At 33.8% G+C, this 268,500-nt stretch overlaps 11 protein-coding genes across 23 annotated transcripts in view; 6 read left to right on the top strand and 5 right to left on the bottom strand.

Annotated features, from left to right (window-relative positions):
- Tsen34 (tRNA splicing endonuclease subunit 34) overlaps window positions 1-17,990 on the bottom strand; it is a 19,875-nt gene extending 1,885 nt beyond the window's left edge. The window contains exons 1-6 of one of the 4 annotated variants that reach the window (XM_076478544.1): window positions 17,695-17,990; window positions 14,407-14,544; window positions 12,807-12,907; window positions 4,776-5,055; window positions 3,570-3,731; window positions 1-1,105 (exon numbers count right to left, since the gene is read on the bottom strand). The exon at window positions 1-1,105 is cut by the window's left edge and continues 1,326 nt beyond it. In XM_076478544.1, coding sequence (XP_076334659.1) covers window positions 879-1,105; window positions 3,570-3,731; window positions 4,776-5,055; window positions 12,807-12,907; window positions 14,407-14,544; window positions 17,695-17,788 — 1,002 coding nt within the window. In that variant the 5' untranslated portion in view covers window positions 17,789-17,990 and the 3' untranslated portion in view covers window positions 1-878. The other 3 variants (XM_076478547.1, XM_076478546.1, XM_076478545.1) reach the window with 3 other exon arrangements.
- A 7,804-nt stretch (window positions 17,991-25,794) lies between these two features.
- LOC143238384 (adenylyl cyclase-associated protein 2-like) lies at window positions 25,795-86,341 on the bottom strand. 2 transcript variants are annotated; one of them, XM_076478542.1, is made up of 14 exons: window positions 86,323-86,341; window positions 49,965-50,093; window positions 48,739-48,842; window positions 42,012-42,089; window positions 36,834-36,887; window positions 36,421-36,510; window positions 34,416-34,501; window positions 34,104-34,209; window positions 31,145-31,313; window positions 30,647-30,846; window positions 29,700-29,823; window positions 29,240-29,322; window positions 28,376-28,519; window positions 25,795-26,516 (listed from the first exon to the last, which is right to left on the bottom strand). In XM_076478542.1, exons 2-14 carry the CDS (start codon window positions 50,071-50,073, stop codon window positions 26,436-26,438), a joined length of 1,428 nt encoding a protein of 475 aa, XP_076334657.1. In that variant the 5' UTR covers window positions 50,074-50,093; window positions 86,323-86,341; the 3' UTR covers window positions 25,795-26,435. The 2 variants fall into 2 exon arrangements, with proteins under 2 accessions (XP_076334657.1, XP_076334656.1); XM_076478541.1 differs by lacking the exon at window positions 86,323-86,341 and adding an exon at window positions 53,155-53,317.
- LOC143238383 (FMRFamide receptor-like) lies at window positions 79,642-112,239 on the top strand. Its single transcript, XM_076478540.1, is given in 5 exon segments — window positions 79,642-79,860; window positions 110,386-110,998; window positions 111,001-111,184; window positions 111,187-111,498; window positions 111,501-112,239. Coding segments are annotated over 4 exon segments (1,530 nt in total). The 5' UTR covers window positions 79,642-79,860; window positions 110,386-110,467; the 3' UTR covers window positions 112,004-112,239.
- Window positions 112,240-122,966: 10,727 nt separating this feature from the next.
- LOC143236742 (myotubularin-related protein 9) lies at window positions 122,967-154,790 on the top strand. Of its 3 annotated transcripts, XM_076475215.1 has the most exons (16): window positions 122,967-123,122; window positions 124,092-124,252; window positions 124,651-124,810; window positions 128,179-128,330; window positions 130,850-130,978; window positions 132,012-132,168; window positions 133,787-133,807; window positions 137,107-137,211; window positions 138,805-138,930; window positions 139,549-139,796; window positions 140,555-140,639; window positions 142,448-142,517; window positions 143,976-144,062; window positions 144,156-144,168; window positions 144,883-145,010; window positions 153,953-154,790. In XM_076475215.1, exons 2-16 carry the CDS (start codon window positions 124,106-124,108, stop codon window positions 154,041-154,043), a joined length of 1,719 nt encoding a protein of 572 aa, XP_076331330.1. In that variant the 5' UTR covers window positions 122,967-123,122; window positions 124,092-124,105; the 3' UTR covers window positions 154,044-154,790. The 3 variants fall into 3 exon arrangements, with proteins under 3 accessions (XP_076331330.1, XP_076331329.1, XP_076331332.1); XM_076475214.1 differs by lacking the exon at window positions 144,156-144,168 and having other exon boundaries at window positions 143,976-144,075; XM_076475217.1 differs by lacking the exons at window positions 133,787-133,807; window positions 144,156-144,168 and having other exon boundaries at window positions 122,968-123,122; window positions 143,976-144,075.
- Window positions 154,791-160,038: 5,248 nt separating this feature from the next.
- LOC143237259 (uncharacterized) lies at window positions 160,039-161,357 on the bottom strand. The gene is made up of 3 exons (XM_076476315.1): window positions 161,318-161,357; window positions 161,000-161,074; window positions 160,039-160,758 (listed from the first exon to the last, which is right to left on the bottom strand). The coding sequence occupies exons 1-3, from the start codon at window positions 161,342-161,344 to the stop codon at window positions 160,369-160,371; spliced, it is 492 nt and encodes a 163-aa protein (XP_076332430.1). The 5' UTR covers window positions 161,345-161,357; the 3' UTR covers window positions 160,039-160,368.
- Window positions 161,358-166,206: 4,849 nt separating this feature from the next.
- Window positions 166,207-167,534, bottom strand: LOC143238059 (uncharacterized). 2 transcript variants are annotated; one of them, XM_076477976.1, is made up of 3 exons: window positions 167,449-167,474; window positions 167,140-167,214; window positions 166,207-166,898 (listed from the first exon to the last, which is right to left on the bottom strand). In XM_076477976.1, the coding sequence occupies exons 1-3, from the start codon at window positions 167,464-167,466 to the stop codon at window positions 166,509-166,511; spliced, it is 483 nt and encodes a 160-aa protein (XP_076334091.1). In that variant the 5' UTR covers window positions 167,467-167,474; the 3' UTR covers window positions 166,207-166,508. The 2 variants fall into 2 exon arrangements, with proteins under 2 accessions (XP_076334091.1, XP_076334090.1); XM_076477975.1 differs by having other exon boundaries at window positions 166,208-166,898; window positions 167,458-167,534.
- Window positions 167,535-183,222: 15,688 nt separating this feature from the next.
- Window positions 183,223-193,902, top strand: LOC143238060 (cuticle protein 14-like). 2 transcript variants are annotated; one of them, XM_076477978.1, is made up of 3 exons: window positions 183,223-183,245; window positions 192,836-192,934; window positions 193,270-193,902. In XM_076477978.1, exons 1-3 carry the CDS (start codon window positions 183,240-183,242, stop codon window positions 193,648-193,650), a joined length of 486 nt encoding a protein of 161 aa, XP_076334093.1. In that variant the 5' UTR covers window positions 183,223-183,239; the 3' UTR covers window positions 193,651-193,902. The 2 variants fall into 2 exon arrangements, with proteins under 2 accessions (XP_076334093.1, XP_076334092.1); XM_076477977.1 differs by lacking the exon at window positions 183,223-183,245 and adding an exon at window positions 192,647-192,737.
- Window positions 193,903-202,209: 8,307 nt separating this feature from the next.
- LOC143238061 (cuticle protein 16.8-like) lies at window positions 202,210-203,564 on the top strand. 2 transcript variants are annotated; one of them, XM_076477980.1, is made up of 3 exons: window positions 202,210-202,263; window positions 202,507-202,581; window positions 202,822-203,564. In XM_076477980.1, the coding sequence occupies exons 1-3, from the start codon at window positions 202,255-202,257 to the stop codon at window positions 203,209-203,211; spliced, it is 474 nt and encodes a 157-aa protein (XP_076334095.1). In that variant the 5' UTR covers window positions 202,210-202,254; the 3' UTR covers window positions 203,212-203,564. The 2 variants fall into 2 exon arrangements, with proteins under 2 accessions (XP_076334095.1, XP_076334094.1); XM_076477979.1 differs by having other exon boundaries at window positions 202,227-202,272.
- Window positions 203,565-212,419: 8,855 nt separating this feature from the next.
- On the top strand, window positions 212,420-213,776 carry LOC143238837 (cuticle protein 16.8-like). The gene is made up of 3 exons (XM_076479408.1): window positions 212,420-212,475; window positions 212,719-212,793; window positions 213,034-213,776. The coding sequence occupies exons 1-3, from the start codon at window positions 212,467-212,469 to the stop codon at window positions 213,421-213,423; spliced, it is 474 nt and encodes a 157-aa protein (XP_076335523.1). The 5' UTR covers window positions 212,420-212,466; the 3' UTR covers window positions 213,424-213,776.
- A 9,308-nt stretch (window positions 213,777-223,084) lies between these two features.
- On the top strand, window positions 223,085-224,429 carry LOC143239238 (cuticle protein 16.8-like). The gene is made up of 3 exons (XM_076480148.1): window positions 223,085-223,161; window positions 223,405-223,479; window positions 223,720-224,429. The coding sequence occupies exons 1-3, from the start codon at window positions 223,153-223,155 to the stop codon at window positions 224,107-224,109; spliced, it is 474 nt and encodes a 157-aa protein (XP_076336263.1). The 5' UTR covers window positions 223,085-223,152; the 3' UTR covers window positions 224,110-224,429.
- Window positions 224,430-226,690: 2,261 nt separating this feature from the next.
- Window positions 226,691-262,061, bottom strand: LOC143236499 (uncharacterized). Of its 4 annotated transcripts, XM_076474797.1 has the most exons (11): window positions 261,809-262,061; window positions 259,290-259,370; window positions 252,924-253,103; window positions 249,830-249,893; window positions 248,267-248,343; window positions 243,945-244,155; window positions 242,621-242,975; window positions 241,686-241,850; window positions 239,087-239,187; window positions 233,583-233,790; window positions 226,691-233,060 (listed from the first exon to the last, which is right to left on the bottom strand). In XM_076474797.1, the coding sequence occupies exons 3-11, from the start codon at window positions 253,031-253,033 to the stop codon at window positions 231,505-231,507; spliced, it is 2,847 nt and encodes a 948-aa protein (XP_076330912.1). In that variant the 5' UTR covers window positions 253,034-253,103; window positions 259,290-259,370; window positions 261,809-262,061; the 3' UTR covers window positions 226,691-231,504. The 4 variants fall into 4 exon arrangements, with proteins under 4 accessions (XP_076330912.1, XP_076330910.1, XP_076330911.1 ...); XM_076474795.1 differs by lacking the exon at window positions 259,290-259,370; XM_076474796.1 differs by lacking the exons at window positions 259,290-259,370; window positions 261,809-262,061 and adding an exon at window positions 258,816-259,143.
- Between the last annotated feature and the right edge of the window lie 6,439 nt (window positions 262,062-268,500).

Here is a 268,500-nt window from a genome sequence, read left to right as displayed (position 1 = left end):
TGCCCCGAGAGAGGCCATATGTCATCTTAGTGGTCAATGTCCTAAATTAAAATCTATGAGGTCACGGCGTCACAATAAGATCTGTGACCATTTAGTATATGTGTAAGTAAAGGGTGGAAAGTACTCAAAGAACCCACCATTGAGACAGGCAATGGTGAAAGTCGGAGACCGGATCTGATCTTCCACCATGAGGATAAAGCGGTGGTTGTTGATGTGACAGTCCGATATGAACTCATGTATAGCTACCTAGAGGAAGCATACAATTCCAAGGTCGCCCGCTATGAAGAGCTCGCACCACAAATTAAAGATCTAACTGGTGCAACTTCTATTGTTTTCCACGGTTTACCAATTGGTGCCCGCGGTGCCTGGTATCCTAGAAACACGGAAGTACTGGCGGACCTGGACATAAGATCAAAGTATTTTGAAGAGTTCTTGTGCGACGTACGATGCTGTACACCCTAGATGTGTTGTGGAAGGCGAATAATGAAGCACACCACGCCTGGTAAGGCAAATACCACCCGCAACACAACAACGAACTCGTAAGTCGTAATCCCTTGCGCTTTCACTATCGGCATCTGTCGATACCGTCGACCCTGACGTAAAATTGGGTAATTGTATAATATCGATAGCCAAATGCCTCGTCATCTAATTAGTGACGCGCATGAATGGATTAAAGAGATTCCCACTGTCCCTATCTACTATTGACAAGACATATGTAGAATGTCATATTTGATTAATAAAAAGTTATATTAGGAAGTGAAAAGTTGTTTCCTGTATATATATTTAAAAAACAAACAAACATACAAAACGCCTATCAAAACAAAATGTGAAACAGTAAATTTGCATGCATCTCCTTATGGACCCAACAAACCTTTTTGTCAAATTTGGTGAAGATTCATCAACAGGGGCAAAGTAGTGGCAAAAAACACTGCAAAAATACTAATAAAAACCATAAAATGCAAAACTGAAATTTTGTTTATTTTGGTGAAGATCCATCCACATCCTTCGAATATGGACATAAAACAAGCAGTACTTTCATATTTGTATAGATGGCGCCAGTGCATAACATCCGCGTGTGACGTATTCATGATGTCATATTTGCACCCTGCAAATGGAGAAAATAAGTCTTCGTGACAGCAAACGGAGACAAAATGGAAAAATCATGACTCCTATTGCAAATCTACATGCACAAAAGATAAAAACCTAGTAAAGTTGGGGGTTGCATATCACATAATAAAAAAGTTTATTCAGTATCATGTATGTAAAAGTTCCATTATAGTATAATATACAACATTCATCAGCACTGTTTAAATATACCACACACTTTATTGTTACAGACAACACCACCACTTGTTCAACAAAATTATGTATACATTACTTCAGATCCAAACCATTATTTAGAAAAAAGTGTGTGTCTACTTATAACTGGTGAATCTTTCTGTGTTTGTGTGTCAACTTGCAACTAATGAACTGTCTGTATGTGCGTATGTGTCTATTTATAACTGGTGAATATCTGGGTCATTGTCACCAATCTTGACACGTGCCTCAGAAAGTGGCAATGGGGGGGGGGTGTCAGAATTTTGACTCAAGATGGATGGGAAGATAAGCTAAAAATATAAAACCACAGAATAAAAACAGGTACTACATACATTGTTTGCTTTTTAATGGGATCAAGCCAAATAATTCAGTGAAACATTTTAAAATTGTCAATAATTAGTTCAAACAATATTTAATAATTATGTTTATCAGTAAGTACAAACTAGAAATAACTTTGACCAAAATCATATATTTATATAGTCTGCATAAAATAAACTGACAACAAATGGTGTACCAAAAAAAAAAAAAAATATATATATATAGTGTTATATTCATGGACAACCCCCCTGTCCCACCTACTTTTGAGTGTATTCACATATTGGTTTAAGACACCAAACAAAATACACTTTTGTTAAAATCATTTTATCAAATATTTATGAAATTTTTAACAATTTAAATTTTATGAAGGGCCTATAGTTGTCTAACATGTCTGTATTCAGACCACATATTTATACTGTGTTTAATTAACTTCTAAATGTGTATACACAGTGATGGTTACTATTATAATATTTAGTTTTTTACAATGGACAACCTGTAATCATGTAACACTCCAAAATTAGGAAATTAAAACAGTATGCTTAAGTAATTTTTAATCATCTAACAACACATATATATTTAAGTTTGATGTAATTCTAACAACATACACATATTTAAGTTTGGTGTAATTCTAATCACACATATACACTGTTGGCCAAATTCTTCAGACCAATGAACATAAAGAAAAATATGCATTTTGTGTTGTTAGACTCAATCACTTATTTGAGTAGAGCTTCAAAAGATGAAAATAAGAAAAAAGGGAAAAAAAAACAAAAACGTTTTTAGCATTTAATATGGAAAATGTGAACACGCAGAGACCTCTACGGGTGTCTAACATCTACATTAATTCAGGGACCTCTACAGATGTCTAACATCTACAAGTATTCAAAGACCTCTACAAGTGTCTAACATCTACATGAATTCAGAGACCTCTGTGGGTCTCTAACATCTACATGAAATTAGAGACCTATATGGGCATTTAACATTTACATGAATTCAAAGGCCTCTACGGGTATCCGACATCTATAGGTGACTGACATCTACACGTATTCAGAGACCTCTAATTTTTACTTTAATAAATGTTGTACAAATATAAAGTACTATTTATTGTGATATATATCTACCATCTTATCTTTAAGTACATGTATTACCCTATAACAATACCCTATAGCAGTACCTTATAACAATATAAAGTATTTACTTTCTGTACTAACTGAGTAGATAGATTCCATCCAGGGGCCAATAACAGACATTGTCTTCCACTGTTTCTGGTTTTATGATGAAAGTGATTACAAACAAGTTACACTGAACCAGAAGACTCAGTCTGTTTACAAACAACTGTTTATACAGAAGTTCAGTCAATCAGTCCAAGACAAACATTAGTTTCAATCAGTTTCTTATTTCTGTGAGTCACAATGCTAACTGATTAAGCTAAGTGGCTTTTAATTAATTAAAAATAATAACTACAAAGCACACTGACAAAATTTATTACTTGGATTAATAAAACAAAACGTTAATAATCCCAGACACTAATCTCACTGGTTATTTTACACAACTCCAGTCAAAGTAACATAGTTCCTCACGTCACTTAACGAACTGTCCAGCTCTGTTCATCACATACATTATTTCATTACAATCCTAAAAATACCTTCACTATTGTAAGAACAAATGAGTAAATATGTTATGGTAGAACACCATCACATGTTAGCTGCAATAAGTACGTAATCCATGTCAAGTACACAAGCTACGTCAAGCTGTGTCAAATACACAAGCTACGTCAAGCTGTATTAGATACACAAGCTACGTCAAGCTGTATTAGATACACAAGCTACCTCAGATTACAGCAAAACACCTCAAGTAATTACTTATAAATTGTCATTTTTTCATATATGTTCACATAAAACCCTAATTTATAAACACAGAAAAGCAAAATGTACCTGGATAGGCCAAGAAATCACATCCAAACTTAATTCCACTTGTAAGGTAATGGCCTTTTTCCCACAGATCTTGAAAAACATGGTATCGTAGTTTTTCTCTTTCAGTAGATGGAAATATCCATTCTGCTTTAACCAAGTCTTCAGTTGTCGACCAAGGACACCCTGAAAGGAGAGTCCATGTGAACTTGTACTTTGCATGAAACATAAAATAAGTGTTACTGATCTGAAGAAAAAACAAAGACAACTGATTGTTTCACAAAGACTTCATTTATTCATGCCCATGGTTTTGCCATAAAGGTGTCAGAATCTGTACCTGAACATTGGTCGTCAATACACGAAGCTCTTGTGGAACATACAACTGTCTTTGTTTTTTCTTCAATTGTGTTATGACAAAGTTTCACCAAGTACCAACAGTTTCAAGTAATAAATTATACAAAATATTTGTTATCATATTCTTAGACAAAATATAAATGATTTTTTCTATTAGTTCAATTCCACTTCATTCATAATCCTTAAAAAAATGAAAGAAAAGTTTAAACTTTTAATTTTAAACAAACTTCTCAGTTTTATTGGTTTATAAAACACACCATATAACAATCCTTTCATTCAGTTTTGGTTATCTAAATCTCCTAACCATAGCATACCATCTAATATCTACAAGATATTCTCTACAAAAATTCTCAGGAGCTGTGGGGAACACCCTTCCCTAATATTTTTATGTGCAACTAACTAATTTTGCCAGACACAATACAGGGACTACCATTCTTTGTCAAAATTCAATGATGCACTGTTAAAACGTTTCTTGTGCATTCATATTATGTATATATTGGTTTCGATATGAAACATTCAAATCATAAGTTCATCTTATAATTTTGTAGTAAACCTAAAAAAACATTTAATTAGGATTTCACATTTCTGTATGTACAATACAGTAATTTTTTATTAAGTAAAACTGTTTAATATTTTATAGTAATTGTAATTCAATTATTACTACCTCTCCTCTGGTGTGCCTGGGTTAATCAAAAGAACTACATACATAGGATGTAAAAATATATTATTCACAACTGATACTCATTAAGAAAAACAATGTACATGTAATACTCTAATATCAATCCATCTGCTTGCTTTCTTTTACTCAACAAATAAGTATCATCTGAACAATGACAATCTGTATAAACATATGTATTAAAAACAAACTTCACACACCTGTAAATATTTGTACCATACAACTATCAGCAGAAAAATTACGAATTTTATTGATTTCTTCTTCAATGACAGCATTTTTGTCTAGTTCCTCATGTTCTTTAATCACTGTGGAGTTTCCACTTCCATCGTTCTTGTGAGTTTCAACTGAAGGACTTTTCTTTTGTTTTTTCTTCCTTTGTTTGCCTTGAAGTTTGTCCAGTAATCTTTTTCTTTTCCCTTCCACAATACGATCTGCCATTGAAATTATTGTTTGTTTTCTTTCATTTCTGTAAAGGTTGGACTATGGAAAATAAAAGCAGGTAAAAAAATGAAACTACTTATTCTATGCCATGTTCATATAAAACCAACTTTATAGAAGTAAAAAAAAAAAACAGATAGTACATGAAGTACACAAGGTTTACCAATAACGTTTTTCTAAATAGATATAAAAAAATGTACCCACAACAGAGCTAACCTGCTCACACTACTAAGTGTAGGTTTTATCTTGTTCTAACTGCAACATTATAACAACTGGTGTCTTATTTTTATATTCCTAGAAACACACACCTAGATGCACTTGAACCACTTATTCATCTCAAAACCACAAGTCAAATATAACTAGACATTTTGGTTTATACGTTTTGTTTAAAGTGTACATAACACACATAAATACGAAAAAACACAGGTCTGTTCAGATTAACTGTGTGTTCAACACTCATATACTGAAAAAAAAATAAAACCATCAAGTTGTTTCAGTGAATGAATTAGGTTTTTGTTGACAAGAAACTTTCTTTATGTATAAAAACTTCACTATCATAAAAACTGATTCAACCACAGCAGAGAATACAAAACAAAGAATGTGCCCAAATGTTTTACATACAACAGATATGGTATAACTGAACAGTAACTAGTAACACATGTAGCTTACAATCATGCTGTAAAATAACAATGGTTTGACAACTATAAGTATTGGTATTCTAGTCTTCTAAGACCATGGTTTAAGTATGTTATTAACAAGCATTGGTGTAAATATAAAGCAGTGACAACAACATCACAGGATCAAGTTTGAACATTTTCAAACAGTCAACTATTAAAAACATATGTTTGCAGCTTTTCTGAAACCTACTTTGTTTTGGGGATTAGGTTTCAAGTTTATTTTGAACAAACAATGACACTATAACTATATTATACTAAGATAAATTTAAAACATTAGTTTCTTGTCAACATACACAAAATTTTATTTAAAAGAATAAACAAACACTAAAAGAAATTGTGATGGTGAACAAACATTAAACATATAGTCTTGAAATTAAAACTGTAAGAAATAAAGTATTTATGTACAACATTTCAATTACAGGTTTCCCCCAGACAGAAGTGAGAATAACCGATAGTAATTTTACCAACCTTGTACTAGAGGAAGTGATAAAGTTCTTTACACATTAACCAAAACCCAGTGTATGATAGAAATGCATGAAGTAAATATGTCTATAAACATAGACAACACTAAAAATATATCTCTGAGGAGATATTTAAACTTTATTAGATGACTTTATTACTAAGTACAAATGAGATCTTATCCTATCACAAGATGTACAGCTAACTGTTACTAATGGCATACAGTGTTCTAACATATACACTTCTATCTGAAACCTCACAAACTGTAGACACACAGCATCAATAGTTCAGTTGTAGTGAGAAGAAGTATTCAAAACAACTTATAAATAAACTAAGCCTTATTCAGTGACTCACAAATCACATTTTTGTTTCTATTTAACTGGTTAAAGCTGCACTCCCCAAACAATTGGGTTAAATGTTGTTAGAGAGAAAAGCATGAATACACAGTTTTAAAACTGGTAAGGATATGTTGTTAGCTTTAAACATTAATATTATACTGGTTTCTTGTTGCAACACAAGCACCGAGTGTAACAGTTATTACGTAGACAGATGACAACTTCTGATGTGTAATAAACAGTAGGTTTTGACTGATTGATTGATTTGGTGTTTTATGGCACAAAGCAGCGAGGCTATCTGCGCCAGACATTCGGTAAAAAAAAAAAAAATAAAAAAATAAATAAATAAATGTAGTAATAGACATAAATGGAAATGAAGGTAAAACAAAAAAGTATAAAGCCAATGTTGACACCTGGTCTACAATGTTAAGATAGAAGGCAGAGTATAAGAAGTTGTAAGGTATTTACTCTAGCAAAAAGGTAATGATCATAACCCGCCAGGAAGACTAACAGGTAAGTTCAAGAACCACCGTCAGTCACCTGAAGTTGGTCTTTCCAGTCCTGGTTCCCGGGTTATGAGTCAATATGGCCAGTACTCCAAAAAGTTAAGTAGTAAAAGTGTGAAATGATATGCAGCAGTCTTCAAAGTATAATAACAACTGCCAGGAAGCCAGGACAACTATCACCTGAAGTTGGCCTTTCCAGTCCTGGTTCTGGGTAGTTCAAACGGATAGTTCAAACAGTAGCGTTAGTCACCTGAAGTTGGCCTTTCCAGTCCTGGTGTCGAAGTTATTTAATGTTCTGGCCATTGTCCAATGTCAAATTGAAGGAGAGAGACTAAAACCAGGACAACTAAAAAAGGAACCACAATTAAAAGGTGTAATGAATAAATATGCAACACTTAAATGAGAATAAATATGCAACATTATAAAAGATTAATGGCCATTAAAAATTAAAAACATTATCAAGGTGGACAGAGTCACCATCACCAATAACTCTGTCCAATGTTACAGACTGACCCTGGGAAAAAATATGTTTAAAATATTGCCGTCATTGAGAATTGTAATGATAGCAAGAAAGTAAAATGTGGCTGATAGTGATTTGAGTGTTACACAAACTACACATTGGTGTATCAGTTCCAGATAAAAGAAAATGATGAGTTAAAAAACTGTGACCAATGCGTAGCCTAGTGAGAACAACTTCCTCCTTCCGAACTTTACGGAAGCTAGATGGCCAAAGTCCAATTTTGGGTTTGATTTGAAAAAGTTTGTTGTCACGTTGCTCACTCCAAGTGGACTGCCAGCTGGCACAGAGCCGAGCCTTGAAGACAACACCATAGTCCATGTACAGAATAGGCATAGGAGTGATGGTGCTGAAGCAGACATATTTAGCTGCCATGTCTGCAAGCTCGTTCCCACGAATACCAACATGGCCTGGTATCCAGAAAAACTGGATTGAAGTAGCTGCTAATGAGAAATGGGCCAGTTGGTTTCGAATATCAGCGAGAATAGGATGTGAGCTAACGTGTAGCGATTCCAAGGCAAGTATAGAACTAAGCGAATCAGTATAAATAGTGCAGTTGGAGTACTGCTCAGCTGCAATATGATCCAGGGCAAGAGATATGGCATACAGTTCAGCAGTGAACACAGAAGCTGTAGAAGGGATTCTGTGCGCAACTACTGACCCATAGCAAACCATAGCAGAGCCCACTGAATTACCTGATTTGGAACCATCTGTATAAATGGGAACTAAATGATTGAAAGATATTCATTGAATAAAAGACGGTACTTCCAATCTGGAGTATCTGCCTTTATTAGGTGACTGAAAGAAAGGTCACATTTGGGGGCTGTAATAAGCCATGGTGGGATGGGCCAACCTGTGGAATCTGCAATGTTATCCAAGGACAGACCCAATTCATCCAATTTGCCCGGATGCGAAGGCCAAACAGAGCAATGACAGATCATCTGTTCTGAAAAAGTACTGCCCACCGAGGAAGGAAAACACATTTCCAGGTGGGATGCTTTGGTAAGGAATGAAGTTTCAAAGTATATTGTAAAGATAGTTGCAAATGGCAAAGGTGTAGAGAAGGTTCATGAGATTCAATGTATATACTTTGAACTGGAGAGGTAAGGAAAGCCCCAGTGCAGAGTCGAAGTCCCTGGTGATGAATGGGGTCCAACATCTTTAAGGCGAGGGTCTGGCAGAGCCATAGACCATTGATCCATAATCGAGTTTCGATCTAATAAGAGCACGATATACCTTTAACATTGAACAGCGATCTGCCCCCCAACTGGTAGAAGAGAGAACACGGAGGATGTTCAGTGCTCTTGTGCATTTGACCTGAAGCTGCTTTAAGTGTGGTATAAAGGTCAGTTTACGATCAAAGATAAGCCCCAAGAACTTGGTCTCCGGGACCACTGGCAGCAAAACTTCACCGATATGAAGTTCAGGATCAGGGTGAATACCCCGTCGATGGCAATAGTGCATGCATACAGTTTTGGAGAGAGAGAAATTAAAGCTGTTCGCCAGAGTCCACTTCCGTACACAATTGAGGGCGGTTTGTAGTTGCCACTCAATATATCTCATGTTTGACAACTGACATGAGATGTGAAAGTCGTCGACATACAGCCCATTCGCAACAGTGAGAGGGAGTTGTTCAGTGATGGCATTTATCTTTATACTGAAGAGTGTAACACTCAATACACAGCCTTGAGGGACTCCAAGTTCCTGTACAAAAGAACGGGAAAGTGTCGAACCCACATGAACTTGGAATCTCCTGTCCATTAAAAATTTTTTAATGAACATGGGTGGATGGCCACGTAACCCATATGTATGGAGGTCTCGCAAAATGCCATACCTCCATGTTGTGTCGTAAGCCTTCTCTATGTCAAAGAATATTGATACAAGATGTTGGCGGTTGAGAAAGGCTTATCTGATAGATGTTTCAAGACGAATTAGGTGGTCTGTGGTGGAGTGCTGTCGACGGAACCCACACTGGGTGGGTGAGAGGAGGTTGCTTGATTCAAGGAAATAAACAAGGCGAGCATTAACCATCCTTTCTAATGTCTTACAGAGACAGCTCGTCAAAGCAATTGGACGGTAGTTTGAAGGAATCTTGGGATCTTTCCCTGGCTTAGATAAAGGTAAAATAATAGCCTGGCGCCAGGCATCAGGAAAAACATTCTCCTGCCAGATCCGGTTGAAAACAATCAGAAGGACATCAAGAGAAGCAGGAGATAGATGGTGCAGCATGTCATAATGAATATCATCAGGTCCAATAGACGTACTGGCAGACCGATGAAGGGCCATTTTTAGTTCCACCAGGGTAAAGGGACAATTATAGTCAAAGAAACAGTTCGAAAGGAAAGAGGTGATCGCTCTGCCCGAGTCTTGATGGCCACGAAGATGGAGGAACAAGCAGAAGTGCTAGATACCCGCAAAAGCTTTCACCTAGAGTGTTAGCGATGTTCAACATCAGTCACTTCCTGACCATCAGAGAGTAAGATCAAGAGGGGACAGAATTGTAGTGCCCATTAACCTTCGAATCCTGTCCCATATGATCTTGGAACTGGTGGTAGAAGATATGCTGGTTGTGAACTTAATCCAAGATTCCTTCTGGCTTTGACGTCTTACCCACCTAGCATGTGCATGGGCCCGCTGGAAAGCAACCCGGTTTGAAAGTGTGGGATATCTACGGAAAGTATCCCAGGCCCATTTTTGAGCCTTCCGTGCCAAGTGGCAAGCAGGATTCCACCATGGACGAGGATATCATGAAAAACGCGTGGAGGTTTTAGGAATAAACTGAGCAGCTGCTTGTATAATACAGTCAGTTACTGCTGCCACACAGTCGTCTATTGATGGCTGATTCACGATGGCAGGATCAAGTTCTGTGAGAGCAGTGAAAGTGGACCAGTCTGCCTGATCCAGCTTCCACTGGGCACGCCAGTAGGGTGGCATCGACCACGGCCAGTCTCTCTCAAAAGGATCGGAAAATGATCACTGCCTAGTGGATTACTGTCAACCCTCCATGAAAAATGGGAGAATAATGAAGGGGAGCAAACTGAGAGATCAATAGCAGTAAAGGACTGACTAGGTGCATGAAAGTAAGTGGAAGAACCAGTATTGAAAAGAGAAAGATTGTGATCAGAGAGCATCCGCTCTACAGATCGGCCCCTCCCATCAATAATAGCACTTCCCCAGAGGAGATGATTTTTGTTATTGGAAGGGGAATCCAGTGACTGAGGACGCGAACGAATAATTGTTCTGTCTCTTGTGGTGGGAGAAAAAGATGTATCAGAAGAAATGCCTGTATTTGAAACTGAAAAACGTGGATCTTGAGGTTTGTTGGAAGGTATGGGAGGAACAGAGATGGGTGTGGAAGTCGATTCATCAACCTTTTTAACCACGGAGGTCAAAAGGCTTTTCATATGTTTTGAAAACGATTCTCTTGGAGGCACAGAGAGATCTGTCTGCACTCCCACTGTAGTTGTGGAATGAAGTGCAGCAGCATATGTCCGAGATGGAGTTGTGGACAGCAATTTCCGAGCCTCAGGATAACTAATGTTATGTGTTGTTTTCAAACGCTGCACCTCTTTTTCCTCCAACCATTTTGGGCAAGAATGAAAGTAAGAGGGGTGAGAACCATTGCAGTTTACGCAATGTGGGTTCATGTCACAGTCATAGGCATCGTGGTTCTTGCCTCCACAACGAGCACATGTCAGGGAACCACGACAAGATGTCTTTGAGTGGCGAATCTCTGACATTGGAAACATCAAGAGGGTTTGGTATGTATGACCGAACCCTGCAAATGAGATAACCTGCCTTGATGGTGGCAGGTGCACGTGGTGAAGTAAATGTTAAAACGAGGGTATTTGTTGGCAGTGTAACTCCATCTTTGCAGTGGAGATGCCTCACTGCAGAAACTCCTTGAGTGGAGAGACCAGCGAGAATCTCTGACTCGGGAACGTTCTTCAAATCCCTTTCAACAATAACTCCTCATGAAGAATTCAAGGTAGCATGGGGTGTAACCTCAATAGGTATATCCCCAATTGCCTTTGAATTCAAGAGGAGTTCACTGTGTTGGAATGTGGATGTTTCAACCAATATGTCACCAGATCGAATGTTTCTTTACAGACTTTGGAGAGCCAGCAAGTCCCTCTAGTCCCTTTTGAATAAAAAAAGGGGACATTTGCCCTAAAGGTTTTTCCGAAAGAGAATGTAATATAAGAAAATGAGGTATGTGTGTTACTGATGTTGAAGATTGCTGTTCTGAGTATTCAAGACGTGGTCGCTTACCCATTGACTGTTTTTTTACAATTTTATTTAAATTTTTTAGAGGATCCATAGGTAAAAGAAAAAATTTCGGTACCCACTGACCCCACCCACCATGGAGCCCTACAAGGGGACACACTACAAAGTCACGCAAGGACAATGCAGCAATGCCAGGGTTTTGTGAGCACTATACCCAAACACCAGCATCAGGCACAATGTCCACAACACCTGTTGAGAACTTCCAACACTGGTACTTGGTTGACTCTAGCCCAAGTGGACCAGCCGATTGACCCAAGGGGGCCACCCAAAGGCCGCCCGTCTACAGGAATTCGAGGCCAAAGTGGTGTGTTAGGGTTGGACCCCTCAACCACCAGGATCCTCTCCTCCCCTTCATGGGTCGCCACGCAAAGGCAAACACGTGGGTGGATGTTTAGATCCCAGAGAAGGTAACCAGATAGAACAGAACCTTCCCTGGGAGGTCCCCTCACCACGTACAGGAATCCACACCGAGGGGAAACAGTAGGTAAAGTACATTTTTACAATTGTCCAACTTGAAACATGGGATGTGCTAATTAAGTCTAAAGAGTCAGGCTCATAACTTGACAATCTCGTAATCATTGTGTAATCATCATATACACTATAGCTCTTAAAGTATCAGATGTATTTTCACAATATTTAGCTAACTTCAGTACATGTTACAAGTATGTTGTACATAGAAAATGGGAATTTTTAATTAAATATTTAGAGTAAAAAATTTGAATTTCCAAATCCTTTACTGGATTAATCTGGATCCATAATCAGGTTTATACTAAACTGATAATAAACAGTAATCTTGTTAAAACATTATGACATGCACAGAAGAGCCAGACTGGTCCATGTGTAGAACAAAGAGCATCCATTGTCTAAAGAAACATAAAACCAACATTTTTTTTTATACACTAAATAACAATGTCTTCATAAAGACATATTTTACATCATATCCTACTACAATAAACAACTAATATACATAAAGTGTAGCACTCGAGATCAGCTGTATCACACTGTTACCAACCTGTTGGTGATACAGGTCTTCACGTAATCTATGGAATAATTCCTTTTCTTCCTTTGTGGGCTTTCCTTCAAGTCTTTTATTTACCAGCACCTCTGCACAACCTAGCATATATTAGAAGCAGATAAAGAATCAAAATCATATACATATCAGCTACACCATTTAACACTAATGTACAATGTACTAAGACTCAAATAATAAATCAATTCTACTCACTCACAGCTTGTACAGTTGGATATAAATGTTGTAAGCTCACAGATCACGAACCGTTTTTTTTGTTTATATCTTTACTTCAAATATGGCAGTTTCTTTGGGTAATAAACAACACATCTTGTCAGTTACTGATTTACTTTATTTACTCTAAAATTTTTATTAATCACAATTAAAAACAGCTATAAACACACGAGTATTAAAGAAAAATGGAGAGGCATAATAAACGAGTGAACACAGTATCACAGCAGCTAATCCTTAAAATGGTAACAACATAGAAAGTAATTGAGATGGTAACAACAAAACTAGTACCTAAGATGGTAATGACATTGCTAGTACATAGAGAGAAAAATGTAATTATTTGAGTCTACTGACATTTGTTCATAACAGTTGTCTAATAAAATTTTAAATGCAACATTGTTAATGGCGGAGACAAAAGAACAAAGCCTAAATAGAAAAAATTACATAAAACAATAATGACTGAAAATTACAATACTGATAAATGAATTATTTTCATAGATACAATCAATGCTAAAAGACAACTATCAGCCAGTTGGGTAAAGTATAATTTATAACATTATAAAAATATATCATTAAATTATACAATAATCATAAATTCTCAAAGAAACTTACCATATTAAATTGTTATTTATAACTTAATTTATAACATGTATCTACATGGTTTAATGACAACTAATTACCATATTAAATTGTTATTTATAAGTTTTAATTTATAACATGTATCTACATGGTTTAATGACAACTAATTACTATATTGAATTGTTATTTATGCATTTTAATTTGTAACATTCATCTGTTGGGTTTAACAACTAATTACTATATTAAACTGTTATATATATAGACACACACATACACACACACATAGTGTGTCACATTTTTTAACAAAAGGGAGTGTGGAAGATACAAGTTCTTTTGAGGGGTTATACTGTTTGTGTTTAAGTGTGAACACAACAGCAACTTCACTTCAATGTTGTGAATGACAGCAATTTCTTACATTAAACAAAATAATTAGTTTTCTTTGCTATAATCAAGTTTCTGTTTCCCTAATATTTGGTTTATGGAGGGAATATTTTAAATTATTTAGTCTGAATTATAATATGATCAAACATTTTGTTAAAAAATCCATAGCAGCTCAAATCTAGTTTCTTCTTGGTCTCATTTTAAATATATAAGAATGCACATTCTTTCACATTTTTTGAAAAATAAATATTAAACACTCCCCAAGGGTTACAAAGTCTGCTATAATAAAGAAGGTACTACAGAAAATATACGAGATTCCATACAAGAGTATCCATAATAATATTTTCTTTTAATATCTAAAAAATACATTAACAGTGATGTTCATACAAACTAACTGAATGCAATGAAGCACCTTTCTCAATTAACAACATGGCTTCTTCTGCAAGCAGCTGAAGAGGTAATCCCAACTGACTATTCTGAAATGGTTGTCGTGGCAAAGATCCAACCAGATTACCAACGATTCTATATTCCCTGCGAATCAAACTCACATCTGTCAAATAATAAAAAATATCAAAGTGTGGTTAACTTCAGTGAGGTATTTTACATTAGAGATTTAGTTGAGATATGTTGGTATAAAGAAGTGTTGTGAAACTATACAAGTTTTTCAAAACATGAACAACATTGATTTATTTTATTTCTGGGACTAATTATATTTTAATTTGTTTACATATATAATATAATAAGTCTTATGCTAGAATTATATTTCTGTTTTCTACCAAGAATGTATTTTTTGTGAGGATCATGATTTAGCACCTCAAATAAAGGTAAGTTTTAACTGGAAAAATAAATTTTTCTGATAAGGTTGCTCATTATATACAATAACAACAATAATAAAAAAACAAAATATGTTTATACACGAAACAAATTAATAAGTCTGTTCTGTACTTTCTGGTAAGAAAAACAGGAAATCAAACAGTAATTACAATATCTACAAGAACCATGGTCACTTGTTAATAACTCAAAAATAAAAGACAGACTCTATACGAACAAACTTAATTTAAATGAATATTTCAAATACAAAATACAATAACCAGAAAATGATAAAACCTTGACATCACAAAAGGTTGTCAAAGGTCAAATAGACCTTTGTTATTAATCTTGTCCTGCATTGTTTGTTACTTATGTTTGGTTTTATTTATGTTATTCTCAAGCCAATGTGTGATCATAACTTGGCTTCACTTGCAGCTGGTAACACCAGAATTTGGTTACAAAAGACTCTCAGATAAGGAAGCAGTGAAAAGGCTTTTACCCACCAAACCATACAATCTCACCATTTTTGTTTAATAAGTACAGTTCTGGTCATATTATTCTCTATTAAACATAGTACTGATTGACTGGAAGATAAAGTCACATATCAATAACCACAACTTAGGCTCCTTACTACAGGAAAAACATTAAAATGATGGAAACAATTAAAAAAAATGTAACCAGAATGGAACCTGGGATGGAGGGGTTGTCATACTGGGAGTGGCTGAAATCTATCAAATTGTTTGTTTTTTTAAAACAGAAGAGTTAGGGAGGATCTGGTTATGGTGTTGACATATCATCTTTTTCATATTTAACAGTGACAACAGTAAAACTAGGTGACACAAATATAAATTTTGGCAGGGTAGAAGTCATCTTCAGCTAAGACAGTTTTATTTTTCTAACAGGGTGGTTGGCTTTGGATACTGTAGAAGCAGTAAATTTAAATGAGTTTAAGAGAAAGCTTGATAAGTAAATCAACAATAAAAGCTGGCTTTAAGAATTTATCATCTTTAATTACTGTAGCTTAGAGGATGGAACAACCAAGATGGACCAACAGGTTCCATGTCCTCAAACATTATGTTACATGAATCATCTTTAGCATGTTACTTGAAATATTTTCAAAACAACTATCAACAACTTACTAACAGCTTACAAACCATTATTTGTTATCATGTATATCAAGCATATAAACAAGTAATTTTGTTTTCACAAAAATCCAACTTAATGCCAGTTTTTCATGTCCAACATGTATTTACCATGTTAACCACTAGTCCCTTCTCAGCCACTTAAAGCCCTGTTACTTTTCTTAAAGGGTGGTCAGCTCATGGTTTATTTTTTGCTTTTAGCAATAAAAGAAGCTAAAACATGAAATCAAGATTGGATAAGTATTTTAAGAGACCTTGTTCAGATATAAAAAATGGTTTTCTATGTGCAGCTTGGAGTAAAGTGGTTGAAAAATAATTAAATAATCTAAATGGACCAAATGGTCTCATTACTGTTAAAAAAGCACTGATAAAAAAAATCTCAACTGCAATAGTTCAAACATTTATCACATATGTTCTCTGCCAAACATTTCTAAAAATTAACAATTATCAAAAGGAAATGTTTTCATCACCAGTCCAGCAGGGTTAATTCCTTCAAAACCCCAAAAATTCTAAACATGTTACATATATATTTATATTTCTGTTACACTTCAGGGAAAACAAAATCAAATATTGGTGTCTCTTCAAAGTATAAATGTTTGAACTATTCTAAACCAGGAATCATTTTGGAATCCTTTCTGAAGTTTTTTAAGTAAATTGATATCTTTTGAACATAAGGTATTATCAAACTTCTATAGAAAATTATAACAGACATGGTGTTCTTTTACTCTTTATTTCTGTAAATAGAATCTTGCCTGCCATTACCACCAATTCATAAACAAAAATAAATGGTTGATTTAAATGTTTAGCATATTGGTGTGTGTACAAGGACAGCATCTCAGGAGAAATGGTCCTTCACTGCTTATATGTTATGCTAGAGATAAATTTCTTTTAATGCCAGTTTCTCCAATACCTTTCTTTAATCAATTCAGTTAATTTCATAGTGTCTAATTTTCTAAAATTAGAAATATAAACTGTATACTTGGTCTTAAAATAAACACCATATATTATAATCACTGGTAGTTAGAGGCCCTTGAACAAGGCATTTATAACCAAGACCTTCTAAAACCCTAAAATCAAATGTTAATTCCAGTAGCAATAACAATCTGTGTCTTTATTCCATATCATAGCTTGTCCTTACATTTAAACTTTTTAACTTACACCTTCGTACTAATTTTTTAAGACACCGACCAAGGATTCAGTAGAAACACACAGTTGAAGTTTGCTCCTTATTTTTAAAAGCTATTTATTGTGAAATTTAAGAGGTTTAATTACTTAGGGTCAGGTTAAACTGTATTGATTTATGTACAAGAGTTGTGGTTTTTTAACTAGTTTAAGTAGGCGCACAGAAAGTAGTGGCCCAAAATAATTTCACAATATATAGGTTTTTGGAAGGAGTCAATATATGCGACATATTTTCCCTCTTCTAAATCAGTAAATGTTTCTGGTTTCTGTTGAGGATATGTCCCCTTAAATAATATACTGAGAAAAAGTGTCCCAAAGTAAATCAACCATTTAAATTCGTAGGTTGGTGATAACCCTAAACATGTGAATAAGAAGCCAGCATCAGCCTCTTGACAGAATCGAAATAGGAGCTTCTTATGCCAGCTCTTAGAAACGTTTTTAATACTACGTTTCATGCTTAACATATGGATACAGCTAATTAGGTCAAACCATATGGCTAGAATTTGTATATATGAATACATTTAAAAAAGAAGAAAGGAACACTGTTGTTTTCGCTGAGTTTTTACCATTCGCATTCCAGATGAAGAGATGTCCGTGTAAAGCATCAATAACAATTTTTCTGCTACAAGTAGTAACACTATTATTACCATCTTCTTCCATTGATGACAGATTTGTATTAATTATATTGTATACTATTACTTTTTCTGCTGATTTTTCATACAGCACACTACATTAACTTGCTTTTTTTCACACTTATAAACCCTATACCATGAAATAATTTAGAGAAAACACTCTAATAAACCTAACATAACTCGCACTTAAATTTCCAGGTGGTAAAACGAAGAGGTGAAATTTGTATTTCTAAAAAAGAATGGAATAAGCGTCATCAGAGTTAGTCATAAAGGAAATAATAAAAAATAGTAAATTATTTTAATATTTTTAAAAATATATCAATCAGTCACTGTAATTTAAAAAATTATAGAATAAAATTTTACATTGGAAAAATAAAGTTTCGTGAAGATAGTATTCTTTACCTCAAGTGGGTTTCTCATCATCACGGATTCATAAATATAGCTTGATGTGGGTTACAATTAGTTGTTACTTAGAGGACCACAGTTTTTATAACTTTTGATGTTGTTCTTTTAACATAAGACTACTCATTTGACTATCTGCGCTTTGTTCACCACAAGGTGTGTTTGTGTGTGTTTGTGTTTTCTTATAGCAAAGCCACATCGGGTTATCTGCTGAGCCCACCGAGGGGAATCAAACCCCTGATTTTAGTGTTGTAAGTCCGTCGACCTAACGCCGTAAGGAATTGAACATTTGGTCTTAGTATTGTAAATAGTTAAACTTACCGCTAACCAACCGTGGAACTTAATTTTAATAAAAAACAAGTAAGACAACAGAATTATCGCTGATTGTTTGAAAAATTTATAAAGTATGCAAACAGAAAATAACGTAATTCGTATATATATAAAAAATAACGTGATTTTTGTTGTCATTCCACTTCAACTACATATTTATAAATAAACACACTAATCTGATGTTTTCTGTCCTCTTTTTTAGCAAGTACTGCAATTTCATGAAATACTAAACTGAAAAGTATATACAGAGTGTTGGGAAAGTCACTGTGCACTTATATTTTATTAACAGACAAAACTGCACAGTGACTTTCCGAACACCCTGTAGAATAGCGGTTTATATTTATTTAGCTCTTTCTTGAATCTTACTTTACCAGAAGCAAATATCTAATTCAAACGCTTGCAAAGTTAAAAATACAGAATGTTTGACTCTTATCCTTTGTTTTTGCAGTTCTGATGAACAGATCATTTTTAAGTCTGGTATTTATAAATCTTATTGTTAGTTAATAAGAAATTACTACAAAGCATTAAATGTTGCTTTTCAGCTGTTTTATTCGAGTGATACCCTTTTAGGAGACGTTTGTTTGTTTGTTTGAAAGTGTCGTGTAAAATTTCAAAAGAGCTTTATGCGATATCCATATTTAATTTTGAACTGATAGACAACGAGGATAGTAGCGATTTAACCGCATCCAACCTCACTTCTTATCCTTATCTGACCGAAGAGACGAATTTTACTTTTACTCTTGCAGTACACCCACGGCTCCAAAGTGAGCAGTTTCAAAGATTTAGGTAAAATAGCTATTACAATTTAAATTGACTGGTATGACAGGTGAAACAGGAAATTAGGGCATCAAAAAAGCTGTATGAGAAAAAGTTGACTGAAAATCTTATAATTAAGTCAGGATTTCTTTACATACGTAAAGAGTTAACAAAGTATTAGGATGGGGGTAGGACCCTCGAGGGATAATAAAGGAAAGTTAATGTTTGATGGCTGGGTTATTAATATTTTTTTTCGGTTTTTACTGAAGATTTAAGCAGTTTTTCACATCTTGAATAGTTGATAAATGGAAATGAGATCAAACAAGTTGACTGCATTAATTCTGAGCTGGTTAAGAAAAAATTAGGAAGTTTAAAAATTGGGCTAAATCATATATCCCCAAGGATTTTGAAAGAGGTTAAAGATTGGATATGCGAACCACTTACTGCCATTTTTTGTCATTCTTTGATCAGTGGACACATACCAGAGGAGATTGGAAGTTAGCTAATGTAACACCTCTTTTCAAGGCAGGTGATAACGATTGTCCCTGTAATTACAGGCCCATTACTTTCACATCAGTTCTGGGAGAATATTTGGAAAGTCTGTTAAAAGGTGCTATGCAAAATCATTTAACAAAGTTTAGAATCTTATCATATAGTCAACATGGTTTCACTGAGGAAATATCTTTCGTTTGACATTCTTTGAAAATGTTACTGCTTATGTTGATGAGGGTCAGGGTGTAGATTTGGTGTATATAAGTTTTCAGAATGCATATGACAAGATGTCACATAACAGGCTTGAGAAAAATTGTCTTGATAGGTGTGGGAAATAAGTTAACAAATTGTCTACAAGAGTGATTGGTTGTAAGAAAACAGAAGTTTTTTACAGTTGGAGTTCAATCACACTGAATTAATGCCACAAGTGGGATACCTGAGAGCTCAGTCTCAGGACCTTTGTTCTTTTTATTTACATCAAGGACATAGATGAAGAAACATTAAATAAATTTGCAAATGGTATTAAGGTCTCAAGTGCTGCTAACTGTGAAGAGGATGATGCTGATTTACAAAAGGATTTGAATCATTTATTGAGTTGGGCAAATAAATGGCAGATGTATTTTAATAAATGCAAGATAATCCATGTTGGTTATCATAATTTGAATTGTAAGTATAATTTGGATGGGAATAATTTTAACAGTGTTATGAAATAAATGGATCTTGGTATAATAATTGATCAATCTCTAAAGCCATTCAAGCAGTATGCTGTTGCTAGTTATAGGGCAAATAGGATTTTAGGTTGTAACTACAGAAATATTGAATACATATCTAAATAGGTTATAGTATAATTGTATACGTCACTAGTTAGGCTACATTTGGAATATTGTGTTCAGACTTGGGATCCTTATCTTAAGAAAGAAATTGAATTGTTGGAAAGAGTTCAGAGAATGGTGCTGGGGTTGGAAGAGTTGTCATATAAGGAGAGGCTGAAATATCTCAATTTTTTTCTCTTAGGAAAAAAATTGTAGGGATTTGGTTGAGGTGTTTAAAATTGTAAATGAAATTGACAGTGTTGATGGATCACCTTTTTATATATTTAACAATGGGTCACCTTCAGCTAAGACAGTTTTATTTTTTTCACAAGGTAGTTAGCCTTTATAGTAGGCTACCTGCTGATGTTGCAGAGGCAGGAAATGTGAGTTTAAAAAAAAAGCTTGGTAACTATATGAGTGATATGGGCTGGTTTTAAGGTTGTTGTTTTTTCTAAATTAGCTTAGAGCATGTTACAGCCTAGATGGACCAACAGTTTTAATCTTCTTAAAGTCTGATATAAATATTATAAAATGTCTATAATTTTATTTATTTAATAATTGTGATAAACTTTTTTCTTCTTTTACAGATGAATGAACTAATCCAATTCCAACCTTAAATAATTACACTTTTTTCATCGTAAATTTACGTACATATATCCATAATATACCACTATATCATGTTTTTCAAAATCTTTGGTGATATAAAAATTTACACATTTTTTGTTTAGTTTGTTTTAACCTAAACAACCAAGTTCAGAAAAACTTTGAAATGTTTGCTTTAAGTGATTTCCACTTAATTTTCCATTCAAGATAGTTTGTTGATCAAAGATAAGTGGGACAAAAATAATAAAAACTTTTGAACTTTCTTAGCTTTAGTTATCTTTGCATATTTTTCTGTCATATCAAATTAACATCTACCTTTCTCACTGGCTGAGTGGATGCTGACTGAATGTCCCAGCCAGTGAATGCTGTGAGAGAGTAACTAGTTACAATGGTGATACCATTTTAATAGAAATAAAGATTTTGTTTGTTTGTTTTGGAATTTTGCACAAAGCTACTCGAGGGCTATCTGTGCTAGCCGTCCCTAATTTAGCAGTGTAAGACTAGAGGGAAGGCAGCTAGTCATCACCACCCACCGTCAACTCTCAGGCTACTCTTTTACCAACGAAAAGTGGGATTGACCGTCACATTATAACGCCCCCACGGCTGGGAGGGCGAGCATGTTTAGCGCGACGCAGGCGTGAACCCGCGACCCTCGGATTACGAGTTGCACGCCTTACACGCTTGGCCATGCCAGGCCTAGAAATAAAGAACTACTGAGATTTCTTACATCATTGGAACTTTTTTCCTCACCTGACTGTACTTGATTTTCACCCTAAATAATCTCATGAAAATACATTTTAAGATAAAAAATGTTACAGGTTATTTATTGGACTAGTTGAGGTAATCATTCACCGATTTATGTAAGCTGTTTCTTAAGTTATGTTTATTACTAAGATTGGTTTCATCAAACGTATCCAGTCTGTTTAATTCTCACCCAACTTAGCTCAGTTTTCATATTTAGATTGCAGCTTGATCACTCTGTACAGGATAACCTGTTTGTTGCACACAACTTAGTTTGACTGAAAATATAAAATGTTTAAATATTCAAAATTATGATTTAAACTCAAAAGATAGCTAAATAGACACAATTAACAAAATTTCCTCATCCTTTAATTAGTTTTTGTTCTATTTTGAAAACAGAAAGAGTATCACTTTATTACCATTGGTTATTTACAATGTAATTCTTTTATTTTGTCACATCCAAATAACATTAGCATGTTTAATGTCTCTATCAGGTGCGAATTTAAATTTCAACTTGTAGTTTGTTAACTGGTTAAGAAACAAGACAGAAATTTCATAAAGTTGGTTGTAGGTATCAAATTCAATTGTGTTCATGTGGTGGGTTTCAAGGGATCAATTTGTACACCTGTGGGAGGCCACCCACCACCTACTATACCTGGCCCTTAACTACAAGATTATGCTACACATTCCCAGAGTAAAACCTTCTTTTGTTCTTCAACTGTCAGACATCACTTTGAACTGATCTTTCTTCCTATCAACAGTGATTGAGTATATGAGACAAAGACACATAAAACTGTTTATATTATTTATGAATTATGTTAGAATGCTTTATGAGAAGTTTTGATGTAGTGCCATTACTTTTTAACCAGAGGGATACAATTCTCAAAACTTCCCAAAGAAAAGTGGAAATTGTTTAATGAAAGAACTTCGGTAAAATGTTGGACTTTTCTCATTGTAAAAATACAACCATTGTTTTATGTATATAAATAAATTGATATGGCCAAATAGTTGCAGATGTTGTAGGTTTTCTCTTTGGTTCAATACTTGCTATTGTTTTTAAACACTGACTGTACTAATGAAGCATACCATGAATCATTTTCGAAAAGGAATGTTTTTCTGATAGCAAAGCCACATCAGGCTATCTGCTGTGTCCAATGAGGGGAATCAAACCCGTTTTTAGCATTGTAAATTCAAAATGTTACAGTTTCGCCATCGGGGAACTTTTGAAAATAAAGTTGAATCTGTAGCGTTTTTTGCTTTTCTCATGTGAATTTCTTAATGAAGAACAACACAACTAATTAAGCTGCTCTTCAGAAAATGGTTAGTTAGCATTGAAAAATGTGCTCAAGCAGGGATCTTTGGAAGATAAAAAAATTTCTTACTAAATGTAAATGAAATTAAACTTTACAGGAACAAACTGAGGCCAGGATTTAACATATACATGCTATTAAAAGTTCTTTAATTTTCCTTCTAAAAACTGTTACACATTCCCTTCATATCACAGGCTTTCACTGAAAAATTTACTTTTATTTAAAATTAAATTTACTGAACAATTGTTAAAGAAAGAATAGTATGTTCCCTTAGTTATTTAAAAGTTTATTTACTGTGTGAAAAAATAAACTAACAGCTTTCATTATCATTTTCAGACCAATTACCATTTTGATATAGAACATGATGGCAGAAACAAATAATCTTCAAATTAGAAGACAAACAGAAATCTGGTCAAGTTATTAATATATGTTTACTTGTCATAAGGCAAGTATTAAATCCATTGCATTTTAAAATATTTTTTGCCTAGCCCCCTAAAGTTTCACAAATTAGAAGAGTATGGAATTAATAGTATTCTAATCACACTATGTTCATCATATTCATTGACAACTATATGTTTTGTTTAATTCAGAGCTCTTCAGGTTGGTAGGGATTCAACAAACACAGCAGTGTGCAAAACAATATATTTATAGATCATTTGACAAAACAAAAATTATTATGGGTTGTACACCTCTTATAAGCCTGCCAGAAACTATCACAATAACACTACTGTCTTATGACAAGTACAATTATAACCATTTACTGGTGGCTTGTAAAAGCCATACACACTATAAAATTTAATATTGTTTAGTGTAGTTTCTAACAAATCCCGTAAGAATGTAACAAGGGGGAAGAATAATAGTTACTGGTTTCTGGGTTAATGTGATGAACTGTTACAGGATACATCGCTGTATATGTAGGAAGTTGTATTTTTCCAAGTTAACATTAAGAAACAAGTAGAACATTTGAAAAAGGGCAATTAGTTTTAAGAAACAATCCTTATCCTGATTAGGCTCACCATGTAAGGAAACACCAAACTGGTCAGAAACCAACCATTATTTTTAGGTCTTTTGTGTTATTAGTTTTAGATAATAAATAAAAAACCAACTGTTTCACTTGGTGTAATATAAAGCTTTATTACTTAAAGATGGATGGTTAAAATCACACTGTTACCATAATAGATGAATTTGTCTAAAACTTAATGTTTTACTGTGTTCTCTGCTTCCAGTCATTGCCAAAACAACCTAAGTCTAATAATAACAACAGTGGCCTGCAACAGTTTTATTGTTTTGATATTTTTGTGTGTTCTACATTGATTCCAGTACACTGAATCCAAGAATGGCATCCATTTTTCTCTATCACATACAGATGTTTCACAAAATGTCATATGTATATTTAAGGGGGTGGAATCATTTTTCTTGAAATCTGGGTCACATTTTGTTATGTTTAAAATGTTGACAATCACTGGCTATAGATATCTCAAGACCAATCACGACGTGAAAATCTTACAGATTGTTCTAGAACTCATGAGAAACACACCACTAGTATATAAAAAGTTAAGAGGTCACATGATGTAGCACTTCCGGTTAGTATTTCTTTGTGTGTGCACTTTAACATTGTTTTTTTTTTTTCTTTCAATATTATTTATTGATACTATGGTAACAAGAAGATGTGTAAATGACCCAAACATATTCTGTTATATTTTTCTAAAAAAATAAAGGCTAAACATTACAGAAATCATCAAAAACATATATTACACATACTTTGGAATAAAACTTGGGAACCAAGACAAATTATGGGCTCCTTACAGAGTTTGCACCATTTGTGTCGAAAAGTTAAGACAATGGACTGAAGGTAAGAAAATGTCTTTGCCTTTTGGAATTCCAGTGGTCTTGCATGAGCCCAAAAACCATGGAATTGACTGTTGTTTTCACTCACGTATGCAAGGTAACAACACTTAAAAGGAAAAGGCAATTTCTTATCTGAACCTTCAATCTGTTACAAAACCTGTTGCTTATGGACGTGACGTACTTGGATCTAATCCATCAGCGTCATCTGACATCAATAGAAATGATAGTGGAAACCGTTTTTAACCTGAAATGTCTGGTGAACAACTTTTCATGCAATATAAACATAATGATTTGGTCCTTCCAAAGGATTCTTCAAAAATTTCAGAGTCCAGACTTTGGTTTAAGAACTTACTTTCTCCAGGGATATTGTTTTATTGGTACAGAAATCATGAGAAAGAGTTTATACTGTACTTTTCTCAAGAAGGTTCACTGGTTTATTGTAACAATATCACTGAATTAATACCAATGCTAGGAGCTACAGTCTATGAACCAAGTTGTGGCAATAGTTAATTGATTCTTCTAAAATAAGTCTAAAAGGTGTTCTCCTTCACAGTGGTAACATATATGCATCTGTTTCTATTTTTCATTTGGTTCACTTAAATGAAATGTACCAAAATCTCAAAATGTTAATGGGTCAACAACCTGGTTAGAGAAAGTTTCCATGATTTTTATGTGAATGGGATAGCAGAGCACAAAATCAGCACTGGACAAAGAAGAAATGTCCACACAGTTGACAAAAATTGGTCCAAATAATTTATCACCTTTGTTTTTAATGAGGCAATAATACAACACTTTTCTGAAAATAATTTTTTTCAAAAACGTACAACCTAATCATTATTAAATATTCTTTTACAGATTAAGAAATATTTAAAGTATTCATAAAATAATGCATATTCATAGCTTGAAAGATAAAAAAAAAGGAATACATACTCAAAAATGAGCTTCAGAAGCAAAAACTTAACAAGCAAAAAAAAAAAAATATTTGTGTGTAAATAGTGTAGACAAAAAGATTTTGTAGATACTGCATGTTCAAACCTGTTCATTCAATTTATAAATAATTCTTAAATTCAGACATTCACGTGTTTCTACACAAAAACTATATAAATGGACACTTGGTGGTTAAAATACATTTTGCTTATCTTCTACACACAAGTACAATTTAGAGACACCAGACTTCCTTAAAAAACAACAACCAGAACTAGTCATTCAAGGATTAGTAGCCAATGAAATGATAGATATGCACCATATTCATGTAATAATAGCATCTTACAAAATACAATTAAAATTCACATCTCAAGTTATTTCCCACTCTGTGATCTGTTAACTAAAACAGGAAGAACAGTGCCACTGCCGCTCAACGTTTCCTTCTGCTATTGGTACTCTATATTTTGTCCACACACACAGTGTGGATTCCTTTGCCTGTCCATAGAGTTTTAAATTGTTCTGGGACAGCATACTCTACCTATATAAAGAAAAAGAAACAAATATTATTGTTTAAAAGAAATACTTCAATACACACTAACATTCCCACTTATGTAACTAGCCCTGATGAAGTGGTAGTAGTAAAACAAGTAAAAAAGATGTATTGTCACACACTAAATCATGACTTTGTAACATGTACAACGGTCTATTTACAGTACTAAGTTATAACTTATCAGTAGGAAAGATGTATTGTCACACACTAAATCATGACTTTGTAACATGTGCAACAGTCTATTTACAGTACTAAGTTATAAGTTATCAGTAGGAAAGATGTATTGTAACATACTAAATCATGACTTTGTAACATGTACAACAGTCTATTTACAGTACTAAGTTATAACTTATCAGTAGGAAAGATGTATTGTCACACACTAAATCATGACTTTGTAACATGTGCAACAGTCTATTTACAGTACTAAGTTATAAGTTATCAGTAGGAAAGATGTATTGTAACATACTAAATCATGACTTTGTAACATGTACAACAGTATTTACAGTACTAAGTTATCAGTAGGAAAGATGTATTGTAACATACTAAATCATGACTTTGTAACATGTACAATAGTTTATTTCTGTACAAACAGATTTATTCAGAGTAACATGGACAAAAAAGTGTACATGCCATATTTGGGTAAATATCTATTTTTGAACGTAGTGTACACAGCTTCACAGAATGTATGAATCAAACTGCTTAATAATAACTCAGTTTACAGACACAGACAATGTTTATAGGTTCATACGCTGTAACCATTTTTACTAAAATATACACTGTAAGTCACAACAAAGACACTAATCATGAACCTGTTTGTTCAAGATTATAACATGATATCATTGTACAAAGCCTCACTTGAACTGGTAGAAATAGAGACAAGATATGTTTTTGTATTGCTTGACCTTCAGTTCCTTAATGTGGTCAAAATTGGTCAAAAAAAAAAAGAAAAAAGGAACATCATACAAGATTGAAATATAGCTAGGATGTACTTCTCACTTTCTATGCTTGACATCCCCCCCCCCTCCAACCGAGGTATGAGAAAATTTAACTCTCCAGTACTAAGACTCACATGGATATGAATGTATATTATTATTTCTTGTTTTTGTATAGGGAGACATTCAAACTATATATCTTGAGCTGAAAAAAGCACCTCCAACCAGATGAGACCTAGGGTCTCACATTAGTGGTATTGTGGAACATTGTCAAGTTGCTGCAACAACAGCCAGTGGTACTACTGACTGTTCTGAAAATTAGAAATAATTCATTAACATTTGATCACCCCATAAAAAACCTGAGAAATACTACTGTGAATGGGAGTACCTTCAAACTAATAGAATAATATTTGTGTAAATCACCAATACAGTGTACTATTATCAGTTCATGGACCACATGTCACTCTGTAGAAACAGTCAAAACAAGCATTATTATACATTCAAACAGAAGTAAATTAAATCAGTTCTCTTGTATATCTAACAAACCAAGACTAGAATATAAAAATTTGGGTTTTCCTTTTCTAAACAGCAAAACTTTGAAAATATCTTTTTTAGATTATTTAGTACAACTTAGACAAACAAAAGCCACACAGCAGCAGATCATAATGATAAATGTAGATACTCTTTATAAATTATTGAAGTTTCTCTAAATTAAAACAGTCAAATAATGTACATCTTATAAAAAAAAACGTTATTAATACACGTTTTCCGCTATCACGTGCAAAGATAAACGTTTGGCTGTCTTTGATCTGCTCACTCCAGGTACTGAAACTGAATATTTGGAGTTCTAAGTCTGCAGACATACCAACAAGCCACCACAGGGAGATGAAGTACATTAATGTTAGGAACACTTACATAGTCACCATTTGGTTGAGGAATGCAGATATTTATCTCAGAAGATTTGGAACTAACTATCTGGGCTTCGAGGGAGTCCTTATTAAGAAACAGTTGGGCACCATCCGTTTTATCGATGACAATCGTGGGACACTTGCCCAGGCACTGAAATGGAAACAGGGAATCAACTTCTTTTAAAGTATGCTAGTCTTGTAAAACATTTCAAAGCACAAAGTAAGTATAACATCAGTTATTTTTAAGTATCAGTTTATGCTAGAACATTTTTAAAGTGATCACTTAGTACCAGATGTGATGTGTCAGAGATGTGAATTTTAAGTTGAACAAGCTTCCTCTTCACCATCAGTCACTCTTAATATACTGCATGTACAGTTACTTAGAGACATACATGCCTTATGTGAAGTAATGAAAATTTCCATTAATACTAAAAAGTACATATTTTTAGAATAACATAAACATGATTGCTTTTCTGACATATGACACGTTTCTTGAGAGTAGAGTCAATCCAACTATGAATTAGTCAGCTATTAAAACATCTATTTATTTCTACTGATAATACATAGCATATGAATGAACTGATGAAGACACAGGTATTAAAAAGCAACAACTTACAAACAAAAATCTACACATTATGTACAACAACTTGAAACAGTTGTAGACAACACCAGAAGTTACAAGAATAATGAAACAGGGAAAAAAGCATTAATATCTTGACTGACATATAACCTGCATAAACAAACAATATAATAATTAGCAAATAGGTTTCACTCAGAACATAATACAACATTTAAGGCATACCTCAAACTGTCTTACCAAAATATTGTGAAAAACATTTAACAGGGCTAACGATGATGTTTTCAAACTTACTTGGACTTGGATTCTCTCACAATTAACAAATTCCACTGAAGAAACAATATCTTCAAAAACTATTGATGTTTTCTTGCATGAATCTAAAGAGAACATTTGAAATAGAACTATTAAACAGACTAATATAAAAAATTGCTTTCTAAATTAGAAAACAATGTAACACTACTGACCTAGTGCAAATTTTAACCCATTAGTAGTAGACAATTAATTTTAAAATCACTCATTACTTAATGAAAAGTTAAATCACTGGTTTGTGGTTAAACATGCCCATTACCCCATTACTTAATTTAGGAAAAGCTTTCAGAAAAGTTTTTTTATTTTAAAGTGGCATTCCTACTTAATACAAAGCCATTACACTATTTGTTGCTTTTCTTATACAATCAAACTTTAACCTAGCCACTTAGTTTAATACTATATTTAAAAAAAAATTGGTGAGCTCTCATGAAATTAAACATCTTACCTATGTTAATGGTGTTCAGTTTTCCTCTAACCACCAACACACAGTCATTACACTGAAACACTTGGATCACATGGCCCATCTGAACCTGATCGATAACTAAGTCCTTTCTACCTTGGTGGTACTCCTGTAGAAAAGTTATTTTTACAGTTAGTTTCCATTTTATCTTGTATCTTTGAAAAACTGAAAGGTAGTAGTAAGATTTCTAGAAAATCCATACATCTTACAAATGGTTTATGCTACATTATAATAATAGTGTAAGAGCCATTAATATATTTTGTAGATGTAACCTACAATATTTATGAAACTTGTGACAAACTTCTCTACAGAAAACATAAGGAATCACTTTTGATTCAATGCAGATACCCTTTCAATCTCTGGCACCTTTAAAATTATATTATTAATTTTTATGTTATTATTATCTTTTTCTCGATTTATATGATCAACGACTTGATGTTTGACTCTATTTGTGTTATGTACATTTCTCCATTATATTGTTGTAGATGTATTTTGTTTTTGGTTACTGTCACTTAAAATCAGTTTGTTAACCTGTGACGTTCATAGAGTCTTGATAAATGTTTAAGCAGAAACATTGGGTATAAAAGTAATTAAACATTTTTCTCTGAAGTAGTTTGTTATTTTTACATCATGGTTTATATTGTTCAGTCAGCACTGAAAGTTTTAAAACATAGTAATATATTTATTATGATCAATTAGTGTTTAAATTATGAGAATAATTTCTTTTTCAAAAGAAGGCTTCTTAACAAAACTGAGACTTTTAACAAATACAAGTACTAAAAATACCTATGGCTACATATTTTTCATCTTGTGTATATTGCAAGATCAAAGAATGTGCCTCAACATAAGTAGCTAAATAAGCCACTTTAGAGAACATAATGTTTGTCATTATAAAAACAGGAACACTAGTGCTGCCACTCCGTTGTACTCACAACAATCCACTTTTTTCCCTCCAGCTCCATCTTGGGGGGCTTGCTTGGCATCTGAGATGTTGCAGTGGAAGCTCCTGATCCACTGCTATAAGGTTTGAATGGGCGAGCAGTTGTAGGTGGGCCTTTGTATGGGGAGGAAGCCTGAATTCTTAAGTTTGGATTCTTGTGGGTTTGCTGGTTCGATGTGATTTTACGTAAACCTTTAAGAGAAATGAGTTACAGAATTCTTTATGACAAGAGACATGATGAGATGTTACTTTTAAGAAGACAGTAATAAAATGTAGTTGTCAATATTTTAAAGTAGACTTGTATAAATACTTTATAATAACACAAATAAAGTAAATTTGTCTTAACTAGGGTTTCAAAACCTCCCCATCTTTAAGCAAATTCTGCTACTCCCTACACAGTGAAAGATGAAAAAAAAGAAAGTACTATACTTAGCATCTTTAGTTATATAGTTAGACCACATACCTTTAGCTATATATTCAGGCCACATACCTTTAGTTATATTTTCTCCTTGATTAATTTCTTTAAATAATGCAGCTCTGTTCCCTTCTTCTGAACTCTCCCCACTAATAAGTTCATCAGTCTGAAGTGGTGGAGGTGGTGGTGGTGGACAATTTGCAGATAGAGGCAAGCTAGATGAAAGGTCTATAACATCACAACCCTTTAAAAAAATAAAGATTTGTAAATCTAATGTTTTCACAGGTTCTTTACTTAATAATCAATAATGTCACTACTATTTGTACACCTATTTTATCAGGTTCTTTACTTAATAACCAATAATGTCAGTACTATTTGTACACCTATTTTATCAGGTTCTTTACTTAATAACCAATAATGTCACTACTATTTGTACACCTATTTTATCAGGTTCTTTACTTAATAACCAATAATGTCACTACTATTTGTACACCTATTTTATCAGGTTCTTCAATACAGGCAAGTCACCATTTCACAAAGCTAAAACCCTTTTTTACTTTCATGTAAATCTTATGGTAATATTAAACTTTTCATATAAACAGTTTAGGACAGTGGTTTCAAACCTATTCATTCTGTCCAATTGAAACACTTTTAATAACGACACTGGTTATAAGTAATATCAAATATATATCTTATTCTTTTTTCGAATATAAAGGTATTGTTTCAATTCATTAACACGACAACATTACAGGTGGTGCACTGAGTTCTAACATGACAACATTATATGTGGTCCACTAAGTATAGCAGCAGTCATATTTAAATTCATAAATACATAGAAACCAAAGGTTTTGACACATACAGAGGTAAAAAGACAGGTTTAATATCAGTACTGTGGTAGAGATACATATTTGGAATCATAGAAAAGAAACATTACACCAGTTTTACTAAAGAACTTACACTCATCAGTCAAGTTCACACTACAACTATCCAAGACAGAAGGATACTTCATGTAGCCCTGAACATCCAAGACAGAAAAATAAGGAACTCCCAATATAACAAAGAATGTAAGAAGCCATACTTCTCCACTCCAAATCACACTATCCAGAACAAGTCAACAGGGGAAAAACAAGAGAACAAGAGAAAATATATTGAAACTGCTCCATACAGAATGGAAGCAGCAAAAAATGACAATAAAACACTAATGTTACAAAATAGATACTCCTAATATTACATTGACAATATTTTTAAACCACAAAAACATTATAACAGCAACAGACCCAAAAACAACAACAAACCATACACAATAAACAATCTTTTAATAAACAACACAATCACAATGTAATGCCATTAAACAATCCCAACTGACAATGAACATAATGTAAAAACACTGAAAGAACTTCTACAACATAATGTAAAAACATTGAAAAAACTTCTACAACATAATGTAAAAACATTGAAAGAACTTCTACAACATAATGTAAAAACATTGAAAGAACTTTTACAACATAATGTAAAAACATTGAAAGAACTTCTACAACATAATGTAAAAACATTGAAAGAACTTCTACAACATAATGTAAAAACACTGAAAGAACTTCTACAACATAATGATAAAACACTGAAAGAACTTCTACAACATAATGTAAAAACACTGAAAGAACTTCTACAACATAATGATAAAACACTGAAAGAACTTCTACAACATAATGATAAAACACTGAAAGAACTTCTACAACATAATGATAAAACACTGAAAGAACTTCTACAACATAATGATAAAACACTGAAAGAACTTCTACAACATAATGATAAAACACTGAAAGAACCTCTACAACATAATGTTAAAACACTGAAAGAACTTCTACAACATAATGTAAAAACACTGAAAGAACTTCTACAACATAATGTAAAAACACTGAAAGAACTACTTATTTACTGTTCACCCTAAGAAATAACATAGATCAGAACAAATGTACCACATCAAAAATAATTTGTAATATACATGGATATTAATATAGGAGACCTTTGTACATGTTTATCTCATAACACAAGTGCATCATTTACTTAACCAACACAAAATTGCTCTGACAGAATACTTCCTATAGAAACATCGTATCCAAACACAGGGGACTAAAACCCAATTAAAGTCCTTACCTTACAATAAACCAAAGATTTCAAAGAGCAAAAATACATGGAAGATATACTCAGAAACAAAAGTAATCCAAAAATTAACACAGAGAATGAGTGTTACAAGTGACTAAACTACTATTCATAAAACAACACATTATAGCAATACAATTAACACTATTACTTTCAGTTTAACACTGCGAGTAAAATTTGTATCTTTTCAACTTAATGTTTTTTAGGAAATTTCTCTTTTACGTCCATGTACATTTTTTTATCTAAGCATAAAACATATTGTAATTCTCTTAATATTTATATCTAATAAAATAGTTGTATATATAATATGTCAGTATAGTTACATAGTATTATAAATATACCATAATATTAGTACAATACTGAAACAATCATAATAATTTATACATTGTTAGACACACATTACAGTAGACTCAAAAAATGAATATTATAAGCAGTTTTATAACTTAACTAATAATCTAGTATCAAAATAATTATGTATGTTAACATTAATTAAAATAATATATACATCTGTTGTGTAAAGGCCAGTTTTCTAAAATTTCTTTTTAATCAAAGTGTAAATTCCTCCAGTATGTAGTACGAGTTTTGAAAGACAACAAATATTTCTAAAATTCACTATGATCAGGTTTATTTTTGAAAAGGTTTCTAATTTTCTTTCTGTATAATTCAACAAACTGCACCTAACAACATAAATCTACCCCAACACCTGCTTATAATATCTTTCTTATACAATACAATTAGGAGTAAAGTTTTACTTTCAACAACAGTTCTAGTGATAGAAAAATTATTTATTAATTATACCATCTTGACACAAAGAAACATAAGAATATTTCTAACACTCTCATGTGAAACACCAATTAACAAAATAAATACTTACAGAAGAGTTCCAGATAAGACCAGTAGTATGGTACTTTTTAATGTAAGCTTGCAAATCCTGCAGAAACTGAAGCCAGTTACGAGCCCAATCAACATGGGTTTTCTCTCTATAGTTGCACAAAGTATAAAATTAACTCCACAGGCTACAAATACACCAAATTACAAGACAGCTTCAACAACTGACAGTTTGCTTGTATGATTATTTTCAAGGACGACATTTCAACCAACTTAACAGCAAGTTGTAAGTTGTATGGTTGATTGAAAAGCTTAATTCAAAACAATATATGAATAGCATCTATGGTAAATGACTTACTTATCTTTGTAGTCCATTAATACTCTGTTGGTATAAAACTGACCAGCATCCAGCATTTCTTTCACATATGGTGCTGGGGCTGGAACCTTAAAAAGAAACAAAAATCCATCCAATAACAGGATGTTTGCTTCCCATACATGTAAAAGTATAGTGTACAGTGAATAATAAATGTCATGAATCCAAGCAGTTAGTTATTAATCTGTTCAGTGCTGTAGATGAGATAACTCATCCAAGCTGATAGGTAACACAGTGCCATGTACGAGTTAATTCGTTCTCAATAATACCTAACTTCAACGCTAGATGTCAGCACCATACATGCATTTGACCTACTTACAAATTGTTTCACTTTCAATCCAAAATGGCAACACGAAAAAAGTTACAAAATGAAGAAGCATTAGAGTTGTATTGTAGCAGCTGAAATACTTGGCAGTCAACAGGTTAATACTTATCTGTCACTTACATTGAATATGGTTTAACTTCTTACACATTGTCTTTACAATAAAATAATTTAATTACCTAAGAACAACAACATTTACAAATCTAATTCTATTTATTTATTTTTCTGTTGGAATACATTTGTATACTTTAACTAAAAGACAAAAAACATTTATTTCAAATTTGAAACAAGAAATCAGAGATGGAACACTAAACTCCAACAACATATCCATAGCATATGTTTTCATTCTGGTTTTCATATCAATCAAGTTGGTTCTTTATATAATTCTTTCTCTTATGCCAGACACAAAAGAATGTTTTCCAAAGTGCTTTCTTGGCATGGAAGTGCACTTGTAGCCACAGAGAAAAAATGTGTAAATATTTGTAAGAAAATAGCTGTATGGTAACCTTGTAACTCCAACACAAGGGTATATTCTTGAGAGTGTAGTTGTATTGTAACCTTATAACTCCAATAAAAGGGTATATTCTTGAGAATAGCTGTATTGTAATTCCAATATGAGGGTATATTCTTAAGAGTAGCTGTATTGTAACCTTGTAACTCCAATACAAGGGAATATTCTTGAGAATAGCTGTATTGTAATCTTGTAACTCCAATAAAAGGGTATATTCTTGAGAGTAGCTGTATTGTAATTCCAATATTTGGGTATATTCTTAAGAGTAGCTGTACTGTAACCTTGTAACTCCAATAGAAGGGAATATTCTTGAGAGTAGCTGTACTGTAACCTTATAACTCCAATAAAAGGGTATATTCTTGAGAGTAGCTGTATTGTAACTCCAATATGAGGGTATATTCTTAAGAGTAGCTGTATTGTATCCTTGTTACTCCAATACAAGGGCATATTCTTGAGAGTAGCTGTATTGTTACCCTGTAACTCCAATACAAGGGTAGTTCTATTTTACCCAAATACTGTTTCTTAACAAATTTAGCTTAGTGGTTGGTTGTTAGAAGACTTCTGTGAAAACTTCTGCTCCAATTAAAATACCTATTTTTTAAGTTTGTAAAAAAGCTTGCTTTATAACTTCATAACACTGTAACAGTTAGTGTTGTAACAAGTGGCCTATATAAACATTAAGGTTTTGTTGTGTCCAAGCTGGCCTGAACAGCTCCAGATTGATCAAAACACAACAAATACAATGTAGTAGTTGGAATATCATTATAATACATTATTTTCATTATTGAGAATCTGTTATAAACTATGTTAGGAAAGTAGTGTTATGTTTGGCCTGTTATATTTTTAATGTCTCATGACAAGAATAATTTTATTTAAAGATAATTTTACATTTCAAAATTGTTCAAGTTTAGTTGTTCTTTTTAATTATTGAAATAATACATTTCCTCTGACTTGTATCTTATCTCATAAGAAGTTCCCAAAACAAGGATAAAAAACAAACAAACTACAATCTATTTAACGACCTTCATCTTACCAACAATATTGCAGTAACTTTTAGTGGTTTAAGATCAGTCATCAAGACACAGGATGCTATAAAAATGAAATATGATAATTTTTAAACTTCACATTTTCAAATCAACAACAATAAAACCACTTACCACTGTGACCCAACCGAGGGCAGGAATAGACTCACTCACAGCAGACAAGTGGTTAAAATAGGCACTAGCTCGATTCTTTTCTCTGAAATCCTGAATACAGATGTTAAAGTTAGTATGTGTAGAAAACACGCTGATAAAGTATTAAATACTTTAGTTTTTATAATTATCATCTAAATAGTTAGTGTAATATGAAGTACTGTATATTAAACTAAGAAATAAACAACATTTTCCATGTATAGTTTAGTGTGTCCTAGTTTTTAGTTATTTACACAAAAATCAAATATAAAAAAAAGCTAAATAAAAGTCATACCCTGAATAGCATTACAGTGAAATATTTTGAAAACAAAATAATGTTCAAGAATCGTGTTAAATTAACTGTTACTTCAGAATGGCCACTGAGCCCAGACACTCACCTGGACAGCTTGGATTTGATCCGATGTTGGCTTTAATAGAGAGATAAGGTCATTCTGTGGAAATAAAACAGTACTACTAAAAAATGTAATTATGAAAAAAATAAAGATATATCTCGTCTTCTCACATCCAAAGATAAAAATTAAAGGGTTATTGCACGATTCAGTCTTATACAGAATGTTTTATACTGTATGAATTACCAATTACAGGTGAACAAGTGACATCCTTACTAAATAGAACATATGCCCCCATTTACAATATACCTACACAAAACATCAAATTTTTATTGAACAAACAAGAACACTGTCATGTATCTATCTCTATAGCTAGGTTATATGTTTAAGCTGTATCTCTGATAGTGTAACAATCTCATAAATATATATTAAACCCTATTACAATGCAAGCTGTAAATTAACTCTTTTAGAATCAGCCAGATCCCTTAGACTGACCTCGTAACCATCTTGGGCTTGTTAGTTTTCATGCTGTAACTTAATTAGTAAGTGTATGTTCACTAAATCTGGAAGATTATCAGTAAATATTACACAAATTGTAAGATTTTTAAAAATAAATCTTAAGGTTTCTTAGGCAATGTTTTTTTCAAGCTTTTCTTCATGTGTTGGATTTGCAACATGAAAAGTAATTTTCATTTTAAGGTTAAAAATACTTTTATGCAGCATAAAATTTTCAAATTTCACATGCAAAATACTTTATATTTTATGTTATATTTACCAACAAATCATTTTACAAGATCGGATGAATTGACCAATCTTGTAACCACCATAAAAAAATGAGGATATAAATTATGCCTTTTTCATTCTAGAATGACTACAGGTACTGATATGAAAATATTACTGTTTAGACTACATAGTTTAAAACTCATAACATTTATATGCATTTATAATACTGACCTTTCAGCTGTGCCTGGCTAACAATATGAGAGTTACAATGATGCAATACATGTGCATTCATGTTACCATATCCAATAATATAAAACTGACTTTTACAAAGTGACCTATCCTGACTGTGTTTTAATGCACTTGTATTTGGTAAAGTCACCAATTATTATACATTGTTATATGTATATACATTATTACTATTTACAAATAAGATTTTAAACTTATTTTTCTTAAAACACAGAACATTAAGTAAAGAAGTAAAACAAACAATTATCTCTTCTAGTTATACCTTTGTATTCAGTTGCTGTATATTATAGTTTGCTAAGCCTTAAGAACTTTAGCATGTGGAGGACATGAAACAAATTTTTTTAGGTTTTACATATACACATTTGAAAAACCAATAAAATCATAAACAACTTCATGAACACCAAAGAATGTCACTATAATTTATCAAGTTTAGTAACTAAGACTCAACTTGCCAGCACAAAGGTTTGTCTCAAAAGAAAGAGAGGATGCCATTACATTAGAAAATGGCCAAGAAAATCACTAAGAGGATATCCTGAGCTTCCAACTGGTTATTCATATGTTACATATATAACTAAGGGACTGGCTCCAAAAATGGGAAAAGATGAGTGAGGCCATTGTGTTTTATTCACCAAATATAAAAAAACAACAAAAGGTTTTTATTTTATATTCTAGCATCTCAATATTGGTAATTTGAGTTCCTAATTTGTACAAAACTATTGACTTTATATTTTGACATCAGAAATATTTAATTTGAACCAGTGTTGCATTCAAAACACCATGTGAAGCAAACATTTATTCTTGTTTTTAAATATCTACTTTCAAATTAAAAAATTAAATAATGCATAAGAAAATCTGAGTTGTAATATACAGTTTGATACCAAACTTAAGATAAATTTGCAAAACAGTAGTTTTTAACATAAATCAACAAACCCAATGACAAGACCTGTGACCTATTTGGAAAGGGTTAACAATTACTTGTGTTCAGCTGTACAGCTCCTAACAAGTATTTGTGTTCAGTTGGACAGCTCCTAACAGCTATTTGTGTTTAATTGGACAGCTCCTAACAGCTATTTGTGTTTAATTGGACAGCTTCTAACAACTATTTGTGTTCAATTGTACAGCTTCTAACAACTATTTGTGTTCAATTGTACAGCTCCTAACAACTATCTGTGTTCAATTGAACAGCTCCTAACAACTATGTGTTCAGTTGTAGAGTTCCTAACAACTATTTGTGTTCAGTTGGACAGCTCCTAACAAGTATTTGTGTTCAGTTGGACAGCTCCTAACAAGTATTTGTGTACAGTTGGACAGCTCCTAACAAGTATTTGTGTACAGTTGGACAGCTCCTAACAAGTATTTGTGTTCAGTTGGACAGCGGCTATCAGATTTAGTTAATTAAAATTGGGAAGGTAAAATAACAGGTCTAATTTTTCAAAAGTTGAACTTTTTATAAAGTATTACACTTTATTGAACCTGTTAGAGATATGTCTTTACTTACACAGTAATCCTACAGTTATACAGGAATTTCAAGAATATGCAGCACTGACACTACTAATTTATTCTTGTTAATTATTCAGTTGACAAGCTGTTTAAAATACAAAATAGAAAGGCTATGGGGTTTTTTTTGTCATATGATATTAAAACGTCTTGAACCTATCAACAACACGAAGGACTTTACTGATGTTGGAACATAGTCCATGTTTTGACGAAATGTTGGTCTGTCTTCTTCCTGCTACTCAGTTATCATTAGAAATCATTTAATTTATCACTGAGAGTATGTTTTCATATAGCAAACCACATCACGATATCTCTTGTATCCACTGAGTGGAATCGAACCCCTGAGTTTATCTATGTCCTATTGGGGAACTATATTACTGAGAAACTAAGAAGAGGTATTTATGTTGGGGTTGGATGTTTTGTAACAGTTGGTAATAAAGAATAAAATGAAATATGTTATCATTAGAAATAAAATCTAAAAGTCTCTATGTTTACTTCTAGATGAATTAATTTTCTGGCAGCAACAAGAGTCTATGTTTGACTGTGATAACATTAAAAATACTACTTGTGTATTTAGTGTTCCAACTGAAAAACACCTGAAAACAAAGGTTCACTATTTTATTTGTCTTCTCTTGCCTGGTGCCATGATATCTACAATGGGAAAAAGTTTCTTTCATGTTAAGTAAGTTAAAAACAACCGTTAGGGCCTAAATAAATACAGACATATTCCTAACATGAAGAATAGCTTTTAAGTGGAGAAGGACCAAAAATCAATGTCTTAATAGTTGTCAAGCAAGCTTCATGCCATTTGAGATTTCACAGAAAAACAGTTTAATCCAGTGTTAAATGAGCATCACAAGAGTTTAATGAGACAAAGGGTAATTAAGAGATTATAAAACTCTATAAAAATACTGCACATAACAGCAGGGGTGTTGTACAAAAGAAGGTAAGTTAGAGTGTTGTCAGTGAAGAATGTTTAGAAACCACTGATCTAATCATGTGAATTTTGTTTGGAAATCTGCTCTCTAAGAACCTATAAAGAATTTTTTTTAATTAAGTTGCCTATTTTTATGTAAGCTTGTACTTGACTGTCACCAGCTGATGACTGATTGGCTAGAAGAATGTGGACCTCTCTTTAGTGTGATTAAGTCACCACACACAAGATCTGTGGTAAGTTTTGATGAGAAAGATGCATTTCACAAGTTCCAACAAACAATATCAGATGTCCTGTTCTCTTTTTAACTGTATGACTATGACCTACTTCTATTGTATGTAGGTATGCAACTCTTCTAAAAGTTCTCTCTAAAAATGAAACCATTTGATGAAACAGTTTTAAATTTGTCTTACATAATCTTAAGATTATGTTGTGTTGGGAAAATAAGAGATTCAATTTTGATTTTTTCTATTATTCATAATAAAATGTTTGTTATTTAATGTAATTATATGCACTCAAAATCATAATAGTTCACAGGTAATGTAATTTTTATTTCAAGTATAAAAATACTATTTAATATCTTATAGTTTTCAAATTTCATTTGCATAATCTCTAGAACCTCCTAAGTGAATATCAAATGTTTTTTTAATGTAAATATACACACTTCATTTTCAGTTTTCTTTATTATATCTTTAACTCTAGATATTATCATCAATATACAGTGAAATGAAATGATGAAATTTAAGAAATGGAAATATGTATAAACATATTAAATATTTACAAATCATTTTCACTATTTTTTCTCATATCCGTACTTCACGTCTTTATCTTTATAGTTTATTTTTAATTTTCCTATTCAATTCTTTGTCTTTTACACTTGGTGCAGGTATGCTAACCTGTTCCTGCCAATGTGACCCCATGGCTGCAAGTTATTACAGTGCAAAGGTCACCTACAAACTCTTTAACTAGCTCTTGCACATGTGAATGACACCATCTTACTTGGAAATTTCCACAAGCCAAACTACATCAAGTTAAACATATACAATCATAAAATTTTCAAATATACATTTATAAACAAATAATAGCTAACTAATTAAAATATAAGTATAAAACCTAAATGGAATCTCACTATTTAGCAAACTGAGACATAAAAAGTGAGAAACACTTGCCAAACACTTGGCACAACTCAAAAGAACAATGAACTAAGCGTCTTTTGTATCTCATGCTACAAATCCACTAACTAGTAGAACTTTCTTTAGACTATAACTCAACAGTGGGAAATCTCATCTTTTATTGGTAGTAAGTAAGTCATTTAAATTCAAACTGCCACCTAGCAACACAACTTCGACTTTGCAAGTGGGTGTGACTAAGTAACATTAGAATGTAAAACAACCTATCAAGGAATTCTTGGAAGTTAATAAAAGACAGGTGGAACTTTAACTGGACCTTGTAGTTCTTTATTCCATTATCATAGTATCAAATATAATAGCCAGTAAAGTGTAGACTTGTAAAGACAAGCAGTTTACATGACAACAAGACCTGCACTTTTAATTTTTGTTTTAGATCTTTCCTTTTAAAACTAAAGAATGAAACTCAGATTATACAAAACATTAATTTATAACATACTTGATAATAGTAGTGTCATTAAAATACATTCATATTAAAGTGGTTATATTAACTTGTGAACATAACTCAGTAAACATCTACAGTGCAGTTTAAAAATGGAAACAGTGACACAAGTTAAACATTAATTTTTGTATATATTTGTCTATAATACCAAATAAAGTGTACACTAATCCAGCCAAATTAAAACAAAACATTGTTACCTGTGAAGGTTGTCTAGCCTTTGAAACAGTGACAAGGAAAGTTCTCTGAGCCTTGACTGCAGAATCTACAATTTTAGCCTGAAATAATACAGTAAAATATTTAAAAAGAATTATACATTTATCATGTCACTTCCAACTACCATGAGTCATGTTCCTGAAGAGAGAAAGTTACAGTACATACTTACTGAAGACTTAAATCACTTGTATAGAAAAAGGGTTAACAAACATGAATATGAATCATTGTTTGTATGCTTATATACATTTGTAGGTAGATAAATAATGTTAAAGATCAAACTGTTTAAAACTTATACATAAGTGAAGTACAGTGTTTTAACCATAATGTATACAAACAAGAGAAACCAGCTGATAAGTAGAGTGGAGTACAGTGTTTTAGCCATAATGTGTACAAACAAGAGAAACCAGCTGATAAGTAGAGTGAAGTACAGTGTTTTAACCATAATGTATACAAACAAGAGAAGCCAGATGATAAGTAGAGTGGAGTACATTGTTTTAGCCATAATGTATACAAACAAGATAAACCAGCTGATAAGTAGAGTGGAGTACAGTGTTTTAGCCATAATGTATACAAACAAGATAAACCAGCTGATAAGTAGAGTGCAGTGTTTTAACCACAATGTATGAAACAAGAGAAACCAGCTGATAAGTAGAGTGAAGTACAGTGTTTTAACCATAATGTATACAAACAAGAGAAGCCAGATGATAAGTAGAGTGAAGTACAGTGTTTTAGCCATAATGTGTACAAACAAGAGAAGCCAGATGATAAGTAGAGTGCAGTGTTTTAACCACAATGTATGAAACAAGAGAAACCAGCTGATAAGTAGAGTGAAGTACAGTGTTTTAACCATAATGTATACAAACAAGAGAAGCCAGATGATAAGTAGAGTGAAGTACAGTGTTTTAGCCATAATGTGTACAAACAAGAGAAGCCAGATGATAAGTAGAGTGGAGTACAGTGTTTTAGCCATAATGTATACAAACAAGAGAAGCCAGATGATAAGTAGAGTGGAGTACAGTGTTTTAGCCATAATGTGTACAAACAAGATAAACCAGCTGATAAGTAGAGTGCAGTGTTTTAACCACAATGTATGAAACAAGAGGAACCAGCTGATAAGTAGAGTGCAGTGTTTTAACCACAATGTATGAAACAAGAGGAACCAGCTGATAAGTAGAGTGCAGTGTTTTAACCACAATGTATGAAACAAGAGGAACCAGATGATAAGTAGAGTGCAGTGTTTTAACCACAATGTATGAAACAAGAGGAACCAGCTGATAAGTAGAGTGAAGTACAGTGTTTTAACCATAATGTATACAAACAAGAGAAGCCAGATGATAAGTAGAGTGAAGTACAGTGTTTTAGCCATAATGTGTACAAACAAGAGAAGCCAGATGATAAGTAGAGTGCAGTGTTTTAACCACAATGTATGAAACAAGAGAAACCAGCTGATAAGTAGAGTGAAGTACAGTGTTTTAACCATAATGTATACAAACAAGAGAAGCCAGATGATAAGTAGAGTGAAGTACAGTGTTTTAACCATAATGTGTACAAACAAGAGAAGCCAGATGATAAGTAGAGTGGAGTACAGTGTTTTAGCCATAATGTATACAAACAAGAGAAGCCAGATGATAAGTAGAGTGGAGTACAGTGTTTTAGCCATAATGTGTACAAACAAGATAAACCAGCTGATAAGTAGAGTGCAGTGTTTTAACCACAATGTATGAAACAAGAGGAACCAGCTGATAAGTAGAGTGCAGTGTTTTAACCACAATGTATGAAACAAGAGGAACCAGATGATAAGTAGAGTGCAGTGTTTTAACCACAATGTATGAAACAAGAGGAACCAGCTGATAAGTAGAGTGAAGTAGTGTTTCAACCAACAATGTATACAAACAAGAGGAACCAGCTGATAAGTAGAGTGGAGTAGTGTTTCAACCAACAATGTATACAAACAAGAGGAACCAGCTGATAAGTAGAGTGGAGTAGTGTTTCAACCAACAATGTATACAAACAAGAGGAACCAGCTGATAAGTAGAGTGAAGTAGTGTTTCAACCAACAATGTATACAAACAAGAGGAACCAGCTGATAAGTAGAGTGAAGTAGTGTTTCAACCAACAATGTATACAAACAAGAGGAACCAGCTGATAAGTAGAGTGAAGTAGTGTTTCAACCAACAATGTATACAAACAAGAGGAACCAGCTGATAAGTAGAGTGAAGTAGTGTTTCAACCAACAATGTATACAAACAAGAGGAACCAGCTGATAAGTAGAGTGGAGTAGTGTTTCAACCAACAATGTATACAAACAAGAGGAACCAGCTGATAAGTAGAGTGGAGTAGTGTTTCAACCAACAATGTATACAAACAAGAGGAACCAGCTGATAAGTAGAGTGGAGTAGTGTTTCAACCAACAATGTATACAAACAAGAGGAACCAGCTGATAAGTAGAGTGGAGTAGTGTTTCAACCAACAATGTATACAAACAAGAGGAACCAGCTGATAAGTAGAGTGAAGTAGTGTTTCAACCAACAATGTATACAAACAAGAGGAACCAGCTGATAAGTAGAGTGAAGTAGTGTTTCAACCAACAATGTATACAAACAAGAGGAACCAGCTGATAAGTAGAGTGAAGTAGTGTTTCAACCAACAATGTATACAAACAAGAGGAACCAGCTGATAAGTAGAGTGAAGTAGTGTTTCAACCAACAATGTATACAAACAAGAGGAACCAGCTGATAAGTAGAGTGAAGTAGTGTTTCAACCAACAATGTATACAAACAAGAGGAACCAGCTGATAAGTAGAGTGAAGTAGTGTTTCAACCAACAATGTATACAAACAAGAGGAACCAGCTGATAAGTAGAGTGAAGTAGTGTTTCAACCAACAATGTATACAAACAAGAGGAACCAGCTGATAAGTAGAGTGAAGTAGTGTTTCAACCAACAATGTATACAAACAAGAGGAACCAGCTGATAAGTAGAGTGAAGTAGTGTTTCAACCAACAATGTATACAAACAAGAGGAACCAGCTGATAAGTAGAGTGAAGTAGTGTTTCAACCAACAATGTATACAAACAAGAGGAACCAGCTGATAAGTAGAGTGAAGTAGTGTTTCAACCAACAATGTATACAAACAAGAGGAACCAGCTGATAAGTAGAGTGAAGTAGTGTTTCAACCAACAATGTATACAAACAAGAGGAACCAGCTGATAAGTAGAGTGAAGTAGTGTTTCAACCAACAATGTATACAAACAAGAGGAACCAGCTGATAAGTAGAGTGAAGTAGTGTTTCAACCAACAATGTATACAAACAAGAGGAACCAGCTGATAAGTAGAGTGAAGTAGTGTTTCAACCAACAATGTATACAAACAAGAGGAACCAGCTGATAAGTAGAGTGAAGTAGTGTTTCAACCAACAATGTATACAAACAAGAGGAACCAGCTGATAAGTAGAGTGAAGTAGTGTTTCAACCAACAATGTATACAAACAAGAGGAACCAGCTGATAAGTAGAGTGAAGTAGTGTTTCAACCAACAATGTATACAAACAAGAGGAACCAGCTGATAAGTAGAGTGAAGTAGTGTTTCAACCAACAATGTATACAAACAAGAGGAACCAGCTGATAAGTAGAGTGAAGTAGTGTTTCAACCAACAATGTATACAAACAAGAGGAACCAGCTGATAAGTAGAGTGAAGTAGTGTTTCAACCAACAATGTATACAAACAAGAGGAACCAGCTGATAAGTAGAGTGAAGTAGTGTTTCAACCAACAATGTATACAAACAAGAGGAACCAGCTGATAAGTAGAGTGAAGTAGTGTTTCAACCAACAATGTATACAAACAAGAGGAACCAGCTGATAAGTAGAGTGAAGTAGTGTTTCAACCAACAATGTATACAAACAAGAGGAACCAGCTGATAAGTAGAGTGAAGTAGTGTTTCAACCAACAATGTATACAAACAAGAGGAACCAGCTGATAAGTAGAGTGAAGTAGTGTTTCAACCAACAATGTATACAAACAAGAGGAACCAGCTGATAAGTAGAGTGAAGTAGTGTTTCAACCAACAATGTATACAAACAAGAGGAACCAGCTGATAAGTAGAGTGAAGTAGTGTTTCAACCAACAATGTATACAAACAAGAGGAACCAGCTGATAAGTAGAGTGAAGTAGTGTTTCAACCAACAATGTATACAAACAAGAGGAACCAGCTGATAAGTAGAGTGAAGTAGTGTTTCAACCAACAATGTATACAAACAAGAGGAACCAGCTGATAAGTAGAGTGAAGTAGTGTTTCAACCAACAATGTATACAAACAAGAGGAACCAGCTGATAAGTAGAGTGAAGTAGTGTTTCAACCAACAATGTATACAAACAAGAGGAACCAGCTGATAAGTAGAGTGAAGTAGTGTTTCAACCAACAATGTATACAAACAAGAGGAACCAGCTGATAAGTAGAGTGAAGTAGTGTTTCAACCAACAATGTATACAAACAAGAGGAACCAGCTGATAAGTAGAGTGAAGTAGTGTTTCAACCAACAATGTATACAAACAAGAGGAACCAGCTGATAAGTAGAGTGAAGTAGTGTTTCAACCAACAATGTATACAAACAAGAGGAACCAGCTGATAAGTAGAGTGAAGTAGTGTTTCAACCAACAATGTATACAAACAAGAGGAACCAGCTGATAAGTAGAGTGAAGTAGTGTTTCAACCAACAATGTATACAAACAAGAGGAACCAGCTGATAAGTAGAGTGATAAGTAGTGTTTCAACCAACAATGTATACAAACAAGAGGAACCAGCTGATAAGTAGAGTGAAGTAGTGTTTCAACCAACAATGTATACAAACAAGAGGAACCAGCTGATAAGTAGAGTGAAGTAGTGTTTCAACCAACAATGTATACAAACAAGAGGAACCAGCTGATAAGTAGAGTGAAGTAGTGTTTCAACCAACAATGTATACAAACAAGAGGAACCAGCTGATAAGTAGAGTGAAGTAGTGTTTCAACCAACAATGTATACAAACAAGAGGAACCAGCTGATAAGTAGAGTGAAGTAGTGTTTCAACCAACAATGTATACAAACAAGAGGAACCAGCTGATAAGTAGAGTGAAGTAGTGTTTCAACCAACAATGTATACAAACAAGAGGAACCAGCTGATAAGTAGAGTGAAGTAGTGTTTCAACCAACAATGTATACAAACAAGAGGAACCAGCTGATAAGTAGAGTGAAGTAGTGTTTCAACCAACAATGTATACAAACAAGAGGAACCAGCTGATAAGTAGAGTGAAGTAGTGTTTCAACCAACAATGTATACAAACAAGAGGAACCAGCTGATAAGTAGAGTGAAGTAGTGTTTCAACCAACAATGTATACAAACAAGAGGAACCAGCTGATAAGTAGAGTGAAGTAGTGTTTCAACCAACAATGTATACAAACAAGAGGAACCAGCTGATAAGTAGAGTGAAGTAGTGTTTCAACCAACAATGTATACAAACAAGAGGAACCAGCTGATAAGTAGAGTGAAGTAGTGTTTCAACCAACAATGTATACAAACAAGAGGAACCAGCTGATAAGTAGAGTGAAGTAGTGTTTCAACCAACAATGTATACAAACAAGAGGAACCAGCTGAGTGAAGTAGTGTGAAGTAGTGTTTCAACCAACAATGTATCAACCAACAAACAAGAGGAACCAGCTGATAAGTAGAGTGAAGTAGTGTTTCAACCAACAATGTATACAAACAAGAGGAACCAGCTGATAAGTAGAGTGAAGTAGTGTTTCAACCAACAATGTATGAAACAAGAGGAACCAGCTGATAAGTAGAGTGAAGTAGTGTTTCAACCAACAATGTATGAAACAAGAGGAACCAGCTGATAAGTAGAGTGAAGTAGTGTTTCAACCAACAATGTATGAAACAAGAGGAACCAGCTGATAAGTAGAGTGAAGTAGTGTTTCAACCAACAATGTATACAAACAAGAGGAACCAGCTGATAAGTAGAGTGGAGTAGTGTTTCAACCAACAATGTATACATCCAGGGTAAATTAAGCCAACTAAAAAGTGCTGGCAAGTGATGACAAAAGAAGCAAAAAAAATCAAATTATCAATACAGATTGTAATGTAATATTAGATTTTTTTGTAAATTTTATTATACTCTTATATTATACAATAACTTTAAACAAATTTTCTGAAATTACAATTTCTAAAACATACAATATGTTCTATCACCTAAAGAATTTTAAAAAGGGATAGATTTAATATCTTGGAGAAGTTCTTACAGATAATATAAAATTCAAAACTCTCATCTCTGGCAATAAGAAAAGTACAGTTATAATATGAAGTTATGGGTTTCAGTTTTTTAATGAAATTTTTATTATTAAGTTACGTCAAGTGTTTGAGTAAGCTCAGCCACTCACTACCAGATATATATCTCAGTGACTTCAATTTGATTATTCCACACACATATCTTCTAAAATACAAACATTATTCCAAAAGAATAACTTGTAAACAAAATTACTTTCTTAGATGAATCCTAAAAACACACTTGTTCTTCAAATGTGTTTTCTTTAAAATATCAGAACATGTTAGCAACTCTTGCTTATATAGATTAACATATAGTTAAATAGAAGCTTTGTATTTGAACCTATAGTGAAAATCCACCACAATTTGCAACACTATTATACATACCACTTGTTAACCCTCTAAAACCAACTTACCAGTGACTGAACCTCTTTTCCTAATTCAGCACTGAGACTAAGAAAGGACTTGAAAGAGCCATCAAGAACTTCGTCATAGGCAACAACAAATGGAGCCAGAGAATCTAAATGTTTAGAACAGCATGTTATACTTAATAAGCATGACATATTAACTTTTAAAGTGTTTACTTCATAAGATATACACTACAATATAATATAAACTATTATTAATTCTTGCATGAAGATTTCTCTTTAATTCTCTATTATCATATGAGAAATATCACATTGAACAACTATAAGTGAATTTTGAAGTGGTTATTATCAGTAGAAACAAGACATACCTTTTAAATATATGTTTCTCACAAATGCCACACTAATAGTAGCCTGTCCTTATCTTTGAAAACCGAACACTATCATCATGTACATTCAAGTATTCTACAACTATGAATTTCTTTAAACCTGGCACTTACGGCACTAAACTCACACTCTGAAGGCTGTGAATTCAAATTTTTGTCACCAAATGTGCTCATCCTATACAGCTTATTATTAGACCAACCATAGGGGAGTAAAAATTCTTGGCTAACCAAAATAACAGTTTACTCCAAACTAGTTGTGTAGTAATTTAATAAAGAAGAAAATTTCTTTAATAAAATTACAATGTAGTGAGAATGACAAAAGACTGCATGAAATAAACCGTGTAAGAAATACTTTATTCTCTCTCTAATAAAAATGTTATATATATATATACAATATTTAATTATTTATAGTTTACACAGACTATTAAACTGTTACATTAGTACATGGACTGGAGACTAACTTGTGTCTCTTCGGTACATGGACTGGAAACTAACCAGAGTCCCCTTAATATATGAACTGGAGATTAAATTGTGTATCCTTAGTATACAGAACTGACATTACCTTAAGTCTTCTAAACTAACTATTATTCAATATTTGTAGCAATTATGCTTTATGGTGGTGGTGGGGGCTTAGAACATCAGTTACATCCAAACAAAATCTTGCATGAATTTGACTTCAAGATGGATAACAAATGGTAATAACTCCCAGAAGAATGTCCAAATCCAACAACACTTCAATTGTTTTAAGCAATACAGATAATTTTATGACACATCATTTTTAATATCATTTACTCACTAAAATATGACATTTTTGAATAAATGAATAAAAATTAAAACATTCACACTGAACAGTGTTTTTAAAAATTTACAAGTCTTGATAAACTATATTACCTCCTACACTTTCATTTAGTGACATTCCTTGACCTTTGACAGTTGTGCTTTCCAACTTAACTGCTACATTCTCCAACCGACTAACTAAACTTTCCAAATTTGTTGACATGGTAACTTTTGGATGAAATTCTGTGAAGATGATACAAAAACTTTTTAGTTCATTATGCTTTTACAAAATCATTAGTATAACCCCATATAATAAAGGTCAAATATTAATAAAATATAAAGTATTTCATCCTAAACTTTAATGTCACCATTATAATAATCTTTATCTAGAACTATGAAAAGAAATACAGATATAAATGTACAACACTTGTTTTTTTTTTTAAAACAAAGTATTACACAATAGTTACAGTTGTAACTTTACATTGCATTGTTGTGAATACACTTTAAAAACAAGCAATACATTCTGATACAAAGAAATCATAAAAAATGTCATTTCTGAAAGAAACTCAAAAGATAAATCCATGGAAAACTGCTGAAATGTTCTTAAAAATATACAACACAATTTATGATAGGCTAGAAAAACAATAAAACCTTTACTGAAATACAAATATTGCTTCCAAACAAACTTTCAACAGGAACAATGACCCAATGTGAATTGTTGTTCTCAGTTTAATCTAAGTTACTAGATTCTATCTAACTGTAGGAAGTATCAACTTGTGCACATATATAGAATATTATCCAATCTAGTAACAGGAATGAAGAAGAAATACCAAAACTGACTGGGAATCTATTTACTTTCACTTGATGTATAATATTGGTATAAACAGAGCCCAATGTTTTTTAGTTGACCAAGCATTTAGGCTTAAATCTGCTCCAGGAAATGTCATATTCAGTGTTAAAATAACTATCATTTTCATTCTCATCATTAAGTAATCAAGCACTTGAGTATATTTTGATGGTAACTTCAACTGAGGCATGTGGCACAGCTACAGTTGTACCGATTCCCCCTCACCCAGCAACTATCTTCATCAACTATTAATAAAGTTGGTTTCAGTTTTGTTCAAAAACTGGTAAAGCTTATAATGTTCATAGAAATTCCTCATTCATACAATTGAAACACTTGTCTAACAACCTGCTATTCAAAATAACATTCCTATTGTTATACTATAAAGAATACACATGATTAGGTAAAAAACAACTCTTTTAACCATGGAGTGATTATTCATCACAAGTTAGTGTCCAATTATAGTGTTTAATATTATCATATTAAGCACAATTATGTAAATATGGTTGATATCAGTTAATTTTAGTGTTCACTTTGCTAGTCCTTATCAAACATATTCTGATGTATTCTACTGTTATTTTGTGAATGGAATGGTTAAACTATGGAATAGTTTACAACTCTCAGCATGTTAGAAGGTGCAACTGTGACCATGTTAAACAGAAAATGACATCAGTTCTTTAAAAATCAGTCCTGATTCATACACATAGGAAAGTGATTTTTAAAATTTCTTTATAGTAGAAAATAGAAGAGCTGAGACATTGTCCATTATTAATCTTCTGGAAATAAAATATAATACTTTCATCAATTATTGCAATGTCCATACTCTTTTTAGAACTGTTCCACGTTATGGCAACAAGCAAAATAATTGAAATCATATCATGTTTTATTTCTATCTCTATTGTACTTAAACTTCATAAAAGTTGTATGGGTTTTAATATTTTCCATAATTTAGCTATGAAGATTTTGAAAATAATATCCTATTCTTTATATCATGTAAGGATTTTTTACAAATTGGGAAGAAAAAACACTCATAATTAGATTCAACTATTATTCCATTTACCACAATGCATAAAAATTACAAAGATACAAACAAACTAAAGAAAATGAAAGAACATTGATGTCAAAAGAATATTTATCATATTTTATCTTGATTTTTCTTTTTGCGAAATCATATTTTAGTCTCCAAACTGCATTGGGGTCTTTATTTTACGTACTGTCTTTTCAGAACCAGCAGTAATCAGCCATCATGCTGATGTTACACCTTCCCTAAATTTGCTTCACTTTCCTGATGTCTTGATGAGACCTTTTCCCTTGTTCATTACTGACAGCACTTAGATTTTCAGAGAAATAGTCAATATGCGAGTACAAGAAATGAATTTTCAAGCTTGTATTACAATCCAACTCTAATTTTATCAAGCATGTTACTGACAATATGTTCCTGATTTGGGTCCTTGTTGTGCATTAAAAAATTGTCAATAACATCTTTAAAGATAATCCATACTTCTTTTTCATCTTTCCTCACTGACCTTTCAAACTTTTCATCCAATTTCCTAATCTGAAGCCCAACAAAATATATTCAGGTCATTTACACAACTTCTTGTTATCACAGCATCAATAAATAATTTTGAAAGAAAAAAACAATGTGAAAGTGCACACACAAACACTATTCAGAAACAAGTCATGAAACCTGTTAACTGTTTATAAACTAGTGGCATGTTTCTTGTGGGTTCTGAAATGACTGGTAAGACTTTCACATTGCAATTGGTCTAGAGAAATCTATAAACAGTGGTTATCAATATTATAAGCATAACAAAATGTGATATGGTTTTAATGAAAATGATTCACTGAGGTTAAAGTATATACAATGTTTTGTGAAAAATATGTGCGTGATGGAGAAAAATGGGTACCATTTTTGGATTCTGTGTACAGGAATTACCGTATAACGTACAAATTTCAAAACAATAAAACCACTGCATGCCTGTGTCATTTATGATGTTATGCTGATAATAATATTGGGTGTAACAGCCAAAACACAATAACTGTACATTTGGTAAAATTATATTGCCTATAAATGATATATGACAGTCTCAGCAAAAAACAAAGTATCTTATATTATGTCTTATAATTTTTTTTATAAATATTCATAAAGTTTAAAGAATGGATTTCTTAAATTAGTTTGTTATTTAATTCATTTAGAATATTTAAAGTATAGAGTACAGCAGTTTTGTTTAATTTAACTGTATTAAAAGCTGCATAATTGCTTAACACCGGTTGAATAAACACACAGTTTTCATCTTTCAAATTTAAATATATTAAAACAGTGCCTATGGCCATACGTGTAATATTTGTTATTGTTAAGCCTAACGTTTTAATACCATTATTGTAAATTTCAAGTAGAAAACAGTCTTTTTTGGAAATATTTACACAATTGATAAAAAGGTCAAACAATATCGTACACACCTATCACTTCTGTGGAAGAAAATATCAAAGATGCTTTAACTTAAATTTCTTTTCTGTAAGTTCCGGCAACACACCTTAACCCTACGAAGTTTCTGGTATCTAAGATACAAAGGAAACGTCCACTGGTACGTTTGGAATAGAACGTGACACTGCAGTATGATTCATGTTATTTATTCTCAAACCCAGAACCGTACAGCACACTTCGTCTAGCTGCACCTTATCACCTGCCCTTACATATTTACGTCACACTGAAACCTATTGTTTCCGAAATATGTATATATATGTGTGTGTGATTTTTTGCTTCTTAAGTAAAAGGATTACCTGCTAAAGACAAAATCCACAAGTTTATTTTACACAATGATAAAATGAATAGAAGACTTGACTACTGTTAAATAAAATAACTACCTCTCACAATGTCTTATTTTTTAGATATAATAACACTAGAACCAGTAAACATTTGCACTTATACGTTTCTATGGTACATAAGTCATAAAGTTTATTTATCTAATCTACTAAATCCAGTTATCCTTATATTTGGAGTTGTCGCTCGAAGTACTATGAGAAGTTTATCACTACATTACATAAACGTAGAGTGTGCATGTGTATGTGTGTGTTAGATTTACATGTACTTTCTCTCACGTACTTAAAAAAGTAATAATGTAGATTCTTGAAAAATTATTCTAGCTTCCATTAATTTTAAAATCATCTATTATTCTTTGCTTAAAAATTTATTGATATATTTTTTAATTATGTGTAATGGCTTTGACGTACTTGGTGTAAGTTATTTATTTGAATAATATTTGATTTCAGTTAACTCAGCCGTAAGCTTGTGTGTTTAAAAATTATAAAAAAGAAAGTGTTGATTTAATACAAATATAAGTACTCACGTTGAAAGGTTGAAAAGCTACTTTAAAATATTTTTAAAAATTACACGTTAGTAAATTTTTGTCAATGAGATGTTTGAGTATTTGTTAGGTTAAATAAGAAAGTAAGTATATAATGTTTTTATTGACACCTGTCTACAAAATGTATTTATGGCTACAAACAAGTAAGAAATACATTGTAAAAGGTGAAAAATGATAAGTGATAATCGTTTGAAAAAGGTTACCTTCAGACTGCAAGTATACTATAGAGAATAATTGGCTATAAGATCGTTTGTGAGATTTGATATCAGAGATGAAGTTTTGATAAATTAAGTCACAGCAGCTATTTTAACTCATTAAGTAGTATGTATTTCTAATGAGTTTTGTAGTATTTGATACACAGGGCCGTTATATTCTAAGGTTTACTGACAGCAAGTACCACGTTATGTTGTATAATCATTAACTCTTCCGATGTGGTCGAGATAATTTAATATTTCAACAAGTATTTACCTTAGTAAACTAGGGCAATTTATTTCCCACTATACTTTTAATTATGTGCTTCAATTTATCATTTCGTTATGTGTTATGATAAGCTAAAAAAAAAAAAAAAAACACCAAAGAAAAAGAAAATCTGACACGGAAAGAGTTAACCCTACAATTTACGAAACCACATTGGATTTAAAAAAACAACAACAACATTTCTTTCACTATTTATATACACGAAATAGCCTGTAACTCCATTCCTTTCTCAGCTACAGGTACACAGAAAGTACTATCAATTTCCTGTATTTCGCGCTAAACTGCATGACAGATGCTTGTTGTGGCTGTCCCTAACTCACCAGTGAAAGACTAGAGGCCATCACCATCCACCACTAAATATTTACTTTTTCACGAATGAATAATGGGATTGATCGGGACTTTATAACGCCCTAGCGGCTAAAAGAACAAGCATGTTTGGTGGTGATTCAAACCCATGACTCTCAGACTGCGAGTCGAGTGCCTAAACCACTTGGTCACGCCGGACCTTTTACATGGGAGAGAACTGTATGGGAAGTTCTTCCTACTGGGTAAGGTAAATGTAATAGTATATATATATATATATATAAAATCAGTATCGCACAATACACACTCAAGTTGCTTTGTATAAATACAAATAGTACTGTTTTTCAAAAGGTATAAATCAGAACTATCCAAATCAATATACGGTTTTCATTCGAGTATTATTAGTTAGATAATAACAGAAACTATTTATGGCTCCCATAAATACATAAAATTATTTTGTGAAACCTGGCAATACGAATTTTTATATTCATGGTAAAGATACAGCGTAAATAACTTATTCTATAAATTTGCGTTTAATAACAAATAAACAAACAATAAAATAAAAACACAAGAATATCTTGAGCTACTCCTCTATCCAACGAAAAGTGGGACTAACTCAAACATTGTAATTCTCCTGTGGCTAGAGGGGAGAACATGTTCAGTGACGAGGATAACGGGTTGAGCGCTCAAACCGTCAGGCCCGTGGACAATAAAGTAAAATATAACAAATATAAATAAAATCATGTCATTTATAAATCGAATATTGATACAGGTGTTTAGAAAGTTCACATTATATTAAAATGATATCGAATTTATATTGTTAAGACAAATCAAACCAACAACAGTAAATGAATAAAATGTGTAAACCAGTAAGCAAGCTATTATTGTATTTAGAATACGTTACGTATCTGAAACATTTCTTTATATTTGTATTGGTAAGTATTTTTTCCATCTTATCATATCAATAGATGTATAAAACAATGTCTGAAAATATATTTAAATTCTTATAATTGTATACAGACATTTCTTCAAAGTTTAACATACTAAAATGTTTAAAATGCCATTAAAGTCTATGTACTGGAGGCCATACTTTGTAGTTGTTCAGCTTAGGTTTATTTTTCTTCATTAAAATGGATTATTTACGTTTCCTGTCCAGAAAGTTATGACATTTTGATAACAACTTGATATCCGATAAAATATGGTAGGCCTTGTTGTTTCTTTTCATAATGTTTTGCAGTAGCGAGATTTTGAGCCAATAAAGTTATAAACTGTAAGCATACGTCGTGAGTTTATTTACGTTTATAGAAATATCTCATAATATACCCCCATTTTGCGTTAAATACTGTTAAGAATAATAAAATATAATAACATTTATTCAGCTTCTAGTAGATGACGCCACTTCACGCCATGCTGGTTCACCACAGAGTAGGTTCGATGAGACGAGAGCTTTCGCCAATTTAAACTTAAACTGTTAGACAAACTGCTCAACAGATTAATCAATTATTACAACAAGAATCTGATTAAAAATGTTTTATTAAGCAAATTTAAGTAATTTTCTCAGTTAAATCTAGTGAACGCGTTCAGTTATCAATCTACATCCACCACCTACTGGCTAAACTGGTAACTAGACATAATGTTAGTTTTATTTTAAAAGGATGTATATGTAAGAAATAGAAAAAATAATTCTCTTAATTATGACATGAAGATCAGAGGTTATGCAGTATGCATGAACTCACACCCCTTTCAAGGCCAAGTCCTGTAGTTAAGGAAATATTCAATTCGAGGAATACTTTTTCTGTTTGTTTGCTGTTGTGTAATAGTCAAACAAATCACTATCAAAAGTTTGGTTTGAATTTTATACAAAGTTACACAGGACTATCTATTCCTAATTTAGCAGTGAAAGACTAGAGGGAAGGCAGCCAGTCATCACCCCTCCCCCGCAAACTTTTGGGCTAATCTTTTACCAACGAATAGTGGGATTGATCGCAGGTTATAACACCCCTACAGTTGAGAGGGCGAGACATATTTGTTGGGACGAGGATTCGAACTCGTGACTCTCAGATTGCTAATAGAACGCCTTAACTACCAAGCCATGCTAGGCCTAAAGACCAGACAACTAGCAGTTTGGATTTTTTTTTTCTCTTCAGACAGCCATAGTAGTACAAGCAGAATATTAATAAAAATATAGTGATATCCATGAAAATCAATTAATTACGACGATTGGATAATTCTAGCAACATCGCTTTTCATATGTGACAGCATCAACACAGAAAGCTTTGCGCTAAAACTATTACAATGTTAAAATCAAGGGTTCGATTCCATGCAGGATAGATATGCCCTAGACAACAACAATTTACAATACTTCGTATGACAAGAAACTCACTTGAAGTAAAAATGTATTCTCAAGATTATTTTAAGACCGGAATTTTAGCTGTTTCTTTTAATTCTGACCAGGTCATTATTATACTAATTTTGAAATTTTTTTCTCTAACTAATGTGGAAAAACGAGGACTTACTCTTTTTTCTAATCGCTTCAGGTTTTAATTTTCGTGATAAAAACAAATTTATATTCAGTTTCTTGGGCAATGTTGGCCTTTTTCTTTTTTTCTTAACACGATCCACATAAATGGCTTATTTTTGACCAAAGGCTCTAAATAAGTACACGTCTATCATTTTATATATTACACACATTTGTTGAAAGGCTCGAGAAACAAGTAACGATTTGTTAAAACCCTTTTAATTTGTTTAAGTTTAATAAGTTTAAACTTCAGGAAACTGACATACTCTTTAATTAACTTGATGGATTAATTCATTTTTAAGCCTTAACTTAGTAACATACCAGTGATGTTAAAACTATGTTTATTGTAGAATATACGAAATATAATATATATGGTTATAGTTATACTGTTTTACCAGGATAACGTGGTACTATAACAACAACTAGATCAAGAGCTCTGGTACCTGATGGTTGACATGGTGAAATATTTTACCAACATATATTATATCCTACAGTAAACAAATTTTAAGTTTTACATAAAAAAATACTTCCTTTAATTATTTAATTTTTGCAGAGACCTGTTTTTATTTTTAAAGATTAAGCGACATTCCCACCAGAGGAGCCTGGAATAGCCACGCGTGTAAGGCGTGCGACTCGTAATCTGAGAGTCGCGGGTTCGCATCCCCGTCGCACCAAACATGTTCGCCTTTTCAACCGTGGGGGCGTTATAAAGTGACGATGAATTCCACTATTCGTTGGTAAAACAGTAGCCCAAGAGTTGGCGGTGGGTGGTGATGACTAGCTGCCTTCCCTCTAGTCTTACACTGTTAAATTAGGGGCGGCTAGCACAGATAGCCCTCGAGTAGCTTTGTGCGAATTTCAAAAAAACAAACAAACCTCCCACCAGAGACATAATTTTAGCTTTTTTATTTCTATTACAAATATTCAGTTAACGTAAATTAAGCTATAATATGTCTATTATAACAAAAGAAATATTATATGTCATTGTTCTTCTAACTGTCTTTAGCTTTTCAAACACGATTGGTTATGTTGAAAACCAGCACGTGTATTTATGTTTGACTTACTAATTTCAGGTGAGAAGCTACGATTTCCTTTATGATGAATTCCCCGAATATGCAAATCCTTTCAACTATGAAGGTCTTGAAATGTGACGGTCAATCCCACTATTCGTTGACAAAGTGTATTTCAAGATTTAGTGGTGAAAGATGTCGACTAGTGCGTTCCCTTCAGTTTATCATTTCGGCTATGGGAAGCTCAATAATTACACGGAATCCTGGGTAAAACGTGACTGAATTTAAAAATTACACATGTAATCAAGAGTTTTTTTTCGCTTTTTTTATTTTGCCAATAAAAAACTAGACGCTGTTTTAACTTACTTCCAAGTAAGATTTTATTAAAATTAGTGTAAACTATTCGAATTTCGACAAAAAGACGTCTTCAAATGTTAAAATGTCTTCTTTCGGACACATCCTTAGGAGTAATAATCCATTCATGTCTTACAAGATTGTTAGCTAACCTGCAGGGCCCGGTATGGCCAAGCGTGTTGAGGCGTTCGACTCGTAATCAGAGGGTCGCGAGTTCGAATTCCGGTCGCACTAAACATGCTCGCCAATTCAGCCGTGGGGGCGTTATAATGTGACAGCAAATCCCACTATTCGTTGATAAAAAGACTAGCCCAAGAGTTGGCGGTGGTTGGTGATGACTAGCTGCATTCCCTCTAGTGTTACACTACTAAATAGGGACGGCTAGCGCAGATAGCCCTCGAATAGCTTTGCGCGAAATTCAAAAAAACAAACAAAGCTAACCTGCATCTTAAATTCTCAGCAATATTATTCTGGAAAGTTCTTCCAATCTACATATAAACTCGTTTCCCTTTGTTTTTAAAAGTCAAAGCAATCATACAAAAAGGTTTTTCTTTAACTCCAAATTTTCTTGCATTTTCGAAGTCATTAAATTCCTGAAAACCTACTTGCTTCCTTCTTAGAGTTATGACGGCTTTCACCCTTTTTAAATGTATACTCTTTTTATTCTGAACGCGAGAGGTCGCTTGCTAGTTCCATTTAATGAATCCGAAATGTTTTAAAACTACTTTTTAAGCACATACTGGTGACACAGGGTTAAAGCCAGAATCATACTCGTATTCTAGTTGTTGTTGTTTTTTTAAAAGAGAACTTCTATACATAGTTAAAATAATTTATCTGTAAAAACTTGTCTATATCTCTACCGGAGATTATCATATGATATTTTATGGTACTTCTAAATAACCTTTTTCTACTGCAACATGTTAGCACTAGATGCCAAAAGGTGAGTTAGAATTTCTGAGAACTACCATTGGACATCAGAAGGTCAAGACCGCTAAAGATACCTGTTAAATGGGAAAAATGTTATTAAGAGTAAACAACAACAACAAAAATCACATACATATTCTAAAGACATCCACTAGGTTTAAAATATGAGTTTCTAGAACGTTTGAAGATTCACATGCACGAGAAGAAAACATGTCAACAACAGTTTCTGAATATTTTAACTGAAGTTCAGACAACAAATCAATGTGAAAACATTTTCCTTGACTGAATGTTGGACAAGAAATCAATTTGTAATTTGCAACGCTCTCTACCATCCCGTACCCGTTTATACTCTCGTCCCTAAGACATGTGTCCGACAATGGTCACTTTCAAACTCTCTCTTTCTTAACCTGAAGATGACCTAGGAAGGTCAAAACGTTGTTCTCTTCTTATCAGTAAAAGTGTAAATACCCATTCCAACCGTTCTCAACTACATAACTCTCATAATATTTCTTAATGTAAAGGGTGTTGAATATTATGTTATTGGTTGTTTGTTTGCTTTTTGAATTTCGCGTAAAGTTTCACGAGGACTATCTGCCCCTAATTTAGCAGTGTAAGACTAGAGGAAAGATAGATAGTCATCACCACCTTCCGCCAACTCTTAGGCTACCTCTTTTTTTTTTTTTTTATAAAGCCCCCACGGGTGAAAGGTGTGACGGGGATTCGAACCCGCGACCCTCAGATTACAACTCGAGTGTCTCAACCACCTGGCTATAACTGGTCTGTTATTCTTAGGAGAGGGTTAAATATTATGAGTGTGACTAAAGCAAACTAAACCCAAACCTAGCGTAGAGTGTGGGCTTTTCAAATGAAAAAAATATAAAAATTTAACAAGAATTAGGTTCGACTATATTCATAATCGGCACATGGGGACACAAGATGGTGTTCGAATGAGGAAACACTTCCTATCAAGGTGTCTCTACATCTTAATCTACTTAAACCAAGCCTGAACATAAGACAGCACCTTAAGAGTTATTATTGTCAAATTAAGAACTTAGGGTCGAGTTTGACTCTTCATGAATATTTCAAGAATGAAAGCTAGAAAGCTTTTTTTTGTAATTTTTCAAGCTTATATAGCAGATAAATAAAAACAACTAGTGTAACAAAATGTTCTAAGAAGAACACATGGGGAAGCACTACCAACCATTTGAATAATGAACTTCTAAGAAGATCTCTTTAAACATTTCGAACAACCAAAATGGCTGGATTTTGAATACAACGTTGACATGTAAACTTCCTAGCAGACATTTTCCCACTATTGTTGATGAACGAGTCAGTGGAAGACAATTATAAAAGTTCATTCGTATAAAGAAACTGTCATGGCATCATTCGCATTTTTATATGATACTTTAAAATGTTATTAACAACGTTGTTAAAGTGCTGACATCTATAGTTTAAAAAAATTAAAGAAATCCCTCACAAAAACAACATGAAACCTTTGATGTTGTTCTTAGGCAAAATGTTACACAATTGGCTATCTGTGTTCTGCCCAGCATGAGTATCAAATCCCGGTTTAGAGAAGGGTGAGTCTCCAGACACTCTGCTGAGACATGCAAGGAAAATATTACTGAATGTGGAAGTGTTTTCTGAATTACCTACTTTAGATTACTTGACATCTGGTTTTGATTGTCGTTTCTTAACCTCAAAATTACAAGAACCGATACACAATTTAAAACAGAAATTCACCGAAAAATCACCCATACTGGACTATAAATGAGACAAAAACACTCAACATACTAAGGAACCAAATAAATACACCCATAAAACTATGCTAACCGGATAAAATTATCGTCAAATTAGACAAAATAAGACAATAATTCATCAACATCAATAAGTTTCCTCCAGAAACCGTAGAAAACATTATACGCACACACCTGGACAAAAAGCAAAATCAACTAACAGAAGTAAATATACCCCACGATTTAAAAAAACACGAAACCAGATATGGCTGCATACCATATATTCCCTACATCAACAGAAAAATAACCAACATTTGGCAAAAACTAAGTAACAAAATATGATATTCCAGTTAATACCAAATTTATTCAAAAACCAGGCACAAAACTAAGGTCTATACTATGTAAAAACTACACTGACAAACACCACACCAACATTATTTATAAAATACAATGTGATAACTGCCACGACTCCTATATTGGAGAAACAAGTAGAAAAATAGAAACCAGATTCAAAGAACACAAAAAGTCATCTTCACACGTTTTCGAACACTGAAAATCAAATAAACACAACATAACCATAGAAAACACTCAAATACTAAATAAAGAAACAAACATAAACAAACGCAAAATTAAAGAAGCCTTACTTATACAACAACTCAAGCCCAAAATAAACCAATACAAAGGAACACCTTTATACCTATATTAATAAATATAATCAAGCATCTAAGCACGCCCTCTACATTCCTACAGTCAGTTACTCAACCGCCTTCAACATATGGTCAGCTATCGGTCAGTAACCCTTTCTTTCTTTGTGAACCTGACGATGACCGAAGAAGGTCGAAACGTTGTCCGCTCCTCTACATAGAGTTTTTCTCTATTCATACCAGCCGTTTTTACATATATATATATGATTCTTGGGATCGTAAACTTATGGACTCACTGGGGAACAATATTTATTTGGAAAAAAAGGAGAAAATAAAAACAGAAATAAACAAGTAGTGTTTGGTTAATACACACGTGTTTTTGAAGAAAGTCATACTAGGTTATCTGCTGCATCTACCTTATGGAATCGAACCCCGAATTCTAGCGTTGGAAGTTCGTTAACTTACCACTGCCCCACAGAAAGTCCCAGTTGTGAGTCTGAGGGCTCAAGACGCTAAACATAGAAGTTCGATAGTGTGTAGCTTTACATTAACAATAAAAAACAAACTTGCAACTCTAGATTTAGTTATATATCCGATATATACAGTTAACTTGATTATCATAATAAATTTACATTTAAGTGTTTGAAGTAGCTCGTTGACTTTCAACATAGAACCTGCAACTATTAAAATATTATATAAATAGTGTTTCATCGCGTATCTTCAAGCTGACCTGGCAAGTTTTGTTAATGAACGAAAAATGTCTTGGTCAGGATAGGGAGAGAAGAGACTGACTTGGAACTATACACACCTTCGATTCTGAACTCGTAATGGGCAAATTAAGAATACGCGGGAGTGGGGAGACACCTGCAATTAACATTTTTATAAGAATCACATAATCTTCTGTGGAACAAAGTGTGCTCTATCATGAACGATAAGCAAGCATTACGCAGCGAACTTGTTAGCACTAAGAAAGGGTTCAAATCGGTAAAGTAATTAACAACTAAGTGTTCAATATTTTGGCCTCAATATTTATCACGATTATGCTTACTTGGACGAAGCGTTGACCTTTTCACCGAGAGCTGGGAATGACCAGATTATTATCTCACCCGAATCTAGAATTTATGGTTCTTGTCTCACTGCTTTTAAAACCACCTGCATGCTGTGAAGGTACTTGAAAGTCAAATTCCGAAGTTCAGTTAGACAAGAATGATACAAGAAATTATTATGGACTCTACTAACTTGCCACCTTCTCATTAGTCCATTAGATCAAAATTAAGAGTGCCTATACGTTAGTAAGCCTTAATGTACCTTTGAGGACTTAGAAGGGTAAATATCGAGTTTTTACACCCGTGGTTGAGCATTGTTCAGATGGCCTCTGTACAGGTTTGTGCTTTATAATAAATAGTCGAAGAGTCATCGTGGAAAATACTGAAACAAAGAAAGGAATCTTTCTATTGCTTTAACATATGTAGTTTTATTACCTTGGAACGGGATGTGCTTAATACAAAACTAGATGCCAATCGTATCCACCAGTCAGAAAAAAGAGACAACTTGGAGTGCATCCAGACATTTATATGAAAACACACACCTAAATGTGATCTATTTTCACGATACCGAAGCGTAAGCACACACCTGAGTGTGATATATTTTTACGATACAGAAGTGTAGGCACACACCTGAGTGTGATCTATTTTTACGATACAGAAGTGTAAGCACACACCTAAGTGTGATCTATTTGTACGATACCGAAGTGTAAGCACACACCTGAGTGTGATATATTTTACGATACACCTAAGTGTGATCTATTTTACGATACAGAAGTGTAAGCACACACCTAAGTGTGATCTATTTGTACGATACCGAAGTGTAAGCACACATCTAAGTGTGAACAATTTTACGATACCAAAGTATAAACACGCATCTAAAACTTCGTGTTGTCGGGGAGCTCAAGAAACGACAAAAGTCAACGTTCTTTGTGGGCTTTACAAGTTCAAACGTTATCACGAGAACATCATAGAAGACAGTACTGGTCTCTACAGCGATAATTTCAACTTTAAAAAGTTATATAACAACAAAACAAATACCTATATAAATCTTACATACGCTTCAAAGTACAAATGGATAAAAGAAAGGAAAAGCTTTGACTGACGTCAACTGTTGTTAGGAAAACAGTATTTAATCAGTAGATTCATGATAATACGTATGTTATCGAACACGTGTATTACCAATTCACATACGTTTATAGCCGTTGCTAAGATACAAAATCACAAGCAAAGAATACTATGATGCAGCATCTTAGCAACCTACTGAAGAAAGATGGCTCGTAAGTAAAACAGTACTTCAGAAATATAAGAATTATTGGATAAACTCAATATATCATTTCTCTGTAACTGTAGTCCTGGCAATCCGGTTATTTTATTAACGCTACCTAAAACCGTTATGAAAAACAGCAGTTTCGTTTACTCTGTTACCTTAGAAACAGGTATTACTTGTCAAACAAACAGTATGCAGACCATTACCAAGGCCTAAACAGAATAAACATATTTTTGTTTATTTAACTGATTTTTTTGCTTAAAAAAAGAAAAATAGAGATATTTCTTCTCTTTTCAATATAAATATTAGTACAGTAAAGGAATAAGATCAAATTATGACTTTTATTAAAACTTTTTGCATAATTAAACTGTTTCATGATATATTTGTGTACATTGTGAATTAGTAAATACAGTAAAACACCAGATCGCGCCACAGGTCTCCCGAAAGATCAGCGATAACTTTACAGACGTACAATGCTAAAAATTGAGGTTCGGTCCCACGCGGCTGACAGAACGAAGACGGCCTGCCATGGCCAGGTGGTTAAGGCGCTCGAATCGTAACCCGAGGGTTCGCGGGTTCGAATTCCCGTCACACCAAACATGCTCGCCCTTTCAGCCATGGGGCGTTATAATGTAACGGTCAATCCTGGTTGGCGGTAGGTGGTGATGATTAGCTGCCTTCCCTCTAGTCTTACATTGCTAAATTAAGGACGAATAGCGCAGATAACCCTCGAGTACATGCAACAAGTTCGTAGTACCAGTGATCTGGAAGTCGTACAGTTAAACATGACCCAGTATAAAACAAACCAAACCATATGCAACAAGTACGTAGTACCAGTGATCTGGATGTTGTACAGTTACACATGACCCAGTATAAAACAAACATATACAACAAGTATGTGATACTACTGATCTGGATGTTGTACAGTTACACATGACCCAGTATAAAACAAACATATACAACAAGTATGTAGTACTACTGATCTGGATGTTGTACAGTTACACATGACCCAGTATAAAACAAACATATACAACAAGTATGTAGCACCAATGATCTGGATGTTGTACAGTTACACATGACCCAGTATAAAACAAACATATACAACAAGTATGTAATACTACTGATCTGGATGTTGTACAGTTACACATGACCCAGAATAAAACAAACATATACAACAAGTATGTAGCACCAATGATCTGGATGTTGTACAGTTACACATGACCAAGTATACAACAAACATATACAACAAGTATATAGTACCAATGATCTGGATGTTGTACAGTTACACATGACCCAGTATAAAACAAACATATACAACAAGTATGTAGCACCAATGATCTGGATGTTGTACAGTTACACATGACCAAGTATACAACAAGTATGTAGTACTACTGATCTGGATGTTGTACAGTTACACATGACCCAGAATAAAACAAACATATACAACAAGTATGTAGTACCAATGATCTGGATGTTGTACAGTTACACATGACCCAGTATAAAACAAACATATACAACAAGTATGTAATACTACTGATCTGGATGTTGTACAGTTACACATGACCCAGTATAAAACAAACATATACAACAAGTATGTAGTACTACTGATCTGGATGTTGTACAGTTACATATGACCCAGTATAAAACAAACATATACAACAAGTATGTAGCACCAATGATCTGGATGTTGTACAGTTACACATGACCCAGTATACAACAAACATATACAACAAGTATGTAGTACCAATGATCTGGATGTTGTACAGTTACACATGACCCAGTATACAACAAACATATACAACAAGTATGTAGTACCAATGATCTGGATGTTGTACAGTTACACATGACCCAGTATACAACAAACATATACAACAAGTATGTAGTACTACTGATCTGGATGTTGTACAGTTACACATGACCCAGTATTCAACAAACATATACAACAAGTATGTAGTACCAATGATCTGGATGTTGTACAGTTACACATGACCCAGTATACAACAAACATATACAACAAGTATGTAGTACCAATGATCTGGATGTTGTACAGTTACACATGACCCAGTATAAAACAAACATACACCAAGTGAAGAGACTCCATTGATGATGCTCCGTGTGAAAATTGTCCCATGGACAGAAATATTTCTGATGTAAACTCTCAAAATACGAAATGTTGTGGAAAAGTATTTAATGGAGCTGAAGGATTCTTAGAAAGGACATTTTTTGTTTGATAGGTATTTGGAGATTCTAGATTGCGAAACTAGAGCAAAGATTAAACCAAAAATTAATATGTTGGTGTCTAATTTAAGTAAACACAGCAAAACTGAGCGGTTTGTATGACAATTATATTTTGTTATAAATGAAATGACTAAAATACCTGCTTATACTGGTTTAAAGATAATTTATTTTTTCAGTTTGGGATTGTCTAGGCATGAATTACACTAGCAGCTGTATTTATAATTCAAATTTGAGTATTAATTGAGAGAATAGCGCGGTTGTTTACATCAACAAGGCGAAATGAAGAAATGTTAGAATCTGTTTCTCAGCAAGACTAGTCTGTTATCCCTCTCATCAGTCACTGACACAGAATGTCTTTCATATTTTACTTATGTAGGATGTTTACTGTGGTAAGTGTACTTATATATGTGGAGAAGGGAAGGCCAAAATGGGGTTGAAATGAGTTAGGATCGTAATCACAATTACAGAGAGGTAAATATTGGGGGCCACAGTTACTTTTATACAGGAGGAATCTTTTATAATTCAAACGCAAACTAACGTGGCAGGGGTTTAGTTTAGAGAGAGAGAAATAAGAAGAATTCTCTCTCCAACTGGGGTGTTCAGGAACGTTGTGATTCCTCTTCGTCCCCTCACGTGAGAAATTGTTAACATTTCCATGGTTTTTTTTTCCTTTACTTTTATTTTGATATTTTTAAGGTGAAGTGGGGTATTTGTGAGTGAGAGGAAAGACGGGAGAACTGGATGAGAGCAGCACAAGTGAAGTGAGCCAGACCTTGGCCCGAGGACGGAGTATACTGGCGACTGGCGAATTGATTTAAAATTTACTATGGCTGGATAACCTATGACTGAATAAACGGCCCTTTTCAGAATGTGGCTGGGACCTACAGATCCGATGCCAGAAATTTTGCTGTGGGGGGAAACGGGAGTACCCCTAGAAAACCCACTTTCACGGCCTGGGCGTCGAAAAATCTACCCAGAATGTGCCCGGAAGTAGCTGGGAAGAAACATAGGAAAAAAACAAAACAACAGAAAAACTGATGAACTGTGACGGTGGTATACATAGAAACTGTTAGCTGCGGTCTTGTAGATCAGGTAGTAACTTCGTCATGAACTTGTTTTCACACTTGAAGCCCATTGGTGCAAGTGAAAAATGTGGTCTAGGTGGTGGAACAACTGGCTGTTCTTCGGTGAGTTGTTCTTAGCTGGTCTGTGATGCTTTGTTTCTTCTTGTGATTTTGGTTTGAGTTTTCTGCGTGGAGGTAGTTTGTTTTTCTGTTTGAACTGTCGCGTCGATGGTTATCTTGGTAATGGTTTGAGTCTGGCTGGTTGTTGAATTCTGTGGAACTGGGATTGAAGTCTGGCATGATCTGTCCCTTTTCTTTCTTGGACTGCTGAAACTTGGCGTGTTGCTAACAGAGGGAGTTGACGTCTTCTGGGTCGAGTTATCTGTATCTGTCTTCGTGTTTGTTCTGGTTAGATCTGGACTCGGCGGTATTTTGTAGTTTCTCGTTGGAAGTTGTCCGCTGGTTGATTATGATGTCTGGGTGCTTTGTTTGACCAAGTGTTGAAGGGTCGTTGATGTGGGCGTTCGGCTCTAAAGTGAAATATGTGATAATAACAGCCGTCACGTAAAATACAGTCAGCACTGTACTTCGACGTTATCACTATCTTCATGAAGTACGTAGGAAGGTTAGTGTTCTTAGAAAAAATTCGATGAACAGCATATACATTGGCTTGGATTTGAGGTTCTATGGCTTGTTTGATTTCTTCTGGTTGTATTGATGGGTCGACGCTCCTGAGGAATACTGAATAAAGACTGATTGGACTTTTGATAAGGGAACAACTTACATTAAATTCGGTTTTCCATGGCTGGCACAGATAAATTTGGTCTGCGGTAGTGGCGGGTTGGATGAGAATTCCGCCCCGGCGTAAGATTCGGGTCCTGGACGGTTCAATGGTTGCCTCTGGCTTGGCTTGGGCGATCAACGTGGCGACTTGAAGCGGCGTGAGGTTCGACGGTAGACCGTCGACGATTACCGGCGGTACTAACGGCCTGACTGGCGTGAATGAACGTTTCGTCTTAAAAAGCATGTTGGCAGATATATCAGCACGTCTGACTTGCTCAGTGATTAGCTCTGGACTCTCCTCCCATCCTCACTTTTATAATTACGCCGCTAAAGATGTTGTTATGTGCTTAGTGCAAAACCTACCCAATGGATTATCTGCACCCTGTCGCTGCGGATACTCTTATTGCGAATTTTAGCCAAAAAGTACATAAACTCATCGTTGACCTTTGCAAGACGTTTCTTCCATAATTTCCCAAATTTATTTAAAATCTATGATTCTAATGTTTATATATATATAAACATACACACATACATAAATATACATACACATATACATTTAGAATGTGCAATAATTTTTTAAAATGAAAAGTATTTTGTTTATTTGTAATTGAGCACAAAGCTACACAATGGACTAACTGTGCTCTGCCCACTACCATCGAAATCTACGAAATTCTGCTGTGCCACAGGAGGTGGGAAATGAAACATATTTCACTTTTATTGTCTTTAAATTACTTTTAATATACTAAAATATCGGTAGGCTTATAAAGCTAGGAATCGATTTCCAATACCCGTGATGAACACATAGAGTGTAGCTTCTGCCAAGCAATAAACAAAGAATGCTCTAAAGATATGCGGCTTAGATAAATTACTTACACCAAATAAAATAGGAGAGGTTTATCAGACATAAACAGTTAGATGTTGAAAAGGCATTCTCTATGTTGCGAGTCGAAATATCTTACGAGAAAATATATGACATACGTAATGCAAGTAGGGCGAAGAGCAAACACACAGGCTGTTATTACTGGGCATTCAGTACAGACGTCAAATTACAATTTTCCTTGGAGCAATATTTCGCCACTATTTACGAGTAACAGCCGGAAGACAACAGGTAATATTTTGCTGAGAAGTTCGACAGAAACAATTGTTATATATATATATTTGCTAACTGTGTAAAAGTTTCTAGGAAAAAGACCGATCGAGCTTTTCTACGCATGCTTGTTGTACAAAATAAACTAAACTAAACTGACATAAATACCCCAATTATATTATTGAAAGTTTCGTGTGTCGTTGTTACCGTCAAACATTTATAAATATGACATGTGAATGTGTGTGGTTTTGTGTTTACCGTGTCGGACAGTAGACGGAAGTGTCTAAAGTTCAAACCGCTATACTGTTTAACACTTTCCATGTTATACAAATGACAATGTGATTAAATTAAAAAAAAAAAAAGAGGACAAAGACTTCTTGGCGGCAGCAAATAACTCAAAATTAGGGACAGCTGTACCAGTCTTGATATTTTAGTATTTAGAACAGCATTCAGAAGCAACACCAGTGGGCGCCACATATCTTTTGGCCTCGGATAAATGTAATTGAACAGGATATCATAGTTCCTCATATTGTGATCAGAGTGCGTGTTGTTAGGGTTACATTGCTAGACCGTTGTGACAGGTCGTCACTATGTCATAGTTCTACAAAATATCATCAGAGGGCGCAGCTGTCATACAGTAGGTTGTTTATTTGTTTTGGAATTTTGCGCAAAGCTACTTGAGGGTATCTGCGCTAGCCGTCCCTAATTTAGCAGTGTAAGACTAGAGGAAAGGCAGCTAGTCATCACCACCCCCCCACCAACTCTTGAGCTACTCTTTTACTAACGAATAGTGAGATTGATCGTGACATTATAACCCCCTCACGGCTGAAAGGGCGAGCATGTTTGGTGCGACGAGGATTCGAACCCGCGACCCTCAGATGACGAGTCGAACGCCTTAACCCACCTGGCCATGCTTGGCCTAATCACTTTAAATCACTAACTGATTAGATATATGTCCTAAAAGGATGATATATTAATTAAGACTTACTCAATAAATTGATTAAATATATATGTCCTAAAGGATGATATTAATTAAGACTTACTCAATAAATTGATTAAATATTTTTAGTGATAACAAAACACGTCTATTATGGAAGTATCTACGTTTATGTTTGATTAATTACCATTATTTTAATGACTGTCAGTTGTATTTTAACAAATCAGGAATTAATGCTAGACCATTATTTATATTCCACCATAACAGCTGGTCATGAACACGTCTCAACATGTTTGTATTTAATCAGCAATTATACTGCATCAAAAAGGTCGATATCGTACAATAATTAATGCTTATAATTTTATTAATTTGACTTTATACCTCAAAATAATACATTTTGTGAGTCAATAAGACGTTTATTATATAATAACGCTTTCAATAATTTGACTTACGTTTGACAAAATATTTCATTTTACACATGATACTCTTATGTCTTGCGTTACAAAGACAGACTTCCACCTATGAACACTGCCAATCATTATTTAACGTAATGTGTTGATATTTATTAGATCACAAACTACATTTTACAACGTAATCTAAATTACTATCATAAAACAACAACAACATAATTCTTTGAAAACCACATTACTGATGTGTTCTACAAAATATCCGTGTTCTTTCTAATTTGCCCGGCATAGCCAAGCGTGGTAAGGCATTCGACTCGTAATCCGAGTGTCGCGGGTTCGAATCCCGGTCGCATCCGAACATGCTCGCCCTTTCAGCCGTGTGGGCGTTATAATATGACGATCAATCCCACTATTCATTGGTAAAAGAGAAGCCCAAGAGTTGGCGGTGGGTGGTGATGACAAGCTGCCTTCCCTCTAGTCTTACACTGCTAAATTAGGGACGGCCAGCGCAGATAGCCTTCAAGTAGCTTTGCGCAAATTAAAAAAAACCAAAACAAACAATACTTTCTAATTAGCGTCACCTGGTAGTGTACAATCACGACACCCACATACAAATTTCTACATACCGTTTATGTTATAGTTTACAAAACTAACAAACCGCCTCGAACCTTAATTGTGTTTAACTTTATTTCACAGGCATTGTGGCGCGTGCACATCTGGACACACACTTTCAAGAATTACAAAGGTCACCATGTGGAATCACCCACATGGGAACTGAGTGGGCCCTTGAGGTAAAGATAAGATTGTTTGGAGGATGTCAGGTGGTCACACACACGGTATAGGGCTGCGACTTTAAACAGTTGCCGACTTCTGTTCATTAGTGACATTGAAACAATATTATGTGTTCCTTTCTACATCTTTCAAAACATTTAAATTTAGGATTTCTATTACCGACATTACCTGCAATACTTCGATTATTTCATTTTATAGAAATGTTACAAATCAGTATCTTATATACAACTCACGTTTCACGAGAGATCAACGTACCATCACGTAATTAAAATTATAACAACAACTTTAGTTACTACAAGCACGTAATTAAAATTATAACAACAACTTTAGTTACTACAAGCACGTAATTTGTAATTTACTGAATTAACTTTTATTGTACTTTACAAGAAACGTTCAATTGAAATATGTCATGGTGTAATTTCTACAAATTCAAAAATATAATTAATACATACAAAATAATGTTACGCTAATAACTAACATTAGTGTTGCTATATGTCTTGACATATATAGCACACTTATTTTCAACTTTATGATCTAGGTAAATAACAATATGTTTGTTTCCTGTTTGTCTAGTTACTCTAGTAGAACTTATTATTAACTGAATATAGTCTATACGTCTGTTTTTTGACATTAGACACGTATTTGATATTCAGGACCACTGCAGAGCTTGGTTAAGTTTACAGAAACGTTTTAACCTTTAGTGTTAGCGAATAGAAATAATACTTTCATCTGATTTATGAGAATAAATAATTAAACTAAAAGTTATTTGTACCACACTGTCTCTATGTATTTACAATATACTTAAAAAAGAGGGTTTTATAAATATGTAGTGACGCATATCAGTGAAATACAAATTGTGTATTTAATTAAACTACATGTTTCAAGAATGCAATTATTCATGACAAAACGTCACTACCTAGGGAAGTACATTGTATAGCGTTAGTAAACATTAATTATGTATTCTCGGAACTTTTCAGTCAGGATACAGTTATTACGTAGTTTGCCTGAAATTCAGGCAAGAGTTAATTAAGTTTCAGTTCACTTTAATAAGATTTCAAAATGAAAGATCTATTCAGTTCTAATCTGTGATATTTACATAAACATATCAACTGTATGAGATTTCATTACACAATAGAACGAATTACATGATTAAAAAATCAACTTAATTCTACGTTTAATATCTGCTTAAATGTGAAATACAAATATTGTCATTTGATTACACTGTTTCTATTCGCGAAAGATGTTGACGTCTTTTTTTTCAACATGTCATCAATGGTTAGAGAGAAAAGCGAATAACAATAAAAGTCATAAATAATACATAATCAATAATACATTGTCATTATTAGTTTACATTATACTTAGTACTGAAAACAAACGGTTCAAACTTTACATAATATTACATAAATGTAATATTCACCATACTTTAAGTAAAATTTTTGTATGCCAGTGAAATTTAAAAGTCAGTAAATATAGTTCTTTTACTTAAATGATGATAGAAAACATTAATTGTATATCTTAAAATTGGAAGGATTAGTTTACTGTTTTCTACTCAACATATGGACACGAGTTAAGGTCAGCTGGGTTAGAATAATTTTTCAAAATGAAAGATTCATTCAACTATAATTTATGATATTTATATAAACGTGTAAAGTGTGCGAGATTCCGTTACACATTAATGTTTAAATTATGAAACGTACGAGATTTCGTTACACATTAATGTTTAAATTATGAAACGTGCGAGATTCCATTACACATTAATGTTTAAATTATGAAACGTACGAGATTCCATTACACATTAATGTTTATAATATGAAATGTACGATATTTCATTACACAATACAACTAATTATGAACTTAAATGGTGACAGAGTTGTTCTTTTCTTATTAAGAGGTTGATAAGCTCAGTCACAAGTTCAGACATGTCATAATTTTTGTCTACAACAAAGAGTTTACAGTTCAGTGATAACTGAGTAACATTTAAGTATAAATACCCTGTTCCTTTCACCATAATAATCGGAATGGTGTAGTTCTACTACACGGAGGAAAGAATGACGAACCAGTCTTTAAACCTAAGTGTATTGCTACATACATTTCTTTGTTTATAAATCTAATTTATTTGACAAAGTAATGTTTGTTTTAAATCATTTGTATTATATTAATGAATAAAGTTGCTGAGAAAGCAACTAGTCATCACCACCCACCGCTAACTCTTGGGCTACTCTTTTACCAGCGAATAGTGGGATTGATCGTAACTTTATAACGCCCCCAGGGTTGAAAGGGCAAGCATGTTTGGTGCGACGGGGATTCAAACCCGCGACCCTCGGATTACGAGTCGAACGCCTTAACCCACCTGGCCATACTACTTTGTATTCTTGTCTGTTCTAAAGAAAGGAAATCCTGTTGAGAACAATTAAATGGTAAAAAGATCAAATCCTGCAGCTAAGAACCAGTACAACATAAAAAAATGACAGCTACGTTCCTCTACTATTATATAACATGAATAACCACTTGATTTATCTCACGTCTATCCCATTGAGAATTACCGTTACATTACTCAATTAACTTTGACGAATAAATACAATATTCATATTAGAGAGTTCAAGAAATTTGAAAATTATATCTAACGAAGAAAAGTGTCTTTTTTTTTTTTTTTTTCTCCTACATAATGGGAGGAATTTAAACATTGGATCCTAACATTAGTATAGCTGTACAGAGTGCAAGTGAACTAGATGTCTCTCTTGAAGGACAGAACCGTGTAATTCGTGTTTCATGAGTTAATATCTCCTCTCTTTTGTTTACATATCTGTCTGATTATCATGGTATTGTGCTATCTGATAAGATTATCTTAGTTTTATCAAATTCAGAATGGTAGAATTTATGTGCACAGAATTCTAATTTTGATACTTAAACGCTATAATTCATAATGAAAAAGAAACTGAATAAATAGATTAAAGCAAAACTTATTAACATGTATGTTAAACGAGTGTACCCTATTTCATGAATACTGAAGAACAAACAATGTAAAATGGACAATTTTAGTGAAACTCGTCATTCTTGTAACATGCTAACTCATGGTGAATGTGTGTGATTATACTTTACACCAGCATTGAAAAGATGACCTAGGAAGGCCGAAACGTTGTTCTCTGCTTATCAATAAAAGTGTTAATACTCATACCAGCCGTTCTGAGATACATTTTTGTTTCAAGTGGAATTCTTGTCGTCAAGAATTTTGATAACATTGTTTTCAAGAGAGCGTAATTGTTTCATTTTTCCAACTTATCCCAACATGTATGGAGTTTCTAGTGTCAGGTAATAAATAATAGCGTATATAGTAAACAACTAGATCATATGTGTCTTGTGAGTAACCTCTCATTCTATTTTCTACTGATGAATTAATTAAAACATTTAACATATTTATTCTTATTATATTTTTGTTATATATACAAAAAAGGATTATTTCGTCTTCTTAATTTAGTATATGGATGTAGACCTAACCTCAATCAACTCATGTCGCCAAAAACCTTCTAAGGTATTATTTAGCATTATACTTTGTAGGCCTAACCTAGCCGAACCTTCTAAGATATTATTTAGGATTGTTGTAGTAGGCCTAAGCTAAATTCCTCACCTGGCTGAACTTAAGGTATTATTTAAGATTGCACATTTTAGGCTTAACCTCAATCTCCTCATGTAGCCAAAACCTTCTAAGATATTATATTGGACTGCAGCATGTAGGCCCAACTTTAATCTCCTCACTTGGCCTAACCTTCTTTAGAATTGTAGCATTTAGGCCTAATCTCTCCTCAGCTTGTCAAACTTTCTAAGATATGTGGGATTATAGCCGAAATTATCAAAAAGTAGCACTGATATCTAACTAAATGGATAAAAACACTCTAATCTAGAGAAAACTTTATTTTATAGTATTTTGTACTAGTTACATTATATACCGGGCTACTTTCATCAAAAATCACTGATAATTAAATTAAATTTTTAATTGTGATAGAGATAAGATTTGAATAAGAAAATGTTCCATGTTCTACAATATCGGTGTAGAAAACAATGTGCGTTTGCTCTAAATGATATTAATCACCAGCGCCACTCAACGAAAAGATTCATCATGTAATAATTAAAACATCGAAATATTTCGACATTCGTCACTAAAAATAGCTATTTAATATTTCAGCGGTATGTTTACGGGTTCAGTATTTGGGGGATCGATTCCTCGTGATGAAGAGAAAGACTGTTGTGCAGCTTTGTGTTGAAAAAATTATTCGCCATTTCACTGACACCAAGCAAGATCTGTTCATTTAATCCTCAAGGTATTGTACGTCAGTTCACAGTAATACCGCAATGTTGAAGACATATCCCACACTGTAACTTGACAGGAGTAATTACTGTATCTCTAGACCCGTAGGTTTACAAGTTCTGTTTCACAGATTTAATTAGGTTCAATTGAGAAATGTTAAACTAGTATACAACTGATTCTCTTTGCTCACTAGCAATTCACATAAATGAACTATCTACACTGTGTCCTCTGCGGGAATCGAAATCCGAATTCTAGATTTATAAGCCTTCAAACTTATCACTGAGTCAGTAACATGACCCCTTCCCAGTCTCTCAGCGGTACGTTTCAAAGCTTATCCATTATAGTCACAGTACGGGTGGTCCATTGTGTGTCTATAGCTAAAGACCTGAAGTGTTACTTTAAAAAAAAAGTCCAATAAATACTTCTAGTCCGATGATTTCTAATCAGATAAAGTTCAGCTTTATTTTGAGGGTCTGTTTGTTTATTTAATTTTAAAATCAAAGCTGTTGAACAGACTATTACATTGTTGCCCACCGTGGATATTGAAATTCAATTAAAAGCTGGCAGACATACGGCCGGGGGACACTTTTTTGAATGAAAGGGACTTAAATGTTTCCGTAACGTTTCATAAAAAACGTTATGAAAACATAGCATTTTCAATTTCCGTAGTCAAAGACGAGTGTGTGCTCACATCTGTGACATCGTGTAGCGCATGTGCATTGCGTTTCAGCAGCTGGTAGCAGGTAACATTATGTCTAAAATAAACCAAAAAACACACTAACTAACTTAATCAGCGCCTTTAAGAGAGCTATTTGAAATGTTAAGTAAACAGAGAAACGTTACCTTCTTTGGTTCTACTAAGGCAATATCGCTTGTAGTAACCACGCCCCTAACACACGCAGTCTGCGAATTTAATATTTCATAAAAGTCAAACAGCCTCCTGAGGAAATACAGAAAGTACATTTGCCAGAACCTAAATGACTTCAAATGTAAAGTAGAATACATTTTACAAAGTTTATCAGGGTTTTAGAAATTAGCATAGTGGACGATATGAAGAAAACCGACTAATAACAGTTTAAACACCTTGTGCAACACAAGAACTCTTTGAGAGTATAAAAGCACGTGAATGTCGTGTTTTTTCACTTAGATTGTTTCCATTCCCTTAATTACAGAGACGTGTGGTTACACTCGTTGTCTGATGCATGTTCACGAAACAGTAGATTGTCTCTATGTTTGAGTTGGTTAACGTTATATTGTCTTTTGTTTTGCTTCAGTTGAAGGCTAAACCAAGCTAATGGACCACATGAGTAACGAACCCGTCGTTGAATGAGTGAATTAGATACAAGATTCTTGTGGCTAAAGGAAATTCGCGAACTGAATGTTGGAAAACGTTTCCCAACTTTTAAGGTGTTAGGAGTTTGTTTAATTACGTGTGTATGACATATCATGACGGGACTAATAATCACAATTCGTTACCTGTCCGGTAGGGGTTTCCAGCAAGCTGGGTGTATAATAATGTTTTAACTGTACCTTGTCTTCCGCCTATACTCTCTTCGAACAATTATTGGTTCGAAACGTATTCAGGAATCGGCTAAGAAGATCGAAACGTTGTTCTTCACTTTATTTTAATAAATTTTTAATACCCATACCAGCACTCTCCAGAGTATATATTTACTTCAAGTGGGTTTCTCGTCATCATGGCTTATTGGTTTGGTTTGTTTTGAATTTCGCGCAAAATTACTCGAGGGCTGTCTGCGCTAGCCATCCCTAATTTAGTAGTGTACGACTAGAGGGTTTGTTTGTTTGTTTGTTTTGAATTTAGCTATCTGTGCCATCCCTAATTTAGCAGTGTAAGACTAGAGGGAAGGCAGCTAGTCATCACCACCCACCGCCAACTCTTGGGCTACTCTTTTATCAACGAATAGTGGGATTGACCGTCACATTATAACGCATCCACGGCTGAAAGAGCGGGCATGTTTGGTGCGACGGGGATTCGAACCCGCGACCCTCGGATCACGAGTCGAGCGAGTGCCTTAACCGAGCTGAGATTATTGGTTTGCTAAAGAAATGTTGATTTAAATGGTGGTATTAACAAACAACGTTCTTTGCCACTTAATGTGCTCCACGCCATTAAATCCTTTATTTCTTATTGTCTTTCTATTAGTTACAATTTAGAAAGTTTTATTTTTTTTGTCTGCCCGTCCAATGTTTAATAAAACTTGGATTCTTCATCTATCCGACGATAGGGGGTTGAACCCTCTGTTGGCTCGCCAGTTTCCTTACTAGAGAGCTTCTCAGTGGCACAGCGACAAGTCTGTGTACTTAAAACGCTAAAAATCTGATTTCAATACCCGTGGTTGGTAGAGCACAGACAGACTATTGTGTAGCTTTGTGCTTAACTTCAAGTAAACCTTACAAGAGTAGGATGAAACGTTATAAAACTGCGTGGCTCTAAAACGTTTTCGGAAGAACGCGAAACTCCATCTACTGGTCATACTCTGTTGCTTGTTTGTTTGTTTGTTTGGGAATTTCGCACAAAGCTACTCGAAGGCTATCTGCGCTAGCCGTCCCTAATTTAGCAGTGTAAGACTAGAGGGAAGGCAGCTAGTCATTACCACCCATCGCCAACTCTTGGGCTACTCTTTTACCAACGAATAGTGGGATTGACCGTCACATTATACACCCCCACGGCTGGGAGGGCGAGCATGTTTAGCGCGACGCGGGCGCGAACCCGCGACCCTCGGATTACGAGTCGCACGCCTTACGCGCTAGGCCATGCCAGGCCTACTCTGTTGCATTTCTTCGTGTGTTCTCGAACGTTGAGTTTCACGTTAGTGGTTTCCATCTTGGACAACTCACGGACCACTTGAAGAACTCATATTTGATGAAAAACATTAAAGGAATTGTTGTGAAATGCATTTGTAAAGAATTTTGAAAAACAGTAATAAAAAAAGGATCTTATATCAGCTTGAAGAAGAAAATTTCTATTATATATATGTTTTTTTTAGATATTTCGCAGGTATACTAATGACGTTTCCCACAACTGTATAAAGTTAAATCACGTTCTTCAAGGTTCTTTAGAAATTATATGTAAGCAACAGCGAAGGACAAAACACAAAAACATTAGCCGAGTGATTAAACGAAGCCATTTTAGAGAAATGCGACAAAAAATAAGAGATAACATTCAACGATAACCTAACAACTGAATACTAGTTAATAACTTCTAGACGCTTATTCGTTCAAATGAATCATACAGTTGGACTTTTAACAATAAAATTACTTACATTAAATATTAAGTCGTGTTATTATCAATAAAGTAGTTTTTATTAGTTTCCCAGGTGGAGACCTATTGTTATCAACTTTACAATAGGGTTTAGTTTGGTTTAAATATTAGGGCCAACTTTTTAATATCACGGGAGAGACAACGGAAAAGTGCCACATGTTGGTGTTGTTTTATCAGTGCAACGCTATAAAATGGATTATCCTAACAATATCTACATGGAGTATTGAACCACAAAACATCTCATTCAGACCTCGAAAACTCTATTTACTCTAAAACAAGAACTTAAAATTAAAAACATCATTAAACTCCTAACAATACTATTTTTATTAACACTATTTTATCGATGATTTGATCAAATCTTAGACCCAACGGTAGACTAGAGTTCTAAAAATATTACTTTTGTAGTTAGTCAAGAAGAACATAGAGGGCCCCGTCAAACATAGAAATCCAGAAGCACTTGGTATTATTTCCCACTTGTTGGCACGAGCCATTAAGTGGAATCACGCACCACATGGTTCATGATGCCGGCGAGATTCCAGTCTAGAGCCTGATTATAAGAGAAGCAGATATATCGTATCAGAATCTGCGAAGCCCATATCTACGATACCGTGGAAGGTGACTGTCAGAGGTAAGCAACAACAGACTTTATTACTTCCTCGTTTTTTTAAATGTCCCCTTTTGTTCGTTCAGCGGTCAGTCCGAGGGCTTAGAACGGTATAAATCATATTTTGATAACTGTGATGTGCAAAGCACGGATAAACCAGCCAATTATTTAGCTTTATGCTGAACAATGCTTAAAACAAAATTAAATAAACATAAAAATACCTACTATTGACTCCTGTTAACTTGTAAAACGACATACACACAGACTAATTCTACTATCTATTATGCTCCATTTTTTCTCCCAAAGTGAATATTTCTTGTTTGTATTCTAAATACAGCATTGTATGTACATGTATGTAATAATCAAAGTAATTGATGGGATATTTTTCTTAGTTGCTTGATATTTAAATCTTCAATAAAACTTATTGACTACATAAATGTGTTGTTAATATTTGGCAGGAACACTAAGTTGAAAGTAACTGCCAAAATAACCACAAGTAGCGAAGATAAAATATAACTCAAGTAGAAACTTTCAAGATGTTGTAACATTAAGACTGAAAGGATTGAACTTGGGATTCAGTGGAGTTTTGTTATTAAAAATATAAAAACTCATATTATTAGTGTACTCTCAAACTCTAACGAGACCTATTAGAGCGCTTGTTTTCCACTCTAATGGTCGCAGGTTCGAACCATGAGAAGGAAACTATTTTTGGTTGTTTGGAATTAAGTACAAAGCTACACAATGGGCTATCTGTGCTCTTCGGATGAGGGGTATTGAAACCCGATTTCTAGCGGTGTAAGTCCTCAGATATACCGCTGTGCCACTGAGGGCCAAAAAATTGTAATAAGTCGTCTCAGATTATTCACGAAGTTTGTCACTTACAGTTTAACAAATCTGTTTAAAAAGGACTCAACAAATTAACTTCATTATTGTATGTTGAGTTTTGAACTATCTTCATTAAAATGGTCAAACTGTTAGCTAAGTGTGCTCTGCATCGAAAGGCCCACGGTTCGAGTTGTAATGCTAGTGATCATGCTTCGCACTTTCAAGTTTGTGTTATCAAAGTTACAGTAATTTCTGTTATTCGTTTCAGTAAGCTGTATAAAGCCTGTGTTGCGGTGAGTGTTGCTGTGTGGGTCACTTCCTCTAGTCAAAATTAGGGGCGACCACATCTGGATATCTAGAGGTTCCGGCCTGGCATGGCCAAGCGCGTAAGGCGTGCGACTCGTAATCCGAGGGTCGCGGGTTCGCGCCCGCGTCGCGCTAAATATGCTCGCCCTCTCAGCCGTGGGGTGTATAATGTGACGGTCAATCCCACTATTCGTTGGTAAAAAGAATAGCCCAAGAGTTGGCGGTGGGTGGTGATGACTAGCTGCCTTCCCTCTAGTCTTACACTGCTAAATTAGGGACGGCTAGCACAGATAGCCCTCGAGTAGCTTTGTGCGAAATTCCAAAACAAACAAACTAGAGGTTCCATATCGTGATTATAGTGTTAACTTAGTTACGATTAATGTTATTAGTATGACGTAATGGTACTAACTCAGTTTTAAAATACAGAATAAAGTTACATTTACCTCATTGATTTTTAAGTTCTACTCTCGAATATACATCCAGGTTAAAGTTCAATATTTAATTATAACCCTACTGGATTAACATATAGAAAGTGACATCTATAAAGTGCAATTGAACGACGTATCAAACACCGGTAGAGATATTTGTAAGTTCATTTGGTGAATCGGCGATTGAGAGATAAGCTTTAGAGTTAATAATGTTAAAATTCGGGGTTTAATCTCCACTTTGGTTGGCCCGGCATGGCCAGGTGGGTTAAGGCGTGCGACTCGTAATCTGAGAGTCGCGGGTTCGCATCCCCGTCGCACCAAACATGTTCGCCTTTTCAACCGTGGGGCGTTATAATGTGACGGTCAATCCCACTATTCGTTGGTAAAAGAGTACCCCAAGAGTTGGCGGTGGGTGGTGATGACTAGCTGCCTTTCCTCTAGTCTTACACTGCTAAATTAGGGACGGCTAGCGCAGATAGCCCTCGAGTAGCTTTGCGCGAAATTCAAAAAACAAACCACTTTGGTTGTAACGTAGATTTCCCATTGCGCTAAACAAACGACAGCAAGAATCCTTGTCTGTCTTCCCATTTCTCGTCTTAGCTAACATGGTAAATTGTGACTGAATATCTTATACTTATTTATAATAACGTCGTGACATATTACCACATATAATGTTAGTTTCTTTTTTAGCACAAAGCTAAACAATAGGTTATCTTTGCGTAACTGCGCTAAGACTTGTGTATAATAGAATGTTAACTTCCTGTATAATGGCCGATGACTTGATGACAGATAAAACTGAGCTTATACGGTTGTCAAATTGACAGTTTCATGCAACCTAGGCCTAGCATCAAGTAAGGATGACTTACTGCTGAAACAGACTGGTAGTCCAAACTTTTAAATAACACTTCAACAACGTTTGTTTGTTTTGTTGTTTTTTGAATTTCGCACAAAGCCACTCGAGGGCTATCTGCGCTAGCCGTCCCTAATTTAGCAGTGTAAGACTAGAAGGAAGGCAGCCAGTCATCACCACCCACCGCCAACTCTTCGGCTACTCTTTTACCAACGAATAGTGGGAATTGACCGTAATATTATAACGCCCCCACGGATGAAAGGGCGAGCATGTTTGGCAAGACCGGGATTCGAACCCGCGACCGTCAGATTACGAGTCGCACACCTTAACACGCTTGGTCATGCCGGGCCCACCAACAACCTTTGAAACATTGAAGATAAATGTGGTTTCATATTCGAGCCACTGGTGTGTTCATGACGTAAAATGAGATATCTTTTTCACCATCTTTATTTTCTTGGTAATGCACATCTTTCTCGTCTTGTTTAATTATCGTCACTAGAGTGCGTCTTCACTATTTTTATTCTTTTATTTATTAATTTCGTGGATGCATTTGTTGTTGTTTTTTTCCAAACCGATCGTTGGGTTCAAGCTATGTGATATTACGATGTCCTTATTTATGGCAATTACAATCAACGTAAGATTGAACTAATCGAAAAAACACGATTCAAGGAATCCATCAATTTGAACGCATGCGTACAAAAAATAAATCATTCATTTGTAGGAATATCTATTGTGTGTGTTCTTCTTTTAGCAAAGCCACATCGAACTATCTGCTGAGCCCACCGAGAGGAATCGAACCGCTGATTTTAGCGTTGTAAATCCGTGGACATACTGTTGTACTAGCGGGGGGCTGTCTATTGGGAATGAGATAAAGTTAACCATAAGACAATAGGTCGAAAGTTTTTGATTTTTTTAATAGACCGTACTCAGTAATATCTTAGGCTCCTAACTACATAAATAATGAGCTTTGTGGATTATGTCTCGATTTATGGTCGAGTACTCAAACTGTTGGTGCTGTCGCAGCGACAAAACCACGAACTGGGACGAGGGACGGAAAGACTATTAAAACCTTATTTAATATCACAGGAAAAATGTGTATATATCAATATATAAGCTGCAAAGCAGTGGCATGACGCAAAATTGGAGACATAAGGGAAATTATGTAATGATGTTATCACTGATCAAATGAAATCGGTCTCAGTTAACCTTTAGAAACGAATATTTGGTAGTTAGTTTTTAGTGTTCTTTGTATAACTGATATTTGGCTTATGCTTCGTATTCCATTATTAAATGTTATGCTTTTCATTGGTTTATTATTATTGTATAACATGAGAAAGCAGTAAAGCGATTTGAGGTCATTAAATGACATATAATAATATTTGGTATTTACAACTTGATTGTTTGTACAGTTGTAATTAAGCAGAAAGCTACACAATGGGCTACCTGTGCTCTGCCCATCACGGGCATCGAAATATGGATTCTGGATCATTGTATCACTGAGTTTGTTTGTTTTTTTTCAATTTGAATGATGTCTTTAGTGACAAATGGGCTAAATGACTGTGCCAGAGACTTCATGGTTCGGACACAGTCGTTATTAATTTAGAATTATGGAGCAGAAAGTGGGCAACAACTAAGTAGAATCCTCGGACCTTCCATGCCTCAGCCCGACACCTTAACCTGTTTAATATTGTAACCAAACTTCCCCTTTATTATTTTTATCAGGTTATCACTGATCGGTTTTTAGATCCAGTTAAATATTTGTATAACGGTTCAGTCAGCGTTTGCTGTAACAAACAGAAAGTTTTATCTTTCGAGTTATATTTGTTTTCTAAACCTATTGTATCCAGGTCCAAGTGTTTGTGTTATTCTACAAAATGTGTAGGTTTCAGTTTTTATGTTAAGATGTCGGAAGAGATTAAAATTAAAATTTTTTTGATTGGTAAAAAACTCGTCTTTTGACAGGTAAACGTTTATTGTAACAAATTCAATTAATGTTAACGTTGGTTAGCACAAATCTACATAATGGACTGTCTACGCTCTCCCCACTGCAAGTATCGAAACTCGAAGTTTAGTGTCTAAGCCTGCAAATTTAAACGTGAGCTACTGGCGGGTGTCTCACCGTTTGATTATGTCTGTTTGTTTGTTTTGAATTTCGCGCAAAGCTACACGAAGGGTATTTGCACTAATTGTCCCTAATTTAGCAGTGTAAGGCTAAAGGGAAGGCAGCTAGTCATCACCACTCACCGCCCACTATTGGCTACTCTTTTACCAACGAATAGTGTGATTGACCGTCATATTATGACGCCCCACGGGTGAAAGGGCTAGCATGCTTGGTGTGACGGGATTCGAACCCGTAACCCTCAGATTACGAATAGAACGCCTTAACCCATCTGGCCATGTCGGGCCCTAACCGTTTAAATCAGTATATTATTTTTAAGTTGATTTAGATTAGACTTGAAATTAAAAGAGTCTTTAATGCTCATTCATCAAAGACTCTTTTAATTTCAAGTCTAATCTAAATCAACTTAATCATAAAGTTTTAATGGCCAGTTTCGATAGTATATTATTTTGACGCCACATTAAATGGTTTGGTTTTATCGGTATTTAACTTAAGCCTAACAATTTTTACATGGTCTCTTTGTTTATAAAGCTCACCATACTTAAATAACACTAAGCCAGAGGCAACGACAGGGTTGAAACTTAAGGCCCCCGAAGTGTATGGTATGTGTGTAGAGTCAGCCCTCACAACCCCCCCCTTCACCGAGAATATGTTACCGTTGTCCCTGTACTAAGCATAATGTTTTTATTCAATCCGACATATTGAAATCATTTGAGACACACAGAATCTGACGTTTATGAATAATATTACAAACAAGTGAATAAATCTCACCAATAAAGCTGACACGTTGTGCAAATAATTTTACTGGATACTGTTGGAGATTTTAAGCTTAAGTATTACTTGAAACATCTTTTATGTAAGAAATTTCCAAATAAGTTTTTTTCGTCTGTAGAGATAGCTATAAAACATTTTAGATGGTTTATTGTCTCTATATGTTTTTAAATATGTCGTTAAATTGTTGGAATGATACATTGATTACATATTACTTTTTCATATATCTGGAAGCTATAACAACAGTCAATTATAGAAACTAGTGCTGTTCCTGCATTAATTCTTTATTTTGTTTAATAACATAAATGTACTCATGACAATCGATAGCCCTACATTTGACAAAGTGAAATTCTAGGTGCACGACAATTTGGATTGTTTGTCATTAACTCAGTCTATCTATCTAACTAATTCACTGGCGTTGCAAGTACCGTTATCTCAATCTATCTAACTCTAACTAATTAACTGGCTGAAGAGTTTCACACTAAACATACGTCTTGACATCAACCTTACCTGTGGGCAAGGTTTAGGGATCTGACCTAGTGTGATACAGAAACTGGGACTGCGCATCCTTACAAAACATTACATCCCTTAACCTAAAACCCCCTCCAAGTGTTAAATGGGAAGGCTTATAAACACTAATAATCGGATTTCGATACCCAGGGTAGGCAGAGCTTATCGTGTAACTTTGTGCTTAACTGCAAACAAATTCTTAAAATTTCCCTCCGACGTAAGGTCTAGGTCATGACGAATAAGAACAAAAGTCAGATACTACAATCAAGGCTATAATATGATATAATACAATATAATATGGAAAAAATATATTTGAAACATAATCTTAAACTTATACCTCATGAATTAATGGTTTCACTAAAATAGTTTAAATAGTAACTGTAAAATCTAAAGTTAGGCTTAGATATATGCATCTGACTAGTTTCACAAATATCAGGCTTAGAGAATAACTAAAGTCTAAGGTTAGGCTTAGTCTAAACGCTTAGTTATTAAAGCAAAACTTGTGTTTCGTGTTTTTGATTTATTGCAAGTGGCAAAGGGTCAGTTTTATTCTTTAAAAATACGTTCGATTTTTCTCACGATCAATTAACATTATTTTTATATTACTAAAAAAGAGACATTTAAGGGAAACTATAATATTGAAAACTTCAACTACTATAGAATTAGTTTTCACTCACATTACATTCTTTACTTTGAGAACTTCAACTTGTAACCGGAAAAACCTGAATAGCAATTAAACCGCAACAACAGAGTATATCAGACCAATACGCTGGCAGTAAAATAAATCTTCGTTACGTACAGGTTATAAAATCGACAGGACATCTATCTTATCCATATCTGAATGACGTTTGGTTTTAAAAAATACTTATAATTTATTATCATGTTCTAAGGAAGTTTTGAAAATCACGTGATACTGAGATGTAAGTCCAGACCAAAAAATAATAATTTGTACAAAGAGTTAATATCCTATTCCGCATTCTAGTTGGTTTTATTGTGAAATTTAAGTTGATAACATGTAGACAGTATTTAATAATGCTTTTATATTTAACACTGTAGGTTGATAATATGTAGACAGTATTTCATCAGGGATATTAAATGTATTATTTGAGCCAGATAATCCATTTCGTATCTCTGTTCTAAATAAAGAGCAACAAATAAATTAGATATATAATTATTAGATATATCTAACAACAGATATTTGTTGCAAAAACAGAGTTAATTATAGAGAACAAAAGGTAATGTCCAAGGTATTAACTGATTAAAACAATAACTATGCTTCGGTAATACTGAGAGCGTTCTAATCGACAAATATAATAAATAAATTTATTCAGAGACTGAGAATAACTGGAACTTTATCATTTAGTTCATCAACAGATAATTAAACAGTTTACGTCTTACTAGTTCTTCACTTTTTAATCAGTTTTGTCAGAATCTTTAACTATATTACCGACAAGTTTAATAATTAAAGATTTCAGTAAGTAGAAGTGTAAGAAACTGAAATCTCGGCTGAAATAAATTACTTTGTGTTCGATGAAGGTCTATGTACACGTTTTCAGTGAATATAATTAGCGTGTGTTTTATGTTTTAAGTAACACGTTAGCGAGACTCTAAATTAACTGTATTTGTTTTCTTATCTTATCGACTAGAACTGATAAATGAACGATATTAGTACTACGATTGCTAAACAGATTTTAATCAAATTTGATACAAAGGTTGTGTATCAACCAAGAACGAACTGATATGATTTTAATGGATTTGTGTTACAGGCAAAGGTCAAACTGAACTCAACCTTGAAAATTGAAACAGTGTCATTCTCTGACCAGTCTGTTAACTCTTGGTACAAAGTATAAAGGTCACACTAAAAACTGTAGGGGTAGGAGTTACACTCTTTGAAGGGTTTTCTAGTTTGAAATGTTGGGTTCATTTAACTTTGAATACATAATTTCTTGTTAACATGGCCTCGTGCTTTCTTTCTGTTTTGTGGTCCGGTATAGCCAGGTGTTTATGGAGCTCCACTTGCAATCTGCAAGTCGCAGGTTTGAATCTCTGTTACACCAAATATGCTCACCCTTTCACCCCTGGGGGCACTATGATATTACAGTCAATCCCATTATTCATTGGTAAAAGAGTATTCCAAGAGTTGACGGTGGGTGGCGATGATCATCTGCCGTTCCTCTAGTCTTACACAACTAAATTAGGGACGGCTGGCGCAGATAGCTCTCGTGTAGCTTTGTGAAAATCCAAAACAAGGAAACAACTCTTTGTAAGCTTCTGTTTCATTTAAAATACTTTCATCAGCTTAAACTTACTACATTTAAATTTACTTAATGTAGCTACGTTCATGTTAACCGTTAAACTTTGGCTCACCCTGGTGATAGTAAGGACCATTCATCAGAGGGTGGTGAGAGAACAGGTACAGATATTACAAAAATATAGCAGTGTAACAGAATGATTAAATGTGAATTTCCGATGAAAGCAATCTTAGATGAAATAAAAACCAACCCGATAATAAATATAACTAATCACTGAACATCTAACTCCGTAGAGCCGTCTTTAACTCTGTGCTGATAAACTAAGTACATACAGCCAGTCAACACTTCGCTGTCAACTTATGGGTTACTTGTGTCTGATGGATTAGTGGAGTTTCACTGTCACTCTTATAATGCACCCAACATGCAGAACACGTTTTGTTTTTATTTACAACAGATCCATGAAACCTTGAGATAGATAGATAGATAAAAAAAATGATAGATCGCGCGAGAATATTTGGATAATTTTTTAATCATCTGAACACAATGATGCTATCAAAAGCCGTACCTCTCAAACTAACCACATTTATGACAGCAGTTTATCATTTAGTTATCTTACACAACAAATTTAGGATATCCATTAAGCAGTGTTAATGTTATCACGGTTAGACTTCCCTCGGTGGAACAGGTAGGAATAATACCCCCCTTCCCTCTCACTATCACCGGATTACAGAGCAAGTTCATCACAAACTGATCATCTAGCGACCACGTGCTTCACCCACAACTCGTTTCTGGGAGATAAATGAGTACTTTAAGCCTGATATAAACTACGTAAATAAATACTGTAACTTGAGAATATGTTTAGTATTACTGATGCAATCGCTTTTTATTTACATTCGTTCGTTGTTTACACTTTTATTACATAGATTATTAGAATTAACCTTATTATTCTTCGCTGGCTGACTATCGTGAAATATTATTGAGTTTATGACCAGAAAATTCGCCTATAGAAATAAAAATAATGCATTCTAATCTTTATAAGTAGAAACGTAAGAGAAGTATATTTAGTTAACTATACTGATGACCATGTTATACTTGGTTCCCATATTTTAACCCGATTGGAACGTATTATTAATATTCCCTGACTTTATTCTGTATCCTTAGATGTTGTAGACATAAATAATTACCACAGAGGTAAGTCAGAGTAATATATCCATAAACCAAAGGTAAGGAAAAGAAAATGTCGCCGGAGAAAACAAGAACTTGATTTTATTACATATCTCCTGAAGGCTAATAATACTAAAAATCAGGTTTCGATACCTGAATTGGCTACAACGGAGACAGCCCATTGCGAGGTTTTACAAAAACAAAGGTACAGCCTATATTGTGGAATTTGAAACTGAAACTTGACTTAAAGATGGTAGTACTGTCATTTTTCAACTCATTTAGTTATTTTTCCTGTTCTTTGTATGAATGTAGCTTTTCTGTTCAGTTGTCTGGGTTAATCAAGTTTATAAAATTGCCTTCAACAGTGCAGTTAGTCGTATACTACCAATTAATTAATATTATACTCGAGCACAAGGCGATTAGGACCATTACATTTAATGGTGTTCATCTGACGCTTCACGAGTGTAGGTAATATTCGTGCAATTAGGGACAAGGTGGACACCGTAACGAATTAAGTTTTTAAATGTCGACTGTTGTGACAATCACGTTGATAAAAAGTTCTTAAAAACGCCAGGTTTTCGTGACAAGGTCTATAAACACGTGTAGATGAATACTTATGAGATAACACTTCCCACGCCAGAATGGTGGGAATATACCATATATCGCGTGTTGTTACACATCTGCTCCTTATTCTAGAATTCTCGTGTTTAGTGCGAGACTATTCCTAGCATCGAGTATTCTAATCTCGAACCTAGATGTATCTCGTACTACTGCCAGGTGAGTGTAATATCGGTAATCAGATCGTCTAGAGATTGTTAGTCTCTCTCATATACCGTTCCTAGATCCTCGCAATGTTTTGTATCATAAACTCATGCTAACGTCTAATTGAAAAAGTAAACTTGTGAAACCAAATATTCTGTATCGCATCACAACACGGCAAACCATTGTGTTAAAAAATGTTACGTTATAAATCCTACATAATCAGTATTATATGTATCATAGCCATAAACAAAACACATTAACATGAAATAAAATACGCTGCATGTTTTTAAAAAGGCTCCAAGGGTACAAGCTACGACGTGGGATTATAAAATGTATCCTAGATTTTGGAGGTAACTGTGGAAGTAGGACCCGTATTGTAGGGAGGATACACCGTCTATCAGTCTTAACCTCTAATTCGCTAGTCTCACATAAAAAGATTAGAAATTAGGGGAGCAAGATGCGGGTGCTTGAGCCCACAATGTCTCACATCTGTATCACCCTTCACTGCCTGCAGACAGTTGAGGGAAGGTGACTGCTCTCTCAAGTTAAAATAAGAAAAATAAAAAGATAAAAAATAAGGAAAATAAGGTACCATCATTTGAAGGTAAGTAAGATAAAACTTATCTCTTGAAGTTAGCATTTTTGAATTTATTTACAACAAAAATGAACTGTACAATGAATCGTGACAAAAAAAGGAACGCGGTATGAATTTAAAAATTTTACACATATATAAAGTTAAAAGAGGGGATAATTACATATATATATAAGCCAGATGACGTACTTAAAGACTGTTAAAATATACCGGAAAGAAAAGGCCAGGTGGCCGGGAATAGGGACCGGCACGTGATACAGAATGGTCTCAACCACCCTTTCCCAGATCTCCACCGACGTCAGATAGAGGAACAACCTGTGCATGACAGACTCCTCCTGAGTGTGGCACACGGGACACAACTCAGTTGCACAAGAGTTCCACAGGAACGCATGCTCCATAACTGGAAGGATGTTATGCACGACTCGCCAGTTGAAAGTCTGAAGATAGCTACCAGCATGACGCAGCGCGACGCGGCCCCAAATAATGTCCCATGGCAGAGCAGGGTGGTGTTGCTCGATCCTGTGGGTACAATAGGGGAACAGCAGACGGTAGAGGGAACGGAAGTCCGTCATAACTTCGGCTGACACGGCCCGACATTGCCGTAACGCCGCCCGCAGCGTCTACATACCAGGAAGAAGGGTGAAAACACATGGGTGTTTGCAGGCTGAACGGTACACCAAAGAGCCTGCGACCCGTGTCAACCAAAAATCTAATTAGGTGGCAACAGGGATGACCCTCCAAGGACAGACAGTGAAAGGTGGTAGACAGTAAGAGAGAAAGACGCTGTGTTCGGACACATGGTATGCCTAAACCTCCCCTGCGATGTAGCAGTGTCAAAGAAAACTGAGATACAGCCTCAGGCTTGCCACCCCACAGGAAGGCAAAGACATGAGGTTCAATAGCCCGTGCAGTGCAGGAATCCAGAGGAAGAACAGTCCTAAGTTACCAGAACAAGGGGAGTATCCTCCTCCTCACCACCTCCGCCCTGTCAAACATGTTAGCTGGGCAGCAGCAGTAATCGTGCACTGCTGAATCGACACGCTGCACCATCTTCCCCCAGGCAACCTCGGGGTACGCGAGAAAACGAACCCAAAGCAAGTAACTTTGGAGGAGGTCCAGTCCAAACGGGAAGTCGACAGACGAGACCCATTTGCCATCACCTCCCCCCCTTTCCCGAGCCCGAGACTTGGCATAGTTGAGCGGGCAGCACTGGCCTGAGAGTAACGGTGGACTATGGCCAGCGCCGAACGTAACGATATTAAGTTCTCTAGGAACAGATTCACATCGTCTGCATGCGAGACGTATTTGATGCTCATACCCCCAGGCACCTGGAGGCCATGCACCGAGACCGAGTGATACAGAAAGCAGGCATTCGATAACCAACGCATAAAGCGAGGGGGACAACGGACAATCCTAACAAACTCCATGTAAGATGGGAAAGGAAGACGTCAGGTACCCGTTAATCAAGAGCCTGCTCAAAGCGGTCGCGAACAAGTCTTGCACGTACTGGACAAACACAGGAGGAAGGCCACAACTCTCCAGAACAAACCACAAAAAATTGTGGTGAACTCGATCAAAAGCTTTTCTCTGATCGAGGGACACAAAGATAGTAGGGACGTACCTGTCCATGATGTAATGGAATAGGTCTCTGAGAAACACCAGAATTTGCTGGATACTTCTGCCCCGCACGCCACAGGTTTGAGTGCTGTAAACGAAGGAAGGCATAACCGCATCCAAATGGCGCACAGGACTTTAGAAATGATTTTTGCATCCACGTTCAGGAGAGATATGGGCGCCACGAGAAAACCCTCAGACTGGCTGGTATCCTTACAGATAAGAGTAATGAGTCCATACAGCGTTCCCGGAGGCATAGACCCCGTGGGTAGACAGCTGTTAAAAAATCTGACGAAATAGGGTCCGACAACATGCCACACGTAGTGGTAGAATTCCACTGGCAGTCCATCCGGCCCAGAACACTTACTGAGTGGCATGGACCGAATGGCCGACCAGCACTCACACAAGCTGATTGGTTTCACCAGCTGTTTGTGATGGGAAGGATCGAGGGAGGGCCAAAACTGAGTAATGTTGTCCCACAGCCCCTCATTCACGGGTAAAGCCGAATTTAAACGGTGGTAATGGCCGAGACACGCGTCTAGAATGTCAGATGATGAGTGACCATTTTTCAACACCAGACTCGAGATGTGTCTGGTCTAGGCCATCTCCCGTTCCTTGCACAGTGTAACTCGAGTAACATTTCAGAGATCGAGAGATTCCATCAGACTAGAGACGCTCGCCGCCTGGAATAGTTTGGAAAAATCCAAATCTATTTCCCTGCTAAGAAGTCCCTCTTGGCCCGGCATGGCCAAGTGTGTTAAGGCGTGCGACTCGTAATCTGAGGGTCGCGGGTTCGCATCCCCGTCGCACCAAACATGCTCGCCTTTTCAGCCGTGGGGGCGTTATATTGTGACGGTCAATCCCACTATTAGTTGGTAAAAGAATAGCCCAAGAGTTGGCAGTGGGTGGTGATGACTAGCTGCCTTCCCTCTAGTCTTACATCACTAAATTAGGGATGGCTAGCACAGATAGTCCTCGAGTAGCTTTGTGCGAAATTCAAAAAGAAACAAATTAAAAATAGATGCTATATGCCAAGTGTGCCAGAGAAAAATACAAAATATCATATGCAAAATACATATAGAAGTTTGAATATGTATTCATAGTTTTAAACGAACGCAAGAAACATTATTTGATGGATAAAACTTTGGGGTTTTTTCTTATTATTTTATCATTTAGAAATACAAGTTGATTAGAGTTCCCCTGTCAAATATAGATTTACGTGTTTCTTATTTTATTTTGCTACCTTCTGAAACTGACAAGTCATTGTAAAACTTAACAGTTATGTAAGATAAGTTATTATTATAAATGCTAATTTACAAACTGTATGTCCAATTATGGGTCAGCGATATGTTCCAGACTTACAAAGATAAAATCCGGTGTTCTTATTGGACTTATTGTTTTAATATTGGTAAATGTTGTGTAATCAATTTATTATTTATTGTTGGACTCCTTGTTTTAACACTGGTAAAGGTTGTGCAATCAATTTATTATTTATCGTTGGACTTGTAGTTTTAACACTGGTAAATGTTATGTAATCAATTTATTATTTATTGTTAAACTCCTTGTTTTATTGCGCCAGTGTTTGGTGGTTTTCTGCTTTCTTGGAATGAAAATAAATTAGAGATATGAAGAGCACTGAGGAATACTTAAGCCGAGATAAAGAGAAGAAAAAACAGGAATGACGTAAACAATAGCTTTAAGAAACTAACCTTTCCACTGCAGGCAGAAAATGAAAATGGTTTTCACAAGAGTAAAAATAAGGTTCAAATGTATTTAAAGGTTACACTATATTAACCCTAGAACTATAACAGATATTCATAGGGATCTTTATGGAGTGTTACAACTATTTCTATACGATACAGCCAGTGGATACATAATATTATTGGTTATAGAGCCCAGATTAACATATAGCTAGGATAAAAAAACAACAACACACACTTCAAAATTGCAGTTCTCGTTTGGGTCCCTTCGTATTTTACTTTAAATGATTCGTGAGAGACTAGAATTGATTATAAGTAGGCGAATCAGTGAAAGTGTGATTCATTGTTTTGCTTCCTGTTAGTGCTTCAATTCTGTGAAATGTTTGGATCCTTGTTGGCCAACTCGTCTAATCAGATGAGTGACTTAATAGGCCGTTAAATTATACCAGTAATCGGCCAGTAGATTATACCAGTAAGTTTAAGTTTTAGTTTTGTCGTTTGTCACTAACAAGCAACTTCAGTTTAAAAGTTATTTGTAAGCATAAGACTACGGTGCAGAAGCTTATGGAAGAGATTTATAATCGTTGCTTTGTTTGGAAATCGATGCTCATCAAATACTTTTACGATAACCCGTCTCATAAAGTAACAACACACATATTCAAGCGCCGAACACAGCATATAAAACACATGAGGCTGAGCAAAAGAGAGAAGGAATTAGCTGAACAGAGAAGATTATCAGTTATCCTCTATATTGTAGAGTACCCTGGATCCCCAGTTGGTGTCTTCAAAAACCAGAAAGGAAAACCATATTCGAAAGCATATTGAATCGCCGAACATTCCCACGCCTATGAGACCCAAACCAGAAATTTCTTAAACAAATAGCAACACCTATGAAGAGAAACAGCATTTACTTTTATATTGTAACTATGGATACAGTAAGTTTCCGTTACTTACAAAAATGTTTTTATGTATACATCATACCACTAGTACCAATGTTTGTGTATAAATTATATTACTAGTAACAATATTTATCTATACATCATATCACTAGTAACAATGTTTGTGTATAAATTATATTACTAGTAACAATATTTATCTATACATCATATCACTAGTAACAATGTTTGTGTATAAATTATATTACTAGTAACAATATTTATCTATACATCATATCACTAGTAACAATGCTTAGGTATGCATTATACCACTAGTAACAATGTTTATGTATATATTATATCACTAGTAACAATGTTTGTTTATATATTATATCAGTAGTAACAATGTTTACCTATACATTATATCTCTAGTAATAATGCTTATGTATACATTATATCGCTGTCATTAAAGCTTCTATATGCACGATACAACTTTTACTCGCTAACTCTGTGTATTACACTTAGATCCCATGAAGACGGGTCTGCCATTATTATATCTATAACTGAATCTTTTGAAAGTAGTTTTAGAGAAATCGAAGAACGTGCTCAAGATACATTTGTGAAATAAAGAAATCATCAAAATTTATCCAAGGAAATTTATTTAAAACACTCGACTTCACGTAATATGCAGAGAAGTAAAAAGTGAAAGTGAAACTGGAGAGACATATGTACTTAGAAACTTATTTAAAAGAGCAAATGGAAACGAGATTAAAATAAAACAGCACAAGAGACAATCTTTACCTTTGATTAACTTGAGACCACCTTGTACAATGTACATACAATAATAGAACACTTATCTATGTTTAGCTTGAGACCATGTTTTACAGTATAGAATAGGGCAACACGTTCATCTGTGGTTGACTAGAGACCACTTTGTAATGCAATAATACAACACGTTTATTTATGGTTAATTTCTGATCACCTTCTACAACATACATACATTAATACAACATGTTTATCTGTAGTTGACTAGAGACCATCTTGTACAATATACATACAATAAATGAGGAAATTAGCGAAAACCACACAGAAGAGAAGTGATTTATTATGTTACAAATATAAATCAGAGACATACACTCACGTGTGTGTGTACACGCATGTGCATGCAAACATACATTTCTCTGTGAGTGTGACTGCCATGGCTCCAGGAGGAAAGAACCTACAAACCTGAAATTACTCATACAAAATGGATCCTGAGGGTGTGCAACTGAGTGTTATTACTTAACCATGTGCATGTGCATCTTTTTATGAGGCAAGATAGCGAAAAATCATATAGGAATGAGCCGTGGCTATCACAGTTTCAATAAAGAAAGAACCTAGAAACCTGAAAATCTGCACCCATACTAAGTGGAACTTGAGGATGTACACCTGGGTACTACTTATCTTATCCACACGTGAACATCTTTTAATGAAGCAAGATAGCCGGAAAACATAGAAGTGATTCTTTATATGTGACAACTTGTAATATATAGAATATTCAGTGCGTTTTAGTAACAATGTGTTCCAACAGTGGCTTTTATGTCAGGTGACTTAGCAACATAGTATACAGGTTATACATTTATGCTGAAATGGGTTCAGAATACACACATTATTAACATAATAACCCTAGTGAAACCGGATTCTTTCACTAATGTTTAATATATACGATATTGTTGTGAGTGTCTTCCTTTGCACTCGACGATTCTTAAACGCATATTTGCATGAAACCTTAGACACAAATAGATAAGGCTCAGTAAATAACGGTTGGATGAAAAAAAAAAAATAAAAGAGTAGTAAACTGCTGGAAAACATAAAATTCATATGTACGTATGTAGCTTAAAATGTATTGTCCTTTAAAGGACATAAGGAGCTTTTAATAATTTTTTAATTATCTGTTTCTTAATTTAAAAATTGAATAGGGATCGTCAAAAAAGTACAGCAACAAGTTGAATCAAAATGCAAAGATTATCATTTCAAGCTTACGATTATAGACTAAAAAAGTAAACAAACTAAGCTGTAAATAGTGTCTATACTGTTTTCTTAAGCTACAAATTCTATTTTGACTCCATGTCTATAGTAGTTATCAATTTAATGTATATATACTTTTTGTATTTTAATTCAATTTATGTTAGTTCAATAATAATCCTATAGTGGTAGTTAATAGAGAAGTTTAATAAAAATTAACAAAGTTCCATTTTCAATATAAGGTTTACAACATTGAATCTATCGATACATCTCGGCTTGGTCTATCCTCCAAACTCCGTTTAAATAAAAATAATAAATTCTTAAAGCCAGTCCTTATCATTTATATACTTATGAAGCCTTTTCTGAAACTCACTTAGATTTACTCTCTCCACAACATCCGAAAGTAACGAATTTCAGAGGCTTACCACCTTGTTAGAAATGAAAATGTCTTAGCTGAAGATGACTCCTACCCTGTCAAAATTATGCGTCCCCTAGTCCTACTGTTATCACTGTTAAAATGAAAAAAAGATGATCCATCAACATTATCAGTTCCCTTTACAATTTTAAACACCTCAATTAGACCCCCAATTCTTCTTTTTTCAAGAGAAAACAGTTTGAGGTATTTTTGTTTCTTCTCGTATGACAACTCCTCCATCACAGGCGCCATTCTAGTTACCTTTCTCAATGTCATTCCTAAGATGATAAATAAGCCCAAGACTGAACCCAATATTCCAAATGTGGCCAAACCAGTAAACTGTACAATGAAGTTATAACATTTTTAGACTTGTAAATTTTTTTACAATCTTCCTTCCAATTTTGTTGTTTTAAGTTTCTGGATATATTGTCCAATTTGAATATATTAACCTAAATATACACACAAACAAAGATTGGGGCGTTGTACAATTTGAACATATCAGCCTAAACAAGGAAAGAAACAAAAACTGGGCTCGTCGTTTTCGAAGATTCATCAACACAAATATTTTCGTGATGTAAAGTGTTATCTTTTTTTTTTTTGCATGAGGTGCCGTATTAAGTTGTTATATACATGTAGAGAACACAGTTTCACACTAATCTTTACCAGCAGTAGAAACCATTTCATCCGCAAGCTACGATCTCAAGATTTTTGTTTTTTGTCAGCCAAGTCACCAAAAGAAACACACTTTTCTATCCCTCGTCAAACCTTTAAGAGTTTGAATCAGACGTCGTTAACTCACCGTGAATGATTTGGTCAACTTCTGTTATTCTGGTATCACCTAAGGACTATCAAACCTGCTTGACACTTCAAGATAGCTGTCAGATGTACTCCAACGTCACACCTCTTGCTGTCGCATTTGGTGGTTCACCAGAGTTTGTGTGTAGCTGATCCGTTATCTTGTCGTGGGAAGAAGTAACAGCTTTACCCTTCTATCCATAACTTTTAAATACATACGTATATACTTATCCATATTTCTAAGTTACTTCTTCCTTCTACAAGCATAAGGACACGATATATATATACTCAGGTTTTTATACAGAAAAACATTAAGATAAAACTCAAATATTTTTACATTTCTAGCAATGGCTTCATGATGAAGAAACCAAAATATACTAGTGAAGATGAAACGGTTGACAAAACATTTTATTTAGAAGTTTGAACATTTCAGAATAACTTATTATATCATTAGATGATTATTGCTAAGATTATAATAAGATAACCGTTAATTTGTTTAGTTATCAAGGAAAGTGGTTCAACATATATATATATTACACACTAGCTGAGTTGTGTGTGAAAACTTAGAACAACTGTAGGTCTAAAGAGTTTAGTGAATCATTAAAGGTTTGACAGTCTTTAGCTATAAGTAGACTTTATTTAATGTAGAGTCCAAGGTCTGAAGATCCAGTGGTAATAACAGAAGAATCGTTAATAAACTATTGTGACCTGTGTATGGGTAGATAAGTGACTGGGTTTAAGTAATGGAAGGTAGGTTGTTCTAAATGTTCACAGACTCTGGTTTGTAAGTGACATGTCGTTTTGCTGATGTACGTGACCTTACAGCCACTACCTCTATATTTATATATGATCCATGGATGTAGTTTGGGTACTTGATATTTGTACTAAAATAGTTGTTTGATGCAGAAGCTACGCTTGTATATTATTCTAAGCTGAAATTGAGAGTAGGAGGTTTTTTTTCATTTGGGGAAGGGAGTTGTTTTTTTAACAGGTAGCTCATTAAAGTGAGAGGGATAATGAGGGGAACTTTGTGGACAGTGTGGACACTGGCAGGGGCTGAAATTTGTAGTTTAGGAAATTTTCTAACGAAGATTAAATAAAATTTCTTAAACAACAAATTTAAGAAATTCGGTACGGATAGTGGCTGTAAGGTCACGTACATCAGCAAAACGACATGTCACTTACAAACCAGAGTCTGTGAACATTTAGAACAACCTACCTTCCATTACTTAAACCCAGTCACTTATCTACCCGTACACAGGTCACAATAGTTTATTTAACGATTCTTCTGTTATCAGCAATGGATCTTCAGACCTTGGACTCCACATTAAATAAAGTCTACTTATAGCTAAAGACTGTCAAACCTTTAATGATTCACTAAACTCTTTAGACCTACAGTTGTTCTACGTTTTCACACACAACTCAGCTATTGTGCCATATATATATATATATATATTGTTTTATCGATGCTTTATCCACGTTTATTATCTCTTTGGAACGTAATTTTCATATTTCGCTTACAATAGAATTAGTTATTCCGAAACGTTCAAACTGGTAAATCAAATATTGAATGTTCTATCAACTGTCTTCATCTTCATTATTATACTTCTTGTTACGCCCTCTAATGGCGCAGCATTAAATCTTTAGACTTCCAACCCTAAGGCCCGGCATGGTCAGATGGTTAAGACCTTCGACTTGTAATATGAAGGTCGCGAGTTAGAATCCCCGTCAATCTGAACATGCTTGCCCTTTGGCCCGTGGGGGCGTTATAATGTAATAGTCCATTCCACTATTCGTTGGTAAAGGTTATAGCCTAAACGTTGGCGGTGTGTGGTGATGACTAGTTGCCCTCCGTTTAGTCTTAAATTGCTAAATAATGGACCGCTAGCGCAGATAGCCCTCGTGTAGCTTTGCGCGAAATGAAAACAAACAAAAACAATTAGTCTAAAGATAAAATTAGGTTTCGATACCCGTGATGGGCAGCAACAGATAGTTCTTTATGTAGCTTAACAATAATCAAATCATCTTGTTACAACGTTGTCAAGATGTTATTATACTCTTCCATGATCAAAAAAGTGCATATCTCAAATATAGTCCATGTCTCAAAAATGCTATATAGATTTCTCATCATTCTTTATACAACCATCAAATTAGACGTATATATTTCTCAACCTTCACTTACTTTTCAGCCACCAAGGTTTGATATAGGATATAACATGTATTTATTTACGTTAATTTCTTGTTTAAGTACTGTGAGACACATCTTGAATTTCTTCACAAAGACGTTCAATTCCTTCTCAGAATCCTCATGTCGGAGAGAGATTTGTGTAGCTTTGCGCTAAGGCAAACGAGTTATTTCACGTCCCAGTGGTTCGGCGCTAAGTCTCAAGGCTTAAAAAAGCTAAACACTGTTTAGAGCAAATATAAGCAATTATGTATTGTTTATTTCACATCAGTAATTACGGCACATCAGTGGTGATTTGTATTTGAACAGTTTAGTTGTTCACTTATATAATAGCTTGGAAAAAATGCAAATTTTGAATTGCCATAGAAGTCATGAGCACAACTAAAGTCGTGTAATAATAGAGGTCATAAGTACAACTAAAGTCGTGTAATCTTAGGGGTCATAAGCACAACTAAAGTCGTGTAATCATAGAGGTCATAAGCACAACTAAAATTGTTTAAGCATGCAGGTCAAAATTCAATTAAAATATGTAAGCAAAATCGTCACAAAAACAATTCAAAACTCGTAAACAGGATGACTTCCAGGCCATAAAAACGTAAAAATATGGTCATAATCTCAGTAAGACGTATTGATTATTGGCTAACTTTAGATTACTCTTCCGTGATTAACATGGAACATGTTTTGTCTGAAAACAACTTAAATGTTTGGATTATGTTCGGTTATAACATTTGTTGCTGCGATGATAATATATTACTAACAATGTTAATAACTAATATATCAGGTCATCCCTTAAGTAATGTCCGATTTTAGTTTCAGAAAGAGAGAGAAAGGATTTTAAACGCTTTTAATGTTATTTAATCAACAGTGTTCCATTATTATTAATTACTTCCTGTCAACAATTCACAAGCTTCTGAATTCCACTTCTATAAAATTCTTGGGGTTTGAAGGAAAAGAATGCAGAGAGAGTAGTTTTAACATCTTCATGTGTTCCAATCTCTTTTCCTTCAAGATAGTTCTGCAAACTTCGGAATAGATGATAATCAGATGAGACAAGGTCTGGAAAATAAGGAGGATAAAGTTTTTCCCAGTCTAGCTCTTCCATTTTTGCAGATGTGATCCTTGCTGTATGGTACCGTGCATTATCCTGATGCAACGCAACACCTTTACGTTTCATCAAAGCAGATCCCTTTTCTTTCAGTGCAACATTCAAGCGCTCTAACTGTTGGCAATAGAAGTCTGATGTAACATTGAGTGGCAGCAACTCAAAGTGTATCACACAACAATATCCCACCAAACGCTTAACAAGACTTTCCTAGGGTAGAGGTCCATTTTGGGGGTTGCCTTAGCCTGTTTACCTGCACTGAGCCATTGTCTGCGGCACTTAACATTTTTATAATATATCCATTTTTTACCTCCAGTCGGTAACCTGTCCAAAAAAAGGTGAGTTACGTTCACGAGAGTGCAGAGAAGTGCAAATGTCCACTCTTGTTCTAAGGTTAGCTTCTGTCAAATCATGGGAGACCCATTTTCCAAGTTTTGACACCTTTCCAAGCTGTTGCAGATGACGGTAAACTGATGGATTGGGTTGAATTAAGCTTCTGTGCTAGTTCTTTAACTGTTACAGCTCAATCTTTATCAAGTGTAGCTGGCAACAAGTCATCATTAAACTCAACAGGACAACCTGAACGTGGCGCATCACTTAAACTATAGTCACCTGATTTGAACTTCTGAAACCACCTTCGACATTTTCTTTCATTGAGAGACTCCGCACCATAAACACCTTGAATGTTTCGTGTAGTTTTAGCTGCACTATTGCCTTTTTTAAACTCATAAAGCATTATGTGCCTAATAAGGTACTCAGACACATCCATCTTCATAAAGGTTTATTTGATTAATGATCTGAAAAAGTGGAGTTGGGTTAGTATCTTTTACTTGTCTAAACATTTTTATACACGTCCTACTACATATTTTAGTCATTAAAGCCTTCTACAAAGACAGAAATGATGATGCACTTTCCGTATTGAATTTTGGGATATTACTTATGGAATGACCTGATATATTATACATAACTAACAATGTTGTGCTAGTGTGCAACTTTTAATGGTTTTAGCTCACTCACGTTTAAGACGCTCATTATTGGCTGCGAAAGAGACTTTAATGAAATATTTTCAGAAAATAATAATTGTCTTTTGTGTTATCGTCTGATCCCTAAACCTAAGTAGCGACGGTCCACCGGTGGTTAGTACTTGGGAGGGTGACCACCTGCGAAGACTGTGTGATGATGACATTTTTATTAATGACGGCCCGGCCTCACCAGGTGAATTAAGGCGTTCGACTCGTAATCTATTCGAATCCCTATCGCATCAAAGATGAGGGCGTCATAATGTGACGATCAATCCCACTATTCGTTGGTAAAGAGTAGCCCAAGAGTTGGCGGTTAGTGGTGATCACTAGCTGTTTTTCCTCTTGTCTTACACTGCTAAATTAGGGACGGCTAACGCAGATAGCTCTCGTGTAGCTTTGTGCAAAATTCAAAAAAACAAACCTTTCTAGTCGTACACTATTAAATTAGGGATGGCTAGCGCAGATAGACTTGGTTTTAATACTGAACTTTGTGGCCAAATTAAGGCGTGCGAAACAAAAACAGGGTCGCCGCCCGCGTCGTACACTACTAAATTAGGGACGGCTAACGCAGTCAATCCCACTATTCGTGTAAAGAGTAGCGCAAGAATTCAAAACAAACCTAGCTGCCTTCCCTCTAGTCTTACACTGCTTAATTGAGGGTTGCACAGTTAGCCCTTAGACTTGGTTTTATAATACGGAACTCTATTCTCAACGTAATGAAAACAATATCTTAAAGATTAAAATAATTACTTCATTCGAAGTAATTACGAACAATCCTTTTAGAAAATATGTTTTGTTCGATTCTATAATCCAAATTATTCCAAAGATTTTTATATTTTCATTAGAAACACCATAAATACAATTATATCAAATTCCGTTTCTGTTTTTTTTTTCAGGTTAGCAAACTATCATTTATTTTCATTAGACATTTTTTTTTTATTTTAACGCAAGCACGAGGTTTTCCTGAAGGCATTTCTTGTGAACATATCGCTACAAAAATTCTCTACCAATATTTTAATTGTTTTCTATGTTATATCATACAACAAATGTGACATCAGGACGTTTAAAAGTTCGTCGAAGGGAAACGAAACATTGTCACCGCAGGTCATTGAACGTTTTGTTCCAGTCGTTTACAATCACGCGCTATAGGAAAACTGTGTAAAATTCTCGGTATGTGAAGAAAACATTGCGTTCTTTGAGCGGTTGTTAGTAAATATCAAGAAGGTATAAAACTGGAAAACCTCAAAGATACAGTTACTTGAATCACAGAAAGTCGCGATGGAAACTGGGAAGGTTCCTTCTTCTACGTTCATCTTGACGTCAGAACACGTGCGTCTAACTTTATTAAAAGTAGGGGGGTAAGGATAAAGAAGCGAGCGAACAAGTTGAAACCATTTTACGCCACAAATATTCAAAGCGAGGTGGCACGTGCTCCTCCTCTTTCCCTCTAGTGAGACGTTTACAAGTTAGATATCCTTAGGTTTCAGGTATGGCTGTTCCAATTTTGAAATCTGACCAGAGAAGGGAAGCCAGTCAGCAGTACTTGATCCAATGTAGGTGTTGACCGGCTCTTTAAAGCAAATGACGAAAACTGACTGTCACGTTTATAATACGTTCGTAGCTAAAAGTGTGAAGCATGTTTATCTTTCTACGTCTTGAACTTCGGTTTTTTTTCCACACTCCATAACCGCTAGGTCACGACCTGCCCAAACAGCATGTGGAGATGTTTGATATTATTATTTTTTATTAAAAAGTATCTCAAATAATGAACTAACATGATATTAAAAGTAAGCTAGCTATATACCCGTATATATATATTGAGAGAGAGAGAAGTCGGAACAGAATGAAAACAGTAACCTGCGAATTGTTTACGACAATCATATATAACAAACATTTCTACAATGATTATAATGCATTGAACCACCATTTAGATACCTTTAATATTAACAATATCATCTACCATAATCTCAGGAATATCAACACCTTAAACCAAAAATGCAAAACACATTTCATAAATCTACTATTAAGTGAAACAATAAACAAAATAACATTAAAAATATTTTAAACGCTGTATCCAATAATATTTAATATTTTCCAAATCATGAAGTTTGACGAATGTCCTTTTTAGTTATTTTGCTTTGGAAATTTCCTTAAATGGGATTGTTTTCGGTCACCTGTTACACTCCCACAACTGCAAAGTAGTGTGTTGTCGGTTGGTCTTCCCTGAGGAACACTATCCGGTATCCTGCGGAAGTACATCTAGTAATAACGACACGCATGAGTACAAACACTAAAACAGACGATTCGAAGACAACGCCCTCTAGTTGTTTTCTTGTTCTTGTTGCTTTTGTAATTAGGTACAACATTTCACAAAGGGCTATCAAAACCCGTTTAAAAGCGTTGGAAGTCCGCAGACATGCCGCTGTGCCACTAGGGGAATATAGATTGTAATACATAAACTGTTACTCCTATACTCTACAAGGAATATTAACATTATTGGCTTTATTGAAGATAAAAATTAAGAATAAAAGCAAACTAAATACTTTAATTTACAAGTTAGTCGCTGTATTTCGGTTTCGTTTTGTTTTCTTGTGTTGTAATTCTTCAAATTATTTAATTATATTCAAGTCTTTTCGTGGGTTAACAGTGAATTTAACGGCGAGTATCTAGGTTATCATTCTTCGAGATAGGCGAGTGCAGATAGCCGATAGTTACAATAAAAACTATGTTCAAATTATGTAACATACTCACAAAACAAGAACGAAAATTAATTCAGTTTTACACATCGATATCGTGTGGCTTCCTCGAAGTTTTGTTCTGTTATTTTTAGTAAAGGTTTCCAACATGGGTAGCAAAACCACTTATGAAAAAGAGAAAACGAACGACGTGGTTACAGAGCGTTTAAAACGGGATATAATTAAGTAAGAATTATAAATGGGCATCACTCATGAAGACTTTGTTTTCAAATTTGTGTTTTAGTCCGAGACTATTTACAAATAAAAGCTCCAGTAAGCATGCGCCTAACCCTTCGTCACTTATGACGTTATGGTTCACAGAAGTTGCATATTTACCCTAAAGGAAAAAACGTTTTCATGTTGAGGATCGATAGGAAAAAAGCGAATGGATGGTTTGCTTGTTTTTGAATTTCGCACAAAGCTACTCGAGGGCTATCTGTGCTAGCCCTCCCTAATTTAGCAGTATAAGATTAGAGGGAAGGCAGCTAGTCATCACCACCCACCGCCAACTCTTGGGCTACTCTTTTACCAACGAATAGTGGGATTGACCGTCACATTATAACGCCCCCATGGCTAAAAGGGCGAGCATATTTGGCGCGATGGGGATGCGAACCCACGACCCTCAGATTACGAGTCGCACGCCTTAACGCGCTTGGCCATGCCGGGCCACAAGCGAATGGAAAGGTGGGTTTTCTTTTTCTTCCTTACATAATGGCCAACTAGAGCACATGGTTCCTAATATTCGCGCCATCTGTTTCTTTAAACGATTTCACAAAGTTCCTATTTCTTGTGCTATTCAGCGACTTAAGTACATGTCAGAATGATTTGTTGTCGTGATGACGTTTCCACTCTGTATATTACATATAGCAGAACATTCTATGATCTAAGTATCCTTGCTAGCAAGCCAGCGATGCACCTGACAAAACGCACGTAGGCATTTCAGATTAACCACAAGGGGTAAATGAGCGGAAGGGCGTTCTTATATATTTTATCTCAACAACATTTATTATATTCACGTAGATCCACATACTTCTTGAATACCACATGTGCTTCCAGGCTATACGTATCCGGTCAAAACGAAGTAAGGCTCTGTTTAGATATAGGATGAAGTCCATAGCATACCAACAAAACTGTGTATGTATGTGGCCATGTTAATTCAGACTCCAACGTCGTGTTTAAGATAAACTGAATCATGCACAATCTTGCTGTAAACACACAGAGCCTTGTTGCTTGTGCACCTTTGTGTGTGTGTTTTAGCTTATCTGAAATATGAGTTTATTTTTGATATGTTCTTTCACTGGACATTGTCAGCCTTAATCAGTTACAGGTTTAAATGTGAAACAAGCGCAGTACGATAAGTCGATCCTAAAATAACCCGAACTGAAATCAGATCTAGTGGTGCTTTGTTGGAACGTCACGGTTATTTGAGATGTAAAATGTATGTAAACAAAGATATCTACAGTCCACACCACTCCATGATCAGAGATCAAAGTCTGAGTAAATTTTGTCACTTCTGACACCAACTGTATTTGTCTGTAAAAATCTGTTTCGTCCAGAACGGTATTTGAAAGTAGAGCTTTCTGAAACACAGAAATATCAGTTGTTTGGTTATATTGACTGATCTAATCGTTTCATGATCCAATGTCTTCTGCATTGTTAATACAAAAACAGTTGAAGAAAGAAACGTTTCCAAACATTCATGTTTGTTTTCCAAGTTTACTATTAGTTGAGGACTAATATAGAGTGAATGCTTAACAAAACATTCTCGCTTCCCTCCCACTGCAGCTTAATGGTAAGATTGAGGGTTTATCTTTGTGCGAAATTCAAAGAAACAAACAAACTTATATGTTTCTTTATTAAAGATATCTCTAAGCATCTATTGCTGTTATGAGTTTAGTTTAAAGATATCACTTTATTAAAGATATCTCTAAGCATCTATTGTTGTTTTGAGTTTAGTTTAAAGATATCACTTTATTAAAGATATCTCTAAGCATCTGTTGTTGTTTTGAGTTTAGTAATGTCTCTTCCATTACTTTATTGTTTGTCTGTACGTGTAATCAGTAACTTTGTAGACAATTCTTTTGTTGAACCCAGTTTTGTTTATCACATGGTTTCATGTGCGCGTAGAGATGATGGAATAATTCAATACGAAACCCAAAGTTGTACACTTTTCTATTCTCTTAGAATAAAAACGAAACATAAACTAATACAATATCCGTTTTTTTAACAGATGGTCAGATTTTTTTAAAATAACATTACAGATATTTCCAAATAAAAATGGTGCATTATAAAACAATTTATAAAACAAGCTTGAAGAAAAAAATTAAATTTACTTGTTTATTAAGGTTGAAAGGAGAAAAATGTGAATGCCTTGATGGAACAGATTAAATATATGGTAGTATTCAATGAAGTTAGTTTGTTAGGTGGTTAGTAAAACGAAAGCCTACTAATTTTTACTCATCTGTATGCTCTGAGAAACGTGGTTGTTTTTTGTTTGTTTTGAATTTTGCGCAAAGCTACACAAGGGCTATTTGGTCTAGCCGTCCATAATTTAGCAGAGTAAGACTAGAGTGAAAGATGCTAGTCATCACCACCCACCGCCAACTCTTCGGCTACTCTTTTACCCACGAATAGTGGGATTGATAGTCACATTATAACAGCTCCACCGCTGAAAGGACGAGCATATTTAGTGTGACGGGGATTCGAACCTGCGATCCTCAGATTACGAGTCGAGTGCCTTAACCACCTGGCCATGCTGGGCCGTGAAATGTGATATTAGTTTTTATATTAAATATACCGACCTTCCATTTTCCATATTTCTCAAAGGACAATTAATGAATGTCTTTCAGAGAGGCAGGGCGTAGACTAAAGATAAGCCCTTCAGGAATGTGTATTCCAGAATTTGTGTTTCAGGTCCTGTCACTGTAAGAATGCTCCTCACAGTATAGCCTTCTGAGCCCATTATAAGAACTATATAATAATAAATTGAAAACTATGAATTGCTTTGTGCAGGTAGCCCTGGTATATTTTTGTGCAAAAATTATTTAACAAATATAATCCCAATCCTGCCCCGAAACCCATCTCCGAACACATTTGTTCCTTTAGCCGTGAGGGCGCTATTATGTAACAGTTAATCCAACTATTTGTTGGTAAAAAGTAGTCCAATGAATTAAACTAACTATTATCTTTCTTCTGTTTTGTCCATCACTTGAAAATTAGGGACGGCTAGCGCAGATAGCTCTCGGGTAAATTTGTGAGAAATTAAAAAGAAGCTTTCTCGAAACAAATAAATAATTATTCTTGTAATCTCTATGTCGTTTTTACCAGTATTACGTATCCAGCTAACCGTTGTATAAACAGTTCAACTTCACATGTTTACTGTTTAGACCTTTATCGTGCGCTATAGTTGTCCTTTATATCATACAATCTAACGCACCCGTGCTCAGTGACGAGAACATTTTAAGATCATCTATCAACGTAAGACTCCCGGTCACGAAAAACCGACCCTCTAGACGTTGCGACAAATTTTGAAATATTATATCCCAGAAGGCGCTTATTGGTAGAAATAAACTACGTGACTCCTATTCGGAATATTTTTTTCACATTTGAACTCTATTAAGTATGAAAAACGATATAGCTGTATATAGCGGTAATGGGTTTTAGAAGTTTCAGCGTTTCCATATTTTCTGAAATCAGTATCATACACCTTGTTTTCTTCTAATCTGATTATATTTTGATCTCTCAGGTCACTTGTCCTTCTCTTTAGTCTTCAACATCATTTCTTGGCTTCCGGTTAATATGATTCACTTTATTCAAACATAATACAAATGTAAAACAACATCTAAAACCACCACAGTCTCCTTTCTTTCTATGTTTATGTTCCTGTCAAGACATTCTACATATTTTACCTATAAGTATAGTTTTTAATCACAAGAAGAAGCTATTTGAAATTGTATTATTAGGTTAACGTTATGTAGTCTGGCACCTCCAATCAGTTTATTGACTCTGATGTATTTTACTAAATTTGTTGCGGTTTTTCGCAACCAGGAGTCTTGAATTATTTTATGGACTCTAACGCCTGTAAGTGACACACAGTGTCTCCTGTAGGTTGTTTTGGCCGCACGTGGGTCTGGATATATTTATACATGTTAAGGATTTCTTTTATTCTTCAACAGAGGTTAATTTGAAAACAGAATGTGTGACGTAAATATTCAGTCATTAAACAGTTGGTTCCCTGTATAATATTGAATAACGAATTCAACGAAATATCATACCGTTATTGATATACCAAAATATATTTACCTAATTGTATGGTCAAGTAAAACGGACTCAACACCCCGTGAAAACAGATAAATGTTTTGTTGCCTGTATAAGATAGAATGATTAGGTTTAAACATGTTATTATGGTAAGTTTAAAATGTTGTTATGGGTAAGCTAATTAAGTTTAAACATGTTAGTATGGTAAGCTAATTAAGTTAAAAGATGTTAGTACGGTAAATTTAAAATGTTAGTATGGTAAACTAATTAAATTTAAACACGTTAGTATGGTAAATTTAAACATGTTAGTATAGTAAGCTAATTAAGTTTAAACATGTTAGTATGGTAAGTTAATTAAGTTAAAACATGTTAGTACGGTAAATTTAAAATGTTAGTATGGTAAGCTAATTAAGTTTAAACATGATAGTATGGTAAATTAAACACGTTAATACGGTAAGCTAATTAGGTTTAAACATGTTAGTATGGTAAATTTAAACATGATAGTATGATAAATTTAAACACGTTAATACGGTAAGCTAATTAAGTTTAAACATGTTAGTATGGTAAGTTAATCAAGTTTAAACATGTTAATCAACAGCACATAACCCTAAAGGTAGTATTGTCTGATAGATTACTAGTGGTTCACTGTAAATTACGGCTCCAAAGTGCTAAGAACACTGTGACTGGTCTCGAACCGTGGTTTTCAGATATGTAACTACGACTACCTGTAGTAAACTTAACTTTAATGAATTTCTATTTCTCAATGAAATTAAACATTTGGAGCAGCACAAATACTAGCGAAGTAGTTTTTGATAGTTTTCTAGTCTATAAGACTTTTCTACTAGATCGAAATACAAAGAAATTAATTCACTATTAAAATACCGGGATGATAATGAAATTAAATTCTGTTTTAACGCCTCCAGTGTACGTCTACTCTGGTAAGTGTACGAATTTACAGCGATAAGATCTTGGGTTTGATTCTTCGTTATTTATACACATATATAGTAGATAATCCAGTAAAACGAGCATGCCAAAAAGGGACTTGACTTTTTTCTGCGGTTAGCTTTAGAGGCTATTACTTTTAAGAAATTCGAAAACGAAACTCAAATTGAAAGTATACGAAGCCTGATCTTATGTTTCTATGGTTTCAGAAACCATTTAAATTTTGGGTCCAGTGAGTACTTAAACATTTTTCTTTATTTTTTACTTTTTATTTCACTCTTATTATTTTTTTCTATTCTCATTTTCTTTTTATGATTTTTTTAGATGGCGCAGCAAGTCCTCAAAATACAAATGACGACTTTCTTGGATTAGCTTCCTGTTTTTAAAGGTTGTCTAATTCCTCAGGATGGCTGAACTCAACTCCTGGAACTGTAATACTACACTCAAGAACTCAGATTTCTTTTTAACATCAGCAAGTGACTGTCATTTTCTTTTGCGACCAAATATTGAAAACGTAACTATACCTAAGATGGCGGATCCTAGTCTTGTGTATGTACGGTTTCGGGACCTCAGTCGGTTTTGGATTCAGCGAGTGTTTGTGCCAATTATCTCTTTTATTGGTATCGTAGGAAACCTACTGACCATTGTCATTATGACCCGACGGCAAATGCGTTCCTCAACTAACAACTATCTAGCTGCGTTGGCTGTTTTTGACATGCTGTACTTGTTCTGTATATTCATTCTGTCCATTGCTCACTACCCTGGCCTTACCGATCCCCACTACATCAATTATTGGCGACTATGGCCGTTTGCTTTGCTGCTGACCGACGCTTGTAGCAACACTTCAGTGTGGTTAACTGTAACATTCACGGTCGAGAGATACTTCGCAGTATGTCATCCAATCAAAAGGAGGGTATACTGCACCGTGTCACGATGCCCAAAAAAGTGGTTATTATTGTGGCTCTCATTTGCTGCTGCTTGACCCTTCCAACACCGTTTGAATGGACTATCATAGAAGTTTCTGATCCTCTTACCAATAAGACCTCGGTACAGCCAACTTTCTCTGAATTTGGAATGAATGTGCTTTATAAAAACATATACTACTGGCTCTGTGTATTTGTATTCGTTTTATACCTCTGATTCTTCTGACTATTTTCAACTCCTTCTTGGTCAGATCTGTACACGCCTCCAGTATAAAGCGTAACACGATGACCAGACGTCGAAACAACAGAGACTCTACTCATCAGGAAAGTAAGATAACCATTATGCTGATTGCTGTTGTCGTACTGTTCATGGTCTGCCAGATACCCACAGCTGTCCTCTTGGTCTACACCAATTTTCATCCCCAAAACGCTATCACTCGTGGACTAGGAAACATATTCAACTTCCTGATGGCCATCAATTCCGCTGGAAATTTTGTTCTCTACTGTCTCTTCAGCCAAAATATCGGCGAACGTTTCTGCACATATTTTTCCCATGTTTCAAAACCAGGCTGGTCCGGTTACGTATGGACTTTCAGACTACCAGCTACAGCAACGTTGACGAAACCGCAAACATGCCCAGAAACATCAGTATGCGCATGTCTACTCATGTCACAAGCAGCATTAAAAGAGGAATAAACTCTAAAATTGGAAGTTACTGTGGTAAAAAACATTATCGGAGAAGACGAAGCAACCTTCAATATCAGACCTCAGAAAACCGCCATGATCCGACTGAACGTGTGAACGATTTGTCATACAAAAATCGTAGGAGAAACAATCAAGACAGTATGAAATTCTGTTCTTTTTTCCACCAAAGAAGATGGCATAATGTGTCTGAGAACAAGGAAATCACCCAAGAAGAACGCGGAGAGCAATATGTCCCCCTGAGAAATGGAAAATATACCATTTGCCTGACCAGAACAGATGGGATGCTAAGCCATTGTGTTCATTCTGTCGTTTGAAAAAAATCTCAGCTATGAAAGAAGAAAGACGTTAAGCACAACCAGTTTTAAGTTAAAAGAAGTCCTTTCTAAAGCTGCTACCAGTGATTATATTACCACGTTATAATTAAACATCTGAAGAACACTTTTAATGTTTTCTTAACCATGTTGCTAAAAATCTGTTTTCGAAGATTGTTGTTTCTTAAAAGCCCTGATGAAACACGATGGAGCCAACAAAATGAACCATTTTAACTCAATTCTGTGTCAATTATTTGGTAAAAATAATTCCAAGTCCAGTTTACATAATTAAAAGTAATTCGTTTATTTATTCAGATTAGACTGCTTTCACTTTGACACAAGATTAGGCCTAAGTTTAAAAACAAACTTTCAATATAAACTGTGATACTAATGTTGACTACTCTTAGTTTACAAATAGACGTACATAATGTCTTTGCCAATAAACGTGATAATTCTCACTGCGAACACTTAACTGAATTATTCAACCATTTACTTGTTAACTCAATACTTCACTAGAACTCGTATTGATATTATTTTCTTATTTCTGCATTCTTCACGAAACTTACATATGATAACTTCATTAGCTCCATCCAGTAAATATCGAAATGAAAACATTTCAATACTGCCTCTTCTTAGATTGTGAAGTCTAAAAAGCATTACTAATATAAAAATAAAACAGTATACTAATCTCTTCATCCACTGAATCTTTTTAGTAAGTTATGTTGGTCTTTTGATCTTTATTGTCCCTATGTTGGTAACCAACAGAAATGTTGCCAGGTGCTCAAAAGATTCGGAGCTCTTCTCTATAAGTGCAGAACTTTTTGACGTTTCAGTGTGATATCGATTATGGTTTTCTATTCTGATCTTTCAAGACACCAACTGGGAATTTGAGGAACTATCAAGTAGACGCTTCTGGTGACCAAGCAAATTCTTTGATGGTTCTGTCCACGGCGATTCTATTGAATTTTTCTTAATAGAAATCCTCTCTCAAACATCACTGATGGTTTGCCTATATCTTTATGCACTTCTATTAACATCTCAAACTAGCAGTGAAAGATATTGATCCACGTTTTCTAACGTTAATCCACAAAATAGCCAACTGTTTACAAGTTCACAGTTGTATCTCTCTTCCTTAGATCTTCTAGTGGTATGGTCTCTACGTTACAAAGAGTTGGAGTGTCTATGAAACTTCTTTGAATCAGTCTTGTTTGTGGAAGTACTAGGTCTACTAGTCGTTATCCAAGTCCAAGTGTAGCCATTATTTCTCTCCACTAGCATCTTCCCATTCCTAACATAACAATCCTTCTTGTAGGCATGATAAATCTCGCATCTTCTGTTTGAACATCTGTCAGTTGAGTGTTGGTCCAACTTGGATCTTCGTCACTATTACCGATATTATGTCCAAGACAATGATAAAACTACACCCCTGAAGTTTCTAGAACCATCTTTTTATCTCGCCTTCTGGATTGTGAGAATTTATCAGACCCTTTAGTGCTACATAATCAACCAAGAATATAAATACTTGTCCATAAATATAATAATGGAAATGAGTTATGACTCAAACAATACTTGGTAGTTCATTTCAAGTTGTACAATACCTCTTATAGTAGACAGTCATACACTACTCTCCAAGTTATATCTGTCATAAAAATGCTCTCACTGTAAAACCACTGACTTATATATAAATGAAGTGGATTTTCAAGGGTTGAGTACACCTATAAAAAGGAGTTCTGGTTATTTCTTTCTTCAGTTTGTCGATTGGTTGTTTGTAATAATCAGTCAAAAACAATTAAGTAGTTTTCAAGTAATATGTGTAGAGAATGAACTATGCCAGAAAGTGATTTTTACAAAACAATGAGAGTCCCAAAAATTATTTTACCTCGAGCACAATATTGCCCAGTATTAAACAGATTCAACTTCAGATGGTTTTGTGGGCATTTCTTCTCTGTTGACTACGTGTCCCAAGAAATATTATTATTTTATTTCTTCAACTTTGTCATTACAACTTTTGAGTAGTTTAGTGATTTCATTCAGTTCTATCATCATATTTTTTATGTACTTGTGTAATCTCATTGTTGTAGTCCATCTGTACACTCCCAGTAACTTCAACGATCTTGTCTTTGTTTAGGTTTATATTTGTGTTTGACTCGACTTTAAATATCATGTTACTTTCTTTTAACTTGTAGTTTAAGTTCTTTTCTCTAGATATTCTTTCAATTTCCTAAATATTCCCTCTTCGTCTTCTTTTAATTTTGCATCATGTTCTTCTAATCGTATTTTTTCCTGTGTTGTTAGTAATCTCGAAGTTTAATATATAATTATGTTTCATTTTCATCAAAATAATCTCACTTCCGACACCAGAGTTATATTGTATTCTACATTTGAGTTGGTCATTTTGAATTACTTGGCATAAGAAATATTACGTCCAGTCTCGGTAACGATAACGAACTAATTTATTTCTTCAATAATATTTACTATAATAAACGTTCTTTTGCACAACGTATAGGCCTAAGTTCACAAAAACATTTCGATAGAACTGCGATACCAGTGTTGCCTATTCCTAATTTACAAATAAATTTACTTCCACAATTTCTTTTCTAATAATCCTTTAACTTTTACTGCTAATGTTCGACTGGATTACACATTCAGTAACTTATTAACTGATAGGATCTCGTAGTTATACTGTTTTTGTGTTTCTATATCGTACGCGAAATTTCTGGCTTGTCATGGGCAAGAGGTGAGGGCGCTCAACTCGCAATCTGCGTCGCGGGTTCGAATCTCCGTCTCACCAAACATACTCACCCTTTCAGCCATGGGAGCATTATAATGTTACGGTCAATCCCACTATTCGCTGGTAAAAGAGTAGCCCAAGAGTTGGCGGTGTGTGGTAATGACTAGCTGCCTTCCTCTAGTCTTGCACTGCAAAATTAGGGTGAGCTAGCGCAGATAGCTCTCGTGTAGCTATGCGCAAAATTCAAAAATAAACAAACAAGCGAAGTTTCCAGATAACTACATCATCGGCACTCTCTTTATAGCACACCTTCGAATTAAATCACTGAAAATATTGCTTTTAACGCCATACTAAATAGCAATGTATAATTAGTACGTACAATTTTCAGTTTTAGTAACACCAAGGTTGTTTTAACATCAGATATTTAAACAGAATGTCTGGATCACAATTAAACCTTCTTAGCACTGTTTACTTTCTAAGTATAGATGAGTGTGTCTTGATTGTACAAAAATAATTTTAAGACAAATTACTTACGATAAATAAAAGTTCAAACCATGACCAGCTGAGAAACTCATTGGTTCTTATTAGCCTGCTTTGATTAAGAAAAGATAATCTTAGGTAATGGAAGTTTGAAATGTTTAATATGATTCTTGATATCTTAATATACATTAAAGTGTTTTAACTGTGTGTTGCTCTTATCACTCAATAATTATGTCTGTAGAAAGACTATAAATATTAATATACATAAACATAGTTCAACACTAGCGCATGTTTTTAATCATAATTAGTGGAGTATTGTGATGTGTGTATGTGTTGACAGTAAATGGGTAAAATTGCCATTGTATCCGAGTAGATATATTTGTATGTATCGATAGTAAGTGGACAAAATGGCCATTATATTCTAGAGGACGGGCCCGGCATGGCCAAGCGTGTTAAGGCGTGCGACTCGTAATCTGAGGGTCGCGGGTTCACATCCCGGTCGCGCCAAACATGCTCGCCCTTTCAGCCGTGGGTGCGTTATAATGTTACGGTCAATCCCACTATTCGTTGGTAAAAGAGTAGCCCAAGAGTTGGCGGTGGGTGGTAATGACTAGCTGCCTTCCCTCTAGTCTTACACTGCTAAATTAGGGACGGCTAGCACAGATAGTTCTCGAGTAGCTTTGCGCGAAATTCTAAGTGAAAAAAAAGTTCCAAACAAAACAAACCTCAATCAGTACTAAAGGTTGTCAGACCAGCTGAACTCTAAGATTTGTTTGTTTGTTTGTTTTGGAATTTTGCGCATAGCTACACGAGAGCTATCTGCGCTAGCTCACCCTAATTTTGCAGTGCAAGACTAGAGGAAGGCAGCTAGTCATTACCACACACCGCCAACTCTTGGGCTACTCTTTTACGAACGAATAGTGGGATTGACCGTAACATTATAACGCCCTCACGGCTGGGAGGGCGAGCATGTTTGACGCGACTGGCGCGAACCCGCGACCCTCAGATTACGAAGCGCATGCCTTAACGCGCTAGGCCATGCCAGGCCCGAACTCTAAGCATAGTTAAAACTTTGCTGGACTTTTCGATGGTGAAGCTATCTGTTGTGCTAATTTAAAATATAATAATTAGTAATTCAATATATACATTTTCATGTACATGCTCACAATTAAAAATTAAGAGAAGTAAAAAACGTTTTTCCCTAAAAAAGTTAAATAGCTTATTTATTGACGGGAGCGCCATCTATTATGCTCTAAATGTATATATATATATATGTCAAAATTAAAAACTTAGATTTTTCTTTTCTACAAAAAACTTAAAAATATTAAATTCCTAATATTATTTGTTCTCTATAATTGTAGCAGACTGTGATTATAGCAATTGAGCTAAAAAGAAAATATAGAAATCAAAATATTTAAATTCCTTTCTTTTAATGAAGTAAACCAAGGTCTCTAACTTATTTACAAAGGTACGATCTAGTGTGCCGTTTTAAAGCATAGCCAAAGATTTAATAACACATATGAAGGTACTTTGATGTGGATTATGAAAGTCAAAAAACACTTTCGTTTGAAGCACACATAATGTTACTCGTTTTCCAAGTGTAGCCCAACAGTTTGAGGTATCTCTTGGCGTTAAAATATAATGGAATAAAAGTTTTAGTTTACCGTATTTTGATTATGAAATTAACAACGAGTTTTCAATACTCCTAGAGAAGAATAGAAAATGATTCTTCTTCGAATTGGAAGTATTTTCAACAGTCAGAATTATCTCAGGCAAACTGACTCTTGACGTATTGGAAACGTCAAGCATATTATATATTATGGTTAAACTACCTATAATTTATTTATGTAGCACTAATGTTCAATTTTGTATAATTGAGCCCTCGTGGCAGCTCGAACATTGTGTACTATCTCATAATGTTTATTGTACAATATCTTTCTTGTAAAGAAACGTAAACAATGAAGTGTTATCTATGATTGTTTATTATTGTTTGTGTGTGAATACCAAGTGTTAACTGTAACATCCTTATAAACGTATCTTTTGTGGATTTTTCATAGTTTCTAATCTAGCGTTTTTTATTCTGTGGCGATCGGATCATTCGTAGAAAGTTTATATAAGTGAAATTAAGAAACTAAAGTAAGAGCATAGTTTACAGATCATACTGTGATCAGCGAGGTTTAAAACAATTCAGGTAATTTGCGATAAAAAAAAGAGAGAAAAGAAACAGGAGGGAGGAAAACTATTTCAGTGTTGTTACACCTCTGATTTCATATCGACGTCCTCCATAAACAGTTATTTGTTAATATTAAAAACCAACGTTACTTCACAAATGATAACTTTCAGGTATTTAAAATGTCCAAGTACTACATAACTCCAAACTGACTACAAGAAAACAACTGAGGGAATTATTTAAGCTAAAGTTTTGATTTAATAACCTAGTATTACACGTTAAGTCGTAGTTCTTAACTTAAACCGAACATAACACGTTACATAGTTGTTCTTAAGTTAAACCTAACACGTTACGTAGTTCTTAAGTTAAACCTAACATAACACGTTACACAGTTGTTCTTAAGTTAAACGTAACATAACACCTTACACAGTTGTTCTTAAGTTAAACCTGACATAACACGTTACATAGTTGTTCTTAAGTTAATTCCAGTCAACATTATCTCTTTTTCTGATGTAATTCAAAATAAATGTTTATTAAAACTCGACACAACCGTGATGTCTGTTTGTTCCTGAGTTATCTTAAACAAACTGAAGAAAATGTTTAAGCCAATATTCTTCGCTGTAGAGGTTCAAGTTTTGCGTAGTGTTAACGAGTCGCACTATGAATCAGTGGGTCGGTGGTTTGAGTTCCGTTACCACACAGGAAATAATAATTAGTCGCGTTCTTCACACTGGTGTTGTTGACTAGCCATATTGTCTTTAGTTTATCAATCCAAGCAAGCTCAAGTAACTATAGAGTATCTTTTAGAGAAAACAAATTATTTCTAGACAGATATTGGGTAATCATTCAATACGTCAATGCTTTTCCAGTAGATGTCTTAAATTAGTTCGTTTAAAATAAGATGTCTAAAGATCTTTAATGTATATCCTCTTGAAGCTTTAATTTACTATTAACACCTCAATTTAATTTCTTCTGGTTCAGTTTTTTGAAAATTATTTATAAATTTATAAAAACAGTGACTTCACCTTCATATGTTGGTTTGAAATTATGTTAATCCAAAAAAGGTAACTATGAGATCTAGTGACCCATTAACATTCAAACTATTTGAAGACTTTTTCAAGTTATGTTCGTTGTGGTTGTATCTCATTTGTTTGATGTAAAAAATAAATGTCTGAATGTCATATGTTAATTCTATGCTTTCTGAATCAACAGAAACACACTTTACAAAACTTTAAATAAAAGAATCTCGAAAAGGAAAAAAAACCTAACATATAATTTATTATTCTATAAGTAATCTTATGTGCACTACGTTCTGTGGTATTCTGAAATTCCACACGTGCCTTTCAAATAATGTTTACACTATAGTAAGCAACTCGAAGGATTTATACAGTAAGCTGTACTCTGTCTGACTTACGAAACTCTAGGCACGTAGTATAAATACGTGTTAACTGCATAAACAACAACAGAATTATGTTTTCGTTAATTCTTTATTGTTTAAAAAATTTGTTGAAACATTTTTTTTCTCGTAGGCAAGGCTTTCTTTCATATCTCTTCGATGCTAACAAACTTTGAATAATTCGCCACAGACAAATACATAAGTGCTGAACTTGTTTCTTACGATATTATGATATCCATCCGCAATTTGATATAAAAATTGCAGTTGAGTTTTATTATATTTTTCTTTAAATGGATGTCATTAGAAAAAATAATTATTTTCCAGGATAACTGAAAAGTTTTTAATTTTACAGTCCGCCATGTTTTCGCTTTTATGTTTTGTTTATTTATTTTTTATTGTTAACCAGCTCTTGAATGAGTACAACAAGGATATAATATTTATTATATAAGGAATGTAATGGAGCACCAGACAAAAGCTAATAGTTCTGACGTAATAGCAAACTAAAATCTGACTAGTCCTGTCTCAACCAGCTGGACTCTATGTTCTTTAACTCCAAGGGAAATATTCTTTAACCTCAACAAACAAAGACCTGTCTTATAAAGATTATAGTATATACACAGCAAACGTTGTGGGAAACGGTAAAGAGAAGTCTGCATTGTAGTGAAATCCTAAAACAAAAACAAAACATACCGCGTTATTTTTTGGGAAAAAAATGAATAACTTATGTTTGGTGAAAGACTCTGAAACTATCAGCTTTAAAACAGAAGTAATAAAACATATATAACCAGTTGTTGGTTTTATGTTATATACAATTTGAAACCATGCTTTGATGTATTTCTACAACATATCCAAAGGTTTGCAATTCAGAGCACCGACTGTTTTTTTTTTTTTGTTGTTGTTCATTGGATAAATTATTCGTATTTCTTACCATAACTGAAACTGTTATTCGAAAAGGACGCAAAAACTTTCCGAATAACGTAAAACGTTGTGCAACTAAAATTACTTACAAAATAAGAACTCATGCACTTATAAATTAAATGATTAATACTTATGGCATTTTTATATAGTTTGTGAAACATAACTGTTCTAAAAATACTCTATATGTAATGTACCTAATGTAACAATAGAGAAGCTTAAAAGCAGTAGATCCCTTTGGGATAAATACAACTACCCTGTTTCAGAAGATAATCCAATAATTAATTAATAATACATTTTCATTACGAGAAAAGATAGTTTGTTCAAACACCAACGAAGTTGTTTACCTGTATTTATTAATAGTCCGGTTATCAGTTCCTACATATGTTAAGTCAGCACATGTATATTGCACTAAAGTACAGTGTGACGTAATTCATCTTTACATGGAAAGGTGTAAATTTTTTAAAGTGCCGTTTAATAGTAGTTAGAAAATGTTGCTTGAACGTGAAGGTGCTAAGACTAAATAGGCTTAGTCTTTTTAGAATTGAAATTTTATAAGCACTATTTCTCACGTCCTACAAGAAGAAATTCATTTGTTGTAGTTATAAAGCCGAAGTGTTGTTCTAACCTTCTAGCTAGCAAATTTAATTCATCTGAAAATAACAAATTGCAACAAGGGTTAGATCCTGTCTTTTATCTTAGAGAGGGAGTGAAACATAGCGGTGTTGTTAGCGTGCTGGACTATGAATATCAGAGTCTAGGGTCCACGTTTCGTTACTATATAAGAGTAACAGTCCAATCTGAGTACTCAATCTAACAGGAGTAGTTAAAGAGTTGGCGATGTGTGAAGATGGCTTGAAACTAGGAACTGTCGGCACAGTTAGCCCTTGAGTTTGTTTCCTTTAAAGCAAAGACACATGGGGCTATCAACTGTGTTCACCGGGGGAATCGTACCCTAGATTTTAGCGTCACAAGTCCGAACCTTACCGGTGTTCCACTTACTACATAACAAACGAGATTAAACAGGAAAATCCTCTACGTCAGAAGATGTAGGTTCAATCAAGAAGTCTTGATAGAAATGATATAAACCCTATAACCCGTCACAACAAAACGTTTTTATACAATATAGTTGTTGAAACTTACAACACATATTTAGTTTAACACCCATTCATTGATTGTAAGTTATTGTTTTTGATTATTTTAACACCTCTCGTTGACTGTATCAGTTATTGTTTTTAGTTATTTTAACATCCTTTTGCTGATTGTACTGGTTATTGTTTTTAATTATTTTAACACCATCTTGTTGACTGTACCAGTTATTGTTTTTAATTATTTTAACACCCTCTTGCTGACTGTACCAATTAACATTTTTAATTGTTTTAACACCCTCTTGTTGACTGTACCAGTTATCGTTTTTAGTTATTTGAACATCCTCTTGCTGATTGTACTAGTTATTGTTTTTAATTATTTTAACACCGTCTTGTTGACTGTACCAGTTATTGTTTTTAATTGTTTTAACACCCTCTTGTTGATTGTACCAGTTATTGTTTTAGTTATTTTCACACCCTCTTGTTGACTGTGCCAGTTATCGTTTTTAATTTTTTAACACGCATTCGTTGACTGTATCATTATCGTTTTTAATTATTTTAATATCTATTCATTGACTGTATCAGTTTTCGTTTTAAGAATCATTAAAAATTAAGAGTAACTCGATTCATTCAACTACGATCAATTAAACTAAGGGGTAAGCCGAAGATAAAGTCTCACTCCTGCCCCCCCCCCAGTAGGTTTAGGCATAACCAGAGGGTTAAGGCGCTTGACTCGTATCGATTCCCTGTCACACAAAACATGCTCGCTCTTTCAGTCGTGAGGGCATTATTAAGTGCTGTTAATCCCACTATTCGTTGATACAAGAGTAGCCCAAGAGTAGGCGGTGGGTGTATTAAATGTTAGTAAGTGTCGACATGTTTCTTTAGAATTTTCTAAATATGTTTGAACAGTGGTTTATATATTCACTTAATTTGTAGGCTTAAGAAGTTAATATTTGCTATAAAACCCAAAGATACATGATGGGGTATCTTTGCTTTGCCAACCACAGATATACTGCAACCTGGTTTTTACCACTATAAACCTTCATTCTTACTGCTGAGCTACCAGTATAACGTACTTGCTCAACATTATACACTAGTACAACGTAATAGTACAAATACAAATGAAACATTAATCAGGAAATGAAACAAAATAAATCAAAACAATCGAAATTATACACAAGTAAATAGATCTCTTGACGTGGAACAAAATGCGAAGTCAATTTTACTCTGTAAACATAAGTTAAACACCTCATAAATTAAATCCTTTACAAAAACTACACAAAGCAACCATTTAGATGAAACACGTGGGAATAAATAATATTATATAAACACGAAAACTAACTCATATACGAATCTAGTCCAAGAGTACATTTTTTTGTGTCTAATTTACATAATTCCCCATGTTGTATTAATACACAAACGTCTTGCAGTGACTCAGAAACACTAGTATAGTATATCCAAGAACACATTATTTTACAACGTAAAAGAACATTTAAAACAGAACCTTAGTCTGAGAACTCACAAAGCAAGGGTTACATAGTCCTTGCAGGTTTCTGTCAGTGTTCCCAGTACTAATTAACTACTTAATCGGTTTTAGATTGTACCTAAACAATATCAGCTGTCCCGTCTCTAGTAGGTTCGTGTGGTCTGCTCTGCAGAAAATTTGCTACAAGTCAGCTGAAAATATCAAGCAGTCATTGAAAACATATGACCAATGTTTTGCTACTAGATGTCGCTCACTAGCTTTGAAAAACAAGGGTCACAATGCTCTTACAGTTGTTGATTTCAATTCTAAACAACTTAACTTTTCGGACATTACTTATGGGATGGCCTGATATATGCATAAACGGCATGGGAAATAATAATAATAAACAATATATATACATACCATTCTATACTAGTTATGTAAGGGTGAAATTTACGATGTTTCGGTCCTCACATACGTACAGCATTGAAATTGGTTTCCTGTTATCCACATGTTGTGTTATAAATATATATAACACGCTAAAATGTGGACATGCAAAGGAAATATGCATTGTTCTGCTGTTTTATTATTATTTGACGGGAAATAATTTTTGTTTAAAGTTTCCAATGCGTTTGATGCTGTTAAAATGTCGCTGGTGTGGACTGTTTATTTTTGATCTTAAAACTTTGGTAACCGTAGTAGTTAACATTTTCGATCGACTGTCTACGAAACAAAATATCACTCCAAGGTTTGTACGTGAAACTGAAAGGCCCCAGTCGTTACTGCGTTTATTTATAAGTTTGTCAACTATATTTTTGTTTGGTAGGTGTCTCTGTAACTCTGTTAGCAGTATGTCAAGAGAGTAATTGAGCGAGTAAGTATAAGATTCCTTTTTTGCGATTGTTTTCAAGTTTTAGTAGTATATTTTAAAATAATAAATGTTAATAATTTTCTTTTTACAACTAATAATACACCCTGCGGTATATAAATTAATAACTAAGTTGTAAGGTTTAGCAAAAGAACGGGTTGGAAATTGTATCACTTAGCCCCTAGGAGGTCTTAATAATACCGTGTCATCAAAAAATTAAACATTAAAGGAGGTAACAACTATACAGTAAGAAATGTTTTATACTACAGTCGTTGTTGTCTGATTCCTACATTTTAGTTTTCATTTTGTCTACAGCTGCTCATATAATCAGCGGTAGAGTTGAGAAAGAATTACCAGAAATTAGATCTTGTAACATGCATATAAACATACTTTATCCATATTTATTATATTTCCATTAATGTAAAGTTATGGTAGTACACTTATCCATGGTAATGTGTTTAGTATAAGAAAAAAATTGCTTTTTTAGTTTTATTTTGTAGAGATCTAGTTAGCAAGACATGGTGTGGCAAACATATAAAAATAGATATACATAGTTTACCTGTAGGTTTCTGCTGGTTGAAAAAACCTAACAGTTTTGTTGGTAAGGGTAACCTCCCATATATCCTTACAAGTTTTCTTGGTGAACAGGGTAAGGATGTGTTATTATTCATCAGTTCTCAGGTGTCTAGGGATTTTGTATGTCAATTTGTTTCCATCTGGAATCCTAGAGGAGTATATATGAAGAGTAAAATAATTAAAATTAAATCCTTTTGGCTTCATTATCAAAGTGGGTAATTTAAAGTTGTAAATTTTGGTGTAAATGGTCAATCCGAATTTGTGTATGTCCCATAAGTAGACTTCTCAAAGTAATAGCTGCTGTAGAAAGTCAACATCTTTTCTTAACATTGTTTACAATTTCAGTTTCTGAATACAACATTGTAATGGGTTTTTAAAAGTATTCTATACCTTGTTTAGTATTATAAAGTGAGATGGAATTTGCGGAGCTCATCAAGACCCCAAAGTTGGACAGAGTGACTCTTCTTCGATCATTTCATCCTCCTGTGGAAGGAACTTTATGTATTACTGGACATCATGTGATTTTTTCATCTCGAAAAGACTCTACTGAAGAGCTCTGGGTGAGAAGCAACCCAGAAAAATTGTTGTTAATGAAGTTATTTCTTTCTTAGACAATTTAACATTTTTGTTCACTTGTTCACAAAAGATCTACCTGGAAATGTTGAAAGTTTACTAGTGTCAGGATATTAAAGTACAATAAAAACAACTAACTTTGTGACAGTTAACATGTTGGTTATTTTACAAAAAATGTAATTTAAAATTTTCCTCAAATAATTATATTTCATCATTAGAAAGAGAAAAACAAAAGTGAATTTCAGCATATCTGTCATTTTTCTCAAGTGTTAAACATTTTCTCTTGTTTGTAATCCTCATTCATTTGTTCTTTATTACAACTTTAAAGATTGCAGATATTTTTCATTAGTAAAAACCCGTCAGTTTATTTTATGTTTATAAACAGTTGCTTCATCGTATGGTCGACTCTGTTGAACGAAGGATCACCCCAACAAGTAGTAGCATCATTCTAAAGTGTAAAAGTTTTCGTGTAATCCACTTAGAGATACCAAATGTTGATGATTGTATAAATGTGGCAAATTCAGTGGAGTGGCTTTCAAGTATAGGTAGGCATTTAGACATGTTACTTACATTAGTTAGTATTCACTACCTAATATGTAGGTATTGGATGTGTAAATTGTGTTAGTTAGAAGTATTCACTACCTTATAGGTAGGTACTGTACAGGTAACTTCTGTTAGTTAGAAGTATTCACCGCCTTACAGGTAGGTACTGTACAGGTAACTTGTGTTAGTTAGAAGTATGCACTACCTTATAGGTAGATAATGGATGTGTAACGTGTTAGTTAGTAGGTATTATTTTATAAGGCAATGTACAGTTATGGTAGTAACTTGTGGTCCACAGTAGGTATTATTTTATAAGGCAGTGTACAGTTATGGTAGTAACTTGTGGTCCACAGTAGGTGTTATTTTATAAGGCAATGTACAGTTATGGTAGTAACTTGTGGTCCACAGTAGGTGTTATTTTATAAGGCAGTGAACAGTTATGGTGCTGGCTTGTGGTCTGTCATTGGTGTTATTTTATAAGTCAATGTCCAGTTTGTTAAAGTTACGATGGAATTTAGTTGTTGAACATTTTTAGACTTATGTGGCTAACTTGTCTGTTCATTGAAAAATATAATATTAAATAAACCTTTCCGTTACAATATTTTAGTATTTATAGTTAAAAGTACTTGTATCATTGTTTCCATTAAATATACCTCAGGAAGAAATGAGTGTGCTTTGTAGATATTACCTGTTTTATGTCCTGAACTTCAAGCAATGTATGTGTTATTTAGATGATTCTGTTTACTGGAATATTTAACTGCAAGGCTTGTACTGTTTTCATTATACCTTATTAGTTACAAACAATTTGTTAGTGTTTGTACAATAAGCTATGTATAGGCTGTTTTGTCCTTCTGAGCTGTCTATGCATGTCCACTCACCTTTAGGGAAAGTAAAGACTTAAACCCAGGAAATCTATATCTTTAATTTTAACTCTGCAAGGTGCTGGTCTTTACTACTGCTGACTACAACTTATTAAATCTTGTTAGAAAGTTAAGACTGTTTTAGCTAGAGGTTTATCTGTCTTCCCAAATTTGTTCTCAGGAAATATTACAAAGACACCAGAAGCCTTTATCTAATCATTCCACTGAGTCATCCTGTAAACTCAATAATTTTATCTCATAACCTTTGTTTCTTGAGAGTTCTAACTTTATTTCAGTAGTTTTTAACTGGATGTGACATCCTGTCATTTTGAACAATTGGTTAGTGTAATTCACTGGCCTTAACCTTACACAACACCCTTAAATTTTTGGAATTTTCTGCTTATTCCTGTTTTCTTATTAGTAAATTTATTATATATCATATCATGACAACTGAATGATGTTAGTGAAGCCTAGCTTTGAAAGTAATTGTTGTCAACACTCAAGTATGATTGGATAAAGCTAATTATAATTGCTGTACAGTGGTTTGAGCTATGAGTTGATTGGATGAAGATGATTATAATTAATGTACAGTGGTTTGAGCTGTGAGTTGATCGGATGAAGCTGATTATAATTGATGTACAGTGGTTTGAGCTGTGAGTTGATTGGATAAAGCAGATTATAATTGATGTACATTGTTTAAGCTGTGTGTTGATTGGATAAAGCAGTATATAATTTTTTCTAGGTTCTCTCTAGATATTCTTTTCATTCCAGAAAATGTTTTTGTATTAAACTCTACATCTTTTCAAAAACTACAAACATTCTCTGAAAACATACAAGATGTGAGCTTAGTTAAGTTTAACAAGTATGTTGTGTATAATGTTTGGTTGACCTACATCGTTGTGTATTGTTAAGCTTATATGAACAATTTTTTACAATTTATATATATCCTACAATACAATTGGAAGTTGGCTAATGCTGGTTTAATGGTAGATTATAAATTGTGTGGGTAATTATAGGACTAATATTCTTGTATCACTGGGAAAATGTTTTGAAGCTCTGATAAAAAATCTTTTCAAAGTCATTCAACAAAGTTTAAAATTACGTTGGATTGTCAGCATATGGGAAATGATTTTTTGATATTCTTTAAGGCAGTTACTATTTATTTAAATGAGGGTAATAGTGCATATTTGGTGTTTCTGGATTTTCAAAATCTTTCCAGATGCTTCCATGTAAAAGTGTTGTTACAAGTTTATCCTTGTGAGTATCGTGGGATAAATTGGATAAAGAAGTTGCATGTTGGAAGAGAGCATGGGGTTGTTATAAGAGAAGTTTGATCAAGCTGAATTTATATCACAAGTGGGGTATTCCAGACCTCAGTGTTAGGAATTTTTGCCCAGTTTGATAGTATTGATGCATCATATTTCTTTGTACAAGTTTAATAGTGAGAATGATAGGACTATGGGTCTCAAATGTCATATTTTACATGATAGGAGTCATCTTCAGTTAAGACAGTGTTATTTTCTAACAAGGTGGTTGTTCTCTGGAATGGGTTGCCTTCAGATATTTGGACATAGTTTAACAGAATGCTTGATAAAGACTGACTTTAAGTGTTGTTTCCATTTCAAAGATTAGTTTGCCCTGATATGGGCTGATGGTGTAAACACTCAACCTGCAGGCTGAGGGCAGGCTTAAATCCCATTCCCAAATATGATTGCCCTTACAATTAAAGGGGCATTATAGTAAGATTGTTGGTAAATCTTAGCCCAGTAGTTGGTAGTGGGTGGTATTGATTAGCTGCAGTCCCTCTTGTCTATCATTTCAAAATTAGAGATGACAAGTGACAAGAGAAAGTTTAGTGAATAGAACAACCTAAATGGACTGACAGGTGTATACATGTGTGTATGTATCTATATATATAGTTCTTCTATGCTGAAACACTTTTTTTCAGAGGTTTGTTATGAATTTAGGTTTAAATATATTATTACTACTTCAGAATTAGGTCATTAATAGTTCACTTTTTTCTTTAGTTGGTTTTCATTTATGAATGTTTTTCTTTAGCGTAATGTCTAAAATAACAGAAGTACAATTTTTATCTGTACGATTCACAGTGGTTCTAGCTTACATAGAAATCTGAGAAACTAATTTACCAGTAGGATCAGCTTCTTTCAGGGTTAAGAATAAAGTGATATTTTAGTGTCAGGTTTAGTTATGTTCAAAGTATTGTAATATTTTATTGTATGTGTATATTTTTAATTTTTATTCTATTTGTACCTCTGTGAAGGTAATTTTTTTCACTGTGAGCTTAGTGTATGTAAAGTATAGTAAATCATCTAAGTTAAGTGAACCTTGTGAGATTGTATGTTTAATTTAATAATAGCTTTGGGATATTTGAAGTTTTTGTAGACAAATAATAGTAGATGCAGTATAACATTTATTGTGGGGTGTCTTTTAAGCTCTTAGTACTTTCTATATTTAATGAGTATATTTATTGATTGTTTGAAATGTTCCAGAGGACTTGACACTACTTTATCCATTTTTTCATCGTGCCATGTTTGACCTAATGGAAGATGGATGGACAGCATTCTTACCTGAAATGGAGTTTTCGAAGATCAAAAGCCATAGCGATGAATGGAGGATCAGCTATGTTAATAGAGATCATTCCGTGAGTTCAATAAGTGAGAGTTTTTCTGAATTAATGAGTCTTAACACATCTAAAAACGAAATTGTATAAAGTTTACCATAATTGGAATTACTAAAAAAAAAAAAAGAATAAATGTTACATGAAGAATGGTGGATTATACTAGTTTACCCTAAATATTAACTCTTTTTTTTTTTGGGGTTAACTTGTATGGTTGGCAAACATTTGATGTTCATTTGTTTATGCTGTTGTAGATTATTTTTGTTGTAGAAAAATATTTCATTATTAAATAATTGAAATGTATGTTTGATCAGTTAGGAAATGAGTAACAAGGAAAATTTTGTACATGAATAATTTTTTTGTATATGAACTAGACGTAGACCACTGTTAGTACTTTCTTTCTTGGGTCTGTAAAGATGGTTGCATCAAAGGTGTCAGATATAAACCAGCATTAAACAAGGTTTAATATGAATAATCATTTTCTCATAATTCAGAAAATCATAATTTTTATTTTGATGAATGCTTATTAGTGAAAGAAGTGAATTACAAAATGGAGAACTGGTAAGATAAAATTTATCTGTAGATAGAGTTGGTGGACTTCATTAAAATACATTAGTTTCAGGGTAATGGAGTTGTATAAAATTGGTAACTTTTCATTTTGTTTAGAGAGTATAGAAAAAAAAGAGTTTTATGTACCCAAGTAAGATAATCATGGGATGTTTGACCACTAACTACAAGAGAATTTCTTGTAGGTTATAATTATATTTGAATATTTACAGTATTTCTGAAAAGAAAAAGGAATGTACTGTTGTAAGAAGAATACAAGCTGGAAATTTCTTATTTACTATATAACAATAAAAATTGGGTTTGAAACTCATGATGTGCATGGCACAGATATTGTATGTCGTAACTTTGTGCTTCTTCATTGAGAGAAGTTAGAATTGACAGGTATTGGTAATGGACTGTGTCTCTTGAAAAGTGTTGGTGGCTCCATCCACTTTTTGTCAACGTGATGAAGATATGTGCTAGCATGTCAGACTGTTATCCGAAACTTCCTAGACAAATTCAGCCCATTAGTAACATCTCTTAAACTTTGTGTTGGACATGAAAAAACAAAGAAATGAAACCATGTCACTAAACCCACAGATGTAAGTGTTGAAATCAGACAAATACAGCCCATTAGTAACATCTTTTAAACTTTGTGTTGGACATGAAAAAAACAGAGAAATAAAACCATGTCACTAAACCCACAGATGTAAGTGTTGAAATGAGTTTTAAAATAGAAACATATTCTTACAGCACTTAATGACATATCAGTATATTTGAAATGTGGTGGCCAAAGATCAGTAAACACATGTAAGAATAATTAAGAACACAGCATGAACATAATGTCCGAACTTAATTCATCTACATAAGAAGAGTTGCCATGTATTTATATATATCTTTGTTTTGCTATGTTACATGTTCTGTAATGCATCAAATTAGTGTCAGTTTTGAGTCGCATAGGTCACTTCGGCCACTTCGTTATTGTGTTTTATTTCATTATTCAGTTTACTTTTATTAATCAGTTATTTAGTTTTTGTTGTTAGAGATGATAATTTGTTTTTCTACATCTTAGTTACTAACAAGACGATTTTAATCAAAACATGTGGTCATTTAGGTGGAACTCTTGTATTTTTGTTTCAGTTTAACCCATTGACCAGAAATTTCTATTTATCTGAAGAATCTCAATGAAATACTACTTCAACATAACAAGGTTTAGGTTAGAGTTCACTCAAGTTTTAGTGTGTAGGTACTCTTGTATATTAAGCATTTAAGTTGTTTAATCAGAAGAAAGTTATGTGCATAGCTGCAAGTTATTGTGTGGCACATGTGACAGGTTACTTGGAAATTAATCCTATCACACCTTAACTACCATATCAGAAGTTTGTGATATCTCTCATTGACCACCTTCCAAGTATAGTGTATGCACAAGACCCTGCCTTAAACTGTAAACAAAAATGTAATTAGTTATCAAGATATGTTTTTGAATATATTTTATCTTACATTAACTTCTTAGCTCTGTGACTATGTAGGTGTTTGATTGTCTAATGATGTGATGATCTATACCAACAATAGTTTAACTTACAAATGTTTAATTGATGATGTCATGATGTATACCAACAATAATTTGCCTTACAAATGTCTAATTGGTGATGTCATGATGCATACCAACAATAGTTTAACTTGCAGTTGTTTAATTGATGATGTCATGATGTATACCAACAGTAGTTTAACTTGCAGATATTTACACAACAATACATACTCTAATATTCAGACATATACAAAATACGTGTTGTGTATTCTGTCACAGTTTTCTTTGATTTGTGTAATTTAAAAGTTGAAGATAGGAATATTTTTATGGAAGATGTTTTTACTGTTAATGTTTGAGACCCTTCTTGTAAAAGATTAGTTATAGTACGGTGGATTAATGTTGTAAAACGTAATTGTAAGCTTGTTATATTCATTTTAAGACCTTTGTTTTATTTTGTTTGATGCTACAGGTATGTCCGTCATATCCTCAGGCAGTGATTGTTCCTAAAACTGTTGATGACGATGCTCTTAAAACAATATCAGGATTTCGTCACCTTGGCCGTTTCCCTGTTTTAAGCTATATTCACAAAGAAACCAAGGTAATGGTGGAGTATAATTGTGAGATTTGAAACTTAATAAAAAATCCATCACAACTAGAGGTCATGTTATATGCTTGGTATAAAATGTGAACCTTTAACCCTGTAGTGCACGGTAAGTTTATAATTGCCATGGGAGTAATTTTATAACATTACTGTTCATTGAGCAATGATCTGAACTGTTTTTGGTAATAGTGTATTTTTTGGGAGGAATTTTTGGGATAAAATAAAAATTCCTGACAACAAAATCATGTTTTATTTCACCATTTTTGAGATTTATTTCATATGGCGAATAAAGCCTGCAACCTACACTTTAACTTGAAAATTAGGGGGTTGTCTTATATGAGCAGCTACCTTGTATACCACCATATATGGTATTTTTAAAATTTGTTGCAATAACTTTAGTTCCACCTTCTGCATGTTTTACCCAAAATAAAAGAAAGGTCGACTGTTTTGTTGTCTTTGTTAAACAGGTCGTATTAACTATCTAATTCTTCATGTTTTGTTGTCTTTGTTAAACATGGTACTAATTGTATAATTCTTCATGTTTTGTTGTCTTTGTTAAACATGGTACTAATTGTATAATTCTTCATGTTTTGTTGTCTTTGTTAAAGATAGTATTAACTGTCTAATTCTTCAGGCTGTGTTGTCATTGTTAAACATGATACTATCTGATTCTTCATGTTTTGTTGTCTTTGTTAAACATGGTACTGTCTAATTCTTCATGTTTTGTTGTTAAAGATAGTATTAACTGTCTAATTTTTTGTGTTTTGTTGTCATTGTTAAAGATAGTATTGACTGTCTAATTCTTCATGTTTTGTTGTCATTGTTAAAGGTAGTGGTAACTGTCTTCATGTTTTTATCACAATAACTTGTACATTTAAGAAGATCATGGTAGATTTATTCAGTTACTTTGAAATTGGTGTGTAAGTAGTAAAGTATAGTTTACTTAAGTGTCACTGAGAGAGTCATGAATGGGATAAAATAATTATTATATAAAACTTTATTTATTCATATGTGTTTTGACATATTACAGGCAGCTCTCCTTAGAAGTAGTCAGCCAATGGTTTCAAACGGCAACAAGCGCTGTAAGGAAGATGAACGACTTGTTAATGCTGCGTTAGGGACAGGAAAGAAAGGATTTATTGTTGATACAAGGACACAAAACTTAGCCCAGCTAGCTAAGACAAAAGGTAAATATTTATATTTAAGTGAGAACTGAATAAGTGGCACTGATATTACAGTTAACAAAATGATATATCTTTTATAGATATAAAACACAAGCCATGAAGACTTTGCAAGTTTAACTAAACTTGGCTCAACTTCAGTTATTCCTTGTTTGAGTTTCATACTTTTATCTACTTAAGTATTATGTTATATGTAGAACAATTTATTGCATTTTAAAATTAATTTTCAAGACAACTGGCCACAAACAAAGAAGATCCAGTTGATTTGACCATATGTATACAAAAAATTTAATACTTTTGTTGAACTCAACATAATTGTTTTATATTGACAACAAGTACAAATATTTGTCAACTGAAAGAGAATGTTTAAACTTAATTAAAACAATATAAGTTTAACACAAGTCATGTGTATTAATGTAATAACTGGAACATAAATTTTAAAGTTATAAACAACATTCACAGTTTGCTTTTCATCTACCAACAACTGACCATGAGAAAAGCATAGTTGTTTGAGAAACAGTCCAGTAACTTTCATACTTTGACCTTGAATCCATTTAGAATATTTAATGTTATCAAAACCCTTAACTTGCTAAGATTGTTTGAAGTTAATCCAATAAGCTAAGAATATTTAACTAACAGGTTTTACAAAATAGAAATAGGGTTAAGTTCAATTTTGATCCCCTTAGGACATTCCCCATAGTTCATAGTGTTTGCATACAAATTTTGGGTGAAATTGCCCCAATAAGTTCAGAAGAGTTAGAGTGCAAACAAGCACCATTTTGTTTTAATATAGATGAATGATTAACTAGTGAATTAATGTGATTTCCATGTGTGTAGGTAACACTCCTAAAATTGAGTAATTTTCAGTTTGAATAACTTTAACAAAACATTATTTATCAGGATGATTTCAAGCCTGGAAAGTCATAAATTCAGGCATTTGATAGAAGGATTTGAAAGTCTGGGAGAAGTTAAAAATTATCCCAGTATATTATCTCTTGAATCTGCATACATGCAGACTGTTAGTAACATTTTGATAGTCTTGGTCAGTCAGTTACAATGTGTTGTTTTATCTGTTGGTAATTTTTCCATTTCTTGTATTTGATTATAGGTTAGATCAAATTTTATTGTCTATAATCAAGTTGTAATGTCCTTGTTTGAATAGTGTTTTCCAGTGTAATAATCTAAAGTATCTTACAAAGTGTTTTTTTTTTTGTCATTCCCTGTCATTATAATGTAAAATGGTCTTACTTAGGTATATAACCTCTGTCAGCATGTTGTACACTTGTCAGTGCAGGTCTGGAAAATAAGTGTTAAAATCTTTGTAATTTTGTGTTTTAATTTTTTATGTGGTGTTCATTGTGTAACAGTTACAATGTTTTATCTTCTAGACTGTACGTATAGCTGTAGATGTAAAGACCTTTTATCTCTAAAGTAAAAAATAATCTCATTTTTGTTTTTCTCAAAGTAATTCTTGGGAGATTGTCAATTAAACATATTTTATATAAATCATATGATTGAGCCCTGACCTTACAGTGTAGGGTTTCTTGCTCATCAGGCATATTATAATTTTCTAGTTACTTGTTTCTAACTATCATTCTTTTGTCTGCTTGCTGCCTTCTTGAAGCTGACAGTTTTTTGGGCACAGGTAAAAATGATTTAACTTTTCTCTCTAGTATTTGGTAGACTGGGTTAAGTGACAAAATTTAGCATAAAAATATATTTTTAATATAATAAAATTAAATCGTCACCAAGGTATTTTTACCACCAGAGTCTCAAATAATGACATTAGAAGAGACATTTGTACTTCCTTTGTATAAAAGGTCTATGGTGTTTGTGACAATTAACATTAGAGTTTTGTTTGTTTCTGTGAGATAGGTATGAATTTTCTGACAATTGTCAATAAGAAAATTTTTAAATAGACTTGAGTTAGGATCAAAACTATTGAAATGTAATTAAATTTATGGATGTCAAAACACAAGCATTTTTGCTGCAAATAGATCAATAGTGAATTGGTAATATTTAGTGTTAACAATCAGAATATTCTTCAGAGTTTAATAACCTTGTAAAATACTTGTATCACGTTTCTGAACAAATAGCATAATTGCATTTTGGAAAATCATAATTATACATTTTTTTGGTACTTAGGAATATTGTCATTAAAATGTTTTTCCCATCTTTGAATATTTGGATTTATTGTTTTAGTATTATAATTTATAATTATTCTGCTTTTAATTTTCATATGGAAAATATATCTTTTTTGTGTATTTTTAATTATGGTACATAGTTCACTGTTTTCTAAATATTAGGTTTGTACACACAAACACAGGTAGTACAGTTCTGTTTTAAGTACATAAATTTGTATATTGACAGCTTAAGTCTGGATAGAACAAGTAAGAAGAGTTAAAACAAAACGCACGTACAAACACCAACTTAAGTTTCCATACTTATTTTTCTGCCACTTTTTTTTATTCCATATGAAAATGGAATAATTTTTTAATGCACCTGTGCAGTAATATATTCAACAATGATGATTGTGTGTGTGTACATATATTTTCAATGCAAGTTTTATGTTTTGTTCCTACCTATAAAAATATTTATATTTGAACCATTATTTGATAAATGTGTGTTTATTTATAACTAGCAAACCACTGAAACAGTTGTTACTGAGAGTGTGTTAGGTATTCAAATCTTACCCCCACCTATCCACCGCAACATCTCTGTACACTTAATGGGTGTGTTAACCAGTACATTTAATTTAAACAAAGAGTTTAATTCAGCAGGAGTGGTTGTGTTTTTTTGTGGCATAAAATCTACAAAAATCACACCTTGAAAACAAACCAGAAACTCGACCACATATATTTATTTGACAGTCAAACTTTTTAAATATTAAAAAATGATTTAGAAAATTGTTCCTGTCAGATTAATTGTCATTGTCTGTGTTTATTACTACCAGCTGTAAACCTGGGTTGAAAAAACAACAACAGCACTTTCTGGGACTACATCCATAAAGGTTTATGGAGTTCTAAATGCTTTATGGTCCTGTCTGGGCACAGTTTGGGTCTGATTGGGAGTTCTCTTAGGAGTATGACAGTTTAAATAAAGTACCCGTAAATCAAAATAAATATATATTATATTAACTTCATATTTTTTTATTTGTTTGAAAGAAACTATTTACGTAAGCATTTTTTTGTTTTTATTTTATAATGGATACTATGGATATCTACTATTAACTTAGACCTTCTTAGCATGTATCAGTTTTACTTAATATCTTCTTGATTGATATAATGAAACACAGACTAGTTAGGCCTTAGCCACTTCAATATGTTTACATATTTATGGTGAACTTAGAGCCTCCCAAAAACTGTTAATAGTGTTATTTTTATATGTCACTGATATTAAATGCATTTGATAAGCCTACATGCTTACGGTAAACTTAAAGCATGATACATCGCCAGTACCAGATACTCTATTTGGTACTGTACCTAGGTCTACATTAGGTCTCTATATAGGGCCTCTAAAAGAACTTGTTTCTATACACGATCCTTTATTTTTGTTTCTATATGTACCTTACTAATGACGTCTTCTGTAGCCTAAAGTCTCTCAACAGGACTGCCCTTCATTTGTACCTGAGGTAATGTTTTGTTGATATTGACAGTAACTTTTTCTCAATCTAGACCTAGTTACACTTGTTCTTCACTGTCACATTTGATTCCAATGCTGTGTTTGATTTGTTTTTTCTTTATTTAACCACTCCTATGTAGAGAGTGCATTTTCTCTGTTGGTAATCGTTATCAGCGTGGGGCTTATTTACATTATTTATATTACCACTGAATGATGTCATGTAATCTAGTGGGGGAAATAGTCAGAAAACTGTATTTTATTGTTTTTCAATAAAGATGGATATTTTGAACATTCAGTTAATCACTTAGTTACACAGGGATTTTGGGTTATTAAAATTGTATGATAAGGAGTGAGGTGTGGGCACTTATGGCCTATGACACTGTGCCACTGTACTTATACATTTAAAAATTAACCTTTGCACCAGTGGGCCGGGTTTACATGTTTGGAAAAACAAGTATGGCAAATAGGATAATAATTGTAAATAGTTCCAGCATTCTAGTAGCCCACAATAAAAACATGTCTGTTAACAGAAGCAGCCAACTGGTGCCAGAATGCACTTCCAGTTTGACCTGTGTTCTTATTGGCTCCTCTATGATAATCAGTTTCCGAAAATGTTTCAATTTCTCCTAGGTTATAATGTTATAATACTTATATATTTATTGAACAAGATAGACCTATTTACAGTATACATAAACCCTCAAAGAAACAACAAAAAGCAATTATAAGCAAAATATACGTGTTTAATATGAATTAAACCACAGAACTGTTAGAATCACTATTGTATTTAAGAATATTGTCCCACACAAAATGAAATTGTGCAAAATTGTGGGGAAATATCATGTCTGGTATATAGAAAAATATGTATATGTAGGCTTACCTTCATAAATATATAGTGAATTGTAGAACTACAAAGTGTAAATTAAGATTATTATTGCTTTCTACATTACTGTAAAGTTATATATTTTCAAATGGAGATACAATTAGCTATTTATTTATCAAATAATGGTTTTGAAATTGATGTTATTTTGTGCTTTAAAGATTGTATTCCAAGTTGTTATAATGATGATATCGGAGTTTTTAAAAGGCGTCTTCTTGAAATAAGCACAGTTCTTTCTATTTTAATTAAGTTGTAATGTAGATTGGGTTGTTAATTCTAGCAGAAGATTGTTGTACTGATGACTGAGAGGACTAGTTGGTCAATATGCACTTGTTTTTAATGTAAGTGTAACTGTCATTGTTTAATGTGATAAGTCTTTGTGAGGACACTTTTCTTAATGTTCAAATACTTCTGTTATAATTGCATTTTTGACTGATAACTTACAGGTGGAGGATATGAACCAGAGATGCATTATCCACTCTGGAGACGTATACATAAGCCCATTGATCGGTACTCCACTCTTCTGGACTCCCTCATGAAGCTAATTGAAGGTTAAGCAATTATTTCCTTTAAATATTTTCAAGCTATTTGCATGAGTGAGTGTCCATGATTTCTTGTTGCACTTTTGATGGTTGGTTAAATTTCGGTCATTGTGTGTAAATGTGTATTAGTAATTATAATTTATCCAACCATTTCAAAAATCAGTGACATACTGGGCATGGTAATTAAATATATTATGTTTTTCTGTAAATAATATTTATAAATGTAATAAGGTCACAACTATAAAGACTTTAATAACATGTAATAAATTTTGTAATTAATAGTGTTTGTAATTAATGCTGTCTGGAATTCAAGATATTTTAAAAAAGGTTAAAATTATTAGAAACAATTGAAAAAATTATTCCCATATTTGGAAAAGCTATGGAACATTGTGTCCTCTATCTCAGAACTTGTAAAACTCATACACGTTTCATAGATGTAAATACTTTTAATTATTCACCACTAGTCTCCACTTATGCAGTAAGCAGTAAATCTGAAATCTTATAGCACTAAAAACATTAATTTTGAAACCTACTGAGAGTAAAACACTGATAACCCATCTGTTTAACACAGCTTATCCTTTCTTTACAGTAAGTATATACAATGGATCTTTCATTTCTATATTTAGAGGTAACTAGTTGTTTCATGAAAAATAAAATCTGAATTTAAAGTTGTATTTATTCTCATAGGTTTTAGTGTTCATGGACGGCTAGGAAGATCAAATGGCTCATTCTTTTCTATGATAAAAGAAAAAATAACATGTTTATAGCCTTAGCTGTTGATGCTTTAAGTAACAATATTGGTTATCTTGTTTGTAATTTTTTTATGTGTTTAACACTAAATTAATTGACTTCACTAGCTTTTTGAATATATTTTTTAAAGTATTTACACAGCATATATCATGTAGGTTTATGATTTTGTCTTAAGAGAATCATTAATAATATATAAGTGATAAAACATAGTTGGAACAGTATAATAACTGATCTCACAAGACTTCACATGCGAGTGATTTCACTCTTCGATAAAATAAACAGAATTTTAATTGGATGATAACAGTTATTATAGTTTAGAAGAAATATAAAGTAGAAAAGACTGCAAGATATGGAAAAATAATAAAGTTTTTTTGTAACACAATTTAAAACTGCCTGACAAAGGGTTGTCACCTCAAGCTTTACAAATTAATATACTTTTTTTGTCATAGGTATGTGTTTTTACTTATTTTCAACACTTTTTCATTATTTCATGTAGTTGTTACAGTGTTTGGTGTTTTTTTGACTGACAACTTCTAAAGATGGTTTAAGAGTCAAAATAATTTTAATTCCAAAAACACATGACCTGACAATAAATTAGGTGGCACTCAATATTTTACTTGAGATAATAACTGGTTAGGATACCTTAACATTCATTAGGAGTTAACGTTAAAGCTACAATTCTAATAAATAAATATTATAGTTTAATTTCATCTTGAAAGTGTCAGAAAATGAGCTTGGAAACTTAAGAATAAGATGAATAAACCTTGAAACCATTATTGTGAGAGAGTTTCTGAATATATTTAAGGCTGTCAGTATTGATATATTTAAGCTTTATGTTTATTTCCATTATAGCTTGTAATGACAGCAGTGGTAGTGTGGACAAATGGCTGTCAAAGTTAGAGTCATCAGGTTGGCTAAGTCATGTAAAAGATATTCTTACATGTGCTTGTCTTGTTGCTCAGTGCCTTGACAAAGATGGTAAGTTTGACAGAATACCAATGTATTGTTTTAACAAGTTCTATAAAATCTTTTTCCTGTATTCTCAGTGTCTACAACTGTTTTTTGTTGTACTCTCAGTCTCTGCAACTGTTTGTTGTTATATTCTCAGTGTGTACAACTGTTTGTTGTTACATTCTCAGTTTCTACAACTGTTTATTTTTGCATGTTCAATGTCTGTACCTGTTTGTTGTTATATTCTCAATTTCTACAAGTGTTTGTTATATTATCAGTGTCTTCAACTGTTGTTATATTCTCAGTGTCAACTATTTGTTGTTTTGTTCTCAGTGTGTACAACTGTTTGTTGTTATATTCACAGTGTCTGCAACTGTTTGTTGTTATATTCTCAGCTTCTATAACTGTTTGTTCTTATATCCTCAGTGTGTACAACTGTTTGTTGTTACATTTTCAGTTTCTACAATTGTTTGTTGTTGCATGTTCTATGTCTACAAGTGTTTGTTGATATATTCTCAATTTCTACAAGTGTTTGTTATATTATCAGTGTCTTCAACTGTTGTTATATTCTCAGTGTCAACTATTTGTTGTTTTGTTCTCAATCTGTACAACTGTTTGTTGTCATGTATTCTGTTGGTTTTTCAGAGTCATCAGTATTAGTACATGGTGGAGAGGGTATGGATGCTACTCTTCAGGTTTGTGCCCTAGCACAAATAATACTTGACCCTGATTGTCGGACCGTCCGTGGATTTGAAGCTTTGGTTGAACGAGAGTGGTTGCAAGGTGGACATCCTTTCACTGTCCGTTGTCAACATGGACCCTTTGTTAGTCCGGCTGCAAGAACAAAAGAACATAGTCCTACATTTCTGATGTTCTTAGACTGTGTTTTTCAGGTAATTTGAATAAAATTTAAAAAATCTAGTTTCTGTTTTCAGAAAAACGTTTGTTTTTCTAAAATTCTGGAAAAAATTTGATTCACCATATTGATTTAAGAAAATTAAAACAAAACATATCAAGTTTAGAATTAAACTTGGATCTAATTATCTTATGTTTAGTTATAGAATAATGATAATATTCAAAACAGTGTGAGCTTTACTTTCATAATTTATATCTTATTGTCAAGGGTTTAAACTACCAGAGTGTAATATTTGTAATTGTCAGTTAAGTTACTTAAACCACAGATTGTTGTCAGAGGCACAAACAAATGTATCTCATGAGTACAGTGTCACAATCTGAAAATTTTCTGAATAAAGGATATAAAGCTGAAACATATATCTTAAACAAAGGTATATAAAGCTGAAACGTATATCATAAACAAAGGGATATAAAGGTGAAACAATTCCCTTGAATAAAGGTATATAAAACTTTAACATATATCCTTAATAAAGAGATATAAAACTGACACTTTTCTCTTGTATAATGAGATATAAAAGTTAAATCTATATCCTAAATAAAGGGATGTGAAACAGAAACATTTCTCCTGAATAGAGGAACATAAAACTGAAGCATTTCTCATAAAAAAAGTTTATTTATGATTATGAGCTGTTTTTTTTAACCACATTAGTTAAACAATAACAGTGTTAATTTTGAATTTTGCTGACCAGGTGGACAGTGTTAGATATACTATATGTACATTTATTCTACATTCTAGATTCACCAACAGTTTTCATGTTCCTTTGAATTCAATGAACAGTTCTTGATTTTACTCTTTGAGCACAGCTATGCCTCACAGTTTGGTAAGATTGTTTTCTTAGTTTCTCATACCTGGTAAAATCTTATGCATGGATCTCTGTTTAGTAGTGTAAAAATAAGAACATCCGTACCTGGACTAAGAGTTATCTAAGCTGAATGTTTATCCTACATGTAATGTGTATAGGGTATCATTTAAATTTTGAAAAGTTTAATTAAATTATAACATTTTGAAGAGTTGGGGATAATTTACTATTCTCTCTTTTTTTTAATTCATGTTAGTTGTGAAAAATGGATGTATTCTAACCTAATTTCAGACACTCATCTTGGTTATATCTTGTAATGGTAATAAAAAAATCTAATATCATAAAGTATGTTTATTTGGTTAATTTTCAGTACTAATGCTCATCTATAGTTATTACTGCATTTGTTGAAACTTTGTTCTAAACTAGTTTACTATTAAATTTAAGGTTTTTATGCTTGTTACTACATCTTTCTGATATCTGTCCTTCACACAGTAACACCTGAAGTTGCTGTCCACTGTTAAACAGTGGTGTCTTATGTCTGTTATTACATCTTCACACAGTAACACCTGAAGTTTTTGTCCACTGTTAAACAGTGGTGTCTTATGTTTGTTATTACACTCTGCCTAGCGCTTTTCTGATATCTGTCAATGAACAACTTGAGTTGCAGATACACTTACATCCTTAATTTACTGTCTGTATAATGTTGACATTGTTGGGGAACCATTTTCAAATAATGTTTCTTTGTTGCTTCGTATTTCTGTTTTATTATTTTGTAATCCAGTATAACCAGTTATTATCATCAGACAAATTTCTGTTGGACATAAATACATTTTTAAAATCATTAGTAGATTATTGCTTGTTGTATTTGTTTAAAGTCAGACTTGTAAGTTTAGTAGAAGATCGTATCATTAAAAGTGAAAAAATCTTTAGTGCATTACACAGTCTTATAAACAATACAAAATATTGTTTTGTTATTGCTTTCCTAGTGTTTTCTTATGAAAAGAATGCTTTAATTAAAACTTTGGACCTTAAACTAGTACATCTTGTAAACCAAAACATTAAGAATGTATTACATATTGTTCCAGTTCATAGATTTAACTTTCCAGTAAGATTGTATTCATTGTCATCATGATGAAATATGTCCAAGGTAACCTGTGTCACTGACCTGGGAATTCTAATCATAATGGATTTTGACTGTCCTACTGCAGTCTTATAATGGACTAACTGTTCTCTTTTTTACTAGAATAAATTTTGATTATAACAAAGTTGAAAGTTAGCAAGATTTGAAACATACGTTTAGAAATACAGAGTAGAAAGTTAGCTTGTCTTAATGTTTGTGATGGACATACATATCTTAATTTGTGATTCATAAATTTGATGTGAAGTTTCAGACTCATTTCCAGTTCTTTTGTATAAATATTAAAGTTAATTGAAATAAAAATAAATGATATAAATAGTAAATAATTTAATGTTAATAAAAATTATCAACCTAATTCTGAAATGTAATAACTTAAATGTATAAAAATTGTACATCAGCTTACTGTAATCAACACCAAAAGATTTTAAGCATTTGTTGATAGCAAGAGTGCTTTAATCATTACTATTTCCATTATATCTCAGTTAGGCTGATGAGCACTTGTGTCCATCATATCTCAACTGGGCTGATGAGCCCTTGTGTCCATCATATCTCAGCTGGGTTGATGAGCCCTAGTATTATGCAAAAGACTGGATGTGGCACACGTAGTATGATTGACATGTTATATTTTTTTTACTAATACTTGTAAGTTTTTATTATTACAGTATGAATTAAGCTTTCTTTTCTTTCAAAGGTACCTTTCTTGGGAACTGTGACAAAGAAAGAAAAGAACTGAACCTTGCTCAGAAGACTGTCTCACTGTGGTATGTGTAACTTTAAACATTTCATATTTATTTGACCTTGATGTTTTAAATGCATCACAGTAAGGACTTTCATACCTGTCCGTATTTTTAAATGACTGTTTAATGAATGTGAGGGTATGGTAAGTGATTTATATGTCAAAAAGTGTTAAATGTACCCATATTTTGATAAATCTTTCATACTCTGTCAGTCTGTCACACTTAATGGGTTAGATTCAGCTTTGTCCTCTAAAGTAGGACTTCCACAATAATGTAACAGGAATTTTAAGGTTAATTACATTTGCTGCACAGTATTGGAGAAAGTGCCATAATTCTTTAATTGATTAAGTGTTATTTTGTATTTCTAATTAGATTAAAAGCAATAACAAAGTTATTCACTTATATTACAATAAGTTTTAAGTTTATCAGCTTTCTTTATAGTATGAATTTATTTTTATAACTGACATACCTTGCTAACCTGTAAAAGATATTCACACCACAACAAGTGTTGTAAAAATGACATATATTAATAGTAGTGTTACAAAAACTACTTGCCAGCCTGGTAAGTTCATGGATTGAACAAAATGTCATTGGTAAGATATATGGTGACCCTAGTGTGGTTGGAATGTAATTATTGTACATTCTTCTAATTGTTGACAAGTACTAAGGGACTAGAAAAATAATGCAATGTTAAAAACATCATAGGTTTAATAGTGAAGACCTAGGGCAAGTTTAACTTTTCCATCTAAACTATTTAATGTGCAGATGTCATATTTTGTTGTCTTATCAAAGTTTTCATTTTTTTAGTTTCCTACTTGTGGATAAGTTTCTCTTAGTGCTCTGATTAATCCCATAGAAATATTAAGTGTTTGTATTAGATAAAATAAATTAAACCTGTTACATCTAATTAAGTTACTGTAATGTTACCATTTTAAAACGTTTATGATAATTTTCCATTGAACGAAAGCTGTTAACACTCTGATGAGTAATTAATGAGACCAATTTAACATGTATGTTTACAGATTTCAATGTTATTTAATTAAATAATAAGATTTTCCCCTAAGAATAGGAATTGAAGGAACAACGCTTTTAGTGCCCTGTTTTTTAAACCAGTGTTGATAAATGAATTAAGCTTTCCGTCAAACAGGATTTCAGTTTTTAAAACTTTTTTCAAATTGAAAACCAAATTTTATGCTTAAATTAATGTTCTGTAATATTAGATTTCCTCTCCCCCCCGAAAAAAACTGTTCAGAATTAGGTTTTAAGGCATGCAAGAAAAACATTTCTGTTGTATTTTGTAAAAATAATATTGTTTTATTGAGAATTCCTAGTTTGCTCCATACCAAACATGTTACTATTGCAATAATACCTTCTAAATTTTTTTTATATTACTCTTATGACCTGTTTTGTTTGTAAATTATTTCCAGCTTGTCATTTGTACTAATGTGTTTAAGCAAATACTTCTGTATTATTGATTGTCAGGTCTCATGTGAATCGGCCAGAAATCATCAGCACTTACCTGAACCCTATGTATGATCCAAACAACAAAGTTATCTGGCCCTCTGTTGCTCCTCAGAGTCTGGTGAGTTTGAAAACATTGGAGAAAGTTAAAACATATGTTAATAACAATCCAAACAACAAAGTTATCTGGCTCTCTGTTGCCCCTCAGAGTCTGGTAAGTTAGAAAACATTGGGAAAAATTAAAACATATGTTTATAACAGAAATTTATTTTATTTTCTAAGTTTCAGGTACATGCCCTTCATCAGGCTGGTAATAGGTATATGCCCAGAACGTAAGAGATGAAACAAGTACTCACTTCCAATGTATGTGTTACCTTGTCCACATAATGCCCTGATGAGAAAAGATTCAAATGATTTAGAAGTTTGCATTATTGCTTTTAATACTTAATAGTGAGAATTATAGAACCACGAGATACATACAGATTTAGGCAAGGCAGAAGCCATCATCAGCTAAGACAGTTTTGTTTTTCAAACAGGCTGTTAGCCTATGGAATGGGTTGCCTTCAGATATTATGAATTTAAATGATGTTTAAAAGAACTTGATAGATACATGAATGATAAGGGCTAGTTTTAAGGATTTTTTTATTTATTTATAATTTGGTTTAGATGGTGGGATAGTCAAGATGGACAAACAGGTTGTCTCTAACCATTATGTTGATCCTTATCATCTGGTGAATAATGCTGACTTGAATGATAACAGTGTTTCACTTATTTTCTCTGTTGCCATAGTCAGGGTCTTAATTAAAACACACAATAAAACTAAAATAATCAAAATAGTCTCACAGGCCTTATATCTGTGTTAAGAGTATATTTAGCTACATACATGACTGATTGTCGAGATATCTTTTTATTTCCATTTGGTAAACAGGTACTCTGGCCAGGAATGTACCTCCGGTGGGTTATCAACCCCTCTCCTCAGATGGCGGCTTGGGATACTATAGCACAGATCAGAGAGAAAAGTAAGGAGCTCAGGTCTAAGGCAGTAAGACTTCGAAGGTACGATTCTTGAGTTGTCTGCATTTTTATGTTTCCTATTATGGTGACCATAATGTTGATGTAAGACCCCAGTGTGATAACAAACTTTTTATTGTTTTCATAGCATAATTATTTTCAGTTATTAGTTTTCAGAAGTTCACATTTGATCTTATGAGAATTAAAACATGATCTTTATCACAAAACAGAAGTGATAATTCTTTTAGAAATGGTTTTACAACTAACCACATTTAAATAGTGGCATCACCTAGTTTCCATAATAAACAATAACATAACCAGAAATAAAACTATTGTGACCCATCTGTGTATTTAAAAAGAATTATGTGTATATACATGGGAAGCTTTTTAAACTTGACTAAACTATGTAAAAATGAAATTGGAAGTAAGTTAGTACAGATGACATCACCATGAGACTGGATGTGGATTTTACTATGCATCACAAAGGAAAGGTATTTATGGAATGAATATGCTACCCCATCTTAGATAGCAGTGTTTATGTGTTTACTTGCGAATTTCTTCATTTGTTTATATGCACTTGCATTACTGGTACCATCACCATGTTGAGTTTTGGTACTTGTCACTGACACCCTTGTTTTGAAAGTCACTACATCTAGTGTCTCTTAGTAAATAAGCTAAGTTGATTGGTTTTGCAATTTTTTGTGGGACCTTTTTCCTCAAAGTGTATTTTATATTAGATGCATTTGATGAGTGTTATGTTATGGAATAGGTTTTAACCTTATAGTCGTCCAAGTACCCTGCACAGGCAATAGATTCATTAATAACTATCTGAGCAATTTAGGCATGTTATGCAACTGTTTCAGTTACTTTTAATGCATAGCTTTGTTTGCACTTGATGTTAATTAGTTTTATAGTGCTCATTATTTGTGTTGAACTGTATAGACTATCATGTTAGGTGATAGCTTTAAGTAAAGTATTTAGAACTTAAATATTAATGTTTTTAAATATGTTTTCTTATCAAATTTTAATAAGGAGACCAAAGAATTGTCTGAGCTAAGTTCTACTCTGTTGGTTTAAAAGCATTCGTGTTTGAAAGATACATATTTATGTCTGCCTGCCTCCCTCACTTTCATAATTATTGTGAGTTACACCCCATTTCTTCCTTACTACTATCTTAATCTGAGTATGGCTAAATGATTATTGTGTTGCACTACAGACTGAAGGGCCCAAGGTTTGAAATTTGATCCCATTAGTACCACCTGCACTTTCAGCTGTGTTATAAAAGTGACAGTCAGTTTCAGTTATTTTCACTGTTTTTGTGTCAACAGCTGCTGATCTCTCTCTGGTCAGTTGGTGAAGTGGTTATTCCCAGGATCTCCATAATTTGATTATTTAGCTTACATGTGATACTATGCCATTCAGATAGAAAACATCTATTTCCCTTACTTTCTAGTACATTATAAATACAAGTTGAAAGTGTATTGATCTGAATAAAATCTAAACACATTGGCTCCCACGTGATAGTTTTCCAGTAAGACCCACATGACCCACCTGTTAGTCATGCTTTATTGTATTTGTAAATGGCCAGTTATTGCCTGGGACACAACGACTATATGTACAGATGAGAGTGGGACATCAGGACAACATTTCTTTTATGAACCATGGAAAGTATCAGTAAAATAGACTTAGGAGCCAACATGTTAATAAACTCATGGTTTTGAAATTTAAAGCACCACCTACCAAGTACTTAGATAATTAGCATATTAACTAAATATTTAACTACACATTTTGCTGAATTAAAGGATTGAACAAATGTTTTTTGTGGTTTAAGTTGTGCCTTTATGTTTTCAACTGTAAATTAACATTCAGTGTCTATGTGTGTCATATATTTCCTTCTAAGCTTCTTGATTAGAGTGACTTCTAAGTGGTATCACTTTTACAGAGTTTCCCTGAAATGAACCCCAGATTTGGCACTGCATTACATTAGAACATGTAAATCAGCATGCCAACTAGTTACTGTTTGTAAATTAATTAAAGAAATTAAACTTATGTTATCGCAGCAACAACTGTTAACACGGAAAAGTGAAAACAATTTCAACAACTAAATGCTATTATAGCTGCCATATCAATGTAAACCTATGGCCCATATGTTCACTAGTTCTTTTTTAAGGTAGACACTTGTACTACTGGTTTATTTCATGAAAAATACCAAACTTATAGACGTTAAAATATTGAAAGTAAACCTTTTAACTACAAAAAGTAAGATTCATTTATCATTTTTGCTTAGATATATTACTTTTATTAAACTAACTTATTAACAGTTTTGGGCATAACATTTCAGGCTTTACAGTTAAACCAGTAAAATTTATAAAAAGAACATTGTTAAGGTTACCTTTATTCTGTTTTTTAAATTTGCAACTAAACAGACTGAGAAATAAACTAAACTGAACACACTGAAAACTAAGATTATTATAATAACCTAGAGCTTTCAAAAAACAAAATTTAGAGTGAATGTTAAAGTTTCTTTCAAATGTTCATAAGAATTAAAACTCCAAAGTAAACTTGAAATACTTAGAAATGAAGGAAAAGGGTACCTTTAAAGGACACCAATAAACAAGGGGTACTTTTTAAGGATTCTGATATAGAAGGGGTACCTTGTATGAACAATGATACAAAAAGAGGGAGTACCTTTTAAGGACACTAGTAAAAAAAAGGGGTATTTTTAAAGACAGTGATAGGGAAAGGGTACCTTTTATAGACACCAGTAAAGAAGTTGGACCTTTTAAGGACAATAATAAATAGATTACCTTTTAGGAACACTGATTTTATGTAGTTATTGTTGATATACTATTTTTACACTTTGTTTTCATCTTAAAAATTGGAAATGAAAACAACATGAAATTTGAACTTGCAACTTTATTTATTTTGTAGGTGATTTAACCAATTACAAGCCACCACATCTTAAATCTCCCAGCATTGATACTCATTGGTTAGTTCTTTTTTTTGCCAATATATTGATTGGCTCAACTCAAAAATTGATATCCAATGGTAGTGAATCATCTCATGGATAAATGGAATCCTGAGTTTCAATGCTGTGCATACATTTCCCCTTTTCATTCTACTTGCCTTCTCAGTTTAAAGAAACTATGATTACCATAGAAATTCTCTGCAAAATTCAAACACTAACACTATAATACAGCCTGTGGATCTGTACATTTTACCCCTCAATGTGGAATTCTGTACATGGTGAGAAGATCTCCCAGAGAAGATTCTGTACTTTCAGTTTACCTCCTCTAGGATCTAAACATCCACCTGTATGTTTGCTATGCATGGTGACCCGAGAAGGGGAGGAGGGGATCCTGGTAGTTGAGGAGTTCCAACTCCAACACACCACTTTGGCCTTCAATTCTTGTAGATGAGCAGTTTTGGGGTGCCCCCCCATTCCCAAGATCAATTGGCTAGTCCATTTGGGCCAGTGTCAGTTGAGTGCCACCTCAACAGGTGTAGTGGACATTATGTCTGACACTGGTGTTCGGGTATCTTCTTGTTCTTCATGTGTCAAATCTGCGGCAGACATCGACGACCATGGCATGCCAGACTTCTCTGTTGTCAATTCCCCTTATCAACTCGATGTTGCTCAATGAGTTCTTGGTGACATAGTTATTGAGGCTGTTGATATATTTAGTTCTTTGACACCCTCTGCTTTTCCTCCCTTCTATTTTTCCACATAGCATCTGTTTCTCTATCCCATTCTTCCTACAGATGTGTCCTAGATATTCCATTTGTCTCTTTCTTATAGTTTTCATGAGGGACCTTTTGTATCCTGCCAGTTCCATGACTTCCACATTTGTTTTTCTTTCAGTCCATGATATTTTTAGCATCCTTCTAAGGAACCACATTTCAGCAGCTTCTAATCTCTTTTCTGTATCTTTGTTCAGTGTCCAGCTCTCACAGCCATATAAGAGAACAGACCATACATATGATTTCAAGGTGTTAATTTTAGTGACATTTGTTATGTTCCTGTTTGTGAATATGGACTTCATTTTATAGAAAGTATCCTTGGACATTGCAATTCTTTTCTTTATTTCTGTGTCACTCTTTGCATTTGATGTTATAGTATATCCAAGATATTTGAAGCTTTCGACTTGTTTTATTCTCACGTCCTTGCCGGTTATGCTACATGTGGGTGTAATTGATTGTTTTGAGATAACCATGCACTCTGTTTTCTTTGCATTTAACTGCAAGCTTTTTTCTTCACTCTCGTCTACTGTTGTTGTGAGAAGAGTCTGTAGATTTCGTTTGGAGTCCGCAATAAGGACTGTGTCATCAGCGTAGTGCAAGTTGTTGATATTGCATCTGCCTACTTTGACTCCCTGATGTTCATTGATGCTTCGTAGGATTATTTCGCTGTATAAGTTAAAAAGATCTGGTGAAAATACACATCCTTGCCTCACCCCCCTTTCAATTGGTCTATATTCACTCAATTCATTTTCAATTTTGATAGCTGCCATTTGCTGCCAGTAAAGGTTTCTAAGGATTCTTAGATCTTTAGCATCAATGTTCAGGTCTGACAACATGTCAAATAGGTCACCATGTCTCACTTTGTCAAAGGCTTTAGAATAATCGATAAAACATAGATATAAATCCTTTTGTACTTCCAGTGATCTTTCCATGAGCATGTTTAGAGCGAAAATTACATTTCTAGTGCTTTTATCAGCTATAAATCCAAACTGAGTATCAGAAATCTCTGGTCTTATCTTATTCCTCATTCTAGACATGAGCACTATTAAAAGAACCTTGGTAAGATGACTCATTAGACTAATTATCCTGTGCTGTTCACAGTCAGTTGTTCCCGGGCTTTTTCAGCAATGCAATAAAGACTGATTTTTTAAAGTCTTCCGGTATTTCACCCGTGTCATAAATAGTGTTCAGTAGTTTTGTCACTTCCTGGATTCCCACTTCTTTTAGGACTAATAAAAGTTCAATGGGTATGTCGTCTGGACCAGCTGCTTTGCCTTTATGTATCTTCTTCATTGCATGTTCCACTTCATCAGGCATAATTGGAAGGCCTTCTGTGTCTATTTCTATATGTGGGGTTGGGCTTCTGTTGTCGTTATATAGTTCCCCAATTTATTCTGACCATCTGTTAGGTATATCTTTTTTATCCATCAAGATTTCTCCATTCTTAGGTTTTAAGCAGTGCTCATGAAACCCTGGCATCGCTTCAGTGACCTTATATGGCATTGTAGTGCTTCCCCTCATAGGGCTCCATGGTGGGTGGGGTCAGTGGGCACTGAAATATTCTTTTTTTTATTATGGATACCCCTCAAATAAAAAAAATAAACAAGCATGACAGCATAGAGAAAAATCTAACTACTGGCAAATGATTGCACATTGATGACTCTGTACGGTCAAACTCGCAACTTGAATCTGTCCCGTGATTTTTAATTATACATTCTTTAACTGAAAAACCCTTAGGGCAGATGTTTCCACTTTTTTATTCAAAAGGGTTTAGAAGGCCTTGCTGGCTCACCTAAATCAGTAAAAAAATTACAGTCTGAGAACATTTTAATGGAAACAGCTTCATCACAACATTCCAAACTCCTCTTGAAGTTGAAGGCCATTGGGGATATACCCATTTGAGGTTACTTCTCTTTCTACTTTGAATTCTTCTAGAGGAGTTATAGTTGAGAGGGGTTTAAATACCATTCCAGAGTTAGAGATCCTCGCAGGTTTCACCAGCCAAAGTATTACAGCCATGCACTGAATTTTTACTCATAGAGATGGGAATTTGGAGCCAACAAATGTTCTAATATTAACATTTACAACATCACATCCTCCTACCACAAGCAAGGCAGGATAATTGAATTGTGAGGTACAGCCTTATATTCCTAACCCTGTTAGATGTTTTCATTGTTAACAATTTGGTCACTCGAAAACATCTTGTCGTAGTTCCTTAGCGTGTGCCTGTTGTGCTGGTAAAGACCATGATGTTTTCGAATGCCAACTAGAACTGTATTGTGTTAACTGTAATGGTCCACATCCTTCTTATTTTACTTTTTGCCCTAAATGGGTGGAAGAGAAAGAAGTACAACGTCTCAAGAGAGTTCATAATATTACTTATCCAGAGGCTCAGAAATTACTATTCCCAATTCCATCTCGGACTTATACTGCTGTAATCCATTCCACTATTACAGTAGGAGTCCAGACAGACCTTTCTGTGCATCCTACAGAATCCTTAACAGCACATCTTAATCTAGTACCCTCCAAAATCAACCAAGTTAATGAATCAGTATCTACTTCTATCTCTGTCCCTACCACATCTTCCAGTCATTGTCTATCTTCACCTTGTTCAAGCCCAGGTGTTTCTATGGGGTCTTTCTCTCTTGATACCCCAAAAATTAAACAACCCATTCGTTCACATCCTCAATCACTGGAATGTATGTCTACAAACTCCGACCTGCCTACTCGATCCAGAGCAGGATCACTAGAGAGTGATTGACCACATCCAGTAAAGAAAAAAAAGAAAAAAAGCATGGTTGCAAGCAGAAGGTTTCTGAGCCACATTCTCCTCCAAAATAAATAAAAATGGCCACACTAATCCAGTGGAACTGTCAAGGTTTTCAATCAAATGTGAATAACATCAAGGATTTGATTGACTTTTATCATCCCAAATGTCTTTCTTTACAGGAAACATTTTTAAAACCTACTAATACAGTCAATATTTGACAATATTTCTTATACTGAAATGACAGGTCATGCGTAGGACAAGGACATGGAGGAGTGGCACTGCTGGTTGATCAGCATGTGCTCACCTGGTCCTTGTCATTGAATATGCCCTTGGAGGTTGTAGCCATCTGTATCTCCTTGGGTCGTACGATCACTTTGCTCTCTGTACCTTACCCCTGAAAAAAATTATCCTTCAGACCTTGATGTCCTCATTGAGCAACTGCCAACCCCTATTTTAATTTTTGGGGATCTTAATGGGCATAATCCCCTCTTGGGTGGTTCTAGTATTTGATGTGAGGGGTCATGCTATAGAGCACATGCTGTACTTCCTGTTGTCACTGAAGCAAAGTTCTTAGGTCTTATACTTGACTGTAAATTAAGCTTTATTTTCCATATCAAGCAACTTTGTATCAAATGTATAAGAGCACTGAACATCCTCCATGTTCTCTTTTCCACCTCTTGGGGGAGAAGATTGATACTCCATGCTTAAACTTTATTGTGCCCTTATCCATTCCAAACTTGACTATGGGTTTATGGTTCTGCCAGAACGTCAGCACTGAAAATTCTGGATCCTATCCACCATTGGGGACTTCAGCTTTGTGCTGAGGCCTTTCGTACTTCTCCAGTCCATGAACCCCCTTTGTATATTTTTAACGTTTGCAACTGTCTTTTATGTATGCTTCTAAACTTCACTCTTTACCACAGCATTCTACTTGGGGTTGTATTTTCCATCCTCAGTGGGCTACACTTTTTTATAATAGAAAATCTGCCATTGTTCCTTTTAGCCTTCATATTTGGGCACAATCAGAAAATTGGATATATCTTTGAATAGCATAACAGTATCAACAGTTCAGCCTCTTCCTCCATGGCTAATTACTATCCCCAACTGTGACCTATCTTTGAGTCATCTGAGGAAGGCCAGTACTCCTGATTGGAAATATCACTCTTTATTTACTGAACGTCTTTCAAATGATCCATCCATTCCCATATATATGGATTGTTCAAAATCAGGTGACTTTGTAGGTTCTGCCATGGTTCGTTACAGTTTGGTTGTAGCACATAGAATACCTTCTATAACTTCAGTGTTCACTGCCGAATTGTATGCCATTTCTATTGCCCTGAACCATATTGAAACTATGCAATATAGGAATTGTACAATCTATACTGATTCATTCAGCAGTCTATTGGCCTTGACATCATTCCATGTTTGTTACTATCCTATTCTTATCAATATCCAAAACAAACTGGCTCATCTCTCTCTATCATCTATCCCTGTGTAGTTTTTTTGGATACCAGGTCATGTTTGTATTCGTGGGAATGAGCTTGCTGATAGAGTTGCAAAGTCCATCTACTCTGGCTCTATCACCACCATCCCTGTTCCATATATGGACCATGGTCCATTTATCAAAATACGACTGTACACCAGTTTGCATTTGATCTGGAGTGAGCAACGAAATAATAAGCTTTTTCAAATCAAGCCTTCTTTAGCTCTTTGGCCATCTTATTTCTGTAAAGATCAAAGGGAGGAAGTTGTTTTGGCTAGGTTACACATTGGTTACAGATTTTTAACTCACCACTTCCTCTTATCTGGTCTGTCTGGCACTCAGGTCACAATCGTACATATTTTATTATTGTGCCGTCATTACAATGAAGAACGATAATGCCATTTTAAACGTATTTTTAAGATAGGTTTGCCTTTGACATTAGCCAATGTCATAGGTGATACTGGCCACCTCACTCACGTTCTTATATTTTTAAGAGCCATTGGTCCTTTAAACTTAATTTAAATGTTTTATTAGACAATACACTGTTTTAGCATGATTTTTTTTACACATTTTAATTTTATTTTGACCTGAACCCAGGACTGGAAAGGCCAACTTTAGGTGACTGACAGCAAGTTTGAACTTCGTGCCTCAATCTTCCTCGCAGGTCTTAATTGTACATATTTTACATATTTTTACCTTCATTTGCATATACCATTATAGTATACTACATCATGTTTGGCACAGATATCCTAGTAACTTAGTGCCAATAAACATGAAATATCTACCTATCTATCTATACTTTTTATTAAGTCATTGTCTTCGAATCTCACTAAATATTTTTCTTAGCTCTATTAGTTATTACTGTTTTTTTATGAGGTGTGCGTGTATGCTTCTCAACTATACTTATATAGTTAATTAAAGAACTTAAAAATGAATTTCCAGTTTGAAACTTGTGTAATTTCTTTTCTCCAATATTTTCGGTGACGTCGTCAGATACCTGACAGAACTGGAGCGTGAAGCCGTTGATAGGGGGGTGCTGAAGCCATCACCACTACCTGAAGAGGCTCCTTTAGTGGGAAGTTAAGACAGTAGTTTCTGTCTGTCTGTAGATGCTGGATGTTTTACAAATATACTGTGTAGATTAAAGTTTTCCCTCAACTCGCTCAGTTTAACAAAATGTTTCACACAAATTATTAAAGTAAGAACTGAGAACTTCAGAATTTATCCACTATTTATTACAGTTATGTGACTGTTAATGCGATATTTCTCTCCACTTTGAAAGCATACAAATGTTTATCAATGATAAAGTGTTGAGTGTAATAACATTAATGTGAACTTTGAGCTCAGTTATGTAGTTTATAAGATTAATAGCATAGGATTGAGTCTTGAATCATATCAGAATACAACTTTAATCCGTGGATAATTCATTGTTTATCAGTTCATTTTTATACGTTGAACATTTACTGAGAAACAAACAATATAAACAGTGATATTAATATCAGTATTGTTGGGTTTGGTTATATCTAGTCGGTTTATTCTGTATCACACATCTATTGTGATTGTACACATACCCACACTAGTCTATTATATATTATTATCCAAGGAAAAGGAAACTTCTCTAGATTGTTGTTGTTACATATGTCGATGAGAAGACAATATTACTTTCGTATGACATTCCTGTCAGTGTTGTAACATATTTCGGTTTCAAGTTATTTTATTATAATTTATGTAAACCTGAACTTGTATTCATTTTGCATGAAATTTTGGTGTCTGTATTTTTTAAATGTATAAATAAAACTCCTAGAATAGAAAAAGTTTAATATTTAAAGTATTCTGAAGTGGTTGTTATTGTTATTTATTAAGAAAGAACATATCACTTCTCTGGACAGTAATATTTTGATTTAAAATTAGTCAAGTCAGTCCCTAATTCACGTCATCGAACAACGCAAGGACAACGTTACATCACCGGCCTTGATTGCTTTCTCTCAGCCACCTTGATAGGACCGGACTCCTACATTCACTCTTCTCTGAAACTGCTTTCACTATTTCAATATTCAGTATCAATCAAGTTAAAACAAAAACAAGTCTGACTGAAAATTTAATCCAAATTTTCAATGTTTACATCAAAATTCTGTTATGAGTGGGGTAATGGGGGATATTAGTATCCCTGAACACCCCAGTTGGGTAGTTCGTCTTCTTGTAAAACCTAACACCTGCCATAGGATTTTTTATTTCAAATTACCAATTCCAAGCAGTTTTATCCTAAGAATGGAAATAACTCAAGAGATAAGGTTGTTAATGGTAGAGTTATAATACTATCAACATTATATGCCACTACAGAAACTGATATTACAAATGTTTTCTGGTAAACCACGTGTCAGGTGGGATCCATTGAAATCTTTAAACACAGATTAGATGATTGTATTTCTGTTTAAATGTTGTTTATATGGAGAACATTACAAACAATAAGTTGGTCAACAATGTGAGTGGACAGCTAGTCAATTGTTTCACCAATCTGTATGACTGTAGAACATTGGCCATTGCTAGATGTGGAGTACTCAGATTCTAGGCCAATGGTAAGACTTAAGGGTTATAATGCTAAAAATCTGGTTTTGATACCTTTTGTGGGTACAACACAGATAGCCCATTGTGTAGCTTTGTTCTCAACTACAAACAGTTGAAATTTAATTTGTATTTAAACATTAGAAGATTTAATGTATTAAAATTATTATATCTGCTTTTAAATGTCTGCATGCTTTATCTGCAAGTTGTTAAAGCTCTCTCTTCATATCACGTCTTTATTTTTCTACCATTGCACGAATTTGACTCGTAAAATATGGACTAACGTGAATTGCTGATTTATTATTCATAATCACTAGTGTTATATTTTCTAAATCATTTAAAGCCTAACATAAAAAAAACATTTCAACGTGATAATTGGAAATTTCGTTGATATTGTGAGTGAAATAATATAGGTTAAAAGATATTCTTTATGAAAATGTAAAGTCACGTGGTCTCAATTTGATCCGACAGCAAACTTATCATTAAAATTCTGTCACCTATAGTGGCCAGGTGGGTTAAGGCGTTCAACTCGTAATCTGAGGATCACGGGTTCGAATCTCCGTTGCACCAAACATGCTCCCCCTTTAAGCCATTGGGGCGTTATAATGTTACGGTCAATCTCACTATTCGTTGGTAAAAGAGTAGCCCAAGAGTTGGCGGTGGGTGGTGATGACTAGCTGCCTTACCTCTAGTCTTACACTGCAAAATTAGGGACGGATAGCGCAGATAGCCCTCATGTAGCTTTGTGCGAAACTAACAAAAACTGTCATCTGGAATCGTATAAATTTATTATAATGATGTGAATTTGATATTTCCTGCCTTAGTTAAGAGTTTATGTTATACTATGATAACAAATGGCATAGAAGGGATTAAAATTAGGAAAATTATACTTTGGCGTAAAACAGAAGAAATTGCGAGATTTTATTCAGAATCCAGGAGCTGGAAGGGCCTTATGCAAGCTCTGGATCCAAGCTGTAATAGGCAAACGTACACTTGTTTTACTCGGTCAAAGAAACCTTGACTCCTACCTTTAATTTGTATCCTACACTTCCAATAAGTTATTGAACTAATTTAAATAACTATTAATTAAACCTTTATTGGCTCCAGTTGTTTTTGGTTTCACGCAATACAATTCTTGAAGTGCAATATGGCAATCATTTAACAAAAATTATGGACACCGGCAGAGGGCGTGTTTTAGAACTTCGCACTGTTACAGCAAAATAATCAAAAGTAAATTTCGAGTAGAAAGTAATTTAGGCCACCAATGATTAGTGGGATTGAGTTAATTTACATAATGTCAATTTGTTGTTCACAAGAAAAAGGAATAGCTGTTTATTCCTTCATGTGGCATAAGTTGAAACAATTTACGTGTTTAATTGGAAACAAACCAACATGTTTTTAAAACGTTGTTGTTTTACTTATCACTATGGAATTCGAATGTTATACAGAAACGTAGATTCCGCCATGACTGTTTGTTTTACATTTTATGCACAACTATACGCGCCAGCTGAGCCTAATTCAGCAGTGGTAGACACGAAGGAAAGCTTCTCAAGAAAATCACCCATTATTAACTCTTTTATTTACGAATAGTAGGATTAACCATCACATAATATGCCCCTACAGCTGAAAGTACGAGCATGTTTGACCATTGGAATTTGAGCACGTGACGACAGATTACAAACAGAACGCTTGTAAGCATTAAGTCTTGCTAGGCCATCTATTCTCTCTGTTTGAAGTTAACCACAAACATACGCTATCTTTGTTCTGTCTACCGTGGATACTTTTCTCTCAGACGAGTAAATATATATTTAGTAGATTTCAAGTTTTACCCTTTTGACATATCTGTAATTTTATTTGAGAGAACACTTTTCTCACAACTGTCATCGCCTGGTGGTTTAGGCACTCGACTCGTAATCTTATGCTTTCTGGGTTTGGTATCTTTCTCTGCAAATGATTATTTTTAGTCGTGGGAATGTAATTATGTTATGGTGAATCGCCTTACTGTAGATAGCTCTTATGCGTTTCTTTCTTTGTTTTATAATTTCGCGCAAAACTGCTCGAGGGCTATCTTAAAATGCAATAATTATATTGAATTAAAATGTATTTTCCCTTCCAAGATACAAAGCCGTTATGTTTATGTTTTAACGCTAACTGCTTAGTCATATTAAGGAAAATGTTTTACCAGATTCAAAGTAGGGTTTATGGTTACATGTTTAGTATTATAAGTACAAACACATTTTTGTGCATTGAGGCATTGTACTCGAAAGAATTTCTAAAAAGAAATCAAACCGAACAAACAATAATTCATGGTTATTATCATGTTTTCACGCATTATTACGAACAGTACCAACATAGAACAATTCGCGAAAGAAGTTGGAGCTAAGCCTAGTTCTATTATCTGCACTAGACTGCTCGTTGGACGTAATCTTGTCATCTGCACTTGACTGCACGTTTCAGTTTTCTTTATACAGAAATAAATATAAATTAATTGGCACGAACGATATAAATATGATACCGAAACTTGGTTAACGGAGTGTGTCATAATTTCTGACATGTTAGAATTCACGACTACGAAAAGCGAACAACACTATCAATTGAGGATAATAGAAAGTTTTATCGCAAAGACAAATGAAGAAAGGGGTGGCAAATTGATTATGATTATTTAATAATGGTAGTATTTGTTAATAATGTCCTCTGGAGCGTAAAAGAGAAATACTTCGTGACTTTATTCTTGTTTGTTTTGGAATTTCGAACAAAGCTACTCGAGGGCTATCTGTGCTAGCCGTCCCTAATTTAGCAGTGTAAGACCAGAGGGAAGGCAGCTAGTCATCACCACCCACCGCCAACTGTTGGGGTACTCTTTTTCCAATGAATAGTGGGATTGATAGTCACATTATAATGCCCCCACGGCTGGGAGGGCGAGCATGTTTGGCGCGACGGGGATGCGAACCCGCGACCCTCAGATTACGAGTCGCACGCCTTAACACGCTTGGCCATAACTTTATTCTAATACAGTCCTCACATGTCTACATTCAGTATTAAGGACTTTATTCTGGCAAGTACTTGTTTATCAAAGTATATTTTTTCCTTTGCGTTAGATAAAGTTTCAATTTTTTTTATTTGGAAACGATATAAAGGAATCTAGAAATATTGATAACAAGGCTGTCTTTCACGAACAAGACTCGAAAACCTAAGTGTCAGTGAAATTAAGCAGATTGAAAATATTATTATGAGACTATTTTTCGTTATAAAATGACTAAAATGTATCCCACGTTTTTAAGTCTTGTGATCGATACTCCAAACAAGATAATATACAATTTACAAAACTTTTATTGGTTCATTTCATGAAATTAGAAACTCTTACGTATGTAAAACGCTTGCGTTTGTCCGTTCTAAACTTTTTCGCAAATACCTTGATTAAATGCTACAAATCTCTTATCGTAAACAAGACCTTCGTCCGAAGACACCAAATTAAATATCTGCTTCACAATTTATAATTACCTTACCCTTTCTCTTCTTTAGTTAAATATATCATTCTGTCGCATATAGTACACAATGACGTCATCACTTGATGACAGTTTCAACATTAGTTTTTTTAATCAAAACCAATTTTTCACAAACAATAGTTAACACGAACGTAATTCTCTTTGGACTATCACACCAGTATTAGAGAAAACTAACGCATATTACTCTCGAGTAAGTTTGTCCGAATTTCAACATAAAAACAAAAAAATTCCGAGTAAACATTTCTCTAAACTACTACAGCTTTCAACTATACTTCTGTAGATAAATATCACATTAAGAAAATAATATACATAATTATTACTTGGACCGGAGTTTCCTACAATATACAAATATTTCAGATTCATTGTAGACGCACACAAAAACGTTTATTAACTTCCTTTAGAGTCGAAGTTGTGTAAGTGTATTATCATCAATATATTAGTGTTTACTGTCGATATGGTAACATAAAGGTGTTTTAAAAAGACTAAATAGTAATCGTCGATTTAACATTTTGTTTTAATGTTCGTCCATTTAGGCTGTGAAAGTACTTCTTAACATAGTCGATTTATTTGTTTCTTTTAAATTTCACATGAAGCTACACGAGGACTATCCGCGCTAGCCGTCCCTAATTTTGCGGTGTAAGACTAGATGAAAGCCAGTTAGTCATCGCCAACTCTTGGGCTACTCTTTAGCCAAATAATAGTGGGATTGATCGTTACTTTATACGCCCCCACGGCTGAAAGGGCGCGTATGTTTGGTGTGACAGGGACTCTAACTCGCGACTCTCAGATTGCGAGGCCGATGCCCTAACCAGCTGGCCATGCTGAGCCCATATCAACATAAAGTTAATTTAACAGAGTAAAAATGCCTGTTTGGTTTTACGGTTATTTTTTAATAATTAATTTAGGGTTACATATTGCAGATTCAAGTCAACCTGTACACACATGGAAAGTAGGGACGCTGGACTTAGAGAACAAGGGTTCAGCAATAAAGAACATACTCTGTAACATTCTAATTTTTCTAAAGACAGATTTATTTGAAATGTATATACACACAAATATCAGTGGTTCACCATGAAGCTAAAACAAATAAATATACACAATACGTCAAAGTAAAGCCTATTGATTAGTTAGATACATGACAGTAACTAAACTACTTATCAAGTCTTGTAAATCAACCATTCATTACGTAACGAACAGAATAAGTAAGCATTAAAGAGTTAGAGTTTAATACCTTGTACAGTATTTATACACTTAACTTATAACAAAAGTTTTATCAATTGAAAGATTTTCCGAAAGACAGATATTGTTTCGTATAACACTGATTCTCTTATAGTAGAAACACTAATACTTCCAGGGGCCGCCTCCAGGAACAACAATAATTTTCTTATATCCTCCACCATGAGCCCCATGACCATAGGGTATTCTTGGTGGATAATATGGAGGGGGATCAGGGGCAGAAGATTGGATAATGACGTCAGCAGGGTTGCTCGTCTTGGTGCCTGGTTCGTTGGTGTACACGTGGGCTCTGAATCCCTCTGGACCAGCTGTGTAATGGACCTTCCTCAAACGTCCATCTGGATCAGAAACTTTGTATGATCCTGCAACCCTGCCATATCCGTCTCCAGATTCCTGGCGAGCACTGAAGCCGCCATCGGCAGGGGCGACATAACCGAAAGTGTATGGTGTTGGAATAGAAGGATAAACTGGTTGATAAACACCACCGTAGCCTCCCTGTTATCAAATAGAAAAACAAATACTTTAAGATTTCTGTAGCTTATAATGTGCTGCCATCTTCAGATTACTCCCCATGAAAATTGTATTTGATGGCAGGACTGGGGATTCGAACGTCGATATTTTATTAGAAAGAAAGATTTAACATTATTATTACTTATTTCAACCTTACTTAGAGAATTTCAGATGTTTTAATACCTAACGATTATTATGAATAAAACAAACAAGATCCAATACTTACAGAGTAGACAGGACCAGAATGGATCCCTGTATATCCCGCTTCTGATGCAGCAAGAAGTGCAAGAATAGCCAGAACCTGATAGAGTGAATCACACAAGATTAACCATTTCTAATAAAAGTCATTTGATTTTATTTCAAAGCAACGTAGATCAGTATCAGATGAAGGATAATTAGAGCCTTCTGCTGAATTATATTTAATAACTGACAAGTTAAAACATAAATAATAGTATGATTCTGACTTTATGATATTTGATCTGATATTCTGTTTTGTATCTCAGTATATAAAACACAAGATAACTTAATGGTTTACTATACTTGCCTGAAACATTTTTCTATGTCTTGACATGTCCTGATAAGAAATAGCAAGTGAGTAGCTTTATATACCTGCATCGTAACAATGGTGTTTTTGACGTCATCAGTCCTGACCAATAACAACTCGCTTTAATAGGTTGTTGCATGCCAACCTTCTGGCTAATGATGTATTAAGAACAAACTTTGAAAAGTAAAACCATTTACCTTTAATTAAGATAGAGTTAGTGATAAAACGCCCTACTTATTACATTACAAGATCCACAGGAGATAGTGATATAGGAGATGAAAGTAAATTGCAATACATCTACAGTAGTGACAAAAATACAAACTTGGAAAAATTTATTAAAGTATTCCAACATACGATTAGCTTCCACTCAGCAGGAACACAAGATCTTTGTTTAAAACGTTACGGAACAGTGATTTTAAACGTACTTTTAATAAACAGATTTAAATAACAATAAAAATTACTAAATTCCGTTACCTAGAGTATCGTTTGTTTGTTTTTTGTTTTTGAATTTCGCACAAAGCTACTCGAGGGCTATCTGTGCTAGCCGTCCCTAATTTAGCAGTGTTAGACTAGAGGGAAGGCAGCTAGTCATCACCACCCACCGCCAACAATTGGGATACTCTTTTACCAACGAATAGTGGGATTGACCGCCCCATTATAACGCCCCCACGGCTGAAAGGGCAAGCATCTCTGGTGCGACCGAGATTCGAACCCGCGAACCTCGGATTACGAGTCGAACGCTTTAACACGCTTGGCCATGCCGAGGCCCTAGAGTATCATGGTCATCAGAAGACTACACATTTCACTGGCGTAATCATTGTCACTAGAGATTTATATGTAATGTTATTTATACAGTGAGTGGACGTAATGAAACAAAGAAAGAATGAAGAAATAAAACGTATTTCAAATATGTGAGCCACAGAATACCAAGTTATAAAACATTCTAGTCACATATAATACTATTGTTGACAACATCACAACTATTTTAGTTTTATAAGATATTCACTACCAAACTATAAAACACCCTTGTTATTTCTGAGCAGTAAAAACGTTATTACAACAGTTAAAATCACTCCTAGAAGAGAGAGGTATTTGTATATAACAGTATGTGTGAATTTGTGGAATCATAAATATTTCAACTTGTGGCATCACATACAAGTGAAAAATATATTATAGAGATTAAAAAAATCAAGAATATTCTGAAATTTGTACATTTGTGAAGAATGTACAGGTGGTTCACACAGCACGTTATCGTGTGATGATATCGTAACGGTACGGTGTTAAGTGTTTTCTATGCTGGTAAGCATGCTATACATAAGCGCAGAACACAAACATAGAATAGTGGTATCAAACGCGTAATTTTCCCGATAACGCTGATAATATATTAACCGTGCTTTTTCTAGAATAGAATATTTTAATAAAATACCCCTACATTTCCTAAATACACAAATTGTCCGCCCCTCTACTACTTTTGAAAACAAACTACTACACTGATTGGTTTGGAAGAATAGAGATAGACTTATGTGTTGGATGTTATTGACAATAAACCATGCAGAAGAAAGAAACAAAACATAAAACTAGAGGTGACATGTATATTATAAACTTAACATATGAAGATATGTAAACAATAGTGTGTGAAAAAAACCGTTAAAATAGAATATTTCAACCAATAGGTTTTAAAATGTTTAATTACACCTAAAGTAAAATATAATAACAAATTTATGACTTTCTGTAACGTTATAGATTCCGAACGCATCCTTAAAACTAATTCTAGTCAAACTAAGCCAGTTTGTTGATTGTAAGGATGCGCTGTAATCATTTCTTTTCTCATGACGTTAACAGAATAGAAAAAGTAAAACACACACAGACGTATATATCTATATAATTCAAACGTTTATTAATGTAATAACTTGATCTCTGTATTTTTAGAATTTTTAAACGGTAAAGAATTTAAAATTTTCAGAGCTTTATGAAAATGTGTTCGTAACATTTACTACGAGTCGACAGGAAATGACAAGCAATAAAAAGTAATACGATATTATAAGAAACTTCTAAAATAATTTTATTTTCTATTTATTTCAACGAGAGTATGAATTAAAAAAATTAAAACCAATGCTGTTGGTTTCGTCTGTGACATAACACGCCTCGAGTTAAAGTGTTTCTTTTGTTTCTCACAAAATACACTTTGGACTGTAAAGCGTGTCTATTGGGAAAAATCAAACCCGAGATTTTAATGTTGGAAATTCGTAATCTCACCTCTGTCCCACCAGGAGACGGGTTAAAGTGATGAAATACATATAGCAGATAAAATAAATATTCTTAAATGCAATAATTATATTTAATTATAAATGTATTTTTCTTCCATGATACAAAGCCGTGATGTTTATGTTTTACTGCTCAGTGGTATTAAGGAAAATGCTTTACTGGTTTCAAAGTTGGGTTTATGGTTACAAATTATATATTATAAGTAGAAACACATTTTCGTGCATTGAGGTATTTTGCTCGAAGTAACTTGTAAAAAGATCAAACCAAACAAATAATAATTCATGGTTATTATAATGTTTTCACGCATTAGTACGTATAGTACCAACATAGAACAATTTACAAAGGAAGTAGGAACTAGGCCTAATTCTATTATGTGCATTAGATTGCACGTTAGGCCTAATCCTGTAATCAGCAGTAACCTGCACGTTTGAGCTTTCTTTCTACGGAAATAAGAGATATAAATATAACCTAATTGAGGAGTAGCAAATGATTTGGCTGGAATGACATAAATATGATATCAAAATTTGCTTATTATTTCATTATTATGTCATTATTTCCGATATGTTACAATTCGTAACTACGAAAAGCGAACGAAAACTATCAATAAATGATGATAGAAATTTCTTACGAAAAATCTTCAAATTTTTTATAGCGAAGACATAAAGAAAAACTGGCACTTATTAGAGTTATTTAAAAATGATAGTGCTTACCAATAATGTTCTCTGGTGCGAAAAGAGAAAATACTTCATGACTTTATTCTCTTACAGTCCCTAAGTGTCTATACTCATTATTTAGGACTTAATTCTGGGAAGTACTAATATATCAAAATATATTAATGTTTGCGTCAAATAAAGTTTCAATCTTTTTATTTGGAAACATGTAAATGAATCTCGAAATTTTAAAACAAGGCTGTGTTTTTCAAACAAGACTCTGGAACCTAAGTGTAAATGAAATTAATCAGTTTGAAAATGTTATTACAGGACTACTTTTCGTTATGAATGCAACGGAATGTGTCCCCTTTTTTTAAGTATTGTAATCGATGTTCCAAACAAGATAATGTGCAATTTATAAAACTTTTATCGGCTCACTTCATGAAAATCCAAATTCTTACATAAATAATACGTTTGCGTTTGTCTGTTTGCAACTTTTCTCTCAAATTAATCGATTAAACGCTGCAAATCTCATACCGTTGGAAAGGTTTGTCCGAGGACCCCACATTGAAAACTTAACTCCTTATTTGCTTAGTTAAACTTTTTCATTGTATCGACTATGATACACAATGATACAGTATCATTGTCATCACTTGATGAGTGGCTTCCATATCAACTGTCGTAAACTGAGGTTCGCGGGTTCGAATCCCCGTCACACCAAACATACTCGCCCTTTGAGCCGTGTGGGCGTTATAATGCGATGGTCAATCCCATTATTCGTTGGTGAAAAAGTAGCCCAAGAGTTGGCGGTGGGTGGTGATGACAAAATGTCTTCCCTCTAGTCTTACACTGCTAATTTAGGGAAATTTAGCGCAGATAATCCTTGTGTAGATTTGCACGGATTTCAAAACAAACCAAACCAAATTAACCGGAAACAAATGTTTTAAAGTATCACGGAGCTTATTTCGGGTACGGGCCCTCTCAGAGTGATGAAGCAGTAATTTGTGCTTAAAGAATGTCTTTGATCGGTATACTGGGGCCTGTTAAAACTAGGAGGAGGACTTTCAACCCTCGCAGTTTCGCTTTAATTGAGAATGTGGTCTGTTCTCTGGCGACATCTGGTGGTATTCTTTGAGTAGCAAATCACAATGAGTTCTCAACACAAGACATTACCAGAACCGATTTGGTAACATGTTAAAGAGATATTCTTCAAGACGTGTAGATAGTTGAAAAAGTATTTCTTGTGTTTTTCAACCTATTCGTTTCAAACTTGGAGATATATTTATTGCACGGTTGGATTTACTCAGTTTTTTTTTTTACCATATTTACTTCTGACTGTTTTCAGGTGCTTAATATAATATTATGTTAGTTTTTCAATTTTTTTTTTAAAGAATCCAAATCCTGATTATTAGGGCACTCGATTCGCAATCTGCAGGTCCAGATATCTATGATTAAATATTTTGATTCTTTTCAGCTAGTAGCTTTCTCTCTGGTCTATCACATAGATACTAGACACAAGTAACATGAAACTACACGAGGACTATCCGCGCTAGCTGTCCCTAATTTTGCGGTGTAAGAATAGATGAAAGCCAGTTAGTCATCGCCAACTCTTGGGCTACTCTTTAGCCAAATAATAGTGGGATTGATCGTTACTTTATACGCCCCCACGGCTGAAAGGGCGCGTATGTTTGGTGTGACAGGGACTCTAACTCTGGACTCTCAGATTGCGAGGCCGATGCCCTAACCAGCTGGCCATGCTGAGCCCATATCAACATAAAGTTAATTTAACAGAGTAAAAATGCCTGTTTGGTTTTACGGTTATTTTTAATAATTAATTTAGGGTTACATATTGCAGATTCAAGTCAACCTGTACACACATGGAAAGTAGGGACGCTGGACTTAGAGAACAAGGGTTCAGCAATAAAGAACATACTCTGTAACATTCTAATTTTTCTAAAGACAGATTTATTTGAAATGTATATACACACAAATATCAGTGGTTCACCATGAAGCTAAGACAAATAAATATACACAATACGTCAAAGTAAAGCCTATTGATTAGTTAGATACATGACAGTAACTAAACTACTTATCAAGTCTTGTAAATCAACCATTCATTACGTAACGAACAGAATAAGTAAGCATTAAAGAGTTAGAGTTTAATACCTTGTACAGTATTTATACACTTAACTTTTAACAAAAGTTTTATCAATTGAAAGATTTTCCGAAAGACAGATATTATTTCGTATAACACTGATTCTCTTATAGTAGAAACACTAATACTTCCAGGGGCCGCCTCCAGGAACAACAATAATTTTCTTATATCCTCCACCATGAGCCCCATGACCATAGGGTATTCTTGGTGGATAATATGGAGGGGGATCAGGGGCAGAAGATTGGATAATGACGTCAGCAGGGTTGCTCGTCTTGGTGCCTGGTTCGTTGGTGTACACGTGGGCTCTGAATCCCTCTGGACCAGCTGTGTAATGGACCTTCCTCAAACGTCCATCTGGATCAGAAACTTTGTATGATCCTGCAACCCTGCCATATCCGTCTCCAGATTCCTGGCGAGCACTGAAGCCGCCATCGGCAGGGGCGACATAACCGAAAGTGTATGGTGTTGGAATAGAAGGATAAACTGGTTGATAAGCACCACCGTAGCCTCCCTGTTATCAAATAGAAAAACAAATACTTTAAGACTTCTGTAGCTTATAATGTGCTGCCATCTTCAGATTACTCCCCATGAAAATTGTATTTGATGGCAGGACTGGGGATTCGAACGTCGATATTTTATTAGAAAGAAAGATTTAACATTATTATTACTTATTTCAACCTCACTTAGAGTATTTCAGATGTTTTAATACCTAACGATTATTTTGAATAAAACAAACAAGATCCAATACTTACAGAGTAGACAGGACCAGAATGGATCCCTGTATATCCCGCTTCTGATGCAGCAAGAAGTGCAAGAATAGCCAGAACCTGATAGAGTGAATCACATAAGATTAACCATTTCTAATAAAAGTTGTTTGATTTTATTTCAAAGCAACGTAGAGCAGTATCAGATGAAAGAAAATTAGAGCCTTCTGTTGAGTTATATTTAATAACTGACAAGTTAAAACATAAGCAACAGTATGATTCTGACTTTATGATATTTGATCTGATATTCTGTTCTGTATCTCAGTGCATGAAATACAAGACAACTTAATGGTTTACTATACTTGCCTGAAACATTTTTCTATGTCTTGACATGTCCTGATAAGAAACAGCAAGTGAGTAGCTTTATATACCTGCATCGTAACAATGGTGTTTTTGACGTCATCAGTCCTAACCAATAAAGACTCGTTTTCGTACGTTGTTGGATACTAACCTTATATCTGACGAATTCTCAAGAAAGCATTGAAATGTTAAAACAAATTTAATTTTAATTAAGAAACAGCCCTACTTATTCGAGTGCAAGAAATGCCAAGGAGGTCGATATGGAAAATAAAGAAAAGTCCAATAATTTCTTAGAGAAAGAAAAATGTTATTGGTTCTCTTCCTTTGCCAAAACATGTTCTCCTCTCTAACAGAGAGTTTAAATATGAAACTGAAAGAACAACAAGAGGATACAATAACACAAGTACTAAATTCCGTAAGCTAGAATGACACCGAGATGATAGTTATAGTGTTAAAGTCATAATATTATAAAATTCTTTGACGTGGTCGTTGGCACTGTTAATTAAAATATGGTGTTGTTAGCACTATAAATGTGATTGTAGTTGATAATAATTAGCACCTTGAATTTAATGAAGTTGTTGAAAATAGAACAGTAAAGAAATGTGATACTATAACATGTTTTGTAATAGAAAATTCAAACACAGTTTGATTCACCATTATTGTAAACAAACATTTCAATTCAACGGAAGTTTTACCACGTAATTAGTTCGTATTGTTTCACAATAACCTTGATATAGAAGGTAGTTTTCGAATCCTCAACCGACAGATTGTTAGTCGATTGCCCTTAGGACCTTGCGTGACATGGTAATCTATATTCTGTACTTACTTTTTCTTTTGATGTTTACAAGAAAAATAAATAAACAACGTGTATTTGTTAAAGCGAAATAAATTCACAATTTTTACATCATTATTTCAGTATATTGAGAAAATTCGATATATACACTTTGAAAAATTACTGCTAAATTTCGAACAAAAATATGATAACATCAAAAGTTTTTCGTTAATTTTGTTGTTCATTCGATAAAATTAATTTATAAGATTAATAATTTCAACATTAGTGTCGCTGCTTTCTTGTATGGTATAGTATGCCTCCGTTTGCAGATTTGTGGATATAGTAGATAAAATATTTCTTATATTCTTATGTGTAAAGAAATAACAACATTTAATATTCATTTTATTGTAAATTTAAGTTGTCTTCTAAGATATATTTGTATCTATTACAAGAAGTCAAGGTGAAAGTAACGGCATTTTAGTTGCCTAAAATTGTTATATGGAATACCACGAGTCTCGAACTAGGGTTAGGTTTTCTGTAGCGTAACGGTCACATGACTACGACTGTAAATTATGAAATAGTCATCTATGTGCAGTGAAACATTTCACCCTAAAGAATTTGTAAGGAGGTCAGAGATTTAAAAAAAACAAACCATATATCATGATTATTATCATACTTTCACAGATGAGTAGCACGAAAATTAGTTATCTAGGACACCGTGTAATTTAATTGGGAATAATACTGTTAATGTAATTTACTCTGCACTTTAAGTTTATGTATAAATTTCAAAAATAAGAAATACATTTTATTTAAGAAATACAATTTATTATTTTCTTTCATAGTAAAGGAAATATTTCATTAAACTTTCCCTCTTCCCAACGACTTCCCCAGGAGATTGTCTTTAAAGTGGCTAGCCACGTTTACAAACATAATCCAACGACTACTTGGACATTTTAAGTTTCTTCGCTTTTCATTCTAAAAATTACTACCGTCGACAGAACCCGCACTTTTACATATTCAGCTTACCTAATAACTGTAAATTACATTAAGTTTCTAGGAGGCTTGTTTCCAGACCGCCCCTAGCCTGATCTGCCTCTAGCAACAAGGCAACTACTTTTATCATCTTTTTATAATTGCAGTATCTCATTATAAAATGTTCATTTCAGGCCAAGCGGGCTCAGGTTGCGGGTGCGAATCTCCATTTCACCAAACATGCTAGTGCTTTAAGTTGTGGGGCGTTATTATGTACGATCAATTCCACTGTTCGTTGGTAAAAGAGTAGCTCAACAGTTAGCGATGGGTGATGATGACCAGCTGCTTTTCCTTCTTCTAGCTTTGCGCGAAATTTAAAACGAAGTAGCCAAGCATTCCCACATTACAACTCTTTCCTACATCACAGGCCCTCGAGACTTCCTTGTCTACGTTTGGTGATAGATTTGCTAATTAATATCATATATACGTTCTACAGCTTTAATAATTCAAAACAAGTATAATGTAACAATCTAATTTAACTTGGCGCGTACCCTTAGGACTTCTAAAGGAATGACACAGGTTCGGTTCTGGTCCATTTACTTCGCCTTTCTGGAACTCCTATATCTTCAAGACGCATTGAACATGTAAGTCAGATATTAAAAAAAAAAATCAAATAAATCATGTGGAGTTTTTAAGTGGTATAAACGTGCTGCCACCTGGGAACTTCGGGTTATATTTGTAATATATTTTACAAAGCAAATTTTGCAATAATTATAAATTAGCTGGTAGCCAGAGTTTTATAACAATTTTAGAAATATAATGACTGACTCTGTGCTCGTTTCCACGCACTGTTAACATCAGGCCGACACGCTGTCATAAAAAATGTGAGTTGGAATGTTGAACATTAATCCAATCTTGTTGAGTGTTCAACTGCCAGTGATAAGAGTGTTTTTGAAGTTTGTTTATTTTTTATAGCAAAGCTACATTAGGCAATCACAGCGAATTAAACCTTGGATTTTAGCGTGGTAAGGCTCTATACTTACCGCTGTTCCACCAGGGAACATTTGGTTAAAAACAACTATAATAAAAGCTTTAAAGCGGGTATAAAAACAAATGTTTAATTTCATCTTCACGTTGAATGTGTATGTATATATATAGACACTTTCTAATGGTTTATTGAATACACAGACATACTTACAAAGTGTGGTTTGTTTAATGTATATTTAACCGCCAACAATCACAAACGATTATGTAATCTCAATCTTATAAAGTGTTGAAATTTTTACGTGAATGAAATATACAACATGATATTTGCCATTTACTTTAAGATCACTGAACAGGCAACGAACGAAGGAACGTTTCTCATGAATGTGCATGTTAAGAACATAGATAAAGTGAAGTAACGTTATATACGAAACCGAGAATATATAAATATATAATGTTAAGAATAGTTTGAATAATTTGAATCTTGGACCTTTCTTTCAGTTTTTATTTATCGACTGTCAATTTTCTGGTGATTTAGTTGTATACTAAAATATGCCTAGTTATTTATGATAGTTAAAAATAACAAAACATGTGAAAGCACAAGAAAAACAATTATTTATAACCCTTGCTCCTTCGACAGATGGCGCTGTCCTCAGCGGAAACAAAAAATAATGCAAGTATATCTGAAGAATGCATTATGGTTTAGGAGGCTTGGTCATTTATATTAGCCTTGCTTTCTTATTATGTTTGGAAGGCGAAGTCTAATACTTAGTGTAGTTACTTGCTTAACGCTGTAACTCCGAGTATTTCTGGTTCGTGGCTCGCATTCGCAAAAGCGCAACAGAAACCAAAGAATTGATGGTTGGTGCTATTGACTAGCTGACTTCTTTCTAGCCTGTTAATCAAAATTAGGAATGTATGTCTGCAGATGGCCATTAGTATAATTTTGTGCGAAAATAGTGAATGAAACAAAACTATTTTTCCTGATCTACAAATTCACCAGAAGATGGTGCTGCAAGACAAACTACTTCAGAAGCTAGTTGGAAACGAATAATAATTTGTAATTGTGTGATTCGTCACTTTGGTTTAAACCTTAAAACATTAATAAGGTTCTGTTTCTCAGTAATGGCATATTAATGATAAAAGATAATTCTATTTTAGTTGTGTGTTTTTTTTTAACGGGTAACGGACGCGTCACTTCAAGAAGGAGAAACATATTTCACTGTTCTATTAAATTAGCTCAAGAGTTGGTAGCGAATGTTTGTTGCCTAGTTGTCTTTCCTCTAGTTTATCAATTCAAACTATAAACGGTTTGCTTGTTTGTTTTTAAATTTCGTTCAAAGCTACACGGGGGCTATCTGCGATAGTCGTCCCTAATTTAACAGTATAAGACTAGAGGGAAGGCAGCTAGTCATCACCACTCACCGCCAACTCTTGAGCTACTTTTTTACCAACGAATAGTGGGATTGACCGTCACATTATAACTCCCCACTGTTGGGAAGACCGGGATTCGAACCAGGGACCCTCGGATTATGAGTCGAACGCCTTAACACGCTTGGCTATGTCGGGCCAAAACGGTTTGCCCAATTGGGTATTGTGTAACTGTTAACAGGTAATGTATACTTCCGCGATACAAATGTATTATCAGTTTCACGGGGCTATTTGAGCCTGACAAAGAAGATAACCAGGCATGGCCAGGTGGTTAAGGCACTCGACTCGTAATATGAGAATCGCGGGTTCGAATTCTCATCATGCCAAATATGCCTGCCCTTTTAGCCGTGGAGTGTTATAATTTGACGGTCAATCCCACTATTCGTTGGTAAAAGAGTAGCCCAAGAGTTGGCGGTGGGTTGTAATGGCTAGCTGTCTTACACTTCAAAATTAGGGATGGCTAGCGCAGATAGCCCTCGTGTAGCTTTGCGCGAAATTAAAAAAACAAGCAAAAAAGATAATTGAATAGACGTTTCAGCATTATTCTTCTCGCAACGTAGCGGAGCTAAATCCGGGGTCTTCCTAAACCAAATGAAATTCTAACATATTTTATCAATATCCTATTATATTCTGATAAGATCTGGATTTTCCATTCGTTTGTTTCGAGGAAAAGATTGCCAAAGTGGCAAGTGTAGAGTATGTGAAAAACGCTTGTACAAAGACAATAGCCGAAATTTTAATTTTCAAACGATAATAAAATTTCGAGTATTTATGCCTAGAAAACAACCAAAAAACGTTAGTTCTATTTTAGTACTATGTAACCTACTTCAGTGCTCAAATTTCGCAGTTAACGTTCCTCAGAAATCGGAGATATATTAGAAAATTTTGGCACTCCAAGTTGTGGATTACTTGTTAAATATAAAGTTACAACTTTGGAAGTCACAAAAATATCTAGATATTTGTATTTCATGGACCACCACCAGCATTGCCGGTGGGTCAGTGATAAGTCTTAAGATTTACAATGCAACAATTCGAGGTATGATTCCACTTCGTGAACATAGCCCATTGTGTAGATTTATAATAGCATACTTGGCGTGATATGTCCTTCTAATGTGGATTAACGTGGAAGAAAAACAAGAAGAAAAATCTTTGAACGAAAACAATTTCTTCCTTTCAGACCAGAGATGCTATTACAAACAAATCAGAATTCGTTAGAACAGTTAATATGTGACTCAGAGGTAATTCTGAAGGCTTATAACGCTAATAAACAGGTTGCATTACCGGCCCGCGCCCCGCTAGTATAGCGGTATGTCTACGGATTTACAATGCTAAAATCAGGGGTTCGATTACCCTCGGTGGGCTCAGCAGATAGCCCGATGTGGCTTTGTTATAAGAAAAAACAAACACATAATACCGGTAGTGGGCAAAGCGCCCTCGTGTAGCTTTGCGCTTAATTACAAAAAGTAAAACAATTTTTAATTGTTTTTCGAAATTAACTTTATGATACGTGTTTTTTGTCAGTTTTAAAAGCTACATTTACTGACACGTACAAGGACGTTAGAAATTTATAAAGAGTCATTTCTGATGTCTAATTTTGTTAAATATTGTCCTTCCTTTGTTAGGACGATAGCGGATGACCTTAGTAGAATTGTTATAAACGTTTAAGAGGTGAATATGGATTACGTCAATATTTGAAATATTGACACATGTGCTATCATCATATGTAGTTTATTAGATTACACGTGTTCATTGGAAGGGAGACTGTTTACTACACGTTTGCGTTGGAGATTACGTTAATCTTGCAAGTTATTAAATGCATGTAGTTCAAACTTTTCACGAGCGTAACGAAAAAAAAAGTGTTTTGTGAAAGTTTAAAAAAACGTATGATTTCAATTTTCAGGTTAATCTCATGTTTTAATTCTTCTTGTTAAACACAAAAAGTTATTTGTGCTGTTTCTTCACAGTATCTAAACTTAATTTTTAACGATATGAACTTTAAAATATACTACTGAACTGTTAGGGGTGGTAACAAAATTTTAAGCTTAAAATTATCGATTTTTTTATTAGTAATTCTACTCGTCTATACTTTTTATAAATTTGTTAGCAAACGTTTATTTTATAACTAACACTAAAGAAAATCCATACTGTTAATATTGTAGTACAACTTTGTTACATAAACGGGTTCGCATCCCCGTCGCACCAAACATGCTCGCCTTTTCAGCCGTGGGAGCGTTATAATGTTACGGTCAATCTCACTATTCGTTGGTAAAAGAGTAGTCCAAGAGTTGGCGGTGGGTGGTAATGACCAGCTGCTTTTCCTCTAGTCTTACACTGCTAAATTAGGGACGGCTAGCGCAGATAGCCCTCGAGTAGCTTTGCGCGGAATTCAAAAAACAAACAAACAAATTGTAACATAAAACATTTTTTGAAATTAGGGAGCGTTGTATTCGCTGTAAAAGGTAAAACGACTGATTTATTCTTTTGCAAACACTGAAACCACACACGGTCTGATATCAATCAGTACGTCAGGGTCACCATAAAGTAATTGTTAAACAAGCTATGAGTGAAAGATTTATATGGATCACCGGATCAAACAAATGTTAGTGGTGAGTTTTGTTTCTTAATTTTACTCGAGTTTGATACGTCACAACACTTGATAACCAAATGACCTTTCCAGGCTTTCTTTGTAACTTCAGGACGGTATGAAGTTTAGTAAATTACTGAGAACAGTGGTTTATCTGTTGTTGTTTTTTTATAGATCACGTCGATGTACAAATCAAATAATTTATTTTCTGAGATAACCCTCAAGGAAAATTTGCGGTAGAAAAATGAGCCAAGTTTATTCTCTAAGAAATCAACTAGAAATTATTTGTACAGAGACATCTATGTAACAAATACTGCGACCTAATTTACTGAATTTCGCAAGAACAAAGTAACTTTGTAAGATGTTTTTCCATAGACATACACACAAATATATTAACATGTATATTTCAATATTTTGAAAACGCCCAATGTAGTAATAAATTTCATTTTTGTGTTTTCAAGTTACACAAACAAAGTAATCGTTTTGAATGTATATTTATTTTTATTATAAATAACCTTGGAAATAAAAGGAGTTGGTTTAGTAGTTTGATAGGTGTTTTTTTTAAAGTTTTTCTTAACTCGCCATATAGTAACCTAATTAATTTAGGTGTTTGAGTAATATTATGCCCTTGCGCCTAATTATTCTACATTATACAGCGGAGCAACCGTTTAATGATTATAATATAGATTTTTTTTTCATCAAGGGTATAATTGAAATTATAGCATGTAACATAGTGGGTTAATGCTTTCCTCTAGTGGCTGTACCATCTCTTATCAGCACAACTTTGGTCGGCAAACTTAAACATATCCAGTCAGAAATAGTATAGTGATAGTTTTAATTTAATATTTATGGAATTTTTTAGTCCTTTATGATTAATTTTTAAATATATATATATATATATTTATTTTTCATTTCATATAAACGTTTGCTAAATATTTAAAATGTGTTTTTACTTTTGAATAGTTTCCTATAATTTCAATCACCTGGTGTATTTTATCTTTCTGTTAGTTTTATTTTTGTTGTAATTAAATCATTTGTTCCTCAACGTGGTTTCTATGTTGGTTTTACCTTGTGGTGTCTATGTTGTTTTCACCTTGTGGTTTCTATGCACAGTTCAAATAAGTTAGTGCTTTTTCTTCTTCTCTTTTTAGGTTCGAAACTGCTTTCGACTGTTGAGATACCTTGGATGCTGAGGTGTCTTTGGCTTTGGTTGATATCCTCATCTTCTGATGTGTTTTTGGTTTTGGTTGGTACCCTTATCTCCTGATGTGTTTTTGGTTGTGGTTGGTGCCCTCATCTCCTGATGTGTCTTTGGTTTTGGTTGATCTCCTAATCTCCTGACGTGTCTTTGGTTTTGGTTGGTGCTCTCATCTCCTGGTGTGTCTTTGGTTCTGGTTGGCGCCCCCATCTCCTCTCCAGGTAACCGTCCCTAATTTTGCAGTGAAAGACTAGAGTGAGGGTAGCGTGTCAACACCACCCACCATCACAGGTCGAGCGCCCTATTTACCAGACCGTCCTCTTTTCTTTACCATTTGGTTCTTCTGGTAAGTTTGGTATTTAACCATAAAATAGTTTGCTGGTCTCAACTGAACGTACGTACTTTGATTTTTCTAACAACATTGTACTAACGTATAATTATAATGTATTGACACTTAATCACAAAGGTGCACAGTGACCTATTGTGATTTATTCTTGAATTGTACTGCTATAAGCCCTCGATACACTGGACAAAACAAATGTATAAATAATATTCTCCGTGTTGTCACTCTTAATTTTTTAACCCAAAGCACAAAGTGGTCTATCTGCGCTCCTTCCACTTTAAGGAATCGAACATCGGATTTTTTATTGTCACTATGGAAACTTATCTTTGATCCACCATTAATAATGTTGTAAACCATATTCGAAAATTTTATATTTCCATTAGTGGGAGCAATCGCGACATTCTTGTATTTTGTTGTTGTTTGTTTTTCACTTTTTTCTGTATGTGGCTATTATGTTATTAAACTCCACGTACCCAATGAAATCTGAGACATACAAACAATTTAGCGTTCAAATTTATTTATTTTTTATAATTTTAAATGGCAGCTCAGTAATTCTGAGGTTATAACATACACGTATTAGTTTTAATTAGTGATTTACTTCACATGCACCTGAATCATGTAATTTCTAACAGGTTTTCTGTATAACGCTTGACTAACAAAGTATGGCTTTTTAACTGTTGTGTCACGTTTTTCTCAAAGAAGGAATTTACATCCGCAACATTACGGACGTTCTAGCAATTAGAGCGGTTCGCCACTGAAGACATTCACGTGCATTTAATATACGATAAATTAGATATATGTAAACATTATATCGCTCACTGACTGTAGGAAATTATTAGAAACTATCACTTGTGAGAAACTAATCTATGTATATCAGAACTATGTTTATACATATATACATATATAAAACAAGCCCGTCTATTCCATGACTATTGATGGAAGTAAACAGTACATAAAGGATAGTTCCCATGTTTTAACTCAGGGGGGAAAAATGTGTTTGGTGCCCCCATTTTCTCTGGGGGCAAGCTGAAAGTTTAAGGACTTACATCTCTAAAGTTCGGTGCTCGACTCTCCCTTGATGACGAAGCGCCGATAGCCGAATATGAACCTTTGTGCTGAAGCAAACGAAAAGAGACAGTCGCTCCCTCTAGCATTTCTGTATGAAGATATGCATATAGTCTGTAATGATTAATCTCTCTGTTACGCTCTTGTACATCTTTAAGATCCCCCACCCGGGCCTAACTACAGACCAACTGGCATCTCGTCTAACTCCAATTTACAGAAATCAATTTGCCAAATAAAAACTCTATTTACGCCGAAGCCGTGAGTACTGTATAGGAGTGACAGTCATGCAACACTTGAGAATTAGATAATGCATTAGCTGTATATACTGTTGAATAGCTAGCTATATTCCCTCTAGTTCAGTCCCACCCCGTATTCCAACGGAAAGTCTGAGGACCTATAATGCTAAAATCGGGATTCGATAAATGCCATAGCCAAAGCATAGTTGTGCTTAACAATAAACAAACCTTCTGGTATATCAAAGTTGGAGAGGTCGTGTCACAAGATACATTGTGACCACGTAGTAGTTCATGACGATGACTTCGTGGGGATCTGTGAGCGTCAGGTATAAAAGTCCCCCACCCTCACACCTATTGTACTGATCAAATGGTGAACATCACACAAATGAGAGTATTGATTCCACTTTAAAGTTACTATATCCCAGTCAGGATCATTCCCGTTCATCGTTTCCATTGGTACACACTTAAATGTCAGTGCTTATTCATTTTGTATCATATATTATATTGTATGAATTTCCATATATTATATTTTTAATACACGATACAGACACTGTCTAAATTATACATTTGTAAATCTACCAGTAGGTAGCTGGTTGCCATATGATACATGTTTATGGGTGAAAGGCTTATTTTCATCACGTATCGATCTAATGAACATAATAATTCATTTTTACCGTAAGTTTTCATGTAAGTAATTGTACAATCTCTTTAGACGTCGTAAAGATGTATGTTGGCATAGTTGTGTAAGAAACGAGAACTTGTTTAATGTGGGACTTTGTATGCATTTGTGAGTTTTGTAATTTTTTTAAAATTTTATTTGAGGTTTTGTTGTTCCATGCCGTTAGGACGTATTCGATCACTAATCGTACGTATTGTTTGTCTGTCGTTAGTATGCTCTTCGGTGTTATGCGTCTGCCATTTCTGGACAGACTTCTAACCTGGTTATGTCGTTTCCAGGTATTGTTTGTAATTGCATTTTATAACTTTCTGTCAAGTTAATTTTGAATGAAATGAGATATACGTTCTGGAAACGTTGACGTAGCCCGGGGTACACACTCTACAGGAGTGTCCTGTGAAAACATAGTTTCTTTAGCTATACAAGTACAATATATAGTTTCTTTAGTTATACAGGTATAAGACATAGTTTCTTTAGTTATACAGGTACAAGACATAGTTTCTTCAGTTATACAAGTATTTGAGGTGTTGGTATGTTAACCTTAATCACTTTTCTTTCACAGTATTTCGTTTACAGCTGGGTGTAAGTTTTTGGCTGGTGTTGTTAGGTAAGATAGATAGTGGTATCAGTTAATGATACGTCGCTTACATCAAGAGTAGGGGGTTAACTACCCCTTCTTCACCAACATTCGCTTAAGGAGTAAAATACTCTAAGTCGCGCCGACAACATTAGTTAATAATACATAACAGGTTTTGGTTTTGTTCGTTCTGAATTTCGGTCAAAGCTACACAAGGGCTATTTGTACTAGCTGAATCTAATTTGGTAGTGATACGCTAGGGGAAGGCATTCAACACAACCAACTGTCAACTCTTGGGCTACTTTTTTATCAACGAACATTGGGATTGACCGTTACTTTATAATGCCCCACGGCTGAGAGAATGAATATGTCAGTGACGGGGATTTGATATTTTTTTTGTGTTTTTCTTTTTAAAGCGGCCAGCCAAGAACTGGGCGTGTTTGTGATTGTTGGCTTGAGTCTATGTTGAAACAAAAATGTTTTAATTTACTTACTGAGTATTTTTATTACAAGTTAAATTAAACATATGTTAAGAAAATTAGAAAACGAACCCATCCAACCAGGAAACATTAACAAAAGAGTGTGACAGCTGTCCAGTGTTTTACACAGGTGAAACAGGACGTAACCTGAACACCAGTCGCTCATCTCAGGTGCGTGAACGTAGGAATTCAGTTATCATGAATATAACGTCACAGTACTAAAACATGAACAGGACACTAACAGAAGACAAATCAGAGAAACTTTGTTAATACAAATCAAATCTCACAGTTATATCTATATATGGTTTTCATCATTATTTCCCTCATGTTCCAGATTTTATGAAAATCACTTCACATAATATTCCTGCATTTGATGTTTATTCACTTTTTGTTTGTGTTTTTCTGTTCAACCATAAATAAATAACCTGTGAATTCACATGGATTGATGTTCACGTGTGTCAGATTTAATGACAAGGAAACCACGGTTTGAATGGCTAATGAACATAACGTTATTATAAATGGACAAGATTGCATCACGATGGTCATATTTTGTGTCTGATGATAACATCTTGTCCTAACGTTGTCCATTTATAATATCGCTTTCTTCATCACACATTCAAACCGTCTACAACAGTTTACATTAAATGTTGAAACCATCCTTAATGTTAAACCTCTCCATTCTACCGCTGAGCCTTGTGCGAAATTCAAAACAAACAAACAAAGCTATACACAATACAATGGGCTATCTATGCTAGCAGTGTAAGACTAGAGGGAAGGCAGCTAGTCATCACCACCCACCGCCAACTCTTGGGCTACTCTCTTACCAACGAATATTGTTGACTAGTCAACAGTTCAAAATTAATTATGATTATACCCTTGAGTAGGTGTGTGTGAAAATTTGAAAAGTAGTGAATGCGAAATTAGTAATACGTCTTGACTTTCTTCTATCTTTAAAAGTATTTTCACGTCTAACGTGAGATCTAGGCCGTGACTGCTAGACTGGTAGTTCATTTAGGTTTTCAGAACTAAAAGTGAGAATAATTATTTATTCTACTGACTTCAAGATTTCGTATCTTTTGCCAAAATTCGGTGACATTTCTGTTTCAACGTCTAGATTGATTGGTACGTTGTCTAGGAAAAAAAGCCCAGGTGACAAGAACGATTTTATTTCATGGTCGAATTCACAGGTGATGTTAATGATTTATCCTGAAATATTACCAACTTTCTTCAAATAAGAAATAACAACTTTAGCAAAGTAGATTTGACAAACAGTCTTGATGCTGTGAATAACCAGGGTTCGGTGAGTCAGTTTCAGGAGTTCGGCGGAGGTCAAGACACACACACTGTGTGTGTGTCCGTTCCTTTCACCCCACTCGTATGATTCATGACGTCATGCTACACTTGGCCATCATTGGCTGCGGCTGATCACGACACATCACTTGGCCTTAATATCTGTGCTGCAGGAAACTTTGTGCGCTTAGCAGTCGACTTGTGACTGTAGTAATCGTGCGTCATTTGTGATTTTTTTCGTAATCTTTCAATCCCTTCATACTAACTATGTCGAGCAAAAACAGAAATTGGTCGGACGAATACGTACAATATGGATTCACGTGTATAAGGGAACATGACAGGAGTCAGCGTCCTCAATGCATGATTTGCAATGCCAAGTTGAGCAATTCTAGTCTAGCACCGGTAAAACTAAGCGAACACTACCTAAAGCTGCATGGAGATGGAAAATACAAGAACACAACGGTTGCTGAATTCAAGGTAAAGAGAGCTAGGTTCGATGAAAAGGCTACTTTGCCTGTTCTCGGCTTTGTACTATAGACAAACCGATCCTCACACCATCGTACGAAGTTGCGTACTTGATCGCAAAGCAGGGCAAACCACACACTATTGGTGAAACACTCATAAAACCAGCTGCGTTGAAGATGGCGAATATCATGCTGGGAAAAGCTGCTAAAAATAAGTTATCCCAAATTCCTCTTAGAAATGACACCATCAGCAGCAGAATAGATGACATGATGAACCACCCATTTTATAACCTCGACGAAATTATTGAACTTCAGCAGAGCCAGGTTCAACAGCAACTTTTCAGAACAACAACGCTCTCAACGTTTTGGTGTCACCAAATCGTAGCGTACCCTCTTATTACTAAAAGAAGCCCTTGAGATACTCAAACCGTTTGTTACAACGTATCTTTGCGAGCAATCCTTTTCGAGGATGGTAGACATAAAAACGAAGAAAAGGAACAGATTTTGTTACGAAAATGATATGAGAGTGGCACTTGCCTAGGTGAAGCCACGCATTTCTGAACTTGTCTCTTAAAGGCAACAGCAAAAGTCACATTGGTTTGCAGTAAATATTCATTGAGTTATGTTTTTGTGTGAAATTCATGTTTTGTTGGTTTTGTACTTTGAACACAGAGATATCGTGTGCAACTGATGCATGGTTCATTTTCTGCACTAATAAAATATCTACTTATGTTTTGAATTTGGAAAAATCATATTTTATTTTTCCAATTACGAAGGGTTCAGTGGATGAAAGTACGAAACTTCCGGTGTTCAGTACCTCCAATAGGGTTAAGAACCATTGTACTAATTATTGACTGGCCTCTCAGTTAAGTTGGTTTCAAATTTTAAGAACTAGCGTGGCGACATCTCCCGGAAGGAAAATCCGAGAACCTTTTCGATATAACCGAAACATAAGGCAATGTTTTCCTGCAATGTTAAGGATTTGACTTATTTTATTACATCCCAAACTTAATATAATGGTTAACACGATAATTATTTTACACACTGTAAGACAGCAAAAATATAAGACCAACACGTTTATTGTATGAATACTTTGTTTACAGACTGTCGTGTCTACACTAGGGTTGTGGGCCACAATAAGCAAACACACATGATGTACATAAGATATTCCTCAAAACTTTGTTCATATTATGGTTCTGACATGTGATATATCGGATGATCCCAAAAAATGTACACATTTTAATATTGCCCAAAACAAGGAAAGTGGTGTTTATGAAATAAACATTTGTTTATTAAGGATATGGTTTGTTTTGAATTTTGCGCTGTCGCTAATTTAGCAGTGTAAGACTAGAGGGACGGCAGCTAGTCATCACCACCCATCGTCAACTTTTGGGCTACTTTTTTACCAACTAATAGTGGGACTGACCGTGACATTATAACGCCCCACGGCTGAAAGGGCGAGCATGCTTGGTGTGACGGTGATTCGAACCCGCGACTCTTGGATTACGAGCCGTGTGTCTTAACCACCTGGCTATGCCGGGCCATTTATTAAGGAATAACGCTAGAAGTTAACGTTCCCATAATCCATTTACACACCAGATTGCAACATTTACCAAAACTGCCTGAATTCGGGCTGCCATAATGTTTATCACTTAAGAGGATCTTTTTAGAGGGGGGAGGCCGAATCTTCATGCGGAGGTCAGCAGAAGTTCTGTCTTTTAGGTAACCCCATAAAAAGAAGACTGTGGAAGACCACTTACGTAAATATGAAGACTCCATTCTACGCTCTTATATCCATGGTAGCTATTGTTAAGTTTGCCTTTATGAACCATGTAAATAGTCAGTTGATTTTGTAGCAAGATAACACTTTGTTTTCCTGATTGTCTGAGAAGTTGTTCTCTTTGTTGGAGCCGAGACTTGACGATGTAAAATGGCCTTCATATTCAGCTGGTTTATCTAAAAGACAAAACTTAAATTGACCCCAACTCTCGGACTATTAATAATTTCAAGGACAATATACATATGGAGGTTAGGAAACCCCATCCCCATACAAACATTCCCTAAACTGATGAACAATATGGCAATCAGGATGCAGGCTGTTGTCTGTAAATATTGAACATGTGGTATATAAAATAAATGTCTTTATAATTTGGTAGTCACTATGTTTTGTACTTTTTTAGTGACACCTATATTCTAAATGAAGCTATAGTAAGTGAAAATCTCTTGTCACTCTGCCTCTCTAGAGAAACATAGGTTTTACAAGTTAACTGACAGTCCATGTTATATACATTACAACATAAGTTATGTAATGATGTTGGTTTTACAGGTTAACTGATAGTCGTTGTTATATACATTACAACATAAGTAACGTAGATGATGTTGGTTTTACAGATTAATGACAGTCCTTGTTAGTTACACTACAATATAAGTAATGTAGAGGATGTTGGTTTTACAGGTTAACTGACAGTCATAGAAAGTGTGTTTACAGTAAATAATAATTGGAAAGTGTCTTGACATTAATAATACTTAAGAAATGTTTTGACATTAAATATAACATAGGTGAGGTTTGTATGCACTTGACATTTCTCTGCAACGAACTTTAATGTATTCACACAGAAATAGGATATCCCATAGAGGGCGCTCAACTTGTGATATATGTATGGATCGCCGGTTCAGATTTCATCATCAAACATACGCGATCTTTTATCCACTATCACATGAAGGTCAGTCCTACTTATGCTTGGTAAACTGGTATCCTAAGATTTGCGATGGGGCGTGGTGACTAGTTGCTTTCTCTCTATAGTTTATTACTTCTAAATTAAGGACATCTAGCGTAGAGGACACTCCAGTAGCTTTGCGCAAGGTAAGAGAACATTGCACGTGGAGGAGAAGTGGTTTACAGGCTCATAACCAGCGCAACTGAACTAGTTTAACATGCTACTCAGTTTTATGAAATGTCTAGATATGTCAATACAATGTTTACCCGGAAATCTGTTGTAATTTTGACGTGAATTAAGGTCTTCAAACTCACAAAACCAGCTACTTCGAGTTATATGTATGACGTATTATATGACGTACCGCTTAAAGTTGGCATGATCTTAACGTTTGTCCTTGAAAGCCACGTGATTTCTACATCAGTGACTTCCAAACTCCCTGAAGGTGTTACATGAGCTGTGTTTCGCCTAGCGTGGAAGTCATGACACTTAGTTTCGTTTTCATTTCTTGTTTCTTGCAAACATCACAAAGTTACAAGTCGTGACTTCATAACATTCGAAGGTCGTTTTCGATGTTAATGTTTTATTTTCGTCCAGAGTTTGAAGAATGGTTTTATTTGTTTCGACTGATACTCATAAAATAAATACGTCAAATTTACGTTTATTAAACAGCATAACAGAGCACGACCATGGTGGAGAATATGCTTCAAAACCAAGCACCAATTACTAAGGTTTAGGCTTAGTTACCACTCCGGAACTGTAAGTGCAGACAAATGTTAATCCCCGGAACGAAGTTTTATATTCCCACCTAGGTTATCTGTCATTTACACAGTATAAGAACACCGCCCACTGCGTGTTTTACTTAATATTTAGGGCGTATCAAATAACGACCTTTAAATATACGTTTAAATTTCTAACGCTAGGTAGCCTATTTAATACTAATCTATTTTTGTCACTTTACTTTATTAAACTTTCAATTAAACACTCACTCTCTTCCACATTATCAAAACGTGTTTGGAGTTTGATATTCCGAGCGCCACAGAAGGGACAAGAAAATAATATAAGTATCTCACAAATAACAAACTGAATATGTAGTAAACAATGTAAATTTATCATGAAGGAGAGAATAAACATGTACTAAACAATGTAAACGTATCATAAAGGAGAGACTAAATATGTAGTAAACAATATAAATGTATAATAAAGGAGAGACTAAACATGTAGTAAACAATGTAAATGTATCATAAACGAGAGACTAAACATACAGTAAACAATGTAAATGAAGGAGAGACTAAAAATGTAGTAAACAATGTAAATGAAGGAGAGACTAAATATTTAGTAAACAATGTTTCTCACAGAGGAGAGACTCAACATGTAGTAAATAATGTAAATTTATCATGAAGGAAAGACTAAACATGTAATATATAATGTAAATGTATGAAAAAGGAGAGACTAAACATGTAGTAAACAATGTAAGTGTATCATGAAGGAGAGACTAAACATATAGTGAACAATGTAAATGTATCATGAAGGAGAGACTAAAATGTAGTAAACAATGTAAACGTATCATAAAGGAGAGACTAAATATTTAGTAAACAATGTTTTTCACAGAGGAGAGACTAAAAATGTAGTAAACAATGTAAACGTATCATAAAGGAGAGACTAAATATTTAGTAAGCGTTTCTCACAGAGGAGAGACTCAACATGTAGTAAATAATGTAAATGTATCATGAAGGAGAGTCTAAACATGTAGTAAACAATGTAAGTGTATCATGCAGAAGATACTAAACATATAGTAAACAATGTAAATGTATCATGAAGGAGAGACTAAAAATGTAGTAAACAATGTAAACGTATCATAAAGGAGAGACTAAATATGTAGTAAACAATATAAATGTATCATAAAAGGGAGACTAAATATGTAATAGACAATTAAATGTATAATAAAGGAGAGACTAAACATGTAGTAAACAATGTAAATGTATCATAAACGAGAGACTAAACATACAGTAAACAATGTAAATGAAGGAGAGACTAAATATTTAGTAAACAATGTTTCTCACAGAGGAGAGACTCAACATGTAGTAAATAATGTAAATTTATCATGAAGGAAAGACTAAACATGTAATATATAATGTAAATGTATGAAAAAGGAGAGACTAAACATGTAGTAAACAATGTAAGTGTATCATGAAGGAGAGACTAAACATATAGTGAACAATGTAAATGTATCATGAAGGAGAGACTAAAATGTAGTAAACAATGTAAACGTATCATAAAGGAGAGACTAAATATTTAGTAAACAATGTTTTTCACAGAAGAGAGACTGAAAATGTAGTAAACAATGTAAACGTATCATAAAGGAGAGACTAAATATTTAGTAAACAACGTTTCTCACAGAGGAGAGACTCAACATGTAGAAAATAATGTAAATGTATCATGAAGGAGAGTCTAAACATGTAGTAAACAATGTAAGTGTATCATGCAGAAGATACTAAACATATAGTAAACAATGTAAATGTATCATGAAGGAGAGACTAAAAATGTAGTAAACAATGTAAACGTATCATAAAGGAGAGACTAAATATGTAGTAAACAATATAAATGTATCATAAAAGGGAGACTAAATATGTAGTAGACAATTAAATGTATAATAAAGGAGAGACTAAACATGTAGTAAACAATGTAAATGTATCATAAACGAGAGACTAAACATACAGTAAACAATGTAAATGAAGGAGAGACTAAAAATGTAGTAAACAATGTAAATGAAGAAGAGACTAAATATTTAGTAAACAATGTTTCTCACAGAAAAGAGACTCAACATGTAGTAAATAATGTAAATGTATCATGAAGGAGAGTCTAAACATGTAGTAAACAATGTAAGTGTATCATGCAGAAGATACTAAACATATAGTAAACAATGTAAATGTATCATGAAGGAGAGACTAAAAATGTAGTAAACAATGTAAACGTATCATAAAGGAGAGACTAAACTAAACATGTAGTAAACAATGTAAATGTATCATGAAGGAGAGACTAAAAATGTAGTAAACAATGTAAACGTATCATAAAGGAGAGACTAAACATGTAGTAAACAATGTAAGTGTCTCACAGAGGAGAGACTAAACGTGGTAAACAATGTAAGTGTATCATGAAGGAGAGACTAAAAATGTAGTAAACAATGTAAACGTATCATAAAGGAGAGACTAAATGTGTAGTAAACAATGTTTCTCACAGAGGAGAGACTCAACATGTAGTAAATAATGTAAATTTATCATGAAGGAAAGACTAAACATGTAGTAAACAATGTAAGTGTATCATGAAGGAGAGACTAAACATATAGTGAACAATGTAAATGTATCATAAAGGAGAGACTAAATATTTAGTAAACAATGTTTCTCACAGAGGAGAGACTAAAAATGTAGTAAACAATGTAAACGTATCATAAAGGAGAGACTAAATATTTAGTAAACAATGTTTCTCACAGAGGAGAGACTCAACATGTAGTAAATAATGTAAATCTGTCATGAAGAAGAGACTAAACATATAGTGAACAATGTAAATGTATCATAAAGGAGAGACTAAACATGTACTAAACAATGTGTCTCACAGAGGAGAAACTAAACATGGTAAATAATGTAAATGTATCATGACGGAGAGAATAAACATGTAGCAAACAATGTAAATGTATCATAAAGGAGAAGCTAAACATGTAGCAAATAATGTAAATGTATTATAAAGGAGAGTCTGAAGATGGAGTAAACAATGTAAATGTCAGAAAGGAGAGTTTAAACGTAGTAAACAATGTAAGTCTCATAACGAGAGACTAAACATGTAGTAAACAATATAAGTGTCTCACAGTGGAGTGTCTAAACATTTTTTCAGCATTGTAAATGTATCAGAAAGGAGATACTAAACGTATGGTTAACAATGTAAATGTATCATGAAGGAGAGATCGAATATATAGTTAACAATGTAAATGTATCATAATGGAGAGACTAAAGATATAGTTAACAATGTAAATGTATCATAATGGAGAGGTTAAAGATATAGTTAACGATGTAAATGTATCATAAAGGTGAGACCAAACACGTAGTAAACAATGTGTCTCCCAGAGGATAGGCTAAGCATGTAGTAAACAATGTAAATGTCTCACAGAGGAGAGACTAAAGACGTAGTGAATAATGTAAATGTATCATCAAGGGGAACTAAAGATGTAGTAAACAATGTAAATTTCTCACAGAGGAGAGACTAAACATGTAATAAATAATATAAATGTATCATAATGGAGAGACTAAGGGTATAATTAATGTAAATGTATCATGAAGGGAAAACTAAAGATCTGGTAAAGAATAGTTAATATTTGAGTGACGCCCTAACTCTTAAAATGCCTAATGACCGAATATATAAAGTTTGGTATTTCAGGGCTATTCACTTATATCGTGTGATAAAGGTGTCAGTGTTATATATTATTGGCTAGGAGTCGTCTTTCCGCATGTTGTCAGTTTTAGTCTAAATTATTTACAGTTATATATTCGATGTAATTTCTTTATTTTATTTGTCAGTTTCGTACTTTGGGTGTACTTTACATATATCAAAAGTTATTTTTAATGAGTTTGTTTAAAACGCAAAAGCTGTAGATTGGATTGTCTGTATTGTCCGTGTCCACCACGTAGATCGAACTCTGAATTTTACCATTAGAGGCCCCCAAATTTACTGCAGTGTCAGTTAGCGGAAAAACAATGTATCACAACTTTGTTTTGAGATTCCGATATGTTATTCAAAGATAATTACTGTGTTTTGAAATATTTCAAGGTGACCTACATTACCTTTATGTAGTAGTTAATTTTCTACGATTATCTTCGCATAGTTTGTCGGGTTTCATTTTATTTTTAAATAATTCCTCGAGCTACTTTGCTTACGTTCCTCTTAGAGACTTCCATGAAGCCTGCCGATCAGTGGTTATTCCAGTGAACAGATAGCTGTAATCTTTCAAGGCTTTAAATTGAATACACGGATGGTGGCGTCAAAAAAACAACAGACGTCTCATTCTTTTATGTATTTCTTTCTATAAAGACTCAGCGGTTTATTCAGGCGTAACAATATTTATTTGACGGTGCTTCAAGGTAGACATTACCTTTTACCATTTATAAAGTTTCGTTTCAAATGTATGTTGACTTTTCCATCTGGTTTTCAGGTTTACTTTTTTTTTTTTTTTTTTTCATTTGGTCACTCTTCGTCGTGGTTCGGCCAGACGCCAAAAGTAACACGTTGATCTTCTGAGTTCACCAATACGTTTCGATGTTGGTATTCTAATCTAGCAGAAAGCTGAAACCTTTAAGGATTATATCCTGCTTATATTTTATTGGCACTGCAAGCTAGAGCATAAAATACATGAGAATAGACGTTAAGTCAGTTTTCTGGGTTATTGGTTTCTCTCTCAGTTATGTTGTGAAATAGGGTAGCGTTTGTGTATAAAATATGTGAATTACTGGTATTTAAACTAACAAATCGACAGATTTTGTCTGACACGCTCCACTTTTACAAAATCTGCTGACAAGTATTGAAATGTCATTACTTTGCTATTGTTCTAACTTAGAGGCGAAGGAAAATAAATATGTGGATATTTTCTCATTCATACTAAATTTCATTTTATCCATTTATTCTCACGTCTACTCATATCTTTGGTTTATTTTACAAATCAGCGTTTTTTTCTTAAAGGATACAACTCTAAAAAAACGTGTGGCTGTGAACTAGAAAATTCCAGGTTCGAGACGCACTAAGTACAGAATACGTTCCTCATTATCATTTGGGGGAACTGAAACTACGAACGTCAGTGTTTCTATTTGGTTTAGAGTAGCCGCATAGGCGGAGGATGCTTCTAACTAGTTGCTCTATATCTAATTACAAATTAAATAACGTTTCACTTTGAAATCCGTTTCGGTGAACACTGAAAGCTCGGTATGCTGTAGTTTCGTGTAGATTCCGCTGCGCCCTGAATTTGTCCAACAACTGTCTCTAGATAACTCTTTTTTTTTTATCTTTAGCTACAGATTATTAATAATTGTAAAGAAAACTTGTATTTAAAAACCTTCATCTAAGCTTTAAAAAATATTACGATAAAATCTAAACCATTTTAAATAAATTAATTTACTACTTTATTCTTACGAACTTAAGATAAGGCCTGACATTGGCTGGTACTTAGAACGCTCCACTGTCAATCTGCGAGTACCTGGATCGAAGCCCTAAACGAATATACTCACCTTTTTAACCGTGAGGGTGTTACAATGTTGGTGAAAGTATAGCTCAAACGTTTGCGGTGAGTGAGGTTTACTAACTGTCTTCTTTCTTATCTATCATTGTTAAATTGTGGATGGCCAGCGCAGAGGTGTTTGGGCGATTTTCATCAAACAAACTGGAGATTTAAAATATTTTGTTTTTTTTCGTGATTTGTTAATAAAAATATTGTTCATTTAAGAAAAACATATTGAAATCTGTATTTATTGTAAACATACTTTTTGTAAGCATGAAACACTCGGTCACTTCGACATCATTGTGTGATATCGGTGAGTGAGGTCGACTAATGTTACTGTTACTAACCGCTAAGAGTGATGGTGATTAACAACTACTGTTACTGACCACTGTAAGAGTGATGGTGATTAACCGCTAGTGTTACTGACCACTGTAAGAGTGATGGTGATTAACCACTACTGTTACTGGCCACTGTAAGAGTGATGGTGATGAACCACTACTGTTACTGACCGCTGTAAGAGTGATGGTGATGAACCACTACTGTTACTGATCACTGTAAGAGTGATGGTGATTAACCGCTAGTGTTACTGACCACTGTAAGAGTGATGGTGATTAACCGCTACTGTTACTGGCCACTGTAAGAGTGATGGTGATGAACCACTACTGTTACTGACCACTGTAAGAGTGATGGTGATGAACCACTACTGTTACTGATCACTGTAATAGTGATGGTGATTAACCACTACTGTTACTGATCACTGTAAGAGTGATGGTTATAAACCACTACTGTTACTGATCAATATAATAGGTAAAAGAGGTGACCCAAATTTTTATCCTATTGTCTAGGAATGCTATTACAGATATCAATTATCCGAAAAATTAAATTTGAAAACTGTTTTAGAAACTGAGTTAAATAACATTCTATAGACAAATAACGGTTATTTTGGAATGTTATATCAGAAACTGCAGGTTAACAATATCTTATGAAGTATCCAAACTGTGATAACGTTAGACTACCTTAATATCCTGCGCGTATGTCTATTTTTAAACCGTATAAAAATATCGTTATTATGTGTCAGTCTACTTTTTCTGTTTAAATAATACGATATTAGCACTTTAATGAATGTCATTAGAGCAGCACGACGACATATGTGTATTCTTGTAAAAAATGATCCTATGTTTAACAGTTTTAAGACATTTTAGATATCAGACGTATTTTATAAACCTGTTGTGGTTATTGTAGAAGGTATTCAGCTTTTATAAAATAAGAGATTGTTCCTAAAAGCTAAAATCCTGTGTTCGATTCCTAGCGGTGATCAAAGCTCCAATAATTTATTGTGTACCTTTGCGTTAAAACGAAACACGCCCCAAATTTTAGGTAAAAACGCGTAGAATTTGAATTTATCACAACAGATCCAATTTGCGCATGCGTGGCTCCAGGGACCGATCTCACACTCAGTAGCTCTGGACCAGTTTAAATTAGCCATATATTATAATTAATAACAGGACTATAAATCATTATCTTAAGAATGCACTAATGTTTTGTAATTATTGTTCTGTTATAGTAAAAATGTAAGACCACGCCGCCTACGATGTAGGATATAAATAGTGTATTAATTTCTTTTTCTTAAGGTGTATCGACTTTACATCACATGAATGTTTAGAATAATTATGGAAGATGTTTTTAAGGATCCTTATGCCTTAAAAACTATTTTAATATTATATAAAAAGCACTCCTCGAAATGCAAAACACATGTGAAATGTTTCGCCAAAACTGAACGTTAGGTGTCTCTTTAGTAGTAAATTACTTAAATATATTTTATGTGCCATTTACATCTATTAAAAGAGTCACCTGGTGGGACAGCGATATGTTTACGGTAAAATCCGGCGTTGGATTCTCCGTTGTAAGTATAGCAGGTAGCATAGTGTGAGTTTGTTCTAAATCAGGCCCGGGATGGCCAGCTAGGTTAAAGCGTTCGACTCGTAATCTGAGGGTCGTGGATTCGAATCCTCGTCGCACCAAACATGCTCGCCCTTTAAGCCTTGGGGGCGTTATAATGTGACGGTCACTCCCATTAGTTGTTGGTAAAAGAGTAACTCAAAAGTTTGTGGTGGGTGATGATGACTAGTTGCCTTCTCTCTAGTCTTACACTGCTAAATTAGGGACGGCTAGCGCAAAAAGCCCTCGTGTAGCTTTGTGCGAAATACAAAAAACAAAACACGTCCTTAAACAGAATTATTTAAAAACATCAATATTTTATTTTTTTATTATTAATTTATCCGGAATTATTAGGATAATGTAAAAATACGTTTATTATATGGTTTATTTTTAAGTTTTCATCATAGTCACTACTCAAAAACGGAAGGTCTAAGAGGTATCATTGTCCGCTACGTATACCGTTAACTGATGCTTGGACTTTATAATACGCAGCCCAGATAGCTAACCACTCGCTGGCTACGTATTTATGTACAATATTAAATTTACTAACTTGCAAAATCTTGTTCAGTAAAGGGTGTAAGACACATGAAGATAAAATTTGAAAATTATACAATTACGTTTGCATTAGGGACACATTAAGTGGTGACCAACGGCCGTCAGTCCTTTGTTTTCTAACATAAAACACAGTATATTATTCTATTTGTTCACGATACGTTCTCACTGACAGAAAAAGATTTTTATTCAACTCTTACCTTTTCAACTTCGGATTATTCATAGCTCAAGCATGAGGTGAGAACAGACCTTTGTCTTTGAAATCGGATAAGGGTGGAAAACCCCGAGTATAATTGGATTTTTTTGTACCGTACTAACAACTTTACTTTCTAAGGTTTACGAACACGATGTTTTGTAATTATCTGTAACAATCCATTCAGCACCAAACGATTATAATTGGGGCACTTTTTCACCCAAGCGGCTCTTCTTACAGAAGAAAGTGATTCGTAAGCCCAAGGCTATAACACAAATAACAATACTATCGGCACTAGCCCAGAAAGTAGATCACAGCTTCAGTTAGATGAATCTGTGGCCTTTGTTTTTTAGAACAAGAAAGAAATACGTGATTGACATTTGTCTATCAACGATTATCTTGAATTCTATTGGCTAACGATTAATGACGTAAAAGAAAATACGGGTCTTGTTGGCTATAAAAGCCTTCCTAATATTAGTACGAATCATATTCAACTCTAGGCCTTCTCCAATAAACTCCTCTTGTCTTCATCAGGACACCCCACTCAGTAACAATGATCCAAGTAAATATACAACTCTTTTTGTCTCTTGGTTTCGGCACAAATTATATTGAAATGTTCGTGTAAGTCTTTTTAATGATATTTTAAATATTTTTTGTCAGGTTTTATCAGTTTTGGGACTTCTTGCTGCAGCTGAAGCGGGATTCGTAGGAGGAGGTGGTTATGGAGGGGGTTATGGCAACTTCGTACCTACCCATGCGGTAATTACTATATATATATTTTATAAAAAATAATTCTCTTGACTTCTATATGAAGTTTAGTTTTCTTTATCACAAAGTTTTACACGATCTTTTGAAATATGAAAATTAGATTCTTTATTAGATTATTCATATGTAACTGGAAATATTTGATAAAACTCCAGTGATCATATTAAGACGTCATGTGTTTGAGCCTTGTTTAGATAACAGAATATATATGTATATATTTATTTATTTGGATTGACGCAGTTACAATAAAATAATAATCAGGAAAACCGTTCAGATTCTCTAACAAAACGTTATGTTATCTTAAGAATGTGGTTTTAATTTCCTCAAAGGGAGGCTATGGTCAGCAACCAGTTTACCCTTCCATTCCAACACCTTACTCGTTTGGTTATGTCGCTCCTGCTATTGGTGGTTTTAGCGCACGCCAGGAATCTGGAGATGGCTCGGGTCGGGTAAGTGGCTCTTACAAGCTGTCTGACGCAGATGGACGCCAGAGGAAAGTCCAATACACAGCTGGTCCAGAGGGTTTTAGAGCTCACGTCTACACTAACGAACCTGGTACCAAGAGTGAGAACCCTGCTGATGTAACCTTCCAATCATCCGCTCCTGTTGCCCCTCCTTACTACCCACCCAGCAAACCTTATGGATATGGAGGTTCAGGCGGTGGTCATCATAAAATAGTTGTCGTTCCGTCAGGCGGTCCCTGGGATTAGATTATTCTGTAATTCAAATGATTACTGATGAAAATAGCTATAGGGGGGATGGGTGTATGTAACATATCTGACTTGTTCTTCTGTTAGTGTTTGATTAAAATGGCAATTCTTTGGTTATTTGTTCTTCACTTTGTCTCTTCTCTTTTAAGAACCTTTTAGTGTTACACTAATACTGATCCAGATATTGTACTGTTTATTTTGTAACTTGACAAGATAACATTTACAAATAAAAACTATTGTATAGAAATATAATACCGTATATCGTAAAGTGTTTGTTTTTGAAACCACCTTAATACAACAGCCAATTAAAGAAGCTGTTTAGCGTGTTCAGCTGTTGAAAGATCCTAATGGTATACAAATGATAACCTTTATACAACAGCCAATTGAAGAAGTTGGGTTGCATGCCCTGCTGCTGGTTTAATGTTCATGCAACCGAACAACCTATTGTACCTTCATCTATGTAAACATCATAAGCGTGACAATCTAACCTGCAGTTCAGATAAGAGATCCTTTATAGATGACATACACAGCAAGGTATCTTCTTTATTGCCCCTCAGTGTACAGCGATATGTCTGCGGACTTACAACGCTAAACACCGGGTTTCGATACCCGTGGTGGGCAGAGCGCAGATAGCCCATTGTGTAACTTTGTGATTAATTCAAAACAACAACAACAACAATCTTCCTTATTCTGGTTAACAGTTCCAAGTTAGTGACGACTTTTCCTTAATCTTGGGGTTTCCAGCCTGATCTGCCCTACAGTTGCTCACTTGTAATTCTGAGGTTTCACACTGCTAAAAACCTGGTTTCGATACCCCTGGTGGGCATAGCAGAAATAACCATTCCATAGCTTTGTATTTAACAATAAACAATGTAGCCTGAGCATTTAGGTCAAGTAGTACATAAGTTTCGTCCTGATTCAGAGCACGAATAGTGAACTTCAAATACAATTTTAGAGTTTTGATTCGTTCCACTCAGTTTCCATAAGTTCTGTTTTAGACAAACACGGAACATTCTTTACTATGTTTCGATTAGAAGATCTGACAATACATGAAAACTTTGTTCTTAGGTTACTTCATAGTAATGCCCAATACCAGAAACTGTACACTAAAGTTAGTTGTGGTCAGCTGCACAAAACAGACGAAATGTTTACAAAGTGTGTGATTATAATGAATTTATTTAACTATCTACTTCAGGATTATTCACACGTATATACATCTATATAATTCTTCAGATTATCTTCGTTTATATATGTTTATTTATCTCTTGTACTGTTACTGAGCCTTCAGTAAAACTCCACATATTAGAACATTTTGTCTGAGAGCCCGGGAAATCACTTTTGCCATCGACAGATGTTGTATTTTGTCATTAGCATGGCCTGGCATAGCCAGGTGTGTTAAGGCGTTCGACTCGTAATCTGAGGGTCGCGGGTTCGAATCCCCGTCACACTAAATATGCTCGCCCTTTCAGCTGTGAGGGCGTTATAATGTTATGGTTAATCCCGCTATTCTTTGTTAAAAGAGTAGCCCAAGAGTTGGCGGTGGGTGGTGATAACTAGTTGCCTTTTCTCTAGTCTTACACTGTTAAATTAGGGATGGCTAGCGCAGATAGCCGTCGTGTAGCTTTGCGCGAAATTCAAAAAACAAACAAACAATCATTGGCATTAAAATTTGTATTTCACAATAAATTATTTTCATGTCTGTTACAAACTAACGATCCATCAATAAGATAACGTTTTAATGAATTTCAAAAGTGATCACAACCTAGTGATTTAAAATCAACCAGAAATTCGTGATTATAAATTAATATTTATTTCTGATGTTCGCCCAAAGTTACAAAAACGGCTAACTATACATAGCCGTCTTTAATATTTGAATGATGGGCCAGAGGGAAAGTAGTTAGTCAACAGTACCCACCTCCAACTCTTGGGCTACTTATTTCTAAAAGAACACAGGAATTTGACACTCACCTTTATAATACACCTAGAAAAAATACTGGTGATCATAATATATTTGCTAACCCAGTTATTGTATGAAAATATAAACGAAAAAAAGTGCTCCCCAATGTGAGACTGTGGATGCGCTATAAGAGTGGCAGTCAAATTCCACTATTCAGTCAGACAAGTGTAGTCCACGGATTGGCTATTGACAGGTTACTTTTTTTGTTCAAAATACGGTATCGCTGTGCTAATAGAGTAGCTCTGAGAAAATTTCTTCAACATAGGTGCTACTACTATGTACTTAAGTTAACAAATACAAGTGTCGTCAGGATATATTTAAGTTATATAAAGTTCAATCCATTGCATTGTGACGTTACTCTAGAATCTTCTAAAACAAATACAAGTGTCGTCAGGATATACTTAAGTTGTTTAAAGTTCAAACCATTGCATTGTGGCGTTACTTCAGAATCTTCTAAAACAAATACAAGTGTCGTCAGGATATATTTAAGTTATTTAAAGTTCAATCCATTGCATTCTGACGTTACTTTAGAATCTTCTAAAACAAACACAAGTGTCGTCAGGATATATTTAAGTTATTTAAAGTTCAATCCATTGCATTCTGACGTTACTTTAGAACCTTCTAAAACAAACATAAGTGTCGTCAGGATATATTTAAGCTATTTAAAGTTCAATCCATTGCATTCTGACGTTACTTTAGAATCTTCTAAAACAAATACAAATGTCGTCAGGATATACTTAAGTTGTTTAAAGTTGAATCCATTGCATTGTGACGTTACTCTAGAATCTTCTAAAACAAACACAAGTGTCGTCAGGATATATTTAAGGAAACTTAAAACAAACGTAAGTGTCGTCAGGATATACTTAAGTTATTTAAAGTTCAATCCATTGCATTGTGACGTTATTGTTTTATTTATTTTCGAAACACAAAACGAGTTTGATAAATTTGTACTGGATGTTTAGCTTAAAAAGACTGTTGAAACCGGGGTTGCTTTGGAAGACCGATGAAAAACCATCAAAATTTCTGGTTAACTTCAGAAGAAATGGTGAAGTTGTTAGTTTTGTTAAAATCCATTTTTCTACAGGTTTCTAACCTCTAACTTTCAGTACACTCTCATAATTATCTTTAACATTTAATGAAACAAATCATTATCACTTTCAAAAGGTGTGTCTTTCTCATCAGGAACAAAATCGAAAGAAAGGAGTATGCACGTTTTCGTTTGTTTGTTTGTTTTTAAGTGAAAACTACATATTAGACTATGGTCAAGATCAGGTTTTTGTTATAAGCCTTCAGACTTACCGCTGAGCCAGTAAGTGGTTATACAAGACACTATGAGAGAGACTTTGTCGTCATTAGATTTTTTTATTATTGCTATTTTTTTACACCAAACACAACTCAAAGTTGTCTTCGTTAAATGCACATCCAGGTGATTCAGAGCCAATCCTTTTGGTGCCTACTGACAATTCAGTCTTCCTCCCCTGACCTGAAGGTTAGGACAATCTGCAGTTAGCGCGTTCGTATCCCGTCATCGAGCATGCTCGTCCTTTCAGCCGAGAGGGGGTGGTGGTAACGTGACAGTCAATCCTCCTATTCGTTAGTCACAGAGTAGTCGAAGAATTAACGGTGGGTAATGTTAGTTTCCTGCCTTCCCTCTAGTCTACCACTTTAGAATTAGGGACGGCTAATGCATAGAGCCCTCGAATAGCTTAGCGCGAAATTCAAGAAACAAAGAAACTTTTCTATATAGGATGCTTAGTGTTGAAAATATTTCAAATAATTTTGCAAACTGAACTAACTTCTAAAGTATGTTAATGTAGTATCATTTGTTGTTTTCAGTATACGTTTCCATCTTTTAACGTAACAAAGACAGGGTGAAAAACATACTAATTACAAGTTTTATATCCTAACGGTCACTTAACATTTTCACAAATACGCACGTGCTGCTTGAATAGAGAACTGATTATGGTACGTGAAAACTTTGTGGCTTTTTAGTTATCCATTGTGACAAGTCATTTCCCATTGGTGTCACTTAAATGTTCTCACGGAAAATGACTCGTTGGTGGAGCTGCTTGGTGTAATCCACTGAAGTTTCTGTTAGAGCGTCAACTATTTACCAGATACAGTGATACCTGGAGCTAAGGTCTTTATTGTCTTTACTTATGAAATAACCAGTGACGTCGACAGCGCATGCGCTGCAGGAGACACTATTTTATTTTGTATACAGCCGTTGTATTCTCTAATTTTCAATATCATTTTCCTTCTTTTCTCCGGATATCAGCGAGCAGTATTAGGTCTTGTGCTCTTCCTAACTTTGATTTGTTTAGAATAGAAGTAACTACTACTAGTAGCGTCACTGTCTTTGGTCTCTTTCATCAACTCACTCAGGAACAGTTTAATCCTATGACAAACATCTCGCTGTTCATCTTGTTATGGTCGGCTCAGCAGATAGCCCGATGCGGCTTTGCTATAAGAAAAGATACACACTAATCTTGTTATGATATCAATACGTTTGATAATATACTCTTCAAAAAAAGAAACGCAAAAGGGATATTTTTTTATTTTAAAAAGAAATATATGTAATAACGTTACAAGCTCAAAGTATGTGATGTTACACGTGTTAAGGCACTGATTGTCAGACCAAAATGACAATAAAAGTTGTTCCTTTGAAAACGAAGGAAAACATCGAATTTTTCGCCAAAACGCATTCGTGTCCAATAAATTTGTTTGAGAGATCTGCATGTTCTGCAAGTGCAACATGTGCAAAATCCCTATAAAGGTGACGGGTTATCGGTTTCCATAGCTCAGTGTTAAGCCACCGACACGCAATACAGTTACGCCAAGACTGACTGAAGCACAACGCAACAACACCATTGGTCGCTTGGAAGCAGGCGAATCTCGATCAGATGTTGCCAGAGCTGTGAATGTGCACCCAAGCACCATCACAAGGCTATGGAATCGTCACCAACAACATGGATCAACTTGTGACCGTTCACGATCTGGCAGACCTCGTGTGACCACGCCCGCACAAGATCGCTACATTCGGTTACGTCACCTTCGGGATAGGACCACCACTGCGACGTCTACTGCCTCAATCATACCAGGGCTGCGTAGGATTTCCGATCAGACCGTACGCAACCGTCGACGAGATTCTTAGGCCCCATGTGCAACCCATCATGGTGAACGTCAATGACGTTTTTCAACATGACAACGCCCGTCCTCACACAGCCCGACTCACCACTGTCTTCTTGAGACACCACAACATCAACGTTCTTCCCTGGCCCTCCAGATCACCAGATTTAAACCCCATCGAACATCTTTGGGACGAGTTGGACCGACGTCTGCGACGGCGAAAACCTCAACCGCAGACTCTACCTCAGCTTGCAGCAGCTTTGCAGGCTGAGTGGACAGCCATTCCACAGGATGTGATTCGTCATCTCATCGCTTTCATGGGCAGGAGATGTCAAGCAGTTATTGATACTCACGGGGGGAATACTCTTTATTGACGTTGAGTGACGTTAAACTTCACCTAGTGAGCGTGGACTTCGCCTTTGCAGACTTTGGATGTTCAGCAATGAATGTGCAAAGTTTCACATATGTCATACAGAACTACCCGGAATAAACTTGTTAACAATTTGTCTCATAATTTGCCGTTTACGTTTCTTTTTTTGAAGAGTATACTTCAGTGTCACAAGATATCTAACAATAATAAACAAACTAATTAATCACACGTCTCAATTATACTCTAATGTGTTCGTTTCATTCTAAAACTTTGATCGATGTCGCTGAATTAAAATTATCCACTCTATAGATATAAATATTTAGAGATGCTACGATCTGTTTTCCATGAATACCGCTATGTCTACATTTGAGTTGCATGGTGTGCTCAGTTCTAGTAAGTCAATATCAAATATTTATCATCGTGCTAATGTTAAAAATCATCAAATATACTCTTACCTTAGTTCATAGATCTATTATTGGACTCATTTTTTTTAAAAAAAATAATCCTTCGAAGCGCACGAGGCAGGTCGCTTCGTGATCCGCTCGCTATCCTAAGAAATGTACACTGTTCTAAACCCTCGTCCCCATCACACCAAACATGCTCATCCTTTCAGCTGTGGGGGCATTATAATGTGACGGTCAATCCCACTATTCGTTGGTAAAAGAGTAGCCCAAGAGTTAGCGGTGGATGGTGATGAGAAGCTGCCTTCTCTCTAATCTTACACTCCTAAATTAGGGACGGCTAACGCAGATAGCCCTAGTGTAGCTTTGCGCGACATTCAAAACAAATCAAACTAAACCCTCGTGTGGGAATTGTGGAAACTAAAGAAAAAAACTGCAAATCGAAATTTGATTGTGATAAACAGTGTAGAGTCTAATTTGTTTTTTGTTTGTTTATTGCATTATTCTGAAAAAGAAAAAAGCAAGTGCAGAATATTTTTACAACTTTTCCTTTGCGATTCCTTTGAACCAAGCCCAAACTTTATTGTCTCTCAAAGCTGACTTCTCTTGAAGAATTAAACCAACTCGCAGTCGCATGCCTTAGTTTTAAACATGTGAGAATTACATGTCTTTAACTAAAATGTCACTGAAATCGGTTGTGTTTGAAATGTTATTTGAGTTTTTTACACGAAATAAACGTTTAAACAAGGCGAATTGTTGCCCTTTTTCTAATAACAAAAGAATTCATATTGACTAGTAGTCAAAACTACTAGATTTTAAAAGGTTTTTTTCCCTAAGGTAAGTTCGACAGGATTGTAGATGAAAGATGATTTTCTGGAATAAAAAAATCAAGTACCTTTACAGTTTCTTTAATATTTATGACAACATTAGGATCAAACCAAAACCCTATTTACTGGTTATTAATGTGAAGTGTTGGAAACAAATTATATCGATATGAATAAATTTTATCCTTCCACCTGGTGGTACTCTATTATAATTCTCCAGTTCTTAAGGAATGTGATGAAGGTGCAAAGAAAGGCAGCCCTGTACAGTATTCGATGCTGAATATCTGAAATACAATATGGCTACCTGTTTACTTCACTCGTCTCAATTTGAACATCACAACTATGGTAAACTTCGTATCGTTCTGACTGCATGCTCAATTATTGGTTTCGCTTGTACAACAAGGCGAATTGTTGCCCGTTTTCTAATAACCAACCAAGTAATTCAGTGTACAGTGAATTACTAAAGTCAAACTTTCTTGTATTCAAGCATGATATATAATTTATTTATTTATAGTGGCCCTGTGTAAGTCGTGAACTGTAAATATGTGTCAATTAACTACTGACCAGCTATTTAGTAAAAGTTCTGGAAAAATGACATGATAGTTCTGTTCACTCTTGGACTAGAAAAAAGTAATAGACACAAAGGTAAGAGATATTTAATTAGTTGTATCAGATGATTTAAAAATAATAAAACAAAATATAACTGTGTTTTATCAGATTCAAATATCTTACAAACGTGAGTTTTTATTGTTGTTAACAACAGTGTTATATCTGACTAATGTGACTTGTATCCATAAGGTGTTACCATTTCGAATTAATATAAGATGTTTCTGATTCTAATGAACTACGGCTAGTCTCCTAACTAATGATCAACATATTAAATAGCGAGAAAGATTATTTTGAAACACAACAAACTTATTATGTGGTAAAAACTCTGTTCAATTTATTTGTTTGTGTTTAGTAATGGTGAATAAAGCTGTGTTTAAAGTATCTAAAAACGTGTTATGGTGTCACATTTCTTTACCATTTTCAATAATAGTATTACATTCAAAGTGCTAATTATTATGCACTACAGTCATACTGTTAGTAATCTAGAATTCCATTTATAGTGCTAACAACACCATATTTTAATTAACAGTGCTAACGACTAAGTTAATGAATACTATAATATGAGATTAACAGTATAACTATCATCTCGGTGTTATTCTAGATTACGGAATTTACTAGTTGTGTTATTAAATCCTCTGCTTGTTCTTTCGGCCTGGCATGGCCAAACGCGTAAGGCGTGCGACTCGTAATCCGAGGGTTCCCGGATTCGCGCCCGAGTCGCGCCAAACATCCTCGCCCTCCCAGCCGTGGGGCGTTATAATTTGACAGTCAATCCCACTATTTGTTGGTAAAAGAGTAGCCCAAGAGTTGGCGGTGGGTGGTGATGACTAGCTGACTTCCCTCTAGTCTTACACTGCTAAATTAGGGACGGCTAGCACAATTAGCCCTCGAGTAGCTTTGTGCGAAATTCCAAAACAAACAAACCAATCTTGTTCTTTCAGTTCCATATTTAAACTCTCTGTTAGAGAGGAGAACCTGTTTTTGTAGGAATGAGAGAACCAGAAACATTTTTTTTAATCAAATAAACTTTCTTAAAAGTTCTATTTATTTATCACATCGACCTGTTTCGTAGTCCTTGCAATCTAGTAAGTAAAGCGTTCTCTCATTAAACTACCTCGTAATTAAAGGAAATATGGTTTTACCCTTCAAGATTTTCATGAGAAATTATCAACCACAAGGCTGGCACGCAACAACGGATAAAAGCGAGTTGTTATTGGTCAGGACTGATGACGTCAAAAACACCATTGTCACGATGAAAGTATATAAAGCTACACACTTGCTATTTCCTCTCAGAACACTTCAAGACATAGAAAAATGTTTCAGGCAAGTATAGTAAGCTATTAAGTTATCTTGTGTTTTATATTCTGAGATACAAAACAGAATATCAGATCAAATATCATGAAGTCAGAATCATACTATTATTTATGTTTTAACTTGTCAGTTATTAAATATAATTCAACAGAAGGCTCTAATTCTCTTTCATCTGATACTGATCTACGTTGCTTTGAAATAAAATCAAACACCGTTTATTAGAAATGGTTAATCTTGTGTGATTCACTCTATCAGGTTCTGGCTATTCTTGCACTTCTTGCTGCATCAGAAGCGGGATATATAGGGATCCATTCTGGTCCTGTCTACTCTGTAAGTATTGGATCTTGTTTGTTTTATTCATAATAATCGTTAAGTATTAAAACATCTGAAATACTCTAAGTAAGGTTGAAACAAGTAATAATAATGTTAAATCTTTCTTTCTAATAAAATATCGACGTTCGAATACCCAGTCCTGCCATCAAATACAGTTTTTATGGGAATATCCTGAAGACGGCAGCACATTATAAGCTACAGAAGTCTTAAAGTATTTGTTTTTCTATTTGATAACAGGGAGGCTACGGTGGTGCTTATCAACCAGTTTATCCTTCTATTCCAACACCATACACTTTCGGTTATGTCGCCCCTGCCGATGGCGGTTTCAGTGCTCGCCAGGAATCTGGAGACGGATATGGCAGGGTAGCAGGATCATACAAAGTTTCTGATCCAGATGGACGTTTGAGAAAGGTCCATTACACAGCTGGTCCAGAGGGATTCAGAGCCCACGTGTACACCAACGAACCAGGCACCAAGACAAGCAACCCTGCTGACGTCATTATCCAATCTTCTGCCCCTGATCCCCCTCCATATTATCCACCAAGAATACCCTATGGTCATGGGGCTCATGGTGGAGGATATAAGAAAATTATTGTAGTTCCTGGAGGCGGCCCCTGGAAGTATTAGTGTTTCTACTATAAGAGAATCAGTGTTAAACGAAACAATATCTGTCTTTCAGAATATCTTTCAATTGATAAAACTTGTATTATAAGTTAAATGTATAAATACTGTTACAAGGTATTAAACTCAAACTCTTTAATGCTAACTTATTCTGTTCGTTACATAATAAATGGTTGATTTTACATGACTTGGTAAGTAGTTTTGTTACTGTCATGTATCCAACTAATCAATAGGCTTTACTTTGACGTATTGTGTATATTTGTTTGTTTTAGCTTCATGGTGAACCACTGTTGTTTGGGTGTAAATTATATATATATGTTTTTACATTTCAAATAAATCTGTTTTTGGAAAAAACAGAATGTTCCAGAGTATGTTCTGTATTGTTTAACCCTTGTTTTCTAAGTCCAGCGTCCATAGTTTCCATATGTGTACAGGTCACTTTCATCTTCGACTTGAGACTTAAATAAATGACCATAAATTGTATTAATTACTGATAAAGAATATGGATACAAAATAAACCCAAAATTAAACAGCTACTTTTACTCTGTTGGTGAAAGTTTATGTTAAAATGTAGGTTTATAACTCTAATGGTGAACAATTAAAACAAAACGATAAATCAATAAAACAAGTGAAGGCAAACTTTAACCTGTGATTTAGGTTATTCGCGCTTTTGAATAGTATTTTTTGTAATTGGATCAATGGGAAAGAAATAACATTTACGTTCTAACGTTCAACATTACACAGGGATACAATCTTTCATTTTGTTAGCTGATTCTATGTGTATACGTTTACATAAATATTCGTTTTATTACACTATATAATAGACAACAAACTGATAAGATATGTATGTCTAACAATAGGTACCGTACCACGAAAGTTATGGAACATATTTAAGGGTTATAAATACCTAGACTTTATTTCTTTATGAATGATATAGCGATGTAGTGTGCATAACACTTCGTTTTTAAAATATTTTTTTAGTTATGTGTGAATGGCCTGCTCAAACGACTGTCATGAAGAGGTTGTATGTTTATGTAATAAATTATAATTTAATAAATATTTAATAGTGTCTGACAAGTTTATATTCCCGCTGTGATATCACCTAGCACATTACACGGTCACTATTGTTAGTTTTGCCCTGGGCAACTTAACAGACCACTCAAGCTCTTTAAAAACCGCGTTTGAGTAACCATAGAGACGAAAGTAAAAAATATATAAACCACCGTTTAACGGAGTTACATGTCTATGTTTCAGTAACAAAATTCAGTGGCATAGCGGCATGTCTGCGGATTTACAATTCTAGAAACCGGATTTCGATATCCGTAGAAGGTAGAGCACAGATAGCCCATTATGCTCAACTACAAACAACATTCAGCATAAAAACGGATCTGAAGATACTGAGGAAATTACTAGTTTTATTGTGTAAAAGACATAACCAGGTGCACCACGAATTGGGTGAATTACAGATACTTGTTTTACTATGTAAAAGATATAACCAGGTCCACCACGAATTGGGTGAATTACAGATACTTGTTTTACAATGTAAAAGACGTAGCCAGGTCCACCACGAATTGGGTGAATTACAGATACTTGTTTTACTATGTAAAAGACGTAACCAGGTCCACCACGAATTGGGTGAATTACAGATACTTGTTTTACTATGTAAAAGATATAACCAGGTCCACCACGAATTGGATGAATTACAGATACTTGTTTTACTATGTAAAAGACGTAACCAGGTCCACCACGAATTGGGTGAATTACAGATACTTGTTTTACTATGTAAAAGACGTAACCAGGTCCACCACGAATTGGGTGAATTACAGATACTTGTTTTACTATGTAAAAGACGTAACCAGGTCCACCACGAATTGGATGAATTACAGATACTTGTTTTACTATGTAAAAGACGTAACCAGGTCCACCACGAATTGGGTGAATTACAGATACTTGTTTTACTATGTAAAAGACATAACCAGGTCCACCACAAGTTGGGTGGGTGAATTACATACTTGGAGGATATAAGAAATTATTGTAGTTCCTGGAAGCGGCCCCTGGGAATATTAGTGTTTTTGTTATAAGAGAATTAGTGTTATACGAAACAATATCTGTCTTTCGGAATATCTTTCAATTGATAAAACTTGTGTTATAAGTTAAGTGTATAAATACTGTTACAAGGTATTAAACTCTATCTCTTTAATGCTTACTGTTCGTTTTAAATGGTTGATTTTACATGACTTATAGTAGTATATATACTGTCATGTATCTAACTAATCAATAGGCTTTACTTTGACGTATTGTGTATATTTATTTGTTTTAGCTTCATGGTGAACCATTAATATTTGTGTGTAAATTATATATATATATGTATATATTTCAAATAAATCTGTCTTTAAAACAAATTAGAATGTTCCAGAGTATGTTCTGTATTGTTTAACCCTTGTTTTCTAAGTCCAGCGTCTATAGTTTCCATGTGTGTACAAGTCACTTTTATCGTTGACTTGAAATTGGAATATGTAACCCTAAAGTAATTATTAAAAAATAACCGTAAAACCAAACAGGCATTTTTACTCTGTTAAATTAACTTTATGTTGATATGGGCTCAGCATGGCCAGCTGGTTAGGGCAGCGGCCTCGCAATCTGAGAGTCGCGAGTTCGAATCCCTGTCACACCAAACATACTCGCCCTTTCAGCCGTGAAGGCGTATAATGTAACGATCAATCCCACTATTCTTTAGCTAAAGAGTAGGTCAAGAGTTGGCGATTACTAACTAGCTGGCTTCCATTAGTCTTACACTACAAAATTAGGGAAGCATGGAGCAGATAGTCCTCGTGTAGCTTTATGCAAAATTGAAAACAAACAAATAAAAAAAATATGTTAAAAAGTAGTTTTACAGCTAAAATGGTAGAACATTGAAACAAAATGCTAAATCGATTATTAAGTGTGATTGTGTTTATTTATAGCAAAGCCACATCGGGCTATCTGCCGAGTCCACCGAAGGGAATCGAACTTTTGATTTTAGCGTTGTAAATCCGCATTCTTACTGATATACCAGCAGGAAACATTACTAGTTAGTCTGTTCAAAAAAGCATTTATGTAATTATATCGTCAGTAAACACTAATATATTGATGATAATACACTTACATAGCTTCGACACTAAGGGAAGTTAATAAACATTTTTTGTGTGATTCTACAATGAATCTGAAATATTTGTATATTGTAGGGAACTCCGGTCCAAGAAATAATTATATGTATCATTTTCTTATTATGATATTTATCTCCTGAAGTATAGTTCTTCGTAATTTCAAAGCTGTAGCAGTTTAGAGAAATGTTTACATAGATTTCTGGACCTGCAGATTGCGAATCGAGTGTCCTAATAATCAGGATTTGGATTCTTTAAAAAAAATTGAAAAAGTGACATAATATTATATTAAGCACCTGGAAACAGTCAGAAGTAAATATGGTAAAAAAACTGAGTAAATCCAACCGTGCAATAAATAGATCTCCAAGTTTGAAACCAACATGTTGAAAAACACAAGAAATACTTTTTCAACCATCTACACGTCTTGAAGAATATCTCTTTAACATGTTACCAAATCGGTTCTTGTAATGTCTTGTGTAGAGTAATTCTTTGTGATTTGCTACTCAAAGAATACCACCAGATGTCGCCAGAGAACAGTCCATACTCTCGATTAAACCGAAACTGCGAGGGTTGTAAGTCCTCCTCGTAGTTTTAACAGGCCCTAGTGTACCGAACAAAGACATTTTTTAAGCACAATTACTGCTACATCACTCTCTGGGGATTCGCACCCGAAATAAGATCCGTGATACTTCAAAACATTTGTTCCCTGTTAATTTGTAAGGAAGGGGGAATGTACGAAGTTTCAAAAACGACGAGTTTAAACAAAGAATCTCACAAAAACAAAAAATAAAACCCGAAGTAAAGACAACTAGATAAAATGTGTTTTAGTAGTTTATACAAAGGACGAAAGATATATTATTGTAAAGTGAATGTAAAGTTGCAATGAAGACAAACTTAGCTGAATACGAAGAAACGTCTGAATTGGTGTGTTTGCAAAATGTGGCTTTAAAGGAAAAGCTCTTTCATATTTTAGACCTAAATAAATTGAGAAAGTCTATAGATATCTTATTTAGAATAACTTTTATTTTTAAGAGAGTTACGTTTGGGTTAACTGTTCTTCGTGTAAAATATTTTTAAATTATGAAAAGTGTTATTGAAACTGTCGTCAAGTGATGACATTACTGTGTACCATATGTGACAGAATGAAATGTTTAACTAAGGAATAAAAAGGGTAAGGTGATTCTAAATTGTGAAGCCAATATTTAAGTTGGTGTCTTCGGACAAAGTTCTTCTTAACGATATGAGATTTGTAGCATTTGATCAAGAAATTTACGAAAAGATTTCGAATATACAAACGCAAGCACATTACTTACGTAAGTTTTTATTTTCATGAAATTAGCCCATAAAAGTTTTGTAAATTGTATATTATCTTGTTTGGAGTATCGATCACAAGACTTAAAAAAGTGGGATACATTTTATTCATTTCATAACGAAAAATAGCCTCATAATAATATTTTCAATCTGTTAAATTTCACTGACACTTAGGTTTTCGAGTCTTGTTTGTGAAAGACAGCCTTGTTATAAATATTTCTAGATTCCTTTATATCGTTTCCAAATAAAAAGATTGAAACTTTATCTAACGCAAAGGAAAAAATATACTTTGATATATTAGTACTTGCCAGAATAAAGTCCTTAATACTGAATGCAGACATGTGAGGACAGTATTAGAATAAAGTCATGAAGTATTTCTCTTTTACGCTCCAGAGGACATTATTAACAAATACTACCATTATTAAATAATCATAATCAGTTTGCCACCCCTTTCTTCATTTGTCTTTGCTATAAAAAATATTAGAAATGTACAAATTTCGATTATCCTCAATTGATAGTTTTGTTCGCTTTTCGTAGCTCTGAATTTTAACATATCGGAAATAATGACACACTTCGTTAAACAAATTTTGATTATCATATTTATATCGTTCCTGTCAATGAATTTGCTACTCTCAATTAAGTTATATTTATTTTTCTTATTTCCGTATAAAGAAAGCTTAAATGTGCAGTCTAGTGCAGATGATAGGATTATGTCTAACATGCAAACTAGTGAAGATAATAGAACTAGGCCTAGTGTTTCAATTCCTTCTTACGTGAATTGTTCTATGTTGGTACTGTACGTACTAATGCGTGAAAGCATGATAATAACCATGAATTATTATTTGTTTGTTTTGATTTTTTTAGAAATTATTTCGAGTACAATGCCTCAATGCACAAAATTGTTTTTGTACTTATAATACTAAACATGTAACCATAAACCCTACTTTGAAAGTAGTAAAACATTTTCTTTAATATCACTGAGCAGTTGAGTTAGCGTTGTGCTGCTACGACCATGAGTGAAATATAAACGTAACAGCTGTGTATCTTGGAAGAAAAATACATTTATAATGAAATATAATTATTGCATTTTAAAAATATATTTTTTATCAGCTATATATATTTTATGACTTTAACCTGTCTCCAGATGGGACAGTGGTGAAATTACAAATTTCAACATTAAAATCTTGGGTTTGATTTTTCGCGATATACACGCTATACAGTCCAAAATGTGTTTTGTAAGAAATAAAACAAGCACTTTAACTCAAGACGTGTAATGTCACAGATGAAAGCAACGGCATTAGTGTTATTTTTTTAAATTAATACTCTCGTTGTAATGAATAAAAAATAAAATTATTTTAGAAATTTTTCAATATATCGCATTACTTTTTATTGCTTGACATTTCCTGTCGACTCGCAGTGAATTTTCCCAACACATTTTCATGAAGCTACGAAAATTTTAAATTTATTACAGTTGAAAAATTCTAAAACTACAGAGTTCAAGTTATTACATTAATATACTTTTGAATTATATGGATAAATATATATGTCTGTCTGTGTGTGTATTAGTTTTTCTATCCAGTTAACGTCATGAGAAAAAGAAATGATTCAAGCGCATCCCTACAATCAACAAACTGGCTTAATTTGACTAAACTGATTCTGGAGGATGAGTTAGGAATCGTTAACGTTACAGGAAGTCATAAATTTGTTTTATATTTTACTTTAGGTTCAATTAAACATTTGAAACTGATTAGTTGAAATATTCTATTTTAACGGATTTTTTCACATACTGTTGTTTACATATCTTCGTATGTTAAGTTTATAACATACATACGAGGTCTGTTCAAAAAATACACGGACTGACGTCACAAAACAAAATGTACTTTATTTAGAAGTTATAGGTCTGGGACCCCTTCAAAGTACTCTACTCCCCAACGCACACACTTATCCCAACGGTGTTTCCACTTGTTGAAACAGTCATGGTACGCTTCTGTTGTAATGTTCTCCAGCTCCTTCGTCGCATTTGCCTTAATCTCGGGAATCGTCTCAAATCTTCTTCCTTTCAAGGGTCTTTTGAGTTTGGGAAACAAGAAAAAATCGCAAGGAGCAAGGTCATGTGAGTAGGGGGGAGTGGGGTGGGGAAAAACAGTGATCGAGTGTTTGGCCAAAAACTCACGAGTTCTGAGGGCTGAATGGGCTGGAGCGTTGTTGTCATAGAAAAACCAGTCGCCACTCCTCCACATTTCTGGCCTTTTTGCGACGGATGGCGTCCCTCAGACGTTTCAGAACTTCAATGTAGTAAGTCTGGTTCACTGTGGAGCCTTCGGGGAGGTAATCGTGGTGAACAACACCCTTAGCATCGAAGAAAACTGTCAGCATCACCTTGACCTTGGATCGAACTTGGCGAGCTTTTTTGGGTCTGGGGGATGTTTCACCCATCCACTGGGACGATTGGACCTTCGTTTCAATGTAATAACCATAAACCCATGATTCATCACCTGTTATGATCCTTGACAAGAAGTTTTCATCTTCTTCTGAACGATCAAGCAGTTCCTGACAAACCTGGACGCGACGAGCTTTTTGTTCGTCCGTCATCAGGCGTGGCACAAATTTCGCAGCAACGCGGTGCATCTTCAATTTTTCGGTCAAAATCTCGTAACAAGATCCAACTGATATCCCACACTCTTCAGCAAGCTCCCTGACAGTCAGACGTCGATTTGCCCGCACCAGGGTGTTGATTTTGTCGACGTGTGGGTCGTCAGTTGACGTGGAAGGACGTCCATCTTCAATGGACTGTCGACCATCCTTAAAACGTTCATGCCACTTGAAACATACCGTACGCTTCATAGCAACATCACCGTAAGCCGTGTTAAACATAGCAAAAGTTTCAGTCGCAGATTTTCCAAGTTTAACACAAAATTTCACAGCAAGTCGTTGCTCCTTCAGGTCATTCATTCTGAAATCTGCCAAACGAAAAAATCGCACTTCACTTAAAACCGCGTAGCTAATACACAAATGAAGATATCTGCAATCGGGAAATGGCGTCGTAATCAGCTGATCTGTGCGAATCTAGCGACACCAAGCGGATTCCCCTGGAACCAACTAGAGCAGCGCAATTCAAACAGTCCGCGTATTTTTTGAACATACCTCGTATCTTCTCTAGTTTTATGTTTTGTTTTTTTGTTCTGTATGGTTTATTGTTAACAACATCCAACATATAAGTCTATCTCTAGTCTTCCAAACCAATCAGTGTAGTAGTTTATTTTCAAAATTAGGAGAGGGGGTACAGTTGGGTATATGGGGGATGGGGGTATTTTATAAAATATTCTATTGTAGAAAAAGCACGGGTAATATATTATCAGCGCCACCGAGAAAATAACACGTATGATACCAATATTGTATGTTTGTATTCTGCGCTTAGGTATAGCATGCTTACCAGCATAGAAAACACTTAACACAATACCGTTACGATATCACCACACGATAACGTACTGTGTGAATCACCTGTATTTTCTTCACAAATGTACACATTTTTTTAAATCTCTATATTATATTATATTATATTTTTCACTTTATCTGATGCTAGAATTTAAAATACGTATGTGTCCACAAATTCACACACACTGTTATATACAAATACCTCTCTCTTCTTGGAGTGACTTTAACTGTTGTAATTACGTTTTCATTGTTCAGGAATAACAAGGGTGTTCTATAGCTTGGTAGTTAATATCTTATAAAATTAAAATAACTGTTATATTATTGTGATGTTGTCAAGAGTAATATTATATCTGACTAGAACATTCTATAACCTGGTGGTTAATATCTTATAGAATTAAAATAACTGTTATATTCTTGTGATGTTGTCAAGAGTAATATTATATCTGACTAGAACATTCTATAACCTGGTGGTTAATATCTTATAGAATTAAAATAGCTGTGATATTCTTGTGATGTTGTCAACAATAGTATTATATCTGACAAGAACGTTCTATAGATTAGTAGTTAATATCTTGCAGAATTAAAGTATCTTTTGTACTCTTGTGATGTTGTCAACAATAGTATTATATCTGACAAGAACGTTCTATAGTTTAGTAGTTAATATCTTATAGAATTAAAATAGTTGTGATATTCTTGTGATGTTGTCAACAATAGTATTACATCTGACTAGAACGTTCTATAACTTGGTATTCTGTAGGATCACGTTTTTGAAATACGTTTTATTTCTTCATTCTTTCTTTGTTTCATTATGTCCACTCACTGTATAAATAACAATATATTTAAATCCCTAGTAACAATGATTACGCCAGTGAAATGTATTGCTTTGTGATGGCTATGATACTCTGGGTTACGGAATATAGTAATTTTTATTGTTATTTAAATCTGTTTTTTAAAAGTACGTATAAAATCACTGTTCCATAACGTTTAAAACAAAGATCGTGTGTTTCTGCTGAGTGGAAGCTAATTATATATTGAAATTTCTTTAATAAATTTCTTCAAGTTTTCATTTTTATAACTAACGTAGAAGTAAAGTATACGTACTTTCATATTTTATATCACTATCTCCTGTGGACCTTGTAATCTAATAAGTAGGGCGTTCTATCATTAACTGTATCTTAATTAAAGGTAAAATGGTTTACTTTTCAAAGTTTTTCTTGATAAATCATTAGCCAGAAGGTTGGCATGCAACAATCTATTAAAGCGAGTTGTTATTGGTCAGGACTGATGACGTCAAAAACACCATTGTCACGATGAAAGTATATAAAGCTACACATTTGCTATTTCTTCTCAGAACACTTCAAGACATAGAAAAATGTTTCAGGCAAGTATAGTAAGCTATTAAGTTATCTTGTGTTTTATATACTGAGATACAAAACAGAATATCAGATCAAATATCATAAAGTCAGAATCATACTATAATTTATGTTTCAACTTGTCAGTTATTAAATATAATTCAACAGAAGGCTCTAATTCTCTTTCATCTGATACTGATCTACGTTGCTTTGAAATAAAATCAAACACCGTTTATTAGAAATGGTTAATCTTGTGTGATTCACTCTATCAGGTTCTGGCTATTCTTGCACTTCTTGCTGCATCAGAAGCGGGATATACAGGGATCCATTCTGGTCCTGTCTACTCTGTAAGTATTGGATCTTGTTTGTTTTATTCATAATAATCGTTAAGTATTAACACATCTGAAATACTCTAAGTAAGGTTGAAACAAGTAATAATAATGTTAAATCTTTCTTTCTAATAAAATATCGACGTTCGAATCCCCAGTCCTGCCATCAAATACAATTTTTATGGGAATATCCTGAAGACGGCAGCACATTATAAGCTACAGAAGTCTTAAAGTATTTGTTTTTCTATTTGATAACAGGGAGGCTACGGTGGTGCTTATCAACCAGTTTATCCTTCTATTCCAACACCATACACTTTCGGTTATGTCGCCCCTGCCGATGGCGGTTTCAGTGCTCGCCAGGAATCTGGAGACGGATATGGCAGGGTAGCAGGATCATACAAAGTTTCTGATCCAGATGGACGTTTGAGAAAGGTCCATTACACAGCTGGTCCAGAGGGATTCAGAGCCCACGTGTACACCAACGAACCAGGCACCAAGACAAGCAACCCTGCTGACGTCATTATCCAATCTTCTGCCCCTGATCCCCCTCCATATTATCCACCAAGAATACCCTATGGTCATGGGGCTCATGGTGGAGGATATAAGAAAATTATTGTAGTTCCTGGAGGCGGCCCCTGGAAGTATTAGTGTTTCTACTATAAGAGAATCAGTGTTAAACGAAACAATATCTGTCTTTCAGAATATCTTTCAATTGATAAAACTTGTATTATAAGTTAAATGTATAAATACTGTTACAAGGTATTAAACTCAAACTCTTTAATGCTAACTTATTCTGTTCGTTACATAATAAATGGTTGATTTTACATGACTTGGTAAGTAGTTTTGTTACTGTCATGTATCCAACTAATCAATAGGCTTTACTTTGACGTATTGTGTATATTTGTTTGTTTTAGCTTCATGGTGAACCACTGTTGTTTGGGTGTAAATTATATATATATGTTTTTACATTTCAAATAAATCTGTTTTTGGAAAAAACAGAATGTTCCAGAGTATGTTCTGTATTGTTTAACCCTTGTTTTCTAAGTCCAGCGTCCATAGTTTCCATATGTGTACAGGTCACTTTCATCTTCGACTTGAGACTTAAATAAATGACCATAAATTGTATTAATTACTGATAAAGAATATGGATACAAAATAAACCCAAAATTAAACAGCTACTTTTACTCTGTTGGTGAAAGTTTATGTTAAAATGTAGGTTTATAACTCTAATGGTGAACAATTAAAACAAAACGATAAATCAATAAAACAAGTGAAGGCAAACTTTAACCTGTGATTTAGGTTATTCGCGCCTTTGAATAGTATTTTTTGTAATTGGATCAATGGGAAAGAAATAACATTTACGTTCTAACGTTCAACATTACACAGGGATACAATCTTTCATTTTGTTAGCTGATTCTATGTGTATACGTTTACATAAATATTCGTTTTATTACACTATATAATAGACAACAAACTGATAAGATATGTATGTCTAACAATAGGTACCGTACCACGAAAGTTATGGAACATATTTAAGGGTTATAGATACCTAGACTTTATTTCTTTATGAATGATATAGCGATGTAGTGTGCATAACACTTCGTTTTTAAAATATTTTTTTAGTTATGTGTGAATGGCCTGCTCAAACGACTGTCATGAAAAGGTTGTATGTTTATGTAATAAATTATAATTTAATAAATATTTAATAGTGTCTGACAAGTTTATATTCCCCTGTGATATCACCTGGCACATTACACGGTCACTATTATTAGTTTTGCCCTGGGCAACTTAACAGACCACTCAAGCTCTTTAAAAACCGCGTTTGAGTAACCATAGAGACGAAAGTAAAAAATATATAAACCACCGTTTAACGGAGTTACATGTCTATGTTTCAGTAACAAAATTCAGTGGCATAGCGGCATGTCTGCGGATTTACAATTCTAGAAACCGGATTTCGATATCCGTAGAAGGTAGAGCACAGACAGCCCATTATGCTCAACTACAAACAACATTCAGCATAAAAACGGATCAGAAAATACTGAGGAAATTACTAGTTTTATTGTGTAAAAGACATAACCAGGTCCACCACGAATTGGGTGAATTACAGATTCTTGTTTTACTATGTAAAAGAGATAACCAGGTCCACCACGAATTGGGTGAATTACAGATACTTGTTTTACAATGTAAAAGACGTAGCCAGGTCCACCACGAATTGGGTGAATTACAGATACTTGTTTTACTATGTAAAAGATATAACCAGGTCCACCACGAATTGGATGAATTACAGATACTTGTTTTACAATGTAAACGTAACCAGGTCCAAAATTGGGTGAATTACAGATACTTGTTTTACAATGTAAATCACCACAATTGGGTGAATTACAGATACTTGTTTTATTATGTAAAAGATATAACCAGGTCCACCACGAATTGGATGAATTACAGATACTTGTTTTACTATGTAAAAGACGTAACCAGGTTCACCACGAATTGGGTGAATTACAGATACTTGTTTTACTATGTAAAAGACATAACCAGGTCCACCACAAGTTGGGTGGGTGAATTACATACTTGGAGGATATAAGAAATTATTGTAGTTCCTGGAAGCGGCCCCTGGGAATATTAGTGTTTTTGTTATAAGAGAATTAGTGTTATACGAAACAATATCTGTCTTTCGGAATATCTTTCAATTGATAAAACTTGTGTTATAAGTTAAGTGTATAAATACTGTTACAAGGTATTAAACTCTATCTCTTTAATGCTTACTTATTCTGTTCGTTACATAATAAATGGTTGATTTTACATGACTTGGTAAGTAGTTTTGTTACTGTCATGTATCTAACTAATCAATAGGCTTTACTTTGACGTATTGTGTATATTTATTTGTTTTAGCTTCATGGTGAACCATTAATATTTGTGTGTAAATTATATATATATATGTATATATTTCAAATAAATCTGTCTTTAAAACAAATTAGAATGTTCCAGAGTATGTTCTGTATTGTTTAAACCTTGTTTTCTAAGTCCAGCGTCTATAGTTTCCATGTGTGTACAAGTCACTTTTATCGTTGACTTGAAATTGGAATATGTAACCCTAAATTAATTATCAAAAAATAACCGTAAAACTAAACAGGCATTTTAACTCTGTTAAATTAACTTTATGTTGATATGGGCTCAGCATGGCCAGCTGGTTAGGGCATCGGCCTCGCAATCTGAGAGTCGCGAGTTCGAATCCCTGTCACACCAAACATACTCGCCCTTTCAGCCGTGAAGGCGTATAATGTAACGATCAATCCCACTATTCTTTGGCTAAAGAGTAGCTCAAGAGTTGGCGATGACTAACTAGCTTGTTTCCATTAGTCTTACACTACAAAATTAGGGAAGGCTGGAGCAGATAGTCCTCGTGTAGCTTTATGCAAAATTGAAAACAAACAAACAAAAAATTATGTTAAAAAGTAGTTTTACAGCTAAAATGGTAGAACATTGAAACAAAATGCTAAATCGATTATTAAGTGTGATTGTGTTTATTTATAGCAAAGCCACATCGGGCTATCTGCCGAGTCCACCGAAGGGAATCGAACTTTTGATTTTAGCGTTGTAAATCCGCATTCTTACTGATATACCAGCAGGAAACATTACTAGTTAGTCTGTTCAAAAAGCATTTATGTAATTATATCGTCAGTAAACACTAATATATTGATGATAATACACTTACATAGCTTCGACACTAAGGGAAGTTAATAAACATTTTTTGTGTGATTCTACAATGAATCTGAAATATTTGTATATTGTAGGGAACTCCGGTCCAAGAAATAATTATATGTATCATTTTCTTATTATGATATTTATCTCCTGAAGTATAGTTCTTCGTAATTTCAAAGCTGTAGCAGTTTAGAGAAATGTTTACACAGATTTCTGGACCTGCAGATTGCGAATCGAGTGTCCTAATAATCAGGATTTGGATTCTTTAAAAAAAATTGAAAAAGTGACATAATATTATATTAAGCACCTGGAAACAGTCAGAAGTAAATATGGTAAAAAAACTGAGTAAATCCAACCGTGCAATAAATAGATCTCCAAGTTTGAAACCAACATGTTGAAAAACACAAGAAATACTTTTTCAACCATCTACACGTCTTGAAGAATATCTCTTTAACATGTTACCAAATCGGTTCTTGTAATGTCTTGTGTAGAGTAATTCTTTGTGATTTGCTACTCAAAGAATACCACCAGATGTCGCCAGAGAACAGTCCATACTCTCGATTAAACCGAAACTGCGAGGGTTGTAAGTCCTCCTCGTAGTTTTAACAGGCCCTAGTGTACCGAACAAAGACATTTTTTAAGCACAATTACTGCTACATCACTCTCTGGGGATTCGCACCCGAAATAAGATCCGTGATACTTCAAAACATTTGTTCCCTGTTAATTTGTAAGGAAGGGGGAATGTACGAAGTTTCAAAAACGACGAGTTTAAACAAAGAATCTCACAAAAACAAAAAATAAAACCCGAAGTAAAGACAACTAGATAAAATGTGTTTTAGTAGTTTATACAAAGGACGAAAGATACATTATTGTAAAGTGAATGTAAAGTTGCAATGAAGACAAACTTAGCTGAATACGAAGAAACGTCTGAATTGGTGTTTGCAAAATGTGGCTTTAAAGGAAAAGCTCATTCATATTTTAGACCTAAATAAATTGAGAAAGTCTATAGATATATATTATTTAGAAAAACTTTTATTTTTAAGAGAGTTACGTTTGGGTTAACTGTTCTTCGTGTAAAATATTTTTAAATTATGAAAAGTGTTATTGAAACTGTCGTCAAGTGATGACATTACTGTGTACCATATGTGACAGAATGAAATGTTTAACTAAGGAATAAAAAGGGTAAGGTGATTCTAAATTGTGAAGCCAATATTTAAGTTGGTGTCTTCGGACAAAGTTCTTCTTAACGATATGAGATTTGTAGCATTTGATCAAGAAATTTACGAAAAGATTTCGAATATACAAACGCAAGCACATTACTTACGTAAGTTTTTATTTTCATGAAATTAGCCCATAAAAGTTTTGTAAATTGTATATTATCTTGTTTGGAGTATCGATCACAAGACTTAAAAAAGTGGGATACATTTTATTCATTTCATAACGAAAAATAGCCTCATAATAATATTTTCAATCTGTTAAATTTCACTGACACTTAGGTTTTCGAGTCTTGTTTGTGAAAGACAGCCTTGTTATAAATATTTCTAGATTCCTTTATATCGTTTCCAAATAAAAAAATTGAAACTTTATCTAACGCAAAGGAAAAAATATACTTTGATATATTAGTACTTGCCAGAATAAAGTCCTTAATACTGAATGCAGGCATGTGAGGACAGTATTAGAATAAAGTCATGAAGTATTTCTCTTTTACGCTCCAGAGGACATTATTAACAAATACTACCATTATTAAATAATCATAATCAGTTTGCCACCCCTTTCTTCATTTGTCTTTGCTATAAAAAAATATTAGAAATGTACAAATTTCGATTATCCTCAATTGATAGTTTTGTTCGCTTTTCGTAGCTCTGAATTTTAACATATCGGAAATAATGACACACTTCGTTAAACAAATTTTGATTATCATATTTATATCGTTCCTGTCAATGAATTTGCTACTCTCAATTAAGTTATATTTATTTTTCTTATTTCCGTATAAAGAAAGCTTAAATGTGCAGTCTAGTGCAGATGATAGGATTATGTCTAACATGCAAACTAGTGAAGATAATAGAACTAGGCCTAGTGTTTCAATTCCTTCTTACGTGAATTGTTCTATGTTGGTACTGTACGTACTAATGCGTGAAAGCATGATAATAACCATGAATTATTATTTGTTTGTTTTGATTTTTTTAGAAATTATTTCGAGTACAATGCCTCAATGCACAAAATTGTTTTTGTTCTTATAATACTAAACATGTAACCATAAACCCTACTTTGAAAGTAGTAAAACATTTTCTTTAATATCACTGAGCAGTTGAGTTAGCGTTGTGCTGCTACGACCATGAGTGAAATATAAACGTAACAGCTGTGTATCTTGGAAGAAAAATACATTTATAATGAAATATAATTATTGCATTTTAAAAATATATTTTTTATCAGCTATATATATTTTATGACTTTAACCTGTCTCCAGATGGGACAGTGGTGAAATTACAAATTTCAACATTAAAATCTTGGGTTTGATTTTTCGCGATATACACGCTATACAGTCCAAAATGTGTTTTGTAAGAAATAAAACAAGCACTTTAACTCAAGACGTGTAATGTCACAGATGAAAGCAACGGCATTAGTGTTATTTTTTTAAATTAATACTCTCGTTGTAATGAATAAAAAATAAAATTATTTTAGAAATTTTTCAATATATCGCATTACTTTTTATTGCTTGACATTTCCTGTCGACTCGCAGTGAATTTTCCCAACACATTTTCATGAAGCTACGAAAATTTTAAATTTATTACAGTTGAAAAATTCTAAAACTACAGAGTTCAAGTTATTACATTAATATACTTTTGAATTATATGGATAAATATATATGTCTGATTGTGTGTGTATTAGTTTTTCTATCCAGTTAACGTCATGAGAAAAAGAAATGATTCAAGCGCATCCCTACAATCAACAAACTGGCTTAATTTGACTAAACTGATTCTGGAGGATGAGTTAGGAATCGTTAACGTTACAGGAAGTCATAAATTTGTTTTATATTTTACTTTAAGTTCAATTAAACATTTGAAACTGATTAGTTGAAATATTCTATTTTAACGGATTTTTTCACATACTGTTGTTTACATATCTTCGTATGTTAAGTTTATAACATACATACGAGGTCTGTTCAAAAAATACACGGACTGACGTCACAAAACAAAATGTACTTTATTTAGAAGTTATAGGTCTGGAACCCCTTCAAAGTACTCTACTCCCCAACGCACACACTTATCCCAACGGTGTTTCCACTTGTTGAAACAGTCATGGTACGCTTCTGTTGTAATGTTCTCCAGCTCCTTCGTCGCATTTGCCTTAATCTCGGGAATCGTCTCAAATCTTCTTCCTTTCAAGGGTCTTTTGAGTTTGGGAAACAATAAAAAATCGCAAAGAGCAAGGTCATGTGAAGAGGGGGGGGGAAGAACAGTGATCGAGTGTTTGGCCAAAAACTCACGAGTTCTGAGGGCTGAATGGGCTGGAGCGTTGTCGTGATGGAAAAACCAGTCGCCACTCCTCCACATTTCTGGCCTTTTGCGACGGATGGCGTCCCTCAGACGTTTCAAAACTTCAATGTAGTAAGTCTGGTTCACTGTGGAGCCTTCGGGGAGGTAATCGTGGTGAACAACACCCTTAGCATCGAAGAAAACTGTCAGCATCACCTTGACCTTGGATCGAACTTGGCGAGCTTTTTGGGTCTGGGGGATGTTTCACCCATCCACTGGGACGATTGGACCTTCGTTTCAATGTAATAACCATAAACCCATGATTCATCACCTGTTATGATCCTTGACAAGAAGTTTTCATCTTCTTCTGAACGATCAAGCAGTTCCTGACAAACCTGGACGCGACGAGCTTTTTGTTCGTCCGTCATCAGGCGTGGCACAAATTTCGCAGCAACGCGGTGCATCTTCAATTTTTCGGTCAAAATCTCGTAACAAGATCCAACTGATATCCCACACTCTTCAGCAAGCTCCCTGACAGTCAGACGTCGATTTGTTCGCACCAGAGTGTTGATTTTGTCGACGTGTGGGTCGTCAGTTGACGTGGAAGGACGTCCATCTTCAATGGACTGTCGACCATCCTTAAAACGTTCAGGCCACTTGAAACATGCCGTACGCTTCATAGCAACATTACCGTAAGCCGTGTTAAGCATAGCAAAAGTTTCAGTCGCAGATTTTCCAATTTTAACACAAAATTTCACAGCAAGTCGTTGCTCCATCAGGTCATTCATTCTGAAATCTGCCAAACGAAAAAAATCGCACTTCACTTAAAACCGCGTAGCTAATACACAAATGAATATATCTGCAATCGGGAAATGGCGTCGTAATCCGCTGATCTGTGCGAACCTAGCGACACCAAGCGGATTCCCCTGGAACCAACTGGAGCAGCACAATTCAAACAGTCCGCGTATTTTTTGAACATACCTCGTATCTTCTCTAGTTTTATGTTTTGTTTCTTTGTTCTGTATGGTTTATTGTTAACAACATCCAACATATAAGTCTATCTCTAGTCTTCCAAACCAATCAGTGTAGTAGTTTATTTTCAAAAGTAGGAGAGGGGGTACAGTTGGGTATATGGGGGATGGGGGTATTTTATAAAATATTCTATTGTAGAAAAAGCACGGGTAATATATTATCAGCGCCACCGAGAAAATAACACGTATGATACCAATATTGTAGGTTTGTATTCTGCGCTTAGGTATAGCATGCTTACCAGCATAGAAAACACTTAACACAATACCGTTACGATATCACCACACGATAACGTACTGTGTGAATCACCTGTATTTTCTTCACAAATGTACACATTTTTTTAAATCTCTATATTATATTATATTTTTCACTTTATCTGATGCTAGAATTTAAAATACGTATGTGTCCACAAATTCACACACACTGTTATATACAAATACCTCTCTCTTCTTGGAGTGACTTTAACTGTTGTAATTACGTTTTCATTGTTCAGGAATAACAAGGGTGTTCTATAGCTTGGTAGTTAATATCTTATAAAATTAAAATAACTGTTATATTATTGTGATGTTGTCAAGAGTAATATTATATCTGACTAGAACATTCTATAACCTGGTGGTTAATATCTTATAGAATTAAAATAACTGTTATATTCTTGTGATGTTGTCAAGAGTAATATTATATCTGACTAGAACATTCTATAACCTGGTGGTTAATATCTTATAGAATTAAAATAGCTGTGATATTCTTGTGATGTTGTCAACAATAGTATTATATCTGACTAGAACATTCTATAACGTGGTTGTTAATATCTTATAGAATTAAAATAGCTGTGATATTCTTGTGATGTTGTCAACAATAGTATTATATCTGACAAGAACGTTCTATAGATTAGTAGTTAATATCTTGCAGAATTAAAGTATCTGTTGTACTCTTGTGATGTTGTAAACAATAGTATTATATCTGACAAGAACGTTCTATAGATTAGTAGTTAATATCTTGCAGAATTAAAGTATCTGTTGTACTCTTGTGATATTGTCAACAATAGTATTATATCTGACAAGAACGTTCTATAGTTTAGTAGTTAATATCTTATAGAATTAAAATAGTTGTGATATTCTTGTGATGTTGTCAACAATAGTATTACATCTGACTAGAACGTTCTATAACTTGGTATTCTGTAGGATCACGTTTTTGAAATACGTTTTATTTCTTCATTCTTTCTTTGTTTCATTATGTCCACTCACTGTATAAATAACAATACATTTAAATCTCTAGTAACAATGATTACGCCAGTGAAATGTATGGCTTTGTGATGGCTATGATACTCTGGGTTACGGAATATAGTAATTTTTTATTGTTATTTAAATCTGTTTTTTAAAAGTACGTATAAAATCACTGTTCCATAACGTTTGAAACAAAGATCGTGTGTTTCTGCTGAGTGGAAGCTAATTATATATTGAAATTTCTTTAATAAATTTCTTCAAGTTTTCATTTTTATAACTAACGTAGAAGTAAAGTATACGTACTTTCATATTTTATATCACTATCTCCTGTGGACCTTGTAATCTAATAAATAGGGCGTTCTATCACTAACTGTATCTTAATTAAAGGTAAAATGGTTTACTTTTCAAAGTTTTTCTTGATAAATCATTAGCCAGAAGGTTGGCATGCAACAATCTATTAAAGCGAGTTGTTATTGGTCAGGACTGATGACGTCAAAAACACCATTATCACGATGAAAGTATATAAAGCTACACACTTGCTATTTCTTCTCACCCAGAATCGGGCCGTTTGATTTGATCTGAACTTGAATGAATTACATTCATGTTCACATCTACCCAACTTTTTCTTTTCGAGACAGGTCCCGACCTTTCCTTCTTTCCACTGCTACCTTTGCCTCCACCCAAAAGACCATTTAGTGAGACATTCCTCACCCAAAAAGTCAAGAATAATAACGATAATTAATTTATTAAAATAATAATAATAAAAAAAAAAACCCACCACTTAATCCTAATAACAATCCACGAAAGGGGACGAAGAGGAACTACAAAGTTCCTGAACACCCCAGTTGGAGAGAGAACTCTTCGGATTTCTCTCTCTCTAAACTGAACCCCTGCCACGTTAGTTTAGTTTAGTTATTTCTTCTCAGAACACTTCAAGACATAGAAAAATGTTTCAGGCAAGTATAGTAAGCTATTAAGTTATCTTGTGTTTTATATACTGAGATACAAAACAGAATATCAGATAAAATATCATCAAGTCAGAATCATACTATAATTTATGTTTTAACTTGTCAGTTATTAAATATAATTCAACAGAAGGCTCTAATTCTCTTTCATCTGATACTGATCTACGTTGCTTTGAAATAAAATCAAACACCGTTTATTAGAAATGGTTAATCTTGTGTGATTCACTCTATCAGGTTCTGGCTATTCTTGCACTTCTTGCTGCATCAGAAGCGGGATATACAGGGATCCATTCTGGTCCTGTCTACTCTGTAAGTATTGGATCTTGTTTGTTTTATTCATAATAATCGTTAAGTATTAAAACATCTGAAATACTCTAAGTAAGGTTGAAACAAGTAATAATAATGTTAAATCTTTCTTTCTAATAAAATATTGACGTTCGAATACCCAGTCCTGCCATCAAATACAGTTTTTATGGGAATATCCTGAAGACGGCAGCACATTATAAGCTACAGAAGTCTTAAAGTATTTGTTTTTCTATTTGCTAACAGGGAGGCTACGGTGGTGCTTATCAACCAGTTTATCCTTCTATTCCAACACCATACACTTTCGGTTATGTCGCCCCTGCCGATGGCGGTTTCAGTGCTCGCCAGGAATCTGGAGACGGATATGGCAGGGTAGCAGGATCATACAAAGTTTCTGATCCAGATGGACGTTTGAGAAAGGTCCATTACACAGCTGGTCCAGAGGGATTCAGAGCCCACGTGTACACCAACGAACCAGGCACCAAGACAAGCAACCCTGCTGACGTCATTATTCAATCTTCTGCCCCTGATCCCCCTCCATATTATCCACCAAGAATACCCTATGGTCATGGGGCTCATGGTGGAGGATATAAGAAAATTATTGTAGTTCCTGGAGGCGGCCCCTGGAAGTATTAGTGTTTCTACTATAAGAGAATCAGTGTTATACGAAACAATATCTGTCTTTCAGAATATCTTTCAATTGATAAAACTTGTATTATAAGTTAAGTGTATAAATACTGTTACAAGGTATTAAACTCAAACTCTTTAATGCTAACTTATTCTGTTCGTTACATAATAAATGGTTGATTTTACATGACTTGGTAAGTAGTTTTGTTACTGTCATGTATCCAACTAATCAATAGGCTTTACTTTGATGTATTGTGTATATTTGTTTGTTTTAGCTTCATGGTGAACCACTGTTGTTTGGGTGTAAATTATATATATATGTTTTTACATTTCAAATAAATCTGTCTTTAAAACAAATTAGAATGTTCCAGAGTATGTTCTGTATTGTTTAACCCTTGTTTTCTAAGTCCAGCGTCCATAGTTTCCATATGTGTACAGGTCACTTTCATCTTCGACTTGAGACTTAAATAAATGAGCATAAATTGTATTAATTACTGATAAAGAATATGGATACAAAATAAAACCAAAATTAAACAGCTACTTTTACTCTGTTGGTGAAAGTTTATGTTAAAATGTAGGTTTATAACTCTAATGGTGAACAATTAAAACAAAACGATAAATCAATAAAACAAGTGAAGGCAAACTTTAACCTGTGATTTAGGTTATTCGCGCTTTTGAATATTTTTTTTGTAATTGGATTAATGGGAAAGAAATAACAGATTGGTAACAAAACAGTTACACAATTTTTCCAGTGGAGAGAATATATAAGTATGCTTGGTAAACAATATTGTATTCAATTTTGTGTTTTGAGAAACCGAACAAAAATATTTAGATAAAATAAGGTGACTGGTTGAATATTTTATAAGTAATTTGTACGTATCAATCGACATATTATTCAACGTCAGATAGTGTCAAAATGAATTTGTTTATTTAACAGTTATGAATGTGTAAAAAGCATGGATAACACTTTACAATTAGTGCGCCATTGCCGAGATAGAAACCTGATACCATTGAAAAGTTGAACAGACTTTACACTTTGAAGTAACCTTGGCTAAAGTTCCTATTGATACAGAGTTATTTTCTATACATCCAAAATTATATATCATTATTTATCGTTTCTGTGTGGCACATGGATAACTGGTCACATTGCACTACTGCACGATTGGAATATTTCTATTTTTGTCGGGATTTAGATTCCTTGGGTGAACCTGGTAGGTTGAGGTACTATCTTGACCTCTTCCTCCCATATTCATGGGTGTTATTGACAATTTTATGACTGGTCAGTGTCAATTGTTGAAGGTAACATAAAAGGTGGTATTGATTTCACAAATGTCTATTGATAAGAAATCAAAACTCTTGTTAGGGTATGTCCATTTACGTTCTAACGTTCAACATTACACAGGGATACAATCTTTCATTTTGTTAGCTGATTCTATGTGTATACGTTTACATAAATATTCGTTTTATTACACTATATAATAGAGAACAAACTGATAAGATATGTATGTCTAACAATAGGTACCATACCACGAAAGTTATGGAACATATTTAAGGGTTATAGGTACCTAGACTTTATTTCTTTATGAATGATATAGCGATGTAGTGTGCATAACATTTCGTTTTTAAAATATTTTTTTAGTTATGTGTGAATGGCCTGCTCAAACGACTGTCATGAAGAGGTTGTATGTTTATGTAATAAATTATAATTTAATAAATATTTAATAGTGTCTGACAAGTTTATATTCCCGCTGTGATATCACCTAGCACATTACACGGTCACTATTGTTAGTTTTGCCCTGGGCAACTTAACAGACCACTCAAGCTCTTTAAAAACCGCGTTTGAGTAACCATAGAGACGAAAGTAAAAAATATATAAACCACCGTTTAACGGAGTTACATGTCTATGTTTCAGTAACAAAATTCAGTGGCATAGCGGCATGTCTGCGGATTTACAATTCTAGAAACCGGATTTCGATATCCGTAGAAGGTAGAGCACAGACAGCGCATTATGCTCAACTACAAACAACATTCAGCATAAAAACGGATCAGAAAATACTGAGGAAATTACAAGTTTTATTGTGTAAAAGACATAACCAGGTCCACCACGAATTGGGTGAATTACAGATACTTGTTTTATTACGTAAAAGACGTAACCAGGTCCACCACGAGTTTATTCAATTACAGATACTTGTTTTACTATGTAAAAGAAGTAACCAGGTCCACCACGAGTTAGGTGGGTGAATTACAAATGCTTGTTTTCGTATGTAAAAGACATAACCAGGTCCACCACGAGTTAGGTGGGTGAATTACAAATGCTTGTTTTCGTATGTAAAAGACATAACCAGGTCCACCACGAGTTGGGTGAATTTCAAAATTGATGCTCATTTTATAAAAACTGTAGGTTTTTTAAACTGAAACTTGCACTTCAAAAATTGTTTCTAGGTGAATATACAGAATCAGTATAAGTTACCTGTGTAAATTACAAGTTCATGGTTTTTTTCTTGCTTATAGCTATGTTAGTATAAGTGAGAGTGAGAATATACGTTTGTGAATCATAAGTGTTTGAAATTAATACTCTCAATAAACTGTAGAAAAATTAGAACCAATTTAATATCAGAACAACCAGTACAGTTAACATGCACTGTTACATTTACACAACCAGTACAGTTAGTTTGTCCATGTTAATATAATTGCTCATAATCAAGTCCTATCACCCATCAGATAAAATAATTATTCTCAGACTATGATGTATTGGTCACATACATATATATGAATGCTCCCTTACAGTGTAGTTAATATTATTCTGACTTCAGATTACTTAAGTAATTACCTTGGTGCACCAACATGTACTGAAGGGTGAGAAATATCGTAGATATAGGAAATAAGTTGTACATATGAGAAATTTCCATGCAGGTTTGGTGGAGAAACAGTGAATTCAATATGAAGAATATTATAGTGAACATCTTTAGGGTTACCACATACATATATAATGTATGTATGTATCAGTTATAAAGCAATAAACTCCTTGGAAGGAACAAAATATTCATTGTTTTCTGCGTTACACTGGGAATCCTGGTACAATAATGGTAGTAAACACACTGTGGGGTGCAACATATCACTAAAAATGGAAACTACTTTTAACTAGTTTTGCTAAACGTTCTTGAATTTTTTTTATACATTAAACTGGCTGAAAAAAGAAACAAGAGAAAGAAACATAAAACTAGAATATTTTATTAGAAGTGTACAGATGTTTTTCAATAGAGTTCACACTAATTTCTAATTTGCATTAGATAATGAAACCTTGTTACTTGTGTTGAAAATTTTCTTAATATGCTGTAATGTAGCTACTTGTTGAAGTTTAATTTTGGAATAAAAGTTTTGGCACAGGCAAAGAGAAACTAAATACAGATGTTTAAGAAAAACAAAACTGATGGGTAGTATTTCAAGAGATAGAATTTGACTTTTTTAACTTATAAAATCTTACTTCTAGCATGGATTGTGAGAATCAATAGTTTGGTATTACACTAATAGTTTAGATTTCTTATTAGAGTAAGTGTCATGGCTATTGATAGTACTTTATAGAGATCGTCCAACATAGGAGAAAACAGCAAAAACATGTTGACCTTTTAAATAAAAATTTTTCATCACAAGTAATAATATAATCATTTCTAAAATATATGCTTACAAATACCAGTTGATACACTAAGACTTTTAATCATGGTGAAACTTAATGACTGCGAGCTTTTGGCACCTACATCTGAGCCATCAACAATCAAATTGCCATCACAGGCCATATTTGTATTTTTAAAAACTTTTAACCCAGCACATAATGCACAGAACTACATTCAGTCAAAATGTAACTAAATGTTTTTGACATTGTCAATCAGAGAACTGAAAGTGATTAAAACTATCTCTTTTGATATCATGGCTGTCAATGCCACATGGTATCTGTTTCTGATAAACACTTTCATACATCATGGCTGTCAGTGCAACATGGTACCTGTTTCTGAAATACACTTTCACACCTCATGGCTGTCAGTTTCTGGGAGTGTCAGACCCCCAGCATTAGCATGTTGCTTCTGTTTAGCACAATGTGTTTACTTTTGATCTCACAAATTAGAACCTCACTTTAAACATTGTGCACAGGTCTGAAAAAGTACAAATGTGTTGTAGAAATTCATTTCTAATTAATTAAGGAATTAACATGTTTGTTTGTTGTATAACTAGTCACAAACAAGAAGAAATTAATTAATTAAACAGTTAACTTCAAGTTAAATATTACAATATCACAAGTGACATGTTGTTCATTTGTTGCATAATTAGCCACAAACACATATCAAAACAAATATTACATAGATGACTTTCAATCAATACTTCCTGGCCATATAATTATTTCTTTAAACACATCTTCAAAACCTTTGTTAAAATAATATCTTAGGTAACACTTTTTAAAAAAATATTATGCCATAACAAAAACAGTTTTCAGCTAGCAAACTAAATCACCACACTGCAATAATTTAATAAATAAATATAGTTATACATAAAGACCAAAGAAACATATCACACTCACTAAGGGTCTATATTTTTTAAAACAAACTATTTTTTTATGGCATAAACTTTTGGTATAAAGGAAAACAATTTCAAAATATGTAGAATCCAAGTTCAAGTCCAACTTTAGAGCTAAAACACTAACCTTGATTATAACTTATAAAAGAAAAACTAAAATTAAAATATCTTGTAATTTAATAGTCTGAATCCCTTTGTTTAGAAGAAACAATTTTTGGTTTTAGTGTTGGTTTATTTCTTTATCAAAATTTCTAATATAGTTGTTCCCTTTGATTAATTTTTAAGTTTTTAAAAACTTTTGTTGAATATTTGTAACTACTTTATGTTAGATAATTTAAAACAACCCTCTACTGAGTTACGTGATTCAGTATTTTACTGTTTTGTTGAATATTTGTAATTATGTTATGTTACATAATTTAAAACATAAGTTACATGGTTCATTATTTCCACTATTGCTTCAGTATACTCAGTATAAGCTTCTTTATCCCTTCCTATTCTAACTTTTAATGATACAAAAAATCTTTCTAAGGTAATATGTAACCCTAAACTAAACATTAAAGGTTTGTTTCAGATAAATATTATTAGATAGGAACAACTGTGTTTGACACACAGGTTTACAAAATTACCACTTCTATCCAACTAGTAAAGCTAACTGCTAAAAGTACCCTTTGTAGAAACTGTCTTCTGTTAAAATATTCAACATTTAAAAAAAACAACAACTGGTAAACTGAAAATTAAGAACTGACAAAAACAACTGTCTCATATATAAATGTTATAATTCACTCTTGACAATTTATTTTGGCACAAAGATTGCATGTGGATTTTTTGGTAGAATAGCACCTTAAGCACAGAACTGAATAGATGTTTACTTTTTCAAGATTATCAACTGTATACAGCAATATGACATTTTTATAATGTTATAACTACAGTATTTTTTGACAGATTTTATGTGACAAAACTAAATTATCAGAAACTAATGTTACGTGGTGCATTTTTAAAACATCTTGGGGAAATTTAGAGGCTGCAATATACAAATAGATAATGTTTATAAAAGAAAAATCTTTTAAAGTACTTTCAATTATACCCACATATTACCTTAACTTTTTACCATTAAGAAACAGTAAATGTCTATTTGAAAAACTAGGTATATATTTAACACTTTGCTAGATACGAGAGCTAAAAACTAGAGTACAGAGGACACAGTTAAATCTTAAACCTAGCTATATCACATACATATCAGGGCATCACACATGCACTAGTCAAACATCATAAAACAGTTCCACAATAACATTTTCATCTGGGTTTACATTAGCAAAAAGAAATCATACAATATTTAAAGAACTGACACAATTGTAGGTAGAGATCAGAGAATTATCTACAAGCTCTACCCTTCTTCTCGAAGAAATGTCTGATTTGTTGGTGATGCTTTGATTTTCACGTGAACTCAGATTTGAACGTCTAAGTACATTATTGAGACTTTAACAAAAACTTCTAAAAACAAGAATAAAAAATATCTACAAAATGACTACATATTCAATAACTCTTCATAATTATGTTTATACACATTTTTTTGCAACATGAATAATTTTTCCAGTATAAATAGAACAAAATGTACACAGTTTGTAAGAAATCTTAAATTTAAGATCATGTCATATGTCTTAAATGCACTGTACTTCAATCACAACAGACTAGTTCAAGACTAGGTACAAAACTGGGGAACTAACAGACTTCTCAGTTAAATGAAACACCATATTAATAAGGAAAAACATGTCTGGATACCACTTACTGAATCCTTGTACGAAAGAACATGCACGGTTATTTAATGATGCACTTTACACTTCTCATAATTTGAAGTGTTTACTTTAACCAGCAGTTACAAGGCATACATAGTCTATATGTTAAGTCACAAGTTCAGAGAATCCTGAAAATTTTCAAAAGTAAACAGTGTTGAGAATGAATACACTGTTAAGTGATGCAGTATATTGTACATGTATATTTTCAGTGTATAACTCTGGTATTGAAACTTAATGCATAATATACTAAAACATATCAAACATTAGCCCACTGTTGAGAACAGTGTCATAATGTAAAGAAATAATAGTAGCACCACAAACAGCTATAGGTTACATGTTTTCCTTAAAAGTGAAGGTCCAATTTCTTCCACACACTTTAATAGTGAAATACAATTTTGTACAATTAGATCCAATTTTACTTTTACACTATTACTCTCACTTTCTACTAACACAATTCCTCCTGTATGTACATTTCCACATAGGAACCAGAGATTTCATTTAACTTTGAGGATCATAAAATAGTTTGTACACATCCTTCCAAGTATACTTTAAATACAAAGAAAAAAACTTTAAACTTCTGTCCTTGATGCCATCTATAACACTGTATAACTTCTAAAGAAACAAACATATTCACAACTACATAAATCATACATGATACAGTAAGAATCATTAAAAGGGGGAGTTTGATATATTTCTAATAAATCCATGGTTATCTATACTTATTAAAAGGGGGAGTTTAACACATTTCTAATACATCCATAGTTATCTACGTTCATCAAAAGGGGAGTTTAATACATTTCTAATACATCCATGGTTTTCTACGCTCATTAAAAGGTAGAATTAACCATTGATATACTGGAAATATGTTAATTACATACATATATTTTGGACTATGGGAATAAGATCCAACTGTACTGATAGTTTCTAATAAAAAAGGTATACTTATTACTTATTCTACAAATATTCATGGTCTAACTAAACAGTTTGTACAATCTCAATGAATAAACTCTACTTCTATAATAGTAAATGTTTTTGCTTCTCCTTATCAAGCCTCTACTGGACCAATCCTCCACGGTGAAGAGTCCTCCACTATTGACATCTGCATACCTCTGTCCTTTGTTTGAGTTTCAACACTATCTGATGTTTCGTTAACTTGGGTATTATCTTCTTCAAGGTTAGTTCGTTTTATTTTGGTACCAGTAGAATTCATTTTCAAATTATTTTCTTGTTCATTCTTGTTTATTTTATCTTTATTTGCCACGTACTTAGTCAGCTGAGACGGCATAAGTAACTTGTAGGATTTTTGTTCTCGTTTTGATGGTATAGTTTCATAATAATTTTCACTATTGTCACTTTGGTTTGGAGTATTTTTATATGTATATTTAACTATTTCATCTGGAGATGAAAAGTTTAGTACTTCTACCTGGCTACTAGGATCAACTAGCTTATGAAAGAATTCTTCCACGTGATATGATGTATTTTCCCCCTTTTCCAAGTCCTGGTGGTGTATGTTTTCGTATCTTGGTCCACTGATACCATTATCTGCACCCGGAACAATTTCATAAGGTGGTTCACAAGAGGATGTTGGATGTAACCGAGGACCTTTAAGACACTCGTAACCAGGATCAGCCTCGTCTCTTTCTGTCCATGTCACTCCCCGTACCGTTTCATAATCAAGTTCACTCTGATGACTCTGAATCAGTGTCACAGGCTCGTAATTTGGATCCTTGTTACCATCGAACCCTTGTGGTCTTACCTTTTCATAATGTGAATCTGTTACATCAGAATCATTTCTCTGAAGGTTCTTAACACTTTCATATCCATGATGTTTTTCCATAACGATATCTTCTCTTAAAAAACCATTTACAGTAAAGTCTCCAACAGATTTTTGAGCAATGTTTTCATAGCCCAGATCTCGTACTTGTTCATAACCTGGGTCATTAGAGGTATCCTTTTCAGATCTTACTTGTTCATAATCAGGTTCATTAACAGTGTAGTTTTTACATTTTATACACTTGTGACGAATAACATCACTAACATAATTATGGCGTTTTAATGGATTATAACTTTGGCCATTGGCAGTGTTCACATGATGCTTTATTGGTTCATATCCTGGATCACTATCTTCGTTATCATCATCCTTGGTTAAAAGATCAATTGATTGAGTTCCTGGAGAAGTAGTAGGGAAAGAGCCATCTGTAGATGCACGAAAAACAAACACGTTCCCAGCATGGCAATGAACAGTGGAGGGAAGATCTGGTGAAATGTCCATAGCAAATGTTGGACTTCTGGGCGGAACTGGAGGACCAAACACATCATCAGTAGAATATCTTCCAGTTGCTTCAACACCTGATGTACTTGTAGAGGAGCCAAGCCTTTTTTTATTAACTTTGGCATACATTTCTTCAATATTTTGTGGTTCATTTTTGGATCTGGGATAAAAGCTCACTCCTTCGGCAATGTGAATAGTCTGTCGCTGTTTATTTGATTTATCAACTACAGAATAAAGGCTGGTCACATCCGTGAAAGGTAGGCAAACACTATCTTCTGATGTACCAATCATCTCATTGCTTTCAAAGGAAGTTACTGAGGCAAATGAAGCTAAAAGTATTTGATAAAAACACTTAAGAACATTAACCTTACTGGTCTTGTTTTGTTTAATATAATATAAAAACACTTAAGGAAACTAACCTTACTAGTCATGTGTTGTTTAATATTTAATAATGTCAATTAAGAACACTGACCTTAAATATTTTATATTTAAGTGAAACCACTATTCTAATACTTTGGTTTTTTTCACAATCAATTTCAGAAGTTAATTTTATTTTTAATATAATGTCTCTTTCCTTTGTTACATGACACAGGGACACGTAAAAGTTGCAGTGGCCACTTCAATTAGAAATATACTGATGGATATAAAAATAATTACTTTTTACAGATTCTAAATGTTCGTTTGTCCAAAAAGTTCTTTAGTTCTTTACAGAACAGTCTACCACTTGTAAACAGGGAATTTTAGAAACCACATTCATCAACATTTACCTTATTTAAATTTGTCACTGTTACATTTTATGTATTAAATCAAATTTTAAGTACCATGAGAAACAAAAATGTTGATACAGATACCTTGTCTAGAGTGAGCCTTAGCAACAGACTTTAGACTTTCCACAGTTGGAGGTGCTGGTGGTAGCTCATATCTCTCTGGTTCAATGGAAACGTACAGAGAGGAGAATTTCTCAGAGATCTGGCTCGAGTCACGATCGATTTCTTCATACACTTCTTCATCATCGGGGACCACCGTATAATGTCCCTCACTAAACTGGCTTGCAGAAACCTGAGAATTACAACAAGGAAAGGATAAATTTTGTTAATATTTTTTCATAATTTGAAATTATCTAATTTACTTAGTGACACTTTTAAACGAGTTTTGAAGACATACATCAAAATTCAGATAGCTTTGTCATCAAGTCTTCAAATACTTAATTCAATCACTAAATACATTTTTAAAAAGACTCATTACTTAAATAGAAACAATACTCCACAGCAAATCCTTAAGCTGGTACAAAAAAACAAAGGACTTAATATTTGTTTTGTTATTTTTAATTTCGCTCAAAGTGACACAAGGGCTATCTGCACTAGCCATCCCTAATTTAGCAGAGTAAGACTAGAGGGAAGGCAGCTAGTCATCACCACCCACCGCCAATTCTTTTACCAACGAATAGTGGGATTGACTGTCACATTATAATGCTTGCAAGCTGAAAGGGCGAGCATGTTTGGTGCGACGGGGATTTGAACCCACAACCCTCAGATGAGTCTAACGCCTTAACCCACCTGGCTATGCCGGGCTGGACTTAATGTTTTTATGATTGTATGAAAATGCAGGATGTGACTGAAGCTGTTGTTGAATGTGTGTGTATGTGCATAATTTGATATCAAACAAACTCTCAAAACACAGCATAGATTAGATAAAATATAATGTAATTTTGTCACTACAATATCTGCTAATACTTTTAACTTGGAAGAGTCAATTTTATAGATTTTTTATACTGATTCACAAATTAAGTTTTTTTTACCCTTGGCAATGTCTGTAGTTATTTCTGTAAATATATACACACACACACACAAGCTAAACAGTCAAAAGTACTATCAAAAACAGTAATGACATTTAATTTTTAAGATAATCATGCTAAATAATGAACTTCCAATTTTTTAAAATGTAGTCTTAAGGAAAATAATTAAAATCTCATATAATTAAAGTATGAATAAGAAAAATCATTTTAAATGTATGTCATTACAGAAAATCATGAGAAAAAAGTGCTGAATGCAGAACAGCTAAAACACGTAAAAAGAAAAAAGACATTAAGTTTTAAACATTCTAAAAATCATTTTATGTGTTATTCTCCATACTGGTTTTTAAAATAGTAATAATATATTAATAGAATTAAAGATAAATTGGCCTTTATTAATTTAAATATCAAATAAATTTTAAATTTAAAACTAAAAATGCCTCAAATACAGAAGAAATATATTATTGCACCTACTGACAAAGCAAATTCTAATTAATGAGATAGATACTACAAAAATGTTTAAATTACAAAAAAAATCTAAAGTTATTTACAATTTATTGAAAGCTAAAAAAATTGATACTAAATCAAACCCATATTCAAAATTACAATATTTATATCCAAAACCTAAATCTCCAGTTAAAGTTTATTCTTAGTTTGGTCTAAATTATACTACAACAACCTGGAGTTTCATTATGCAAATAACTGAGCTAGTTCGTTTAATTACAATAAAATGTGAATAATAAATATAACTTGTGGGTCATTAAAAGTAATAAGATTGTCTTAAAAACCATAAAATTTTGAATAAAACAAGAAAGGAATAAACCCTATGATTTAATTAGATTACGTACAACTATATCACTTAATGATTTGGTGTTAGTAATATTATCATTAACAGATCAGTTTATTAATTTACCTATAAAAGTTGAATAACAAATTACTATTGTTGATAGTATTAAAAACACTCAGTTTTTTAATATATAATAACTATATTAATTTTGATAATTACACTTACAAATAGCAGGCACATAAATGGGGTCTAATCATTAAAGTCATGTAGCTAATTCATAATTAATTTTACAAACTGACAATTTAATTAGTGTTAATAACCAAATAATCAGTAATTATATTAGTAACATTTATTCTACATATTGGGAACACTTCTGAAGTACATTATTTAAACATAAAGATAACAGATAATTATTGTAATATTAATGTTTATAAGTTATTTCACAAATATAAATAAAAAATTACCAATAACTGCCATACAGCAGTGTTTTCTGAACTTTAAATAGTGGCACACCCTAACAGCAAAGTTTCCTTTGTATTTCCCCTTCATATTAAAATGATATTCACAAGTGATTAAAGCAAAATCAACATAACCTACATTTTTAATTTATTTAAATAAAAAGGGTTGTAAAAAGTAAGTGACTGCAAGAACAAAGTGGTAGTTTTGTGAGGTTACTGTCATCTCCAACTGTTCTGAGAGAAAATTAGTAGTTTTGTGAGGTTACTGTCATCTCCAACTGTTCTGAGAGAAAATTAGTAGTTTTGTGAGGTTATTGTCATCTCCAACTGTTCTAAGAGAAAATTAGTAGTTTTGTGAGGTTACTGTCATCTCCAACTGTTCTAAGAGAAAATTAGTAGTTTTGTGAGGTTACTGTCATCTCCAACTGTTCTAAGAGAAAATTAGTAGTTTTGTGAGGTTACTGTCATCTCCAACTATTCTGAGAGAAAATCAGTAGTTTTGTGAGGTTACTGTCATCTCCAACTGTTCTGAGAGAAAATTAGTAGTTTTGTGAGGTTACTGTCATCTCCAACTGTTCTGAGAGAAAATTAGTAGTTTTGTGAGGTTACTGTCATCTCCAACTGTTCTAAGAGAAAATTAGTAGTTTTGTGAGGTTACTGTTATCTCCAACTGTTCTGAGAGAAAATTAGTAGTTTTGTGAGGTTACTGTCATCTCCAACTGTTCTAAGAGAAAATTAGTAGTTTTGTTAGGTTACCGTCATCTCCAACTGTTTTGAGAGAAAATTAGTAATTTTGTGAGGTTACTGTCATCTCCAACTATTTTGAGAGAAAATTACTAGTTTTGTTAGGTTACTGTCATCTCCAACTGTTCTGAGAGAAAATTACTAGTTTTGTGAGGTTACTGTCATCTCCAACTGTTCTGAGAGAAAATTAGTAGTTTTGTTAGGTTACTGTCATCTCCAACTGTTCTATTTCTTCTGTCTTTATTATTAGATTCTCCAAAGAAACAACCATGTCCCCCTCCCAAAACAAGAAACATCTGCATGTGCTCTCCAAGGAGGGTGTAACCAACAGTTTGTAAAACATTGCCATACAGAGTATTATACATTCAGTAGTACCTTAATATCTTAGTAGTTTTCTCCAAACATCATATAGGGGGCTGGAATGTTAACTTCAAGGGCAGTTTGATCTATTCTACTATTTCTTTCTTATTATTGTTTTTATTTTTGTATGGACACTTGGGTGCAGGTTGTAACCTGTACAAATGTCGTTAAAACTAATTTAAATGCAACTTTCTCCAACTGCTGTGATTCATACTGTTCTTGTGATTCTAAGGAAGGCCAGGTGGTATGAAATGTTTCCATGTCATTTTAAGGGGATAAAACTGGTATGGAATGTGTTCCTGTCACTTTAGGGGAAAAGCAACTGATATGAAAAGGTTTAATCACACTAACAGCTTGTCATGCCTGCAGGTTTATGACATTTGATCAAATAGTATCAAAGCATTTTGTTTCATTACATTGCGATTTTCATTTTACTGTACTTTTGTTTTCTATACTTTAAATAAACAGAACTGTTTTAATGTACCCTAGAACTATTTAATTATGAAACCATGGTATTATGAAGTCTAATAAACCAACGAGTCTAGATATGTCGTTCATATCGTAGCTCAACTGATATTGATGTACTAAAACTCAAATTGATTTAAATGGTTTTAATGGAAAAAAAATGTTAAAATATTTTAAGTAGTTTTATAATAAGTATAAAGAACATTTATATAAAAATAATTTATAAATTTTATTGTAGAGGAAATAGTTATTTTACATAGGTGGATTAATGTAGTTGTATTACCATTCTTGTACATGTTCTACTACTGTGTGGACCTATATAGAACCATAAAAGATCTAGATAGTATTACGGAAAGTTTAAAAAAAACTACGTTAACACTTTAGGTTAGGCTTAGTATAATAGTACTTTAATATATTGGTATTTATGTCCAAACATGATATAGGGTACTGGAATGTTAACTTCAAGGACAGGTGATACTCTAGGTTAGGCTTAGTATAGCAGTTCCTCAACATCTTGGTATCTATATCGAAACATATAGAGGACTGGAATGTTAACTTCAATAATAGTTTTTCTGTTTTGATGTATAGAACTTTAATTATTATCTTTATTAATTTTGTTGTTGTGAGAAACCATCTTCTCATAGGTGGTAAAGACCTGGGATGTTGAGGGATAGGACACCCACATCTGTTCTTGTTTTATTTTAAAGCTTGTAAGATAGCACAAGTTGAGGTTAAACTAGATAAGTGGAGTAACTGCAACACAGTTTGAGTCTTCCTTCTACCAGTTCTACATTACATAATGACTCATCCTATAGTTTCAGTTCCAATTGTTGGATGTTCTCGTGGCTCTGTTTCTATATTAAAGTATATTTTTTTAGTCTTTCTTTCCTACAAAATTTAATTTCATTATATATGATACCCACAACCCTTCATACTACATGTGGAGCAAAACGTCATGTCTCAAAGTCCACTTTTAGCCTCCCCTAATATATAACTGCTAATGAGAAGCAGGGCAGTTCATCAGCACCACTTGCTAGCTCTGTGGATACTCTCAACTGTAATGCATGATTGACTGTCACAATTTCAAAGCACCATATCACATGTTGAACCTCTCAATCCACAATTAGTTTACTGTCCCCAAGACGATATCCAGCTTTTATTAATGTTAATAATCTTCATTACTCCTCAAAAACGTAAACTGGGCTACTATTAAAAATACAATACAATCACTTAAACCTGTAATAATCAATGAAAACTGACATCACTATCACCCCAGACAGACACACACGTCCAGTACAGCTAACTCGCATGTCCACTTGTACCATTCATAATTTTATGGGAAAATGATTTGTGGAATGACCAATCCTTATGACAAGTATTAATTTCTGAATTCACCAGTTTGCCACTATAGTCTATAAAAACACTTTGATAGTCACATATGTAACAAAAACACTCAGCATACTTGTGTATTTCATATATTAATTTTCATCAAATCAGAAATGAATGAGTTTGTGCTGATACTCTATGGTCATTACATGTAACAAAACATTTTGAGGTTAGTGTCCTACTGTGTAACCATGGCTATGTCAAGCAAATAATTTTCCACCTAGTTCACACCATAACAGAAGTAAAATCTTTATACATCTGTTGTTTCTTACATAAACACATCAAATACTACTTTACTGGTAAGATAAGTATGGGAAACTGGAACTATAAGCTAGGGTAATCACTGAAGTCTGAGAAACTTACAGAATTTCCCACTCTTCTCTGCTGCATTCTCAGCATTTCTTCTCTGACCTTAGCTAAAGGTTCACGAACACTGATCATATTATATGGTGTGTCTCGAATCTCTGAAATATAAAAAGTTAACTTCAATGAGTGTAATTAAACTTAAAAGATACTTGTTGCTTACTCGGTACTTCTGAAACCTGATCAGAACAGGCCTGACGAAAAACCCTGAGCATGAATTAAACCTGACAGCTTTAACTACTAATTACATCCAAAATTGAACTTCACACACACAAAAATAAAAACATCAAATATTTCCTCTTTTTTCATCAATAACCTACACATCACATCTGAAAGATATAAATCTGAAGAGGTACACCCTTTGGTGAAAGCAGCAAGGTGATGAATAGCTATCATCCTCAATTGTCTGTCTGTATGCCACTAGCCTTAAAACAACTCTTTAATTTCATGTGTGCTGGTGCATGATGCTGTCATCATGTGGAAATTCTTTGATTCCTCTGAAGTATGAAGAAGTGCCTCAGAGAAAAGGTGATGGTGGTGTTCAACACCTCAACCATGGGCAGACTAGGCGAAAATGACCACAGAGCGGGGTTGAAGAAGGGTAAAAGAAATGGGAAGAGAGAGAGAATACAGAAAGGTAGTAAGAAAGAAAAATGGAGAGCCAGAGAGTGAAAAATAGGGCAGGAGGCCTGATCATCAAGAGGCCAAATAGATACCAAGGCCACACCTTGGAATCAAGAAACTGAATAATGTAAACAAGTTTGGACAAAGAGTCAAACAGTGTGAGAGATGCTATCACAAAAAGGAAACAATATTAAACCACAATGATAAGGAAGGAGAAAAGATAAGGTAAATTCCAAGAACTAAGATCATGGAGTGTAAAAAAAGAAATATATTAAAGGACTAAAGTAATAGACAAAAAAAGGAACATACCTGAAAATAAAATTCATAGAGTGACTGGTAAGTTAAGGCCATTCATGAATAGTAAGGCACTACTAAATATTGTTAAATTCAGTCTAATATATTAAACCCAACTGAAGAGAAAAAAACTGACCAACAAGAGGGGATTAGGAGGCCTGGTATGCATATGGTAATCCCTAACATGTTAAACAAAGACTACAATATCTCCAAAAGCCATAGTTGAAGTTAGGTTTGTGTGAAATAACATTACTCAAGGACCTAGTCACCATCATTGGAGAATTCATGACAAAAATTAAAGCTTTCAAATAAAGGCCAAAGAAAATGAAAACCAAAGTTTCATTAACAAATATGAATCTTAAACTGAATTCAGACCAGAAATTGGAACATATCTGATCAATACAATGTTCAGAAGGAAAATATTGTGAGTGCAAGTTACACAGGTGGAGTTACTGTGCATAGAAGTTGTGTCACTTCACTACTGAATTCATTAAGCAACAGGGTGGTTCATGTTAAAAACACATGAAATTTAAATGAGTTGCCTCAAACCTAGTAACATGCAAATCACGTGTGTGTGTGTGTGTGTTGAGGTATCTGGTGAACCTGACTTGAACCAAAAAATTTTTAGAAGATTAAAACTTTTCCTGTCCAAAGCAACTGATTATATATGGAAAATGTTGACATAATGATACAAGTTTCCAAGGAGGTGAATACTGGCCAAAATCAGACTTAGCAAAACACTACAGTAGAATAATGTTCCAAATATAAACAATTAAACTAATAGTAAACCTATGAAACCAAGTCTAATGTTGTAATTTTACCTTTTTTGATTATAACTTTCAGAAGGAAAAAAAAGATCTTTTATAACTGAAAATCTGTTTTTAAATAATATACATTTTGCTGTACAGCTTCTCTAGGTTAGATTTAGATGCACAAACTAACTTAGAATACAAAATCAAACATTGCTACATGTTCCTGTACATATGATGATAAAGAAAAAGTGTTCTTCAAAGTTTCAAAATTATTAATAGTCTTGAACACCAATTAATATGGCATTAGTTAATAATGGAATGAATAACCATATTTTGTTCAATGTCATAAATCAAAGTAACAGTGCACTTGGTTGGTTGAATACATCACTGATACTGTGACTATATAATACAATTATCGTAAAAATGTCCACTTAACAAATTAATACCATAGTTATATTTTTGACACATCAATTAAGTATTTTTAGCAATAATCATTAATTGTTGACTGTGTTGTCAAAAATCAACATAGTCAAACTTTCATTAACTATGACCTATACCAGGGTTGTCAACACAGTATTTTGAGTGCAGCCTTTAAGCACAGACATTAGTTAAAGAAATAAAGATATGGCTTTATTCAAGTTTATTAGAATTAAACAACACACAAACATTAAGAATTAAACCTCAATGTTTAACACACTAAAACTAAATTATTTTGTGTTTGTTTTCCTTTGAAGTTGGCTCGTTATAATGATAGTTTATTAAACTGTGCCCAAGGAAATTTACAGGTATATTCAGAAATCATAAACTTAGAACTCTGTCTTTTTATCATACAAGAAACACCTACTGACTAAACACAAACACCACATGCCCTATCACTAAGTCAAAAATTACACTTAGACCTAGTTTCTCTGACGTTAAATTGTCAATACCTGAAGCAACTTCCATTCTATCTTCTGCATTGGTTGCTAGTAGCGTGTGTTGTAAAAGAGGAGTCATGTAAGGAATCTCTGCTGACGGTATTCGACCTGCAACAGCTTGACTTGCTGTAGAAGTATTTCTGATCCTCTGTTCAACATCCAATGGTAAAAGTAAATCTAGAGGTAGTAATTATAATTAGGTCATCCAACTTCTATACTAAAATAAAATTGGAAGTTATGAAGTGCTAAAGTATAACACTCTAATATCACATTGTTACAGCAGTCACCACGAGTAAGGTTAATCTAATTTTAATAACGTTAATAACACATGGCACATCTTATAAAACAGACTACTGTGTAACATTAATACAGTGTTGATGGACCATGTCATAACAATGTTTATAGCTAGTGATCTTAAACAGTTACATTATATCTGTAGATATAAGAAAAACAATGATGGGAAACCTCTTACACTGTTGTAAAAGCTATGGTTTTGTAAACTGATTTTAAACTTTCCAAAACATCTGAAGGACTAGTGCAACAAATGACTGTCAAGTTTAGAGCTCTGAAATGCTATATGTATAATAAATATTGTCTCATCAGGAGATACAGTTGAATAACTAATATACACACCCTCTTTTTTTTAAATGGTATACACAATTCAGCATTTCACTTAGTTTCTAATTATTCTTGTATGAGATGAACAAATAATATCAAAGGAATTACATGTTCTTATACATTTTAATGATTACAAAAAAAAAAGACAATATATAACAATCTTAGATAAAACAGCACTACATGTCCAACATATTATTTATGTTATGTTTCTTTTTCTGGTAACTTGAAAATTAAAGTGCATCAAATGAACAATATCTTTAACCAAAACCAAAATATACAAGTAACAGATGAATTTGACTGTCAAAAAGTAGACACGTGATAAAACAAACCATCAGCTTGTGATGTTAAGAAATTATCGGAGTCAACAGTGTCCCGGTGCAACTGCTTTGAAAAAGATGTAGGTTTGCAAAAACTAAATGTAGGTAAAGCTGGCTCCATAAGTCCTTTTATAGAAACTTCTGGGTCATTATACAAGCCATTAGTATCTTTGTCACCACACTTCTCCTTTCCTGTAATTAAAGAGTGATGAACAGGTGGAATTTTGCTGACCATACTGTATAATTCAGTGGATCTGTTTACAGCTTGCACCAAACTTGGATTCTGGAGAAAATCTAACGAGATGGTATCAAAGCTAGCTGGAGTTAAGGGTGCAGAGTGGGGTCTACTATTTGATATGGTAGAGACCTAAAATATAGTGATGGAACATTAATACAAATAAACTACTTTATGAATTCAAAATTACTTTAAAACAGAGAATAATTTGAAGTGGTATATCAAACAAACTTTATTTACTTATCTTATTTTAGACATACAATAAGTTAAATGTCAGCAGAAATTTATCCTATACAAGCCAAATGTCTTTACACTTACAAAAGGTTTAACACTGAAAAATATGAAAATTCAGCAATTAAATATCTTAAGGAAAATACAACAGTTTTCAAAAAGTAAAATATTTGTTAAATAGCTAAGTTGTTATCCATTGGTAACAAGAAAATTTAAAGTTAGTTGATTATGAAACTATTAGCTTTTAACTGAAACAATGAATTTATTGAAGGCTACTTTGACATTAAAAACTAAAATACTAAACAAATATCTACAGCTCATTTTTTATACAAAATTTAATACATTTTGTAAGGTTGAGGTGTGATTTAGTAAATTTCTTCACTAAAAACCTAATATTAAAAAGATACTATAAATTTTAATTTTTTTTTTAAATCAACTTTAGTTTTATTGGTGGAAGAAATAAACTTAAAAGATTTTAAATATTCTCTTATTTAATTGCTAAGTGTTGGCCAACAGGATAAACTTGGTACCTACAAACTACTTGTGGTTAATGCAAGGTTGTAATTCTATCTCAGCATGAAACCTATACTTTAAACTTGTACTTGTAAATTATGTTGAAGGTTGATTAGCAAAGAAAAATAATTTTAACTATAATGATGTTGTCACTAGAGGGCCCTTATAATAAAATGTCAATGCTGTATTTCTTTATCTGCAAGATAAGCATGCATACTTTTTTATCTTGTGATATTTATGCTTATTGCTATTAGAGTTTTCTACTCTATAATTTGTTCCACAACAAATCCTTAACTTTGTACAAATTAAAAAAAAACAGTGTCTACATGTTCTAATCACATCAAATATCTTCCTCACAGAAACTGTTAGTCCATTCATTCCTGGTGGTGTTGGAGTCGTGGCTTTGTTGCGTCGATGGTTTTTTGGTCTAACAGGGTTTACCATCTTCTTAAAAACAGTTTCATTGCACTCAGAACAGTTGTCAGACCCCAAATCTTGGTTTGTTTCACTCGCAGGGCTACGAATGATAGTTACCAATGGGACGTCAGGCAGTGCCCGATCCTTGGTTCTGTAATAAATTAGTATTTCATTGATATAACCTGAGCTAATATTCTGGAAACAATTATTTTGTATTTCTTAAATAAGCTGCCCTGCAAATAGTCAAAAAAGGTTTCTTATGAGTAAAATCTTAATATGATAAAGTAACACCTCAATCAAAATAACCTTTGCTATTCCAACAAGACAATTTGATGGTAACATTTTGTTTCCATCTTATATTCCAAATGTTTGGCCAGTTGATGATGACTGGACTATTATAGCTTAACCTTTCAAATTCATTCATCATATTGTTCCAAATACATTGATTAAGGTTAAGATTTTCACTACGAATTGTTCAATACAAGCATTTACATTTACTTTCTAATCAAACGTGGACTACACGTGCACTATGAATAACAACACATTGGTTTTGCAGCCTTAAAAACTATGTCATCTCTAAAACACATTCAAATAAAAGTTCTTTATATCCACAGGTACTTAGATGTGTATACACTTCACAGATATGTTTCAGCTCTCATCCCAACAACTATATCATAATCTTGCTTGCTTCTGTATTAGAAGGCATCTTTAACAATGCCAAGAAATCCTGAAGTGCTTGGTATACAGTTTATACCCAGCACCTCTGTTAATGATGGTCATGCTACACCCACTTTACAGATGGCAGTCTCTCTCATGTAGTCCTACTGGATACTGTAAGGTTACGGAGAATTTGTTACAAGTCAGATTTCTAACTTTTTAATAAACCAACAAGTAAACATTTCAAACTCTCATACTTACTTAAATGATTTCTCATGTAAATGAGTAATCTTACTTGAAACCAAAATATGTTGAAATTGCAATTATAAAGTTATTTCATGGATGCAGCAAGCTACAAGCTTTCTATATACAATTCATGTAGTTCATATCATTCTGGCATCTTGCATACACCTCAACACAGCTATTCTACCTATCTCATCATGTATCTATGCTCATTTAGATCCATTATAGAACATAATAGAAGAGTGGTTCATATTTAAGGGGACCTAGAATCCTGTGGCAGGACAGTATCGAATGACAGATTAAAGCTGTTCTCTATATTTCCTTATCAAATGAATACTTTCCACACTTTTCTGTGGATACTTATATCAGTAAGGATGGTTCAACTTTTAGCAATAATTCTTAAACATAAATCATGATCTTAATACAGATTTTATGATGATGAGAAACCCACTTGAAGTAAAAATGCATCTCAGGATGGCTGGTATGGCTATTAACACTTTTACTAATAAATCAGAGAAAAATGTTTTGTCTTTCTGAGGTCATCTTTAGGTAAACTAAGAGAGAGTTTGCAACTGATTGTTGCCAGGCATATGTCTTAGACACAATAGTGTAAACGGGTACAAGATTGTAGGTGGCATTACATTTGGATGTTAAGTTATTAATTAGTATACGTATAAAGGTGTTCCTTTATATTGGTTTTAGCTGCTGTATAAGTAGGGCTTCTTTGATTTTGCATTTGTTTATATCTGTATTCCTACTTAGTATCCAGGTGTTTTCTATGGTTATGTTGTGCTTATTTGATCTCCAGTATTAAAAATGTGTAAAGGTGCTTCTTTGCATTATTTGAATCTAGTTTTCTGCTTGTTTCTTCAATATAGAAGTCTAGGCAGTTGTTGCATTGTATTTTATAAATTATGTTGGTGTGTTTGTTAGTGTAGTTTTTCCATAGTACAGACTTTAGTTTTGTACATGGTTTTTGAACAAATTTGGTGTTTACTGGAATATTGTTTTTGTTACAAGTTCTCCCCAAATATTGGTTATTTTTTGCTGATGTCTGGAACATAGGGTATGCACCAGTGTAAGGTTTTGTAGTTTGTTGTATCTTGGGATTTATTATCGTTTGCTGTTGTTGGGCTAGGTGTGTGCGTATAGTTTTTCAAACAATTTTTTTTGAGAAAATTTGTTGATGTTGATGAAGTGTTGTTTTATTTTGTTGATTTCGTTAATTTTATCAGGTGAACATAGTTTTGTGGCTGTGTTTATTTGGTTTCTTAATATGTTGAGTGTTTGTTTTGTATCGTGTGCTGAGTCCCAGGGAGCATATAATTCAGTATGAGTGATTTTTTCTGTTTAGAATTGTGTATCAGTTCTTGTGATCTTGAGGTTTAGAAATGCTATTTGGTTAGTTTTCTGCTGTCCACAGGTGAACCTAATGTTGGGGTGTATAGAGTTAATGAGATTGAAGAAATAAATGTGTGTTCTGCAGATGTGAATCCAGTAATTGTACCATCAACATACTTGTACCAGTATAGTGGTGTGTGTAAGGCTTAATTGATTGCTTGAGATGCAATCTGTGTTATAAAAATGTTGGCTAGAACTGGTGACATGGGATTCCCCATACTTAGACCATTTATTTGTAGGTCGTTTTGGTCATTGAACATAAAGTTAGTTTTGGTGATAGTGAATTCTATAAGGGTTGATGGGAATGTGTATCAGTGGTTTTGAGTTTTGGATATAAAGTTCTAAAGCTGTCTTGCAGGCTTTAGTGGTTGGGACTTCTGTGAAGAGGGAAATTACATCAAACTGGCCATTAAGGTTTTATGATTTAGTTGATTAAGAATATATTTAAAGTTAAAAGTGTCTTTGAAAAAGGAGCCAGTTGATGTTACATATTTAGAAAATGTCCACGCTATACATTTTCCGAGGTTGTAGTTGAATGGTTCATAGGTTGAAATTATGGTTGTAGTAGATAATGGGGTTTGTGAGATTTGGTGGTGCCATATAGTTGTGGTGTATGCGAGTCGATCCTTCCCAGGTAAGAGTAAAGGTTTTTTTCAGATTATGTTGGGTTTTTTTCATTTGTAGTGGCATTTTGTTTAATTGGTTTTCATGTGTTTTTGTTGGAATTGTGTTTATTAGTTTAAATTTGTTTGTATCTGATAAGATGTTCATTTTTTGGATGTATTAATTTGTGTTTATTATAACTATAGCATTGCCTCTATCTGCTTTAAGAATTTTAATGTTTTCTTTTAAGTTGTTTATAGAATTAACATTTTCTTATAAGGTTGCCTTTTAGTTTTATTTTCTCTGAAGTTATGTTGATGGTTTTGCATGAAAATTCTATGAACAGGTTGTTTAAGATACTGTGTGTGTTGTGTTTATAACCAAGACCCCAACCCATTGATACACATCCCCAGCAACCAATTAGCAAACCTTATAGAATTCTTTACCACCAAAACTTTGTTTCAACATCAACAATTTTTCCTCTAAAAACTGTTGAAACATTATATGCACACACCTATACCAAGACCAAACAATAAATCCCAAGACACAACAAACAAAACCTTACACTGCTGCATGCCATATGTTCCTGAAATCAGCAAAAAAATAACCAACATTTCAAAAACTTAACAAAACACAACATTCCAATAAACACCAAATTTATTCAAAAACCAATGACAAAACTAAAGTCCATACTATAAAAAAACTACACTGACAAACACAACACCAACATAATTTATAAAATACAATGCAACAACTGCTACAATTTCTATATTGGAGAAACAGGCAGAAAAATGAAGACCAGATTCAAAGAACAAAAAAAAGTTTTACACATTTTTTAATACTGGAGATCAAATAAGCACAACATAACCATAGGAAACACCCAGATACTAAGTAGGGAAATAGATATAAACAAATGCAAAATCAAAGAAGCCTTACTTACACAGTAATTAAAACCAAAATTAAACCAATATAAAAGAACACCTTTATACCTATACTGATTAATAACCTAACATCCAACTGCAACACTCCCTACAATCCCGTACTCTTTTATACTCTCGTCCCTAAGACATTTGCCCAGCAATGGTCAGTTGCAAACTCTTTTTGTTAACATGAAGATGACCTAGGAAGGTCAAAACATTGTTCTCTCCTTATCAATAAAAGTGTTAGTACCCATACCAGCCTTCCTGAGATACATTTTTACACAGATTTCTTCTAATATCTTAACAACAGCTTAACTAATTTTAGTTAACTCAATATATTTCAATTAATGTATAACATCAGCTGTTTTTAGTTGGTTGCAATTTTTATCAGAAGTGAACTTAAATAGGGAATATAAGGTTTCATATAAAAAAAAATACCTTGATTTTGTATCCAGTGATACCTGTATAGCACCATCAGCTGAAGGAATTGTCATGTGACCATTTGCACCAATGTCCTAAAATACATGAAAAATAATGCACGTATATTTGTATTAAATACAGAAATATTTAACTGGGGTTCCCAAACTTTCTACACTTGTTCAACTACCAAGGTTCACAGTTAGAGTCACTGTTTTGTTAATAGGTTTAAAATGAATGTATGTTTTAGTGTGTCTTGTTTTGAGACTCACCAGTATCTCTCACAACCCAGAAGTTGGGAAAGGTAGTTTTAATTAATAAATTCTAATTCAAAATATAAATATAGAAGGATACTTGTTTTATATCTAAAAATGGCCCTCTGCCATATTTCTTCAAATGTTGGTTCAACAAAATACATATTATAGCCACAAATGTTTAATCCATAAACAAAACAGTAAAATTAAGCAAAATATGCAGCATATTTTTAAAAAACTACTTTATATATATGTATATATATATATATAAGCAGTATTTAAAGATGTACTTCAAAAGTCATTGTTTGAACTTTTTTCAAGATCAACCAATAAATATATCTCCAGGTAAACTTCCTTTTTCACACACAGACAATCAGTGACATCATAGTTCAAATTAATATATATATATATAAAAAAGAAACAAATAAAATGACCAATTTCATTATTTATTTATTGAGATTTGTTTCAAGATCTCTCTATAATACAATTATAGGATATTAAGTATCTTCAAAAATTCATTTGTTAACATTGTAGGATGTCCCAAAATGTATATACCAAAAAGAGTTAAATAATTTTATTTGAGATAATAAAATTAAAAACAAACTACATTCTGAAGTATCACAAGTTTAACTGAAGTTGATTTTTATTATTGTTACCACATACATTATTTATTATTGTTATTTATTGTGTTTTTTTGCAGATTTCAGAACTGGTCATATTTTGAGTAATATAGCATCTCATGAAATGTTTCCCCAATCTTACTCTTTTGGTCCCTTATGTTTAGGGCTTTTAAAACAAGTTTACCATGATACAATAAGGGATCTTGAAAAACTAAGTTTGTATCCACAACACTGACTTACCTATCCCTACAGCTGTGTTGAAAAATGTTCTCAGGTTGACAATACATAATTGAAGAAAGACATTTAAAGGTTTATTAATTAAATAAAAAAAAACTTGTCAGATGATACTTAGTGTTTATCTCAAATAAGACCACTTTTATAAGACAAGGGATTGATTGCTCAGCTTTATCTGATGAACAAGTTATGTTAAGACTACTTTTATAAGACATGGGACTGACTGTGCATGTTTTCATTTATAAGTTAACAAATCACAGAAAAAATAAATTTAACCAAACTTAATTAACTGAAATTTATTTTTAAGATTTATTGGCATAATAAGGCAAAAATGAAGATAAGTAGAAATAAAGAATAGCCACTTTTAACAGCTTAACAGACATATTTAAAAAGTACATATAACAACAATAGTAAAGATATTAGATTTCACTGATGTGTTCGTTAAGTTATAAAACTAATAATGCTGATGAACGTACCTCAATATGTTGGGCAGATGGACTTGATAAAAATGATAGTCTTCCTGTGGTACCATAGCTCACGCTTTTAGGTGGAAAAAAATAACATTAAAACAGAGCACGCCCTTGGTTAACACTGGTTAACAAAGATCGTCTCAAAAAAACCCAAAAGAAACAGCTAAACAGTCATATATAAGACAAGTTTGGAGAAATTGTACACAGTTTGTCTTTCCCATATTGAGGATTTTATAAAATAGCATGCTTATTTAGGAAATTCTTAATGCACCATAATATTGACATTATGGTCAATAAGAAATTGATAATGCAATATTATATGCATCTATTAAAATCTTCAGAAAAGCCACTAGTTATATTTACTGTAACAGCTTCCATCATATGTACATGCTGTCTCAAGTCTCTGTACTTTGTAAAAGCAACTGCATCAGTTTCCTTTGTTTATAATTTTTTCAAAATACAATCACAACAGCCCAACCAAATGACTTTCTGTATTAAAAAAACTAAATGTGTCATCTCTGAGAATCTAGAAATGACTGTTTTGTTTTGAATTTCATGCAAAGCTACACTATTCATCCCTAATTTAGCAGTGAACAACTAGAGGGAAAGCAGCTAGTTGTCACCAACCACTGCCAACTCTTGGGCTACTCTTTTAACCCATAAATAGTTGGACTGACTGTCATTATAGTACTATGGCTGAAAGGGAGAGCATGTTTGGTGGGACGGAGTGTCAAACCTACGACCCTCAGATCAAGCACCCTAACTACCTAACTACTGTTTAGACATGATAGAAAACTGGATTAGATTTCTAGATTCATACTGGTAGAGACAATGAACTTTACAATATATTTTATAATAAACAGAACAAAGTAATTTCAAAAATTATTTTTTCAAAACTACTATAATATACGAATGTTCTAATTTTTGAAGTTAAAACTTTGAGTAGTGTATTAACTTTATACAATATATTTTGTTGTGTTCTTTTTAATTCTGCTGTCAGTTAACCTACATCACAAATTTATCAATTAGTTTTGTAAATGAATGCTTCACATGTAAATCATTTTAGTTTTTTTAAGGTAGTTCTATACAACTGTGCTTAAAGGTATAACCACATTGAAGTATTGCCCATATACACAAAAAAAGTAATTTTATTACGGATTTATAGGCACTCACACAAGTAAATTTCAATGCACTCACATAAAATCAAACACAAAAATACTTTTATAATCTATTCACAAGGAAACAAGTTCCCATATGACAGCTCTATCATTATTCAATTAACAGTAGGGGTAAGGTTTCTCAAACACTAAGTCTTATCCTGAAAAACAAATTCAACAGTTTCTTTTGTCAATGAAGTATGCTGACTTGACTCAACAACTGCAAAAAGTCAGTGTTTAGAAAGATATGTTTCAAAATGTTTCACATATTTTACTGAACAGAATCAGTACTTCAAATTAATGTCAACAGATGCAATGTTTATCACCATCAAAAAGCTTTAAACTCATATTTCCAGTGAACTACTTAACATGAATGTTAAGTATTTATAACCTGGAAAACAACTGAAACTCAATTCAACCTTAGGTAAGGATGCCAGCTGCAATATTCTTCAGTGGTTGTTCTGATGATATTTATAGGTTAATGTGTTAAGAGTTATCACATGATGAGCTAGGTAAACACAAGGCTTCTTTAAATATAAGAAATCCTGGATCTGACAGTGTGGATTATGTTCCTAAAGGAAAAGCAGCTTAAATAAAGAATCTAGTAAAAGAAGAAGTCTTGTCACTCCATAAAAGAAGGTACAGTCAGTGTGTGTATGTGTTTAACATTTGTGGAAATAAAGATTACACATTTTGTGTCCAGTCCAGTAATAACATTCAGTTAAGTAAGAGTTCCAGTATTACTTCATAATTGATATCGTGAGATATCCTTATTCTACGAATGTTTCATCTGAATGTACAACACATACTTTAATATTTGTTGTATAACAGGTAGGTTCTGCTAACTGCTGTTGTATGCGAGTCTATTTAACCCCTTTAAGCATCTACCACTGTACTAGTTTGTGTTAACAACTGAAAATGTATATCAATTATTAGATTATTTCACATTAAACTGGTTTTTGGAACATAGAAAAAAATCTTTCAACTTCTAATCATACTTTTAACATGAATACAACAGTTAATATTGGATATGTTCATTTAATGTTACAGTGAATCTCCAGTAATCTAATCAACAATTTTCATTCTAATACTACAGTGAATTACTCAGCAACACAAACATGTTAAACCAGGTACAAAATAAAATCTTAGCTCTTTGTACTGAATTCTTTAAGCACTTTTTCCTACACTACACTTTACTACAGTTCACACATCAATTTATTTTTCACACTTTTAATTTTTTATTCATTTATATATATATATAGGTGTAGGAAGCACATAACAAATTTTACAGAAAGCTGTTAAGTTGATTTTGTTTTGAGCTACCTTTCTTCCTTTGTTGTTATGGAAGTGGATAACACCCATTTTACCAAGGAAGGGGTTTTGCTTAATACTACAAATTGTCTAAAGATGCCAATAGCAGTGTCCTTCAGTGCATGTTCGAGAGACATCTGAAGTCATTCTCCCAAATATTTTGTAATGAGAATGAACAGTCACATAGGTACTTCTGATCATCTTGGGTTAATTTGAGGTTTCTTCAATGCCAAATATTAAATTTTTGTAAAACACGTCTGGAACAGATTCTTAAGAGTCAACCAGTGAAAGTATCTTATCAGAGCAACAGTCTATCAGATTTATTACAACATGGACATTTAATTTCTGTGTTTAGTGTTTTAATGACATCTGTGAATTCTGTAATGTTCTCTATGGCCTGTCCAATTACTTCATCTTACAGTAGACTCAGTATTACATCATAATTAATATCATGAGTGTATCTCCTGTAATACAGTAGATGCATTCAAGATAGATCTAAAGTTAATTCACTTCTACCTAGATATTTATATAGAAAAAAAATTTTCAAAGTCTTTAAAGAATAATGAGTTTTAAACACATCAATTAAACTGAACTTTTTCTTCTTACTAACAATCAAATAATATTTCACATACTTTTCAGATTTCTCCAAACAAGTACATAGTACCAAGAGAACCACGAGCACCAAGCAGAATAATATTGGTGTAATCCAAGGCAATATATTAAATGGTTGACCAGCTAGCATTGTGGTACTGCTATGTGTTCACTATTGATAGAGCACCCAATGTGGATAATACAGAACATAGACATCATTTCTGAAAAAAACAACAAAAAGAAACAGTTCCCTTCTTCTATTTAACAGTTTGAAACAACTAGAAAGAAACTAAAAATATTTAAAAACTTTAATACACAATTTCTGTGAATTATATACGGACTGCTTTCCAGATGTTTCTCTTTGTCTAAAGTCAAATCATCTGATAGTACATTTTACCAATTCACAAAATTAATAAGAAATTATCAGTAAAAACTATTAGAAATCTTTAATGTAATGTTGTATGTCACAGAAATACTTCAAGTGATATTTCTTTGCAGCTTACCAAGTAAAAAATATTTTTTAGCCAAAACTGAAGAAAAAATGTACTTATATTAAACAGCATAAAATAAGACTTTAGAATTGTTTGGTATTATACTCTTACAAAAGAAAACAATCAAAAATTGGCATTCTATTTCTATTTTTCAATTTGTAATTTCTTAAAATAAGATATTGTTGATATCAAATAAAGCCCTTAACAAATTAATAGTAAACAATATCACATAACTGAGTACAATTATGTCTATTTACAGTTTGATCTTAAATACATTAGCATATCTTTAGCCCACTAACTTCAGGGTTAAATATAATAGCATAAAATAATTGTACCCCACTACAGGATTAAATATAATAGTACAAGATACTAGTACTCCACTGCAGGCATCATGGTTCACAGGGGCCCTATGTATCAAGCAAACTCCACCATTATCTTCAATTACTTCTATAGCTACACAATGGGGGTCTATATCCCTCAAGACAAAAGCCATGTAAGATATTTTCCTGTCCCATTTAAGCATTTGTCACAAAATGTAGTCCTATTTGCACAGTATCAAAATCTGAGGCCAGTTTCAAGTTCAACTAGCCTACTCCTAAGACCACCATCATGCCTTGCTAACCTTCCAAACATGTTTTAGCCCTACTTGATATGCAAACTCCCCCGAAGCCACCTCACGTTCACTCTAGAGGAGTAATGTAATAAGACGAAACCTATAGGTTTTTACTATGAGAAGTGAAAGCTACGAAGGCCTTCTACACTTACTACCCTCCAAATTTTTAAAATATTTAAAGTGGGACCTACCTTTGAACCTCACAAAGTGTTTAACCTTTAAAAGTGTTTCCCTTTCAGGGCCAAAAGTCTATAGAGGTGCCATATTCCAAAATCTCCTCTGCATGGAGATCTACAAAAGGTCCCTCTAGAACAGCTTCATTGAGTCAGGAAGGAGGCATCATTTAACCTCTATCCAACTCAACAAAATTCAAAGTACACATTTGTGAATTATTGTTTGTTTTAAGCTTAAAATCCATTCTATAATTGTTTCCTTAAGCTTTTTTAGAAGTTATTTCAACCAAAAGTTGTAAATTTTGGTGATTGTTCTCTTTCAAAAACAAGTTCACCTACCAAGCTTAGTACTGTTAGTTTTATAACTAGGAGAGATTTGTAATGAAACCAAACACAGAATAAGTATATTAATAATAATGTCCTATAGATACTCTGTATACTTAAACTTGTTAATACACAGAAAATCAAACAGAAAAGACTCCAAGGAAACACAAACTATGTTCCAAATCTTATTTGTATACTGGTTAAATTGTTTTACTGTTTTGTGTTATGTCTGCTATTAATTGAGTAATGTGGCAAAAAGCCAGTATATACATTAGGTATACAGGCATACCGTACATTTTCTACCTTCTCTTTTAATGTAGAATTCTTCAAAATTGTTTTTTTTATTTAAAATCAGAGCAGTTTTTACATAACACATCACAAAAAAATAGTTGATTTCGTTCTAGTTGTGTTTGTTGCTTTATATAAAATTTTCCAACACAATTTTGTGATGCATTATCACAATATCTGAGCAATTAAGATTTATTGTCTAAGTAGTAAAAATAGGTTGATGCATTGGAAAAAAATGTGCTTAGCTTGCAAAAAACTAAGCACGTAGTTTTTTTTCTGATAGAATTGATATGAAGCATAGTCACTTCAGGCAGCTGTAACCACTATAACCATCAGCTAACCAAGGTTTGACTTTTGAGTGACTCATAAACTGCATTTATCACAATTTAAACTTGGATAAACGGTAGGTTAAACTCTGTCAATTAACTCTTTCCCACCACTACATGTGTTTAAAAGTATACCACATGCATTCCTACTTTAATACACTGAAAGTCAATATTCCACCAAACCTTGAGCCACCCAAATACAGCTTTTTACACTAAACTACCTCCCTTCCATTTTAACATCAATATGGTGCCATTTACATCCATACAATGGCTTCAACGTCACATTTACACAGTTAGATTCCTTTCATATATAGATACTAGTTGTAACCTACAAAACATTTGCAGTAGTTTTGAAGCCACTAGCTTGAATTTTCCTTGTTCTTTTTCATACATGCTATTTATGATGTTATATTTTCTTGCAGGCACTATGTATTTGAATGATAAATCCTGGTCTATTCAAAACCATTTTACGATATCAAACAAACAAACAAAACTCGTGTAAACAAATTTATTTAATACAACTACATGTAAACAAAGAATGATATTGGTATTTGTAACAATGTGAAGAATATAAAAGTTATGTGTTCAAAGAACCTCATGAAAACAAAAACACCTGCAGTAAATAAAAATACTAGATAAAATGTGTTTATAGCAGTCTATAAAATGAACGGAAGTTATATTATTGTTATGTATAGTTGTAATGAAAGCAAACCTAGCTGAACATAAAGAAATGTCTGGATGAGTGTCCACAAAGGATAATCATATGGCTTTGAAGGAACTGCACATGCACATTTTACACTTAAATCAAGAAAGTCTGGAATAACTTTATTTAGAATAATTTAATTTTTAAGGGGGTTACACTAGGGTTAACTATAGATCATGTAAAATACTTTTTCATATAAAAAACTAAAGTGAAACTGAAGCCAGTCATCAAGTGATGACAATGACATTATACCATAATGTACCATATTCAACACAAGGAAAAAGTTTAACTAAGCAAAAAAAAGAGGCAGGGTGATTCTAGATTAAAAAGCCAATATCCAATTTGGGATTGTCAGACAAAGGCCTTTGTAATGATACGAGATTTGTAGAACTCATCAAGAAATTTGTGAAAAATGTTCCAGACCTTCAAGTACAAGTAATTATTTATACATGTACACCACAATGTTCAACTTGGATTTGTTTTTATACAACCTACTCTCACAAATAAACTTAGTGGTTGAATTTTTGCTAGCAATAATTTCAATATTACAATAGGTGAATGGAGGGGAGGTGTTGCAGCCATATACTTTTGCCATTCTCCCATACACCTCTACAAGTGCGTACATTTAGGCTGGACCAATAAGACATTTTTAATCACTTTAAAGATTGTAAGAGATAACTCACTATATTGATTTCTTTTATCATTCTTTGTTTATTTTCTAATTTAAGTCTTGTCCACATTCTGGTTTTCTAGATCAGAAACACGTTTAAAAACAAGTAGAATAACAATTATTTTCTTCCTGCAAGTATGTAGAATAGGTTAAAAAAAAAAGTAAATCTAGCATCACAGTAATGTTCTTGGAGTATGTCTTTAGGCTATACAACCATTCTAACTGAAAATTAGACAGGTATATATTTTCACTAATCAAATTATTTATCAGACTTGGAAACAAACATTTCCATTAACCTGTAGTTAACCAACATGACTACAAACAGTACAAATAACAGTACAAGGCCTCACTGGTCTTGTAAAAGTTTGAAATAATTTTCCTAATTTTAAATTTAAATTCCCAAAAAACAGAACCAATTATTCTGTTCCCACTGAAAGCTAAGCAATCAGTGGAAGGATGAAACATTTTATTAACAAAAGCAGACTAACATTTTCCCATTATTCTGCAATAACGAGACCATGTTGCACATTAGGTAAGTCTAGTTTTTTCAAACTTCACAAAGTGAACAACTTTAGGCTTAACTGTTACTGTTCAAACTCATTATCCACATTCTTAGCATACACAAGGACTGGTTTCTGTAACATTATTTATAAGCAAGTTGAAAACTGTACTGTCCAAAAAACTTTAAACAGTTACAAACCAAGAACCATACTTTTGACTAAATAATCCATAGTTTATTTCAAAGCAAGGATGTTATTAAAAAAATTAAGTACAAGAAATATACAGCAAGAACAAACACTCTAAGCTTTGTAAAAAATTATTGTTGTTTAAGATAAATAATTTAAATAACCTAGTAGATCAATCATAACTTTATAAAGTGGAAATGAATAACAAAAATGTTTAAAAAAGTTTATGAATTAGTCTTTTAAGCAACTTTTATATCTCCACTTTACAGAACTGATAAAATATATACATTAGAACATGCACATACACACAGATGAGCAGGAAACTGTACTTCACAGCTGGTCATTGTTCAGACTTTGTTAACCACTATCAGGTCATATTACAGTTTAACTCCACCATCAGCATATAAAAACTGTGCTAAATCTACTTGTAATATCAAAACCTGAAATCTTATTTTGGAATAAAATAATAATAAAATGTGTCTAAATCTCAGAACCTCACTAATCCACTATCTAAACTTAAGTAGACAAGACTTTACTGGATAAAGTCACCTGTCTACCTTCACTGACAAAGAGCCGACACTGCTTGAAACTGTAGTTATGAGCCAGTTTTACTACCTAAACTGATAACTTGTTTTCCTGTTGTGACTGGTCTCACTTTCAATGACACTTGTTTTGAGCCTTTTCTATAGGACTACCCTAATTCTGTCTTGTTTTATTAGCTAAAAGATAATGACTGTGTTCTATATTCGGTATTCTAGTTTTATAAATCAAACATACACAAATTAAAGTACACACAAGTAATTTATATTTCAATATGAATTCTATACCCATCTGTAAAATTAACATGAAGAAATATATTGCTGATTTATAAAAATTTTATAATAAAGTCTGAATTACCCATCCCCCACATATGAGATACATTAACATCATTACTTCTGAAGGAAACTACTTCCTGGTTTAACAGATGAGTTAAATACACAATTTTAAGGTAAACTTAATAACTATTTTTTAAAATTATAGTACAGTTAGTAACTTTAGAGACTTATCAACAGTCACTCCTACATGTTGCTAAAAACTATCACCAGTTACTGGACTGATCTTGTGCAAAGACAAAAATAATTAAATATTAGAGAACACACACACAAACTTCTTGGGGTTAAACTACACACTTCTTTGTAAAATTATTTACCCTTTTATGTAATTAATTCAGTTTTTGTTTGGATGTATTAATGGGTAATCTTAAGAAGTCACCTCACTTCTTATCATTTTCTAAGATAGCCTGTTACAAAAACTATTTTTTACCCTAAGTAAATACTTTTTATAGTTTATAAACAAGAATTACTGTATGGAACAAAAGGTCTATTTTAACTCCCTACACTTTTCTTCATCCTGCATGTTACTCAATTTTTGTTGAAAGACTTAGAAACCTATTTACTTATTACAACAAATAAACTAAATAAATGTAAAATTCATCGATTTGTACAATAAACATAAAATTAAGCTAGTGAAATCCAACCATTTGTACAATAAAGATATAAAATTCAGCTGGTGAAATTCATTCAGTATAAAAAATAAAAATACTTATGACAAATCTTAGTTGTTTACTACTAGCTTTTCAAAGACACAGAACATGTTAAAATAACATCAAATAATACTTACAGGATGTTGTGTATGCTTTGTGAAATTCTGTTGGATAAGGAGACCTATATTTGTTACTTAAATATTGAGGTTATCCTTACAAACTGGAGAGTGATAAGGCTAAGGACCAGAAGTAAGATGTGGTAGGATTAAGGACCAGATTTAATATTGGTATTCAGATTATTTATTCCGAATGGCACAATAAATTGAGGGTGGCCCCCGTTGTATCACAAATGTTGTGTTAACACTGCTTTCCTTTTCCTTCTGTTACTGTGCTGAATCAAAAACAATTCTAACCACTGTTACAAAACAAAAGAACAGGCTCCTTCTCTATCTATCGTAAAGTTGTGTTTTCCAACTTGTTTCCTTTACACTACATATTATGACACTTCCTACGTTAAACAACATAACATGTCAGAAACATACATGTAAATTTCCTACTCTTAATGACTATTAAATGTTATAAGGCACTGATCTGTTTCTACTGGTTTTTACCTTCATGTTCATAACATTTTTGTTCATTACACAGATAACAAAAGAGGCCAATAGGAACACCGAGTCAGAAAACCAACCAATCTAAATAAATAAATGAATAATATATATATATATATTCATACACTCATCCAGTGAATAACTTAAGAAGAATCTTATTAACAACTCCAGATATTCATGTTGTAATGTGGTCTTTTTAGAGAAAACAAGAAAATTATTTTATAAAACATTTTTGATAGTTTGTATTCATGTATGAAATCTAAAACTTAACAGATTTAAGAACAGTGGAAAATATGGATTTTTGGATTATTCAAGTAAAGTAGCTAATTTATATCTTAAAATTTATTTTTCACATTACATTATAGTTTGTGGTTAATAGTAAAATACTGTTGTTTGGATGAACACTTGGTAGGACTAAAACCTTCTTTATCATCAGGCAAACTTGTATAAAAGTTAATAAGTTCTATATAATTAAGCACTTTTTATACATTCTGGAACATGCATAAATGTTAGGTCTTTACATTTAGCTTGTTTATCTGTAAATCAGTGTAACAATTAAATCATAACATACTAGACTTGGTCATGAACTAATGACACTTCTGAAATTTAACACAGAACAACACTGACGACTCTTGGTGAAGAGATATGGCGCACACTATCATAAAATAATGTAGGTAATGTTCTAAGTTAAATAGCTCTCATAATTTAATAAAGCATGTTATTCCAGCATAGTATAAAATAGTGAAATAAAGTTTCTGTTTAAATAGTTCAAAATGTAAAAAGTAATTAAATAATATTCAATATTAGTTTTATATCAATGATCTACCAATATCCAGTAACGTTTCAGACCTTGATGTAGTGCAACACACCTAAAGGTTGTACCAGTTCTATTAACCTCCAACAAAATACATAAACCACATTCACTCAAGAATTCTACAAATGTGTTGATGACTTAGATTGTTAGGTCTAACTGACTTCTTTTTAGCATGTAAAAATACTAATATGATCAGTGCACAGAAGAAAATAGGTAATCTTGATGCACTTTAAGAGAAGGTTTGCCTATGTGTTTGTTCTCTAACTACTCCTAGAGTTTTGTATTTAGACCCATGACATATGGTATAATAAACTAGGAATAACCAAGTACTTGTCAACAATAAGTTATTTCATTTTAAACTACACAAACTTCATTGTTTCAGTGCTGAGTAAATACAGAAGGGAGCAGCTACTAGGGGTACTGATGGGATTTCTCCAGTTTCCTCTTTCATTACAATCTTGGCATTTTCAACCATTACTGAAATATTCAGGACTAAACCCCTAGTTATATTCATAACTAGTAAAACATTTATTTTACAACTGTATCTGGTTTTCAAAACACAGCCATCATTGAAGGGATTTCTTTTTCACACATTATTTGTACATATTTTAAAGATACATAAATTTATATTGAATGAGGTGTTTTTTTTTCCATATATTACTTGTTGCTTTTCTTATTCGAAAACCTAAGATACTATATAAAATGTTATTTAAATAATCAAGCCTAGTGGACATGAATACTATTACCTTTGTGTAATTTTAACATTTATACTACCACTGTAATATTTTGGAAAAAAAAACAAACAACTTTCATAAATGCCCCATCATGCATCACACAGATACATTTGTTAGTCAGGTGTATTTTCTACATGAAAAACAAATTGCACTGAGATTACAAAAGTGAATATATCTGTTTTTACCAAATGTTAAAAATTTAAAACTAGATTCTATAAGTCTGTTTTTCACACTTTGCTATCATTTTCACATTTGAAGAATGCCTACCAATATTAACTGTCCTGAAAAATGGGTGTATGCTACATTCAATTTTATAATTAAAAAATGTTACATATTAATATTGATATTTGGAAATAACTGCATGAATAATTATTTTATTTAATAATTCTTATAATACAAAAACAGAATCACCTGTGAAATTCATATTAATATAAAACTACTAAAAGTAACAAACAAGGATATGAGAAACTATAAACTATCATATGCATTGAGGAAGTTTAGCTATAAACATAGCAAAGAGTTAAAGAACAGTATATAATTTTATTTAAAAAAAGTTCATTTTTTGAAAAAAATAGTCTAATCATAGTTCATGGAAATATAATTACATGCTTGTCAGTTTTACTTTCTTATAAACTTCAAGAAAAACTGATTTTTTTAGAATTTAAATGCAAAAGCTAAGAGGTAGAAAAGTAAAAATAAAAGTGATATTATTAATTTAAGAGATAAGTGTTAAGACTATTGAAATATTGTACAAAATTTTGAAATGTCAAAGCAAAAGTATGCATGTCCATACTATATATAGCATTCTTTTATTTTAAATTGCTAACAGCTGTTAACAAAAATAATATTAGTGAGCTAGCAACTCACACTTCTCAAAAATTACTAACAATGGAACTACAGTACAACAACTGTTTTTCAAATTAAAAGTAGCAAACAACTAATGTAAGAGAAATTAACTTTACAATTATAGTTACCTTTAGTTTTCCGATTAGGTACAACTTGCTTCTCTTCTAGTTAGTCAAAATTCCTAACCACCAGTTCTACTACAAATACAAGTCACAACTAACATAACTGCTTACAGTTTATTTTTCTATTCTTACTTAATTTTGTCACCAGCATTCCTATATTTAATAAAAGTTCACCAATCGAAACCGTATTAATTCTAATCACACACTTCCTCTGTGAATGTAACAAAATTAAATCTACGACTAGTGACACTTGACAGGACTAAAATATTCACAAGCGCCATCTTAAGTAATTATGAAAAATAATTCATATTCGGATGTTTTTTTAAAGTGAAAACCATTCCAAATTGTCAAATTTCTTTCGTGGTGTTATAATATAAAACTTGTTACTAATTATGATATTAAATAACATTGTTAATAGTTTTTTTTGTTCATCTAGGTAATTACAAATGAATAAATATACTGTAATGTAACTCACGCTCACGTGCTGAGGCCATTTTTCTCTGAAGCTGTTTAAAAGAGCAATATTAGTCTCTCGATGAATGACCTGTATCCATGGTTGAATAATGAAAATGGTGAATATTAATGCACATAAATAATAGATTAGCGTTTTGTCATCACAACAGAGAAATAATTATTGTCTGCTGCTATCTTTTAACGTTTAAATTAATGTACGTTTAAACAAAAGGATTTGTTTGTTTGAATTTTGCGCAAAGGTACTAAAGAGCTATCTGCGCTAGCCATCCCTAATTTTGCAGTGTAAGACTAGAGGGACGGCAACTAGTCATCACCACCCACTGCCAACTCTCGGGCTACTCTTTTACCAACGAATAGTGGGATTAACTGTCACATTATAACGCCCCCCACGGCTGAAAGGGCGAGCATGTTTGATGCGACCGGAATTCAAACCCGCGACCCTCGGATTACGAGTCGAACGCCTTAACCCACCTGACCATATCGGGCCAAACAAAAGGATTTACTTCACAACATTTCTGAAGATGTTATTTTCTGAAGAACTCCTCTGTAGTATTAAAAGTATTGATCATGTAAATTGTTTATAACTAGTGTTTTAACATTAAATTAAACGCATTTCTTAAGATACTGTATTCAATATTTTGTATGACAAATATGTGGATCCCTCTAGCTTTTTTCGTATAGAAGTTTAAAGTCCAGCCTGCTCCTGATACAAGAAGTAAAACTATAAGTTTAGAAGTCCAGTAGATGCAGATTATAACCATGTCAACAGATTTTAATAAGCAGATTGAAAGAGGTAAGGGTTATGGGCTAACAACAACAGAAAAGAGAGGAGGAAAACAGAGAAGCGAGGAAGAAAGACTAAAAGAAAAAGGAGATGATAGAAATATAGAGAATAAAAGCACAAATTGAGATTGTCAAGTTCACCCAACCGATGGGCCCAAGAACGACGATAAAGTCAGTCCCAGCCGACTCAAGCTACTCAAATTTGATTAACATAAAGATGACATGGATACTTTCATGGAAAGATATGAAAGATTCGCTCAAAGCCAGAACTAGGGCAAAAACAACTTGGTAGACTGTCTCAGCCCACTTCTCACAGAAAAAGACCTACAAGTATAAGCAGGCATGACGTCAGAAGATACTATAGATTATGAAACGATATGAACTTATTGAAGAAGGTTTTCATCGAAGTTCAGAGAAGTCAAACTTAACACTGGAGAAACTGTATTTCAATTCGCGGCATATCAACGGTGATAAATTACAAGATGGACTAGCATATTCTTAAAATCCTATATAAGCAATAGTTCACTGTGTTGAGTAAAAGACAACCAAAATGGAATAAAAATCTAATACGACTCTATACCCTTCACTGCTATTTTAGGCCTTGTCATGTTTCTTCGACTTGTCATGTTAAGTATATTTCAAACTTACAAACGAAGTCATCTTAAGAAAGTTAATTTCTCCATATAAAATTACTCATTCTTTTAACAATCTAACTAAAATTCCGTGAGAGAAACGAAGAGAGACAAAAGTTTCTGAATGTCCTTGTTTGTTGTTTTTTTTCAGGTCCACTCTGAGCATGATAGACTTTAAACTAAAACTGCTGTCAGGATTTTCATTCGTTTGATTTGCTCTTGTCTAAGGTTATAAATTGGTTCGAACACATTTATTTTTAGTGTATTATACAGGTGATATGATAAATAATTTAAGAAGGTGAAATTATTAACATCTTATTCTTCAAACCAGATGTGAATACAGGTTCACAGTGCTGGATGAAGCATTACTAAAACCCATACATATAGAAGTGTGTTAAGCTTTTCTATGAAACGCAATAAACTAAGTCAGTAAAAATATATATATAGTGAAAACTAGAATTTCTGGTAGTTAGAATACACATTTCAAATACTGGGCAGAAATTACAAATCATTAGAAAGCATTTTAAACTTATGATATACTTAACAATGATTAATTTTATTTAATACAATGGAACAGTTAATTTCTATAACCATTTAAAGCCCTTGCGAGATAATTCTAATTATTGGGAACTTGAAATTTATCTTTCGTTGAAATAACTAAAATAAAAGAACTAGAATACGATAGACTGAGTTTCTAACTTAAACTCAAATGTTAGCGGTTGATATGCAGTGTTTCATAATGTTCAGATTTATGTTTACTGTATTTTTGAAGCAAATACTAATCCAACTGCATCGTGTAATTATTACACCTAATCACCATTCCTGTTTGGAAACAATTATTAATCCAATCGTACCGTGTAATTATTAGGCTTAATGATCATTCTCGTTTGACATAACTACTAGTTTGTTTGTTTGTTTTGAATTTCACGCAAAGCTACTCGAGGGCTATCTGCGCTAGCCGTCCCTAATTTAACAGTGTAAGACTAGAGGGAAGGCAGCTAGTCATCACCACCCACCGCCAACTCTTGGGCTACTCTTTTACCAACGAATAGTGGGATTGACCGTCACATTATGACGCCCCACGGCTAAAAGTGGCTAGCATATTTAGTGTGACGGGGATTCGAACCCACAACCTTCGAATTACGAGTCGAGAGCCTTAACAGCCTGGCAATGCCAAGCCAGTAAAACCTGTAATAGTCACACATAACATGTGTTATGTATTTTATCAATAGATGCCGTTACACTCTTACTAATTTGATGAGACGAGCAAAACACCGCAACCCGAGTGCTATCATGTCGAAAAATAAAGAGGTTGTGTTATAGTGAGTAAACAACTGATGACTTTAACTTTTTATTTAAAGTAATCTCATTGAAATGGTTTATAGTTTATACTTATAATACTAGTATATGTCTTGTCAATAATCAGACCTTTATATAATCATTTCAAGATTGTGCACGGCTGAAACTTTTAATTTATTATTGTGAGTTATCCAACGGTCAAATCTAAAAGTTCTTTAGAAAATCTTGGTTTCAAAATAAATATTAAAATTTAAACCATTAAGTGTCTAATTCTTATTTATAATTAGGTTATTCCTGGTAATTATGTAAAAAAAACGTTCGTTCATAAGAATTAGTTTAGTATACAGGCTAGTATCTTTGAGGAGACTTAGAAACTTGCTCAGGTTAATCTAAACCCCAATTAAGTCATCTGATTTCTATTATTCACGGTTAAAAGTCCGATGAAAGTTTGGTATCTAATGAGTCATCCAAATTAGTTTGATGTTTCAGTATCCAATAAAACGCACGCAATGCTTCTCTGTTGAAGGTCATTTGATTTCTGGTGAAGAGTCTTCACCCGTCATACCATAGATACAGGCTTGGTCTCAACCGAACATGTTGACTCTTAATTCTGAGAACTCTTGAACAAACTAGATAAATATATTGCGTCAATCACAATTATTACGCCATATCCAGTGCCGACGAGGTTTTTCTTCTGGTACCTGGGCCTGCATGGCCAAGCGTGTTAAGGCGTGCGACTCATAATCTGAGGGTCTCGGGTTCGCATCCCCATCGCGTCAAACATGCTCGCCCTTTCAGCCGTGGGGGCGTTATAATGTTACAGTCAATCTCAATATTCGTTGGTAAAAGAGTAGCCCAAGAGTTGGCGGTGATGACTAGTTGCCTTCCCTCTAGTCTTACACTGTTAAATGAGGAACGGCTATCATAGATAGCCCTCGAGTAGCTTTGTGCAAAATTCAAAAAAACAAAACAAACGAACAATCGTCTAGTACCAGCGATCGTCAGATCGGATGTGATACGTGTTCTTTCACATAAGTATGCCTAGCATAATACTCTCAGGTGGGGCCCGGCATGGTCAGGTAGTTAAGGCACTTGACTCGTAATCTGAGGGTCGTGGGTTCGAGTCCATATTACACTAAATATGCTCGCCCTTTCAGCCGTGGGAGCATTATAATATGACGGTCAATCGCACTATTCGTTGGTAAAAGAGTAGTCCGAGAGTTGGCGGTGACTAACTACCTTCTCTCTAGTCTTACATTGCTAAATTAGGGACGGTTACCGCAGATAGCCCTCGTGTAGCTTTCCCCGAAATTTAAAACAAACCAAACACTCAAGTGGCTCAGCGCTGAAATTGGGCTTGGATGCAGGCGATGGGCACCGCAAAATAGCACATTATGTTGCTTTGTGCTTATCAACAAACAAACAAATTTAACCATCAGAAATTACGTTTTAAATTAAAATATTGAATCCTCTGAGAAAAGAAATATGTAAGATTTACTAGAGTAACGACAAAAACGTTCTTTCTATCACTTTATACACCACAAATTAACTCACTCATTCCCTTATATTTTGTATAATTAATTATTGCTTACAAACAATTCGCCCTAAAGTCACTAGCCCAGTTCAAAGTTCATCGACTGATTTAGCAGAATCAAATAAAGAATTATTATTTAAAACCATCTCGTGTCAGAATTCATCACGTGGCGATCGCACGTAAAATTATTAACATAATACAATGAAGGTACTTTAATGGAGTCAAGGAGAGGTTTTAAAACTTACCCATTACGTCACTCTATTTGTCTATGTAAGAAATAGCAGAAAATAATTTCCAGAGTCGAATTGTTTTTTGGATGGCGGCTACACCCTTTCAATCCAATACATGTTAAATGGATGTAGGGGAAATCCCCTAGAAAAAAACTGTTCTAAGCTAATCCCTATTAAATGGGTATGGCAGCCCCCTAATAAAGCTTTCCTAAGCCAATACATGTTAAAATCTGCTCAAAAATTTGTTTATATGAGTGAGTAAGAGGCAGTTAGAAGTTTATACTTATAATAAAATGAAGAAAGAATAAATAATTAAGTCATTATATTAAAAAGTTGCTTCCAGGTGATTCAACGTCAAGTCAGAGAGTTTACAACACTAAAATTAGGGTTTTGATACTCACTGTAAGATGAGTATAGGTAATCTATTCTGTCGCTTTGCGTTTTATATTTGTATATTTGTATGTTTTGGAATTTCGCGCAAAGCTACTCGAGGGCTATCTGTGCTAGCTGTCCCTAATTTAGCAGTGTAAGACTAGAGGGAAGGCAGCTAGTCATCACCACCCACCGCCAACTCTTGGGCTACTCTTTTACCAACGAATAGTGGGATTGACCGTCACATTATAACACCCCCACGGCTGGGAGGGCGAGCATGTTTGGCGCGACGCGGGCGCGAACTCGCGACCCTCGGATTACGAGTCGCACACCTCAACGTTCTTGGCTATGCCGGGCCATACGTTTTATAATAGAAAACAATAATTAAAAAGGCTGTAATATAGAATAAGAATGAAATATACACACACACTTCCAGCTCTTGGTTTAATTACGTGAACTTAAAATCAACAATTTTGCTAATTGGAAATTTATTAATCTTACATTGCTGGGTGTGTGTTTGTTCCGCATAATCTTGACATAGAAAAACATTTTTGTGGCTGTTTGGAAAACTTATGAAATTCAGATCAACTTATGCAACATTGACCTAGTGGCTTCAATTCTGAAAATAAAATTCCCTAATTAAGTCACCCGATTAACTTCAGTCTCACTTCTGGCAACCCAGACAAGAATAAGCTGGAACTCAGAATGACAACACCAAATTATCGCCAGAAATAAAACACGGGAGTGTTCTTAATAGTCTTAAATGTATTGGCTGCGATCCTATTTTTAATTTCTAAAACTGTGACCTGAAATTTCTTTTAAGGAGGAATGTTTGACGATAATGTTTGTAGTGTTTGTGTAAGGAACACGTTTATTAAACAACTTGTAATATACGGAAACTTTTAGCCTAATGTGTATCATAGAAGTATTGGAAAAAGCTTTATGTTTCTAAGTGTTAAACTTGGTTTCATCGTTTGTTTATTCTAGAACTTTCGCAAAAAGTCACCAATAATTCTGAAGTAACAGACGAGAATGAAGATAACAGCTCCTTCCTCTTGTCTGACAGAATATTGTACTTGACAGTCACTCTTATACTACGCTAATGGGTGGAAAATACAGAACATGTTTTCACGGTAAAGAATGGGAACTATACTCTTCAAAAAAAGAAACGCAAAAGGGATATTCTTTTATTTTAAAGAGAAATATATGTAATAACGTTACAAGCTCAAAGTATGTGATGTTACACGTGTTAAGGCACTGATTGTCAGACCAAAATGACAATAAAAGTTGTGCACTTTGAAAACGAAGGAAAACATCAAATTTTTCGCCAAAACGCATTCGTGTCCAATAAATTTATTTGAGAGATCTGCATGT

Source organism: Tachypleus tridentatus, chromosome 13 (assembly GCF_004210375.1).
Source record: "Tachypleus tridentatus isolate NWPU-2018 chromosome 13, ASM421037v1, whole genome shotgun sequence".
NCBI lineage: Eukaryota > Metazoa > Arthropoda > Merostomata > Xiphosura > Limulidae > Tachypleus > Tachypleus tridentatus.
Note: the sequence above shows the minus strand (reverse complement) of the source record. Positions and strands in the feature narration are given on the sequence as shown.

Coding starts and splice junctions, on each gene's coding strand:
- LOC143238384 (XM_076478542.1), bottom strand. CDS start 50,073: ATGTCAACAAATTTGGAAAGTTTAGTTAGTCGGTTGGAGAATGTAGCA. Junction 42,090..48,738: donor GAAAAGAGGTTCAGTCACTG/GTAAGTTGGTTT, acceptor GTATTATTTCAG/GCTAAAATTGTAGATTCTGC. Junction 34,502..36,420: donor CCCTCGGTTGGGTCACAGTG/GTAAGTGGTTTT, acceptor TTTCTTTTTAAG/GTTCCAGCCCCAGCACCATA.
- LOC143236742 (XM_076475215.1), top strand. CDS start 124,106: ATGGAATTTGCGGAGCTCATCAAGACCCCAAAGTTGGACAGAGTGACT. Junction 128,331..130,849: donor ATGTTAATAGAGATCATTCC/GTGAGTTCAATA, acceptor TTGATGCTACAG/GTATGTCCGTCATATCCTCA. Junction 139,797..140,554: donor TCTTAGACTGTGTTTTTCAG/GTAATTTGAATA, acceptor TCTACATTCTAG/ATTCACCAACAGTTTTCATG.
- LOC143237259 (XM_076476315.1), bottom strand. CDS start 161,344: ATGTCAAGACATAGAAAAATGTTTCAG. Junction 161,075..161,317: donor GACATAGAAAAATGTTTCAG/GCAAGTATAGTA, acceptor TCACTCTATCAG/GTTCTGGCTATTCTTGCACT. Junction 160,759..160,999: donor ATTCTGGTCCTGTCTACTCT/GTAAGTATTGGA, acceptor ATTTGATAACAG/GGAGGCTACGGTGGTGTTTA.
- LOC143238059 (XM_076477975.1), bottom strand. CDS start 167,484: ATGTCAAGACATAGAAAAATGTTTCAG. Junction 167,215..167,457: donor GACATAGAAAAATGTTTCAG/GCAAGTATAGTA, acceptor TCACTCTATCAG/GTTCTGGCTATTCTTGCACT. Junction 166,899..167,139: donor ATTCTGGTCCTGTCTACTCT/GTAAGTATTGGA, acceptor ATTTGATAACAG/GGAGGCTACGGTGGTGCTTA.
- LOC143238060 (XM_076477977.1), top strand. Junction 192,935..193,269: donor ACTTCGTACCTACCCATGCG/GTAATTACTATA, acceptor ATTTCCTCAAAG/GGAGGCTATGGTCAGCAACC.
- LOC143238061 (XM_076477979.1), top strand. Junction 202,582..202,821: donor ATTCTGGTCCTGTCTACTCT/GTAAGTATTGGA, acceptor ATTTGATAACAG/GGAGGCTACGGTGGTGCTTA.
- LOC143238837 (XM_076479408.1), top strand. Junction 212,794..213,033: donor ATTCTGGTCCTGTCTACTCT/GTAAGTATTGGA, acceptor ATTTGATAACAG/GGAGGCTACGGTGGTGCTTA.
- LOC143239238 (XM_076480148.1), top strand. Junction 223,480..223,719: donor ATTCTGGTCCTGTCTACTCT/GTAAGTATTGGA, acceptor ATTTGCTAACAG/GGAGGCTACGGTGGTGCTTA.
- LOC143236499 (XM_076474797.1), bottom strand. CDS start 253,033: ATGCTAGCTGGTCAACCATTTAATATATTGCCTTGGATTACACCAATA. Junction 241,851..242,620: donor CTTAACATCACAAGCTGATG/GTTTGTTTTATC, acceptor TACTACCTCTAG/ATTTACTTTTACCATTGGAT. Junction 233,061..233,582: donor TAAGGCTCACTCTAGACAAG/GTATCTGTATCA, acceptor AAATACTTTTAG/CTTCATTTGCCTCAGTAACT.